Here is a 271,293-nt window from a genome sequence, read left to right as displayed (position 1 = left end):
CAGTGAGTGTCACTGGGAGTTAATGACAGGGGTCTGTGAGTGACACTGGGAGTTAATGCCAGGGGTGAGTGAGAGACACTGGGAGTTAATGCCAGGTGTCACTGAGAGACACTGGGAGTTAATGCCAGGGGTCTGTGAGAGACACTGGGAGTTAATGCCAGGGGTCAGTGAGAGACACTGGGAGTTAATGCCAGGGATCAGTGAGTGACACTGGGAGTTAATGCCAGGGGTCAGTGAGAGAAACTGGGAGGTAATGCCAGTGGTCAGTGAGTGACACTGGGAGTTAATGCCAGGGGTCTGTGAGAGACACTGGGAGTTAATGCCTGGGGTCATTGAGTGACACTGGGAGGTAATGCCAGTGGTCAGTTCGTGACACTGGGAGTTAATGCCAGGGGTCTGTGAGAGACACTGGGAGGTAATGACAGAGGTCAGTGAGAGACACTGGGAGTTAATGCCAGGGGTCAGTGAGAGACACTGGGAGTTAATGCCAGGTGTCAGTCAGTGACACTGGGAGTTAAAGCCAGGGGTCAGTGAGTGACACTGGGAGTTAATGCCAGGTGTCAGTGAGTGACACTGGGAGTTAATGCCAGCGGTCAGTGAGAGACACTGGGAGTTAATGCCAGGGGTCAGTGAGAGACACTGGGAGTTAATGCCAGGGGTCTGTGAGAGACACTGGGAGTTAATGCCAGGGGTCAGTGAGTGACACTGGGAGTTAATGCCAGGGGTCAGTGAGAGACACTGGGAGTTAATGCCAGGGGTCCGTGAGAGACACTGGCAGTGAATGCCAGGGTTCAGTGAGTGACACTGGGAGTTAATGTCAGGGGTCAGTGAGAGACACTGGGAGTTAATGCCAGGGGTCAGTGAGAGACACTGCGAGTTAATGCCAGTGATCAGTGAGAGACACTGGGAGTTAATGCCAGGGGTCAGTGAGAGACACTGGGAGTTAATGCCAGGGGTCAGTGAGTGACACTGGGAGTAAATGCCAGGAGTCAGTGAGTGTCACTTGGAGCTAATGCCAGGGTTCAGTGAGTGACACTGGGAGTTAATGCCAGGGGTCAATGAGTGACACTGGGAGTTAATGCCAGGGGTCAGTGACTGACACTGGGAGTTAATGCCAGGGGTCAGAGAGTGACACTGGGAGTTAATGCCAGGGGTCAGTCAGTGACACTGGGAGTTAATGCCAGGGGTCAGTGAGTGACACTGGGAGTTAAAGCCAGGGGTCAGTGAGTGACACTGGGAGTTAATGCCAGGGGTCAGCGAGTGACACTGGGAGTTAATTCCAGGGGTCAGTGAGTGACACTGGGAATTAATCTCAGGGGTCAGTGAGAGACACAGGGAGTTAATGCCAGGGGTCAGTGAGTGACAGTGGGAGTTAATGCCAGGGGTCAGTGAGTGACACTGGGAGTTAATGCCAGGGGTCTGGGAGTGACACTCGGAGTTAATGCCTGGTGTCAGTGAGTGACACTGGGAGTTAATGCCAGGGGTCAGTGAGAGACACTGGGAGTTAATGCCAGCCGTCAGTGAGAGACACTGGGAGTTAATGGCAGGGGTCAGTGAGTGACACTGGGAGTTAATGCCAGGTGTCAGTGAGAGACATTGGGAGTTAATGCCAGGGGTCAGTGAGTGACACTGGGAGATAATGCCAAGGGTCAGTGAGTGACACTGGGACTTAATGCCAGGAGTCAGTGAGTGACACTGGGAGTTAATGCCAGGGGTCAGTGAGAGACACTGGGAGTTAATGCCAGGGGTCAGTGAGAGACACTGGGAGTTAATGTCAGGGGTCAGTGAGTGACACTGGGAGTTAATGCCAGGGGTCAGTGAGTGACAGTGGGTGTTAATGCCAGGGGTCAGTGAGTGACACTGGGAGTTAATGCCAGGGGTCAGTGAGTGACACTGGGAGTTAATGCCAGGGGTCAGTGAGAGACACTGGGAGTTAATGCCAGGGGTCAGAGAGAGACACTGGGTGTTAATCCCAGGGGTCAGTGAGTGACACTGGGAGTTAATGTCAGGGGTCAGTGAGTGACACTTGGAGTTAATGCCAGGGGTCAGTGAGTGTCACTGGGAGTTAATGCCAGGGGTCTGTGAGTGACACTGGGAGTTAATGCCAGGGGTGAGTGAGAGACACTGGGAGTTAATGCCAGGTGTCAGTGAGAGACACTGGGAGTTAATGCCAGGGGTCTGTGAGAGACACTGGGAGTTAATGCCAGGGGTCAGTGAGAGACACTGGGAGTTAATGCCAGGGATCAGTGAGTGACACTGGGAGTTAATGCCAGGGGTCAGTGAGAGAAACTGGGAGGTAATGCCAGTGGTCAGTGAGTGACACTGGGAGTTAATGCCAGGGGTCTGTGAGAGACACTGGGAGTTAATGCCTGGGGTCATTGAGTGACACTGGGAGGTAATGCCAGTGGTCAGTTCGTGACACTGGGAGTTAATGCCAGGGGTCTGTGAGAGACACTGGGAGGTAATGACAGAGGTCAGTGAGTGACACTGGGAGTTAATGCCAGCGGTCAGTGAGAGACACTGGGAGTTAATGCCAGGTGTCAGTCAGTGACACTGGGAGTTAAAGCCAGGGGTCAGTGAGTGACACTGGGAGTTAATGCCAGGTGTCAGTGAGTGACACTGGGAGTTAATGCCAGCGGTCAGTGAGAGACACTGGAGTTAATGCCAGGGGTCAGTGAGAGACACTGGGAGTTAATGCCAGGGGTCTGTGAGAGACACTGGGAGTTAATGCCAGGGGTCAGTGAGTGAAACTGGGAGTTAATGCCAGGTGTCAGTGAGTGACACTGGGAGTTAATGCGAGGGGTCAGTGAGAGACACTGGGAGTTAATGCCAGGGGTCTGTGTGAGACACTGGGAGTTAATGCCAGTGGTCTGTGAGAGACACTGGGAGTTAATGCCGGGGTCAGTGAGAGACACTGGGAGTTAATGCCAGGGGTCAGTGAGTGACACTCGGAGTTAAAGCCAGGGGTCAGTGAGTGACACTGGGATTTAATGCCAGGGGTCAGTGAGTGACACTGGGAGTTGATGCCAGGGGTCAGTGAGAGACACTGGGAGTTAATGCCAGGGGTCAGTGAGAGACACTGGGAGTTAATGCCAGGGGTCAGTGAGTGACACTGTGAGTTAATGCCAGTTGTCAGTGAGTGACACTGGGAGTTAATGCCAGGGGTCAGTGAGAGACACTGGGAGTTAATGCCTGGGGTCAGTGAGTGACACCGGGAGTTAATGCCAGGTGTCAGTGAGTGTCACTGGGAGTTAATGTCAGGGGTCAGTGAGTGACACTGGGAGTTAATGCCAGTGGTCAGTGAGAGACACTGGGAGTTAATGCCAGGGGTCTTTGAGAGACACTGGGAGTTAATGCCAGGGGTCAGTGAGTGACACCGGGAGTTAATGCCAGGGGTCAGTGAGTGACACTGGGAGTTAATGTCAGGGGTCAGTGAGTGACACTGGGAGTTAATGCCAGGTGTCAGTGAGAGACACTGGGAGTTAATGCCAGTGGTCAGTGAGTGACACTGGGAGTTAATGCCAGGGGTCTGTGAGAGACACTGGGAGTTAATGCCTGGGGTCATTGAGTGACACTGGGAAATAATGCCAGGGGTCAGTGAGTGACACTGGGAGTTAATGCCAGGGGTCAGTGAGTGACACTGGGAGTTAATGCCAGGGGTCAGTGAGAGACACTGGGAGTTAATGCCAGGTGTCAGTGAGTGATACTGGGAGTTAATGCCACGTGTCAGTGAGTGACACTGGGAGATAATGCCAGCGGTCAGTGAGAGACACTGGGAGTTAATGCCAGGGGTCAGTGAGAGGCACTGGGAGTTAATGCCAGGGGTCTGTGAGAGACACTGGGAGTTAATGCCAGGGGTCTGTGAGAGACACTGGGAGTTAATGCCAGGTATCAGTGAGAGACACTGGGAGTTAATGCCAGGGGTCAGTGAGTGACACTGAGAGTTAATGCCAGGTGTCAGTGAGTGACACTGGGAGTTAATGCGAGTGGTCAGTGAGAGACTCTGGGAGTTAATGCCAGGGGTCTGTGAGAGACACTGGGAGTTAATGCCACTGGTCTGTGAGAGACACTGGGAGTTAATGCCGGGGTCAGTGAGAGACACTGGGAGTAAATGCCAGGTATCAGTGAGAGACACTGGGAGCTAATGCCAGGGGTCAGTGAGTGACACTCGGTGTTAATGCCAGGGGTCAGTGAGTGACACTGGGAGTTAATGCCAGGGGTCAGTGAGTGACACTGGGAGTTGATGCCAGGGGTCAGTGAGAGACACTGGCAGTTAATGCCAGGGGTCAGTGAGAGACACTGGGAGTTAATGCCAGGTGTCAGTGAGTGACACTGGGAGTTAAAGCCAGGGGTCAGTGAGAGACACTGGGAGTTAATGCCTGGGGTCAGTGAGTGACACCGGGAGTTAATGCCAGGGGTCAGTGAGTGACACTCGGAGTTAATGCCAGGTGTCAGTGAGTGACACTGGGAGTTAATGCCAGGGGTCAGTGAGAGACACTGGGAGTTAATGCCAGGGGTCAGGGAGAGACACTGGGAGTTAATGTCAGGGGTCAGTGAGTGACACTGGGAGTTAATGCCAGGGGTCAGTGAGTGACAGTGGGTGTTAATGCCAGGGGTCTGTGAGTGTCACTGGGAGTTAATGCCAGGGGTCAGTGAGTGACACTGGGAGTTAATGCCAGGGGTCAGTGAGAGACACTGGGAGTTAATGCCAGGGGTCAGTGAGAGACACTGGGAGTTAATGTCAGGGGTCAGTGAGTGACACTGGGAGTTAATGCCAGGGGTCAGTGAGTGACAGTGGGTGTTAATGCCAGGGGTCAGTGAGTGACACTGGGAGTTAATGCCAGGGGTCAGTGAGTGACACTGGGAGTTAATGCCAGGGGTCAGTGAGAGACACTGGGAGTTAATGCCAGGGGTCAGAGAGAGACACTGAGTGTTAATCCCAGGGGTCAGTGAGTGACACTGGGAGTTAATGTCAGGGGTCAGTGAGTGACACTTGGAGTTAATGCCAGGGGTCAGTGAGTGTCACTGGGAGTTAATGCCAGGGGTCTGTGAGTGACACTGGGAGTTAATGCCAGGGATGAGTGAGAGACACTGGGAGTTAATGCCAGGTGTCAGTGAGAGACACTGGGAGTTAATGCCAGGGGTCTGTGAGAGACACTGGGAGTTAATGCCAGGGTCAGTGAGAGACACTGGGAGTTAATGCCAGGGATCAGTGAGTGACACTGGGAGTTAATGCCAGGGGTCAGTGAGAGAAACTGGGAGGTAATGCCAGTGGTCAGTGAGTGACACTGGGAGTTAATGCCAGGGGTCTGTGAGAGACACTGGGAGTTAATGCCTGGGGTCATTGAGTGACACTGGGAGGTAATGCCAGTGGTCAGTTCGTGACACTGGGAGTTAATGCCAGGGGTCTGTGAGAGACACTGGGAGTTAATGACAGAGGTCAGTGAGTGACACTGGGAGTTAATGCCAGGGGTCAGTGAGAGACACTGGGAGTTAATGCCAGGTGTCAGTCAGTGACACTGGGAGTTAAAGCCAGGGGTCAGTGAGTGACACTGGGAGTTAATGCCAGGTGTCAGTGAGTGACACTGGGAGTTAATGCCCGCGGTCAGTGAGAGACACTGGGAGTTAATGCCAGGGGTCAGTGAGAGACACTGGGAGTTAATGCCAGGGGTCTGTGAGAGACACTGGGAGTTAATGCCAGGGGTCAGTGAGTGAAACTGGGAGTTAATGCCAGGTGTCAGTGAGTGACACTGGGAGTTAATGCGAGGGGTCAGTGAGAGACACTGGGAGTTAATGCCAGGGGTCTGTGTGAGACACTGGGAGTTAATGCCAGTGGTCTGTGAGAGACACTGGGAGTTAATGCCGGGGTCAGTGAGAGACACTGGGAGTTAATGCCAGGGGTCAGTGAGTGACACTCGGAGTTAAAGCCAGGGGTCAGTGAGTGACACTGGGAGTTAATGCCAGGGGTCAGTGAGTGACACTGGGAGTTGATGCCAGGGGTCAGTGAGAGACACTGGGAGTTAATGCCAGGGGTCAGTGAGAGATACTGGGAGTTAATGCCAGGGGTCAGTGAGTGACACTGTGAGTTAATGCCAGTTGTCAGTGAGTGACACTGGGAGTTAATGCCAGGGGTCAGTGAGTGACACTGGGAGTTGATGCCAGGGGTCAGTGAGAGACACTGGGAGTTAATGCCAGGGGTCAGTGAGAGACACTGGGAGTTAATGCCAGGGGTCAGTGAGTGACACTGTGAGTTAATGCCAGTTGTCAGTGAGTGACACTGGGAGTTAATGCCAGGGGTCAGTGAGTGACACCGGGAGTTAATGCCAGGGGTCAGTGAGTGACACTGGGAGTTAATGTCAGGGGTCAGTGAGTGACACTGGGAGTTAATGCCAGGGGTCAGTGAGAGACACTGGGAGTTAATGCCAGGGGTCTGTGAGAGACACTGGGAGTTAATGCCAGGGGTCAGTGAGTGACACTGGGAGTTAATGCCAGGTGTCAGTGAGAGACACTGGGAGTTAATGCCAGTGGTCAGTGAGTGACACTGGGAGTTAATGCCAGGGGTCTGTGAGAGACACTGGGAGTTAATGCCTGGGGTCATTGAGTGACACTGGGAAATAATGCCAGGGGTCAGTTAGTGACACTGGGAGTTAATGCCAGGGGTCTGTGAGAGACACTGGGAGATAATGCCAGGGGTCAGTGAGTGACACTGGGAGTTAATGCCAGGGGTCAGTGAGAGACACTGGGAGTTAATGCCAGGTGTCAGTGAGTGACACTGAGAGTTAAAGCCAGGTGTCAGTGAGTGATATTGGGAGTTAATGCCACGTGTCAGTGAGTGACACTGGGAGATAATGCCAGCGGTCAGTGAGAGACACTGGGAGTTAATGCCAGGGGTCAGTGAGAGGCACTGGGAGTTAATGCCAGGGGTCTGTGAGAGACACTGGGAGTTAATGCCAGGGGTCTGTGAGAGACACTGGGAGTTAATGCCAGGTATCAGTGAGAGACACTGGGAGTTAATGCCAGGGGTCAGTGAGTGACACTGAGAGTTAATGCCAGGGGTCTGTGAGAGACACTGGGAGTTAATGCCACTGGTCTGTGAGAGACACTGGGAGTTAATGCCGGGGTCAGTGAGAGACACTGGGAGTAAATGCCAGGTATCAGTGAGAGACACTGGGAGCTAATGCCAGGGGTCAGTGAGTGACACTCGGAGTTAATGCCAGGGGTCAGTGAGTGACACTGGGAGTTAATGCCAGGGGTCAGTGAGTGACACTGGGAGTTGATGCCAGGGGTCAGTGAGAGACACTGGGAGTTAATGCCAGGGGTCAGTGAGAGACACTGGGAGTTAATGCCAGGGGTCAATGAGTGACACTGTGAGTTAATGCCAGGTGTCAGTGAGTGACACTGGGAGTTAAAGCCAGGGGTCAGTGAGAGACACTGGGAGTTAATGCCTGGGGTCAGTGAGTGACACCGGGAGTTAATGCCAGGGGTCAGTGAGTGACACTCGGAGTTAATGCCAGGGGTCAGTGAGTGACACTGGGAGTTAATGCCAGGGGTCAGTGAGTGACACTGGGAGTTGATGCCAGGGGTCAGTGAGAGACACTGGGAGTTAATGCCAGGGGTCAGTGAGAGACACTGGGAGTTAATGCCAGGGGTCAGTGAGTGACACTGTGAGTTAATGCCAGGTGTCAGTGAGTGACACTGGGAGTTAATGCCAGGGGTCAGTGAGAGACACTGGGAGTTAATGCCAGGGGTCAGTGAGAGACACTGGGAGTGAATGTCAGGGGTCAGTGAGTGACACTGGGAGTTAATGCCAGGGGTCAGTGAGTGACAGTGGGTGTTAATGCCAGGGGTCTGTGAGTGTCACTGGGAGTTAATGCCAGGGGTCAGTGAGTGACACTGGGAGTTAATGCCAGGGGTCAGTGAGAGACACTGGGAGTTAATGCCAGGGGTCAGTGAGAGACACTGGGTGTTAATCCCAGGGGTCAGTGAGTGACACTGGGAGTTAATGTCAGGGGTCAGTGAGTGACACTGGGAGTTAATGCCAGAGGTCAGTGAGTGTCACTGGGAGTTAATGCCAGGGGTCAGTGAGTGACACTGGGAGTTAATGCCAGGGGTCAGTGAGAGACACTGGGAGTTAATGCCAGGTGTCAGTGAGAGACACTGGGAGTTAATGCCAGGGGTCTGTGAGAGACACTGGGAGTTAATGCCAGGGGTCAGTGAGAGACACTGGGAGTTAATGCCAGGGGTCAGCGAGTGACACTGAGAGTTAATGCCAGGGGTCAGTGAGAGAAACTGGGAGGTAATGCCAGGGGTCAGTGAGTGACACTGGGAGTTAATGCCAGGGGTCTGTGAGAGACACTGGGAGTTAATGCCTGGGGTCATTGAGTGACACTGGGAGGTAATGCCAGTGGTCAGTTAGTGACACTGGGAGTTAATGCCAGTGGTCAGTTAGTGACACTGGGAGTTAATGCCAGGGGTCTGTGAGAGACACTGGGAGTTAATGCCAGGGGTCAGTGAGTGACACTGGGAGTTAATGCCAGGTGTCAGTGAATGACACTGGGAGTTAAAGCCAGGGGTCAGTGAGCGACACTGGGAGTTAATGCCAGGTGTCAGTGAGTGACACTGGGAGTTAATGGCAGCGGTCAGTGAGAGACACTGGGAGTTAATGCCAGGGGTCAGTGAGAGACACTGGGAGTTAATGCCAGGGGTCTGTGAGAGACACTGGGAGTTAATGCCAGGGGTCTGTGTGAGACAGTGGGAGTTAATGCCAGTGGTCTCTGAGAGACACTGGGAGTTAATGCCGGGGTCAGTGAGAGGCACTGGGAGTTCATGCCAGGGGTCAGTGAGTGACACTGGGAGTTAATGCCAGGGGTCTGTGAGAGACACTGGGAGTTAATGCCAGGGGTCTGTGTGAGACAGTGGGAGTTAATGCCAGTGGTCTCTGAGAGACACTGGGAGTTAATGCCGGGGTCAGTGAGAGGCACTGGGAGTTCATGCCAGGGGTCAGTGAGTGACACTGGGAGTTAATGCCAGGGGTCAGTGAGAGATACTGGGAGTTAATGGCAGGGGTCAGTGAGTGACACTGGGAGTTGATGCCAGGGGTCAGTGAGAGACACTGGGAGTTAATGCCAGGGGTCAGTGAGTGACACTGGGAGTTAAAGCCAGGGGTCAGTGAGTGACACTGAGAGTTAATGCCAGGGGTCAGTGAGTGACACTGGGAGTTAATGCCAGTGGTCTGAGAGTGACACTGGGAGTTAATCTCAGGGGTCAGTGAGAGACACAGGGAGTTAATGCCAGTGGTCAGTGAGAGACACTTGGAGTTAATGCCAGGGGTCAGTGAGAGACACTGGGAGTTAATGCCAGGGGTCAGTGAGTGACACTGGGAGTTAATGCCAGGGGTCAGTGAGAGACACTGGGAGTTAATGCCAGGGGTCTGTGAGTGACACTGGGAGTTAATGCCAGGGGTCAGTGAGTGACACTGGGATTTAATTCCAGGGGTCAGTGAGTGACACTGGGAGTTAATGCCAGGGGTCAGTGAGTGAGACTGGGAGTTAATGCCAAGGGTCAGTGAGTGAAACTGGGACTTAATGCCAGGAGTCAGTGAGTGGCACTGGGAGTTAATGCCAGGGGTCAGTGAGAGACACTGGGAGTTAATGCCAGGTGTCAGTGAGTGACACTGGGAGTTAATGTCAGGGGTCAGTGAGTGACACTGGGAGTTAATGCCAGGGGTCAGTGAGTGACAGTGGGTGTTAATGCCAGGGGTCAGTGAGTGCCACTGGAAGTTAATGCCAGGGGTCAGTGAGTGACACTGGGAGTTAATGCCAGGTGTCAGTGAGAGACACTGGGAGTTAATGCCAGGTGTCAGTGAGAGACACTGGGTGTTAATCCCAGCGGTCAGTGAGTGACACTGGGAGTTAATGTCAGGGGTCAGTGAGTGACACTGGGAGTTAATGCCAGGGGTCAGTGAGTTTCACTGGGAGTTAATGCCAGGGGTCAGTGAGTGACACTGGGAGTTAATGCCAGGGGTCAGTGAGTGACACTGGGGGTTAATGCCAGGGGTCAGTGAGAGACACTGGGAGTTAATGCCAGGTGTCAGTGAGTGACACTGGAAGTTAATGCCAGGGGTCAGTGAGAGACACTGGGAGTTAATGCCAGGTGTCAGTGAGAGACACTGGGAGTTAATGCCAGGGGTCTGTGAGAGACACTGGGAGTTAATGCCAGTGGTCAGTGAGAGACACTGGGAGTTAATGCCAGGGGTCAGTGAGTGACACTGGGAGTTAATGCCAGGGGTCAGTGAGAGAAACTGGGAGGTAATGCCAGTGGTCAGTGAGTGACACTGGGAGTTAATGCCAGGGGTCTGTGAGAGACACTGGGAGTTAATGCCTGGGGTCATTGAGTGACACTGGGAAATAATGCCAGGGATCAGTTAGTGACACTGGGAGTTAATGCCAGTGGTCTGTGAGAGACACTGGGAGTTAAAGCCAGGGTTCAGAGAGTGAAACTGGGAGTTAATGCCAGGGGTCAGTGAGTGACACTGGGAGTTAATGCCAGTGGTCAGTGAGTGAAACTGTGAGTTAATGCCAGGGGTTAGTGAGTGACTCTGGGAGTTAATGCCAGGGGTCACCGAGTGACACTGGGCGTTAATGCCAGGGGTCAGTGAGTGACACTGGGAGTTGATGCCAGGGGTCAGTGAGAGACACTGGGAGTTAATGCCAGGGGTCAGTGAGAGACACTGGGAGTTAATGCCAGGGGTCAATGAGTGACACTGTGAGTTAATGCCAGGTGTCAGTGAGTGACACTGGGAGTTAAAGCCAGGGGTCAGTGAGAGACACTGGGAGTTAATGCCTGGGGTCAGTGAGTGACACCGGGAGTTAATGCCAGGGGTCAGTGAGTGACACTCGGAGTTAATGCCAGGGGTCAGTGAGTGACACTGGGAGTTAATGCCAGGGGTCAGTGAGTGACACTGGGAGTTGATGCCAGGGGTCAGTGAGAGACACTGGGAGTTAATGCCAGGGGTCAGTGAGAGACACTGGGAGTTAATGCCAGGGGTCAGTGAGTGACACTGTGAGTTAATGCCAGGTGTCAGTGAGTGACACTGGGAGTTAATGCCAGGGGTCAGTGAGAGACACTGGGAGTTAATGCCAGGGGTCAGTGAGAGACACTGGGAGTTAATGTCAGGGGTCAGTGAGTGACACTGGGAGTTAATGCCAGGGGTCAGTGAGTGACAGTGGGTGTTAATGCCAGGGGTCTGTGAGTGTCACTGGGAGTTAATGCCAGGGGTCAGTGAGTGACACTGGGAGTTAATGCCAGGGGTCAGTGAGAGACACTGGGAGTTAATGCCAGGGGTCAGTGAGAGACACTGGGTGTTAATCCCAGGGGTCAGTGAGTGACACTGGGAGTTAATGTCAGGGGTCAGTGAGTGACACTGGGAGTTAATGCCAGAGGTCAGTGAGTGTCACTGGGAGTTAATGCCAGGGGTCAGTGAGTGACACTGGGAGTTAATGCCAGGGGTCAGTGAGAGACACTGGGAGTTAATGCCAGGTGTCAGTGAGAGACACTGGGAGTTAATGCCAGGGGTCTGTGAGAGACACTGGGAGTTAATGCCAGGGGTCAGTGAGAGACACTGGGAGTTAATGCCAGGGGTCAGCGAGTGACACTGAGAGTTAATGCCAGGGGTCAGTGAGAGAAACTGGGAGGTAATGCCAGGGGTCAGTGAGTGACACTGGGAGTTAATGCCAGGGGTCTGTGAGAGACACTGGGAGTTAATGCCTGGGGTCATTGAGTGACACTGGGAGGTAATGCCAGTGGTCAGTTAGTGACACAGGGAGTTAATGCCAGTGGTCAGTTAGTGACACTGGGAGTTAATGCCAGGGGTCTGTGAGAGACACTGGGAGTTAATGCCAGGGGTCAGTGAGTGACACTGGGAGTTAATGCCAGGTGTCAGTGAATGACACTGGGAGTTAAAGCCAGGGGTCAGTGAGCGACACTGGGAGTTAATGCCAGGTGTCAGTGAGTGACACTGGGAGTTAATGGCAGCGGTCAGTGAGAGACACTGGGAGTTAATGCCAGGGGTCAGTGAGAGACACTGGGAGTTAATGCCAGGGGTCTGTGAGAGACACTGGGAGTTCATGCCAGGGGTCTGTGTGAGACAGTGGGAGTTAATGCCAGTGGTCTCTGAGAGACACTGGGAGTTAATGCCGGGGTCAGTGAGAGGCACTGGGAGTTCATGCCAGGGGTCAGTGAGTGACACTGGGAGTTAATGCCAGGGGTCTGTGAGAGACACTGGGAGTTAATGCCAGGGGTCTGTGTGAGACAGTGGGAGTTAATGCCAGTGGTCTCTGAGAGACACTGGGAGTTAATGCCGGGGTCAGTGAGAGGCACTGGGAGTTCATGCCAGGGGTCAGTGAGTGACACTGGGAGTTAATGCCAGGGGTCAGTGAGAGATACTGGGAGTTAATGGCAGGGGTCAGTGAGTGACACTGGGAGTTGATGCCAGGGGTCAGTGAGAGACACTGGGAGTTAATGCCAGGGGTCAGTGAGTGACACTGGGAGTTAAAGCCAGGGGTCAGTGAGTGACACTGGGAGTTAATGCCAGGGGTCAGTGAGTGACACTGGGAGTTAATGCCAGTGGTCTGAGAGTGACACTGGGAGTTAATCTCAGGGGTCAGTGAGAGACACAGGGAGTTAATGCCAGTGGTCAGTGAGAGACACTTGGAGTTAATGCCAGGGGTCAGTGAGAGACACTGGGAGTTAATGCCAGGGGTCAGTGAGTGACACTGGGAGTTAATGCCAGGGGTCAGTGAGAGACACTGGGAGTTAATGCCAGGGGTCTGTGAGTGACACTGGGAGTTAATGCCAGGGGTCAGTGAGTGACACTGGGATTTAATTCCAGGGGTCAGTGAGTGACACTGGGAGTTAATGCCAGGGGTCAGTGAGTGACACTGGGAGTTAATGCCAGGGGTCAGTGAGTGACACTGGGATTTAATTCCAGGGGTCAGTGAGTGACACTGGGAGTTAATGCCAGGGGTCAGTGAGTGAGACTGGGAGTTAATGCCAAGGGTCAGTGAGTGAAACTGGGACTTAATGCCAGGAGTCAGTGAGTGACACTGGGAGTTAATGCCAAGGGTCAGTGAGTGAAACTGGGAGTTAATGCCAGGGGTCAGTGAGAGACACTGGGAGTTAATGCCAGGTGTCAGTGAGTGACACTGGGAGTTAATGTCAGGGGTCAGTGAGTGACACTGGGAGTTAATGCCAGGGGTCAGTGAGTGACACTGGGAGTTAATGCTAGGGGTCAGTGAGAGACACAGGGAGTTAATGCCAGGGGTCAGTGAGTGCCACTGGAAGTTAATGCCAGGGGTCAGTGAGTGACACTGGGAGTTAATGCCAGGTGTCAGTGAGTGACACTGGGAGTTAATGCCAGGTGTCAGTGAGAGACACTGGGTGTTAATCCCAGCGGTCAGTGAGTGACACTGGGAGTTAATGTCAGGGGTCAGTGAGTGACACTGGGAGTTAATGCCAGGGGTCAGTGAGTGACACTGGGAGTTAATGCCAGTGGTCTGAGAGTGACACTGGGAGTTAATCTCAGGGGTCAGTGAGAGACACAGGGAGTTAATGCCAGTGGTCAGTGAGAGACACTTGGAGTTAATGCCAGGGGTCAGTGAGAGACACTGGGAGTTAATGCCAGGGGTCAGTGAGTGACACTGGGAGTTAATGCCAGGGGTCAGTGAGAGACACTGGGAGTTAATGCCAGGGGTCTGTGAGTGACACTGGGAGTTAATGCCAGGGGTCAGTGAGTGACACTGGGATTTAATTCCAGGGGTCAGTGAGTGACACTGGGAGTTAATGCCAGGGGTCAGTGAGTGCCACTGGAAGTTAATGCCAGGGGTCAGTGAGTGACACTGGGAGTTAATGCCAGGTGTCAGTGAGTGACACTGGGAGTTAATGCCAGGTGTCAGTGAGAGACACTGGGTGTTAATCCCAGCGGTCAGTGAGTGACACTGGGAGTTAATGTCAGGGGTCAGTGAGTGACACTGGGAGTTAATGCCAGGGGTCAGTGAGTTTCACTGGGAGTTAATGCCAGGGGTCAGTGAGTGACACTGGAAGTTAATGCCAGGGGTCAGTGAGAGACACTGGGAGTTAATGCCAGGTGTCAGTGAGAGACACTGGGAGTTAATGCCAGGGGTCTGTGAGAGACACTGGGAGTTAATGCCAGTGGTCAGTGAGAGACACTGGGAGTTAATGCCAGGGGTCAGTGAGTGACACTGGGAGTTAATGCCAGGGGTCAGTGAGAGAAACTGGGAGGTAATGCCAGTGGTCAGTGAGTGACACTGGGAGTTAATGCCAGGGGTCTGTGAGAGACACTGGGAGTTAATGCCTGGGGTCATTGAGTGACACTGGGAAATAATGCCAGGGATCAGTTAGTGACACTGGGAGTTAATGCCAGTGGTCTGTGAGAGACACTGGGAGTTAAAGCCAGGGTTCAGAGAGTGACACTGGGAGTTAATGCCAGGGGTCAGTGAGTGACACTGGGAGTTAATGCCAGGGGTCAGTGAGTGACACTGGCAGTTAATTCCAGGGGTCAGTGAGTGACACTGGGAGTTAATGCCTGGGGACAGTGAGTGACACTGGGAGTTTATGTCAGGGGTCAGTGAGAGACACTGGGAGTTAATGCCAGGGGTCAGTGAGAGACACTGGGAGTTAATGTCAGGGGTCAGTGAGTGACACTGGGAGTTAATGCCAGGGGTCAGTGAGAGACACTGGGAGGTAATGCCAGGGGTCAGTGAGTGACATTGGGAGTTAATGCCAGGGGTCTGTGAGTGACACTGGGAGTTAATGCCAGGGGTCAGTGAGAGACACTGGGAGTTAATGCCAGGGGTCAGTGAGAGACACTGCGAGTTAATGCCAGTGGTCAGTGAGAGACACTGGGAGCTAATGCCAGGGGTCATTGAGAGACACTGGGAGTTAATGCCAGGTGTCAGTGAGTGACACTGGGAGTTAATGCCTGGGATCAGTGAGTGACACTGGGAGTTAATGCCAGGAGTCATTGAGAGACACTGGGAGTTAATGCCAGGGGTCAGTGAGTGAAATTGGGAGTTAATGCCAGGGGTCAATGAGTGAAACTGGGAGTTAATGCCAGGGGTCAGTGACTGACGCTGGGAGATAATGCCAGGGGTCAGTGAGTGACATTGGGAGTTAATGCCAGGGGTCAGTGAGTGACACTGGGAGCTAATGCCAGGGGTCAGTGAGTGACACTGGGACTTAATGCCAGGGGTCAGTGAGTGACACTGGGACTTAATGCCAGGGGTCAGTGAGTGACACAGGGAGTTAATGCAAGGGGTCAGTGAGAGACACAAGAAGTTAATGCCAGTGGTCAGTGAGAGACACTGGGAGTTAATGCCAGGGCCAGTGAGTGATACTGGGAGTTAATGCCAGGGGTTAGTGAGAGACACTGGGAGTTAATGCCAGTGGTCAGTGAGTGACACTGGGAGTTAATACATAGATACATAGAAGATAGGAGCAGGAGTAGGCCATTCGGCCCTTCGTGCCTGCTCCGCCATTTAATGAGATCATGGCTGATCCTTTAATTCAGTATCCCGTCCCCGCCTTCTCTCCGTAACCCTTAACCCCTTTTGCCTGTAGAAATATATCTAATTCCCTCTTAAATATATTTAATGAGCTGGCATACACTGCCCTCTGTGGCAATGAGTTCCACAGGTTCACCACTCTCTGAGTGAAGAAATTCCCCCTCATCTCTGTCCTAAATGGTTTAGCCCTTATCCTTAAATTATGTCCTCTAGTTCTGTTCTCACCCGCCAAGGGAAACATTCCTTCTGCATCCAGTCTGTCTAGACCTGTCAGAATTTTATACACTTCTATGAGGTCCCCTCTCAATCTTCTAAACTCCAGTGTGTACATCCCTAAACTACATAGTCTCTCCTCATAGGTCATTCCCGCCATTCCTGGTATCAGCCTGGTGAATCGCCGCTGCACCCCCTCCATGGCAAGAACATCCTTCCTCAGATGAGGCGACCAAAACTGTACACAGTACTCGAGGTGTGGTCTCACCAGTGCCCTGTACAGCTGCAGCAAGGTATCCCTGTTCCTGTATTCTAACCCTTTTGCTATGAAGGCCAGCATACCGTTTGCCTTCTTGACCGCCTGTTGCACCTGCATGCTCGCCTTCAGTGACTGGTGTACAAGAACACCCAGGTCTCTCTGTACTTCCCCCTCTCCCAATCTATTGCCATTTAAATAATAATTTGCCCTCCCGTTCCTGCACCCAAGGTGGATAACTTCGCACTTGTCCACATTATAGTGCATCTGCCATTTATCCGCCCAATCGCCCAGTCTGTCCAAATCGCTCTGGAGCTTCCTGGTCTCTTCCTCTGAGCCCACCCCCCCTCCTAGTTTAGTGTCGTCTGCAAATTTGGAAATGCTGCATCCGACTCCCTGATCCAGGTCATTAATGTAAATTGTGAACAGCTGGGGGCCCAGGACAGATCCCTGTGGTACCCCACTTGTTACTGCCTGCCATTCAGAAAATGAGCCGTTTATTCCAACTCTCTGTTTTCTATCTGACAGCCAGTTCCCTATCCACGCCAAAACTTTCCCCTTTATCCCATGAGCCTCAATTTTCCATGCTAATCTTTTATGTGGGACCTTATCGAAGGCCTTTTGGAAGTCCAGGTACACCACATCTACTGGCTCTCCCCCATCTATTCTACCAGTTACTCCCTCAAAAAATTCCAATAGATTAGTCAAGCACGATTTACCCTTTGTAAATCCATGTTGACTCTGTCCTATCCTGTCCCCATTTGCTAAGTGCTCCGCTATTTCATCCTTAATGATGGACTCCAGCATTTTGCCCACAACTGATGTAAGGCTTACAGGTCTGTAATTACCTGCTTTTTCCCTACCCCCCTTTTTGAATAGTGGGGTAACGTTAGCTACCCTCCAATCCATCGGCACTGTTCCCGAGTCTAATGAATTCTGAAAAATCATCCTTAGTGCATCCGCTATCTCTAGGGCCACCTCCTTCAGTACCCTAGGATGCATGTTATCAGGCCCTGGGGATTTGTCCACCTTCAATCCCTAATGCCAGGGGTCAATGAGTGACACTGGGAGTTAATGCCAGGGGTAAGTGAGTGACACTGGGAGTTAATGCCAGGGGTCAGTGAGTGACACTGGGAGTTAATGCCAGTGGTCAGTGAGTGACACTGGGAGTTAATGCCAGAGGTCAGTGAGTGACACTGGGAGTTAATGCCGGGGGTCAGTGAGTGACACTGGGAGTTAATGCCTGGGGTCAGTGAGTGACCCTGGGAGTTAATGCCAGGGGTCAGTGAGAGACACTGGGAGTTAATGCCAGGGGTCCGTGAGAGACACTGGGAGTGAATGCCAGGGTTCAGTGAGTGACACTGGGAGTTAATGCCAGGGGTCAGTGAGAGACACTGGGAGTTAATGCCAGGGGTCAGTGAGAGACACTGCGAGTTAATGCCAGTGATCAGTGAGAGACACTGGGAGTTAATGCCAGGGGTCAGTGAGAGACACTGGGAGTTAATGCCAGGGGTCAGTGAGTGACACTGGGAGTAAATGCCAGGAGTCAGTGAGTGTCACTTGGAGTTAATGCCAGGGGTCAGTGAGTGACACTGGGAGATAATGCCAGGGGTCAATGAGTGACACTGGGAGTTAATGCCAGGGGTCAGTGAGTGACACTGGGAGTTAATGCCAGGTGTCAGTGAGAGACATTGGGAGTTAATGCCAGGGGTCAGTGAGTGACACTGGGAGATAATGCCAAGGGTCAGTGAGTGACACTGGGACTTAATGCCAGGAATCAGTGAGTGACACTGGGAGTTAATGCCAGGGGTCAGTGAGAGACACTGGGAGTTAATGCCAGGGGTCAGTGAGAGACACTGGGAGTTAATGTCAGGGGTCAGTGAGTGACACTGGGAGTTAATGCCAGGGGTCAGTGAGTGACAGTGGGTGTTAATGCCAGGGGTCAGTGAGTGACACTGGGAGTTAATGCCAGGGGTCAGTGAGTGACACTGGGAGTTAATGCCAGGGGTCAGTGAGTGACACTGGGAGTTAATCACAGAATCACAGAATCACAGAATCCCCACAGTGCAGATAGAGGCCATTTCAGCCCATCGAGCCTGCACCGACACATATCCCACCCGATCACCGTAACCCCTACACCAACACATATCCCACTCTATCCCTGTAACCCCCCTAACACTAAGGGTCAATTTATCATAGTCAATCAACCTAACCCGCACATCTTTGGACTGTGGGAGGAAACCGGAGCACCCGGAGAAAACCCACGCAAACACGGGGAGAATGTGCAAACTCCACACAGACAGTCGCCCGAGGCCGGATTCGAACCCGGGTCTCTGACGCTGTGAGGCAACAGTGCTAACCACTATGCCACCATGCCTTGCCAGGGGTCAGTGAGTGACACTGGGAGTTGATGCCAGGGGTCAGTGAGAGACACTGGGAGTTAATGCCAGGTGTCAGTGAGAGACACTGGGAGTTAATGCCAGGGGTCAATGAGTGACACTGTGAGTTAATGCCAGTTGTCAGTGAGTGACACTGGGAGTTAATGCCAGGGGTCAGTGAGAGACACTGGGAGTTAATGCCTGGGGTCAGTGAGTGACACCGGGAGTTAATGCCAGGGGTCAGTGAGTGTCACTGGGAGTTAATGTCAGGGGTCAGTGAGTGACACTGGGAGTTAATGCCAGGGGTCAGTGAGAGACACTGGGAGTTAATGCCAGGGGTCTTTGAGAGACACTGGGAGTTAATGCCAGGGGTCAGTGAGTGACACCGGGAGTTAATGCCAGGGGTCAGTGAGTGACACTGGGAGTTAATGTCAGGGGTCAGTGAGTGACACTGGGAGTTAATGCCAGGGGTCAGTGAGAGACACTGGGAGTTCAAACCAGGGGTCTGTGAGAGACACTGGGAGTTAATGCCAGGGCCAGTGAGTGATACTGGGAGTTAATGCCAGGGGTTAGTGAGAGACACTGGGAGTTAATGCCAGTGGTCAGTGAGTGACACTGGGAGTTAATGCCAGGGGTCAATGAGTGACATTGGGAGTTAATGCCAGGGGTAAGTGAGTGACACTGGGAGTTAATGCCAGGGGTCAGTGAGTGACACTGGGAGTTAATGCCAGTTGTCAGTGAGTGACACTGGGAGTTAATGCCAGAGGTCAGTGAGTGACACTGGGAGTTAATGCCGGGGGTCAGTGAGTGACACTGGGAGTTAATGCCTGGGGTCAGTGAGTGACCCTGGGAGTTAATGCCAGGGGTCAGTGAGAGACACAGGGAGTTAATGCCAGGGGTCCGTGAGAGACACTGGGAGTGAATGCCAGGGTTCAGTGAGTGACACTGGGAGTTAATGCCAGGGGTCAGTGAGAGACACTGGGAGTTAATGCCAGGGGTCAGTGAGAGACACTGCGAGTTAATGCCAGTGATCAGTGAGAGACACTGGGAGTTAATGCCAGGGGTCAGTGAGAGACACTGGGAGTTAATGCCAGGGGTCAGTGAGTGACACTGGGAGTAAATGCCAGGAGTCAGTGAGTGTCACTTGGAGTTAATGCCAGGGGTCAGTGAGTGACACTGGGAGATAATGCCAGGGGTCAATGAGTGACACTGGGAGTTAATGCCAGGGGTCAGTGACTGACACTGGGAGTTAATGCCAGGCGTCAGTGAGTGACACTGGGAGTTAATGCCAGGGGTCAGTGAGTGACACTGGGAGTTAATGCCAGGGGTCAGTGAGTGACACTGGGAGTTAAAGCCAGGGGTCAGTGAGTGACACTGGGAGTTAATGCCAGGGGTCAGCGAGTGACACTGGGAGTTAATTCCAGGGGTCAGTGAGTGACACTGGGAATTAATCTCAGGGGTCAGTGAGAGACACAGGGAGTTAATGCCAGTGTTCAGTGAGAGACACTGGGAGTTAATGCCAGGGGTCAGTGAGAGACACGGGGACTTAATGCCAGGGGTCAGTGAGAGACACTGGGAGTTCATGCCAAGGGGTCAGTGAGTGACACTGGGAGTTAATGCCAGGGGTCTGTGAGAGACACTGGGAGTTAATGCCAGGGGTCAGTGAGTGATACTGGGAGTTAATACCATGGGTCAGTGAGTGACACTGGGAGTTAATGCCAGGGGTCAGTGAGTGACACTGGGAGTTAATGCCATGGGTCAGTGAGTGACACTGGGAGTTAATGCCAGTGGTCAGTGAGTGACAGTGGGAGTTAATGCCAGGGGTCAGTGAGTGACACTGGGAGTTAATGCCAGGGGTCAGGGAGTGACACTCGGAGTTAATGCCTGGGGTCAGTGAGTGACACTGGGAGTTAATGCCAGGGGTCAGTGAGAGACACTGGGAGTAAATGCCAGCCGTCAGTGAGAGACACTGGGAGTTAATGCCAGGGGTCAGTGAGTGACACTGGGAGATAATGCCAGGTGTCAGTGAGAGACATTGGGAGTTAATGCCAGGGGTCAGTGAGTGACACTGGGAGATAATGCCAAGGGTCAGTGAGTGACACTGGGACTTAATGCCAGGAATCAGTGAGTGACACTGGGAGTTAATGCCAGGGGTCAGTGAGAGACACTGGGTGTTAATGCCAGGGGTCAGTGAGTGACACTGGGAGTTAATGCCAGGGGTCAGTGAGTGACACTGGGAGTTAATGCCAGGGGTCAGTGAGTGACACTGGGAGTTAATGCCAGGGGTCAGTGAGAGACACTGGGAGTTAATGCCAGGTGTCAGTGAGAGACACTGGGAGTTAATGCCAGGGGTCAGTGAGAGACACTGGGAGTTAATGCCAGGGGTCAGTGAGAGACACTGGGAGTTAATGCCTGGGGTCAGTGAGTGACACCGGGAGTTAATGCCAGGGGTCAGTGAGTGTCACTGGGAGTTAATGTCAGGGGTCAGTGAGTGACACTGGGAGTTAATGCCAGGGGTCAGTGAGAGACACTGGGAGTTAATGCCAGGGGTCTTTGAGAGACACTGGGAGTTAATGCCAGGGGTCAGTGAGTGACACCGGGAGTTAATGCCAGGGTCAGTGAGTGACACTGGGAGTTAATGTCAGGGGTCAGTGAGTGACACTGGGAGTTAATGCCAGGTGTCAGTGAGAGACACTGGGAGTTAATGCCAGTGGTCAGTGAGTGACACTGGGAGTTAATGCCAGGGGTCTGTGAGAGACACTGGGAGTTAATGCCTGGGGTCATTGAGTGACACTGGGAAATAATGCCAGGGATCAGTTAGTGACACTGGGAGTTAATGCCAGGGGTCTGTGAGAGACACTGGGAGTTAATGCCAGGGGTCAGTGAGTGACACTGGGAGTTAATGCCAGGGGTCAGTGAGAGACACTGGGAGTTAATGCCAGGTGTCAGTGAGTGACACTGAGAGTTAAAGCCAGGGGTCAGTGAGTGACACTGGGAGTTAATGCCACGTGTCAGTGAGTGACACTGGGAGATAATGCCAGCGGTCAGTGAGAGACACTGGGAGTTAATGCCAGGGGTCAGTGAGAGGCACTGGGAGTTAATGCCAGGGGTCTGTGAGAGACACTGGGAGTTAATGCCAGGGGTCTGTGAGAGACACTGGGAGTTAATGCCAGGTATCAGTGAGAGACACTGGGAGTTAATGCCAGGGGTCAGTGAGAGACACTGGGTGTTAATGCCGGGGTCAGTGAGAGACACTGGGAGTTAATGCCAGGTGTCAGTGAGTGACACTGAGAGTTAATGCCAGGTGTCTGTGAGAGACACTGGGAGTTAATGCCAGGGGTCAGTGAGTGACACTGGGAGTTAATGCCAGGTATCAGTGAGAGACACTGGGAGTTAATGGCAGTGGTCTGTGAGAGACACTGGGAGTTAATGCCGGGGTCAGTGAGAGACACTGGGAGTTAATGCCAGGGGTCAGTGAGTGACACTGAGAGTTAATGCCAGGTGTCAGTGAGTGACACTGGGAGTTAATGCGAGGGGTCAGTGAGAGACTCTGGGAGTTAATGCCAGGGGTCTGTGAGAGACACTGGGAGTTAATGCCACTGGTCTGTGAGAGACACTGGGAGTTAATGCCGGGGTCAGTGAGAGACACTGGGAGTAAATGCCAGGTATCAGTGAGAGACACTGGGAGTTAATGCCAGGGGTCAGTGAGTGACACTCGGAGTTAATGCCAGGGGTCAGTGAGTGACACTGGGAGTTTATGCCAGGGGTCAGTGAGTGACACTGGGAGTTGATGCCAGGGGTCAGTGAGAGACACTGGGAGTGAATGCCAGGGGTCAGTGAGAGACACTGGGAGTTAATGCCAGGGGTCAGTGAGTGACACTGTGAGTTAATGCCAGGTGTCAGTGAGTGACACTGGGAGTTAAAACCAGGGGTCAGTGAGAGACACTGGGAGTTAATGCCTGGGGTCAGTGAGTGACACCGGGAGTTAATGCCAGGGGTCAGTGAGTGACACTCGGAGTTAATGCCAGGGGTCAGTGAGTGACACTGGGAGTTAATGCCAGGGGTCAGTGAGTGACACTGGGAGTTGATGCCAGGGGTCAGTGAGAGACACTGGGAGTTAATGCCAGGGGTCAGTGAGAGACACTGGGAGTTAATGCCAGGGGTCAGTGAGTGACACTGTGAGTTAATGCCAGGTGTCTGTGAGTGACACTGGGAGTTAATGCCAGGGGTCAGTGAGAGACACTGGGAGTTAATGCCAGGGGTCAGTGAGAGACACTGGGAGTTAATGTCAGGGGTCAGTGAGTGACACTGGGAGTTAATGCCAGGGGTCAGTGAGTGACAGTGGGTGTTAATGCCAGGGGTCTGTGAGTGTCACTGGGAGTTAATGCCAGGGGTCAGTGAGTGACACTGGGAGTTAATGCCAGGGGTCAGTGAGAGACACTGGGAGTTAATGCCAGGGGTCAGTGAGAGACACTGGGTGTTAATCCCAGGGGTCAGTGAGTGACACTGGGAGTTAATGTCAGGGGTCAGTGAGTGACACTGGGAGTTAATGCCAGGGGTCAGTGAGTGTCACTGGGAGTTAATGCCAGGGGTCAGTGAGTGACACTGGGAGTTAATGCCAGGGGTCAGTGAGAGACACTGGGAGTTAATGCCAGGTGTCAGTGAGAGACACTGGGAGTTAATGCCAGGGGTCTGTGAGAGACACTGGGAGTTAATGCCAGGGGTCAGTGAGAGACACTGGGAGTTAATGCCAGGGGTCAGCGAGTGACACTGAGAGTTAATGCCAGGGGTCAGTGAGAGAAACTGGGAGGTAATGCCAGGGGTCAGTGAGTGACACTGGGAGTTAATGCCAGGGGTCTGTGAGAGACACTGGGAGTTAATGCCTGGGGTCATTGAGTGACACTGGGAGGTAATGCCAGTGGTCAGTTAGTGACACTGGGAGTTAATGCCAGGGGTCTGTGAGAGACATTGGGAGTTAATGCCAGGGGTCAGTGAGTGACACTGGGAGTTAATGCCAGGGGTCAGTGAGAGACACTGGGAGTTAATGCCAGGTGTCAGTGAATGACACTGGGAGTTAAAGCCAGGGGTCAGTGAGCGACACTGGGAGTTAATGCCAGGTGTCAGTGAGTGACACTGGGAGTTAATGGCAGCGGTCAGTGAGAGACACTGGGAGTTAATGCCAGGGGTCAGTGAGAGACACTGGGAGTTAATGCCAGGGGTCTGTGAGAGACACTGGGAGTTAATGCCAGGGGTCTGTGTGAGACACTGGGAGTTAATGCCAGTGGTCTCTGAGAGACACTGGGAGTTAATGCCGGGGTCAGTGAGAGACACTGGGAGTTAATGCCAGGGGTCAGTGAGTGACACTCGGAGTTAATGCCAGGGGTCAGTGAGAGATACTGGGAGTTAATGGCAGGGGTCAGTGAGTGACACTGGGAGTTGATGCCAGGGGTCAGTGAGAGACACTGGGAGTTAATGCCAGGGGTCAGTGAGTGACACTGGGAGTTAAAGCCAGGGGTCAGTGATTGACACTGGGAGTTAATGCCAGGGGTCAGTGAGTGACACTGGGAGTTAATGCCAGTGGTCTGAGAGTGACACTGGGAGTTAATCTCATGGGTCAGTGAGTGTCACTGGGAGTTAATGCCAGGGGTCAGTGAGTGACACTGGAAGTTAATGCCAGGGGTCAGTGAGAGACACTGGGAGTTAATGCCAGGTGTCAGTGAGAGACACTGGGAGTTAATGCCAGGGGTCTGTGAGAGACACTGGGAGTTAATGCCAGTGGTCAGTGAGAGACACTGGGAGTTAATGCCAGGGGTCAGTGAGTGACACTGGGAGTTAATGCCAGGGGTCAGTGAGAGAAACTGGGAGGTAATGCCAGTGGTCAGTGAGTGACACTGGGAGTTAATGCCAGGGGTCTGTGAGAGACACTGGGAGTTAATGCCTGGGGTCATTGAGTGACACTGGGAAATAATGCCAGGGGTCAGTTAGTGACACTGGGAGTTAATGCCAGTGGTCTGTGAGAGACACTGGGAGTTAAAGCCAGGGTTCAGTGAGTGACACTGGGAGTTAATGCCAGGGGTCAGTGAGTGACACTGGGAGTTAATGCCAGGGGTCAGTGAGTGACACTGGCAGTTAATTCCAGGGGTCAGTGAGTGACACTGGGAGTTAATGCCTGGGGTCAGTGAGTGACACTGGGAGTTTATGTCAGGGGTCAGTGAGAGACACTGGGAGTTAATGCCAGGGGTCAGTGAGAGACACTGGGAGTTAATGTCAGGGGTCAGTGAGTGACACTGGGAGTCAATGCCAGGGGTCAGTGAGTGACATTGGGAGTTAATGCCAGGGGTCTGTGAGTGACACTGGGAGTTAATGCCAGGGGTCAGTGAGAGACACTGGGAGTTAATGCCAGGGGTCAGTGAGAGACACTGCGAGTTAATGCCAGTGGTCAGTGAGAGACACTGGGAGCTAATGCCAGGGGTCAGTGAGAGACACTGGGAGTTAATGCCAGGGGTCAGTGAGTGAAACTGGGAGTTAATGCCAGGGGTCAGTCAGTGACACTGGGAGTTAATGCCAGGTGTCATTGAGTGACACTGGGAGTTAATGCCAGGTGTCATTGAGTGACACTGGGAATTAATGCCAGGGGTCAGTCAGTGACACTGGGAGTTAATGCCAGGTGTCATTGAGTGACACTGGGAGTTAATGCCAGGTGTCATTGAGTGACACTGGGAATTAATGCCAGGTGTCATTGAGTGACACTGGGAGTTAATGCCAGGTGTCATTGAGTGACACTGGGAATTAATGCCAGGGGTCAGTGAGTGACACTGGAAGTTAATGCCAGGGGTCAGTGAGTGAAACTGGGAGTTAATGCCAGAGGACAGTGAGAGACACTGGGAATTAATGCCAGGGGTCAGTGAGTGACACTGGGTGTTAATGCCAGGGGTCAGTGAGTGACACTGGGTGTTAATGCCAGGGGTCAGTGAGTGACACTGGGAGTTAATGCCAGCGGTCAGTGAGTGAAACTGGGAGTTAATGCCAGGTGTCAGTGAGAGGCACTGTGTGTTAATTCCAGGGGTCAGTGAGTGACAATGGGAGTTAATGCCAGAGTTCAGTGAGCAACACTGGGAGCTAATGCCAGTTGTCAGTGAGAGACACCGGCAGTTAATGCCAGGGGTCAGTGAGAGACACTGGCTGCTAATGCCAGGGGTCAGTGTGTGAAACTGGGATTTAATGCCAGGGGTCAGTGAGTGACACTGGGAGTTAATGCTCGGTGTCAGTGAGTGACACTGGGAGTCAATGCCAGGGGTAAGTGAGAGACACTGGAGGTTAATGGCAGGGATCAGTGAGAGACAGTGGGAGTTAATGCCAGGGCTCAGTGAGTGACACTTGGAATTAAAGCCAGTGGTCAGTGAGAGATACTGGGAGTTAATGCCAGGTGTCAGTGAATGACACTGGTAGTCAATGCCAGGCTTCAGAGAGTGACACTGGGAGTTAATGCCAGGGGTCAGTGAGTGACACTGGGAGTGACTGCGAGGGGTCAGTGAGAGGCACTGGGTGTTAATGCCAGGGATCAGTGAGTGACACTGGGAGTTAATGCCAGGGGTCAGTCAGTGACACTGGGAGTTAATGCCACTGGTCTGTGAATGACACTGGGAGTTAATGCCAGGGGTCAGTGATTAATACTGGGAGTTAATGCCAGGGTTCAGTGAGTGACACTGGGAGTTAATGCCAGGGGTCAGTGAGAGACACTGGGAGTTAATGCCAGGGGTCAGTGAGTGACACTGGGAGTTAATGCCAGGGGTCAGTGAGTGACACTGGGAGTTAATGCCAGGGGTCAGTGAGAGACACTGGGAGTTAATGCCAGGGGTCAGTGAGTGGCACTGGAAGTTAATGCCAGGGGTCAGTGAGAGACACTGGGCGTTAATGCCAGGGGTCAGTGAGAGACACTGGGAGTTAATGCCAGGGGTCAGTGAGTGACACTGGAAGTTAATGCCAGGGGTCAGTGAGAAGCACTGGGATTTCATGCCAGTGGTCTGTGAGTGACACTGGGAGTTAATGCCAGGGGTCAGTGAGTGACACTGGGAGTTAATGCCAGGGGTCAGTCAGTGACACTGGGAGTTAATGCCACTGGTCTGTGAATGACACTGGGAGTTAATGCCAGGGGTCAGTGATTAATACTGGGAGTTAATGCCAGGGTTCAGTGAGTGACACTGGGAGTTAATGCCAGGGGTCAGTGAGAGACACTGGGAGTTAATGCCAGGGGTCAGTGAGTGACACTGGGAGTTAATGCCAGGGGTCAGTGAGTGACACTGGGAGTTAATGCCAGGGGTCAGTGAGAGACACTGGGAGTTAATGCCAGGGGTCAGTGAGTGGCACTGGAAGTTAATGCCAGGGGTCAGTGAGAGACACTGGGCGTTAATGCCAGGGGTCAGTGAGAGACACTGGGAGTTAGTGGCAGGGGCCAGTGATTGACACTGGGAGTTAAGGCCAGGTGTCAGTGAGAGGCACTGTGTGTTAATGCCAGGGGTCAGTGAGTGACACTGGGAGTTCATGCCAGAGTTCAGTGAGCAAAACTGGAAGTTGATGCCAGGTGTCAGTGAGAGACACTGGCAATTAATGCCAGTGGTCAGTGAGAGGCACTGTGTGTTAATGCCAGGGGTCAGTGACAGATACTGGGAGAGAATGCCAGGGGTCACTGAGAGACACTGGGAGTTAATGCCATGGGTCGGTGAGTGACACTGGGAGTGAATGCCAGGGGTCAGTGAGAGACACTTGGAGTTAATGCCAGGGTTTAGTGAGTGACACTGGGAGTAAATGCCAGGGGTCAGTGAGAGACACAGAGAGTTAATGCCATGGGTCAGTGAGAGACACTGGGAGTTAATGCCAGGGATCATTGAGTGACACAGGGAGTTAATGCCAGCGGTCAGCGAGTGACACTGGGCGTTAAAGCCAGGGCTCACTGAGAAAAACAGTGTTAATGCCAGGAGTCAGTGAGAGACACTTGGAGTTAATGCCAGGCGTCAGTGAGTGACACTGGGAGTTAATGCCAGGGGTCAGTGAGTGACACTGGGAGTTAATGCCAGGGGTCAGTGACTGACACTGGGAGTTAATGCCAGGGGTCAGTGAGAGAAACTGGGAGTTAATGCCAGTGGTCAGTGACTGACACTTGGAGTTTATGCCAGTGGTCACTGAGTGACACTGGGAGCTAATGCCAGGGGTCAGTGAGTTACTCTGGGATTTAATGCCAGGTGTCAGTGAGAGACACTGGGAGTTAATGCCAGGGGTCAGTGAGTGACACTGGGAGTTAATGCCAGTGGTCAATGAGTGACACTGGGATTTAATGCCAGGGGTCAGTGAGTGACACTGGGAGTTAATGCTAGGTGTCAGTGAGTGACACTGGGAGTCAATGCCAGGGGTAAGTGAGAGACACTGGAGGTTAATGGCAGGGACCAGTGAGAGACAGTGGGAGTTAATGCCAGGGGTCAGTGAGTGACAGTGGGAGTTAATGCCAGGGGTCAGTGAGTGAAACTGGGAGTGACTGCGAGGGGTCAGTGAGAGGCAATGGGTGTTAATGCCAGGGGTCAGTGAGTGACACTGGGAGTTAATGCCAGGAGTCAGTCAGTGACACTGGGAGTTTATGCCAGTGGTCTGTGAATGACACTGGGAGTTAATGCCACGGGTCAGTGATTAACACTGGGAGTTAATGCCAGGGTTCAGTGAGTGACACTGGGAGTTAATGCCAGGGGTCAGTGAGAGACACTGGGAGTTAATGCCATGGGTCAGTGAGTGACACTGGGAGTTAATGCCAGGGGTCAATGAGTGACACTATAAGTTAATGCCAGGGGTCAGTCAGAGACACTGGGAGTTAATGCCAGGGGTCAGTGAATGACACTGGAAGTTAATGCCAGGGGTCAGTGAGAAGCACTGGGAGTTAATGCCAGGGGTCAGTGAGTGACACTGGGAGTTAGTGCCAGGGGTCAGTGAGTGACACTGGGAGTTAATGCCAGGGGTCAGAGTGACACTGGGAGTTAATGCCAGTAGTCAGTGAGTGAAACTGGGAGTTATTGCCAGGGGTCAGTGAGTGAAACTGGGAGTTAATGCCAGGGGTCAGTGAGTGACACTGGGAGTTAATGCCAGGGGTCAGTGAGTGACACTGGGAGTTAATGCCAGGGGTCATTGAGTGACACTGGGAGTTAATGCCAGGGGTCATTGAGTGACACTGGGAATTAATGCCAGGTGTCAGTGAGTGACACTGGGAGTTAATGCCAGGGGTCAATGAGTGACACTGGAAGTTAATGCCAAGGGTCAGTGAGTGACACTGGGAGTTTATGACAGGAGTCAGTGAGTGACACTGGGAATTAATGCCAGGGGTCAGTGAGAGACACTGGGAGTTAATGCCAGCGGTCAGTGAGAGACATTGGGAGTTAATGCCAAGGGTCTATGAGTGACACTGGGAGTTAATGCCAGGGGTCAGTGAGAGACACTGGGAATTAATGCCAGGGGTCAGTGAGTGACACTGGGAGTTAATGCCAGGGTTCAGTGAGTGAATCTGGGAGTTAATGCCAGGTGTCAGTGAGAGACACTGGGAGTTAATGCCAAGGGTCAGTGAGTGACACTGGGAGTTAACGCCAGGTGTCAGTGAGAGGCACTGTGTTTAAATGCCAGGGGTCAGTGAGTAACACTGGGAGCTAATGCCAGGGGTCAGTGAGTGACACTGGGAGTTAATGCCAGGGGTGAGTGAGTGACACTGGGAGTTAATGCCAGGGGTCAGTGAGAGATACTGGGAGTTAATGCCAGGTGTCATTGAGTGACACTGGGAGTTAATGCCAGTGGTCAATGTGTGAAACTGGGAGTTAATGCTAGGTGTCAGTGAGAGGCACTGTGTGTTAATGCCAGGGGTCAGTGAGTGACACTGGGAGTTAATGCCAGAGTTCAGTGAGCAACACTGGGAGTTAATGCCAGGAGTCATTAGGAGACACTGGCAGTTATACCAGGGGTCAGTGAGAGAAACTGGATGCTAATGCCAGGGCTCAGTGAGTGGCACTGGGAGTTAATGCCAGGGGTCAGTGAGTGAAACTGGGAGTTAATGCCATAGGTCAGTGTGTGACACTGGGAGTGACTGCGAGGGGTCAGTGAGAGGCACTGGGAGCTAATGCCAGGTGTCAGTGGTGATACTGGGAGTTAATTCGAGGGGTCAGTGAGAGACACTGGACGTTAATGCCAGGGGTCAGTGAGAGACACTGGGAGTTAATGCCAGGGGTCAGTGAGAGACACTGGGAGTTAATGCCATGGGTCAGTGAGAGACACTGGGAGCTAATGCCAGGGGTCAGTGAGAGACACTGGGAGTTAATGCCAGGGGTCAGTGAGAGACACTGGGTGTTAATGCCAGAGGTCAGTGCGATACATTGGGAGATAATGCCACGGGTCAGCGAGAGAAACTGGGAGTAAATGCCAGGGGTCAGTGAGTGACACAGGGTGTTAATGCCAGGCGTCAGTGAGAGACACTGGGAGTTACTGCCTGGGGTCAGTGAGTGACACTGGGAGTTAATGCCAGGGGTCAGTGAGTGACACTGGGAGTTAATGCCAGTGGTCAGTGAGTGACACTGGGAGTTAATGCCAGGGGTCATTGAGTGACACTGGGACTAAATGCTAGGGGTCAGTGAGTGACACTGGGAGTTGATGCCAGGGGTCAGTGAGTGATACTGGGAGTTAATGCCAGGGCTCAGCGAGTAACACTGGGAGTTAATGCCAGGGGTCAGTGAGTAACACTGGGAGTTAATGCCAGGTATCAGCGAGAGACACTGGGAGTTAATGCCAGTGGTCTGTGAGTGACACTGGGAGTTAATTCCAGGTGTCAGTGAGTGACACTGGGAGTTAATGCCAGGGGTCAGTGAGTGACACTGGGAGTTAATGCCAGGGGTCAGTGAGAGATACTGGGAGTTAATGCCAGGTGTCATTGAGTGACACTGGGAGTTAATGCCAGTGGTCAATGTGTGAAACTGGGAGTTAATGCTAGGTGTCAGTGAGAGGCACTGTGTGTTAATGCCAGGGGTCAGTGAGTGACACTGGGAGTTAATGCCAGAGTTCAGTGAGCAACACTGGGAGTTAATGCCAGGAGTCAGTAGGAGACACTGGCAGTTATACCAGGGGTCAGTGAGAGAAACTGGATGCTAATGCCAGGGCTCAGTGAGTGGCACTGGGAGTTAATGCCAGGGGTCAGTGAGTGAAACTGGGAGTTAATGCCATAGGTCAGTGTGTGACACTGGGAGTGACTGCGAGGGGTCAGTGAGAGGCACTGGGAGCTAATGCCAGGTGTCAGTGGTGATACTGGGAGTTAATTCGAGGGGTCAGTGAGAGACACTGGGCGTTAATGCCAGGGGTCAGTGAGAGACACTGGGAGTTAATGCCAGGGGTCAGTGAGAGACACTGGGAGTTAATGCCATGGGTCAGTGAGAGACACTGGGAGCTAATGCCAAGGGTCAGTGAGAGACACTGGGAGTTAATGCCAGGGGTCAGTGAGAGACACTGGGTGTTAATGCCAGAGGTCAGTGCGATACATTGGGAGATAATGCCAGGGGTCAGCGAGAGAAACTGGGAGTAAATGCCAGGGGTCAGTGAGTGACACAGGGTGTTAATGCCAGGCGTCAGTGAGAGACACTGGGAGTTACTGCCTGGGGTCAGTGAGTGACACTGGGAGTTAATGCCAGGGGTCAGTGAGTGACACTGGGCGTTAATGCCAGTGGTCAGTGAGTGACACTGGGAGTTAATGCCAGGGGTCATTGAGTGACACTGGGACTAAATGCTAGGGGTCAGTGAGTGACACTGGGAGTTGATGCCAGGGGTCAGTGAGTGATACTGGGAGTTAATGCCAGGGCTCAGCGAGTAACACTGGGAGTTAATGCCAGGGGTCAGTGAGTAACACTGGGAGTTAATGCCAGGTATCAGCGAGAGACACTGGGAGTTAATGCCAGTGGTCTGTGAGTGACACTGGGAGTTAATTCCAGGTGTCAGTGAGTGACACTGGGAGTTAATGCCAGGGGTCAGTGAGTGACACTGGGAGTTAATGCCAGGGGTCAGTGAGTGACACTGGGAGTTAATGCCAGGCGTCAGTGAGTGACACTGGGAGTTAATGCCAGGGGTGAGTGAGTGACACTGAGACTTAATGCCAGGGGTCAGTGAGAGACACTGGGAGTTAATGCCAGGGGTCAGTGAGTGACACTGGGAGTTAATGCCAGGTGTCAGTGAGTGACACTGTAAGTTAATGCCAGGGGTCAGTGAGTGACACTGGGAGTTAATGCCAGGGGTCAGTGAGTGACACTGGGAATAATGCCAGCGGTCAGTGAGTGACATTGGGAGTTAATGCCAGGTGTCAGTGAGAGGCACTGTGTGTTAATGCCAGGGGTCAGTGAGTGACACTGGGAGTTAATGCCAGAGTTCAGTGAGTGAAACTGGTAGTTAATGCCAGGGGTCAGTCAGTGACACTGGGAGTTAATGCCACTGGTCTGTGAATGACACTGGGAGTTAATGCCAGGGGTCAGTGATTAATACTGGGAGTTAATGCCAGGGTTCAGTGAGTGACACTGGGAGTTAATGCCAGGGGTCAGTGAGAGACACTGGGAGCTAATGCCAGGTGCCAGTGAGTGACACTGGGAGTTAATTCCAGGGGTCTGTGAGTGACGCTGGGAGTTAATGCCAGGGGTCAGTGAGAGACACTTGGAGTTAATGCCAGGGGTCAGTGAGTGACACTGGGAGTTAATGCCAGGGGTCAATGAGTGACACTGGGAGTTAATGCTAGGTGTCAGTGAGTGACACTGGGAGTCAATGACATTGGTAAGTGAGAGACACTGGAGGTTAATGGCAGGGATCAGTGAGAGACAGTGGGAGTTAATGCCAGGGCTCAGTGAGTGATTCTTCGAGTTTAATCCAGTGGTCAGTGAGAGATACTGGGAGTTAATGCCAGGTGTCAGTGAGTGACACTGGGAGTCAATGACAGGGGTCAGTGAGTGACAGTGGGTGTTAATACCAGGGGTCAGTGAGTGACACTGGGAGTGACTGCGAGGGGTCAGTGAGAGGCACTGGGTGTTAATGCCAGGGGTCAGTGAGTGATACTGGGAGTTAATGCCAGGGGTCAATCAGTGACACTGGGACTTAATGCCAGTGGTCTGTGAATGACACTGGGAGTTAATGCCAGGGATCAGTGATTAACACTGGGATTAATGCCAGGGTTCAGTGAGTGACACTGGGAGTTAATGCCAGGGGTCAGTGAGAGACACTGGGAGTTAATGCCAGGGGTCAGTGAGTGACACTGGGAGTTAATGCCAGGGGTCAGTGAGTGAAACTGGGAGTTAATGCCAGGGGTCAGTGAGAGACACTGGGAGTTAATGCCAGGGGTCAGTGAGTGACACTGGAAGTTAATGCCAGGGGTCAGTGAGAAGCACTGGGAGTTCATGCCAGTGGTCTGTGAGTGACACTGGGAGTTAGTGCCAGTGGTCAGTGATTGACACTGGGAGTTAATGCCAGGGGTCAGCGTGACACTGGGAGTTAATGCCAGGGGTCAGTGAGTGACACTGGGTGTTAATGCCAGGTGTCAGTGAGTGACACTGGGAGTTATTGCCAGGGGTCAGTGAGTGAATCTGGGAGTTAATGCCAGGGGTCAGTGACTGACACTGGGAGTTGATGCCAGTGGTCAGTGAGTGACACTGGGAGTTAATGCCAGGGTTCAGTGAGTGAATCTGGGAGTTAATGCCAGGTGTCAGTGAGAGACACTGGGAGTTAATGCCAAGGATCAGTGAGTGACACTGGGAGTTAACGCCAGGTGTCAGTGAGAGGCACTGTGTGTAAATGCCAGGGGTCAGTGAGTAACACTGGGAGCTAATGCCAGGGGTCAGTGAGTGACACTGGGAGTTAATGCCAGGGGTGAGTGAGTGACACTGGGTGTTAATGCCAGGGGTCAGTGAGTGACACTGGGTGTTAATGCCAGGGGTCAGTGAGTGACACTGGGAGTTAATGCCAGGTGTCATTGAGTGACACTGGGAGTTAATGCCAGTGGTCAATGTGTGAAACTGGGAGTTAATGCTAGGTGTCAGTGAGAGGCACTGTGTGTTAATGCCAGAGTTCAGTGAGCAACACTGGGAGTTAATGCCAGGTGTCAGTAGGAGACACTGGCAGTTATACCAGGGGTCAGTGAGAGAAACTGGATGCTAATGCCAGGGCTCAGTGAGTGGCACTGGGAGTTAATGCCAGGGGTCAGTGAGTGAAACTGGGAGTTAATGCCATAGGTCAGTGTGTGACACTGGGAGTGACTGCGAGGGGTCAGTGAGAGGCACTGGGAGATAATGCCAGGTGTCAGTGGTGATACTGGGAGTTAATTCGAGGGGTCAGTGAGAGACACTGGGCGTTAATGCCAGGGGTCAGTGAGAGACACTGGGAGTTAATGCCAGGGGTCAGTGAGAGACACTGGGAGTTAATGCCATGGGTCAGTGAGAGACACTGGGAGCTAATGCCAGGGGTCAGTGAGAGACACTGGGAGTTAATGCCAGGGGTCAGTGAGAGACACTGGGCGTTAATGCCAGAGGTCAGTGCGATACATTGGGAGATAATGCCAGGGGTCAGCGAGAGAAACTGGGAGTAAATGCCAGGGGTCAGTGAGTGACACAGGGTGTTAATGCCAGGCGTCAGTGAGAGACACTGGGAGTTACTGCCTGGGGTCAGTGAGTGACACTGGGAGTTAATGCCAGGGGTCAGTGAGTGACACTGGGAGTTAATGCCAGGGGTCAGTGAGTGATACTGGGAGTTAATGCCAGGGGTCATTGAGTGACACTGGGACTAAATGCTAGGGGTCAGTGAGTGAAACTGGGAGTTGATGCCAGGGGTCAGTGAGTGATACTGGGAGTTAATGCCAGCGCTCAGCGAGTGACACTGGGAGTTAATGCCAGGGGTCAGTGTGTAACACTGGGAGTTAATGCCAGGTATCAGCGAGAGACACTGGGAGTTAATGCCAGTGGTCTGTGAGTGACACTGGGAGTTAATCCCAGGTGTCAGTGAGTGACAGTGGGAGATAATGCCAGGGGTCAGTGAGTGACACTGGGAGTTAATGCCAGGGGTCAGTGAGTGACACTGGGAGTTAATGCCAGGTGTCCGTGAGTGAAACTGGGAGTTAATGCCAGGGATCAGTGAGTGACACTGGGAGTTAATGCCAGGGGTCAGTGAGTGACACTGGGAGTTAATGCCAGGCGTCAGTGAGTGACACTGGGAGTTAATGCCAGGGGTGAGTGAATGACACTGAGACTTAATGCCAGGGGTCAGTGAGAGACACTGGGAGTTAATGCCAGGGGTCAGTGAGTGACACTGGGAGTTAATGCCAGGTGTCAGTGAGTGACACTGGAAGTTAATGCCAGGGGTCAGTGAGTGGCACTGGGAGTTAATGCCAGGGGTCAGTGAGTGACACTGGGAGTTAATGCCAGGTGTCAGTGAGAGGCACTGTGTGTTAATGCCAGGGGTCAGTGAGTGACACTGGGAGTTAATGCCAGAGTTCAGTGAGTGAAACTGGGAGTTAATGCCAGGGGTCAGTGAGTGACACTGGGAGTTAATGCCATAGGTCAGTGTGTGACACTGGGAGTGACTGCGAGTGGTCTGAGAGGCACTGGGAGCTAATGCCAGGTGCCAGTGAGTGACACTGGGAGTTAATTCCAGGGGTCAGTGAGAGGCACTGGGTGTTAATGCCAGGGGTCAGTGACAGACACTGGGAGTGATTGCCAGGGGTCAGTGAGTGACACTGGGAGTTAATGCCAGGGGTCAGTGAGTGACGCTGGGAGTTAATGCCAGGGGTCAGTGAGTGATGCTGGGAGTGAATGCCAAGGGTCTGTGAGAGACACTTGCAGTTAATGCCAGGGGTTAGTGAGTGACACTGGGAGTTAATGCCAGGGGTCAGTGAGTGACACTGGGAGTTAATGCTAGGTGTCAGTGAGTGACACTGGGAGTCAATGACATTGGTAAGTGAGAGACACTGGAGGTTAATGGCAGGGATCAGTGAGAGACAGTGGGAGTTAATGCCAGGGCTCAGTGAGTGACACTTCGAGTTTAATCCAGTGGTCAGTGAGAGATACTGGGAGTTAATGCCAGGTGTCAGTGAGTGACACTGGGAGTCAATGACAGGGGTCAGTGAGTGACAGTGGGTGTTAATACCAGGGGTCAGTGAGTGACACTGGGAGTGACTGCGAGGGGTCAGTGAGAGGCACTGGGTGTGAATGCCAGGTGTCAGTGAGTGATACTGGGAGTTAATGCCAGGGATCAGTGATTAACACTGGGATTAATGCCAGGGTTCAGTGAGTGACACTGGGAGTTAATGCCAGGGGTCAGTGAGAGACACTGGGAGTTAATGCCAGGGGTCAGTGAGTGACACTGGGAGTTAATGCCAGGGGTCAGTGAGTGAAACTGGGAGTTAATGCCAGGGGTCAGTGAGAGACACTGGGAGTTAATGTCAGGGGTCAGTGAGTGACACTGGAAGTTAATGCCAGGGGTCAGTGAGAAGCACTGGGAGTTCATGCCAGTGGTCTGTGAGTGACACTGGGAGTTAATGCCAGGGGTCAGTGATTGACACTGGGAGTTAATGCCAGGGGTCAGCGTGACACTGGGAGTTAATGCCAGTAGTCAGTGAGTGACACTGGAAGTTAATGCCAGGGGTCAGTGAGAAGCACTGGGAGTTTATGCCAGTGGTCTGTGAGTGACACTGGGAGTTAATGCCAGGGGTCAGTGAGTGACACTGGGAGTTATTGCCAGGGGTCAGTGAGTGAATCTGGGAGTTAATGCCAGGTGTCAGTGAGTGACACTGGGAGTTAATGCCAGGTGTCAGTGAGTGACACTGGGAGTTAATGCCAGGGGTCATTGAGTGACACTGGGAGTTAATGCCAGGGGTCATTGGGTGACACTGGGAGTTAATGCCAGGGGTCAGTGAGTGACACTGGGAGTTAATGCCAGGGGTCAATGAGTGACACTGGCAGTTAATGCCAGGGGTCAGTGAGAGACACTGGGAGTTAATGCCAGGGGTCAGTGAGAGACATTGGGAGTTAATGCCAAGGGCCTATGAGTGACACTGGGAGTTAATGCCAGGGGTCAGTGAGTGACACTGGGAGTTAATGCCAGGGGTCAGTGAGAAACACTGGGAATTAATGCCAGGTGTCAGTGAGTGACACTGGGAGTTAATGCCAGGTGTCAGTGAGTGGCACTGGGTGTTAATGCCAGGGGTCAGTGAATGACTCTGGGAGTTAATGCCAGCGGTCAGTGAGTGACACTGTGAGTTAATGCCAGGTGTCAGTGAGAGGCACTGTGTGTTAATTCCAGGGGTCAGTGAGTGACACTGGGAGCTAATGCCAGAGTTCTGTGAGCAACACTGGGAGTTAATGCCAGGTGTCAGTGAGAGACACTGGCAGTTAATGCCAGGGGTCAGTGAGAGACACTGGCTGCTAATGCCAGTGGTCAGTGAGTGAAACTGGTGGTTAATGCCAGGGGTCAGTCAGTGAAACTGGGAGTTAATGCCATATGTCAGTGTGTGACACTGGGAGTGACTGCGAGGGGTCAGTGAGAGGCACTGGGAGCTAATGCCATGTGTCAGTGAGTGACATTGGTAGTTAATTCCAGGGGTCAGTGAGAGGCACTGGGTGTTAATGCCAGGGGTCAGTGACAGATGCTGGGCGTGAATGCCAGGGGTCACTGAGAGACACTGGGAGTTAATGCCAGAGGTCAGAGAGAGACACTCACAGTTAATGCCAGTGGTCTGTGAGTGACATTGGGAGTTAATGCCAGGGGTCAGTGAATGACACTGGGAGTTAATGCCAGGGTTCAGTGAGTGACACTGGGAGTTAATGACAGGGGTTAGTGAGAGACACTGGGAGTTAATGCCAGGGGTCAGTGAGTGACACTGGGAGTTAATGCCAGGGCTCAGTGAGAGGCACTGGGTGTTAATGCCAGCGTTCAGTGAGTGACACTGGGAGTTAATGCCAGTGGTCTGTGAGTGACACTGGGAGTTAGTGCCAGGGGTCAGTGAGTGACACTGGGAGATAATGCCAGGGGTCAGAGTGACACTGGGTGTTAATGCCAGGAGTCAGTGAGTGACACTGCGAGTTAATGCCAGGGGTCAATGAGTGACACTGGGAGTTAATGCCAGGGGTCAGAATGATACTGGGTGTTAATGCCAGGGGTCAGCGACAGACCCTTGGAGTTAATGCCAGGCGTCTGTGAGTGACACTGCGAGTTAATGCCAGGGGTCAGTGAGTGACACTGGGAGTTAATTGCGGGGGTCAGTGACTGACACTGGGAGATAATGCCAGTGGTCAGTGAGAGACACTGGGAGTTAATGCCAGGGGTCAGTGAGTGACACTGGGAGTTAATGCCAGGGGTCAGTGAGTGACACTGGGAGTTAAAGCCAGGCGTCAGCGAGTGACACTGGGAGTTAATGACAAGGGTCAGTGAGTGACACTGGGAGTTAATGCCAGGGGTCAGTGAATGACACTGGGAGTTAATTCCAGGGGTCAGTGAGAGACAGTGGGAGTTAATGCCAGGGGTCAGTGAGTGACACTGGGAGTGAAAGCCAGTGGTCAGTGAGAGACACTGGGAGTTAATGCCAGGCGTCAGTGAGTGACACTGGGAGTTAATGCCAGGGGTCAGTGAGTGGGACTGGGAGTTAATGCCAGGGATCATTGAGTGACACTGGGAGTTAATGCCAGAGGTCAGTCAGTGACACTGGGAGTTAATGCCAGTGGTCTGTGAGTGACACTGGGAGTTAATGCCAGGGGTCAGTGAGTGACACTGGGAGTTAATGCCAGGGGTCAGTGAGTGATACTGGGAATAAATGCCAGGTGTCAGTGGGCGACACTGGGAGTTAATGCCAGGTCTCAGTGAGTGACACTGGGAGTTAATGCCAGGGGTCAGTGAGTGAAACTGGGAGTTAATGCCAGGGGTCAGTGAGTGACACTGGGAGTTAATGCCAGGGGTCAGTGAGTGACACTGGGAGTTACTGCCAGGGGTCAGTGAGTGAAACTGTGAGTTAATGCCAGGTGTCAGTGAATGACACTGGGAGTTAATGCCAGGGGTCAGTGAGTGACACTGGGAGTTAATTCCAGGGGTCAGAGAGTGAAACTGGGAGTTAATGCCAGTGGTCTGTGAGTGACACTGGGAGTTAATGCCAGGGGTCAGTGAAAGACACTGGGAGTTAATGCCAGGGTTCAGTGAGTGACACTGGGAGTTAATGCCAGGGGTTAGTGAGAGACACTGGGAGTTAATGCCAGGGGTCAGTGAGTGACACTGGGAGTTAATGCCAGGGCTCAGTGAGAGGCACTGGGTGTTAATGCCAGGGTTCAGTGAGTGACACTGGGAGTTAATGCCAGTGTTCTGTGAGTGACACTGGGAGTTAGTGCCAGGGGTCAGTGAGTGACACTGGGAGTTAATGCCAGGAGTCAGTGAGTGACACTGCGAGTTAATGCCAGGGGTCAGTGAGTGACACTGGGAGTTAATGCCAGGGGTCAGAGTGACACTGGGTGTTAATGCCAGGGGTCAGCGACAGACACTTGGAGTTAATGCCAGGCGTCTGTGAGTGGCACTGCGAGTTAATGCCAGGGGTCAGTGAGTGACACTGGGAGTTAATTGCAGGGGTCAGTGACTGACACTGGGAGTTAATGCCAGTGGTCAGTGAGAGAAACTGGGAGTTAATGCCAGGGGTCAGTGACTGACACTGGGAGTTAATGCCAGGGGTCAGTGACTGACAATGGGAGTTAATGCCAGTGGTCAGTGAGTGACACTGGGAGTTAAAGCCAGGGGTCAGCGAGTGACACTGGGAGTTAATGACAAGGGCCAGTGAGTGACACTGGGAGTTAATGCCAGGGGTCAGTGAATGACACTGGGAGTTAATGCCAGGGGTCAGTGAGTGACACTGGGAGTTAATTCCAGCGGTCAGTGAGAGACAGTGGGAGTTAATGCCAGGGGTCAGTGAGTGACACTGTGAGTGAAAGCCAGTGGTCAGTGAGAGACACTGGGAGTTAATGCCAGGTGTCAGTGAGTGACACTGGGAGTTAATGCCAGGGGTCAGTGAGTGAGACTGGGAGTTAATGCCAGGGATCATTGAGTGGCACATTGAGTTAATGCCAGAGGTCAGTCAGTGACACTGGGAGTTAATGCCAGTGGTCTGTGAGTGACACTGGGAGTTAATGCCAGGGGTCAGTGAGTGACACTGGGAGTTAATGCCAGGGTTCATTGAGTGACACTGGGAGTTAATGCCAGTGGTTAGTGAGAGACACTGGGAGTTAATGCCAGAGGCCAGTGAGTGACACTGGGAGTTAATGCCAGGGCTCAGTGAGAGGCACTGGGTGTTAATGCTAGGGTTCAGTGAGTGACACTGGGAGTTAATGCCAGTGGTCTGTGAGTGACACTGGGAGTTAGTGCCAGGGTTCAGCGAGTGACACTGGGAGTTAATGCCAGGGGTCAGTGAGTGACACTGGGAGTTAATGCCAGGAGTCAGTGAGTGACACTGGGTGTTAACGCCAGGGGTCAGTGAGTGACACTGGGAATTAATGCCAGGGCTCAGTGAGTGACACTGGGAGTTAATTCCAGGGGTCAGTGAGAGACACTGGGTGTTAATGCCAGGGGTCAGTGACAGTTACTGGGAGTGAATGCCAGGGGTCACTGAGAGACACTGGGAGTTAATGCCATGGGTCAGTGAGTGACACTTGGAAGTAATGCCAGGTGTCAGTGAGTGACACTGGGAGTTAATGCCAGTGGTCAGTGAGTGACACGGGGAGTTAATGCCATGGGTCAGTGAGAGACACTGGGAGTTAATGCCAGGGATCTTTGAGTGACACTGGGAGTTAATGCCAGGTGTCAGTGAGTGGCACTGGGAGTTAATGCCAGGGGTCAGTGAGTGACACTGGGAGTTAATGCCAGGGCTCAGTGAGAGGCACTGGGTGTTAATGCCAGGGTTCAGTGAGTGACACTGGGAGTTAATGCCAGTGGTCTGTGAGTGACACTGGGAGTTAGTGCCAGGGGTCAGTGAGTGACACTGGGAGTTAATGCCAGGGGTCAGAGTGACACTGGGTGTTAATGCCAGGAGTCAGTGAGTGACACTGGGAGTTAATGCCAGGCATCAATGAGTGACACTGGGTGTTAACGCCAGGGGTCAGTGAGTGACACAGGGAGTTAATGCCAGGTGTCATTGAGTGACACTGGGAGTTAATGCCAGGGGTCAGTGAGAGACACTTGGAGTTAATGCTAGGGGTCAGTGAGAGACACTTGGAGTTAATGCCTGGGGTCAGTGAGTGACACTGGGGGTTAATGCCAGGGTTCAGTGAGTGACACTGGGAGTTAATGCCAGGAGTCAGTGAGTGGAACTGGGAGTTAATGCCAGGGGTCAGTGAGTGACATTGGGAGTTAATGCCAGGGGTCAGTGAGTGACACTGGGGGTTAATGCCAGGGGTCAGTGAGTGATACTGGGAGTTAATGCCAGGGGTCAGTCAGTGACACTGGGAGTTAATGCCAGTGGTCTGTGAATGACACTGGGAGTTAATGCCAGGGATCAGTGATTAACACTGGGATTAATGCCAGGGTTCAGTGAGTGACACTGGGAGTTAATGCCAGGGGTCAGTGAGAGACACTGGGAGTTAATGCCAGGGGTCAGTGAGTGACACTGGGAGTTAATGCCAGGGGTCAGTGAGTGAAACTGGGAGTTAATGCCAGGGGTCAGTGAGAGACACTGGGAGTTAATGCCAGGGGTCAGTGAGTGACACTGGAAGTTAATGCCAGGGGTCAGTGATTGACACTGGGAGTTAATGCCAGGGGTCAGCGTGACACTGGGAGTTAATGCCAGTAGTCAGTGAGTGACACTGGGTGTTAATGCCAGGTGTCAGTGAGTGAAACTGGGAGTTAATGCCAGGGGTCATTGAGTGACACTGGGAGTTAATGCCGGGGTCATTGGGTGACACTGGGAGTTAATGCCAGGGGTCAGTGAGTGACACTGGGAGTTCATGCCAGGGGTCAATGAGTGACACTGGGAGTTAATGCCAAGGGTCAGTGAGTGACACTGGGAGTTAATGACAGGAGTCAGTGAGAGACACTGGGAGTTAATGCCAGGGGTCAGTGAGTGACACTGGGAGTTAATGACAGGGGTCAGTGAGAGACACTGGGAGTTAATGCCAGGGGTCAGTGAGAGACATTGGGAGTTAATGCCAAGGGCCTATGAGTGACACTGGGAGTTAATGCCAGGGGTCAGTGAGTGACACTGGGAGTTAATGCCAGGGGTCAGTGAGAAACACTGGGAATTAATGCCAGGTGTCAGTGAGTGACACTGGGAGTTAATGCCAGGTGTCAGTGAGTGACACTGGGTGTTAATGCCAGGGGTCAGTGAATGACTCTGGGAGTTAATGCCAGCGGTCAGTGAGTGACACTGTGAGTTAATGCCAGGTGTCAGTGAGAGGCACTGTGTGTTAATTCCAGGGGTCAGTGAGTGACACTGGGAGTTAATGCCAGAGTTCAGTGAGCAACACTGGGAGTTAATGCCAGGTGTCAGTGAGAGACACTGGCAGTTAATGCCAGGGGTCAGTGAGAGACACTGGCTTCTAATGCCAGGGGTCAGTGAGTGAAACTGGTGGTTAATGCCAGGGGTCAGTGAGTGAAACTGGGAGTTAATGCCATATGTCAGTGTGTGACACTGGGAGTGACTGCGAGGGGTCAGTGAGAGGCACTGGGAGCTAATGCCATGTGTCAATGAGTGACATTAGTAGTTAATTCCAGGGGTCAGTGAGAGGCACTGGGTGTTAATGCCAGGGGTCAGTGACAGATGCTGGGCGTGAATGCCAGGGGTCACTGAGAGACACTGGGAGTTAATGCCAGAGGTCAGAGAGAGACACTCAGAGTTAATGCCAGTGGTCTGTGAGTGACACTGGGAGTTAATGCCAGGGGTCAGTGAATGACACTGGGAGTTAATGCCAGGGTTCAGTGAGTGACACTGGGAGTTAATGACAGGGGTTAGTGAGAGACACTGGGAGTTAATGCCAGGGGTCAGTGAGTGACACTGGGAGTTAATGCCAGGGCTCAGTGAGAGGCACTGGGTGTTAATGCCAGCGTTCAGTGAGTGACACTGGGAGTTACAGCCAGTGGTCTGTGAGTGACACTGGGAGTTAGTGCCAGGGGTCAGTGAGTGAAACTGGGTGTTAATGGCAGGGGTCAGAGTGACACTGGGTGTTAATGCCAGGAGTCAGTGAGTGACACTGCGAGTTAATGCCAGGGGTCAGTGAGTGACACTGGGAGTTAATGCCAGGGGTCAGAATGACACTGGGTGTTAATGCCAGGGGTCAGCGACAGACCCTTGGAGTTAATGCCAGGCGTCTGTGAGTGACACTGCGAGTTAATGCCAGGGGTCAATGAGTGACATTGGGAGTTAATTGCAGGGGTCAGTGACTGACACTGGGAGATAATGCCAGTGGTCAGTGAGAGAAACTGGGAGTTAATGCCAGGGGTCAGTGAGTGACAATGGGAGTTAATGCCAGGGGTCAGTCAGTGACACTGGGAGTTAAAGCCAGGTGTCAGCGAGTGACACTGGGAGTTAATGACAAGGGTCAGTGAGAGACACTGGGAGTTAATGCCAGGGGTCAGTGAGTGACACTGGGAGTTAATTCCAGGGGTCAGTGAGAGACAGTGGGAGTTAATGCCAGGGGTCAGTGAGTGACACTGGGAGTGAAAGCCAGGGGTCAGTGAGAGACACTGGGAGTTAATGCCAGGCGTCAGTGAGTGACACTGGGAGTTAATGCCAGGGGTCAGTGAGTGAGACTGGGAGTTAATGCCAGGGGTCATTGAGTGACACTGGGAGTTAATGCCAGAGGTCAGTCAGTGACACTGGGAGTTAATGCCAGTGGTCTGTGAGTGACACTGGGAGTTAATGCCAGGGGTCAGTGAGTGACACTGGGGGTTAATGCCAGGGGTCAGTGAGTGACACTGGGAATAAATGCCAGTTGTCAGTGGGCGACACTGGGAGTTAATGCCAGGTGTCACTGAGTGACACAGGGAGTTAATGCCAGGGGTCAGTGAGTGAAACTGGGAGTTAATGCCAGGGTTCAGTGAGTGACACTGGGAGTTAATGCTAGTGGTCAGTGAGTGACACTGGGAATTAATGCCAGGTGTCAGTGAGTGACACTGGGACTAAATGCCAGAGGTCAGTGAGTGACACTGGGAGTTAATGCCAGGGTTCAGTGAGTGACACGGTGAGTTAATGCCTTTGGTCAGTGAATGACACTGGGAGTTGATGCCAGGGATCAGTGAGTGACGCTGGGAGTTAATGCCAGGGATCAGAGTGACACTGGGAGTTAATGCGAGGAGTCAGTGAGTGACACTTGGGTGTTAATGTCAGGGGTCAGTGAGTGACACTGGGAGTTAATGCCAGGGGTCAGTGAGCGACACTGGGAGTTAATGCCAGAGTTCAGTGAGCAACACTAGGAGTTAATGCCAGGTGTCAGTGAGAGACACTAGAGGCTAATGCCAGGGGTCAGGAAGTGACACTGGGAGTTAATGCAGGGGTCAGTGAGCGAATCTGGGAGCTAATGCCAGGGGTCAGTGAGAGACACTGGAGGATAATGCCAGGGGTCAGTAAGTGACACTGGGATTTAATGCCTGGGGTCAGTGAGTGAATCTGGGAGTTAATGCCAGGGGTCAGTGAGAGACACTGGAGGATAATGCCAGGGGTCAGTAAGTGACACTGGGATTTAATGCCTGGGGTCAGTGAGTGAAACTGAGAGTTAATGCCAGGGGTCAGTGATTGACACTTGGATTTAATGCCAGGTGTCAGTGAGTGAAACTGGCAGTTAATGCCAGGGGCCAGTGAGTGACACTGGGTGGTAATGCCAGGGGTCAGTGATTGAAACTGGGAGTTAATGCCAGTTGTCAGTGAGTGAATCTGGGAGATAATGCCAGGGGTCAGTCAGTGACACTGGGAGTTTATGCCAGGGGTCAGTGAGTGACGCTGGGAGTTAATGCCAGGGTTCAGTGAGTGATACTGGGGGTTAATGCCAGGGGTCAGTGAGTGACACTGGGAGATAATGCCAGCGGTCAGCGAGTGACACTGGGAGTTAATGCCAGGGGTCACTGAGAGACACTGGGAGTTAATGCCAGGGGTCAGAGACAGACACTGGAAGCTAATGAAAGGGGACAGTGAGAAAAACTGTGTGTTAATGCCAGGGGTCAGCGACAGACACTTGGAGTTAAAGCCAGGCGTCTGTGAATGACACTGCGAGTTAATGCCAGGGATCAGTGAGTGACACTGGGAGTTAATTGCAGGGGTCAGTGACTGACACTGGGAGTTAATGCCAGTGGTCAGTGAGAGAAACTGGGAGTTAATGCCAGGGGTCAGTGAGTGACACTGGGAGTTAATGCCAGGGGTCAGTGAGTGACACTGGGAGTTAAAGCCAGGGGTCAGCGAGTGACACTGGGAGTTAATGACAAGGGTCAGTGAGTGACACTGGGAGTTAATGCCAGGTGTCAGTGAATGACACTGGGAGTTAATGCCAGGGGTCAGTGAGTGACACTGGGAGTGAAAGCCAGTGGTCAGTGAGAGACACTGGGAGTTAATGCCAGGTGTCAGTGAATGACACTGGGAGTTAATGCCAGGGGTCAGTGAGTGAGACTGGGAGTTAATGCCAGGGGTCATTGAGTGACACTGGGAGTTAATGCCAGAGGTCAGTCAGTGACACTGGGAGTTAATGCCAGTGATCTGTGAGTGACACTGGGAGTTAATGCCAGGGGTCAGTGAGTGACACTGGGAGTTAATGCCAGGTTTCATTGAGTGACACTGGGAGTTAATGCCAGGGGTTAGTGAGAGACACTGGGAGTTAATGCCAGAGGTCAGTGAGTGACACTGGGAGTTAATGCCAGGGCTCAGTGAGAGGCACTGGGTGTTAATGCCATGGTCTGTGAGTGACACTGGGAGTCAGTGCCAGGGGTCAGCGAGTGAAACTGGGAATTAATGCCAGGGGTCAGAGTGACACTGGGAGTTAATGCCAGGAGTCAGTGAGTGACACTGGGTGTTAACGCCAGGTGTCAGTGAGTGACACTGGGAGTTAATGCCAGGGGTCAGTGAGTGACACTGGGAGTTAATTCCAGGGGTCAGTGAGAGACACTGGGTGTTAATGCCAGGGGTCAGTGACAGCTACTGGGAGTGAATGCCAGGGGTCACTGAGAGACACTGCGAGTTAATGCCATGGGTCAGTGAGTGACACTTGGAGGTAATGCCAGGTGTCAGTGAGTGACACTGGGAGTTAATGCCAGGGATCATTGAGTGACACTGCGAGTTAATGCCAGGTGTCAGTGAGTGACACTGGGAGTTAATGCCAGGGCTCAGCGAGTGACACTGGGAGTTAATGCCAGGGGTCACTGAGAGTCACTGGGATTTAATGCCAGGTGTCAGAGAGAGAGACTCTGAGTTAATGCCAGTGGTCAGTGAGAGACACTGGGAGTTAATGCCAGGGGTCAGTGAGAGACACTGGGAGTTAATGCCAGGTGTCAGTGAGTGACACTGGGAGTTAATGCCAGGGGTCAGTGAGTGATATTGGGTGTTAATGACAGGGGTCAACTCGTGACACTGGGAGTTAATGCCATGGGTCGGTGAGTGACACTGGGTGCTAATGCCATGTGTCAGTGAGTGCAACTGGGAGTTAATGCCAGGGGTCAGTGAGAGGCACTGGGAGTTAATGCCAGGGGTCAGTTAGTGACACTGGGAGTTAATGCCAGGGGTCAGTGAGTGACACTGGGAATTAATGCCAGGTGTTAGTGGGCGACACTGGGAGTTAATGCCAAGTGTCAGTGAGTGACACTGGGAGTTAATGCCAGGGGTCAGTGAGTGACACTGGGAGTTAATGCCAGCGGTCAGTGAGTGACACTGGGAGTTAATGCCAGGGGTCAATTAGAGACACTGGAAGTTAATGCCAGGGGTCACTGAGTGACACAGGGAGTTAATGCTAGGGGTCAGTGAGTGACACTGGGAGTTAATGCCAGGGGTCAGTGAGTGACACTGGGAGTTAATGCCAGTGGTCAGTGAGTGAAACTGTGAGTTAATGCCAGGGGTTAGTGAGTGACTCTGGGAGTTAATGCCAGGGGTCAGTGAGTGACACAGGGAGTTAATGCTAGGGGTCACCGAGTGACACTGGGAGTTAATGCCAGGGGTCAGTGAGTGACACTGGGAGTTAATGCCAGGGGTCAGTGAGTGATACTGGGAGTTAATGCCAGGGGTCAGTGAGTGACACTGGGAGTTAATGCCAGGGGACAGTGAGAGACACTGGGAGTTAATGCCAGGGGTCAGTGAGTGACATTGGGAGTTAATGCGAGGGGTCAGTGAGTGACAGTGGGAGTTAATGCCAGGCTTCAGTGAGTGACATTGGGAGTTAATGCCAGGGGTCAGTGAGAGACACTGGGAGTTAATGCCAGGGGTCAGTGAATGATACTGGGAGTTAATGCCAGGGGTCAGTAAGAGACACTGGAGGCTAATGCCAGGGGTCAGTGAGTGACACTGGGAGTTAATGCCAGCTGTCAGTGAGTGACACTGGGAGTTAATGCCAGGGGTCAGTGAGTGAAACTGGGAGTTATTGCCTGGGGTCAGTGAGTGACACTGGGAGTTAATGACAAGGGACAGTGAGTGACACTGGGAGTTAATGCTGGTGGTGAGTGAGTGACACTGGGAATTAATGCCAGGTGTCAGTGAGTGACACTGGGAGTTAATGACAGGGGTCAGTGAGTGACACTGGGAGTTAATGACAGGGGTCAGTGAGTGACACTGGGAGTTAATGCTAGTGGTCAGTGAGTGACACTGGGAATTAATGCCAGGCGTCAGTGAGTGACACTGGGAGTTAATGCCAGAGGTCAGTGAGTGACACTGGGAGTTAATGCCAGCGGTCAGTGAGAGACACTGGGAGTTAATGCTAGGGGTCAGTGACTGACACTGGGAATTAATGCCAGGTGTCAGTGAGTGACACTGGGAGTTAATGCCAGGGGACAGTGAGTGACACTGGGAGTTAATGCCTGGGGTCAGGGAGTGACACTGGGAGTTAATGCTGGGGGTCTGTGAGTGACACTGGGAGTTAATGCCAGGGGTCAGTGACTGACACTGGGAGTTAATGCCAGGGGTCATTGAGTGACACTGGGAGTTAATGCCAGGTGTCAGTGAGTGGCACTGGGAGATAATGCCAGGTTTCAGTGAGTGACACTGGCAGTTAATGCCAGGTGTCAGTGAGTGACACTGGGAGTTAATGCCAGTGGTCAGTGAGAGGCACTGGGAGTTCATGCCAGTGGTCAGTGAATGACACTGGGAGTTAATGCCAGCGGTCAGTGAGAGACACTGGAGGCTAATGCCAGGGGTCAGTGAGAGACACTGGGATTTAATGCCAGGGGTCAGTGAGTGACACTGGGAATTAATGCCAGGGGTCAGTGAGTGAAACTGGGAGTTAATGCCAGGGGTCAGTGAGTGACACTGGGAGTTAATGCCAGGGTTCAGTGAGAGACACTGGAAGTTAATGCCAGGGGTCAGTGAGTGACATTGGGAGTTAATGCCAGGGCTCAGCGAGTGACACTGGGAGTTAATGCCAGGGGTCACTGAGAGTCACTGGGACTTAATGCCAGGTGTCAGAGAGAGAGACTCTGAGTTAATGCCAGTGGCCAGTGAGAGACACTGGGAGTTAATGCCAGGGGTCAGTGAGTGACACTGGGAGTTAATGCCAGGGGTCAGTGACTGACACTGGGAATTAATGCCAGGTGTCAGTGAGTGACACTGGGAGTTAATGCCAGGGGTCAGTGAGTGATATTGGGTGTTAATGACAGGGGTCAACTCGTGACACTGGGAGTTAATGCCATGGGTCGGTGAGTGACACTGGGTGTTAATGCCATGTGTCAGTGAGTGCAACTGGGAGTTAATGCCAGGGGTCAGTTAGTGACACTGGGAGTTAATGCCAGGGGTCAGTGAGTGACAGTGGGAATTAATGCCAGGTGTTAGTGGGCGACACTGGGAGTTAATGCCAGGTGTCAGTGAGTGACACTGGGAGTTAATGCCAGGGGTCAGTGAGTGACACTGGGAGTTAATGCCAGGGGTCAGTGAGTGACACTGGGAGTTAATGCCAGGGGTCAATTAGTGACACTGGAAGTTAATGCCAGGGGTCACTGAGTGACACAGGGAGTTAATGCTAGGGGTCACCGAGTGACACTGGGAGTTAATGCCAGGGGTCAGTGAGTTACACTGGGAGTTAATGCCAGGGGTCAGTGAGTGATACTGGGAGTTAATGCCAGGGGTCAGTGAGTGACACTGGGAGTTAATGCCAGGGGACAGTGAGAGACACTGGGAGTTAATGCCAGGGGTCTGTGAGTGACATTGGGAGTTAATGCTAGGGGTCAGTGAGTGACAGTGGGAGTTAATGCCAGGGGTCAGTGAGTGACATTGGGAGTTAATGCCAGGGGTCAGTGAGAGACACTGGGAGTTAATGCCAGGGGTCAGTGAGTGACACTGGGAGTTAATGCCAGCTGTCAGTGAGTGACACTGGGAGTTAATGCCAGGGGTCAGTGAGTGAAACTGGGAGTTATTGCCTGGGGCCAGTGAGTGACACTGGGAGTTAATGACAAGGGACAGTGAGTGACACTGGGAGTTAATGCTGGTGGTGAGTGAGTGACACTGGGAATTAATGCCAGGTGTCAGTGAGTGACACTGGGAGTTAATGACAGGGGTCAGTGAGTGACACTGGGAGTTAATGACAGGGGTCAGTGAGTGACACTGGGAGTTAATGCTGGTGGTGAGTGAGTGACACTGGGAATTAATGCCAGGTGTCAGTGAGTGACACTGGGAGTTAATGACAGGGGTCAGTGAGTGACACTGGGAGTTAATGACAGGAGTCAGTGAGAGACACTGGGAATTAATGCCAGGTGTCAGTGAGTGACACTGGGAGTTAATGCCAGAGGTCAGTGAGTGACACTGGGAGTTAATGCCAGCGGTCAGTGAGAGACACTGGGAGTTAATGCTAGGGGTCAGTGACTGACACTGGGAATTAATGCCAGGTGTCAGTGAGTGACACTGGGAGTTAATGCCAGGGGACAGTGAGTGAAACTGGGAGTTAATGCTAGGGGTCAGTGAGTGAAACTGGAAGTTAATGCCAGGGGTCAGTGAGTGACACTGGGAGTTCATGCCTGGGGTCAGGGAGTGACACTGGGAGTTAATGCTGGGGGTCAGTGAGTGACACTGGGAGTTAATGCCAGGGGTCAGTGACTGACACTGGGAGTTAATGCCAGGGGTCATTGAGTGACACTGGGAGTTAATGCCAGGTGTCAGTGAGTGCCACTGGGAGATAATGCCAGGTTTCAGTGAGTGACACTGGCAGTTAATGCCAGGTGTCAGTGAGTGACACTGGGAGTTAATGCCAGTGGTCAGTGAGAGGCACTGGGAGTTAATGCCAGTGGTCAGTGAATGACACTGGGAGTTAATGCCAGCGGTCAGTGAGAGACACTGGAGGCTAATGCCAGGGGTCAGTGAGAGACACTGGGATTTAATGCCAGGGGTCAGTGAGTGACACTGGGAATTAATGCCAGGGGTCAGTGAGTGAAACTGGGAGTTAATGCCAGGGGTCAGTGAGTGACACTGGGAGTTAATGCCAGGGTTCAGTGAGAGACACTGGAAGTTAATGCCAGGGGTCAGTGAGTGACACTGGGAGTTAATGCCAGGGGTCAGTGAGTGACACTGGGAGTTAATGCCAGGGGTAAGTGAGTGACACTGGGAGTTAGTGCAAGGGGTCAGTGAGAGACAGTGGGAGTTAATGCCAGGGGTCAGTGAGTGACATTGGGAGTTAATGCTTGGGGTCAGTGAGTGACAGTGGGAGTTAATGCCAGGGGTCAGTGAGTGACATTGGGAGTTAATGCCAGGGGTCAGTGAGAGACACTGGGAGTTAATGCCAGGGGTCAGTGAATGACACTGGGAGTTAATGCCAGGGGTCAGTAAGAGACACTGGAGGCTAATGCTACGGGTCAGTGAGTGACACTGGGAGTTAATGCCAGCTGTCAGTGAGTGACACTGGGAGTTAATGCCAGGGGTCATTGAGTGAAACTGGGAGTTATTGCGTGGGGTCAGTGAGTGACACTGGGAGTTAATGACAAGGGACAGTGAGTGACACTGGGAGTTAATGCTAGTGGTCAGTGAGTGACACTGGGAATTAATGCCAGGTGTCAGTGAGTGACACTGGGAGTTAATGCCAGAGGTCAGTGAGTGACACTGGGAGTTAATGCCAGCGGTCAGTGCGAGACACTCGGAGTTAATGCCAGTGCTCAGTGAGAGGCACTGGGTGTTAATGCCAGTGTTCTGTGAGTGACACTGGGAGTTAATGCCAGTGGTCTGTGAGTGACACTGGGAGTTAGTGCCAGGGGTCAGTGAGTGACACTGGGAGTTAATGCCAGGCGTCAGAGTGACACTGGGTGTTAATGCCAGGAGTCAGTGAGTGACACTGCGAGTTAATGCCAGGGGTCAGTGAGTGACACTGGGAGTTAATGCCAGGTGTCAGAGTGACACTGGGTGTTAATGCCAGGGGTCAGCGACAGACACTTTGAGTTAATGCCAGGCGTCTGTGAGTGACACTGCGAGTTAATGCCAGGGGTCAGTGAGTGACACTGGGAGTTAATTGCAGGGGTCAGTGACTGACACTGGGAGTTAATGCCAGTGGTCAGTGAGAGAAACTCGGAGTTAATGCCAGGGGTCAGTGAATGACACTGGGAGTTAATGCCAGGGGTCAGTGAGTGACACTGGGAGTGAAAGCCAGTGGTCAGTGAGAGACACTGGGAGTTAATGCAAGGTGTCAGTGAGTGACACTGGGAGTTAATGCCAGGGGTCAGTGAGTGACACCGGGAGTTAATGCCAGGGGTCATTGAGTGACACTGGGCGTTAATGCCAGAGGTCAGTCAGTGACACTGGGAGTTAATGCCAGTGGTCTGTGAGTGACACTGGGAGTTAGTGCCAGGGGTCAGTGAGTGACACTGGGAGTTAATGCCAGGGGTCAGAGTGACACTGGGTGTTAATGCCAGGAGTCAGTGAGTGACACTGTGTGTTAACGCCAGGGGTCAGTGAGTGACACTGGGAGTTAATGCCAGGCGTCAGTGAGTGACACTGGGTGTTAACGCCAGGGGTCAGTGAGTGACACTGGGAGTTAATGCCAGTGGTCAGTGAGAGACACTGGGAGTTAATGCCAGGTGTCAGTGAGTGAAACTGGGAGTTAATGACAGGGCTCAGTGAGTGACACTGGGAGTAAATGCCAGGGGTCAGTGAGTGACACTGAGAGTTAATGCCAGGGGTCAGTGAGTGACACTGGGAATTAATGCCAGGTGTCAGTGAGTGACACTGGGAGTTAATGCCAGGGGTCAGTAAGTGACACTGGGAGTTAATGACAGGGGCCAGTGAGTGAAACTGGAAGTTAATGCCAGGGGTCAGTGAGTGACACTGGGAGTTAATGCCAGGGGTCAGTAAGTGACACTGGGAGTTAATGCCAGGGGTCAGTGAGTGACACTGGGAGTTAATGCCAGGGGTCAGTGAGTGACACTGGGAATTAATGCCAGGTGTCAGTGAGTGACACTGGGAGTTAATGCCAGAGGTCAGTGAGTGACACTGGGAGTTAATGCCAGGGTTCAGTGAGTGACACGGTGAGTTAATGCCTTTGGTCAGTGAATGACACTGGGAGTTAATGCCAGGGATCAGTGAGTGACGCTGGGAGTTAATGCCAGGGATCAGAGTGACACTGGGAGTTAATGCGAGGAGTCAGTGAGTGACACTTGGGTGTTAATGTCAGGGATCAGTGAGTGACACTGGGAGTTAATGCCAGGGGTCAGTGAGCGACACTGGGAGTTAATGCCAGAGGTCAGTGAGTGACACTGGGGGTTAATGCCAGGTGTCAGTGAGTGACATTGGGAGTTAATGCCAGGGGTCAGTGAGTGAAACTGGGAGTTATTGCCTGGGGTCAGTGAGTGAAACTGGGAGTTATTGCCTGGGGTCAGTGAGTGACACTGGGAGTTAATGCCAGGGGACAGTGAGTTACACTGGGAGTTAATGCTAGTGGTCAGTGAGTGACACTGGGAATTAATGCCAGGTGTCAGTGAGTGACACTGGGAGTTAATGCCAGGGGTCAGTGAGTGACACTGGGAGTTAATGACAGGGGCCAGTGAGTGACACTGGAAGTTAATGCTAGTGGTCAGTGAGTGACACTGGGAATTAATGCCAGGTGTCAGTGAGTGACACTGGGAGTTAATGCCTGAGGTCAGTGAGTGACACTGGGAGTTAATGCCAGGGTTCAGTGAGTGACACGGTGAGTTAATGCCTTTGGTCAGTGAATGACACTGGGAGTTAATGCCAGGGATCAGTGAGTGACGCTGGGAGTTAATGCCAGGGATCAGAGTGAAACTGGGAGTTAATGCGAGGAGTCAGTGAGAGACACTAGAGGCTAATGCCAGGGGTCAGTAAGTGACACTGGGAGTTACTGCAGGGGTCAGTGAGCGAATCTGGGAGCTAATGCCAGGGGTCAGTGAGAGACACTGGGGGATAATGCCAGGGGTCAGTAAGTGACACTGGGATTTAATGCCAGGGGTCAGTGAGTGAATCTGGGAGTTAATGCCAGGCGTCAGTGTGTGAAACTGAGAGTTAATGCCAGGGGTCAGTGATTGACACTTGGATTTAATGCCAGGTGTCAGTGAGTGAAACTGGCAGTTAATGCCAGGTGCCAGTGAATGACACTGGGTGGTAATGCCAGGGGTCAGTGATTGAAACTGGGAGTTAATGCCAGTTGTCAGTGAGTGAATCTGGGAGATAATGCCAGGGGCAGTCAATGACACTGGGAGTTTATGCCAGGGGTCAGTGAGTGACGCTGGGAGTTAATGCCAGGGTTCAGTGAGTGATACTGGGGGTTAATGCCAGGGGTCAGCGAGTGACACTGGGAGTTAATGCCAGGGGTCACTGAGAGACACTGGGAGTTAATGCCAGGGGTCAGAGACAGACACTGGAAGTTAATGACAGGGGACAGTGAGAAAAACTGTGTGTTAATGCCAGGGGTCAGCGACAGACACTTGGAGTTAATGCCAGGCGTCTCTGAATGACACTGCGAGTTAATGCCAGGGATCAGTGAGTGACACTGGGAGTTAATTGCAGGGGTCAGTGACTGACACTGGGAGTTAATGCCAGTGGTCAGTGAGAGAAACTGGGAGTTAATGCCAGGGGTCAGTGAGTGACACTGGGAGTTAATGCCAGGGGTCAGTGAGTGACACTGGGAGTTACAGCCAGGGGTCAGCGAGTGACACTGGGAGTTAATGACAAGTGTCAGTGAGTGACATTGGGAGTTAATGCCAGGGGTCAGTGAGTGACACTGGGAGTTAATGCCAGGGGTCAGTGAATGACACTGGGTGTTAATGCCAGGTGTCAGTGAATGACACTGGGAGTTAAAGCCAGGGGTCAGTGAGTGAGACTGGGAGTTAATGCCAGGTGTCATTGAGTGACACTGGGAGTTAATGCCAGAGGTCAGTCAGTGACACTGGGAGTTAATGCCAGTGGTATGTGTGTGACACTGGGAGTTAATGCCAGGTGTCAGTGAGTGACACTGGGAGTTAATGCCAGGGTTCATTGAGTGACACTGGGAGTTAATGCCAGGGGTTAGTGAGAGACACTGGGAGTTAATGCCAGAGGTCAGTGAGTGACACTGGGAGTTAATGCCAGGGCTCAGTGAGAGGCACTGGGTGTTAATGCTAGGGTTCAGTGAGTGACACTGGGAGTTAATGCCAGTGGTCTGTGAGTGACACTGGGAGTTAGTGCCAGGGGTCAGCGAGTGAAACTGGGAATTAATGCCAGGGGTCAGAGTGACACTGGGAGTTAATGCCAGGAGTCAGTGAGTGACACTGGGTGTTAACGCCAGGGGTCAGTGAGTGACACTGGGAGTTAATGCCAGGGGTCAGTGAGTGACACTGGGAGTTAATTCCAGGGGTCAGTGAGAGACACTGGGTGTTAATGCCAGGGGTCAGTGACAGCTACTGGGAGTGAATGCCAGGGGTCACTGAGAGACACTGGGAGTTAATGCCATGGGTCAGTGAGTGACACTTGGAGGTAATGCCAGGTGTCAGTGAGTGACACTGGGAGTTAATGCCAGTGGTCAGTGAGTGACACGGGGAGTTAATGCCAGGGCTCAGCGAGTGACACTGGGAGTTAATGCCAGGGGTCACTGAGAGTCACTGGGAGTTCATGCCAGGTGTCAGAGAGAGAGACTCTGAGTTAATGCCAGTGGTCAGTGAGAGACACTGGGAGTTAATGCCAGGGGTCAGTGAGTGATATTGGGTGTTAATGACAGGGGTCAACTAGTGACACTGGGAGTTAATGCCATGGGTCGGTGAGTGACACTGGGTGTTAATGCCATGTGTCAGTGAGTGCAACTGGGAGTTAATGCCAGGGGTCAGTGAGAGGCACTGGGAGTTAATGCCAGGGGTCAGTGAGTGACACTGGGAGTTAATGCCAGGGGTCAGTGAGTGACACTGGGAATTAATGCCAGGTGTTAGTGGGCGACACTGGGAGTTAATGCCAGGTGTCAGTGAGTGACACTGGGAGTTAATGCCAGGGGTCAGTGAGTGACACTGGGAGTTAATGCCAGGGGTCAGTGAGTGACACTGGGAGTTAATGCCAGGGGTCAATTAGTGACACTGGAAGTTAATGCCAGGGGTCAGTGAGTGACACAGGGAGTTAATGCTAGGGGTCAGTGAGTGACACTGGGAGTTAATGCCAGGGGTCAGTGAGTGACACTGGGAGTTAATGCCAGTGGTCAGTGAGTGAAACTGTGAGTTAATGCCAGGGGTTAGTGAGTGACTCTGGGAGTTAATGCCAGGGGTCAGTGAGTGACACAGGGAGTTAATGCTAGGGGTCACCGAGTGACACTGGGAGTTAATGCCAGGGGTCAGTGAGTGACACTGGGAGTTAATGCCAGGGGTCAGTGAGTGATACTGGGAGTTAATGCCAGGGGTCAGTGAGTGACACTGGGAGTTAATGCCAGGGGACAGTGAGAGACACTGGGAGTTAATGCCAGGGGTCAGTGAGTGACATTGGGAGTTAATGCTCGGGGTCAGTGAGTGACAGTGGGAGTTAATGCCAGGGGTCAGTGAGTGACATTGGGAGTTAATTCCAGGGGACAGTGAGAGACACTGGAAGTTAATGCCAGGGGTCAGTGAATGACACTGGGAGTTAATGCTAGGGGTCAGTAAGAGACACTGGAGGCTAATGCCAGGGGTCAGTGAGTAACACTGGGTGTTAATGCCAGCTGTCAGTGAGTGACACTGGGAGTTAATGCCAGGGGTCAGTGAGTGAAACTGGGAGTTATTGCCTGGGGTCAGTGAGTGACACTGGGAGATAATGACAAGGGACAGTGAGTGACACTGGGAGTTAATGCTGGTGGTGAGTGAGTGACACTGGGAATTAATGCCAGGTGTCAGTGAGTGACACTGGGAGTTAATGACAGGGGTCAGTGAGTGACACTGGGAGTTAATGACAGGGGTCAGTGAGTGACACTGGGAGTTAAAGCTAGTGGTCAGTGAGTGACACAGGGAATTAATGCCAGGTGTCAGTGAGTGACACTGGGAGTTAATGCCAGAGGTCAGTGAGTGACACTGGGAGTTAATGCCAGCGGTCAGTGAGAGACACTGGGAGTTAATGCTAGGGGTCAGTGACTGACACTGGGAATTAATGCCAGGTGTCAGTGAGTGACACTGGGAGTTAATGCCATGGGACAGTGAGTGACACTGGGAGTTAATGCTCGGGGTCAGTGAGTGAAACTGGGAGTTAATGCCAGGGGTCAGTGAGTGACACTGGGAGTTAATGCCAGGGGTCAGTGACTGACACTGGGAGTTAATGCCAGGGGTCATTGAGTGACACTGGGATTTAATGCCAGGTGTCAGTGAGTGACACTGGGAGATAATGCCAGGTTTCAGTGAGTGACACTGGCAGTTAATGCCAGGTGTCAGTGAGTGACACAGGGAGTTAATGCCAGTGGTCAGTGAGAGGCACTGGGAGTTAATGCCAGTGGTCAGTGAATGACACTGGGAGTTAATGCCAGCGGTCAGTGAGAGACACTGGAGGCTAATGCCAGGGGTCAGTGAGAGACACTGGGATTTAATGCCAGGGGTCAGTGAGTGACACTGGGAATTAATGCCAGGGGTCAGTGAGTGAAACTGGGAGTTAATGCCAGGGGTCAGTGAGTGACACTGGGAGTTAATGCCAGGGTTCAATGAGAGACACTGGAAGTTAATGCCAGGGGTCAGTGAGTGACACTGGGAGTTAATGCCAGGGGTCAGTGAGTGACACTGGGTGTTAATGCCAGGGGTCAGTGAGTGACACTGGGAGAAATTGCCAGCGGTCAGCAAGTGACACCAGGAGTTAATGCCAGGGGTCACTGAGAGACACTGGGAGTTAATGCCAGGGGTCAGAGACAGACACTGGAAGTTAATGAAATGGGACAGTGAGAAAAACTGTGTGTTAATGCCAGGGGTCAGCGACAGACACTTGGAGTTAATGCCAGACGTCTGTGAATGACACTGCGAGTTAATGCCAGGGATCAGTGAGTGACACTGGGAGTTAATTGCAGGGGTCAGTGACTGACACTGGGAGTTAATGCCAGTGGTCAGTGAGAGAAACTGGGAGTTAATGCCAGGGGTCAGTGAGTGACACTGAGCGTTAATGCCAGGGGTCAGTGAGTGACACTGGGAGTTAAAGCCAGGGGTCAGCGAGTGACACTGGGAGTTAATGACAAGGGTCAGTGAGTGACACTGGGAGTTAATGCCAGGGGTCAGTGAATGACACTGGGAGTTAATGCCAGGGGTCAGTGAGTGACACTGGGAGTGAAAGCCAGTGGTCAGTGAGAGACACTGGGAGTTAATGCCAGGTGTCAGTGAATGACACTGGGAGTTAATGCCAGGGGTCAGTGAGTGAGACTGGGAGTTAATGCCAGGGGTCATTGAGTGACACTGGGAGTTAATGCCAGAGGTCAGTCAGTGACACTGGGAGTTAATGCCAGTGGTCTGTGAGTGACACTGGGAGTTAATGCCAGGGGTCAGTGAGTGACACTGGGAGTTAATGCCAGGGTTCATTGAGTGACACTGGGAGTTAATGCCAGGGGTTAGTGAGAGACACTGGGAGTTAATGCCAGAGGTCAGTGAGTGACACTGGGAGTTAATGCCAGGGCTCAGTGAGAGGCACTGGGTGTTAATGCTAGGGTTCAGTGAGTGACACTGGGAGTTAATGCCAGTGGTCTGTGAGTGACACTGGGAGTTAGTGCCAGGGGTCAGCGAGTGAAACTGGGAATTAATGCCAGGGGTCAGAGTGACACTGGGAGTTAATGCCAGGAGTCAGTGAGTGACACAGGGTGTTAACGCCAGGGGTCAGTGAGTGACACTGGGAGTTAATGCCAGGGGTCAGTGAGTGACACTGGGAGTTAATTCCAGGGGTCAGTGAGAGACACTGGGTGTTAATGCCAGGGGTCAGTGACAGCTACTGGGAGTGAATGCCAGGGGTCACTGAGAGACACTGGGAGTTAATGCCATGGGTCAGTGAGTGACACTTGGAGGTAATGCCAGGTGTCAGTGAGTGACACTGGGAGTTAATGCCAGTGGTCAGTGAGTGACACGTGGAGTTAATGCCATGGGTCAGTGAGAGACACTGGGAGTTAATGCCAGGGATCATTGAGTGACACTGGGAGTTAGTGCCAGGTGTCAGTGAGTGACACTGGGAGTTAATGCCAGGGCTCAGCGAGTGACACTGGGAGTTAATGCCAGGGGTCACTGAGAGTCACTGGGATTAATGCCAGGTGTCAGAGAGAGAGACTCTGAGTTAATGCCAGTGGTCAGTGAGAGACACTGGGAGTTAATGCCAGGGGTCAGTGAGTGACACTGGGAATTAATGCCAGGTGTCAGTGAGTGACACTGGGAGTTAATGCCAGGGGTCAGTGAGTGATATTGGGTGTTAATGACAGGGGTCAACTAATGACATTGGGAGTTAATGCCATGGGTCGGTGAGTGACACTGGGTGTTAAATCCATGTGTCAGTGAGTGCAACTGGGAGTTAACGCCAGGGGTCAGTGAGTGACACTGGGAGTTAATGCCAGGGGTCAGTGAGTGACACTGGGAGTTAATTCCAGGGGTCAGTGAGAGACACTGGGTGTTAATGCCAGGGGTCAGTGACAGCTACTGGGAGTGAATGCCAGGGGTCACTGAGAGACACTGGGAGTTAATGCCATGGGTCAGTGAGTGACACTTGGAGGTAATGCCAGGTGTCAGTGAGTGACACTGGGAGTTAATGCCAGTGGTCAGTGAGTGACACGGGGAGTTAATGCCAGGGCTCAGCGAGTGACACTGGGAGTTAATGCCAGGGGTCACTGAGAGTCACTGGGAGTTAATGCCAGGTGTCAGAGAGAGAGACTCTGAGTTAATGCCAGTGGTCAGTGAGAGACACTGGGAGTTAATGCCAGGGGTCAGTGAGTGATATTGGGTGTTAATGACAGGGGTCAACTAGTGACACTGGGAGTTAATGCCATGGGTCGGTGAGTGACACTGGGTGTTAATGCCATGTGTCAGTGAGTGCAACTGGGAGTTAATGCCAGGGGTCAGTGAGAGGCACTGGGAGTTAATGCCAGGGGTCAGTGAGTGACACTGGGAGTTAATGCCAGGGGTCAGTGAGTGACACTGGGAATTAATGCCAGGTGTTAGTGGGCGACACTGGGAGTTAATGCCAGGTGTCAGTGAGTGACACTGGGAGTTAATGCCAGGGGTCAGTGAGTGACACTGGGAGTTAATGCCAGGGGTCAGTGAGTGACACTGGGAGTTAATGCCAGGGGTCAATTAGTGACACTGGAAGTTAATGCAAGGGGTCAGTGAGTGACACAGGGAGTTAATGCTAGGGGTCAGTGAGTGACACTGGGAGTTAATGCCAGGGGTCAGTGAGTGACACTGGGAGTTAATGCCAGTGGTCAGTGAGTGAAACTGTGAGTTAATGCCAGGGGTTAGTGAGTGACTCTGGGAGTTAATGCCAGGGGTCAGTGAGTGACACTGGGAGTTAATGCCAGGGGTCAATTAGTGACACTGGAAGTTAATGCCAGGGGTCAGTGAGTGACACAGGGAGTTAATGCTAGGGGTCAGTGAGTGACACTGGGAGTTAATGCCAGGGGTCAGTGAGTGACACTGGGAGTTAATGCCAGTGGTCAGTGAGTGAAATTGTGAGTTAATGCCAGGGGTTAGTGAGTGACTCTGGGAGTTAATGCCAGGGGTCACCGAGTGACACTGGGCGTTAATGCCAGGGGTCAGTGAGTGACACTGGGAGTTAATGCCAGGGGTCAGTGAGTGATACTGGGAGTTAATGCCAGGGGTCAGTGAGTGACACTGGGAGTTAATGCCAGGGGACAGTGAGAGACACTGGGAGTTAATGCCAGGGGTCAGTGAGTGACATTGGGAGTTAATGCTCGGGGTCAGTGAGTGACAGTGGGAGTTAATGCCAGGGGTCAGTGAGTGACATTGGGAGTTAATTCCAGGGGTCAGTGAGAGACACTGGAAGTTAATGCCAGGGGTCAGTGAATGACACTGGGAGTTAATGCTAGGGGTCAGTAAGAGACACTGGAGGCTAATGCCAGGGGTCAGTGAGTAACACTGGGTGTTAATGCCAGCTGTCAGTGAGTGACACTGGGAGTTAATGCCAGGGGTCAGTGAGTGAAACTGGGAGTTATTGCCTGGGGTCAGTGAGTGACACTGGGAGATAATGACAAGGGACAGTGAGTGACACTGGGAGTTAATGCTGGTGGTGAGTGAGTGACACTGGGAATTAATGCCAGGTGTCAGTGAGTGACACTGGGAGTTAATGACAGGGGTCAGTGAGTGACACTGGGAGTTAATGACAGGGGTCAGTGAGTGACACTGGGAGTTAAAGCTAGTGGTCAGTGAGTGACACAGGGAATTAATGCCAGGTGTCAGTGAGTGACACTGGGAGTTAATGCCAGAGGTCAGTGAGTGACACTGGGAGTTAATGCCAGCGGTCAGTGAGAGACACTGGGAGTTAATGCTAGGGGTCAGTGACTGACACTGGGAATTAATGCCAGGTGTCAGTGAGTGACACTGGCAGTTAATGCCAGGGGTCAGTGAGTGACACTGGGAGTTAATGCCAGGGGTCAGTGACTGACACTGGGAGTTAATGCCAGGGGTCATTGAGTGACACTGGGATTTAATGCCAGGTGTCAGTGAGTGACACTGGGAGATAATGCCAGGTGTCAGTGAGTGACACAGGGTGTTAACGCCAGGGGTCAGTGAGTGACACTGGGAGTTAATGCCAGGGGTCAGTGAGTGACACTGGGAGTTAATTCCAGGGGTCAGTGAGAGACACTGGGTGTTAATGCCAGGGGTCAGTGACAGCTACTGGGAGTGAATGCCAGGGGTCACTGAGAGACACTGGGAGTTAATGCCATGGGTCAGTGAGTGACACTTGGAGGTAATGCCAGGTGTCAGTGAGTGACACTGGGAGTTAATGCCAGTGGTCAGTGAGTGACACGTGGAGTTAATGCCATGGGTCAGTGAGAGACACTGGGAGTTAATGCCAGGGATCATTGAGTGACACTGGGAGTTAGTGCCAGGTGTCAGTGAGTGACACTGGGAGTTAATGCCAGGGCTCAGCGAGTGACACTGGGAGTTAATGCCAGGGGTCACTGAGAGTCACTGGGATTAATGCCAGGTGTCAGAGAGAGAGACTCTGAGTTAATGCCAGTGGTCAGTGAGAGACACTGGGAGTTAATGCCAGGGGTCAGTGAGTGACACTGGGAATTAATGCCAGGTGTCAGTGAGTGACACTGGGAGTTAATGCCAGGGGTCAGTGAGTGATATTGGGTGTTAATGACAGGGGTCAACTAATGACATTGGGAGTTAATGCCATGGGTCGGTGAGTGACACTGGGTGTTAAATCCATGTGTCAGTGAGTGCAACTGGGAGTTAACGCCAGGGGTCAGTGAGTGACACTGGGAGTTAATGCCAGGGGTCAGTGAGTGACACTGGGAGTTAATTCCAGGGGTCAGTGAGAGACACTGGGTGTTAATGCCAGGGGTCAGTGACAGCTACTGGGAGTGAATGCCAGGGGTCACTGAGAGACACTGGGAGTTAATGCCATGGGTCAGTGAGTGACACTTGGAGGTAATGCCAGGTGTCAGTGAGTGACACTGGGAGTTAATGCCAGTGGTCAGTGAGTGACACGGGGAGTTAATGCCAGGGCTCAGCGAGTGACACTGGGAGTTAATGCCAGGGGTCACTGAGAGTCACTGGGAGTTAATGCCAGGTGTCAGAGAGAGAGACTCTGAGTTAATGCCAGTGGTCAGTGAGAGACACTGGGAGTTAATGCCAGGGGTCAGTGAGTGATATTGGGTGTTAATGACAGGGTTCAACTAGTGACACTGGGAGTTAATGCCATGGGTCGGTGAGTGACACTGGGTGTTAATGCCATGTGTCAGTGAGTGCAACTGGGAGTTAATGCCAGGGGTCAGTGAGAGGCACTGGGAGTTAATGCCAGGGGTCAGTGAGTGACACTGGGAGTTAATGCCAGGGGTCAGTGAGTGACACTGGGAATTAATGCCAGGTGTTAGTGGGCGACACTGGGAGTTAATGCCAGGTGTCAGTGAGTGACACTGGGAGTTAATGCCAGGGGTCAGTGAGTGACACTGGGAGTTAATGCCAGGGGTCAGTGAGTGACACTGGGAGTTAATGCCAGGGGTCAATTAGTGACACTGGAAGTTAATGCAAGGGGTCAGTGAGTGACACAGGGAGTTAATGCTAGGGGTCAGTGAGTGACACTGGGAGTTAATGCCAGGGGTCAGTGAGTGACACTGGGAGTTAATGCCAGTGGTCAGTGAGTGAAACTGTGAGTTAATGCCAGGGGTTAGTGAGTGACTCTGGGAGTTAATGCCAGGGGTCAGTGAGTGACACTGGGAGTTAATGCCAGGGGTCAATTAGTGACACTGGAAGTTAATGCCAGGGGTCAGTGAGTGACACAGGGAGTTAATGCTAGGGGTCAGTGAGTGACACTGGGAGTTAATGCCAGGGGTCAGTGAGTGACACTGGGAGTTAATGCCAGTGGTCAGTGAGTGAAACTGTGAGTTAATGCCAGGGGTTAGTGAGTGACTCTGGGAGTTAATGCCAGGGGTCACCGAGTGACACTGGGCGTTAATGCCAGGGGTCAGTGAGTGACACTGGGAGTTAATGCCAGGGGTCAGTGAGTGATACTGGGAGTTAATGCCAGGGGTCAGTGAGTGACACTGGGAGTTAATGCCAGGGGACAGTGAGAGACACTGGGAGTTAATGCCAGGGGTCAGTGAGTGACATTGGGAGTTAATGCTCGGGGTCAGTGAGTGACAGTGGGAGTTAATGCCAGGGGTCAGTGAGTGACATTGGGAGTTAATTCCAGGGGTCAGTGAGAGACACTGGAAGTTAATGCCAGGGGTCAGTGAATGACACTGGGAGTTAATGCTAGGGGTCAGTAAGAGACACTGGAGGCTAATGCCAGGGGTCAGTGAGTAACACTGGGTGTTAATGCCAGCTGTCAGTGAGTGACACTGGGAGTTAATGCCAGGGGTCAGTGAGTGAAACTGGGAGTTATTGCCTGGGGTCAGTGAGTGACACTGGGAGATAATGACAAGGGACAGTGAGTGACACTGGGAGTTAATGCTGGTGGTGAGTGAGTGACACTGGGAATTAATGCCAGGTGTCAGTGAGTGACACTGGGAGTTAATGACAGGGGTCAGTGAGTGACACTGGGAGTTAATGACAGGGGTCAGTGAGTGACACTGGGAGTTAAAGCTAGTGGTCAGTGAGTGACACAGGGAATTAATGCCAGGTGTCAGTGAGTGACACTGGGAGTTAATGCCAGAGGTCAGTGAGTGACACTGGGAGTTAATGCCAGCGGTCAGTGAGAGACACTGGGAGTTAATGCTAGGGGTCAGTGACTGACACTGGGAATTAATGCCAGGTGTCAGTGAGTGACACTGGGAGTTAATGCCAGGGGTCAGTGAGTGACACTGGGAGTTAATGCCAGGGGTCAGTGACTGACACTGGGAGTTAATGCCAGGGGTCATTGAGTGACACTGGGATTTAATGCCAGGTGTCAGTGAGTGACACTGGGAGATAATGCCAGGTGTCAGTGAGTGACACAGGGAGTTAATGCCAGTGGTCAGTGAATGACACTGGGAGTTAATGCCAGCGGTCAGTGAGAGACACTGGAGGCTAATGCCAGGGGTCAGTGAGAGACACTGGGATTTAATGCCAGGGGTCAGTGAGTGACACTGGGAATTAATGCCAGGGGTCAGTGAGTGAAACTGGGAGTTAATGCCAGGGGTCAGTGAGTGACACTGGGAGTTAATGCCAGGGTTCAATGAGAGACACTGGAAGTTAATGCCAGGGGTCGGTGAGTGACACTGGGAGTTAATGCCAGGGGTCAGTGAGTGACACTGGGTGTTAATGCCAGGGGTCAGTGAGTGACACTGGGAGAAATTGCCAGCGGTCAGCAAGTGACACTAGGAGTTAATGCCAGGGGTCACTGAGAGACACTGGGAGTTAATGCCAGGGGTCAGCGACAGACACTTGGAGTTAATGCCAGACGTCTGTGAATGACACTGCGAGTTAATGCCAGGGATCAGTGAGTGACACTGGGAGTTAATTGCAGGGGTCAGTGACTGACACTGGGAGTTAATGCCAGTGGTCAGTGAGAGAAACTGGGAGTTAATGCCAGGGGTCAGTGAGTGACACTGGGAGTTAATGCCAGGGGTCAGTGAGTGACACTGGGAGTTAAAGCCAGGGGTCAGCGAGTGACACTGGGAGTTAATGACAAGGTCAGTGAGTGACACTGGGAGTTAATGCCAGGGGTCAGTGAATGACACTGGGAGTTAATGCCAGGGGTCAGTGAGTGACACTGGGAGTGAAAGCCAGTGGTCAGTGAGAGACACTGGGAGTTAATGCCAGGTGTCAGTGAATGACACTGGGAGTTAATGCCAGGGGTCAGTGAGTGAGACTGGGAGTTAATGCCAGGGGTCATTGAGTGACACTGGGAGTTAATGCCAGAGGTCAGTCAGTGACACTGGGAGTTAATGCCAGTGGTCTGTGAGTGACACTGGGAGTTAATGCCAGGGGTCAGTGAGTGACACTGGGAGTTAATGCCAGGGTTCATTGAGTGACACTGGGAGTTAATGCCAGGGGTTAGTGAGAGACACTGGGAGTTAATGCCAGAGGTCAGTGAGTGACACTGGGAGTTAATGCCAGGGCTCAGTGAGAGGCACTGGGTGTTAATGCTAGGGTTCAGTGAGTGACACTGGGAGTTAATGCCAGTGGTCTGTGAGTGACACTGGGAGTTAGTGCCAGGGGTCAGCGAGTGAAACTGGGAATTAATGCCAGGGGTCAGAGTGACACTGGGAGTTAATGCCAGGAGTCAGTGAGTGACACTGGGTGTTAACGCCAGGGGTCAGTGAGTGACACTGGGAGTTAATGCCAGGGGTCAGTGAGTGACACTGGGAGTTAATTCCAGGGGTCAGTGAGAGACACTGGGTGTTAATGCCAGGGGTCAGTGACAGCTACTGGGAGTGAATGCCAGGGGTCACTGAGAGACACTGGGAGTTAATGCCATGGGTCAGTGAGTGACACTTGGAGGTAATGCCAGGTGTCAGTGAGTGACACTGGGAGTTAATGCCAGTGGTCAGTGAGTGACACGTGGAGTTAATGCCATGGGTCAGTGAGAGACACTGGGAGTTAATGCCAGGGATCATTGAGTGACACTGGGAGTTAATGCCAGGTGTCAGTGAGTGACACTGGGAGTTAATGCCAGTGGTCAGTGAGAGACACTGGGAGTTAATGCCAGGGGTCAGTGAGTGACACTGGGAATTAATGCCAGGTGTCAGTGAGTGACACTGGGAGTTAATGCCAGGGGTCAGTGAGTGATATTGGGTGTTAATGACAGGGGTCAACTAGTGACATTGGGAGTTAATGCCATGGGTCGGTGAGTGACACTGGGTGTTAAATCCATGTGTCAGTGAGTGCAACTGGGAGTTAATGCCAGGGGTCAGTGAGAGGCACTGGGAGTTAATGCCAGGGGTCAGTGAGTGACACTGGGAGTTAATGCCAGGGGTCAGTGAGTGACACTGGGAATTAATGCCAGGTGTTAGTGGGCGACACTGGGAGTTAATGCCAGGTGTCACTGAATGACACTGGGAGTTAATGCCAGGGGTCAGTGAGAGCCACTGGGAGTTAATGCCAGGGGTCAGTGAGTGACACTGGGAGTTAATGCCAGGGGTCAATTAGTGACACTGGAAGTTAATGCCAGGGGTCAGTGAGTGACACAGGGAGTTAATGCTAGGGGTCAGTGAGTGACACTGGGAGTTAATGCCAGGGGTCAGTGAGTGACACTGGGAGTTAATGCCAGTGGTCAGTGAGTGAAACTGTGAGTTAATGCCAGGGGTTAGTGAGTGACTCTGGGAGTTAATGCCAGGGGTCAGTGAGTGACACAGGGAGTTAATGCTAGGGGTCACCGAGTGACACTGGGAGTTAATGCCAGGGGTCAGTGAGTGATACTGGGAGTTAATGCCAGGGGTCAGTGAGTGACACTGGGAGTTAATGCCAGGGGACAGTGAGAGACACTGGGAGTTAATGCCAGGGGTCAGTGAGTGACATTGGGAGTTAATGCTAGGGGTCAGTGAGTGACAGTGGGAGTTAATGCCAGGGGTCAGTGAGTGACATTGGGAGTTAATGCCAGGGGTCAGTGAGAGACACTGGAAGTTAATGGCAGGGGTCAGTGAATGACACTGGGAGTTAATGCCAGGGGTCAGTAAGAGACACTGGAGGCTAATGCCAGGGGTCAGTGAGTGACACTGGGAGTTAATGCCAGCTGTCAGTGAGTGACACTGGGAGTTAATGCCAGGGGTCAGTGAGTGAAACTGGGAGTTATTGCCTGGGGTCAGTGAGTGACACTGGGAGTTAATGACAAGGGACAGTGAGTGACACTGGGAGTTAATGCTGGTGGTGAGTGAGTGACACTGGGAATTAATGCCAGGTGTCAGTGAGTGACACTGGGAGCTAATGACAGGAGTCAGTGAGTGACACTGGGAGTTAATGACAGGGGTCAGTGAGTGACACTGGGAATTAATGCCAGGTGTCAGTGAGTGACACTGGGAGTTAATGCCAGAGGTCAGTGAGTGACACTGGGAGTTAATGCCAGCGGTCAGTGAGAGACACTGGGAGTTAATGCTCGGGTTCAGTGACTGACACTGGGAATTAATGCCAGGTGTCAGTGAGTGACACTGGGAGTTAATGCCAGGGGACAGTGAGTGACACTGGGAGTTAATGCTAGGGGTCAGTGACTGACACTGGGAGTTAATGCCAGGGGTCATTGAGTGACACTGGGATTTAATGCCAGGTGTCAGTGAGTGACACTGGGAGATAATGCCAGGTTTCAGTGAGTGACACTGGCAGTTAATGCCAGGTGTCAGTGAGTGACACAGGGAGTTAATGCCAGTGGTCAGTGAGAGGCACTGGGATTTAATGCCAGTGGTCAGTGAATGACACTGGGAGTTAATGCCAGCGGTCAGTGAGAGACACTGGAGGCTAATGCCAGGGGTCAGTGAGAGACACTGGGATTTAATGCCAGGGGTCAGTGAGTGACACTGGGAATTAATGCCAGGGGTCAGTGAGTGAAACTGGGAGTTAATGCCAGGGGTCAGTGAGTGACACTGGGAGTTAATGCCAGGGTTCAATGAGAGACACTGGAAGTTAATGCCAGGGGTCAGTGAGTGACACTGGGAGTTAATGCCAGGGGTCAGTGAGTGACACTGGGAGTTAATGCCAGGGGTCAGTGAGTGACACTGGGAGTTAATGCCAGGGATCAGTGAGAGACACTGGGAGTTAATGCCAGGGGTCAGTGAGTGACAATGGGAGTTAATGCTCGGGGTCAGTGAGTGACAGTGGGAGTTAATGCCAGGGGTCAGTGAGTGACATTGGGAGTTAATGCCAGGTGTCAGTGATAGACACTGGGAGTTAATGCCAGGGGTCAGTGAATGACACTGGGAGTTAATGCCAGGGGTCAGTAAGAGACACTGGAGGCTAATGCCAGGGGTCAGTGAGTGACACTGGGAGTTAATGCCAGCTGTCAGTGAGTGACACTGGGAGTTAATGCCAGGGGTCAGTGAGTGACACTGGGAGTTAATGACAAGGGACAGTGAGTGACACTGGGAGTTAATGCTAGTGGTCAGTGAGTGACACTGGGAATTAATGCCAGGTGTCAGTGAGTGACACTGGGAGTTAATGCCAGAGGTCAGTGAGTGACACTGGGAGTTAATGCCAGCGGTCAGTGCGAGGCACTGGGAGTTAATGCCAGGGCTCAGTGAGAGGCACTGGGTGTTAATGCCAGGGTTCAGTGAGTGACACTGGGAGTTAATGCCAGTGGTCTGTGAGTGACACTGGGAGTTAGTGCCAGGGTTCAGTGAGTGACACTGGGAGTTAATGCCAGGGGTCAGAGTGACACTGGGTGTTAATGCCAGGAGTCAGTGTGTGACACTGCGAGTTAATGCCAGGGGTCAGTGAGTGACACTGGGAGTTAATGCCAGGGGTCAGAGTGACACTGGGTGTTAATGCCAGGGGTCAGCGACAGACACTTGGAGTTAATGCCAGGCGTCTGTGAGTGACACTGCGAGTTAATGCCAGGGGTCAGTGAGTGACACTGGGAGTTAATTGCAGGGGTCAGTGACTGACACTGGGAGTTAATGCCAGTGGTCAGTGAGAGAAACTGGGAGTTAATGCCAGGGGTCAGTGAGTGACACTGGGAGTTAATGCCAGGGGTCAGTGAGTGACACTGGGAGTTAAAGCCAGGGGTCAGCGAGTGACACTGGGAGTTAATGACAAGGGTCAGTGAGTGACACTGGGAGTTAATGCCAGGGGTCAGTGAATGACACTGGGAGTTAATGCCAGGGGTCAGTGAGTGACACTGGGAGTTAATTACAGGGGTCAGTGAGAGACAGTGGGAGTTAATGCCAGGGGTCAGTGAGTGACACTGGGAGTGAAAGCCAGTGGTCAGTGAGAGACACTGGGAGTTAATGCCAGGTGTCAGTGAGTGACACTGGGAGTTAATGCCAGGGGTCAGTGAGTGAGACTGGGAGTTAATGCCAGGGGTCATTGAGTGACACTGGGAGTTAATGCCAGAGGTCAGTCAGTGATACTGGGAGTTAATGCCAGTGGTCTGTGAGAGACACTGGGAGTTAATGCCAGGGTTCATTGAGTGACACTGGGAGTTAATGCCAGTGGTTAGTGAGAGACACTGGGAGTTAATGCCAGAGGCCAGTGAGTGACACTGGGAATTAATGCCAGGGCTCAGTGAGAGGCACTGGGTGTTAATGCTAGGGTTCAGTGAGTGACACTGGGAGTTAATGCCAGTGGTCTGTGAGTGACACTGGGAGTTAGTGCCAGGGGTCAGCGAGTGACACTGGGAGTTAATGCCAGGGGTCAGAGTGACACTGGGAGTTAATGCCAGGGGTCAGTGAGTGACACTGGGTGTTAACTCCAGGGGTCAGTGAGTGACACTGGGAGGTAATGCCAGGGGTCAGTGAGTGACACTGGGAGTTAATTCCAGGGGTCAGTGAGAGACACTGGGTGTTAATGCCAGGGGTCAGTGACAGCTACTGGGAGTGAATGCCAGGGGTCACTGAGAGACACTGGGAGTTAATGCCATGGGTCAGTGAGTGACACTTGGAGGTAATGCCAGGTGTCAGTGAGTGACACTGGGAGTTAATGCCAGTGGTCAGTGAGTGACATGGGAGTTAATGCCAGGCGTCAGTGAGTGATACTGGGAGTTAATGCCAGGTTTCAGTGAGTGACACTGGCAGTTAATGCCAGGTGTCAGTGAGTGACACAGGGAGTTAATGCCAGTGGTCAGTGAGAGGCACTGGGAGTTAATGCCAGTGGTCAGTGAATGACACTGGGAGTTAATGCCAGCGGTCAGTGAGAGACACTGGAGGCTAATGCCAGGGGTCAGTGAGAGACACTGGGATTTAATGCCAGGGGTCAGTGAGTGACACTGGGAATTAATGCCAGGGTTCAATGAGAGACACTGGAAGTTAATGCCAGGGGTCAGTGAGTGACACTGGGAGTTAATGCCAGGGGTCAGTGAGTGACACTGGGAGTTAATGCCAGGGGTCAGTGAGTGACACTGGGAGTTAATGCCAGGGGTCAGTGAGAGACACTGGGAGTTAATGCCAAGGGTCAGTGAGTGACAATGGGAGTTAATGCTCGGGGTCAGTGAGTGACAGTGGGAGTTAATGCCAGGGGTCAGTGAGTGACATTGGGAGCTAATGCCAGGTGTCAGTGATAGACACTGTGAGTTAATGCCAGGGGTCAGTGAATGACACTGGGAGTTAATGCCAGGGGTCAGTAAGAGACACTGGAGGCTAATGCCAGGGGTCAGTGAGTGACACTGGGAGTTAATGCCAGCTGTCAGTGAGTGACACTGGGAGTTAATGCCAGGGGTCAGTGAGTGAAACTGGGAGTTATTGCCTGGGGTCAGTGAGTGACACTGGGAGTTAATGACAAGGGACAGTGAGTGACACTGGGAGTTAATGCCAGAGGTCAGTGAGTGACACTGGGAGTTAATGCCAGCGGTCAGTGCGAGGCACTGGGAGTTAATGCCAGGGCTCAGTGAGAGGCACTGGCTGTTAATGCCAGGGTTCAGTGAGTGACACTGGGAGTTAATGCCAGTGGTCTGTGAGTGACACTGGGAGTTAGTGCCAGGGTTCAGTGAGTGACACTGGGAGTTAATGCCAGGGGTCAGAGTGACACTGGGTGTTAATGCCAGGAGTCAGTGTGTGAAACTGCGAGTTAATGCCAGGGGTCAGTGAGTGACACTGGGAGTTAATGCCAGGGGTCAGAGTGACACTGGGTGTTAATGCCAGGGGTCAGCGACAGACACTTGGAGTTAATGCCAGGCGTCTGTGAGTGACACTGCGAGTTAATTGCAGGGGTCAGTGACTGACACTGGGAGTTAATGCCAGGGGTCAGAGTGACACTGGGTGTTAATGCCAGGGGTCAGCGACAGACACTTGGAGTTAATGCCAGGCGTCTGTGAGAGAAACTGGGAGTTAATGCCAGGGGTCAGTGAGTGACACTGGGAGTTAATGCCAGCGGTCAGTGAGTGACACTGGGAGTTAAAGCCAGGGGTCAGCGAGTGACACTGGGAGTTAATGACAAGGGTCAGTGAGTGACACTGCGAGTTAATGCCAGGGGTCAGTGAGTGACACTGGGAGTTAATGCCAGGGGTCAGAGTGACACTGGGTGTTAATGCCAGGGGTCAGCGACATACACTTGGAGTTAATGCCAGGCGTCTGTGAGTGACACTGCGAGTTAATGCCAGGGGTCAGTGAGTGACACTGGGAGTTAATGCCAGGGGTCAGTGAGTGACACTGGGAGTTAATGCCAGGGGTCAGAGTGACACTGGGTGTTAATGCCAGGGGTCAGCGACAGACACTTGGAGTTAATGCCAGGCGTCTGTGAGAGAAACTGGGAGTTAATGCCAGGGGTCAGTGAGTGACACTGGGAGTTAAAGCCAGGGGTCAGCGAGTGACACTGGGAGTTAATGACAAGGGTCAGTGAGTGACACTGGGAGTTAATGCCAGGGGTCAGTGAATGACACTGGGAGTTAATGCCAGGGGTCAGTGAGTGACACTGGGAGTTAATTACAGGGGTCAGTGAGAGACAGTGGGAGTTAATGCCAGGGGTCAGTGAGTGACACTGGGAGTGAAAGCCAGTGGTCAGTGAGAGACACTGGGAGTTAATGCCAGGTGTCAGTGAGTGACACTGGGAGTTAATGCCAGGGGTCAGTGAGTGAGACTGGGAGTTAATGCCAGGGGTCATTGAGTGACACTGGGAGTTAATGCCAGAGGTCAGTCAGTGATACTGGGAGTTAATGCCAGTGGTCTGTGAGAGACACTGGGAGTTAATGCCAGGGTTCATTGAGTGACACTGGGAGTTAATGCCAGTGGTTAGTGAGAGACACTGGGAGTTAATGCCAGAGGCCAGTGAGTGACACTGGGAGTTAATGCCAGGGCTCAGTGAGAGGCACTGGGTGTTAATGCTAGGGTTCAGTGAGTGACACTGGGAGTTAATGCCAGTGGTCTGTGAGTGACACTGGGAGTTAGTGCCAGGGGTCAGCGAGTGACACTGGGAGTTAATGCCAGGGGTCAGAGTGACACTGGGAGTTAATGCCAGGGGTCAGTGAGTGACACTGGGTGTTAACTCCAGGGGTCAGTGAGTGACACTGGGAGTTAATGCCAGGGGTCAGTGAGTGACACTGGGAGTTAATTCCAGGGGTCAGTGAGAGACACTGGGTGTTAATGCCAGGGGTCAGTGACAGCTACTGGGAGTGAATGCCAGGGGTCACTGAGAGACACTGGGAGTTAATGCCAGGTGTCAGTGAGTAACATGGGAGTTAATGCCAGGGGTCAGTGAGTGATACATAGATACATAGATACATAGAAGATAGGAGCAGGAGTAGGCCATTCGGCCCTTCGTGCCTGCTCCGCCATTTAATGAGATCATGGCTGATCCTTTAATTCAGTATCCCGTCCCCGCCTTCTCTCCGTAACCCTTAACCCCTTTTGCCCGTAGAAATATATCTAATTCCCTCTTAAATATATTTAATGAGCTGGCGTACACTGCCCTCTGTGGCAATGAGTTCCACAGGTTCACCACTCTCTGAGTGAAGAAATTCCCCCTCATCTCTGTCCTAAATGGTTTAGCCCTTATCCTTAAATTATGTCCTCTAGTTCTGTTTTCACCCGCCAAGGGAAACATTCCTTCTGCATCCAGTCTGTCTAGACCTGTCAGAATTTTATACACTTCTATGAGGTCCCCTCTCAATCTTCTAAACTCCAGTGTGTACATCCCTAAACTACATAGTCTCTCCTCATAGGTCATTCCCGCCATTCCTGGTATCAGCCTGGTGAATCGCCGCTGCACCCCCTCCATGGCAAGAACATCCTTCCTCAGATGAGGCGACCAAAACTGTACACAGTACTCGAGGTGTGGTCTCACCAGTGCCCTGTACAGCTGCAGCAAGGTATCCCTGTTCCTGTATTCTAACCCTTTTGCTATGAAGGCCAGCATACCGTTTGCCTTCTTGACCGCCTGTTGCACCTGCATGCTCGCCTTCAGTGACTGGTGTACAAGAACACCCAGGTCTCTCTGTACTTCCCCCTCTCCCAATCTATTGCCATTTAAATAATAATTTGCCCTCCCGTTCCTGCACCCAAGGTGGATAACTTCGCACTTGTCCACATTATAGTGCATCTGCCATTTATCCGCCCAATCGCCCAGTCTGTCCAAATCGCTCTGGAGCTTCCTGGTCTCTTCCTCTGAGCCCACCCCACCTCCTAGTTTAGTGTCGTCTGCAAATTTGGAAATGCTGCATCCGACTCCCTGATCCAGGTCATTAATGTAAATTGTGAACAGCTGGGGGCCCAGGACAGATCCCTGTGGTACCCCACTTGTTACTGCCTGCCATTCAGAAAATGAGCCGTTTATTCCAACTCTCTGTTTTCTATCTGACAGCCAGTTCCCTATCCACGCCAAAACTTTCCCCTTTATCCCATGAGCCTCAATTTTCCATGCTAATCTTTTATGTGGGACCTTATCGAAGGCCTTTTGGAAGTCCAGGTACACCACATCTACTGGCTCTCCCCCATCTATTCTACCAGTTACTCCCTCAAAAAATTCCAATAGATTAGTCAAGCACGATTTACCCTTTGTAAATCCATGTTGACTCTGTCCTATCCTGTCCCCATTTGCTAAGTGCTCTGCTATTTCATCCTTAATGATGGACTCCAGCATTTTGCCCACAACTGATGTAAGGCTTACAGGTCTGTAATTACCTGCTTTTTCCCTACCCCCCTTTTTGAATAGTGGGGTAACGTTAGCTACCCTCCAATCCATCGGCACTGTTCCCGAGTCTAATGAATTCTGAAAAATCATCCTTAGTGCATCCGCTATCTCTAGGGCCACCTCCTTCAGTACCCTAGGATGCATGTTATCAGGCCCTGGGGATTTGTCCACCTTCAATCCCTTTAGCTTCCTTAACACCATATCCTTAGAGATATTGATTTGCGTCAGTTCCTCCTTTGCCAATGTCCCTATTTTTCCCGATATCCCAGGGAGGTTTTTTGTGTCTTCCTTCGTAAAGACTGACCCAAAGTATGCATTTAGTTGATCTGCCATTTCCTTATTTCCCATTATATATTCCCCTGGGAGTTAATGCCAGGGCTCAGTGAGAGGCACTGGGTGTTAATGCCAGGGTTCAGTGAGTGACACTGGGAGTTAATGCCAGTGGTCTGTGAGTGACACTGGGAGTTAGTGCCAGGGGTCAGTGAGTGACACTGGGAGTTAATGCCAGGGGTCAGAGTGACACTGGGTGTTAATGCCAGGAGTCAGTGAGTGACACTGTGTGTTAACGCCAGGGGTCAGTGAGTGACACTGGGTGTTAACGCCAGGGGTCAGTGAGTGACACAGGGAGTTAATGCCAGGTGTCATTGAGTGACACTGGGAGTTAATGCCAGTGGTCAGTGAGAGACACTGGGAGTTAATGCCAGGGGTCAGTGAGAGACACTTGGAGTTAATGCTAGGGGTCAGAGAGAGACACTTGGAGTTAATGCCAGGGGTCAGTGAGTGACACTGGGGGTTAATGCCAGGGTTCAGTGAGTGACACTGGGAGTTAATTCCAGGGGTCAGTGAGAGACACAGGGTGTTTATGCCAGGGGTCAGTGACAGACACTGGGAGTGAATACCAGGGGTCACTTAGAGACACTGGGAGTTAATGCCATGGTTCAGTGAGTGACACTTGTATGTAATGCCAGGTTTCAGTGACTGACACTGGGATTTAATGCCAGTGGTCAGTGAGAGACACTGGGAGTTAATGCCAGGGGTCAGTGAGTGACACTGGGAGTTAATGCCAGGGTTCAGTGAGAAACACTGGGAGTTAATGCCAGGGGTCAGTGAGTGACACTGGGGGTTAATGCGAGGTGTCAGTGAGTGACATTGGGAGTTAATGCCAGGGGTCAGTGAGTGAAACTGGGAGTTATTGCCTGGGGTCAGTGAGTGAAACTGGGAGTTAGTGACAAGGGACAGTGAGTTACACTGGGAGTTAATGCTAGTGGTCAGTGAGTGACACTGGGAATTAATGCCAGGTGTCAGTGAGTGACACGGGGAGTTAATGCCAGGGGTCAGTGAGTGACACTGGGAGTTAATGACAGGGGTCAGTGAGTGACACTGGAAGTTAATGCTAGTGGTCAGTGAGTGATACTGGGAATTAATGCCAGGGGTCAGTGAGTGACACTGGGAGTTAATGCCAGAATTCAGTGAGTGAAACTGGGAGTTAATGCCAGGGTTCAGTGAGTGACACGGTGAGTTAATGCCTTTGGTCAGTGAGAGACACTGGAAGTTAATGCCAGGGGTCAGTGAGTGACACTGGGAGTTAATGCCAGGGGTCAGTGAGTGACACTGGGAGTTAATGCCAGGGGTCAGTGAGTGACACTGGAAGTTAATGCCAGGGGTCAGTGAGAGGCACTGGGAGTTAATGCCAGTGGTCAGCGAGTGACATTGGGAGTTAATGCTAGGGGTCAGTGAGTGACAGTGGGAGTTAATGCCAGGGGTCAGTGAGTGACATTGGGAGTTAATGCCAGGGGTCAGTGAGAGACACTGGGAGTTAATGCCAGGGGTCAGTGAATGACACTGGGAGTTAATGCCAGGGGTCAGTAAAAGACACTGGAGGCTAATGCCAGGGGTCAGTGAGTGACACTGGGAGTTAATGCCAGCTGTCAGTGAGTGACACTGGGAGTTAATGCCAGGGGTCAGTGAGTGAAACTGGGAGTTATTGCCTGGGGTCAGTGAGTGACACTGGGAATTAATGCCAGGTGTCAGTGAGTGACACTGGGAGTTAATGCCAGCTGTCAGTGCGAGATACTGGGAGTTAATGCTAGGGGTCAGTGACTGACACTGGGAATTAATGCCAGGTGTCAGTGAGTGACACTGGGAATTAATGCCAGGTGTCAGTGAGTGACACTGGGAGTTAATGCCTGGGGTCAGTGAGTGATACTGGGAGTTAATGCCGGGGGTCAGTGAGTGACACTGGGAGATAATGCAAGGGGCCAGTGACTAACACTGGGAGTTAATGCCAGGGGTCATTGAGTGACACTGGGAGTTAATGCCAGGTGTCAGTGAGTGACACTGGGAGATAATGCCAGGTTTTAGTGAGTGACACTGGCAGTTAATGCCAGGTGTCAGTGAGTGACACTGGGAGTTAATGCCAGTGGTCAGTGAGAGGCACTGGGAGTTAATGCCAGTGGTCAGTGAATGACACTGAGAGTTAATGCCAGCGGTCAGTGAGAGACACTGGAGGCTAATGCCAGCCGTCAGTGAGAGACACTGGGATTTAATGCCAGGGGTCAGTGAGTGACACTGGGAATTAATGCCAGGGGTCAGTGAGTGAAACTGGGAGCTAATGCCAGGGGTCAGTGAGTGACACTGGGAGTTAATGCCTGGGTTCAGTCAGAGACACTGGAAGTTAATGCCAGGGGTCAGTGAGTGACACTGGGAGTTAATGCCAGGTGTCAGTGATTGACACTGGGAGATACTGCCAGGGGTCAGTGAGTGACACTGTGAGTTAAAGCCAGTGGCCAGTGAGAGACACTGGGAGTTAATGCCATGGGTCAGGGATTGACAGTGGGAGTCAATGCCAGCTGTCAGTGAGTGACACTGGGAGTTAATGCCAGGTGTCAGTGAGAGACACTCGAGTTAATGCCAGGGGTCAATGAGTGACACTGGGAGTTAATGCCAGGGGGTCAGTGAGAGACACTGGGAGTTAATGCCAGTGGTCAGTGAGTGACACTGGGAGTTAAAGCCAGTGGTCAGTGAGAAACACTGGGAGTCAATGCCAGTGGTCAGTGACTTACACTGGGAGTTAATGCCAGGGGTCAGTGAGAGACACTGGGAGTTAATGCCAGGTGTCCGTGAGTGATACTGGGAGTTAATGCCAGGTGTCAGTGAGAGACACTGGGAGTTAATGCCAGGTGTCAGTGAGAGACACTGGGAGTTAATGCCAGGCGTCAGTGAGAGACACTGGGAGATAATGCCAGTGATCATTGAATGATACTGGGAATTAATGCCATTGGTCAGTGAGAGACACTGGGAGTTAATGCCAGGGGTCAGTGACTGACACTGGGAGTTAATGCCAGGTGTCAGTGAGAGACACTGGGAGTTAATGCCAGGAGTCAGTGAGAAGCACTGGTTGTTAATGCCAGGGTTCAGAGTGACACTGGGACTTAATGCCAGGAGTCAGTGAGTGACACTGGGAGTTAATGCTAGGGGCCAGTGAGTGACACTGGGAGTTAATGCCAGGGGCCAGTGAGTGATATTGGGAGTTAATGCCAGGGGTCAGTGAGAGACACTGGGAGTTAATGCCAGGGGTCAGTGAATGACACTGGGAGTTAATGCCAGGGCTCAGTAAGAGACACTGGAGGCTAATGCCAGGGGTCAGTGAGTGACACTGGGAGTTAATGCCAGGGGTCAGTGAGTGACACTGAGAGTTAATGCCAGGTGTCAGTGAGTGACACTGGGAGTTAATGCCAGGGGTCTGTGAGTGACACTGGGAGTTAATGCCTGGGGTCAGTGAGTGACACTGGGAGTTAATGCGAGTGGTCAGTGAGTGACACTGGGAGTTAATGCCAGGTGTCAGTGAGTGACACTGGGAATTAATGCCTGGTGTCAGTGAGTGACACTGGTAGTTAATGCCAGGGGTCAGTGAGTGACACTGAGAGTTAATGCCAGGTGTCAGTGAGTGACACTGGGAATTAATGCCAGGTGTCAGTGAGTGACACTGGGAGTTAATGCTAGGGGTAGTGAGTGACACTGGGAGTTAATGACAAGGGTCACTGAGTGACACTGGGAGTTAATGCTCGTCGTCAGTGAGTGACACTGGGAGTTAATGCTCGTGGTCAGTGAGTGACACTGGGAATTATTGCCAGGTGTCAGTGAGTGACACTGGGAGTTAATGCCAGGGGTCAGTGAGTGTGTCTGGGAGTTAATGCCAGGGATCAGTGAGAGACACTGGGAGTTAATGCTAGGGGTCAGTGAGTGACACTGGGAATTAATGCCTGGTGTCAGTGAGAGACACTGGGAGTTAATGCCAGAGGTCAGTGAATGACACTGGGAGTTAATGCCAGGGGTCACTGAGTGACACTGGGAGTTAATGCCTGGGGTCAGTGAGTGACACTGGATTTAATGCCAGGTGTCAGTGAGTGTCTCTGGGAGTTAATGCCAGGTGTCAGTGATTGTCTCTGGGAGTTAATGCCAGGTGTCAGTGAGTGACACTGGGAGTTAATGCCAGGGGTCAGTGAGATGCACTGAGAGTTAATGCCAGTGGTCAGTGAATGACACTGGGAGTTAATGCCAGGGGTCAGTGAGAGGCACTGGGAGTTAATGCCAGAGGTCAGTGAGTGACACTGGGAGTTAATGCCAGGGGTCAGTGAGTGACACTGGGAATTAATGCCAGGTGTCAGTGGGCGACACTGAGAGTTAATGCCAGGTGTCAGTGAGTGACACTGGGAGTTAATGCCAGGGGTCAGTGAGTGACACTGGGAGATAATGCAAGGGGCCAGTGACTAACACTGGGAGTTAATGCCAGGTGTCAGTGAGTGACACTGGGAGTTAATGCCAGGGGTCAGTGAGTGAAACTGGGAGATAATGCAAGGGGCCAGTGACTAACACTGGGAGTTAATGCCAGGGGTCATTGAGTGACACTGGGAGTTAATGCCAGGGGTCAGTGAGTGACACTGGGAGTTATTGCCAGGGGTCAGTGAGTGACAATGGCAGTTAATGCCAGGTGTCAGTGAGTGACACTGGGAGTTAATGCCAGTGGTCAGTGAGAGGCACTGGGAGTTAATGCCAGTGGTCAGTGAATGACACTGAGAGTTAATGCCAGCGGTCAGTGAGAGACACTGGAGGCTAATGCCAGCCGTCAGTGAGAGACACTGGGATTTAATGCCAGGGGTCAGTGAGTGACACTGGGAATTAATGCCAGGGGTCAGTGAGTGAAACTGGGAGCTAATGCCTGGGTTCAGTCAGAGACACTGGAAGTTAATGCCAGGGGTCAGTGAGTGACACTGGGAGTTAATGCCAGGGGTCAGTGATTGACACTGGGAATTAATGCCAGGGTTCAGTGAGTGACACAGGGAGTTATGTCCAGTCGTCATTGAGTGACACTGGGAGTTAATGCCAGGTGTCAGTGATTGACACTGGGAGTTAATGCCAGGGGTCAGTGAGAGACACTGGGAGTTAATGCCATGGGTCAGGGAGTGACAGTGGGAGTCAATGCCAGCTGTCAGTGAGTGACACTGGGAGTTAAAGCCAGTGGCCAGTGAGAGACACTGGGAGTTAATGCCATGGGTCAGGGAGTGACAGTGGGAGTCAATGCCAGCTGTCAGTGAGTGACACTGGGAGTTAATGCCAGGTGTCAGTGAGAGACACTCGAGTTAATGCCAGGGGTCAATGAGTGACACTGGGAGTTAATGCCATGGGGTCAGTGAGAGACACTGGGAGTTAATGCCAGTGGTCAGTGAGTGACACTGGGAGTTAATGCCAGCGGTCAGTGAGTGACACTGGGAGTTAAAGCCAGTGGTCAGTGAGAAACACTGGGAGTTAATGCCAGGGGTCAGTGAGTGACCCAGGGAGTCAATGCCAGTGGTCAGTGACTTACACTGGGAGTTAATGCCAGGGGTCAGTGAGAGACACTGGGAGTTAATGCCAGGGGTCAGTGAGTGACACTGGGAGTTAATGCCAGGGGTCAGTGACTGACACTGGGAGTTAATGCCAGGTGTCAGTGAGAGACACTGGGAGTTAATGCCAGGCGTCAGTGAGAGACACTGGGAGATAATGCCAGTGATCATTGAATGATACTGGGAATTAATGCCAGGGGTCAGTGAGAGACACTGGGAGTTAATGCCAGGGGTCAGTGACTGACACTGGGAGTTAATGCCAGGTGTCAGTGAGAGACACTGGGAGTTAATGCCAGGAGTCAGTGAGAAGCACTGGTTGTTAATGCCAGGGTTCAGAGTGACACTGGGAGCAAATGCCAGCAGTCAGTGAGTGACACTGTGTGTTAATGCCAGGGGTCAGTCAATGACACTGGACGTTAATGCCAGGTGTCAGTGAGTGACACTGGGACTTAATGCCAGGAGTCAGTGAGTGACACTGGGAGTTAATGCTAGGGGCCAGTGAGTGACACTGGGAGTTAATGCCAGGGGCCAGTGAGTGATATTGGGAGTTAATGCCAGGGGTCTGTGAGAGAAACTGGGAGTTAATGCCAGGGGTCAGTGAATGACACTGGGAGTTAATGCCAGGGCTCAGTAAGAGACACTGGAGGCTAATGCCAGGGGTCAGTGAGTGACACTGGGAATTAATGCCAGGTGTCAGTGAGTGACACTGGGAGTTAATGCCAGGGGTAGTGAGTGACACTGGGAGTTAATGACAAGGGTCACTGAATGACACTGGGAGTTAATGCCAGGGCTCAGTAAGAGACACTGGAGGCTAATGCCAGGGGTCAGTGAGTGACACTGGGAGTTAATGCCAGGGGTCAGTGAGTGACACTGAGAGTTAATGCCAGGTGTCAGTGAGTGACACTGGGAATTAATGCCAGGTGTCAGTGAGTGACACTGGGAGTTAATGCCAGGGGTAGTGAGTGACACTGGGAGTTAATGCCAGGGGTCAGTGAGAGACACTGGGAGTTAATGCCAGGGGTCAGTGAGTGACACTGGGAGTTAATGCTAGTGGTCAGTGAGTGACACTGGGAATTAATGCCTGGTGTCAGTGAGAGACACTGGGAGTTAATGCCAGAGGTCTGTGAGTGACACTGGGAGTTAATGCCTGGGGTCAGTGAGTGACACTGGATTTAATGCCAGGTGTCAGTGAGTGTCTCTGGGAGTTAATGCCAGGTTTCAGTGAGTGACACTGGGAGTTAATGCCAGGTGTCAGTGAGTGACACTGGGAGTTAATGCCAGGGGTCAGTGAGATGAACTGAGAGTTAATGCCAGTGGTCAGTGAATGACACTGGGAGTTAATGCCAGTGGTCAGTGAATGACACTGGGAGTTAATGCCAGGGGTCAGTGAGTGACACTGGGAGTTAATGCCAGGGGTCAATTAGTGACACTGGAAGTTAATGCCAGGGGTCAGTGAGTGACACAGGGAGTTAATGCTAGGTGTCAGTGAGTGACACTGGGAGTTAATGCCATGGTCAGTGAGTGACACTGGGAGTTAATGCCAGGGGTCAGTGAGTGAAACTGTGAGTTAATCCCAGGGGTCAGTGAGTGACTCTGGGAGTTAATGCCAGGGGTCAGTGAGTGAAACAGGGAGTTAATGCTAGGGGTCAGCGAGTGACACTGGGAGTTAATGCCAGGGGTCAGTGAGTGACACTGGGAGTTAATGCCAGGGTTCAGTGAGAGACACTGGGAGTTAGTGCCAGGTGTCAGTGAGTGACACTGGGAGTTAATGCGAGGGGTCAGTGAGTGAGAGTGGGAGTTAATGCCAGGGGTCAGTGAATGACACTGGGAGGTAATGCCAGGGGTCAGTGAGTGACACTGGGCGTTAATGCCAGGTGTCAGTGAGTGACACTGGGAGTTAATGCCAGGGGTCAGTGAGTGAAACTGGGAGATATTGCCTGGGGTCAGTGAGTGACACAGGGAGTTAATGACAAGGGACAGTGAGTGACACTGGGAGTTAATGCTAGTGGTCAGTGAGTGACACTGGGAATTAATGACAGGTGTCTGTGAGTGACACTGGGAGTTAATGCCAGGGGTCAGTGAGTGACACTGGGAGTTAATGACAGGGGTCAGTGAGTGACACTGGGAGTTAATGCTAGTGGTCAGTGAGTGACACTGGGAATTAATGCCAGGTGACAGTGAGTGACAGTGGGAGTTAATGCCAGAGGTCAGTGAGTGACACTGGGAGTTAATGCCAGGGGTCAGTGAGAGACACTGGGAGTTAATGCTAGGAGTCAGTGAGTGACACTGGGAATTAATGCCAGGTGTCAGTGAGTGACACTGAGAGTTAATGCCAGGGGTCAGTGAGTGACACTGGGAGTTATTGCCAGGGGTCAGTGAGTGACACTGGGAGTTAATGCCAGGGATCAGTGAGTGACACTGTGAGTTAATGCCTGGGGTCAGTGAGTGACACTGGGAGTTAATGCTAGGGGTCAGTGAGTGACACTGTGAGTTAATGCCATGGGTCAGTGACTGACACTGGGAGTTAATGCCAGGGATCATTGAGTGACACTGGGAGTTAATGCCAGTTGTCAGTGAGTGACACTGGGAGTTAATGCCAGTGGTCAGTGAATGATACTGGGAGTTAATGCCAGCGGTAAGTGAGAGACACTGGGATTTAATGCCAGGGGTCAGTGAGTGACACTGGGAATTAATTCCAGCGGTCAGTGAGTGAATCTGGGAGTTAATGCCAGGGTCAGTGAGTGAAACTGGGAGTTAATGCCAGGGTTCAGTGAGAGATACTGGAAGTTAATGCCAGGGGTCAGTGAGTGACACTGGGAGTTAATGCCAGGGGTCAGTGATTGACACTGAGAGTTAATGTCAGGGGTCAGTGAGTGACACTGGGAGTTAATGCCAGGTGTCAGTGAGTGACACTGGGAGTTAATGCCAGGGGTAGTGAGTGCCACTGGGAGTTAATGCAAGGGGTAGTGAGTGACACTGGGAGTTAATGACAGGGGTCACTGAGTGACACTGGGAGTTAATGCTAGTGGTCAGTGAGTGACACTGGGAATTAATGCCAGGTGTCAGTGAGTGACACTGGGAGTTAATGCCAGGGGTCAGTGAGTGTGTCTGGGAGTTAATGCCAGGGATAAGTGAGAGACACTGGGAGTTAATGCTAGGGGTCAGTGAGTGACACTGGGAATTAATGCCAGGTGTCAGTGAGAGGCACTGGGAGTTAATGCCAGAGGTCAGTGAGTGACACTGGGAGTTAATGCCAGGGGTCACTGAGTGACACTGGGAGTTAATGCCTGGGGTCAGTGAGTGTCACTGGATTTAATGCCAGGTGCCAGTGAGTGTCTCTGGGAGTTAATGCCAGGTGTCAGTGAGTGACACTGGGAGTTAATGCCAGGGGTCAGTGAGATGCACTGGGAGTTAATGCCAGTGGTCAGTGAATGACACTGGGAGTTAATTCCAGGGGTCAGTGAGAGGCAGTGGGAGTTAATGCCAGGGGTCAGTGAGTGACACTGGGAGTTAATGCCAGGGGTCAGTGTGTGACACTGGGAATTAATGCCAGGTGTCAGTGGGCGACACTGGGAGTTAATGCCAGGTGTCAGTGAGTGACACTGGGAGTAAATGCCAGGGGTCAGTGAGTGACACTGAGAGTTAATGCCAGGGGTCAGTGAGTGACACTGGGAGTTAATGCCAGGGGTCAGTGAGTGACACTGAGAGTTAATGCCAGGGGTCAGTGAGTGACACTGGGAGTTAATGCCAGGGGTCAATTCGTGACACTGCAAGTTAATGCCAGGGGTCAGTGAGTGACACAGGGAGTTAATGCAAGGTGTCAGTGAGTGACACTGGGAGTTAATGCCAGGGGTCAGTGAGTGAGACTGGGAGTTAATGCCAGGGGTCAGTGAGTGAAACTGTGAGTTAATGCCAGGGGTCAGTGAGTGACTCTGGGAGTTAATGCCAGGGGTCAGTGAGTGAAACAGGGAGTTAATGCTAGGGGTCAGCGAGTGACACTGGGAGTTAATGCCAGGGGTCAGTGAGTGACACTGGGAGTTAATGCCAGGGGTCAGTGAGTGACACTGTGAGTTAATGCCAGGGGTCAGTGAGAGACACTGGGAGTTAATGCTAGTGGTCAGTGAGTGACACTGGGAGTTAATGCTAGGGGTCAGTGAGTGAGAGTGGGAGTTAATGCCAGGGGTCAGTGAGTGACACTGGGAGGTAATGCCAGGGGTCAGTGAGAGACACTGGGAGTTAATGCCAGGTGTCAGTGAGTGACACTGGGAGTTAATGCCAGGGGTCAGTGAGTGAAACTGGGAGATATTGCCTGGGGTCAGTGAGTGACACAGGGAGTTAATGACAAGGGACAGTGAGTGACACTGGGAGTTAATGCCAGGGGTCAGTGAGTGACACTGGGAGTTAATGCCAGGGGTCAGTGAGATGCACTGGGAGTTAATGCCAGTGGTCAGTGAATGACACTGGGAGTTAATTCCAGGGGTCAGTGAGAGGCAGTGGGAGTTAATGCCAGGGGTCAGTGAGTGACACTGGGAGTTAATGCCAGGGGTCAGTGTGTGACACTGGGAATTAATGGCAGGTGTCAGTGGGCGACACTGGGAGTTAATGCCAGGTGTCAGTGAGTGACACTGGGAGTAAATGCCAGGGGTCAGTGAGTGACACTGAGAGTTAATGCCAGGGGTCAGTGAGTGACACTGGGAGTTAATGCCAGGGGTCAGTGAGTGACACTGAGAGTTAATGCCAGGGGTCAGTGAGTGACACTGGGAGTTAATGCCAGGGGTCAATTCGTGACACTGCAATTTAATGCCAGGGGTCAGTGAGTGACACAGGGAGTTAATGCAAGGTGTCAGTGAGTGACACTGGGAGTTAATGCCAGGGGTCAGTGAGTGAGACTGGGAGTTAATGCCAGGGGTCAGTGAGTGAAACTGTGAGTTAATGCCAGGGGTCAGTGAGTGACTCTGGGAGTTAATGCCAGGGGTCAGTGAGTGAAACAGGGAGTTAATGCTAGGGGTCAGCGAGTGACACTGGGAGTTAATGCCAGGGGTCAGTGAGTGACACTGGGAGTTAATGCCAGGGGTCAGTGAGTGACACTGTGAGTTAATGCCAGGGGTCAGTGAGAGACACTGGGAGTTAATGCTAGTGGTCGGTGAGTGACACTGGGAGTTAATGCTAGGGGTCAGTGAGTGAGAGTGGGAGTTAATGCCAGGGGTCAGTGAGTGACACTGGGAGGTAATGCCAGGGGTCAGTGAGAGACACTGGGAGTTAATGCCAGGTGTCAGTGAGTGACACTGGGAGTTAATGCCAGGGGTCAGTGAGTGAAACTGGGAGATATTGCCTGGGGTCAGTGAGTGACACAGGGAGTTAATGACAAGGGACAGTGAGTGACACTGGGAGTTAATGCCAGGGGTCAGTGAGTGACACTGGGAGTTAATGCCAGGGGTCAGTGAGTGACACAGGGAGTTAATGACAAGGGACAGTGAGTGACACTGGGAGTTAATGCTAGTGGTCAGTGAGTGACACTGGGAATTAATGCAAGGTGTCAGTGAGTGACACTGGGAGTTAATGCCAGGGGTCAGTGAGTGACACTGGGAATTAATGACAGGGGTCATTGAGTGACACTGGGATTTAATGCTAGGGGTCAGTGAGTGAGAGTGGGAGTTAATGCCAGGGGTCAGTGAATGACACTGGGCGGTAATGCCAGGGGTCAGTGAGTGACACTGGGAGTTAATGCCAGGGGTCAGTGAGTGAAACTGGGAGATATTGCCTGGGGTCAGTGAGTGACACAGGGAGTTAATGCTGGTCGTCAGTGAGTGACACTGGGAATTAAGGCCTGGTGTCAGCGAATGACACTGGGAGTTAATGCCAGGGGTCAGTGAGTGACAATGGGAGTTAATGACAGGGGTCAGTGAGTGACACTGGGAGTTAATGCTAGTGGTCAGTGAGTGACACTGGGAATTAATGCCAGGGGTCAGTGAGTGACAGTGGGAGTTAATGCCAGGGTCAGTGAGTGACACTGGGAGTTAATGCCAGGTGTCAGTGAGTGACACTGGGAGTTAATGCCAGTGGTCAGTGAGAGGCACTGGGAGTTAATGCCAGTGGACAGTGAGTGACACTGGGAATTAATGCCAGGGGTCAGTGAGTGAAACTGGGAGTTAATGCCAGGGGTCAGTGAGAGACACTGGGAGTTAATGCCAGGGGTCAGTGAGTTTGTCTGGGAGTTAATGCCAGGGGTCAGTGAGAGACACTGGGAGTTAATGCTAGGGGTCAGTGAGAGACACTGGGAGTTAATGCTAGGGGTCAGTGATTGACACTGGGAGTTAATGCCAGGGGTCAGTGAGAGACACTGGGAGTTAATGCTAGGGGTCAGTGATTGACACTGAGAGTTATTGTCAGGGGTCAGTGATTGACACTGGGAGTTAATGCCAGGGGTCAGTGATTGACACTGAGAGTTTATGCCAGGGGTCAGTGAGTGACACTGGGAGTTAATGCCAGGGGTCAGTGAGAGACACTGGGAGTTAATGCGAGTGGTCAGTGAGTGACACTGGGAATGAATGCCAGGTGTCAGTGAGTGACACTGGGAGTTAATTCCAGGGGTAGTGAGTGACACTGGGAGTTAATGCTAGTGGTCAGTGAATGACACTGGGAGTTAATTCCAGGGGTCAGTGAGAGGCAGTGGGAGTTAATGCCAGGGGTCAGTGAGTGACACTGGGAGTTAATGCCAGGGGTCAGTGTGTGACACTGGGAATTAATGCCAGGTGTCAGTGGGCGACACTGGGAGTTAATGCCAGGTGTCAGTGAGTGACACTGGGAGTAAATGCCAGGGGTCAGTGAGTGACACTGAGAGTTAATGCCAGGGGTCAGTGAGTGACACTGGGAGTTAATGCCAGGGGTCAGTGAGTGACACTGAGAGTTAATGCCAGGGGTCAATTCGTGACACTGCAAGTTAATGCCAGGGGTCAGTGAGTGACACAGGGAGTTAATGCAAGGTGTCAGTGAGTGACACTGGGAGTTAATGCCAGGGGTCAGTGAGTGAGACTGGGAGTTAATGCCAGGGGTCAGTGAGTGAAACTGTGAGTTAATGCCAGGGGTCAGTGAGTGACTCTGGGAGTTAATGCCAGGGGTCAGTGAGTGAAACAGGGAGTTAATGCTAGGGGTCAGCGAGTGACACTGGGAGTTAATGCCAGGGGTCAGTGAGTGACACTGGGAGTTAATGCCAGGGGTCAGTGAGTGACACTGTGAGTTAATGCCAGGGGTCAGTGAGAGACACTGGGAGTTAATGCTAGTGGTCAGTGAGTGACACTGGGAGTTAATGCTAGGGGTCAGTGAGTGAGAGTGGGAGTTAATGCCAGGGGTCAGTGAGTGACACTGGGAGGTAATGCCAGGGGTCAGTGAGAGACACTGGGAGTTAAGGCCAGGTGTCAGTGAGTGACACTGGGAGTTAATGCCAGGGGTCAGTGAGTGAAACTGGGAGATATTGCCTGGGGTCAGTGAGTGACACAGGGAGTTAATGACAAGGGACAGTGAGTGACACTGGGAGTTAATGCAAGGTGTCAGTGAGTGACACTGGGAGTTAATGCCAGGGGTCAGTGAGTGAGACTGGGAGTTAATGCCAGGGGTCAGTGAGTGAAACTGTGAGTTAATGCCAGGGGTCAGTGAGTGACTCTGGGAGTTAATGCCAGGGGTCAGTGAGTGAAACAGGGAGTTAATGCTAGGGGTCAGCGAGTGACACTGGGAGTTAATGCCAGGGGTCAGTGAGTGACACTGGGAGTTAATGCCAGGGGTCAGTGAGTGACACTGTGAGTTAATGCCAGGGGTCAGTGAGAGACACTGGGAGTTAATGCTCGTGGTCAGTGAGTGACACTGGGAGTTAATGCTAGGGGTCAGTGAGTGAGAGTGGGAGTTAATGCCAGGGGTCAGTGAGTGACACTGGGAGGTAATGCCAGGGGTCAGTGAGAGACACTGGGAGTTAATGCCAGGTGTCAGTGAGTGACACTGGGAGTTAATGCCAGGGGTCAGTGAGTGAAACTGGGAGATATTGCCTGGGGTCAGTGAGTGACACAGGGAGTTAATGACAAGGGACAGTGAGTGACACTGGGAGTTAATGCCAGGGGTCAGTGAGTGACACTGGGAGTTAATGCCAGGGGTCAGTGAGATGCACTGGGAGTTAATGCCAGTGGTCAGTGAATGACACTGGGAGTTAATTCCAGGGGTCAGTGAGAGGCAGTGGGAGTTAATGCCAGGGGTCAGTGAGTGACACTGGGAGTTAATGCCAGGGGTCAGTGTGTGACACTGGGAATTAATGGCAGGTGTCAGTGGGCGACACTGGGAGTTAATGCCAGGTGTCAGTGAGTGACACTGGGAGTAAATGCCAGGGGTCAGTGAGTGACACTGAGAGTTAATGCCAGGGGTCAGTGAGTGACACTGGGAGTTAATGCCAGGGGTCAGTGAGTGACACTGAGAGTTAATGCCAGGGGTCAGTGAGTGACACTGGGAGTTAATGCCAGGGGTCAATTCGTGACACTGCAATTTAATGCCAGGGGTCAGTGAGTGACACAGGGAGTTAATGCAAGGTGTCAGTGAGTGACACTGGGAGTTAATGCCAGGGGTCAGTGAGTGAGACTGGGAGTTAATGCCAGGGGTCAGTGAGTGAAACTGTGAGTTAATGCCAGGGGTCAGTGAGTGACTCTGGGAGTTAATGCCAGGGGTCAGTGAGTGAAACAGGGAGTTAATGCTAGGGGTCAGCGAGTGACACTGGGAGTTAATGCCAGGGGTCAGTGAGTGACACTGGGAGTTAATGCCAGGGGTCAGTGAGTGACACTGTGAGTTAATGCCAGGGGTCAGTGAGAGACACTGGGAGTTAATGCTAGTGGTCGGTGAGTGACACTGGGAGTTAATGCTAGGGGTCAGTGAGTGAGAGTGGGAGTTAATGCCAGGGGTCAGTGAGTGACACTGGGAGGTAATGCCAGGGGTCAGTGAGAGACACTGGGAGTTAATGCCAGGTGTCAGTGAGTGACACTGGGAGTTAATGCCAGGGGTCAGTGAGTGAAACTGGGAGATATTGCCTGGGGTCAGTGAGTGACACAGGGAGTTAATGACAAGGGACAGTGAGTGACACTGGGAGTGAATGCCAGGGGTCAGTGAGTGACACTGGGAGTTAATGCCAGGGGTCAGTGAGTGACACAGGGAGTTAATGACAAGGGACAGTGAGTGACACTGGGAGTTAATGCTAGTGGTCAGTGAGTGACACTGGGAATTAATGCAAGGTGTCAGTGAGTGACACTGGGAGTTAATGCCAGGGGTCAGTGAGTGACACTGGGAATTAATGACAGGGGTCATTGAGTGACACTGGGATTTAATGCTAGGGGTCAGTGAGTGAGAGTGGGAGTTAATGCCAGGGGTCAGTGAATGACACTGGGCGGTAATGCCAGGGGTCAGTGAGTGACACTGGGAGTTAATGCCAGGGGTCAGTGAGTGAAACTGGGAGATATTGCCTGGGGTCAGTGAGTGACACAGGGAGTTAATGCTGGTCGTCAGTGAGTGACACTGGGAATTAAGGCCTGGTGTCAGCGAATGACACTGGGAGTTAATGCCAGGGGTCAGTGAGTGACAATGGGAGTTAATGACAGGGGTCAGTGAGTGACACTGGGAGTTAATGCTAGTGGTCAGTGAGTGACACTGGGAATTAATGCCAGGGGTCAGTGAGTGACAGTGGGAGTTAATGCCAGGGTCAGTGAGTGACACTGGGAGTTAATGCCAGGTGTCAGTGAGTGACACTGGGAGTTAATGCCAGTGGTCAGTGAGAGGCACTGGGAGTTAATGCCAGTGGACAGTGAGTGACACTGGGAATTAATGCCAGGGGTCAGTGAGTGAAACTGGGAGTTAATGCCAGGGGTCAGTGAGAGACACTGGGAGTTAATGCCAGGGGTCAGTGAGTTTGTCTGGGAGTTAATGCCAGGGGTCAGTGAGAGACACTGGGAGTTAATGCTAGGGGTCAGTGAGAGACACTGGGAGTTAATGCTAGGGGTCAGTGATTGACACTGGGAGTTAATGCCAGGGGTCAGTGAGAGACACTGGGAGTTAATGCTAGGGGTCAGTGATTGACACTGAGAGTTATTGTCAGGGGTCAGTGATTGACACTGGGAGTTAATGCCAGGGGTCAGTGATTGACACTGAGAGTTTATGCCAGGGGTCAGTGAGTGACACTGGGAGTTAATGCCAGGGGTCAGTGAGAGACACTGGGAGTTAATGCGAGTGGTCAGTGAGTGACACTGGGAATGAATGCCAGGTGTCAGTGAGTGACACTGGGAGTTAATTCCAGGGGTAGTGAGTGACACTGGGAGTTAATGCTAGTGGTCAGTGAGTGACACTGGGAATTACTGCCAGGTGTCAGTGAGTGACACTGGGAGTTAATGCCAGAGGTCAGTGAGTGACACTGGGAGTTAATGCCTGGGGTCAGTGAGTGACACTGGATTTAATGCCAGGTGTCAGTGAGTGTCTCTGGGAGTTAATGCCAGGTGTCAGTGAGTGACACTGGGAGTTAATGCCAGGGGTCAGTGAGATGCACTGGGAGTTAATGCCAGGGGTCAGTGAGTGACACTGGGATTTAATGCCAGGGGTCAGTGAGTGACACTGGGAGTTAATGCCAGGGGTCAGTGAGTGACACAGGGAATTAATGCCAGGTGTCAGTGGGCGACACTGGGAGTTAATGCCAGGTGTCAGTGAGTGACACTGGGAGTTAATGCCAGGGGTCAGTGAGTGACACTGAGAGTTAATGCCAGGGGTCAGTGAGTGACACTGGGAGTTAATGCCAGGGGTCAATTAGTGACACTGGAAGTTATTGCCAGGGGCCAGTGAGTGACACAGGGAGTTAATGCTAGGTGTCAGTGAGTGACACTGGGAATTAATGCCAGGGGTCAGTGAGTGACACTGGGAGTTAATGCCAGGGGTCAGTGAGATGCACTGGGAGTTAATGCCAGGGGTCAGTGAGTGACACTGGGAGTTAATGCCAGGGGTCAGTGAGTGACACAGGGAATTAATGCCAGGTGTCAGTGGGCGACACTGGGAGTTAATGCCAGGTGTCAGTGAGTGACACTGGGAGTTAATGCCAGGGGTCAGTGAGTGACACTGAGAGTTAATGCCAGGGGCCAGTGAGTGACACAGGGAGTTAATGCTAGGTGTCAGTGAGTGACACTGGGAATTAATGCCAGGGGTCAGTGAGTGACACTGGGAGTTAATGCCAGGGGTCAGTGAGTGAAACTGTGAGTTAATGCCAGGGGTCAGTGAGTGACTCTGGGAGTTAATGCCAGGGGTCAGTGAGTGAAACAGGGAGTTAATCCTAGGGGTCAGCGAGTGACACTGGGTGTTAATGCCAGGGGTCAGTGAGTGACACTGGGAGTTAATGCCAGGGGTCTGTCAGTGACACTGGGGGTTAATGCCAGGGGTCAGTGAGTTAAACTGGGAGTTAATGCCAGGGGTCAGTGAGAGACACTGGGAGTTAATGCCAGGGGTCAGTGAGTGATACTGGGATTTAATGCCAGGGGTCAGTGAGTGACACTGGGAGGTAATGCCAGGGGTCAGTGAGTGACATTGGGAGTTAATGCCAGGGGTCAGTGAGTGAAACTGGGAGATATTGCCTGGGGTCAGTGAGTGACACAGGGAGTTAATGACAAGGGACAGTGAGTGACACTGGGAGTTAATGCTAGTGGTCAGTGAGTGACACTGGGAATTAATGCCAGGTGCCAGTGAGTGACACAGCGAGTTAATGCCAGGGGTCAGTGAGTGACACTGGGAATTAATGCCAGGTGTCAGTGAGAGACATTGAGAGTTAATGCCAGGGGTCAGTGAGTGACACTGGGAGTTAATGCCAGGGGTCAGTGAGTGACACTGGGAGTTAATGCCAGGTGTCAGTGAGTGACACTGGGAGTGAATGCAAGGGATCAGTGAGTGACACTGGGAGTTAATGCCTGGGTTCAGTGAGTGACACTGGGAGTTAATGCTAGGGTCAGTGAGTGACACTGGGAGTTAATGCCATGGGTCAGTGACTGACACTGGGAGTTAATGCCAGGGGTCATTGAGTGACACTGGGAGTTAATGCCAGGTGTCAGTGAGTGACACTGGGAGTTAAAGCCAGGTGTCAGTGAGTGACACTGGGAGTTAATGCCAGGGGTTAGTGAGAGGCACTGGGAGTTAATGCCAGTGGTCAGTGAATGATACTGGGAGTTAATGCCAGCGGTCAGTGAGAGACACTGGAGGCTAATGCCAGGGGTCAGTGTGTGACACTGGGAATTAATGCCAGGTGTCAGTGGGCGACACTGGGAGTTAATGCCAGGTGTCAGTGAGTGACACTGGGAGTTAATGCCAGGGGTCAGTGAGTGACACTGGGAGTTAATGCCAGGGGTCAGTGAGTGACACTGGGAGTTAATGCCAGGTGTCAGTGAGAGACACTGGGAGTTAATGCAAGGGGTCAGTGAGAGACACTGGGAGTTAATGCCAGGTGTCAGTGAGAGACACTGGGAGTTAATGCCAGGGGTCAGTTAGTGACACTGGGAGTTAATGCCAGGGGTCAGTGAGAGACACTGGGAGTTAATGCCAGGGGTCAATGAGTGACACTGAGAGTTAATGCCAGGGGTCAGTGAGTGACACTGGGAGTTAATGCCAGGGGTCAGTGAGAGACACTGGGAGTTAATGCCAGGTGTCAGTGAGAGACACTGGGAGTTAATGCCAGGGGTCAGTTAGTGACACTGGGTGTTAATCCCAGGGGTCAGTGAGTGACACTGGGAGTTAATGCCAGGGGTCAGTGAGTGACACTGAGAGTTAATGCCAGGGGTCAGTGAGTGACACTGGGAGTTAATGCCAGGGGTCAATGAGTGACACTGAGAGTTAATGCCAGGGGTCAGCGAGTGACACTGGGAGTTAATGCCAGGGGTCAATTAGTGACACTGCAAGTTAATGCCAGGGGTCAGTGAGTGACACAGGGAGTTAATGCTAGGTGTCAGTGAGTGACACTGGGAGTTAATGCCAGGGGTCAGTGAGTGAGACTGGGAGTTAATGCCAGGGGTCAGTGAGTGACTCTGGGAGTTAATGCCAGGGGTCAGTGAGTGAAACAGGGAGTTAATGCCAGGGGTCAGCGAGTGACACTGGGAGTTAATGCCAGGGGTCAGTGAGTGACACTGGGATTTAATGCCAGGGGTCAGTGAGTGACACTGGGAGTTAATGCCAGGGGTCAGTGAGAGACACTGGGAGTTAATGCCAGTGGTCAGTGAGTGACACTGGGAGTTAATGCTAGGGGTCAGTGAGTGAGAGTGGGAGTTAATGCCAGGGGTCAGTGAGTGACACTGGGAGATAATGCCAGGGGTCAGTGAGAGACACTGGGAGTTAATGCCAGGTGTCAGTGAGTGACACTGGGAGTTAATGCCAGGGGTCAGTGAGTGAAACTGGGAGATATTGCCTGGGGTCAGTGAGTGACACAGGGAGTTAATGACAAGGGACAGTGAGTGACACTGGGAGTTAATGCTAGTGGTCAGTGAGTGACACTGGGAATTAATGCAAGGTGTCAGTGAGTGACACTGGGAGTTAATGCCAGGGGTCAGTGAGTGACACTGGGAGTTAATGACAGGGGTCATTGAGTGACACTGGGATTTAATGCTAGGGGTCAGTGAGTGAGAGTGGGAGTTAATGCCAGGGGTCAGTGAATGACACTGGGAGGTAATGCCAGGGGTCAGTGAGTGACACTGGGAGTTAATGCCAGGTGTCAGTGAGTGACACTGGGAGTTAATGCCAGGGGTCAGTGAGTGAAACTGGGAGATATTGCCTGGGGTCAGTGAGTGACACAGGGAGTTAATGACAAGGGACAGTGAGTGACATTGGGAGTTAATGCTGGTCGTCAGTGTGTGACACTGGGAATTAATGCCTGGTGTCAGCGAATGACACTGGGAGTTAATGCCAGGGGTCAGTGAGTGACAATGGGAGTTAATGACAGGGGTCAGTGAGTGACACTGGGAGTTAATGCCAGGGGTCAGTGAGTGAAACTGGGAGTTAATGCCAGGGGTCAGTGAGTGCAACTGGGAGTTAATGCCAGGGTTCAGTGAGAGAAAATGGGAGTTAAAGCCAGGTGTCAGTGAGTGACACTGGGAGTGAATGCCAGGTGTCAGTGAGTGACACTGGGAGTTAATGCCAGTGGTCAGTGAGAGGCACTGGGAGTTAATGCCAGTGGACAGTGAGTGACACTGGGAATTAATGCCAGGGGTCAGTGAGTGAAACTGGGAGTTAATGCCAGGGGTCAGTGAGTGCAACTGGGAGTTAATGCCAGGGTTCAGTGAGAGAAACTGGGAGTTAATGCCAGGGGTCAGTGAGTGACACTGGGAGTTAATGCCAGGGGTCAGTGATTGACACTGAGAGTTAATGCGAGTGGTCAGTGAGTGACACTGGGAATTAATGCCAGGTGTCAGTGAGTGACACTGGGAGTTAATGCCAGGGGTAGTGAGTGACACTGGGAGTTAATGACAGGGGTCACTGAGTGAAACTGGGAGTTAATGCCAGTTGTCAGTGAGTGACACTGGGAGTTAATGCCAGGGGTCAGTGAGATGCACTGGGAGTTAATGCCAGGGGTCAGTGAGTCTGTCTGGGAGTTAATGCCAGGGATCAGTGAGAGACACTGGGAGTTAATGCTAGGGGTCAGTGAGTGACACTGGGAATTAATGCCAGGTGTCAGTGAGAGACACTGGGTGTTAATGCCAGAGGTCAGTGAGTGACACTGGGAGTTAACGCCAGGGGTCACTGAGTGACACTGGGAGTTAATGCCAGGGGTCAGTGAGTGTCTCTGGGAGTTAATGCCAGGTGACAGTGAGTGACACTGGGAGTTAATGCCAGGGGTCAGTGAGATGCACTGGGAATTAATGCCAGGGGTCAGTGAGTGACACTGGGAGTTAATGCCAGGGGTCAGTGAGAGACACAGGGAATTAATGCCAGGGGTCAGTGAGTGACACTGGGAGTTAATGCCAGGGGTCAGTGAGTGACACTGGGAGTTAATGCCAAGGGTCAGTGAGTGACACTGGGAGTTAATGCCAGGGGTCAGTGAGTGACACTGGGAGTTAATGCCAGGGGTCAGTGAGTGACACTGGGAGTTAATGCCAGGGGTCAGTGAGTGACACTGTGAGTTAATGCCAGGGGTCAATGAGTGACACTGGAAGTTATTGCCAGGGGTCAGTGAGTGACACTGGGAATTAATGCCAGGGGTCAGTGAGTGACACTGGGAGTTAATGCCAGGGGTCAGCGAGTGACACTGGGTGTCAATGCCAGGAGTCAGTGAGTGACACTGGGAGTTAATGCCAGGGGTCAGTCAGTGACACTGGGGGTTAATGCCAGGGGTCAGTGAGTGACACTGGGAGTTAATGCCAGGGGTCAGTGAGAGACACTGGGAGTTAATGCCAGGGGTCAGTGAGTGATACTGGGAGATAATGCTAGGGGTCAGTGAGTGAGAGTGGGAGTTAATGCCAGGGGTCAGTGAGTGAAACTGGGAGATATTGCCTGTGGTCAGTGAGTGACACAGGGAGTTAATGACAAGGGACAGTGAGTGACACTGGGAGTTAATGCTGGTGGTCAGTGAGTGACACTGGGAATTAATGCCAGGTGCCAGTGAGTGACACTGCGAGTTAATGCCAGGGTTCAGTGAGTGACACTGGGAATTAATGCCAGGGGTCAGTGAGTGACACTGCGAGTTAATGCCAGGGTTCAGTGAGTGACACTGGGAGTTAATGCCAGGGGTCAGTGAGTGACACTGGGAGTTAATGCCAGGGGTCAGTGAGTGACACTGGGAGTTAATGCCAGGGGTCAGTGAGTGACACTGGGAGTTAATGCAAGGGATCAGTGAGTGACACTGGGAGTTATTGCCTGGGGTCAGTGAGTGACACTGGGAGTTAATGCTAGGGTCAGTGAGTGACACTGGGAGTTAATGCCAGGGGTCATTGAGTGACACTGGGAGTTAATTCCAGGTGTCAGTGAGTGACACTGGGAGTTAAAGCCAGGTGTCAGTGAGTGACACTGGGAGTTAATGCCAGGGGTCTGTGTGAGACACTGGGAGTTAATGCCAGGGGTCAGTGAGTGACACTGGGAGTTAATGCCAGGGTTCAGTGAGAGAAACTGGAAGTTAATGCCAGGGGTCAGTGAGTGACACTGGGAGTTAATGCCAGGGGTCAGTGATTGACACTGGGAGTTATTGCCAGGGGTCAGTGAGTGACACTGGGAGTTAAAGCCAGTGGTCATTGAGTGACACTGGGAGTTAATGCCAGGTGTCAGTGAGTGACATTGGGAGTTACTGCCAGGAGTCAGTGAGTGACACTGGGAGTTAATGCCAGGGGTCAGTGAGTGATACTGGGGGTTAATGCCAGGGGTCAGTGAGTGAAACTGGGAGTTAATGCCAGGGGTCAGTGAGAGACACTGGGAGTTAATGCCAGGGGTCAGTGAGTGACACTGGGAGTTAATGCTAGGGGTCAGTGAGTGAGAGTGGGATTTAATGCCAGGGGTCAGTGAGTGACACTGGGAGGTAATGCCAGGGGTCAGTGAGTGACACTGGGAGTTAATGCCAGGTGTCAGTGAGTGACACTGGGAGTTAATGCCAGGGGTCAGTGAGTGAAACTGGGAGATATTGCCTGGGGTCAGTGAGTGACACAGGGAGTTAATGACAAGGGACAGTGAGTGACACTGGCAGTTAATGCTAGTGGTCAGTGAGTGACACTGGGAATTAATGCCAGGTGCCAGTGAGTGACACTGCGAGTTAATGCCAGGGGTCAGTGAGTGACACTGGGAATTAATGCCAGGTGTCAGTGAGTGACACTGAGAGTTAATGCCAGGGGTCAGTGAGTGACACTGGGAGTTAATGCCAGGGGTCAGTGAGTGACACTGGGAGTTAATGCCAGGGATCAGTAAGTGACACTGGGAGTTAATGCCTGGGGTCAGTGAGTGACACTGGGAGTTAATGCTAGGGTCAGTGAGTGACACTGGGAGTTAATGCCATGGGTCAGTGACTGACACTGGGAGTTAAAGCCAGGGGTCATTGAGTGACACTGGGAGTTAATGCCAGGGATCAGTAAGTGACACTGGGAGTTAATGCCTGGGGTCAGTGAGTGACACTGGGAGTTAATGCTAGGGTCAGTGAGTGACACTGGGAGTTAATGCCATGGGTCAGTGACTGACACTGGGAGTTAAAGCCAGGTGTCAGTGAGTGACACTGGGAGTTAATGCCAGGTGTCAGTGAGTGACACTGGGAGTTAATGCCAGTGGTCAGTGAGAGGCACTGGGAGTTAATGCCAGTGGTCAGTGAATGATACTGGGAGTTAATGCCAGCGGTCAGTGAGAGACACTGGAGGCTAATGCCAGGGGTCAGTGAGAGACACTGGGATTTAATGCCAGGGCTCAGTGAGTGAAACTGGGAATTAATGCCATGGGTCAGTGAGTGACACTGGGAGTTAATGCCAGGGTTCAGTGAGAGAAACTGGAAGTTAATGCCAGGGGTCAGTGAGTGACACTGGGAGTTAATGCCAGGGGTCAGTGATTGACACTGGGAGTTATTGCCAGGGGTCAGTGAGTGACACTGGGAGTTATAGCCAGTGGTCATTGAGTGACACTGGGAGTTAATGCCAGGTGTCAGTGAGTGACACTGGGAGTTAATGCCAGGGGTCAGTGAGAGACACTGGGAGTTAATGCCAGTGGTCAGTGAGAGGCACTGGGAGTTAATGCCATTGGTCAGTGAATGATACTGGGAGTTAATGCCAGCGGTAAGTGAGAGACACTGGAGGCTAATGCCAGGGGTCAGTGAGAGACACTGGGATTTAATGCCAGGGGTCAGTGAGTGACACTGGGAATTAATTCCAGGGGTCAGTGAGTGTATCTTGGAGTTAATGCCAGGGTCAGTAAGTGAAACTGGGAGTTAATGCCAGGGTTCAGTGAGAGATACTGGAAGTTAATGCCACGGGTCAGTGATTGACACTGGGAGTTAATGCAAGGGGTCAGTGACTGACACTGGGAGTCAATGCTAGTGGTCAGTGAGTGACACTGGGAATTAATGCCAGGTGTCAGTGAGTGACACTGGGAGTTAATGCCAGGGGTCAGTGAGTGTGTCTGGGAGTTAATGCCAGGGATCAGTGAGAGACACTGGGAGTTAATGCTAGGGGTCAGTGAGTGACACTGGGAATTAATGCCAGGTGTCAGTGAGAGACACTGGGAGTTAATGCCAGAGGTCAGTGAGTGACACTGGGAGTTAATGCCAGGGGTCACTGAGTGACACTGGGAGTTAATGCCTGGGGTCAGTGAGTGACACTGGATTTAATGCCAGGTGTCAGTGAGTGTCTCTGGGAGTTAATGCCAGGTGTCAGTGAGTGACACTGGGAGTTAATGCCAGGGGTCAGTGAGATGCACTGGGAGTTAATGCCAGTGGTCAGTGAATGACACTGGGAGTTAATTCCAGGGGTCAGTGAGAGGCAGTGGGAGTTAATGCCAGGGGTCAGTGAGTGACACAGGGAGTTAATGCCAGGGGTCAGTGTGTGACACTGGGAATTAATGCCAGGTGTCAGTGGGCGACACTGGGAGTTAATGCCAGGTGTCAGTGAGTGACACTGGGAGTTAATGCCATGGGTCAGTGAGTGACACTGAGAGTTAATGCCAGGGGTCAGTGAGTGACACTGGGAGTTAATGCCAGGTGTCAGTGAGTGACACTGGGAGTTAATGCCATGGGTCAGTGAGTGACACTGAGAGTTAATGCCAGGGATCAGTGAGAGACACTGGGAGTTAATGCCAGGGGTCAATGAGTGACACTGAGAGTTAATGCGAGGGGTCAGTGAGTGACACTGGGAGTTAATGCCAGGGGTCAATTAGAGACACTGCAAGTTAATGCCAGGGGTCAGTGAGTGACACAGGGAGTTAATGCTAGGTGTCAGTGAGTGACACTGGGAGTTAATGCCAGGGGTCAGTGAGTGAGACTGGGAGTTAATGCCAGGGGTCAGTGAGTGAAACTGTGAGTTAATGCCAGGGCTCAGTGAGTGACTCTGGGAGTTAATGCCAGGGGTCAGTGATTGAAACAGGGAGTTAATGCTAGGGGTCAGCGAGTGACACTGGGAGTTAATGCCAGGGGTCAGTGAGTGACACTGGGATTTAATGCCAGGGGTCAGTGAGTGACACTGGGAGTTAATGCCAGGGGTCAGTGAGAGACACTGGGAGTTAATGCCAGTGGTCAGTGAGTGACACTGGGAGTTAATGCTAGGGGTCAGTGAGTGAGAGTGGGAGTTAATGCCAGGGGTCAGTGAGTGACACTGGGAGGTAATGCCAGGGGTCAGTGAGAGACACTGGGAGTTAATGCCAGGTGTCAGTGAGTGACACTGGGAGTTAATGCCAGGGGTCAGTGAGTGAAACTGGGAGATATTGCCTGGGGTCAGTGAGTGACACAGGGAGTTAATGACAAGGGACAGTGAGTGACACTGGGAGTTAATGCTAGTGGTCAGTGAGTGACACTGGGAATCAATGCAAGGTGTCAGTGAGTGACACTGGGAGTTAATGCCAGGGGTCAGTGAGTGACACTGGGAGTTAATGACAGGGGTCATTGAGTGACACTGGGATTTAATGCTAGGGGTCAGTGAGTGAGAGTGGGAGTTAATGCCAGGGGTCAGTGAATGACACTGGGAGGTAATGCCAGAGGTCAGTGAGTGACACTGGGAGTTAATGCCAGGTGTCAGTGAGTGACACTGGGAGTTAATGCCAGGGGTCAGTGAGTGAAACTGGGAGATATTGCCTGGGGTCAGTGAGTGACACAGGGAGTTAATGACAAGGGACAGTGAGTGACACTGGGAGTTAATGCTGGTCGTCAGTGAGTGACACTGGGAATTAATGCCTGGTGTCAGCGAATGACACTGGGAGTTAATGCCAGGGGTCAGTGAGTGACAATGGGAGTTAATGACAGGGGTCAGTGAGTGACACTGGGAGTTAATGCTAGTGGTCAGTGAGTGACACTCGGAATTAATGCCAGGCGTCAGTGAGTGACAGTGGGAGTTAATGCCAGGGGTCAGTGAGTGACAATGGGAGTTAAAGCCAGGTGTCAGTGAGTGACACTGGGAGTTAATGCCAGGTGTCAGTGAGTGACACTGGGAGTTAATGCCAGTGGTCAGTGAGAGGCACTGGGAGTTAATGCCAGTGGACAGTGAGTGACACTGGGAATTAATGCCAGGGGTCAGTGAGTGAAACTGGGAGTTAATGCCAGGGGTCAGTGAGTGCAACTGGGAGTTAATGCCAGGGTTCAGTGAGAGAAACTGGAAGTTAATGCCAGGGGTCAGTGAGTGACACTGGGAGTTAATGCCAGGGGTCAGTGATTGACACTGAGAGTTATTGCGAGTGGTCAGTGAGTGACACTGGGAATTAATGCCAGGTGTCAGTGAGTGACACTGGGAGTTAATGCCAGGGGTAGTGAGTGACACTGGGAGTTAATGACAGGGGTCACTGAGTGAAACTGTGAGTTAATGCCAGGGGTCAGTGAGTGACACTGGGAGTTAATGCCAGGGGTCAGTGAGTGACACTGGGAATTACTGCCAGGTGTCAGTGAGTGACACTGGGAGTTAATGCCAGGGGTCAGTGAGTGACACTGGGAGTTAATGCCAGGGATCAGTGAGAGACACTGGGAATTACTGCCAGGTGTCAGTGAGTGACACTGGGAGTTAATGCCAGAGGTCAGTGAGTGACACTGGGAGTTAACGCCAGGGGTCACTGAGTGACACTGGGAGTTAATGCCTGGGGTCTGTGAGTGACACTGGATTTAATGCCAGGTGTCAGTGAGTGTCTCTGGGAGTTAATGCCAGGTGTCAGTGAGTGACACTGGGAGTTAATGCCAGGGGTCAGTGAGATGCACTGGGAGTTAATGCCAGGGGTCAGTGAGTGACACTGGGAGTTAATGCCAGGGGTCAGTGAGTGACACTGGGAGTTAATGCCAGGGGTCAGTGAGTGACACTGGGAGTTAATGCCAGGTGTCAGTGAGTGACACTGGGAGTTAATGCCAGGGGTCTGTGAGAGACACTGGGAGTTAATGCCAGGGGTCAGCGAGTGACACTGGGAGTTAATGCCAGGGGTCAGTGAGATGCACTGGGAGTTAATGCCAGGTGTCAGTGAGAGACACTGGGTGTTAATCCCAGGGGTCAGTGAGTGACACTGGAAGTTAATGCCAGGGGTCAGTGAGTGACACTGGGAGTTAATGCCAGGGGTCAGTGAGCGACACTGGGAGTTAATGCCAGGTGTCAGTGAGTGACACTGGGAGTTAATGCCAGGGGTCAGTGAGTGACACTGAGAGTTAATGCCAGGGGTCAGTGAGTGACACTGGGAGTTAATGCCAGGGGTCAATTAGTGACACTGGAAGTTATTGCCAGGGGTCAGTGAGTGACACTGGGAGTTAATGCCAGGGGTCAGTGAGTGACACTGGGAGTTAATGCTAGGTGTCAGTGAGTGACTCTGGGAGTTAATGCCAGGGGTCAGTGAGTGAAACAGGGAGTTAATGCTAGGGGTCAGCGAGTGACACTGGGTGTCAATGCCAGGAGTCAGTGAGTGACACTGGGAGTTAATGCCAGGGGTCAGTCAGTGACACTGGGGGTTAATGCCAGGGGTCAGTGAGTGACACTGGGAGTTAATGCCAGGGGTCAGTGAGAGGCACTGGGAGTTAATGCCATTGGTCAGTGAATGATACTGGGAGTTAATGCCAGCGGTAAGTGAGAGACACTGGAGGCTAATGCCAGGGGTCAGTGAGAGACACTGGGATTTAATGCCAGGGGTCAGTGAGTGACACTGGGAGTTAATGCCAGGGGTCAGTGAGTGAAACTGGGAGATATTGCCTGGGGTCAGTGAGTGACACAGGGAGTTAATGACAAGGGACAGTGAGTGACACTGGGAGTTAATGCTAGTGGTCAGTGAGTGACACTGGGAATCAATGCAAGGTGTCAGTGAGTGACACTGGGAGTTAATGCCAGGGGTCAGTGAGTGACACTGGGAGTTAATGACAGGGGTCATTGAGTGACACTGGGATTTAATGCTAGGGGTCAGTGAGTGAGAGTGGGAGTTAATGCCAGGGGTCAGTGAATGACACTGGGAGGTAATGCCAGGGGTCAGTGAGTGACACTGGGAGTTAATGCCAGGTGTCAGTGAGTGACACTGGGAGTTAATGCCAGGGGTCAGTGAGTGAAACTGGGAGATATTGCCTGGGGTCAGTGAGTGACACAGGGAGTTAATGACAAGGGACAGTGAGTGACACTGGGAGTTAATGCTGGTCGTCAGTGAGTGACACTGGGAATTAATGCCTGGTGTCAGCGAATGACACTGGGAGTTAATGCCAGGGGTCAGTGAGTGACAATGGGAGTTAATGACAGGGGTCAGTGAGTGACACTGGGAGTTAATGCTAGTGGTCAGTGAGTGACACTCGGAATTAATGCCAGGCGTCAGTGAGTGACAGTGGGAGTTAATGCCAGGGGTCAGTGAGTGACAATGGGAGTTAAAGCCAGGTGTCAGTGAGTGACACTGGGAGTTAATGCCAGGTGTCAGTGAGTGACACTGGGAGTTAATGCCAGTGGTCAGTGAGAGGCACTGGGAGTTAATGCCAGTGGACAGTGAGTGACACTGGGAATTAATGCCAGGGGTCAGTGAGTGAAACTGGGAGTTAATGCCAGGGGTCAGTGAGTGCAACTGGGAGTTAATGCCAGGGTTCAGTGAGAGAAACTGGAAGTTAATGCCAGGGGTCAGTGAGTGACACTGGGAGTTAATGCCAGGGGTCAGTGATTGACACTGAGAGTTATTGCGAGTGGTCAGTGAGTGACACTGGGAATTAATGCCAGGTGTCAGTGAGTGACACTGGGAGTTAATGCCAGGGGTAGTGAGTGACACTGGGAGTTAATGACAGGGGTCACTGAGTGAAACTGTGAGTTAATGCCAGGGGTCAGTGAGTGACACTGGGAGTTAATGCCAGGGGTCAGTGAGTGACACTGGGAATTACTGCCAGGTGTCAGTGAGTGACACTGGGAGTTAATGCCAGGGGTCAGTGAGTGACACTGGGAGTTAATGCCAGGGATCAGTGAGAGACACTGGGAATTACTGCCAGGTGTCAGTGAGTGACACTGGGAGTTAATGCCAGAGGTCAGTGAGTGACACTGGGAGTTAACGCCAGGGGTCACTGAGTGACACTGGGAGTTAATGCCTGGGGTCTGTGAGTGACACTGGATTTAATGCCAGGTGTCAGTGAGTGTCTCTGGGAGTTAATGCCAGGTGTCAGTGAGTGACACTGGGAGTTAATGCCAGGGGTCAGTGAGATGCACTGGGAGTTAATGCCAGGGGTCAGTGAGTGACACTGGGAGTTAATGCCAGGGGTCAGTGAGTGACACTGGGAGTTAATGCCAGGGGTCAGTGAGTGACACTGGGAGTTAATGCCAGGTGTCAGTGAGTGACACTGGGAGTTAATGCCAGGGGTCTGTGAGAGACACTGGGAGTTAATGCCAGGGGTCAGCGAGTGACACTGGGAGTTAATGCCAGGGGTCAGTGAGATGCACTGGGAGTTAATGCCAGGTGTCAGTGAGAGACACTGGGTGTTAATCCCAGGGGTCAGTGAGTGACACTGGAAGTTAATGCCAGGGGTCAGTGAGTGACACTGGGAGTTAATGCCAGGGGTCAGTGAGCGACACTGGGAGTTAATGCCAGGTGTCAGTGAGTGACACTGGGAGTTAATGCCAGGGGTCAGTGAGTGACACTGAGAGTTAATGCCAGGGGTCAGTGAGTGACACTGGGAGTTAATGCCAGGGGTCAATTAGTGACACTGGAAGTTATTGCCAGGGGTCAGTGAGTGACACTGGGAGTTAATGCCAGGGGTCAGTGAGTGACACTGGGAGTTAATGCTAGGTGTCAGTGAGTGACTCTGGGAGTTAATGCCAGGGGTCAGTGAGTGAAACAGGGAGTTAATGCTAGGGGTCAGCGAGTGACACTGGGTGTCAATGCCAGGAGTCAGTGAGTGACACTGGGAGTTAATGCCAGGGGTCAGTCAGTGACACTGGGGGTTAATGCCAGGGGTCAGTGAGTGACACTGGGAGTTAATGCCAGGGGTCAGTGAGAGACACTGGGAGTTAATGCCAGGGGTCAGTGAGTGATACTGGGAGTTAATGCTAGGGGTCAGTGAGTGAGAGTGGGATTTAATGCCAGGGGTCAGTGAGTGACACTGGGAGGTAATGCCAGGGGTCAGTGAGTGACACTGGGAGTTAATGCCAGGTGTCAGTTAGTGACACTGGGAGTTAATGCCAGGGGTCAGTGAGTGAAACTGGGAGATATTGCCTGGGGTCAGTGAGTGACACAGGGAGTTAATGACAAGGGACAGTGAGTGACACTGGGAGTTAATGCTGGTGGTCAGTGAGTGACACTGGGAATTAATGCCAGGTGCCAGTGAGTGACACTGCGATTTAATGCCAGGGGTCAGTGAGTGACACTGGGAATTAATGCCAGGTGTCAGTGAGTGACACTGAGAGTTAATGCCAGGGGTCAGTGAGTGACACTGGGAGTTAATGCCAGGGGTCTGTGAGTGACACTGGGAGTTAATGCAAGGGATCAGTGAGTGACACTGGGAGTTAATGCCTGGGGTCAGTGAGTGACACTCGGAGTTAATGCTAGGGTCAGTGAGTGACACTGGGAGTTAATGCCATGTGTCAGTGACTGACACTGGGAGTTAATGCCAGGGGTCATTGAGTGACACTGGGAGTTAATTCCAGGTGTCAGTGAGTGACACTGGGAGTTAAAGCCAGGTGTCAGTGAGTGACACTGGGAGTTAATGCCAGTGGTCAGTGAGAGGCACTGGGAGTTAATGCCAGGGGTCAGTGAGTGACACTGGGAGTTAATGCCTGGGGTCAGTGAGTGACACTGGGAGTTAATGCTAGGGTCAGTGAGTGACACTGGGAGTTAATGCCAGGGGTCAGTGAGTGACACTGGGAGTTAATGCCAGGGTTCAGTGAGAGAAACTGGAAGTTAATGCCACGGGTCAGTGAGTGACACTGGGAGTTAATGCCAGGGTTCAGTGATTGACACTGGGAGTTCTTGCCAGGGGTCAGTGAGTGACACTGGGAGGTAATGCCAGTTGTCAGTGAGTGACACTGGGAGTTACTGCCAGGGGTCAGTGAGTGACACTGGGAGTTACTTCCAGGGGTCAGTGAGTGACACTGGGAGTTAATGCCAAGGGTCAGTGAGTGATACTGGGGGTTAATGCCAGGGGTCAGTGAGTGACACTGGGAGTTAATGCCAGGGGTCAGTGAGAGACACTGGGAGTTAATGCCAGGGGTCAGTGAGTGACACTGGGAGTTAATGCTAGGGGTCAGTGAGTGAGAGTGGGATTTAATGCCAGGGGTCAGTGAGTGACACTGGGAGTTACTGCCAGGGGTCAGTGAGTGACACTGGGAGTTAATGCCAAGGGTCAGTGAGTGATACTGGGGGTTAATGCCAGGGGTCAGTGAGTGACACTGGGAGGTAATGCCAGGGGTCAGTGAGTGATACTGGGAGTTAATGCCAGGTGTCAGTGAGTGACACTGGGAGTTAATGCCAGGGGTCAGTGAGTGAAACTGGGAGATATTGCCTGGGGTCAGTGAGTGACACAGGGAGTTAATGACAAGGGACAGTGAGTGACACTGGGAGTTAATGCTAGTGGTCAGTGAGTGACACTGGGAATTAATGCCAGGTGCCAGTGAGTGACACTGCGAGTTAATGCCAGGGGTCAGTGAGTGACACTGGGAATTAATGCCAGGTGTCAGTGAGTGACACTGAGAGTTAATGCCAGGGGTCAGTGAGTGACACTGGGAGTTAATGCCAGGGGTCAGTGAGTGACACTGGGAGTTAATGCCAGGGATCAGTGAGTGACACTGGGAGTTAATGCCTGGGGTCAGTGAGTGACACTGGGAGTTAATGCTAGGGTCAGTGAGTGACACTGGGAGTTAATGCCATGGGTCAGTGACTGACACTGGGAGTTAAAGCCAGGGGTCATTGAGTGACAGTGGGAGTTAAAGCCAGGTGTCAGTGAGTGACACTGGGAGTTAATGCCAGGTGTCAGTGAGTGACACTGGGAGTTAATGCCAGTGGTCAGTGAGAGGCACTGGGAGTTAATGCCAGTGGTCAGTGAATGATACTGGGAGTTAATGCCAGCGGTCAGTGAGAGACACTGGAGGCTAATGCCAGGGGTCAGTGAGAGACACTGGGATTTAATGCCAGGGGTCAGTGAGTGAAACTGGGAGTTAATGCCAGGGGTCAGTGAGTGACACTGGGAGTTAATGCCAGGGGTCAGTGATTGACACTGGGAGTTATTGCCAGGGGTCAGTGAGTGACACTGGGAGTTATAGCCAGTGGTCATTGAGTGACACCGGGAGTTAATGCCAGGGGTCAGGGAGTGACAGTGGGAGTCAATGCCAGGTGTCAGTGAGTGGCACTGGGAGTTAATGCCAGGTGTCAGTGACAGACACTGGGAGTAAATGCCAGGGGTCAATGAGTGACACTGGGAGTTAATGCCAGGGGGTCAGTGAGAGACACTGGGAGTTTACGCCAGTGGTCAGCGAGTGACACTGGGAGTTAATGCCAGGGGTCAGTGAGTGACACTGGGAGTTAAAGCCAGTGGTCAGTGAGAGACACTGAGAGTAAATGCCAGGGGTCAGTGAGTGATCATGGGGGTCAATGCCAGGGGTCAGTGAGTTACACTGGGAGTTAATGCCAGGGGTCAGTGAGAGACACTGGGAGTTAATGCCAGGGGTCAGTGAGAGACACTGGGATTTAATGCCAGGGGTCAGTGAGAGACACTGGGAGTTAATGCCAGGTGTCAGTGAGAGACACTGGGAGATAGTGCCAGGGGTCAGTGAGTGACACTGGGAGTTAATGCCAGGTGTCAGTGAGAGGCACTGGGAGTTAATGCCAGGGGTCAGTGAGAGACACTGGGAGTTAATGCCAGTGATCATTATATGATACTGGGAGTTAATGCCAGGGGTCAGTGACTGACACTGGGAGATAATGCCAGGTGTCAGTGAGAGACACTGGGAGTTAATGCCAGGTGTCAGTGAGTGACACTGTGACTTAATGCCAGGAGGAAGTGAGTGACACTGGGAGTTAATGCTAGGTGTCAGTGAGTGACACTGGGAGATAATGCCAGGTGTCAGTGAGAGACACTGGGAGTTAATGCCAGGTTTCAATGAGAAGCACAGATTGTTAATGCCAGGTTTCAGAGTGACACTGGGAGCAAGTGCCAGCAGTCAGTGAGTGACACTGGGTGTTAATGCCAGGGGTCAGTCAGTGACACTGGACGTTAATGCCAGGTGTCAGTGAGTGACACTGTGACTTAATGCCAGGAGGAAGTGAGTGACACTGGGAGTTAATGCTAGGTGTCAGTGAGTGACACTGGGAGTTAATGCCAGGGGTCAGTGAGTGACATTGGAAGTTAATGCCAGGGGTCAGTGAGCGACACTGGGAGTTAATGCCAGGGCTCAGTAAGTGACACTGGAGGCTAAAGCCAGGGGTCAGTGAGTGACACTGGGAGTTAATGCCAGGGCTCAGTAAGTGACACTGGAGGCTAAAGCCAGGGGTCAGTGAGTGACACTGGGAGCTAATGCCAGGGGTCAGTGAGTGACACTGGGAGTTAATGCCAGATGTCAGTGAGTGACACTGGGAGTTAATGCCAGGGGTCAGTGAGTTACACTGGGAGTTAATGCCTGGGGTCAGTGAGTGACACTGGGAGTTAATGCTAGTGGTCAGTGAGTGACACTGGGATTTAATGCCAGGTGTCAGTGAGTGACACTGGGAGTTAATGGCAGGGGTCAGTGGGTGACACTGGGAGTTAATGACACGGGTCAGTAAGTGACACTGGGAGTTAATGCTAGTGGTCAGTGAGTGACACTGGGAATCAATGCCAGGTGTCAGTAAGTGAAACTGGGAATCAATGCCAGGGGTCAGTGAGTGAGTCTGGGAGTTAATGCCAGGGGTCAGTGAGTGACACTGGGAGTTAATGCCAGGTGTTAGTGAGTGACACTGTGAGTTAATGCCAGGGGTCAGTGAGTGACACTGGGAATCAATGCCAGGTGTCAGTAAGTGAAACTGGGAGTCAATGCCAGGGGTCAGTGAGTGAGTCTGGGAGTTAATGCCAGGGGTCAGTGAGTGACACTGGGAGTTAATGCCAGGTGTTAGTGAGTGACACTTGGAGTTAATGCTAGGTGTCAGTGAGTGACACTGGGAGTTAATGCCAGGGGTCAGTGAGTGACACTTGGAGTTAATGCTAGGTGTCAGTGAGTGACACTGGGAGTTAATGCCAGGGGTCAGTGAGTGACACTGGGAGTAAATGCCAGGTGTCAGTGAGTGACACTGGGAGTTAATGCCAGGGGTCTGTGAGAGACACTGGGAGTTAATGCCAGGGGTCAGCGAGTGACACTGGGAGTTAATGCCAGGGGTCAGTGAGATGCACTGGGAGTTAATGCCAGGTGTCAGTGAGAGACACTGGGTGTTAATCCCAGGGGTCAGTGAGTGACACTGGAAGTTAATGCCAGGGGTCAGTGAGTGACACTGGGAGTTAATGCCAGGGGTCAGTGAGCGACACTGGGAGTTAATGCCAGGTGTCAGTGAGTGACACTGGGAGTTAATGCCAGGGGTCAGTGAGTGACACTGAGAGTTAATGCCAGGGGTCAGTGAGTGACACTGGGAGTTAATGCCAGGGGTCAATTAGTGACACTGGAAGTTATTGCCAGGGGTCAGTGAGTGACACTGGGAGTTAATGCCAGGGGTCAGTGAGTGACACTGGGAGTTAATGCTAGGTGTCAGTGAGTGACTCTGGGAGTTAATGCCAGGGGTCAGTGAGTGAAACAGGGAGTTAATGCTAGGGGTCAGCGAGTGACACTGGGTGTCAATGCCAGGAGTCAGTGAGTGACACTGGGAGTTAATGCCAGGGGTCAGTCAGTGACACTGGGGGTTAATGCCAGGGGTCAGTGAGTGACACTGGGAGTTAATGCCAGGGGTCAGTGAGAGACACTGGGAGTTAATGCCAGGGGTCAGTGAGTGATACTGGGAGTTAATGCTAGGGGTCAGTGAGTGAGAGTGGGATTTAATGCCAGGGGTCAGTGAGTGACACTGGGAGGTAATGCCAGGGGTCAGTGAGTGAAACTGGGAGTTAATGCCAGGTGTCAGTTAGTGACACTGGGAGTTAATGCCAGGGGTCAGTGAGTGAAACTGGGAGATATTGCCTGGGGTCAGTGAGTGACACAGGGAGTTAATGACAAGGGACAGTGAGTGACACTGGGAGTTAATGCTGGTGGTCAGTGAGTGACACTGGGAATTAATGCCAGGTGCCAGTGAGTGACACTGCGATTTAATGCCAGGGGTCAGTGAGTGACACTGGGAATTAATGCCAGGTGTCAGTGAGTGACACTGAGAGTTAATGCCAGGGGTCAGTGAGTGACACTGGGAGTTAATGCCAGGGGTCTGTGAGTGACACTGGGAGTTAATGCAAGGGATCAGTGAGTGACACTGGGAGTTAATGCCTGGGGTCAGTGAGTGACACTCGGAGTTAATGCTAGGGTCAGTGAGTGACACTGGGAGTTAATGCCATGGGTCAGTGACTGACACTGGGAGTTAATGCCAGGGGTCATTGAGTGACACTGGGAGTTAATTCCAGGTGTCAGTGAGTGACACTGGGAGTTAAAGCCAGGTGTCAGTGAGTGACACTGGGAGTTAATGCCAGTGGTCAGTGAGAGGCACTGGGAGTTAATGCCAGTGGTCAGTGAAGGATACTGGGAGTTAATGACAGCGGTCAGTGAGAGACACTGGAGGCTAATGCCAGGGGTCAGTGAGTGACACTGGGAGTTAATGCCTGGGGTCAGTGAGTGACACTGGGAGTTAATGCTAGGGTCAGTGAGTGACACTGGGAGTTAATGCCAGGGGTCAGTGAGTGACACTGGGAGTTAATGCCAGGGTTCAGTGAGAGAAACTGGAAGTTAATGCCACGGGTCAGTGAGTGACACTGGGAGTTAATGCCAGGGGTCAGTGATTGACACTGGGAGTTCTTGCCAGGGGTCAGTGAGTGACACTGGGAGGTAATGCCAGTTGTCAGTGAGTGGCACTGGGAGTTACTGCCAGGGGTCAGTGAGTGACATTGGAGTTACTGCCAGGGGTCAGTGAGTGACACTGGGAGTTAATGCCAAGGGTCAGTGAGTGATACTGGGGGTTAATGCCAGGGGTCAGTGAGTGACACTGGGAGTTAATGCCAGGGGTCAGTGAGAGACACTGGGAGTTAATGCCAGGGGTCAGTGAGTGACACTGGGAGTTAATGCTAGGGGTCAGTGAGTGAGAGTGGGATTTAATGCCAGGGGTCAGTGAGTGACACTGGGAGTTACTGCCAGGGGTCAGTGAGTGACACTGGGAGTTAATGCCAAGGGTCAGTGAGTGATACTGGGGGTTAATGCCAGGGGTCAGTGAGTGACACTGGGAGGTAATGCCAGGGGTCAGTGAGTGATACTGGGAGTTAATGCCAGGTGTCAGTGAGTGACACTGGGAGTTAATGCCAGGGGTCAGTGAGTGAAACTGGGAGATATTGCCTGGGGTCAGTGAGTGACACAGGGAGTTAATGACAAGGGACAGTGAGTGACACTGGGAGTTAATGCTAGTGGTCAGTGAGTGACACTGGGAATTAATGCCAGGTGCCAGTGAGTGACACTGCGAGTTAATGCCAGGGGTCAGTGAGTGACACTGGGAATTAATGCCAGGTGTCAGTGAGTGACACTGAGAGTTAATGCCAGGGGTCAGTGAGTGACACTGGGAGTTAATGCCAGGGGTCAGTGAGTGACACTGGGAGTTAATGCCAGGGATCAGTGAGTGACACTGGGAGTTAATCCCTGGGGTCAGTGAGTGACACTGGGAGTTAATGCTAGGGTCAGTGAGTGACACTGGGAGTTAATGCCATGGGTCAGTGACTGACACTGGGAGTTAAAGCCAGGGGTCATTGAGTGACAGTGGGAGTTAAAGCCAGGTGTCAGTGAGTGACACTGGGAGTTAATGCCAGGTGTCAGTGAGTGACACTGGGAGTTAATGCCAGTGGTCAGTGAGAGGCACTGGGAGTTAATGCCAGTGGTCAGTGAATGATACTGGGAGTTAATGCCAGCGGTCAGTGAGAGACACTGGAGGCTAATGCCAGGGGTCAGTGAGAGACACTGGGATTTAATGCCAGGGGTCAGTGAGTGACACTGGGAGTTAATGCCAGGGTTCAGTGAGAGAAACTGGAAGTTAATGCCAGGGGTCAGTGAGTGACACTGGGAGTTAATGCCAGGGGTCAGTGATTGACACTGGGAGTTATTGCCAGGGGTCAGTGAGTGACACTGGGAGTTATAGCCAGTGGTCATTGAGTGACACCGGGAGTTAATGCCAGGGGTCAGGGAGTGACAGTGGGAGTCAATGCCAGGTGTCAGTGAGTGGCACTGGGAGTTAATGCCAGGTGTCAGTGACAGACACTGGGAGTAAATGCCAGGGGTCAATGAGTGACACTGGGAGTTAATGCCAGGGGGTCAGTGAGAGACACTGGGAGTTTACGCCAGTGGTCAGCGAGTGACACTGGGAGTTAATGCCAGGGGTCAGTGAGTGACACTGGGAGTTAAAGCCAGTGGTCAGTGAGAGACACTGAGAGTAAATGCCAGGGGTCAGTGAGTGATCATGGGGGTCAATGCCAGGGGTCAGTGAGTTACACTGGGAGTTAATGCCAGGGGTCAGTGAGAGACACTGGGAGTTAATGCCAGGGGTCAGTGAGAGACACTGGGATTTAATGCCAGGGGTCAGTGAGAGACACTGGGAGTTAATGCCAGGTGTCAGTGAGAGACACTGGGAGATAGTGCCAGGGGTCAGTGAGTGACACTGGGAGTTAATGCCAGGTGTCAGTGAGAGGCACTGGGAGTTAATGCCAGGGGTCAGTGAGAGACACTGGGAGTTAATGCCAGTGATCATTGAATGATACTGGGAGTTAATGCCAGGGGTCAGTGACTGACACTGGGAGATAATGCCAGGTGTCAGTGAGAGACACTGGGAGTTAATGCCAGGTTTCAATGAGAAGCACAGATTGTTAATGCCAGGTTTCAGAGTGACACTGGGAGCAAGTGCCAGCAGTCAGTGAGTGACACTGGGTGTTAATGCCAGGGGTCAGTCAGTGACACTGGACGTTAATGCCAGGTGTCAGTGAGTGACACTGTGACTTAATGCCAGGAGGAAGTGAGTGACACTGGGAGTTAATGCTAGGTGTCAGTGAGTGACACTGGGAGTTAATGCCAGGGGTCAGTGAGTGACATTGGAAGTTAATGCCAGGGGTCAGTGAGCGACACTGGGAGTTAATGCCAGGGGCCAGTGAATGACACTGGGAGTTAATGCCAGGGCTCAGTAAGTGACACTGGAGGCTAAAGCCAGGGGTCAGTGAGTGACACTGGGAGCTAATGCCAGGGGTCAGTGAGTGACACTGGGAGTTAATGCCAGATGTCAGTGAGTGACACTGGGAGTTAATGCCAGGGGTCAGTGAGTTACACTGGGAGTTAATGCCTGGGGTCAGTGAGTGACACTGGGAGTTAATGCTAGTGGTCAGTGAGTGACACTGGGATTTAATGCCAGGTGTCAGTGAGTGACACTGGGAGTTAATGGCAGGGGTCAGTGGGTGACACTGGGAGTTAATGACACGGGTCAGTAAGTGACACTGGGAGCTAATGCTAGTGGTCAGTGAGTGACACTGGGAATCAATGCCAGGTGTCAGTAAGTGAAAGTGGGAGTCAATGCCAGGGGTCAGTGAGTGAGTCTGGGAGTTAATGCCAGGGGTCAGTGAGTGACACTGGGAGTTAATGCCAGGTGTTAGTGAGTGACACTGTGAGTTAATGCCAGGGGTCAGTGAGTGACACTGGGAATCAATGCCAGGTGTCAGTAAGTGAAACTGGGAGTCAATGCCAGGGGTCAGTGAGTGAGTCTGGGAGTTAATGCCAGGGGTCAGTGAGTGACACTGGGAGTTAATGCCAGGTGTTAGTGAGTGACACTTGGAGTTAATGCTAGGTGTCAGTGAGTGACACTGGGAGTTAATGCCAGGGGTCAGTGAGTGACACTTGGAGTTAATGCTAGGTGTCAGTGAGTGACACTGGGAGTTAATGCCAGGGGTCAGTGAGTGACACTGGGAGTAAATGCCAGGTTTCAGTGAGTGACTCTGGGAGTTAATGCCAGGTGTCAGTGAGTGACACTGGGAGTTAATGCCAGGTGTCAGTGAGTGACACTGGGAGTTAATGCCAGGTGTCAGTGAGTGACACTGGGAGTTAATGCCAGGGGTCAGTGAGAGACACTGGAGACTAATGCCAGGGGTCAGTGAGTGACACTGGGAGTTAATGCCAGGGGTCAGTGAGTGACACTGGGAGTTAATGCCAGGGGTCAGTGAGTGACACTGGGAGTTATTGCCAGGGGTCAGTGAGTGACACTGGGAGTTATAGCCAGTGGTCATTGAGTGACACTGGGAGTTAATGCCAGGTGTCAGTGAGTGACACTGGGAGTTACTGCCAGGGGTCAGTGAGTGACACTGGGAGTTAATGCCAGGGGTCAGTGAGTGACACTGGGAGTTAATGCAAGGGATCAGTGAGTGAGCCTGGGAGTTAATGCCTGGGGTCAGTGAGTGACACTGGGAGTTAATGCTAGGGTCAGTGAGTGACACTGGGAGTTAATGCCATGGGTCAGTGACTGACACTGGGAGTTAATGCCAGGGGTCATTGAGTGACACTGGGAGTTAATGCAAGGGGTCAGTGAGTGACACTGGGAGTTAAAGCCAGTGGCCAGTGAGAGACACTGGGAGTTAATGCCGGGGGTCAGTGAGTGACAGTGGGTGTCAATGCCAGGTGTCAGTGAGTGACACTGGGAGTTAATGCCAGGGGTCAGTGAGAGACACTGGGAGTTAATGCCAGGTGTCAGTGAGTGACACTGGGAGTTACTGCCAGGGGTCAGTGAGTGACAGTGGGAGTGAAAGCCAGTGGCTAGTGAGAGACACTGGGAGTTAATGCCAGGGGTCAGGGAGTGACAGTGGGAATCAATGCCAGGTGTCAGTGAGTGGCACTGGGAGTTAATGCCAGGTGTCAGTGAGAGACACTGGGAGTAAATGCCAGGGGTCAATGAGTGACACTGGGAGTTAATGCCAGAGGGTCAGTGAGAGACACTGGGAGTTTACACCAGTGGTCAGTGAGTGACACTGGGAGTTAATGCCAGGGGTCAGTGAGTGACACTGGGAGTTAAAGCCAGTGGTCAGTGAGAGACACTGGGAGTTAATGCCAGGGGTCAGTGAGAGACACTGGGATTTAATGCCAGGGGTCAGTGAGTGACCATGGGGGTCAATGCCAGGGGTCAGTGATTTACACTGGGAGTTAATGCCAGGGGTCAGTGAGAGACACTGGGAGTTAATGCCAGGGGTCAGTGAGAGACACTGGGATTTAATGCCAGGGATCAGTGAGAGACACTGGGAGTTAATGCCAGGTGTCAGTGAGTGACACTGGGAGTTAATGCCAGGGGTCAGTGAGAGGCACTGGGAGTTAATGCCAGGGGTCAGTGAGAGACACTGGGAGTTAATGCCAGTGATCATTGAATGATACTGGGAGTTAATGCCAGGGGTCAGTGACTGACACTGGGAGATAATGCCAGGTGTCAGTGAGAGACACTGGGAGTTAATGCCAGGTGTCAATGAGAAGCACAGGTTGTTAATGCCAGGTTTCAGAGTGAAACTGGGAGCAAGTGCCTGCAGTCAGTGAGTGACACTGGGTGTTAATGCCAGGGGTCAGTCAGTGACACTGGACGTTAATGCCAGGTGTCAGTGAGTGACACTGGGACTTAATGCCAGGAGGAAGTGAGTGACACTGGGAGTTAATGCTAGGTGTCAGTGAGTGACACTGGGAGTTAATGCCAGGGGTCAGTGAGTGACATTGGGAGTTAATGCCAGGGGTCAGTGAGCGACACTGGGAGTTAATGCCAGGGGCCAGTGAATGACACTGGGAGTTAATGCCAGGGCTCAGTAAGAGACACTGGAGGCTAATGCCAGGGGTCAGTGAGTGACACTGGGAGTTAATGCCAGGGGTCAGTGAGTGACACTGGGAGTTAATGCCAGATGTCAGTGAGTGACACTGGGAGTTAATGCCAGGGGTCAGTGAGTGACACTGGGAGTTAATGCCTGGGGTCAGTGAGTGACACTGGGAGTTAATGCTAGTGGTCAGTGAGTGACACTGGGAATTAATGCCAGGGGTCAGTGAGTGACACTGGGAGTTAATGGCAGGGGTCAGTGGGTGACACTGGGAGTTAATGACACGGGTCTGTAAGTGACACTGGGAGTTAATGCTAGTGGTCAGTGAGTGACACTGGGAATCAATGCCAGGTCTCAGTGAGTGAAACTGGGAGTTAATGCCAGGTGTCAGTGACTGAGTCTGGGAGTTAATGCCAGGGGTCAGTGAGTGACACTGGGAGTTAATGCCTGGGGTCAGTGAGTGACACTGGGAGTTAATGCTAGGTGTCAGTGAGTGACACTGGGAGTTAATGCCAGGGGTCAATGAGTGACACTGGGAGTTAATGCCAGGTGTCAGTGACTGACTCTGGGAGTTAATGCCAGGTGTCAGTGAGTGACACTGGGAGTTAATGTCAGGTGTCAGTGAGTGACACTGGGAGTTAATGCCAGGGGTCAGTGAGAGGCACGGGGAGTTAATGCCAGTGGTCAGTGAATGACACTGGGAGTTAATGCCATGGGCCAGTGAGAGACACTGGAGACTAATGCCAGAGTTCAGTGAGAGACACTGGGTTTTAATGCCAGGGGTCAGTGAGTGGCGCTGGGAATTAATGCCAGGGGTCAATGAGTGAAACTGGGAGTTAATGCCAGGGGTCAGTGAGAGACAATGGACGTTAATGCCAGGGCTCAGTGAGTGACACTGGGAGTTAATGCCAGGGGTCAGTGAGTGACACTGGGAGTTAATGCCAGGTGTCAGTGAGTGACACTGGGAGTTAGAGCCAGTGGTCAGTGAGTGACACTGGGATTTAATGCCAGGGGTCAGTGAGTGACACTGGGAGTTAATGCCAGGGGTCAGTGAGTGACACTGGGAGTTAAAGCCAGTGGCCAGTGAGAGACACTGGGAGTTAATGCCGGAGGTCAGTGAGTGACAGTGGGTGTCAATGCCAGGTGTCAGTGAGTGACACTGGGAGTTAATGCCAGGGGTCAGTGAGAGACACTGGGAATTAATGCCAGGGGTCAGTGAGTGACACTGGGAGTTAATGCCAGGGGTCAGTGAGAGACACTGGGAGTTAATGCCAGGGGTCAGTGAGTGACACTGGGAGTTAATGCCAGGGGTCAGTGAGTGACACTGGGAGTTAAAGCCAGTGGTCGGTGAGAGACACTGGGAGTTAATGCCAGGGGTCAGTGAGTGACCCTGTGAGTCAATGCCAGGGGTCAGTGAGTGACACTGGGAGTTAAAGCCAGAGGTCAGTGAGAGACACTGGGAGTTAAAGCCAGGGGTCAGTGAGAGACACTGGGAGTTAATGCCATTGGTCAGTGAGAGACACTAGGAGTTAATGCCAGGGGTCAGTGAGTGACACTGGGAGTTAATGCCAGGTGTCAGTGAGAGACATTGGGAGTTAATGCCAGAGGTCAGTGAGAGACACTGGGAGTTAATGCCAGTGATCATTGAATGACACTGGGAGTTAATGCCAGGGGTCAGTGAGAGACACTGGGAGTTAGTGCCAGGGGTCAGTGAGTGACACTGGGAGTTAATGCCAGGTGTCAGTGAGAGACACTGGGAGTTAATGCCAGGTGTCAGTGAGAAGCACTGGTTGTTAATGCCAGGGTTCAGAGTGACACTGGGAGCAAATGCCAGCAGTCAGTGAGTGACACTGCGTGTTAATGCCAGGGGTCAGTCGGTGACACTGGACGTTAATGCCAGGTGTCAGTGAGTGACACTGGGAGTTAATGCCAGGAGTCAGTGAGAGACACTGGGCGTTAATTGCAGGTGTCAGTGAGCGACACTGGGTGTGAATGCCAGGGGTCAGTGAGAGACACTGGGTGTTAATGCGAGGGGTCAGTGAGTGACACTGGGAGTTAATGCCAGGTGTCAGTGAGAGACACTGGGAGTTAATGCCAGGGTTCAGTTAGAGACACTGGGAGTTAATGCCAGCGGTCAGTGAGAGACACTGGGAATTATTGCCAGTGGTCAGTGAGCGACACTCTGAATCTTCCTTTCTGTTTCTGCCATTTTTTGTCTCTCTTCTACCCCTCTTTTCATAGAATTACAAAGGTTATGATGTGCCTCAATGAATCCGAGACTCGACGTTAACAGAGCAAAGCAAGGCTTTTATTAACTCAGAAAGTAATACACATTGGAGAAGTGTCTCTCATCCAGAGATCTGCTCTACTGCTGTGAGACACACGGGGGCTTGCTTAAGTAGGGGCCAGGTATGGGCGGAGCCCTACACACAATACAATACAGGTAAGAAAATGAAACTGAAACTAAACTAAACACAGGGAATACAGTGCCTGATGAATGGCATATTTCATCACATTCACCGCTTCTACAGATTTAGTCTGTTCGGGGGTTTGATAGTCCTCTGTGACCGATGTAGCTTTTGTGGTGCTGCGGGTGTCGGCTGGATGACCCCGGTGGCCTCCTGGGTCTCTGCCGGGGGCACCGCCAGGGTTGTTGAAGGGGTAGTTGGTGGGGGCACCGTTGGTCGATGTTCTTCCGGGGGTGGTGAAAGGATAGTGGGTGGGTAAGAATTGCTGTGATCGTTGTTGCTGTTGTTGTCGTGGTTGTTGTCGTTACCGGCTGGGGCGACGTCTTATATGGACACGGTTTCCTCCCTTCCGTCGGCGTGCCGGACATACGCGTATTGGGGGTTGGCGTGGAGTAGGTGTACTGACTCCACGAGGGGGTCCGTCTTGTGGCCCCTCACATGCCTTCGTACAAATACCGGACCTGGGGTGGAGAGCCATGACGGCATGGATACGCCTGAGGTGGATTTCCGGGGAAAGACAAACATTTGTTCATGAGGCGTGGCATTAGTGGCAGTACACAATAGTGACCGTATCGAATGGAGCACATCTGGGAGGACTTCCTGCCAGCGGGAGATAGGGAGGCCCTTGGTCCTTAGAGCTAGAGTGACTGCTTTCCATACTGTCCCGTTCTCTCGCTCCACCTGGCCGTTACCCTGGGGGTTGTAGCTGGTTGTACGGCTCGTGGCGATCCCCCTGGACAGCATGTACTGGCGTAGCTCTTCACTCATGAAGGACGCCCCCCTATCCGTATGGATGTAGCTCGGCATACCGAACAGGCAGAACAGGCTGTTGAGGCATTTAATGACCGTGGCGCTGGTCATGTCTGGGCAGGGGAAGGCGAATGGGAAACGGGAGTATTCATCCACAATGTTCAGGAAGTAAACCTTGCGGTCGACTGATGGCAGGGGGCCCTTGAAACCTAAGCTGAGCCGCTCAAAGGGCCGTGTAGCTTTGATTAAGTGGGCTCTATCTGGGCGGTAGAACCGAGGCTTGCACTCAGCGCAAGTGCGGCAGTTCCTGGTCAGAGACCGAACTTCCTCAATCGAGTAGGGTAAGTTGCGGGACTTAATGAAGTGGAACAGCCGTGTGACCCCTGGGTGGCAGAGGTCGTTGTGGAGGGTCTGTAGCCGATCCCCGGTGGCACTGGCACACATCCCTCGTGAGAGGGCGTCGGGGGATTCGTTAAGGGTCCCTGGCTGGTAAATGATGTCATACTCGAAGGTGGAGAGCTCGATCCGCCACCTAAGAATTTTATCATTTTTAATCTTCCCCCTCTTTTTATTATTGAACATAAACGCTACCGACCGCTGGTCGGTAAGTAGGGTGAAGCGTTTGCCAGCTAGGTAGTGCCGCCAGTGGCGCACTGCCTCCACGATGGCTTGGGCCTCCTTTTCCACAGAGGAGTGTCTGATCTCGGGCCCTTGGAGGGTCCTCGAGAAGAAAGCTACGGGCCACCCCGCCTGGTTGAGGGTGGCCGCCATGGCAAAGTCAGATGCATCACTTTCCACTTGAAAGGGAGTGTTCTCGTCCACTGCCTGTAGCGTGGCCCGCTCAATATCCCGCTTAATGCTTTTGAAGGTGGTGTGGGCTTCAGCAGAGAGCGGAAAAGAGGATGCTTTCAAGAGGGGGCAGGCTTTGTCGGAGTAGTTGGGGACCCATTGGGCATAATAACAAAATAACCCCAGGCACCTTTTCAGGGCTTTGGGAGTGTTGGGCAGGGGGAGCTCCCGTAGGGGGCGCAATCGGTCGGGGTCTGGTCCGATTTCCCCATTCTCCACCACGCTGCCTAGTATGCAGAGGCGCGTGGTGTTGAAAACGCACTTGTCCTCGTTGTAAGTGAGGTTGAGTTTTTGTGCGGTTTTCAGGAACCTCTCGAGGTTCGAGTCGTGATCCTGCTGGTTGTGACGGCAGATGGTGACGTTGTCGAGGTAGGGGAAGGTTGCTTGCAAGTGGTGGTCATCGACCATTCGGTCCATCTCCCTCTGGAAGACCGAGACCCCATTCGTCACCCCAAAGGGGACTCTGAGGAATTGGTAGAGGCGTCCGTTCGCCTCGAAGGCGGTGTACGGGCGGCCCTCTGGTCTGATAGGGAGCTGGTGGTACGTTGACTTGAGGTCGATGGTGGAGAACACCCGGTATTGGGCGATTTGGTTCACCATCTCGGATATGCGGGTAGCGGGTAGGCGTCTAGCTGGGTGTATAGATTAACCGTCTGGCTATAATCTATCACCATCCGCTTCTTCTCGCTACCCCTCACCACCACCACTTGGGCGCACCACGGGCTGTTGCTGCATTCGATAATGCGCTCCTTCAGGAGCCTGTCTACCTCGGTCGCGATAAACCGCCTGTCCTCCCAGCTGTACCTCCTGCTTTTGGTCGCTATTGGCCGGCAGTTGGGAGTAAGGTTCGCGAATAGCGAAGGCGGCTTTACCTTCAGGGTAGCCAGACCGCACACTGTGAGGGGCGGCTGGGACCCACCGTAATTGAGCGTGATGCTTTGGTGGTGGCACTGGAAATCCAGGCCCAAGATCACGCTCGCACATAGATTATTCATGATTAGTAATTTAAAATTATCGTATACAGTTCCGTTAACGGACAATTGTACCGCGCAGTAACCCATAATGGTCAATGTCTGGGTTTTATCAGCCATAGAGATGGTGCCCCGAGCAGGGACCACCGTTAGAGAGAGTTGTTGTGCTAGTTCAGGGTGGATAAAACTCTCCGTGCTTCCACTGTCAATTAAAGATTTAACCCCGCACCCGTTTACCTCGATGTCCACCATTGATTTGGATAGCGGGTGCGGTCTGGTCTGGTCCACTGTGACCGATGCCACTGTAGGGCCCTGATCGAGACAAGATGGCATCCACGCTGTCTGCTCACAAGTTGGCGGACCCCACGAGGTCGGGCAAGATGGCGTCTAAGATGGCCGCTCCCACGGCGCACATGCGGCGGTGGCGGGTTTTCCAGTGGGGTTCCCTCTGCACACCTTCCCGAAGTGCCCCTTCTTACCGCACTTAAAGCAGGTGGTGCCTTTCGCCGGGTATAGGTTTCTGATGTGCTTCGGCTGCCCGCAGAAGTAGCAGTTGGGGCCCCAACGCGTTGTGGCTGTCGTAGGGCTTCTGGGGGGAGAGCGGGGCCCCGACGGTGTCGGGCTGCCGGGCGGGGAAGGTGCCTTCCAAGATGGTGGTGCCCTTGGTGCACACGTGGCGGCGTGGGCAGCGTGGGCCAAAGAGTAGGCGTCCGAGTTTCTCTGGGCCACATCCAGGGATCGCGCTGTGTCCACAGCCTGTTTCAGGTCCAATCCCGCTTTTTCCAGTAGTCTCTGCCGGATGTAAGTGGAGCTAAGGCCTGCGATAAAGGCATCACGAACAAGCTCATCAGTGTACACTGCGGCTTTTACATCTTGGCACTTGCAGTCTTTGCCAAGCGTTTTCAGGGTGACTAGGAACTCATCCAGTGATTCCCCAGGTCGCTGTGTGCGAGTACCGAGCAGATGCCTAGCGTACACCTCGTTCGTAGGCTGCTGGTAATGCACCTTTAGGATGTCGCAGGCGGCCGGGTACGTGTCGGCGTCTTGGATAAGGGGGTAAACCCGGTGGCTTACCCAATTCCGCAGGATTCCGAGTTTCATACTCTCAGCGTCCGTAGCGCCTGTGATGGCTGCGGAATTGTCCAGGAAGAATTCCATACACTTAAACCAGTGTCCAAATTGTGCCGATGCGTCCGAAGCATGTGGATCCAAATCCAAACGTTCGGGTTTCAAGAGTTGGTCCATTGCGTTGAAAATTGAGTTAATAAAATTGATGTGCCTCAATGAATCCGAGACTCGACGTTAACGGAGCAAAGCAAGGCTTTTATTAACTCAGAAAGTAATACACAAAGGAGAAGTGTCTCTCATCCAGAGATCTGCTGTAGTGCTGTGAGACATGCTGGGGCTTGCTTAAGTAGGGGCCAGGTATGGGCGGAGCCCTACACACAATACAATACAGGTAAGGAAATGAAACTGAAACTAAACTAAACACAGGGAATACAGTGCCTGATGAATGGCATATTTCATCACAGGTTATACGGCCCAGATTCAGGCCATTCGGTCCAGCCAGTCCATGCCGGCGTTTATGCTCCACTCGCACCTCCTCCTGTCTTTCCTCATCTAAATCTATCATCGTAACCCTCTATTCCCTTCTCCCTCATCCGTTTATCTCGCTTCCTCTTAAATGCCTCTATACTATTCGCCTCAAGCACTCCATGTGGCAGCGAGTTCCTCATTCTCACCACACTCTGGGTAAACAGGTTTCTCCTGAATTCCCCATTGGATTTTCTGGTGTCTATAATATTGATGGCCTCTGGTTTTGCTCTTCCCCACAAACCTTTCATAATTTGAAAAACCTCTAGTAGGTCACCCCTCAGCCTTAGTGAGAGTTGACTACACTTCAAAAGTACTTCATTGCCCGTAAAGCTCTTTAGGATGTCCCGAGGTTGTGAAAGGTGCTACATAAATGCAAGTCTATCTTTTCCTTTCAAGAGAAAAGAGACCTACTCTGTTCATCTTTTCCTGATAGGTATAACCTCATGCTTCTGGTATCTTCCTTGTCCATCCCTTTCTCTCTCGCTCTCTTGATCTCTTTCCCTCTCCCTCTACTTTTTTCCCTCTCTGTTCTCCCTCTCCCGCTCCCTTTCTCTCACTCTGTCTCTTCTGTCCCTCTCCCTTCCTCTGCGATTCTCTGTCTCTCTCTTTTCTCTCCCTCATTCCCCCTTCTCCCTCGCTCCCTTTTCTCACTCTCTCACTTGTTTTCATCTCTCCCTTCTTTTTCACTCTTTTATCCCCCCTCCTTCTCTCTCTCTTTGCCTCTCTTTTCTCCCCTTCCTTTTCTCTCTCTCTGTATGTTCTCAACATCTATCACCCTCTCCAATTCTCCCTTTTCACCTCCTCCTTTTTATCTCTCTCCCTCTCTCTTTTACTCTCTCTCTTCCCCCACTCCCTGTTTCTCTCACTGTTTGTGTCTCTCTCCTTTACTCTCTCTCCCTTCTCCCCGTCTCTCTCTCTCCTCCCACTCACTCACTGTTTGTGTCTCTCTCCTTTACTCTCTCTCCCTTCTCCCCGTCTCTCTCTCTCTCTCTCTCTCTTTCTCTCCTCCCACTCTCTCACTGTTTGTGTCTCTCTCCTTTACTCTCTCTCCCTTCTCCCCGTCTCTCTCTCTCTCCTCCCACTCTCTCACTGTTTGTGTCTCTCTCCTTTACTCTCTCTCCCTTCTCCCCGTCTCTCTCTCTCTCTCTCTCTCTCTCCTCCCAATCTCTCACTGTTTGTGTCTCTCTCCTTTACTCTCTCTCCCTTCTCCCCATCTCTCTCTCTCTTTCTCTCTCTCCTCCCAACCTCTCACTGTTTGTGTCTCTCTCCTTTACTCTCTCTCCCTTCTCCCCGTCTGTCTCTCTCTCTCTTCCCCCACTCCCTGTTTCTCTCACTGTTTGTGTCTCTCTCCTTTACTCTCTCTCCCTTCTCCCCGTCTCTCTCTCCCTCTCTCTCTCTCCTCCCACTCTCTCACTGTTTGTGTCTCTCTCCTTTACTCTCTCTCCCTTCTCCCCGTCTCTCTCTCTCTCTCTCTCTCCTCCCACTCTCTCACTGTTTGTGTCTCTCTCCTTTACTCTCTCTCCCTTCTCCCCGTCTCTCTCTCTCTCTCTCTCCTCCCACTCTCTCACTGTTTGTGTCTCGCTCCTTTACTCTCTCTCCCTTCTCCCCGTCTCTCTCTCTCTCTCTCTCTCTCCTCCCACTCTCTCACTGTTTGTGTCTCTCTCCTTTACTCTCTCTCCCTTCTCCCCATCTCTCTCTCTCTCTCTCTCTCTTCCCACTCTCTCACTGTTTGTGTCTCTCTCCTTTACTCTCTCTCCCTTCTCCCCGTCTCTCTCTCTCTCTCTCTCTCTCTCCTCCCACTCTCTCACTGCTGTGTCTCTCTCCTTTACTCAAATTCAATTCAATTCAATTCAAATGCTTTATTGGCATGAAAGTTTACAGGGAACCATATTGCCAAAAGCTTACATAACAAAAGTACAGTTTTCCAACATTCTGTAGGTGTCAAACAATTTTGACCTTCGTTGGGTACAGACAATATTAATTTAAACAGCCGTTGACCCTCGTTGGGTACATTCAGTACTAATTTTTAAACAGTCGTTGGGTACATTCGGTATTGATTTAAACATTCTTAATGTTTATATATGCTATGGGTGTGCTCGTTAGTCTCTCACTGTTCCTCAGGTTGTGACATGTTGTTACATATTGGGCACCAAGGTATGGTCTGTCTCCTTCTCCCAGGGCTAATCTTAATTTTGACAGGTCATCCAATTCTTTGAAATCTGGGGTTGTTTGGCTGAGCTTGTCAAAATATATGTTTCTTGTTTTGTTGAATTTTTCGCATTTTAGGAGGAAGTGCATCTCTGTCTGAACCTCGCCGGCCAGACATTGATCACATATTCTATTCTCTCTAGGCTGCCAGGATTTCTTGTATCTTCCTTTTTCAATTGCCCATTGGTGGTCGCTTAGTCTGTACCTGGTGAGGGTCTGTCTCTGTTTTGTGTCTCTGATGGTCGAGAGATAGTCTGTCAGTTTATATTCTCTTTTTAGGGCCCGGTAACATTCTAATCTGCTTTGGCTTTTGGTTATTTTGTTCCAATGTTACAGGTAGGTTTCTTTGCATTGTTTAATGATTTGGTTCACTCGGATTGGTGTTTGGAGGGCAGTGTTGGTCTGGGACTGGTCAGGGTCCGGCTGAGTAGGAGTACTTAGTTTCAGTAGCAGCTGACTCAGGGGACTCATTTCTGGGTTCAGCTCTTGGGTCTGGAGGGCTTTAAAATGAAGGGTGTCTCGGGAACTAGATTTGAGGTGATTTAGAAAGTTTAGTGCTCGTTTTTGGATGTTTATTATCAGTGGGTATCTGCCTAGTTCGGCTCTACATGCATTTGTTGGTGTTTTCCTTTGGGTGCGGAGAATGCTTCGGCAAAATTCTGCATGTAAGGCTTCTATTGTGTGTTTTTCCCATTTAGTGTAGCTATGGTGATTGAGTGGGCCCCATACTTCACTGCCGTACAGTGCAATGGGCAAGATTATGCTGTCAAATATTTTGAGCCAGATTTTGATTGGAATTTGGATGTTGTAGAATTTTCTTTTTATTGCATATAGGGCTCTTTGGGCTTTTTCTTTTAGTGCATTCACTGCTATGCTGAAGCTCCCTGATGCTGTAATGGTTAGACCAAGGTAAGTGTAGCTCATAGTGTGTCCTATGATGGTATCACTGAGAGTAAACTGGTATTTGTTTTCCTGACATCTGGGCCTTTTTTGAAAAATCATGATGTTGGTTTTCTTTAGATTTACTGTCAGGGCCCAATTTTGGCAGTATTTGTCGAGTAGGTCTAATTGTTGCTGTAATCCTTGTTCTGTGGGAGACAGCAGAACCAGGTCTCTCTCTGTCTCTCTCTCTCCTCCCACTCTCTCACTGTTTGTGTCTCTCTCCTTTACTCTCTCTCCCTTGTCCCCGTCTCTCTCTCTCTCTCTCTCTCCTCCCACTCTCTCACTGTTTGTGTCTCTCTCCTTTACTCTCTCTACCTTCTCCCCGTCTCTCTCTCTCTCTCTCTCTCTCCTCCCACTCTCTCACTGTTTGTGTCTCTCTCCTTTACTCTCTCTCCCTTCTCCCCGTCTCTCCCTCTCTCTCTCTCTCTCCTCCCACTCTCTCACTGTTTGTGTCTCTCTCCTTTACTCTCCCTCCCTTCTCCCCATCTCTCTCTCTCTCTCTCTCCTCCCACTCTCTCACTGTTTGTGTCTCTCTCCTTTACTCTCTCTCCCTTCTCCCCGTCTCTCCCTCTCTCTCTCTCCTCCCACTCTCTAACTGTTTGTGTCTCTCTCCTTTACTCTCCCTCCCTTCTCCCCATCACTCCCCCTCTCTCTCTCTCGTCCCACTCTCTCACTCTTTGTGTCTCTCTCCTTTACTTTCTCTCTCTCTCTCTCTCCCCTCCCATTTCTCTCACTCTCTTTGTGCCTCTCCTGTTCTCTCCCTCCCTTTCGCGGCATCAGGCCTGCAATTAAAAGTACCCAGAGGATCTGACTGAAAAGCCCCAGGGCTCTCAATCTCAGGAATACTCTGATCCTTGGGACGGAGCAGCCCAGCTATTCCGCCGCCCCACCTCCGCCCCATCCCCAGCTCCGAGCCCTGGGTGGTTGGAGGTCCAGAATGAGAACATCTCAGGAAATGGCGCTGCCACATCAGAGCCTGAGTGGGGAGCAGCTGACCGCTCGTGATCCCAGAGTTGGTTGGAGATTGAAATGACCTCATCCTTCTAACCGAGAATTGGAACCAGATGGGCCCAGATCCGTGCCAACTGTTGAATAATAGGAAATGGGCCAGCATTACCAATCTCTGAACACCAACTATATAGAATTAGACTACTTACAGCACAGAAACAGGCCATTCCGCCGAACTGCTCCATGCCGGTGTTTATGCTCTACGCAAGCTTCCTCCCAATTCCTCATCTAACTCCATCAGCAAATCCTTCTATTCCTTTCTCCCTCATGTAGCTACCCCTTAAGTGTATCTATTCTATTCACCTCAACTACCACATTCTGACCAATCTTGGGTAATGATGTTTCTCCTGAATTCTCCTTTGTATTATTAGTGACTATCTTATATTTATGGCCAACTCAAGTGGAAGCCTCCTCTCTACGTCTACCCTATCAAACACATTCATAATCTTAAAGACCTCTATCAGGTCAACCTCAGACTTCTCTTTCCTTGAGCAAAGAGCCCCAGCCTGTTCAGTCTTTCCCTGTATCAAGCCTCAGTCCAGGTATGATCATTGTAAAACTTTTCAGCACCAACACCAGTGTCTCTATATCCTTTTTGTAATATGCAGACCAGAACTGTGCACAGTGCTCCCAGTGAGATATGGAGACCAGAACTGTGTACAGTGCTCCAAGTGTGAAATGGAGACCAGAACTGTGCACAGTGCTCCAAGTGTGATATGGAGACCAGAACTGTGCACAATGCTCCCAGTGTGATATGGAGACCAGAACTGTGTACAGTGCTCCCAGTGTGATATGGAGACCAGAACTGTGCACAGTGCTCCAAGTGTGATATGGAGACCAGAACTGTGCACAATGCTCCCAGTGTGATATGGAGACCAGAACTGTGCACAGTGCTCCCAGTGTGATATGGAGACCAGAACTGTGTACAGTGCTCCAAGTGTGATATGGAGACCAGAACTGTGTACAGTGCTCCAAGTGTGATAAGGAGACCAGAACTGTGCACAGTGCTCCCATTGTGATATGGAGACCAGAACTGTGTACAGTGCTCCAAGTGTGATATGGAGACCAGAACTGTGCACAGTGCTCCTAGTGTGATATGGAGACCAGAACTGTGTACAGTGCTCCCAGTGTGATATGGAGACCTGAATTGTGCACAGTGCTCCCAGTGTGATACGGAGACCAGAACTGTACACAGTGCTCCCAGTGTGATATGGAGGCCAGAACAGTGTACAGTGATCCAAGTGTGATATGGAGACCAGAACTGTGCACAGTGCTCCTAGTGTGATATGGAGACCAGAACTGTGCACAGTGCTCCCAGTGTGATATGGAGGCCAGAACTGTGTACAGTGCTCCAAGTGTGATATGGAGAGAAGAACTGTACACAGTGCTCGAAGTGTGATATGGAGACCAGAACTGTACACAGTGCTCCTAGTGTGATATGGAGACAAGAACTGTGTACTGTGCTCCAAGTGTGATATGGAGACCAGAACTGTACACAGTGCTCGAAGTTTGATATGGAGACCAGAACTGTACACAGTGCTCCTAGTGTGATATGGAGACAAGAACTGTGTACTGTGCTCCAAGTGTGATATGGAGACCAGAACTGTACACAGTGCTCGAAGTTTGATATGGAGACCAGAACTGTAGACAGTGCTCCTAGTGTGAAATGTAGACCAGAACTGTGCACAGTGCTCACAGTGTGATATGGAGACCAGATCTGTGCACAGTGATCCTTGTGTGATATGGAGACCAGAACTGTGCACAGTGCTCCCAGTGTGATATGGAGGCCAGAACTGTGTACAGTGCTCCAAGTGTGATATGGAGACCAGAACTGTGCACAGTGCTCCTAGTGTGATATGGAGACCAGAACTGTACACAGTGCTCCAAGTGTGATATGGAGACCAGAACTGTGCACAATGCTCCAAGTGTGATATGGAGACCAGATCCGTGTACAGTGCTCCAAGTGTGATATGGAGACCAGAACTGTACACAGTGCTCCAAGTTTGATATGGAGAGAAGAACTGTACACAGTGCTCCAAGTGTGATATGGAGAACAGAACTGTACACAGTGCTCCAAGTGTGATATGGAGACCAGAACTGTGCACAGTGCTCCAAGTGTGATATGGAGACCAGAACTGTGCACAATGCTCCAAGTGTGATATGGAGACCACAACTGTATACAATGCTCCAAGTGTGATATGGAGACCAGAACTGTGCACAGTGCTCCTAGTGTGATATGGAGACCAGGACTGTGCACAGTGCTCCAAGTTTGATATGGAGAGAAGAACTGTACACAGTTCTCCCAGTGTGATATGGTGACCAGAACTGTGCACAGTGCTCCGAGAGTGATATGGAGACCAGAACTGTGCACCGTGCTCCCAGTGTGACAGGGAGACCAGAACTGTGCACAGTGCTCCGAGAGTGATAAGAAGGCCAGAACTGTGCACAATGCTCCAAGTGTGATATGGAGACCAGAACTGTGCACAGTACTCCCAGTGTGATATGGAGACCAGAACTGTGCACTGTGCTCCCAGTGTGATATGGAGACCAGAACTGTGCACAGTGCTCTGAGAGTGATATGGAGACCAGAACTGTGCACCGTGATCCCAGTGTGATAGGGAGACCAGAACTGTGCACAGTGCTCCGAGAGTGATAAGAAGGCCAGAACTGTGCACAGTGCTCCAAGCGTGATATGGAGAACAGAACTGTGCACAGTGCTCCCAGTGTGATATGGAGACCAGAACTGAGAACTGTGCTCCAAGTGTGATATGGAGACCAGAAATGTGCACCGTGCTCCCACTGTGAAATGGAGACCGGAACTGTGCACAGTGCTCCAAGTGTGATATGGAGACCAGAACTGTAAACAGTGCTCCAAGTGTGATATGGAAACAAGAACTGTGCACAGTGCTCCAAGCGTGATATGGAGACCAGAACTTTGCACAGTGCTCCCAGTGTGATATGGAGGCCAGAACTGTGTACAATGCTCCAAGTGTGATATGTAGAGCAGAACTGTGCACAGTGCTCCAAGTGTGATATGGAGACCAGAACTGTGCACAGTGCTCCATGTGTGATATGGAGGCCAGAACTGTGCACAGTGTTCCAAGTGTGATATGGAGGCCAGAACTGTGTACAGTGCTCCAAGTGTGATATGCAGAGCAGAACTGTGCACAGTGCTCCAAGTGTGATATGGAGACCAGAACTGTGCACAGTGCTCCATGTGTGATATGGAGGCCAGAACTGTGTACAGTGCTCTAAGTGTGATATGGAGTCCAGAACTGTGCACAGTGCTCCAAGTGTGATATGGAGGCCAGAACTGTGTACAGTGCTCCAAATGTGATGTGTAGAGCAGAACTGTGCACAGTGCTCCAAGTGTGATATGGAGACCAGAACTGTGCACAGTGCTCCATGTGTGATATGGAGGCCAGAACTGTGTACAGTGCTCCAAGTGTGATATGGAGCACAGAACTGTGCACAGTGTTCCAAGTGTGATATGGAGGCCAGAACTGTGTACAGTGCTCCAAATGTGATATGGAGACCAGAACTGTGCACAGTGCTCCTAGTGTGATATGGAGACCAGAACTGAGTACAGTGCTCCCTGTGTGATATGGAAAGAAGAACTGTACACAGTGCTACAAGTGTGATATGGAGACCAGAACTGTGCACAGTGCTCCCAGTGTGATATGGAGACCAGAACTGAGCACAGTGCTCCGAGAGTGATATGGAGACCAGAAATGTGCACAGTGCTCCCAGTGTGATAGGGAGACCAGAACTGTGCACAGTGCTCCGTGAGTGATATGGAGGCCAGAACTGTGCACAGTGCTCCAAGTGTGATATGGAGACCAGAACTGTGCACAGTGCTCCCAGTGTGATATGGAGACCAGAACTGTGCACTGTGCTCCAAGTGTGATACGGAGACCAGAACTGTGCACCGTGCTCCCAGTGGGATATGAAGACCGGAACTGTGCACAGTGCTCCAAGTGTGATATGGAGACCAGAACTGTAAACAGTGCTCCAAGTGTGATATGGAAAGCAGAACTGTGCACAGTGCTCCAAGTGTGATATGGAGACCAGAACTGTAAACAGTGCTCCAAATGTGATATAGAGACCAGAACTGTGCACAGTGCTCCAAGTGTAATATGGAGACCAGAACTGTAAACAGTGCTCCAAGTGTGATATGGAGACCAGAACTGTGCACAGTGCTCCGAGTGTGATACAGAGACCAGAACTCTGCACCGTGCTCCAAGTGTGTTATGGAGGCCAGAACTGTGTACAGTGCTCCAAGTGTAATATGGAGACCAGAACTGTAAACAGTGCTCCAAGTGTGATATGGAGACCAGAGCTGTGCACAGTGCTCTAAGTGTGATATGGAGACCGGAACTGTGCACAGTGCTCCCAGTGTGTTATGGAGGCCAGAACTGTGTACAGTGCTCCAAGAGTAATATGGAGACCAGAGCTGTAAACAGTGCTCCAAGTGTGATATGGAGACCAGAACTGTGCACAGTGCTCCAAGTGTAATATTGAGACCAGAACTGTGTGCAGTGCTCCCAGTGTGATATGGAGACCAGAATTGTGCACAGTGCTCCAAGTGTGATATGGAGACCAGAACTGTGCACAGTGCTCCAAGTGTAATAATGAGACCAGAACTGTGTACAGTGCTCCCAGTGTGATATGGAGAGCAGAACTGTACACTGTGCTCCAAGTGTGATACGGAGACCAGAACTGTGCACAGTGCTCCAAGTGTAATATGGATACCAGAACTGTGCACAATGCTCCCAGTGGGATATGGAAACCAGAACTGTGCACAGTGCTCCAAGTGTGATACGGAGACCAGAACTGTGCACAGTGCTCCAAGTGTAATATGGAGACCAGAACTGTGCACAGTGTTCCGAGAGTGATATGGAGAACAGAACTGTGCACAGTGCTCCCAGTGTGATATGGAGACCAGAACTGTGCACAGTGCTCACAGTGTGATATGGAGACCAGATCTGTGCACAGTGATCCTAGTGTGATATGGAGACCAGAACTGTGCACAATGCTCCCAGTGTGATATGGAGGCCAGAACTGTGTACAGTGCTCCAAGTGTGATATGGAGACCAGAACTGTGCACAGTGCTCCTAGTGTGATATGGAGACCAGAACTGCACACAGTGCTCCAAGTGTGATATGGAGACCAGAACTGTGCACAATGCTCCAAGTGTGATATGGAGACCAGATCTGTGTACAGTGCTCCAAGTGTGATATGGAGACCAGAACTGTGCACAGTGCTCCAAGTTTGATATGGAGAGAAGAACTGTGCACAGTGCTCCAAGTGTGATATGGAGACCAGTACTGTACACAGTGCTCCAAGTGTGATATGGAGACCAGAACTGTGCACAGTGATCCAAGTGTGATATGGAGACCAGAACTGTGCACAGTGCTCCTAGTGTGATATGGAGACCAGGACTGTGCACAGTGCTCCAAGTGTGATATGGAGAGAAGAACTGTACACAGTGCTCCCAGTGTGATATGGTGACCAGAACTGTGCACAGTGCTCCAAGTGTGATATGGAGACCAGAACTGTGCACAGTGATCCAAGTGTGATATGGAGACCAGAACTGTGCACAGTGCTCCTAGTGTGATATGGAGACCAGGACTGTGCACAGTGCTCCAAGTGTGATATGGAGAGAAGAACTGTACACAGTGCTCCCAGTGTGATATGGTGACCAGAACTGTGCACAGTGCTCCGAGAGTGATATGGAGACCAGAACTGTGCACCGTGCTCCCAGTGTGATAGGGAGACCATAACTGTGCACAGTGCTCCCAGTGTGATATGGAGACCAGAACTGTGCACAGTGCTCCGAGTGTGATACAGAGACCAGAACTCTGCACCGTGCTCCAAGTGTGTTATGGAGGCCAGAACTGTGTACAGTGCTCCAAGTGTAATATGGAGACCAGAACTGTAAACAGTGCTCCAAGTGTGATATGGAGACCAGAGCTGTGCACAGTGCTCTAAGTGTGATATGGAGACCAGAACTGTGCACAGTACTCCCAGTGTGATATGGAGACCAGAACTGTGCACTGTGCTCCAAGTGTGATATGGAGACCAGAACTGGGCACTGTGCTCGAAGTGTGATATGGAGATCAGAACTGTGCACCTTGCTCCCAGTGTGATATAGAGACCAGAACTGTGCACAGTGCTCCCAGTGTGATATGGAGACCAGAACTGTGCACTGTGCTCCAAGTGTGATATGGAGACCAGAACTGTGCACCGTGCTCCCAGTGTGATAGGGAGACCAGAACTGTGCACAGTGCTCCGAGAGTGATAAGGAGGCCAGAACTGTGCACAGTGCTCCAAGTGTGATATGGAGACCAGAACTGTGCACAGTGCTCCCAGTGTGATATGGAGGCCAGAACTGTGCACAGTGCTCCCAGTGTGATATGGAGACCAGAACTGTGCACTGTGCTCCAAGTGTGATATGGAGACCAGAACTGGGCACCATGCCCCCAGTGTGATATAGAGACCAGAACTGTGCACAGTGCTCCCAGTGTGATATGGAGACCAGAACTGTGCACTGTGCTCCAAGTGTGATATGGAGATCAGAACTGTGCACAGTGCTCCCAGTGTGATATGGAGACTGGAACTGTAAACAGTGCTCCAAGTGCTATATGGAGACCAGAACTGTGCACAGTGCTCCCAGTGTGATATGGAGACCAGAAATGTGCACAGTGCTCCCAGTGTGATATGGAGACCAGAACTGTGCACTGTGCTCCAAGTGTGATATGGAGACCAGAACTGTGCAACTTGCTCCCAGTGTGATATAGAGACCAGAACTGTGCACAGTGCTCCCAGTGTGATATGGAGACCAGAACTGTGCACTGTGCTCCAAGTGTGATATGGAGACCAGAACTGTGCACAGTGCTCCCAGTGTGATATGGAGACCGGAACTGTAAACAGTGCTCCAAGTGTGATATGGAGACCAGAACTGTGCACAGTGCTCCCAGTGTGATATGGAGACCAGAACTGTGCACAGTGCTCCGAGAGTGATATGGAGACCAGAACTGTGCACCGTGATCCCAGTGTGATAGGGAGACCAGAACTGTGCACAGTGCTCCGAGAGTGATATGGAGGCCAGAACTGTGCACAGTGCTCCAAGTGTGATATGGAGACCAAAACTGTGCACAGTGCTCCCAGTGTGATATGGAGACCAGAACTGAGCACTGTGCTCCAAGTGTGATATGGAGACCAGAACTGTGCACCGTGCTCCCAGTGTGATATGGAGACCGGAACTGAGCACAGTGCTCCAAGTGTGATATGGAGACCAGAACTGTAAACAGTGCTCCAAGTGTGATATGGAAACAAGAACTGTGCACAGTGCTCCAAGCGTGATATGGAGACCAGAACTTTGCACAGTGCTCCCAGTGTGATATGGAGGCCAGAACTGTGTACAGTGCTCCAAGTGTGATATGTAGAGCAGAACTGTGCACAGTGCTCCAAGTGTGATATGGAGACCAGAACTGTGCACAGTGCTCCATGTGTGATATGGAGGCCAGAACTGTGCACAGTGTTCCAAGTGTGATATGGAGGCCAGAACTGTGTACAGTGCTCCAAGTGTGATATGTATAGCAGAACTGTGCACAATGCTCCAAGTGTGATATGGAGACCAAAACTGTGCACAGTGCTCCATGTGTGATATGGAGGCCAGAACTGTGTACAGTGCTCCAAGTGTGATATGGAGTCCAGAACTGTACACAGCGCTCCAAGTGTGATATGGAGGCCAGAACTGTGTACAGTGCTCCAAATGTGATATGTAGAGCAGAACTGTGCACAGTGCTCCAAGTGTGATATGGAGACCAGAACTGTGCACAGTGCTCCATGTGTGATATGGAGGCCAGAACTGTGTACAGTGCTCCAAGTGTGATATGGAGTCCAGAACTGTGCACAGTGCTCCAAGTGTGATATGGAGGCCAGAACTGTGTACAGTGCTCCAAATGTGATATGGAGACCAGAACTGTGCACAGTGCTCCTAGTGTGATATGGAGACCAGAACTGAGCACAGTGCTCCGAGAGTGATATGGAGACCAGAAATGTGCACAGTGCTCCCAGTGTGATATGAAGACCAGAACTGTGCACCGTGCTCCCAGTGGGATATGGAGACCGGAACTGTGCACAGTGCTCCAAGTGTGATATGGAGACCAGAACTGTAAACAGTGCTCCAAGTGTGATATGGAAAGCAGACCTGTGCACAGTGCTCCAAGTGTGATATGGAGACCAGAACTGTAAACAGTGCTCCAAATGTGATATGGAGACCAGAACTGTGCACAGTGCTCTCAGTGTAATATGGAGACCAGAACTGTAAACAGTGCTCCAAGTGTGATATGGAGACCAGAGCTGTGCACAGTGCTCTAAGTGTGATATGGAGACCGGAACTGTGCACAGTGCTCCCAGTGTGTTATGGAGGCCAGAACTGTGTACAGTGCTCCAAGAGTAATATGGAGACCAGAACTGTAAACAGTGCTCCAAGTGTGATATGGAGACCAGAACTGTGCACCGTGCTCCAAGTGTAATATTGAGACCAGAACTGTGTACAGTGCTCCCAGTGTGATATGGAGACCAGAACTGTACACTGTGCTCCAAGTGTGATACGGAGACCAGAACTTTGCACAGTGCTCCAAGTGTAATATGGAGACCAGAACTGTGCACAATGCTCCCAGTGGGATATGGAAACCAGAACTGTGCACAGTGCTCCAAGTGTGATACGGAGACCAGAACTGTGCACAGTGCTCCAAGTGTAATATGGAGACCAGAACTGTGCACAGTGTTCCGAGAGTGATATGGAGAACAGAACTGTGCACAGTGCTCCCAGTGTGATATGGAGACCAGAACTGTGCACAGTGCTCACAGTGTGATATGGAGACCAGATCTGTGCACAGTGATCCTAGTGTGATATGGAGACCAGAACTGTGCACAATGCTCCCTTGTGATATGGAGACCAGAACTGTGCACAGTGCTCCTCGTGTGATATGGAGACCAGAACTGCACACAGTGCTCCAAGTGTGATATGGAGACCAGAACTGTGCACAATGCTCCAAGTGTGATATGGAGACCAGATCTGTGTACAGTGCTCCAAGTGTGATATGGAGACCAGAACTGTACACAGTGCTCCAAGTTTGATATGGAGAGAAGAACTGTGCACAGTGCTCCAAGTGTGATATGGAGACCAGTACTGTACACAGTGCTCCAAGTGTGATATGGAGACCAGAACTGTGCACAGTGCTCCAAGTGTGATATGGAGACCAGAACTGTGCACAGTGCTCCTAGTGTGATATGGAGACCAGGACTGTGCACAGTGCTCCAAGTGTGATATGGAGAGAAGAACTGTACACAGTGCTCCCAGTGTGATATGGTGACCAGAACTGTGCACAGTGCTCCGAGAGTGATATGGAGACCAGAACTGTGCACCGTGCTCCCAGTGTGATAGGGAGACCATAACTGTGCACAGTGCTCCGAGAGTGATAAGGAGGCCAGAACTGTGCACAGTGCTCCAAGTGTGATATGGAGACCAGAACTGTGCACAGTACTCCCAGTGTGATATGGAGACCAGAACTGTGCACTGTGCTCCAAGTGTGATATGGAGACCAGAACTGGGCACCATGCCCCCAGTGTGATATAGAGACCAGAACTGTGCACAGTGCTCCCAGTGTGATATGGAGACCAGAACTGTGCACAGTGCTCCCAGTGTGATATGGAGACCAGAACTGTAAACAGTACTCTAAGTGTAATATGGAGACCAGAACTGTAAACAGTGCTCCAAGTGTGATATGGAGACCAGAACTGTGCACAGTGCTCTAAGTGTAATATGGAGACCAGAACAGTAAACAGTGCTCCAAGTGTGATATGGAGACCAGAACTGTGCACAGTGCTCCGAGTGTGATACAGAGACCAGAACTCTGCACCGTGCTCCAAGTGTGTTATGGAGGCCAGAACTGTGTACAGTGCTCCAAGTGTAATATGGAGACCAGAACTGTAAACAGTGCTCCAAGTGTGATATGGAGACCAGAGCTGTGCACAGTGCTCTAAGTGTGATATGGAGACCGGAACTGTGCACAGTGCTCCCAGTGTGATAGGGAGACCAGAACTGTGCACAGTGCTCCGAGAGTGATAAGGAGGCCAGAACTGTGCACAGTGCTCCAAGTGTGATATGGAGACCAGAACTGTGCACAGTACTCCCAGTGTGATATGGAGACCAGAACTGTGCACTGTGCTCCAAGTGTGATATGGAGACCAGAACTGGGCACTGTGCTCGAAGTGTGATATGGAGATCAGAACTGTGCACCTTGCTCCCAGTGTGATATAGAGACCAGAACTGTGCACAGTGCTCCCAGTGTGATATGGAGACCAGAACTGTGCACTGTGCTCCAAGTGTGATATGGAGACCAGAACTGTGCACCGTGCTCCCAGTGTGATAGGGAGACCAGAACTGTGCACAGTGCTCCGAGAGTGATAAGGAGGCCAGAACTGTGCACAGTGCTCCAAGTGTGATATGGAGACCAGAACTGTGCACAGTGCTCCCAGTGTGATATGGAGGCCAGAACTGTGCACAGTGCTCCCAGTGTGATATGGAGACCAGAACTGTGCACTGTGCTCCAAGTGTGATATGGAGACCAGAACTGGGCACCATGCCCTCAGTGTGATATAGAGACCAGAACTGTGCACAGTGCTCCCAGTGTGATATGGAGACCAGAACTGTGCACTGTGCTCCAAGTGTGATATGGAGATCAGAACTGTGCACAGTGCTCCCAGTGTGATATGGAGACTGGAACTGTAAACAGTGCTCCAAGTGCGATATGGAGACCAGAACTGTGCACAGTGCTCCCAGTGTGATATGGAGACCAGAAATGTGCACAGTGCTCCCAGTGTGATATGGAGACCAGAACTGTGCACTCTGCTCCAAGTGTGATATGGAGACCAGAACTGTGCACCTTGCTCCCAGTGTGATATAGAGACCAGAACTGTGCACAGTGCTCCCAGTGTGATATGGAGACCAGAACTGTGCACTGTGCTCCAAGTGTGATATGGAGACCAGAACTGTGCACAGTGCTCCCAGTGTGATATGGAGACCGGAACTGTAAACAGTGCTCCAAGTGTGATATGGAGACCAGAACTGTGCACAGTGCTCCCAGTGTGATATGGAGACCAGAACTGTGCACAGTGCTCCGAGAGTGATATGGAGACCAGAACTGTGCACCGTGATCCCAGTGTGATAGGGAGACCAGAACTGTGCACAGTGCTCCGAGAGTGATATGGAGGCCAGAACTGTGCACAGTGCTCCAAGTGTGATATGGAGACCAGAACTGTGCACAGTGCTCCCAGTGTGATATGGAGACCAGAACTGAGCACTGTGCTCCAAGTGTGATATGGAGACCAGAACTGTGCACCGTGCTCCCAGTGTGATATGGAGACCGGAACTGAGCACAGTGCTCCCAGTGTGATATGAAGACCAGAACTGTGCACCGTGCTCCCAGTGGGATATGGAGACCGGAACTGTGCACAGTGCTCCAAGTGTGATATGGAGACCAGAACTGTAAACAGTGCTCCAAGTGTGATATGGAAAGCAGACCTGTGCACAGTGCTCCAAGTGTGATATGGAGACCAGAACTGTAAACAGTGCTCCAAATGTGATATGGAGACCAGAACTGTGCACAGTGCTCTCAGTGTAATATGGAGACCAGAACTGTAAACAGTGCTCCAAGTGTGATATGGAGACCAGAGCTGTGCACAGTGCTCTAAGTGTGATATGGAGACCGGAACTGTGCACAGTGCTCCCAGTGTGTTATGGAGGCCAGAACTGTGTACAGTGCTCCAAGAGTAATATGGAGACCAGAACTGTAAACAGTGCTCCAAGTGTGATATGGAGACCAGAACTGTGCACCGTGCTCCAAGTGTAATATTGAGACCAGAACTGTGTACAGTGCTCCCAGTGTGATATGGAGACCAGAACTGTACACTGTGCTCCAAGTGTGATACGGAGACCAGAACTTTGCACAGTGCTCCAAGTGTAATATGGAGACCAGAACTGTGCACAATGCTCCCAGTGGGATATGGAAACCAGAACTGTGCACAGTGCTCCAAGTGTGATACGGAGACCAGAACTGTGCACAGTGCTCCAAGTGTAATATGGAGACCAGAACTGTGCACAGTGTTCCGAGAGTGATATGGAGAACAGAACTGTGCACAGTGCTCCCAGTGTGATATGGAGACCAGAACTGTGCACAGTGCTCACAGTGTGATATGGAGACCAGATCTGTGCACAGTGATCCTAGTGTGATATGGAGACCAGAACTGTGCACAATGCTCCCTTGTGATATGGAGACCAGAACTGTGCACAGTGCTCCTCGTGTGATATGGAGACCAGAACTGCACACAGTGCTCCAAGTGTGATATGGAGACCAGAACTGTGCACAATGCTCCAAGTGTGATATGGAGACCAGATCTGTGTACAGTGCTCCAAGTGTGATATGGAGACCAGAACTGTACACAGTGCTCCAAGTTTGATATGGAGAGAAGAACTGTGCACAGTGCTCCAAGTGTGATATGGAGACCAGTACTGTACACAGTGCTCCAAGTGTGATATGGAGACCAGAACTGTGCACAGTGCTCCAAGTGTGATATGGAGACCAGAACTGTGCACAGTGCTCCTAGTGTGATATGGAGACCAGGACTGTGCACAGTGCTCCAAGTGTGATATGGAGAGAAGAACTGTACACAGTGCTCCCAGTGTGATATGGTGACCAGAACTGTGCACAGTGCTCCGAGAGTGATATGGAGACCAGAACTGTGCACCGTGCTCCCAGTGTGATAGGGAGACCATAACTGTGCACAGTGCTCCGAGAGTGATAAGGAGGCCAGAACTGTGCACAGTGCTCCAAGTGTGATATGGAGACCAGAACTGTGCACAGTACTCCCAGTGTGATATGGAGACCAGAACTGTGCACTGTGCTCCAAGTGTGATATGGAGACCAGAACTGGGCACCATGCCCCCAGTGTGATATAGAGACCAGAACTGTGCACAGTGCTCCCAGTGTGATATGGAGACCAGAACTGTGCACAGTGCTCCCAGTGTGATATGGAGACCAGAACTGTAAACAGTACTCTAAGTGTAATATGGAGACCAGAACTGTAAACAGTGCTCCAAGTGTGATATGGAGACCAGAACTGTGCACAGTGCTCTAAGTGTAATATGGAGACCAGAACAGTAAACAGTGCTCCAAGTGTGATATGGAGACCAGAACTGTGCACAGTGCTCCGAGTGTGATACAGAGACCAGAACTCTGCACCGTGCTCCAAGTGTGTTATGGAGGCCAGAACTGTGTACAGTGCTCCAAGTGTAATATGGAGACCAGAACTGTAAACAGTGCTCCAAGTGTGATATGGAGACCAGAGCTGTGCACAGTGCTCTAAGTGTGATATGGAGACCGGAACTGTGCACAGTGCTCCCAGTGTGATAGGGAGACCAGAACTGTGCACAGTGCTCCGAGAGTGATAAGGAGGCCAGAACTGTGCACAGTGCTCCAAGTGTGATATGGAGACCAGAACTGTGCACAGTACTCCCAGTGTGATATGGAGACCAGAACTGTGCACTGTGCTCCAAGTGTGATATGGAGACCAGAACTGGGCACTGTGCTCGAAGTGTGATATGGAGATCAGAACTGTGCACCTTGCTCCCAGTGTGATATAGAGACCAGAACTGTGCACAGTGCTCCCAGTGTGATATGGAGACCAGAACTGTGCACTGTGCTCCAAGTGTGATATGGAGACCAGAACTGTGCACCGTGCTCCCAGTGTGATAGGGAGACCAGAACTGTGCACAGTGCTCCGAGAGTGATAAGGAGGCCAGAACTGTGCACAGTGCTCCAAGTGTGATATGGAGACCAGAACTGTGCACAGTGCTCCCAGTGTGATATGGAGGCCAGAACTGTGCACAGTGCTCCCAGTGTGATATGGAGACCAGAACTGTGCACTGTGCTCCAAGTGTGATATGGAGACCAGAACTGGGCACCATGCCCCCAGTGTGATATAGAGACCAGAACTGTGCACAGTGCTCCCAGTGTGATATGGAGACCAGAACTGTGCACTGTGCTCCAAGTGTGATATGGAGATCAGAACTGTGCACAGTGCTCCCAGTGTGATATGGAGACTGGAACTGTAAACAGTGCTCCAAGTGCGATATGGAGACCAGAACTGTGCACAGTGCTCCCAGTGTGATATGGAGACCAGAACTGTGCACTCTGCTCCAAGTGTGATATGGAGACCAGAACTGTGCACCTTGCTCCCAGTGTGATATAGAGACCAGAACTGTGCACAGTGCTCCCAGTGTGATATGGAGACCAGAACTGTGCACTGTGCTCCAAGTGTGATATGGAGACCAGAACTGAGCACTGTGCTCCAAGTGTGATATGGAGACCAGAACTGTGCACCGTGCTCCCAGTGTGATATGGAGACCGGAACTGAGCACAGTGCTCCAAGTGTGATATGGAGACCAGAACTGTAAACAGTGCTCCAAGTGTGATATGGAAACAAGAACTGTGCACAGTGCTCCAAGCGTGATATGGAGACCAGAACTTTGCACAGTGCTCCCAGTGTGATATGGAGGCCAGAACTGTGTACAGTGCTCCAAGTGTGATATGTAGAGCAGAACTGTGCACAGTGCTCCAAGTGTGATATGGAGACCAGAACTGTGCACAGTGCTCCATGTGTGATATGGAGGCCAGAACTGTGCACAGTGTTCCAAGTGCGATATGGAGGCCAGAACTGTGTACAGTGCTCCAAGTGTGATATGTAGAGCAGAACTGTGCACAGTGCTCCAAGTGTGATATGGAGACCAAAACTGTGCACAGTGCTCCATGTGTGATATGGAGGCCAGAACTGTGTACAGTGCTCCAAGTGTGATATGGAGTCCAGAACTGTACACAGCGCTCCAAGTGTGATATGGAGGCCAGAACTGTGTACAGTGCTCCAAATGTGATATGTAGAGCAGAACTGTGCACAGTGCTCCAAGTGTGATATGGAGACCAGAACTGTGCACAGTGCTCCATGTGTGATATGGAGGCCAGAACTGTGTACAGTGCTCCAAGTGTGATATGGAGTCCAGAACTGTGCACAGTGCTCCAAGTGTGATATGGAGGCCAGAACTGTGTACAGTGCTCCAAATGTGATATGGAGACCAGAACTGTGCACAGTGCTCCTAGTGTGATATGGAGACCAGAACTGAGTACAGTGCTCCCAGTGTGATATGGAAAGAAGAACTGTACACAGTGCTCCCAGTGTGATATGGAGACCAGAACTGAGCACAGTGCTCCGAGAGTGATATGGAGACCAGAAATGTGCACAATGCTCCAAATGTGATATGGAGACCAGAACTGTGCACAGTGCTCCCAGTGGGATATGGAGACCGGAACTGTGCACAGTGCTCCAAGTGTGATATGGAGACCAGAACTGTAAACAGTGCTCCAAGTGTGATATGGAAAGCAGAACTGTGCACAGTGCTCCAAGTGTGATATGGAGACCAGAACTGTAAACAGTGCTCCAAATGTGATATGGAGACCAGAACTGTGCACAGTGCTCTAAGTGTAATATGGAGACCAGAACTGTAAACAGTGCTCCAAGTGTGATATGGAGACCAGAGCTGTGCACAGTGCTCTAAGTGTGATATGGAGACCGGAACTGTGCACAGTGCTCCCAGTGTGTTATGGAGGCCAGAACTGTGTACAGTGCTCCAAGAGTAATATGGAGACCAGAACTGTAAACAGTGCTCCAAGTGTGATATGGAGACCAGAACTGTGCACCGTGCTCCAAGTGTAATATTGAGACCAGAACTGTGTACAGTGCTCCCAGTGTGATATGGAGACCAGAACTGTGCACAGTGCTCCAAGTGTGATATGGAGACCAGAACTGTGCACAGTGCTCCAAGTGTAATAATGAGACCAGAACTGTGTACAGTGCTCACAGTGTGATATGGAGACCAGAACTGAACACTGTGCTCCAAGTGTGATACGGAGACCAGAACTGTGCACAGTGCTCCAAGTGTAATATGGAGACCAGAACTGTGCACAATGCTCCCAGTGGGATATGGAGACCAGAACTGTAGACAGTGCTCCAAGTGTGATACGGAGACCAGAACTGTGCACAGTGCTCCAAGTGTAAAATGGAGACCAGAACTGTGTACAGTGCTCCAAGTGTGATACGGAGACCAGAACTGTGCACAGTGCTCCCAGTGTGATACGGAGACCAGAACTGTGCACATTGCTCCATATGTGATATGGAGACCAGAACTGTGCACAGTGCTCCCAGTGTGATATAGAGACCAGAACTGTTCACAGTGCTCCAAGTGTGATATGGAGACCAGAACTGTAAACAGTGCTCCAAGTGCGATATGAAGACCAGAACTGTGCACTTTGCTCCAAGTGTGATATGGAGACCAGAACTGTATACAGTGCTGCAAGTGTAATATGGAGACCAGTACTGTAAACAGTGCTCCAAGTGCGATATGAAGACCAGAACTGTGCACTTTGCTCCAAGTGTGATATGGAGACCAGAACTGTGCACATTGCTCGAAGTGTAATATGGAGACCAGAACTGTAAACAGTGCTCCAAGTGTGATATGGAGACCAGAACTGTGCACAGTGCTCCCAGTGTGATATGGGACCAGAACTGTGCACAGTGCTCCAATTGGGTCATGGAGACCAGAACTGTGCACAGTGCTCCCAGTGTGATATGGAGACCAGAACTGTACACAGTGCTCCAAGTGTGATATGGAGACCAGAACTTTTTTTTTATGCATTGATGGGATGTGGGCGTCGCTGGCTAGGCCTGCATTTAGTGCCCATCCCTAATTGCCCTAGAGAAGATGGTGGTGAGCCGCCTTCTTGAACCGCTGCAGTCCAGATGGTGCAGGTACACCCACAATGCTTTTAGGAAGGGAGTTCCAGGTTTTGGCCCAACGACAGTGAAGGAACGGCGATACAGGTCCAAGTCAGAATGGTGTGTGGCTTGGAGGGGAACTTGTAGGTGGTGATGTTCCCATGCGTCTGCTGCCCTTGTCCTTCTAAGTGGTAGAGGTCGCGGGCTTGGAATGTGCTGTTGAAGGAGCTTTGGCGAGTTGCTGCAGTGCATCTTGTAGATGGTACACACTGCAGCCACAGTGCACCGGTGGTGGAGGGAGTGAATGTTGGAGGTGGTGGATGGAGTGCCAATCAAGCGGGCTGCTTTATCCTGAATGGTGTCGAGCTTCTTGAGTGTTGTTGGAGCTGCACTCATCCAGGCAAGTGGAGAGTATTCCATCACACTCCTGACTTGTGCCTTGTAGATGGTGGAAAGGCTTTGGGGAGTCAGGAGGTGAGACACTTGCCACAGAATTCCCAGCCTCTGGCCTGCTCTTGCAGCCACAGTATTTATATGGCTGGTCCAGTTCAGTTTCTGATCAATGGTAACCCCCAGGATGTTGGTAGTGGGGGATTCAGCGACGGTAATGCCATTGAATGTCAAGGGGAGATGGTTAGAGTCTCGCTTGTTGGAGATGGTCATTGCCCGGCACTTGTGTAGTGCGAATGTTACTTGCCACTTGTCAGCCCAAGTCTGAATGTTGTCCAGGTCTTGCTGCATATGGACATGGACTGCGTCAGTATCTGACGAGTCTCGAATGGTGCTGAACAGTGTGCAATCATCAGCGAACATCCCCACTTCTGACCTTATGATGGGGGGAGGTCATTGATGAAACAGTTGAAGATGGTTGGGCCTAGGACACTGCCCTGAGGAACTCCTGCAGTGATGTCATGTGATTGAGATGAATGACAGCCAACAACCACAGCCAACTTCCTTTGTGCTAGGTATGATTCCAACCAATGTAGAGTTTTCCCCTTGATTCCCATTCACTTCAGTTTTGCTAGGGCTCCTTGATGCCACACTCGATCAAATGCTGCCTTGATGTCAAGGGCAGTCACTCTCACCTCACCTCTTGAGTTCAGCTCTTTTGTCCATGTTTGGACCAATGCTGTAATGAGGTCAGGAGCTGAGTGGCCCTGGTGGAACCCAAACTGGGCGTCAGTTAGCAGGTTATTGCTGAGTAAGTGCCGCTTGATAGCACTGTCGATGACACCTTCCATCACTTTGCTGATGATTGAGAGTAGACTGATGGGACGGTAATTGGCCGGGTCGGATTTGTCCTGCTTTTTGTAGACAGGACATACTTGGGCAATTTTCCACATTGCCGGGTAGATGCCAGTGTTGTAACTGTATTGGAACAGCATGGCTAGGGGCGCAGCTAGTTCTGGAGCACAAGTCTTCAGTACTATTGCCGGAATGTTGTCAGGGCCCATAGCCTTTGCAGTATCCAGTGTCTTCAGCCGTTTCTTGACATCACGTGGAGTGAATTGAATGGGCTGAAGACTGGCATCTGTGATGCTGGGGACCTCAGGAGGAGGCCGAGATGGATCATCCACTCGGCACTTCTGGCTGAAGATAGTTGCAAATGCTTCAGCCTTGTCTTTTGCACTCAAGTGCTGGGCTCCACCATCATTGAGGATGGGGATATTTTTGGAGCCTCCTCCTCCTGTTAACTGTTTAATTGTCCACCACCACTCACGACTGGATGTGGCAGGACTGCAGAGCTTTGATTTGATCCGATGGTTGTGAAATCGCTTAGCTCTGTCTATCACATGTTGCTTCCATTGTTTGGCATGCAAGTAGTCCTGTGTTGTAGCCTCACCAGGTTGACACCTCATTTTTCGGTTTGCCTGGTGCTATTCCCGGCATGCTCTCCTGCACTCTTCGTTAAACCAGGGTTGATCTCCCGGCTTGATGGTAATGGTAGAGTGAGGGATATGCCAGGCCTTGCGGAGAGAGCCGTACAAACATTTAAGGAGATGATGAAAAAAAGTGCAGAAGGGAGTTTAGCAGCCAAAGTGTCACGGGTTCTGTTCAGCTACAGAATAACACCTCAATCCACCACAGGACTCTCTCCTGCTGAGATGTTATTAGGTCATAGACTACGCTCCACTCGTGACCTTGTCCACCCAGACCTAAAAAGGAAAATGGAAAACAGACAAAACAAACAAAAAGAGAACCATGACAAAAGAGCAAAGGGCCGAAGTTTTGGAGAAGGAGATGCGGTCCTTACCAGGAATTTCAGTTATAGACCAAAGTGGATTCCTGGCTTCATAGACTCAATGACAGGTCCAGTATCATACAAGGTCATGTTGGGAGATGGTAGTGTAGTACGCAGACATGTAGATCAGATACTTCCCAGACAAGGGGAAATTGAAATGAAGGTTCCAGATGCAATGACTGAAGACAGGGTTGCCCCCAGTTATCCAAGTGCATCTGTGGTGCCACCACCAGGGACAGAGACATTCCACAGGAACCTATTCGTCAAGAGGAAACCATCGTTGCAGAGTCAGATACTCTGAGCACTGCTCAGGAGCAGCTGGTGGCTTCACCACAAACAAGCAGGGACTTTACTGTTAGACGTTCACAAAGGGACTCGCAAGCCACCAGAGAGATTGATACTGAACTGTTAGATTCGTCAAGTATGGAACATGATGAATGGAGACTCCTTATGTGACCCTCAGGAATGGTTGTCTGTTAAGAAATTCATACTGAAATCTTAAGGGGGGAGGGATAGAGTAATCTGGGATGTTATGATTAAGGTTATCCACCAGGTGGTGCTGTAGCCAATGCTGCTGCTAAGGTCAGAGGTTTGCTTCCTGTTAAGTTCAGAGGTTTGCTTCCTGTCAAGGTCAGCAAAGGTGGAATGCCAGGATGCAGGCATGATGTTTGTTACTCTGTTTGTTTAATAAAATACTCGTACTAGTTCCAAGATATCGCCTCTTCGAGTTCTTGTTCCACTACATGGATTTATCACAGTCAGTACTGAGGGAGCGCTGCACTGTCGGAGGAGCAGTACTGAGGGAGTGCTGCACTGTCGGAGGGTCAGTACTGAGGGAGCGCTGCACTGTCGGAGGAGCAGTACTGAGGGAGCGCTGCACTGTCGGAGGGTCAGTACTGAGGGAGCGCTGCACTGTCGGAGGAGCAGTACTGAGGGAGCGCTGCACTGTCGGAGAAGCAGTACTGAGGGAGCGCTGCACTGTTGGAGGAGCAGTGCTGATTGAACTGAATATCAGCTGCTGAGAATAACAGGCGGCCGATCCGATAATTTCCGTTTTGAGCCACTGACTGAGACAAATTTCTAGGCCTGAATATTTAACCCACTGAATATGGTCGCACTGGGCTTTAGTTTCATCGCAGTTATAGACTGTTACTGGTGGGACAAAAAAGAAAGAAAAATTTAGCGGTAGAATTGTTTGTGTTTCGAGGAAAAAGGATGTGGGATGAGAATTTCAGATGTTGGTGTGGGGGAGAGGCAGATATTGGGTGGGAGAGAAAGAGACAGAGGGAGACAAAGATAGAGAGGAAGACAGAGAGACACAGAAAGAGACAGACTAAAAAAGAGAGGCAGAAAAAGAGACAGAGACAAAGGGATAAAGTGACAGAGACAGAGTGACTAAGAGAGAGACAGACAGCGAGTAAAAGAGAGAGAGAGAGACAGAGAGAGAGTGGGAAAGAGAGTGAGAGAGACAGAGAGTGAAAGAGAGAGACAGAGAGAGAGAATGAGAGAGAGGGAGAGAGAGAGAGACGGAGAGCGAAAGAGAGAGACAGAGAAAGAGAGAGAGACAGAGAGAGAGAGAGAGAGACAGGGAGACAGAGAGAGAGAGTGAGAGAGACAGAGAGAGAGAGAGAGTAAAAAAGAGAGCGAGAGAGAGAGAGACAGAGAGAGAGAGAGAGAGAGAAAGAGACAGAGGGAGCGAGAGAGAGAGACAGAGAGAGTGAAAGACAGAGAGAGAGACAGACAGAGAGAGAGCGAGAGAGACAGAGAGAGCGAGAGAGAGAAAGAGACAGAGAGACAGAGAGAGAGACAAAGAGACAGAGAGTGACAGACAGAGAGGCAAAGGGAGAGACACTGCGAGAGGGAGAGAGAGAAAGAGACACAGACTGACAGAGAGAGAGAGACAAAGGGAGAGACACTGCGAGAGGGAGAGAGAGAAAGACAGAGTGACAGAGAGAGAGAGACAAAGGGAAAGACACTGCGAGAGGGAGAGAGTGAGAAAGAGACAGAGAGTGAGAGAGAGAGCGATATCAACTCATTCACTGTCAGGCAGCAATCCCCCCTCTCAGACCATAACCAAATAAATATGTACCTTAAACTTTCTGCCCAAACTACAGACACAAAAAAGGAACCCAGTAAGCTCCATAAAATAAACCAGACATACAGATGGGCCCCAGACAGTGGAGAAAAATTCATCACAGCACTAAAGTCACCTGATCTCACAAGTAAAATGTCAAAATTTAAAGAAAACCCATACGAGATCACCAGAGATGGTGTAAACATGGCCATAGAGGATATAAATATGATCTTCCATGAGGCAGCTGTAAAAGCCGACCTTGTGAAACAGAAGAGGAAGCGTCACAAAAGACAAAATAAAAATAAGAAATGGTTTGACCACGAATGCAAAAATGCCAGAAAAGACCTGAGAAAAATATCAAACCAAAAGCATCGCCAACCAAACAATCCGGACCTACGTACTAGATACAATGAAACCCTCAAAAGATATAAACACACCATTAGGAACAAAACACAAAACTATACCCACAAAATACTCGAAGAAATTGAAAACTCCACCAATCCAAAACAATTCTGGGAAATGTGGAATAACCTGAGTACAGCACAATTGCAAGCATTACCAATCCAAGATGGCGACATCTGGAGAACACATTTTGAAAACCTCTACAAAGACATCCCAATAAACGAAACAAACCCAAGTCAACATCAGGTCACAGAAAAACTCCACACATTAGAAGCAACAATTAAAGACAACCAAAACCCTCTAGACTCCCCAATCACATGGAAAGAACTGGCCACAAAAACAAAATCTCTCCACCTAAAGAAAGCCTGTGGCCCAGACAACATCAAAAATGAAATGCTCAAGTTCAGCAATATGGAGATGCAGGGTGCGATACTCAAACTATTCAACATCATATTATGCTCAGGCTGTTTTCCCGATATCTGGTGCCAAGGACTAATCTCCCCCATATATAAAAGTGGAAACAAATCAGACCCAAATAACTACCGCGGCATTTGTGTCAACAGTTGTCTAGGGAAGTTATTCTGCAGTATTCTAAATAGTAGATTACTTGATTTTCTTAACAAACATAATATCCTCAGAAAAAACCAAATAGGCTTTCTTCCAAAACACCACACCGCCGACCATATCTATACCCTTCACACCCTCATTGGAAAACATATACACCAAACAAAAAATGGGAAAATATTCGCCTGTTTCATCGACTTCAAGAAAGCCTTTGACTCTATATGGCACGAAGGGCTCTATTATAAACTTCTTCAGTGTGGAATAGGGGGCAAAGTCTATGACCTTATTAAATCAATGTATCTGAAAAACAAATGCGGGGTCAAAATTGGAGACAAACGCACCGATTTCTTCACCCAGAGAAGAGGCGTCCGGCAGGGCTGCAATTTGAGCCCGACCCTGTTCAACATATACATAAATGAATTAGCAGACATGCTGGAGCAAAGCGAGTCACCAGGTCTCCGTCTCCTGGATGGAGAAGTGAAATCCCTGTTCTATGCGGACGACCTGGTTCTGCTGTCTCCCACAGAACAGGGATTACAGCAACAACTAGACCTACTCGACAAATACTGCCAAAATTGGGCTCTAACAGTAAATCTAAAGAAAACCAACATCATGATTTTTCAAAAAAGGCCCAGATGTCAGGAAAACAAATACCAGTTTACCCTCAGTGATACCACTATAGGACACACTATGAGCTACACCTACCTTGGTCTAACTATTACAGCATCAGGGAGCTTCAGCATAGCAGTGAATGCACTAAAAGAAAAAGCCCGAAGAGCCCTATATGCAATAAAAAGAAAATTCTACAACATCCAAATCCCAATCAAAATCTGGCTCAAAATATTTGACAGCATAATCCTGCCCATTGCACTGTACGGTAGTGAAGTATGGGGCCCGCTAAATCACCAAAGCTACACTAAATGGGAAAAACACACAATAGAAGCCCTACATGCAGAATTCTGCCGAAGCATCCTTCGCACCCAAAGAAAAACGCCAACAAATGCATGCAGAGCCGAACTAGGCAGATACCCACTGATAATAAACATCCAAAAACGAGCACTAAACTTCCTAAATCACCTCAAATCTAGCTCCCCAGACACCCTTCATTTCAAAGCCTTTCAGACCCAAGAGCTAAACCCAGAAAAGAGTCCCCTGAGTCAGCTGCTACTGAAACTAAGTACTCAGCCGGACCCTGACCAGCCCCAGACCAACACAGCCGTCCAAACACCAATCCGAGTGAACCAAATCATTAAAAAATGCAAAGAAACCTACCTGGAACATTGGAACAAAATAACCGAAAGCCAAAGCAGATTAGAATGTTACCGGGCCCTAAAAAGAGAATATAAACTGGCAGACTACCTCACGACCATCAGAGACACAAAACAGAGACAGACCCTCACCAGGTACAGACTAAGCGACCACCAACTGGAAATTGAAAAAGGCAGATACAAGAAATCCTGGCAGCCTAGAGAGAATAGAATATGCGATCAATGTCTGGCTGGCGAGGTTGAAACAGAAATGCATTTCCTCCTAAAATGCGAAAAATTCAACACATCAAGAAACATATTATTCAACAAGCTAAGCCAAACAACCCCAGATTTCAAGGAATTGGATGATCTGTCAAAATTGAGATTAGTCCTAGGAGAAGGAGACAGACCATACCTTGGGGCCAAATATGTAACAACATGTCACAACCTGAGGACTGTTTAAAATTAAGACTGTTTAAAATTAATATTGAACGTACCAAATGAAGTACAAAGACTGTTTAAAATTAATATTGTTTAAAAGTAATATTGTATGTACCCAACAAATGTCAAATCGATTGACACCTACAGAATGTTGGAAAACTGTACCTTTTTGCTATGTAAGCTTTGGCAATATGGTTCTCTGTAAACTTTCATGCCAATAAAGCATTTGAATTGGAATTGGAATTGAATTGGAGAGAGACAAAGGGAGAGACACTGCGAGAGGGAGAGAGAGAAAGAGACACAGAGTGACAGAGAGAGAGAGACAAAGGGAGAGACACTGCAAGAGAGAGAGAGAGAAAGAAACACAGAGTGACAGAGAGAGAGAGACAAAGGGAGGGACACTGCGAGCGGGAGAGAATGAGACAGAGAGTGACAGAGAGAGCGAGACAAAGGGAGAGACACTGCGAGAGGGAGAGAGAGAAAGAGACAGAGAGTGACAGAGAGAGAGAGACAAAGGGAGAGACACTGCGAGAGGGAGAGAATGAGACAGAGAGTGACAGAGAGCGAGAGACAAAGGGAGAGACACTGCGAGAGGGAGAGAATGAGACAGAGAGTGACAGAGAGAGAGATACAAAGGGAGAGACACTGCGAGAGGGAGAGGAATGATGGAGAGAGAAAGAGGGAGGGATAGAGACATAGAGAGGGAAGGATAGAGAGAGAAAGAGGGAGGTATAGGGATAGAGAAAGAGGGAGGGATTGAGCCAATTGGCATTTGGCTCAAAATTTTTAAATCAGTAATTGAACCAATTGTACTCTATGGCAGTGAGGTGTGGGGTCCGCTAACACAACAAGAATTTGCAAAATGGGACAAACAACCAATTGCGATCCTACATGCAGAATTCTGTAAAAGTATCCTCCGGACTCAGATGAAAACTGCAAACAATGCATGCAGGGCAGAGCTAGGCCAATATCCACTACAAATTAATATCCAAAAAAGAGCCATCAAATTTTGGAAACACCTAAAAATGAGCAACCCCCACTGCTATCATTACAAAGCCCTGAAATGCCAAGAGATGATCATAGCGAAGAGTCCCCTCAGTCAACTAGTCCTGGGACTCAGTGAAGTAACTACCAACACTACTAATAATAACCAGCCCCAGGACAGTGACATCATAGCACAGAGAATTCGACCCAACACAATTATCACTAAACAAAAAGAAAAATACTTGACATATTGGACAGAAACGACAAAAACCCAAAACAAACTCGATTGCTATTTGGCCCTAAACAGACAATACACCATGGCTGAATACCTGACCATGGTAAAAGATAGCAAACTGAGAAAAACCTTGACAATGTACAGACTTAGTGAGCATAGCCTGGCCATCGAAAAAGGCAGACACAGGCAGACCTGGCTGCCCAGAGAGGACAGGATATGCTCTCACTGCAGTCAGGGAGCGGTGGAGACAGAGATGCACTTCCTCACAACTTGTGGAAACTATCAGGACATAAGGGGGAATTTCTACCCAAAATTCATAAAAATATGCCCTGAATTCAAAAATTTGAATGACCACCAAAAACTCCCATATCTATTAGGGGAACAGGGAAAATGCATAACGTTAGCGGCAAACTATGTCACAGCTTGCCATAAGCAGAGGGACAACCAGTGACCAGTAAATCTAAGAAAAGTTTATATGCATATTATATGTGTGTATATTTATGTATACATGGGTATATTTGTCTATACACTGTGGCTTAGAAATTCGGTTGTTAGCGCCAGCGATTAGTGCCTAAAGAGCCCGAGAATTGGGGCGTTACCCAATTTTCGGGCGGGCGCAGTGAATATAGTGCCACCTCCCATATTGAGTATCCTTTTAGCGCCGGCGCTAACTCTTTGCGCACGCCCGCGGGCGCAGGCAGATCATGGCGTCATTTCAGTGTGCAACGCCTTTTTGGTGCCCCGGACCGGATATTGGGTGGCGCCCGCAACCTTTCCACCTGGCGCTATTAGTGACAGTTGGATGGAGCGTTCCCAGGCCCTTCTCGGACTCGGGGGCGCTATTTAAAGGGGACAGCACTAGTATAAAAGCTGCAGCTATTTAGGCTGGTCATTCTGACCGTTGCTGGAGAGAGTTGCTGACCTTCTGTTGGACAGTACTTTTCTCATTGAGCCTTCGGAGGCATTGGCATTGGCAGCTTGAGGGCCCGGCTCCCGAGCTGGTGATGCAGCATCTGAAAGCAGGGAGGTGGAAGAGTGGCTTTAGCAAAAGGACAGCTTGGTAGCAAGGGATGCCAGATTGCGGCAAGGCTATGACAAGGGTCCACAGTGAGAAAGCATGCTGGCGGGGGGAACAAGTGGAAGGAGACAGTTGTAAAAGGTGAGAACCTTACCATCGCTGTCGACAATGGGGTCGGCAGCTGCAGTGGTTACAGGACCACTCAGACATCCTCCAACAATCTGGTGGACTCTCTCCTTGAGATCCGTGAGAGTGACCACTTGTGGAGGTCCTCCACCGGTGCGAAGCTGGTCTTTGCCAATCCTCACCAGCTTGGACTGCAGGGGAAAGGAGGGGAAGTTATGTTACCTGATGCCCTGAGTGATCATCTCATGCCCCCCATGGTGCAAGAGCCCTTACATGATGCCTTGAGTCAAATGTGCATGTGTGTGCCCAGAAAGGGCCATGGGTGCTTGCTGGCAGGTGGCCAATGGGGCACAGGCCACCCTGTAGCCATAAAGTCAGGTGCAAATGAAGGGATGCAGAAGTTTGCAGAAACAACACCCACCCTCACGACCCGAGTGAGGTCATTGAATTTCTTTCTGCATTGGTCAGGGCTCCTGGTCACCATGCTGCTGGAGTTGACCCTCTGGCATACATCCCTCCAAGCTCATCGGTAGTCCTTATGATTCGGCCTCCTGCCATTGTCTGGGTAGAGAACATCTCGCTGGCACTCCACTGTGGCCACCAATTGCTCCAGAGCCTCATTGGTGAAGCGCTCTGCTCTCTGACTCACCTTCTCCATCTGGTCCAAGTTTTTAGCGCCAGAGAAGGGCCTGCGCTGATTCTGAGGCCTGCAAGGTGCAGAGTGTGGATGCTGAAGCTGACTGACCCATCCCTTTAAGAGCTGGCCAGCGCCTGGAAGTCTCGTGGTCATCGGTAATTGAGAGCACCTGCGCTGCGCCCGTCCACTCCGATATTGGGTTGCGCTGGAAGTTTAGCACCTTAGTAGTCCCATGTAATGCCTGAATTCGCGCCTCAATCGCCTTTAGGGGCGATGCAACCCAATATCGCGCCAGGTGGTGATAAGTTGCATCTGGCTATAAACTTTGCGCTGCGCCAATTCTAACGCCCCAAGCGGGGCTATACCCAATGTCTAGATCTGCGTTTATGTGTTCAATCATACATGTTTTTCTGTGCTTTGGCAACATAAGATGTATCTTGGCATGCCAATAAAGCAAATTGAATTGAAATTGAATTGCGAAAGAGACAGAGAGTGACAGAGAGAGAGAGACAAAGAGAGAGACACTGCAAGAGGGAGAGAGAGAGAGACGGAGAGTGACAGAGAGAGACAAAGGGAGAGACACTGCGAGAGAGAGAGAACCCGCTAGACTCCATAATAACAGAAAAATAACTATTTGAAAAACTCAAGGACCTGCGACCAGGAAAAGCTTGCGGTGCAGACGGCATACTAAGCGAGATGATTAAACACACAGACGACAAAATGAAACTGGCTATCCTAAAACTCTTCAACTTGGTTCTGAGTGTCGGTTACTTCCCTGATATCTGGAACAAAGGACTCATAACGCCCATATGCAAAAGTGGGGACAAAGTCGACCCAAATAAATATCGAGGCATCTGTGTAAACAGTAACCTGGGGAAGGTATTCTGTAGTATCATAAACAAAAGACTTATAAACTTCCTTGAGGAGCACAATGTCTTGAGTAAAAGCCAAATTGGATTCCTGCCAAACTATAGAACATCAGATCATATCTTCACCCTACAGACCCTAATTGACAAACACGTTCATCAAAACAAAAGCAAAATCTACGCATGCTTTATAGATTTCCAGAAGGCTTTCGATTCCATCTGGCATGACGGTTTATTGCTGAAACTTATTGAAAGCGGGGTAGGGGGAAAAACATATGATGTAATTAAATCAATGTATACAAACAACAAATGTGCAGTTAAAATTGGAGACAAACAAACGAAATACTTCCCACAGGGGTGGGGGGTGATGCAGGGCTCGCCCATCTCACCGACACTCTTTAATATTTACATAAATGAATTGGCAAAACTACTTGAACAATCTACAGCACCCGGCCTCACCCTATATGAATCCAAGGTTAAATTCCTCCTCTATGCAGATGACCTGGTTCTGCTGTCAAAAAATAAGGAGGGTCTACAGCAGAACCTGGATCTGCTGGAGCCGTTCTGCCAGACCTGGGCCCTGACAATAAATCCCCAAAAAGCCAAAGTCCTTGTGTTCCAGCAAAGATCCAGACATCAGGGACCCAAAATAAATTTCACACTAGGAACAACCAAAATTGAACAAACCACTAACTACACATACTTGGGCTTAAAAATCAGTTCTACGGGAAATTTTCATCTGGCTGTGAATGAACTGAAAGAGAAAGCAAGAAGGGCTTTCTATGCCATTAAAAAATCAATCCAAATAGAAATCCCAATTAGCATTTGGCTCAAATTTTCAAATCAGTAATTGAACCAATTGCACTCTATGGCAGTGAGGTGTGGGGACCGCTAACACAACAAGAATTTGCAAAATGGGACAAACACCCAATTGAGATCCTACATGCAGAATTCTGTAAAGGTATCCTCCGGACTCAAAGGAAAACCATAAACAATGCATGCAGGGCAGAACTAGGCCAATATCCATTAATCATCACTATCCAAAAAAGAGCCAGCAAATTTTAGAAACACCTAGAAATGAGCAACCCCCAATGCTATCATTACGAAGCCCTGAAATGCCAAGAGAGGACCATAAAGAAGAATACCCTCAGTCAACTAGTCCTGGGACTCAGTGAAGTAACTACTAACACTACTAACAATAACCAGCCCCAGGACAGTGACAGCGTAACACAAAGAATTCGACCCAACACAATCGTCGCTAAGCAAAAGGAAAAATGTCTGTCATATTGGGCAGAAACAACAAAAAACGAAAGCAAACTCAATTGCTACTTGGCCCTAAACAGACAATACAACATGGCTGATTACCTGACCATGGTAAAGGATAGCAAACTGAGAAAAACCTTGACAATGTACAGACTTAGTGAACATAGCCTGGCGATCGAAAAAGGTAGACACAGGCAGACCCGACTACCAAGAGAGGACAGGATATGCTCTCACTGCAGTCAGGGAGTGGTGGAGACAGAGATGCACTTCCTCACAGCTTGTAGAAAATATCAGGGCATAAGGGAGAATTTCTACCCAAAATTCACAAAAATATGCCCGGAATTCAGAAATTTGAATGACGACCAAGAACTCCCATACTTACTAGGGGAAGAGAGAAATTGTGTAACCTTAGCGGCACACTATGTTACAGTTTGCCATAAACAGAGGGACAACCGCTAAATATAAGAAAAGAGTATATACAAATTATATGGATATATCTGTTTATACACTGTATGGATAGATCTGTATTTTTGTGTGTTTTTCGATGCTTTGGCAACATAAGATGTACCTTGTCATGCCAATAAAGCGATTTGAATTGAATTGAATTGAATTGAGAGAGAAAGAGACAGAGAGTGACAGAGAGAGCGAGAGAGAGAGAGAGAGAGAGAGAAAGAGACAGAGAGTGACAGAGAGGGACAAAGGGAGAGACACTGCGAGGGGGAGAGAGAGAGGCAGAGAGGGACAAAGAGAGAGAGCGAGAGAGAGAGACAAAGGGAGAGACACTGCGAGAGAGAGAGAGAGAAAGAGCCAGAGAGTGACAGAGAGAGAGAGAGACAAAGGGAGAGACACTGCGAGAGGGAGAGAGAGAAAGAGACAGAGAGTGACAGAGAGAGAGACAAAGGGAGAGACACTGCGAGAGAGAGAGAAAGAGACAGAGTGACAGAGGGAGAGACAAAGGGAGAGACACTGCGAGAGGGAGAGAGCGAAAGAGACAGAGAGTGACAGAGAGAGAGAGACAAAGGGAGAGAGACTGCGAGAGGGAGAGAGAGAAAGAGACAGAGAGTGACAGAGAGAAAGACAAAGGGAGAGACACTGCGAGAGGGAGAGTGACAAAGAGGCAGAGAGTGACAGAGAGAGAGAGACAAAGGGAGAGACACTGCGAGAGAGAGAGTGACAAAGAGGCAGAGAGTGACAGAGAGAGAGAGACAAAGGTGTAGTGTCCGTGTGTTGATAAAGACACTGAAGACAGGAGTTGGTTCATAGGTGTTTACTAAGTAAAGCCTGGGGGGGGGTTCTAATGGATATACACAATATACAGGCTTATATAGCCCGAGTGGCAATTACCGGCATTACAGCACACCTGGGGCTCTTAAAGGCACATACACTACAATTCCTCCCCTTTTAGCTAACCAGTACATCATATTTTAAGTAATTATTAATTACATGTTATAAGAAAAATAATATACACATTGCTGTAGTTAATAAATTATAAGTCAGTCTCTCAGGAGGCTTCCTGACTCGGTCCGTATAACGCCTCGGGGGTGTAGTAGTTTCTGGTGGTGTAGTAGGTTCTTTTGGCAAGGCTGATTCGGCTTGAATGCCAGTGTTGGGTTCATCGGGTTCCAGTATCACCGGATCGGAGGTAGATATGGGTATCTCTACTTCATCGTTAGACGTATAGAGTTGTGGTGTAGGTTGTCCCTTTTCGGATGACTTTATGATTTGGTCAACATGGCGCCTTATTATGCTTTCTCCGATGTCCATGGTATACATCAGTGGTCCTAGTCATGTGCAGATAGTTCCAGGCTGCCATTTCTCGGTACAGTAGTCCCGGGCCAAAACTTGTTGACCTATCTGGAAGGTTCTAGTTGGCCTTTCATTCATGCCTTGAAACTGCCGGTTCTCCACGTCCCTTCTGATGTTGGGCTTGACCAAATCCAGCCGGCATCTTAGGTTTCTATTGAAGAAAATCATGGCGGGAGTTTGGTTGGTAACTGATGCGCCTCAATAACTTCAAGGCTCAAAGTTAACTGGATAAAACAAGGCTTTTATTAGCAAAGAAAGATGCCTGTGTCTTCACCTAGCATTCTGCTGTTCTGCTGCAAGACAAGCCTGGGCTTGTCTTAAGTAGGGCCAGGTATGGGCGGAGCCGACACACCCAATGGGGAGAAAGGGGGCGGTGCACTATATACAATACAAGGTAAAAACACAGGAGCAGGCAATACAAACACAGGAGCAGGCAATACAATATATGTAGTTAAGTTCAGAGTCTGATGAATGACATGTTTCATCACATTCACCCCTTCTACAGATTTAGTCTGTCCGGGGGTGTGATAGTCCTCTGTGACCGACGTAATGGTTGCGGTGCCGCGGGTGCCGGCTGGGTGTCCCAGGTGACCTCCTGGGTCTCTGCCGGGGGTGCCACCGGGGTTGTTGAAGGAGTAGGTGGTGGGGGTACCGTTGGCTGGTGTTCTTCCGGGGGTGGTGAAAGAATAGTGGGTGGAGTGGGTGGGTAATAGTTGTTGTGGTTGTTGTCGTTGTTGCTGTTGTTGTTGTAATCATTGTCGTTGTTGCTGTTGTTACCGGCTGGGGCGAGGTCTTTTATGGACACAGTGTCCTCCCGTCCGTCGGCGTGCCGGACGTACGCATATTGTGGGTTGGCGTGGAGCAGGTGCACTGGCTCCACGAGAGGGTCTGTCTTGTGGCCCCTCACATGCTTCCGCAAAAGTACCGGACCTGGGGTGGAGAGCCATGACGGTATCGATACGCCTGAGGTGGATTTCCGGGAAAACACAAACATTAGCTCATGAGGCGTGGCATTAGTGGCGGTACACAATAGTGACCGTATTGAGTGGAGCACATCTGGGAGGACTTCCTGCCAGCAGGAGATAGGGAGGCCCTTGGTCCTTAGAGTTAGAGTGACTGCCCTCCATACTGTCCCGTTCTCTCGCTCCACCTGACCGTTACCCCGGGGGTTGTAGCTGGTGGTACGGCTCATGGCAATCCCCTTGGACAGCATGTACTGGCATAGCTCTTCACTCATGAAGGACGCCCCCCTATCCGTGTGGATATAGCTTGGCATACCGAACAGGCAGAACAGGCTGTTGAGGCATTTAATGACCGTGGCGCTGGTCATGTCTGGGCAGGGGAAGGCGAATGGGAAACAGGAGCATTCGTCCACAATGTTCAGGAAGTAAACATTGCGGTCGACGGACAGGAGGGGGCCCTTGAAATCTAAGCTAAGCCACTCAAAGGGCCGTGTAGCTTTGATTAGGTGGGCTCTATCAGGGCGGTAGAACCGAGGCTTGCACTCAGCGCAACTGCGGCAGTTCCTGGTCAGAGACCGAACTTCCTCAATCGAGTAGGGTAAGTTGCGGGACTTTATGAAGTGGAATAGCCGTGTGACCCCTGGGTGGCAGATGTCATTGTGGAGGGTCTGTAGCCGATCCCCGGTGGCGTTGGCACACATCCCTTGTGAGAGGGCATCGGGGGATTCATTAAGGGCCCCCGACCGGTATATGATGTCTTACTCGAAGGTGGAGAGCTCGATCCGCCACCTAAGAATCTTATCATTTTTAATCTTCCCCCTCTGTTTATTATTGAACATAAACGCTACCGACCGCTGGTCGGTAAGTAGGGTGAAGCGTTTGCTGGCTAGGTAGTGGTGCCAGTGGCACACTGCCTCCACGATGGCTTGGGCCTCCTTTTCCATGGAGGAGTGTCTGATCTCGGGCCCCTGGAGGGTCCTCGAGAAGAAAGCTACGGGCCGCCCCGCCTGGTTGAGGGTGGCCGCCAAGGCAAAGTCAGACGCATCACTTTCCACTTGAAAGGGAGTGTTCTCGTCCACTGCCTGTAGCGTGGCCTGCTCAATATCCTGCTTAATGCTTTTGAAGGCAGCATGGGCCTCAGCAGAGAGCGGGAAAGAGGATGCTTTCAAGAGGGGGCGGGCTTTATCGGAGTAGTTAGGGACCCATTGGGCATAATACGAGAATGACCCCAGGCACCTTTTCAGGGCTTTGGGAATTTTGGGCAGGGGCAGCTCCCGTAGAGGGCGCAATCGGTCGGGGTCTGGTCCGATTTCCCCATTCTCCACCACGCTGCCTAGTATGCAGAGGCGCGTGGTGTTGAAAATGCACTTGTCCTCGTTGTAAGTGAGGTTGAGTTTTTGTGCGGTTTTCAGAAACCTCGCGAGGTTTGAGTCGTGGTCCTGTTGGTTGTGGCCGCAGATGGTGACGTTGTCAAGATAGGGGAAGGTTGCCTGCAAGTGGTGGTCATCGACCATGCGGTCCATCTCCCTCTGAAAGACCGAGACCCCATTCGTCACCCCAAAGGGGAATCTGAAGAACTGGTAGAGGCGTCCGTTTGCCTCGAGGGCGGTGTACGAACGGTCCTCTGGTCTGATAGGGAGCTGGTGGTATGCTGACTTGAGGTCGATAGTGGAGAACACCCGGTATTGGGCAATTTGGTTCACCATCTCGGATATGCGGGGTAGCGGGTAGGCGTCTAGTTGGGTATAGATGTTGACTGTTTGACTATAGTCAATCACCATCCGCTTCTTCTCACTACCCCTCACCACCACCACTTGGGCACGCCACGGGCTGTTGCTGCATTCAATAATGCGCTCCCTCAGGAGCCTGTCTACCTCGGTCGCGATAAAACGCCTGTCCTCCCAGCTGTACCTCCTGCTTTTGGTCGCTATTGGCCGGCAGTTAGGGGTAAGGTTCGCGAATAGCGAAGGCGGATTTACCTTCAGGGTAGCCAGACCGCACACTGTGAGGGGCGGCTGGGACCCACCGAAATTGAGCGTGATGTTTTGGTGGTGGCACTGAAAATCCAGGCCCAAGATCACGCTCACACATAAATCCTTCATAATTAAAAGTTTAAAATGATTATATACAGTGCCTTTAATGGACAATCGTACCACGCAGTAACCCGCAATAGTCGATATCTGGGTTTTGTCGGCCATAGAGATCGTGCCCTGAGTAGGGACTATAGTTAGAGAGAGTCGTTGTACCAGACCAGGGTGAATGAAGCTCTCTGTGCTCCCGCTGTCAATTAAACATTTAACCTTGCGCCCGTTTACCTCGATGTCCACCATCGATTTGGATAGTGGGTGCGGTCTGGACTGGTCCACTGTGATCGACGCCACTGTAGGGCCCTGATCGGGACAAGCTGGTGGGCCACACGAGGCCGGGTAAGATGGCATCCACGATGTCTGCTCGCGAGATGGCAGACCCCACGAGGTCGGACAAGATGGCGTCCAAGATGGCCGCTCCCACGGCGCGCACGCGGCGGTGGTAGGTTTGCCTGCGGGGTTCCCTCTGCACACCTTCCCAAAGTGCCCCTTCTTACCGCACTTACAGCAGGTGGTGCCTTTCGCCGGGCACAGGTTCCTGGTGTGCTTCGGCTGCCCGCAGAAGTAGCATTTGGGGCCCCGATGCGTCGTGGCGGTCGTAGGGCTTCTGGGGGGAGAGCAGGGCCCCGACGGTGTTGGGCTACCGGGCGGGGAAGATGTCTTCCAACATGGCGGCGCCCTTGGTGCGTACCAGGCGGCGTGGTCCACGCGGCCTGAAGAGTAGGAGTCAGAGTTCTTCTGAGCCACATCCAGCGATCGCGTTGTGTCCACAGTCTGTGTCAGACCTAGGCCCGTTTTCTCTAGCAGTCTCTGCCGGATGTAATTACAGCTAAGGCCTGCGATAAAGGCATCCCGGATAAGCTCGTCTGTGTATACCGTGGCCTTCACGTCTTTGCATTTGCAGTCTTTGCCAAGCACTTTTAGGGTGACTAGAAAGTCCTCTAGCGACTCTCTGGGTCGCTGTGTGCAGGTAGCAAGCAGATGCCTGGCGTACACCTCGTTGGTAGGCCGCTGATAGTGGGCCTTTAGAATGTTGCAGGCATCCAGGTAGGTGGCGGCGTCTTGGATGAGTGGGAAAACCCGGTGGCTTACCCGATTCTGCAGGATCCCAAGTTTCACATCTCCGGTGGCTTTACAGGCTGTGACGGCTTTGGAGTTGGCCATAAAAAATTCCAAGCACTGGAACCAGTGTCCAAACCATGCCGATGCATCCGAAGCATGCGGGTCCAAATCCAAGCGTTCCGGTTTCAAAAGTTGATCCATTGTTGAAAGTTTGCTAATAAAATTGATGCGCCTCAATAACTTCAAGGCTCAACGTTAACTGGATAAAACAAGGCTTTTATTAGCAAAGAAAGATGCCTGTGTCTTCACCTAGCATTCTGCTGTTCTCCTGCAAGACAAGCCTGGGCTTGTCTTAAGTAGGGCCAGGTATGGGCGGAGCCGACACACCCAATGGGGAGAAAGGGGGCGGTGCACTATATACAATACAAGGTAAAAATACAGGAGCAGGCAATACAAACACAGGAGCAGGCAATACAATATATGTAGTTAAGTTCAGAGTCTGATGAATGACATGTTTCATCACAGTAACCATATGTGTTGCATTCCTGTATGCGAATAAGAAGTTATCCACCTTGTGCTGAAGTTTTATGTCTTCATTACCCATGGCCTTTATGGCCTTCTTGAACGTCTGGACAAACCTTTCAGCCAATCCATTGGTGACGGGATGGTATGGGGCGGATGTGTAGTGCTTAACCCCATTGTTTTTTAAGAACTTTCTGAATTCTTCGGACACAAATTGCGGTCCATTATCAGAACATATCCGTTCCGGCAGCCCATTCCTGGCAAATATGGTCCTTAATACTGTGATGGTTTTTTCCGTGGTGGTGGAGGACATCTTTATTACCTCCGGCCACTTGGAGTGTGCATCAACCGCGATTAAGAACATTGAGTCCATAAATGGACCAGCAAAGTCGATGTGCACCCTTTGCCAGGGAGATGAGGGCCACTCCCATGGAGGTAGAGGGGCTTGTGGTGGAGCGTTTTGGACCTTCTGGCATCCTAGGCAGCTCTTGGTCATTTCTTCGATGTCTCCATCGATAACTGGCCACCATACAAACGCCCTAGCTAGGTTCTTCATTTTCACTCCACCCAGATGCCCCTCGTGAAGCTCCTTTAGCACTTTATCCTGGAGTTTGGGTGGAATCACCACTCTGGATCTGTGGTGTATGTGCCTTTAAGAGCAATTATGGTGTATGTGCCCATAAGAGCCCCAGGTGTGCGTAATGCCGGTAATTGCCACTTGGGCTATATAAGCCTGTGTATTGTGTATATCCTTTAGAAACCCCCCCCCCAGACTTGCTTAGTAAATACCTATGAACCAACTCCTGTCTTCAGTGTCTTTATCTACACACGGACACTACAGTGGCGACGAAGTAGAAATGGACTTACCTGCAATTCGGCAGCACCTCAAGGACATCGATTCCTCCAGCGTCCAGAAGACTCAAGGAAGTAAGAGAAACTGTGGTTTCACCAGCTGGCCAAGCTGGTGGCAGGTACTGCGCTAATCCTTCCTGGGCGTCAGGCTGGAGCTCCAGCGACGGGCTGTACAGCTGAGACAGGCAGCAAAATCGGAGGCAAGCAATAACGGACTGGGAGGGTGCACTCAAGAAACTCCAGCGCGGCAAGCAGGTCAGCGTTTAGACCTCCGTCGGGAACGAGTCTCCAACAGTGAATAAACGGAAACCACAGTAAAACAGCATTGTTATCGGTAGCAGCGGCGGGAAAGCGCGGGAAGCGCCATATCGTTGCTACAGAGAGAAATAAAAAGCGTGGGAAGCGCCATATCTTTTCTGAAATGCCTAAATCTGGTAATATTGAGGCTTTTGATGGCGAAATAGAAGATTGGACCACATACGTGGAAAGAGTAGAGGTTTATTGCACTGCAAATGGAATAACAGATGGAAAAAAAGCTTCAGTACTTCTGAACTTAATGGGCGCGAAGCCATACGGGCTGTTACAAAATTTCATCACTCCAGCCAAACCAAAGGACAAGACTTTTAAAGAAATTGTTGATACCCTGCAGGAGCATTTAAACCCAACACCGCTGCTGATAGCGGAACGATTCAAGTTCTTCAAGAGAAATCAACACAAGAATGAAAGTAACGCTGATTACCTAACTGAATTAAGAAAGCTATCAAAGTACTGCCAATTCGGAGCAGGACTATCGGATTATCTTCGAGACAAATTTGTTTGCGGTCTCTTAAGTGAAGGAACACAAAAAAGACTGCTTTCTGAAAAAGATATAAAATTGGACAAAGCTTTCAGTATGGCTGTATCATACGAAGCAGCAGCAAAAGGAGCTGCAGAGATACAACAAGAGACACAGGACTTCGGCACCCATACAATGACACAGGAGTTCGGAAGATGTTATCGCTGCGGCAGATCCACCCATAACCAGAGGGACTGCTGGTTCAAGGGCAAAGCATGCAGGCAATGTGGTAAGATTGGACACATTGCACGGGTATGCCAATCTGGACAAAATAAATCCACTGACAGAAAACAAAAAATCAATAAAGAAAAGTACAGGAAGGTACAAATGATGACGGACAATAGCTCCGAAGACCAGAATAGCGATAGCGACTCCGGAAACAAGAGACTAAGCTGTCTCAAATTACATAATGTACTTGCCAAAGAGGATTACCAAACCATTTGGGTTACCCTCACAATAGCAGGGTCCCCAGTTAAAATGGAGCTAGATACAGGATCAGCTGTAACCGTAATAAATCGACGAGATTACGAGAGGCTATTTTCGCATATACCTCTAAAAGACACATCCATTATCTTAAAAACATATACGGGGCAGAAAGTCTACCCCAAAGGAAAAATAAGGGTGCCTGTGGTATACAACAGCAAAGAAATACAAAAGTTGTATTTATACATTCTACAAGATGGTGGTCCACCGTTGTTGGGACGTGAATGGATAAGGAAGATACGTTTAGACTGGCACTCCATTCAGGCACTGACGGTGACCAGTAAGGAAAAAAACAATGATGACATCATACCTGAACGATAAAAAGACATCTTGGCCAACGCCAAAGAAGTGTTTTAGGAGAAACTGGAACCTTGAAAGGCATCACCGCCTCAATAAAAGTGGAAGATACAGCAATTCCCAAATTTTTTAAGGCAAGACCGGTGCCATACGCAATACGTCTGGCAGTCGAGGCAGAGCTGAAGAATTTGGAAAAGGCAGGCATATTATCCAAAATAGATTGGAGCGAATGGGCAACACCTATCGTTCCAGTCATGAAAAAAACATTGAAAAATAACTCTGAGGAACAGAAAAAAATTCGCATCTGTGGGGACTTTAAGGTGACTGTAAACCCGGTCCTTCACATGGTACAGTATCCTCTTCCGAGGATAGGATATATTTTTGCCTCACTATCCGGAGGGAAACGTTTCACAAAAATTGACTTGGCACAGGCATATCTACAGATGGAGGTTGAGGAGACCTCTAAAAAGTATCTCACAATAAACACACACAAAGGCCTGTACCAGTACAATCGACTGGTTTTTGGAATAGCATCAGCTCCAGCTATCTGGCAAAGAGCTATGGAGCAAGTCCTGCAAGGGATTCCGGGGACTCAATGCTACCTAGACGACATCCTTATAACAGGAGAAAATGACAACGAGCACCTTGCCAATTTGGAGCAGGTGCTCACTAGGCTGAAAGAACGGGGCCTACGAGCAAATCGCCCCAAGTGCGAATTTTTCCAAAACCAGATATCATATTGTGGCCACATAATTAATAAGGAAGGGTTGCATAAGTCACCTGAAAAAATTGAAGCAGTTATAAAAGCCCCAGCACCTGAAAATGTTTCACAATTAAGGTCATTCCTGGGATTAATAAATTACTATCATAAATTTTTACTGAACTTATCAACTATTCTACACCCTCTTAATGATCTTCTACAGACAGGAGTGATTTGGAAATGGAACGAAGACTGTAAACGTGCCTTCCATAAATGTAAAGACTTAATCACATCCGAGAAAATTTTGCCTCATTACAACCCATCACTACCAATCAGACTGGCGTGCGATGCATCCCCTTACAGCATAGGAGCGGTATTGTCCCATAGATTCCCTGATGGCTCGGAACAGCCGATAGCTTTTGCGTCACGCTCATTGAACTCAGCTGAGCATAACTATGCCCAGATAGACAGGGAAGCACTCAGCCTGGTATGGGGAGTGAAGAAATTCAACCATTACCTACACGGACAAAAATTTACCTTGCTGACTGACCATCAACCCCTCATCTCCATATTCAACCCTAAAATAGGTGTCCCCATTATGACGGCACAAAGACTACAGAGGTGGTCCCTTTTGCTAGGGGCACACCAATACAACATTGAATACAAAGGGTCCAAACAGCATGGGAATGCTGACGGTTTATCACGCCTACCGTTGCCAACGATAGAAGAGGCACCTACAGTAGACCCAGTAGAGATATTCCACTCTACCATAGTGGAATGTCTACCGGTGACAAATTCTGCCATTGAAAGGGAGACAAGAAATGACCCTACTCTCTCACGGGTCTACGATTTAACAGTGAAGGGATGGCCAGCACATGGCGAACCACTGTTGCCAGCATTCTCGCAAAGAAGAGAACAGCTGTCAGTGTGCCGAGGAACCTTGATGTGTGGATCCAGAGTGGTGATTCCACCCAAACTCCAGGATAAAGTGCTAAAGGAGCTTCACGAGGGGCATCTGGGTGGAGTGAAAATGAAGAACCTAGCTAGGGCGTTTGTATGGTGGCCAGGTATCGATGGAGACATCGAAGACATGACCAAGAGCTGCCTAGGATGCCAGAAGGTCCAAAATGCTCCGCCACAGGCCCCTCTACATCCATGGGAGTGGCCCTCATCTCCCTGGCAAAGGGTGCACATCGACTTTGCTGGTCCATTTATGGACTCAATGTTCTTAATCGCAGTTGATGCACACTCCAAGTGGCCGGAGGTAATAAAGATGTCCTCCACCAACACGGAAAAAACCATCACAGTATTAAGGACCATATTTGCCAGGAATGGGCTGCCGGAGCAGATATGTTCTGATAATGGACCGCAAATTGTGTCCGAAGAATTCAGAAAGTTCTTAAAGAACAATGGGGTAAAGCACTACACGTCCACCCCATACCATCCCGCCACCAATGGATTGACTGAAAGGTTTGTCCAGACCTTCAAGAAGGCCATCAAGGCCATGGGTAATGAAGACATAAAACTTCAGCACAAGGTGGATAACTTCTTATTTGCATATAGGAATGCAACGCATATGGTTACTAACCAAACTCCCGCCATGATGTTCTACAATAGAAACCTAAGATGCCGGCTGGATTTGGTCAAGCCCAACATCCGAAGGGACGTGGAGAACCGGCAGTTTCAGGGCATGAATGAAAGGCCAACTAGGGCCTTCCAGATAGGCCAACCGGTTTTGGCCCAGGACTACCGTACCGAGAAATGGCAGCCTGGAACTATCTGCACACGATTAGGACCACTGATGTATACCGTGGACATCGGAGACAGCATAATAAGGCGCCATGCTGACCAAATCATCAAGTCATCCGAAAAGGGACAACATACACCACCACTCTATACATCTAACGATGAAGTAGAGATACCCATATCTACCTCCGATCCGGTGATACTGGAGCCCGATGAACCCGACACTGGCCTTCAAGCCGAATCAGCCTTGCCAGAAGAACCTACTACACCACCAGAAACTACTACACCCCCGAGGCGTTATCCGGACCGAGTCAGGAAGCCTCCTGAGAGACTAACTTATAATTAATTAATACAGCAATGTATATTATTTTGCATATAACATGTAATTAATAATTACTTAAAATATGATGTACTAGTTAGCTAGAAGGGGAGCAATTATGGTGTATGTGCCCTTAAGAGCCCCAGGTGTGCGTAATGCCGGTAATTGCCACTTGGGCTATATAAGCCTGTGTATTGTGTATATCCTTTAGAAACCCCCGCCCCCAGACTTGCTTAGTAAATACCTATGAACCAACTCCTGTCTTCAGTGTCTTTATCTACACACGGACACTACAGGATCCACACATCAAGGTTCCTCGGCACCCTGACAGCTGTTCTCTTCTTTGCGAGAATGCTGGCAACAGTGGTTCGCCATGTGCTGGCCATCCCTTCACTGTTAAATCGTAAACCTGTGAGAGTGTCGGGTCATTTCTCGTCTCCCATTCAATGGCAGAATTTGTTACTGGTAGACATTCCACTATGGTAGAGTGGAACATCTCTACTGGGTCTACTGTAGGTGCCTCTTCTACCGTTGGCAATGGTAGGCGTGATAAACCGTCAGCATTCCCATGCTGTTTTGATCCTATGTTGTATTGGTGTGCCCCTAGAAAAAGGGACCACCTCTGTTGCCTTTGCGCTGTCATAATGGGAACACCCTTTTTAGGGTTGAATATGGAGATGAGGGGTTGATGGTCAGTCAACAAGGTAAATTTTTGTCCGTGTGGGTAATGGTTGAATTTCTTCACTCCCCATACCAGGCTGAGTGCTTCCCTGTCGATTTGGGCATAGTTACGCTCAGCTGAGTTTAATGAGCGTGACGCAAAAGCTATCGGCTGTTCTGAGCCATCAGGGAATTTATGGGATAATACTGCTCCTATGCCGTAAGGGGATGCATCGCACGCCAGTCTGATTGGCAGTGATGGGTTGTAATGAGCCAAAACTTCTTCGGATGTGATTAAGTCTTTACATTTATGGAAGGCACGTTTACAGTCTTCGTTCCATTTCCAAATCACTCCTGTTTGTAGAAGTTCATTAAGAGGGTGTAGAAGAGTTGATAAGTTCGGTAAAAATTTATGATAGTAATTTATTAATCCCAGGAACGACCTTAATTGTGAAACATTTTCAGGTGCTGGGGCTTTTATGACCGCTTCAATTTTTTCAGGTGATTTATGCAACCCTTCATTATTAATTATGTGGCCACAATATGATATCTGATTTTGGAAAAATTCGCACTTGGGGCGATTTGCTCGTAGGCCCCGTTCTTTCAGCCTAGTGAGCACCTGCTCCAAATTGGCAAGGTGCTCATTGTCGTTTTCTCCTGTTACAAGGATGTCGTCTAGGTAGCATTGAGCCCCCAGAATCCCTTGCAGGACTTGCTCCATAGCTCTTTGCCAGATAGCTGGAGCTGATGCTACTCCAAAAACCCGTCGATTGTACTGGTACAGGCCTTTGTGTGTGTTTATCGTGAGATACTTTTTAGAGGCCTCCTCAACCTCCATCTGTAGATATGCCTGTGCCAAGTCAATTTTGGTGAAACGTTTCCCTCCGGATAGTGAGGCGAAAATATCTTCTATCCTCGGAAGAGGATACTGTACTGTGTGAAGGACCGGGTTTACAGTCACCTTGAAGTCTCCACAGATGTGAATTTTTCTCTGTTCTTCAGATTTATCATTATTCAATGCCTTTTTCATGACTGGAACGATGGGTGTTGCCCACTCGCTCCAATCTATTTTGGATAATACGCCTGCCTTTTCCAAATTCTCCAGCTCTGCCTCGACTGCTGGATGAATTGCGTATGGCACCGGTCTTGCCTTAAAAAATTTGGGAATTGCTGCATCTTCCACTTTTATTGAGGCAGTGATGCCTTTCAAGGTTCCTAGTTTCTCTTGAAACACTTCTTTGGCGTTGGCCAAGATGTCTTTTAATCGTTCAGGTATGATGTCATCATTGTTTTTTTTCTTACTGGTCACCGTCAGTGCCTGAATGGAGTGCCAGTCTAAACATATCTTTCTGATCCATTGACGTCCCAACAACGGTGGACCACCATCTTGTAGAATGTATAAATACAACTTTTGTATTTCTTTGCCGTTGTATACAACAGGCACCCTTATTTTTCCTTTGGGGTATACTTTCTGCCCCGTATATGTTTTTAAGATAATGGATGTGTCTTTTAGAGGTATATGTGAAAATAGCCTCTCGTTATCCCGTCGATTTATTACGGTTAGAGCTGATCCTGTATCTAGCTCCATTTTAACTGGGGGCCCTGCTATCGTGAGGGTAACCCAAATGGTTTGGTAATCAACTTTGGCAAGTACATTATGTAATTTGAGACAGCTTAGTCTCTTGTTTTCGGAGTCGGTATCGCTCTTCTGGTCTTCGGAGCTACTGTCCGTCATCATTTGTACCTTCCTGTACTTTCCTTTATTGATTTTTTTTTCTGTATGTGGATTTATTTTGTCCAGATCGGCATACCCGTGCAATGTGTCCAATCTTTCCACATTGCCTGCATGCTTTGCCCTTGAACCAGCAGTCCCTCTGGTTATGGGTGGATCTGCCGCAGCGATAACATCTTTCGAAACCCTGTGTCATTTCATGGGTGCCAAAGTCCTGTGTCTTTTGTTGTATCTCTGCAGCTCCTCTTGCTGCTGCTTCGTTTGATACAGCCATACTGAAAGCTTTGTCCAATGTTAAATCTTTTTCAGAAAGCAGCCTTTTTTGTGTTCCTTCACTTAAGAGACCGCAAACGAATTTGCCTCGAAGATAATCTGATAGTCCTGCCCCGAATTGGCAGTAATTTGATAGCTTTCTTAATTCGGTTAGGTAATCAGTGTTACTTTCATTCTTGTGTTGATTTCTCTTGAAGAATTTGAATCGTTCTGCTATCAGCAGCGGTGTTGGGTTTAAGTGTTCCTGCAGGGTATCAACAATTTCTTTAAAATTCTTGTCCTTTGGTTTGGCTGGAGTGATTAAATTTCGTAACAGCCCGTATGCCTTTGCGCCCATTAGGTTCAGCAGTACTGAAGCTTTTTTTTCATCTTCTATTCCATTTGCAGTGCAATATACCTCTACTCTTTCCACGTATGTGGTCCAATCTTCTATTTCGCTATCAAAAGCATCAATATTGCCAGACTTAGGCATTTCAGAAAGATATGGTGCTTCCCGCGCTTTTCTTTCTTTTCTGCAGCAAAGATATGGTGCTTCCCGCGCTTTCCCGCCGCTGCTGCCGATGACAACGCTGTTTCCCGCGGTTTCCGTGCTTTTTTTTATTTTTAAAAATTTATTTACAGTTGGAGACTCGTTCCCGCCGGACTTTCTCTCCAGGTCTGAACGCTGACCTGCTTGCCGCGCCGGCCGTCTCCCGAGTGCTCCATTCCAGTCCGTTATTGCTTGCCTCCGATTTTGCTGCCTGTCTCAGCTGTAAAGCCAGCCGCTGGAGCCCCAGCCTGACGCCCAGGAAGCATTAGCGCAGTACCTGCCACCAGCTTGGCCAGCTGGTGAAACCACAGCTTCTCTCACTTTCTTGAGTCTTCTGGACGCCCGAGGAATCGATGTCCTTGAGGTGCTGCCGAATTGCAGGTAAGTCCGTTTCCACTTCGTCGCCACTGTAGTGTCCGTGTGTTGATAAAGACACGGAAGACAGGAGTTGGTTCATAGGTGTTTACTAAGCAAAGTCTGGGGGTGGTTCTAACGGATATACACAATATACAGGCTTATATAGCCGGAGTGGCAATTACCGGCATTACAGCACACCTGGGGCTCTTAAAGGCACATACACTACAAAAGGGAGAGACATTGCGAGAGGGAGAGAGAAAGAGACTGAAAGTGACAGAGAGAGAGAGACAAAGGGAGAGACACTGCGAGAGAGAGAGAGAGAGAGACAAAGAGACAGAAGTGACATAGAAACATAGAAACATAGAAGATAGGAGCCGGAGTAGGCCATTCGGCCCCTCGAGCCTGCTCCGCCATTCAGTGAGATCATGGCTGATCATCCAAATTCAGTACCCTGTCCCTGCCTTCTCCCCATATCCCTTAATCCCTTTAGCCTTAAGAAATATATCCAACTCCTTGAATATATTTAATGAATTGGCCTCCACTGCCTTCTGTGGTAGAGAATGCCACAGGTTCACCACTCTCTGGGTGAAGAAATTCCTCCTCCTCTCTGTTCTAAATGGCTTACCCCTTATCCTTAGACTGTGACCCCTGTTACTGGACTCCCCGGCCATCGGGACCACCCGTCCTGCATCCAGTCTGTCCAGTCCTGTTAGAATTTTAAAGTTTCAATGAGATCCCCTCTCATTCTTCTAAACTCCAGCGAGTATAAGTCCAATCGACCCAATCTCTCCTCATACGTCATTCCTGCCATCCGAGGTATCAGTCTGGTGAATCTTCGCTGCACTCCCTCCATGGCAAGAACATCCTTCCTAAGATAAGGCGACCAAAACTGCACACAATACTCAAGGTGTGGTCTCACCAAGGCCCTGTACAACTGTAGCAACACATCCTTGCTCCTGTACTCGAATTCTCTCGCTATGAAGGCCAACATACCATTTGCCTTCTTAACCGCCTGCTGCACCTGCATGCTTACCTTCAGCGACTGGTGCACAAGGACACCCAGGACTTGTTACACTTCCCCTTCTCCCAATCTATTGCCGTTCAGATAATAATCTGCCTTCCAGTTATTGCCACCAAAGTGGATAACCTCGCATTTATCCACATTATATTGCATCTGCCATGCTTCTGCCCAATCACCCAACTTGTCCAAATCATACTGGAGTTTCTCGGCATCCTCCTCACAGCACACACGCCCACCCAGCTTTGTGACGTCTGCAAACTTGGAGATATTACATCTAGTTCGCTCGTCTAGATCAATAATATAAATTGTGAATAGCTGGGGTCCTAGGACCGATCCCTGCGGTACCCCACTAGTCACTGCCTGCCACTCAGAAAAAGACCCGTTTATTCCAACTCTTTGCTTCCTGTCTGCCAACCAGTCCTTTATCCAAGTCAGTACCTTGCCCAAAATCTCATGTGCCTTAACTTTACACGCTAATCTCTTATGCGGGACCTTATCGAAAGCCTTCTGAAAGTCCAAATACACCACATCCACTGGTTCTCCCTTATCTATTCTATCAGTTACATCCTCAAAAAATTCCAATAGATTAGTCAAGCACGATCTACCTTTTGTAAATCCATGTTGACTTTGTCCGATCCTGTCACTGTTTTCCAAGTGCTCTGCTATTAATAATTTATAATGGACTCTAGCATTTTCCCCACTACCAATGTCAGGCTACAGTCTATAATTCCCCGTTTTCTCTCTACCACCTTTTTTGAATAGTGGGGTAACATTAGCTACCCTCCAATCCATGGGAACTGTTCCAGAGTCTATCGAATTTTGGAAGATGACCAGCAATGCATCTACTATTTCTGGGGCCACTTCCTTAAGTATCCTAGGATGTAGATTATCAGGCCCTGGGGATTTATCGACCTTCAATCCCGCCAATTTCCCTAACACCATTTCCCTACAAATACTGATTTCTTTCAGTTCCTCCCTCTCATTAGACCCTATGTTCCCCAACATCTCTGGGAGGTTATTTGTGTTGTGGCGTACCGATCACAGAAAGGACACAATCCGCTTTTCGGTCCATAGACTATAAATCAGGCGTCATGCCTTTAAGAAGGATCACACCTTTAAGAAACTTGATCTGCAACATAGTTAAGCCCAGAGCGGGGGAGGAGCAGTTGAAGCTGTGGACTGATGAAGAGCAGTCGGGCTTGGTGTAGTCTCTGACCCCATTTTGTGTTCAACATGTAGCCTCAACAATTAAACCTTTTCTGTTGAACCTCTCCGAGTTCAGTATTTTTTGCTAGGAGTACATAGACTCCTACATTGGTGACCCCGACGCTCAGGACAACTCCTAAGCTTAACCATGGCTGACACAAACGCAGTTTCTGTGAAGCTGCCGGAGTTCTGGGAGAACCTAGCCACCGCCTGGTTCCTTCAAGCCGAATCGCAATTCCGACTCCGCGGCATCACCGCCGACGCAACGATGTATGATTACCTCCTCGCCTCCCTGGGCAGCTCCACAATCACAAAAGTCTGGACAACACTACAAGACCCTCCGGAGGAAGGCAAGTATGCACATCTCAAGGCCGCACTCCTTAAAAAATTCACAGCCTCCCAATTTTTGCGCAACTGCCACGTCCTCGACCTCCCGGGCCTCGGTGACTCCACGCCGTCAGACTTGCTCTCACACATGCTTGCTCTGACCGACGAGAAACCGCCCGGCTCCCTCTTCCGCATGCTCTTTATCTGCCAACTACCTCCCAGCATCCGCCCAGCGATCATGGCGTCCAACCTCACGGACCTCGAGGCCCTGGCCGACAAAGCCGATAAGCTCCTGTCCGCCAGCTCCAACCACGCCGTCACCCCCGACCTGGCCTCCGCAGCGTCGGCGCATGCTCCACCCTCTATCGCGCGGCCACACAGCTCGGCCACGAGGCCCCCCAGGCCCCCACGTCCCCAAGCCCTCCGACCCAGGGCTACGGCTACTTCCATACCCGGTTCGGTGCACGGGCACGCCGCTGCAGCCATCCCTGCATGTTTCCAACCGCCCCCACACCGGCCTACACGATGGCCGTGGGGCAAGCAGGCGCGCTGCTGTACGTTACAGATAGCGCCTCCGGATGCCGTTTCCTATGCGACACAGGCGCACAGCGCAGCATCATCCCCGCGTCCGCCCTCAAGATCCAGCGAGGCGGCCGTGGCCCTGCGCTGGCTGCTGCCAACGGCACCAACATCCGGACATACGGCACCCGCACCGTCGCCATCGACCTCGCAGGCCGCCGCTACCACTGGGAGTTTATCACCGCCAAGGTGCTCTCCCCGCTCCTCGGTGTGGATTTCCTGTGCACCCACGGCCTGTTGGTTGACATGCCTCGGCGCTGCCTCATGGACATGAACACCATGTCACCTATCCCGGGCGCCATGGCCCCCCCCCAACCCGCCAAAATGGCGTGGCAGTGCCGTGCCCGTTCAACGGACGACTACTCAGCACTCCTGGCTGAGTTCCCAGCCCTCACCAACCCGACCTTCTCCGCGAAAGTTGCTAAGCACGGGGTAGAACACTTCATCCCCACCACAGGCCCACCGGTGTATGCCCACACCCGCAGGCTGGACCCGGCCAAGCTGGAGATCGCGCGGGCCGAGTTCGCCACAATGGAACAGCTCGGCATCATCCACCACTCCAACAGCCCCTGGGCCTCCCCACTCCACATCATCACCAAACCCGATGGGGGATGGCACCCCTGCGGGGACTACCGGCGCCTAAACGATGCCACCACGCCGGATCGGTACCCCATACCGCACATTCAAGACTTCTTGGCTAGACTGGCCGGCCGCTCAGTCTTCTCCAAAGTTGACCTGGTGCGCGGTTACCATCAGGTGCCAGTCCACCCCACGGACGTTCCCAAGATGGCCATAATCACCCCTTTTGGACTATTCGAGTTCCTCCGAATGCCCTTCGGCCTCAAAAACGCGGCCCAGGCCTTCCAGCGGCTCATGGACTCAGTCCTCCGGGACCTGAAGTTCCTGTTTGTCTACCTGGATGACACCCTGGTAGCTAGTTCCTCCAAGCAGGAACACATCGAGTACCTCCGCACCCTGTTCCAGCGGCTCAGTGAGCACGGGCTCATCATCAGCCCAGCCAAGTGCCAATTCGGCCTCAGCAGGATCGAATTCCTCGGCCACCACATCACGCAGGACGGAGCCATTCCCTTGCCCGCCAAGGTGCAAGCCATCCAGCAGTTCCCCCGGCCTACCACCATCAAAGGCCTCCAGGAGTTCTTGGGGATGATCAACTTTTACAACCGCTTCATTCCCGGAGCGGCCTCCCTCATGCGGCCCTTATACGAAGCCCTCTGGGGTAAGAAAGACAGAATGGCGATCGAGTGGTCGGCGGACATGTTGACTGCTTTCGACTCGACCAAAAAGGCGCTCGCCGACGCCACCATGCTCGCTCACCCACAGCCCAACGCCAGGGTGGCCCTCACCACGGACGCCTCCGACCACATGGTCAGCGCCATGTATGAACAGTGGGTCGACGGGGCCTGGCAACTGCTGGCCTTTTTCAGCCGCCAACTGCGCCCCCCGGAGGCCAAATACAGCGCCTTTGACCACGAGCTCCTCGCACTGTACCTGGCAGTCCGCCATTTTAGATTTCTTCTGGAGGGCCGCCACTTCACCGCGTTTGTCGACCACAAACCCCTGACATTCGCGATGGCGAAATCTGCGGACCTGTGGTCATCCAGGCAACAACGCCAGCTCGCCACGGTGTCCGAATTCACCACGGACATCCAGTACGTCTCCGGTCGAGACAACGTGGTGGCTGACTGCCTATCCCGCCCCGCCGTCCACGGCGCCCACCTGGCAGTGGACTATGCTCAACTGGCAGCGGAGCAACGCACCGACCCCGATCTGCTCTCCGCGCCCACAACCCTCCCAGGGCTGCGACTGACCAACGTCGCCTGTGGCCCATCCGCCGTCACAGTCAAATGTGACACCTCCTTGGCACAACCCCGCCCCGTAGTCCCGGCGTCCTGGTGAAAACGGGTGTTCGACATCGTCCACAGCCTCTCACACCCCGGCACCCGCGCGTCCATTAGACTGGTGGCCAACCGATTTGTCTGGCATGGCCTGCGCAAAGATGTGCGCGTCTGGTCCAGATCCTGCATAGCTTGCCAGCGTGCCAAAATCCACCAGCACATCAAAGCCCCTCTCGAGGAGTTCACTGTGCCAGAAAGAAGGTTTGACCACGTCCACATCGACCTCGTCGGCCCCCTGCCGCCATCACAAGGTCACACGCACCTGCTGACAATCGTGGCCCATACCACCCGCTGGCCCGAGGCCATTCCACTGACGTCCACCACCACCACCGACATCGCGAGGGCGTTCATCGGTACCTGGGTCGCTCAGTTCGGCGTCCCCTCCGACATGACATCGGATAGAGGCCCGCAGTTCACCTCTGATCTGTGGGCCGCCATCGCCCAAAACCTCGGGGTGGCCGTTCACCGCAACACGGCTTACCACCCCCAAGCCAACGGACTGTGCGAGTGATTCCACAGGTCCATGAAGGCGTCCCTCCATGCCAGCCTCGAGGACGAGGCTTGGATCGACCGCCTCCCGTCGGTGCTACTTGGCCTATGCTCCATGGTCAAGGAAGACCTGCAAGCCTTGGCGGCGGAACTCGTGTACGGCCAGCCGCTGCATGTACTCAGAGAGTTCCTGCCCACCGCCACAACCCCCTGGTCGGCTGACCAGCAATGCCGCGCTTTCGCCAACCGAGCACAACAGTTCGCTCCGGTACCCGGCACGGCGAACCAGCAACCTACGTACCACCTAGCCTGCACATGGCCAAATTTGTTTTCGTGTGCCATGACGCCCACCGAGGACCTCTACAGCCCCCATACGACGGACCCTACAAGGTACTCCAGACGGGGAACAAGTTCTTCCTCCTCGAAGTGGGTGGCAGAACTGACAAGGTGTCAGTCGACCGGCTCAAGCTGGCGCACCTAGAGCCCGACGAACCCATTCAAGTGGGCCAACCCCCACCACGGGGCACACCGCCTAAGAGCCCGACGCGTCCGACCGCCCCGCTCCCGACACCAACCGCCAAGAGCCGTTCCAGCCATGCCATCAAGCCACCACGCCGGTTTGTACACTCCCTACTAGCAGATTCTGGGGGGAGCTGTGTGGCGTACCGATCACAGAAAGGACACAATCCGCTTTTCGGTCCGTAGACTATAAATCAGGCGTCATGCCTTTAAGAAGGATCACACCTTTAAGGAACTCGATCTGCAACATAGTTAAGCCCAGAGCGGGGGAGGAGCAGTCGAAGCTGTGGACTGATGAAGAGCAGTCGGACTTGGTGTAGTCTCTGACTCCATTTTGTGTTCAACATGTAGCCTCAACAATTAAACCTTTTCTGTTGAACCTCTCTGAGTTCAGTATTTTTTGCTAGGAGTACGTAGACTCCTACAGTGTCCTCCTTTGTGAAGACAGAACCAAAGTATGTATTTAATTGGTCAGCCATTTCTTTGTTCCCCATTATAATTTCCCCTGATTCAGACTGCAAGGGACCTACGCTTGACTTCACCAATATTTTTCTCTTCACATATCTATAAAATCTTTTACAATCCGTTTTTATGTTCCCTGCAAGCTTACTCTCATACTCACTTTTCTCCCTCTTAATTAATCCCTTTGTCCTCCTTTGCTGAATCCTAAACTGCTCCCAGTCCTCAGGTTTAGTGCTTTTTCTGGCCAATTTATATGTCTTCTCCTTGGATCTTATGCTATCCCTAATTTCCCTTGTTAGCCACGGTTGAGTCACCTTTTTTGATTTATTTTTATGCCAAACAGGGATAAAGCGAGAGAGAGACAAAGGGAGAGACACTGCAAAAGGGAGAGAGAGAAAGAGACAGAGAGAGAGAGACAGGGAGAGAGACACAGAGAGAGAGAGGGATAGAGAGAGCGACACACAGAGAGAGACACAGAGAGAGAGACAGAGAGACAGAGAGTGATAGCGAGATAGAGGGAACGAGCCAGTGCAGGCTGTGGGCCAGTTTCTGTTCACACACTGACCCATATTCTGATGTTGTGTTTCTGCCCTGTGCTGATTAAGCAGATTTACACAGAGACTTAGAGCTGGCCCTCAGCCTGCAGATCCAGCAGGGAGCTGGGAGTCCGGCCAATCCCTTTGTTTACTGCCTGACTGAGGATCGGAAGCAGAGTCTGTGGCTGGGGGGGGGGGGATGGGGGTTGCGGAAAGAGATAAATGGAGAAACAAGAAGACCCTACAACCAAACCCAAGCACAGGCCACCACATCCGAGATTGGTCTTGAATAGACATCCTGGGACAGTGAACAAATGGGAATGAGTGGGGTGGGGTTGGGGGGGGGGTGGTCCCATCAGATAGAGAAATAGGATTGGGAGCTGGAGGTTGGCGGTGAAGGGGTCAACGTTCTGACGGTTGTTAATGCTGAACGGAAGTGTTGGGAGGGGGATGGGGTTGCCTGTCAAAACATCAGTAAACTGATGTCCAGCTCACAGACTGCTCTCGAATAACTTAATAAAGGCGGAGAGTGAGACACAGAGACGGGGCTATAGGGACAGAGAGAGAGATAGAGAGAGAGAGGCAGAGAGAGACAAAGGCAGAGAGAGAGGGACAGAGAGAGACAGAGAGAGAGACAGAGAGAGCCAAAGAGACAGAGAGAGAGACAGAGAGAGAGAGACAGACAGGGAGAGACGGACAAAAGAGAGAGAGAGACAGAGAGAGAGAGAGATAACAAATGAGAGAGACAGAGAGAGCGAGACAGAGAGAGAGGGAGAGAGAGGGGGGACAGAGAGAGACAGAGAGAGAGACAAAGAGAGACAGAGAGAGAGAGAGACAAAGACAGAGAGAGAGACAAAGAGAGATAGAGACAGAGAGTGACAGAGAGTGAGAGAGACAGACAGAGAGAGACAGAGGCAGAAAGAGAGACACAGAGAGAGAGAGAGATAGACAGACAAAGAGAGAGACAAAGAGAGACAGAGAGAGATACAGAGAGAGAGAAGAGGGACAAAGGCAGAGACAGGGAGAGAGAGGCAGATAGAGATAGACAGAGAGAGACAAAGAGAGACAGAGACAGACAGAGACAAAGAGAGAGAAACACAGAGAGAGAGACAAAACAAAGAGAAAGAGAGACAGACAGAGAGAGAAACAGAGAGAGACAGACAGACAAAGAGAGACAGAGACACAGAGATAGATAGACAGACAAAGAGAGACACAAAGAGAGAGAAACTGCACTGCCCCCTCAGACAGTGCAGTGCCCCCTCAGTATTGCCCCTCCGACAGTACGGTTCTCCCTCTGTACTGCCCTTTGACAGTGCAGCACTCCCTCTGTACTGCCCTTTGACAGTGCAGCACTCCCTCAGTACTGCCCCTCCAACAGTGCAGCGCTCCATCAGTACTGTCCCTCCGACAGTGCAGCACTCTCTCAGTACTGCCCCCTCTGACAGTGCAGCGCTCCCTCAGTACTGCTCCTCCGACAGTGCGGCGCTCCCTCAGTACTGCCTCCTCCGACAGTGCGGCGCTCCCTCAGTACTGCCCCTCTGACAGTGCAGCACTCCCTCAGTACTGCCCCTCTGACAGTGCAGCGCTCCCTCAGTACTGCCCTCCGACAGTGCAGCGCTCCCTCAGTACTGCCCCTCTGACAGTGAAGTGCTTCCTCAGTACTGCCCCTCCGACATAGCAGCACTTCCTCAGTACTGCCCCTCCGACAGTGCAGTGCTCCCTCAGTACTGCCACTCCGACAGGGCAGCGCTCCCTCAGTACTGCCCATCCGACAGTGAAGCGCTCCCTCAGTACTGCCCCTCCGACAGTGCAGCGCTCCCTCAGTACTGCCCCTCCGACAGTGCAGCGCTCCCTCAGTACTGCCCCTCCGACAGTGCGGCACTCCCTCAGTACTGCCCCTCTGATAGTGCGGCACTCCATCAGCACTGACTCTCCGACAGTGCAGCGCTCCCTCAGTACTGACTCTCCGACAGTGCAGCGCTCCCTCAGTACAGCCCCTCCGACAGTGCGGCACTCCCTCAGTACTGCCCCTCCGACAGTACAATGCTCCCACAGTACGGCCCCTCTGACAGTGTGGCGCTCCCTCACTACTGCCCCTCCGACAGTGGAGCACTTCCTCAGTACTGACCCTCTGACAGTGCAGCACTCCCTCAGTACTGCCCCTCCGACAGTGCAGCGCTCCCTCAGTACTGCCCCTCCGACAGTGCAGCGCTCCCTCAGTACTGACCCTCCGACAGTGCAGCGCTCCCTCAGTACTGACCCTCCGACAGGGCAGTGCTCCCTCAGTACTGCCCCTCCGACAGTGCAGCGCTCCCTCAGTACTGACCCTCCGACAGTGCAGCGCTCCCTCAGTACTGCTCCTCCTACAGTGCAGCGCTCCCCCAGTACTGCCCCTCCGACAGTGCAGTGCTCCCTCAGTACTGCTCCTCCGACAGTGCAGTGCTCCCTCAGTACTGCCCCTCCGACAGTGCAGTGCTCCCTCAGTACTGCTCCTCCGACAGTGCAGTGCTCCCACAGTGCTGCCCCTCCGACAGTGCGGCCCTCCCTCAGTACTGCCTTTCCAACAGTGCAGCGCTCCCTCAGTACTGCCCCTCCGACAGTGCGGCCGTCCCTCAGTACTGCCCCTCCGACAGTGCGGCCCTCCCTCAGTACTGCCCTTTGACACCGTCAGTCTTTAGGTAGGGAGTTTGGAGTTGGGGGGCAGGGGTTTCAGGTGGGTAGATGGTGAAAGAATTGTCTCGCTGGGGATGCCCAGATAGTAATGTACCCTCTCCCATCAAGCACTGGTTTACCCTCACCTCCCCTTTCCTCACCCACTGGGAGGGTCTCGCAGTGGGTCCGGCGGAACGGCGATGGAGGGAGGGATTCTCGGCTGCGGAGCTGGATGGTGCCTGAGGCCCTGTGGTCTGAATGGCTGGGGTTGTTTTCCCTCACTCAGCTCCTCCATCCAGGCACTGGCCACTTTCCATCTCCTAATTACCAGCAGATGGTCGGACAAACACTGCTGACAATACCTATGATGTCATTTGTTATGGCTCTTTGGGGGAAGTCAGCTAGCAAACAGCAAGCTTTAACCCCTCACCGAGCTCCGGCCTTCCCTCCCTCTCTGGCTCTTTCTCTCTCTTTGAGTGGCAGGGTTGGGGTGGGATCTGGGACCTTGCCCGTCTGTGTGTGGGGCTCAGTCCCACACCGGGTGGTGGAGAGATAGGATCTGGGATCCTCCTGGTCTGTGTGTGGGTCTCAGTAACACACCGGGCGGTGGGGAGATGGGATCTGGGATCCTCCTGGTCTGTGTGTGGGGCTCAGTCCCACGCCGGGCGGTGGAGAGATGGGATCTGGGATCCTCCTGGTCTGTGTGCGGGTCTCAGTAACACACCGGGCAGTGAAGATGGGATCTGGCATCCTCCTGGTCTGTGTGTGGGGCTTAGTCCCACACGGGTATGGGGTGATGGGATCTGGGATCCTCCTGCTCTATGGGTGGGGCTCAGTCCCACATGGGTATGGGGAGATGGGATCTGGGATCCTCCTGGTCTGTGTGTGGGGCTCAGTCCCACACGGGTATGGGGAGATGGGATCTGGGATCCTCCTGCTCTATGGGTGGGGCTCAGTCCCTCACGGGTATGGGGAGATGGGATCTGGGATCCTCCTGGTCTCCGAGGCTCAGCCCATCTGCTGAACCTGTCTGAGTCTTTCCCTTGAAGGGGGGTCTGGGAAGCAAAGGTCTGCGGGCGTTCAGTGTCGCAACGCTTAACCAGACGACCATATCTGGAGCTTAACTCTGGTGATCATGAGACTCCCCCGGGGAACGACCCCTTTGCTGAGTTTGTAATCGACCGGCCGCATCCACTGCCCGGAATTCCCAGGCGTACACGCCCTCCTCACCCTTTCGCACCCCCTGTAACAACAGCCGACACTGGCTCTGTCAGTAGTGAGGAGCGATGCTCGATGGAACACACGCCCAGCAGTCTGTCAGTGCTGACTGCGCAAAGTGGAAACACACACACGGGCAGATGGCTTTAACCCTTCAGAGTGCAGCTGGGTAGTTGGATGCCTTGCTGGTGTGAGACTGAGCACGGCACACACAGACTCACACACGGACACACACTCAAACATACACTCACACACAAACTCATACAAATACACGCACATACAGACATGCACACTCACACATACTCTCAAACATACACACTCAAACATACACTCACACTCAAACATACACAAACACACGGACACACACATTCATACACAAACACACGGACACACACAAACTCACACACACACTCATACACAAACACCCGCACATACAGACACTCACACTCTCACACTCACACTCAAACATACACACACACGGACAGACACACTGACACACAAACTCACACACACTCATACACAAACACATGTACACACACTCACACCCTCACACACGCACACACTCACACTCAAACATACACACACACACGCACACACACTCACACTCAAACATACAGAAACACACGCACACATAGACTCACTCATATTCCCACACATACACACACACGCTCAAAAATACAATCACACACACACATTCAAACATCCACAAACACAGGCACACTCACAAACACACACACACACAAAAAACACACATTCACACACTAACACACACATAGACACACACACTCACACAAACAAAAACACACTCACACTAATGCAGTCACTCACACACACATTGATACACACACACAAACACAAACACTCACTCTCACACACACTCACACAAACAAACACATACACACTCACACACACTCACACACACACACACACACACTCACACACACACTCACTCACACTCACCCACACACACACTCACTCTCACACACACACTCACACAAACACACACACTCACTCTCACACACACACTCACACAAACACACACACTCACTCTCACACACACACTCACACACACACTCACACATTCACACACTCTCACACTCACCCACACACACACTCACTCTAACACACTCACACAAACACACACACTCACTCTCACACACTCACACACACTCACACACACTCACACACACACACTCACACAAACACACACACTCACTCTCACACACACACTCACACACACTCACACACACACTCTCACACTCACCCACACACACACTCACTCTCACACACACACTCACACAAACACACACACTTACTCTCACACACACACTCACACACACACACACTCACTCTCACACACACACACTCACTCTCACACACACACTCACACACACACACACACTCACTCTCACACACTCACACACACTCACACACACCCTCACACACACTCACTCTTACACACACACACTCACTCACACATACACACACTCACACACACTCTCTCACACACTCAATCTCACACACACACACTCACTCTCTCACACACACACTCACACACACACACTCACACACACACACTCACTCTCACACACAAACACTCACACACACACTCACACACACTCACACACACACACACTCACACACACACTCACGCACTCTCACACACACTCACTCTCACACACACACACTCACACACATACTCGCACACACTCACACACACTCACACACATACTCACACACACTCACACACACTCACACGCACACACACTCACACACACTCACACACACTCACACACACACACACACACACACACACACACTCACACTCACGCACACTCACACACTCGCACACACACACTCACACACACACTCACACACACTCACATACACTCACACTCACACACACACACACACACACTCACACACACACACTCACACACACACACTCACACACACTCACACACACACTCACACACACACACACACACACTCACTCACACACTCACTCACGCACACTCACACACACACACACACTCACACACACACACACACACTCACACACGGTCACACACACACTCACACACACTCACACACACACTCACACACACACTCACACACACACTCACACACACACACACACACACACTCACACACACACTCACACACACACTCACACACACACACACACTCACTCACACACACTCACTCTCAAACATACACAAACTCACAGACACACGCACAGGTCCAGGATCTTTGCTCAATTGTACCGCTGCCCCCCACCCCTCCCACAGCTGAGATGAGCTAACTAAGTGAGGTTTAAAGATGGTATCTAGTCCCTTGTGATGTGGGCCACACCGGGTGGTGTGATCACATGAGTACGAACATAAGAAATAAGAGCAGGAGTCGGCCATTCGGCCCTTCGAGCCTGTTCCGCCATTCAATAAGATCATGGCTGATCTTCTGCCTCAACTCCATTCACCGGCCCTATCACCACATCCCTTGATGCCCTTACTAGTCAGAAATCTGTCGACTTCTGTTGTGAATATACCCAATGACTGAGCCTCCACAGCCCTCTGGGGTAGAGAATTCCAAAGATTCACCGCCCTCTGTGTGAAGAAATTTCTTCTTATCTCAGGTCCTGAATGGCCTACTCTTTATCCTGAGGCTGTGGCCCCTGGTTAAAGACTCCCCAGCCAAGGGAAACATTCTCCCAGCATCCACCATATCAAGCCCTGTAATAATTTTGTATGCTTCAATGAGATCCCCTCTCATTCTTCTGAATTCAAGAGAATACAGGCCTAGTTTACTCAATCTCTTCTCATACGACAGTCCCGCCATCCCAGGAACCAGTCTGGTGAACCTTCATTGTACTCCCTCTGTGGCAAGTATATCCTTCCTTAGGTAAGGTGACCAAAATTGTACACAGTACGCCAGGTGTGGTCTCACCAAGGCCTTATATAATTGGAGCGATGGTTTGGAGTTTGACCTCCAAGTGAGCGCAGACGCAAGCGTCGTCTGCATACTGTAATTCAATGACAGAGGATGGGACGCCCTTGGATCTGGACTGGAGGTGACGGAGGTTGAACAGTTTCCCGTTTGTTCTGTAAATTAGCTCCACTCCAGCGGGGAGCTTACTGAGGGTGAGATGGAGCATTGCAGCAAGGAAGATCGAGAAGAGCGTTGGTGCGATGACACAGCCTTGCTTGACCGCGGTTCGTGCGTGAATTGGGTCTGTTGTGGAACCATTGGTCAGGATCACGGCTTGCATGCCGTCGTGAAGCAGGCGGAGGATGGTGCCAAATTTTTGAGGGCAGCCGAATTTGCGGAGGACACTCCATAATTCCTTATGGTTGACAGTGTCGAAGGCCTTTGTGAGATCAAAGAAGGCCATGTACAGCGGTTGGTGCTGTTCCCTGCATTTCTCTTGTAATCTTCGCTTGGGTCTGCGCTCACTCAGAGGTCAAACACCAAACCATCGTCAACACCTTCACCGAAGCGTATGAGAGCATGGGCCTTACACTAAACATCCGTAAGACAAGGGTCCTCTACCAACCTGCCCCCGCCACACAGTACTGCCCCTCGATTATCAAAATCCACGACAAGGCCTTGGACAACGTGGATCACTTTCCATACCTTGGGAGCCAATGTCAACAAAGGCAGACGTCGACGATGAAGTCCAACACCGCCTTCAGTGTGCCAGTGCAGACTTCGGTCACCTGAGGAAGAGAGTGTTTGAAGACCAGGACCTAAAACCCGGCACTAAGCTCATGGTCTACAGAGCAGCAGTGATACTCGCCCTGCTGTATACCTCAGACCCATGGACCATGTACAGCAGGCACCTCAAAGCACTGGAGAGGTACCACCAATGCTGCCTCCGCAAGATCCTGCAATTCCATTGGCAGGATAGGCGCACCAATGTCAGTGTTCTCGCTCAGGCCAACATCCCCAGCATCGAAGCTTTGACCACGCTCGATCAGCTCCGATGGACGGGTCACATTGTCCGCATGCCCGATACGAGACTCCCAAAACAAGCGCTCTACTCGGAGCTCCGGCATGGCAAGAGAGCACCAGGTGGGCAGAGGAAACCCTTCAAGGACACCCTCAAAGCCTCCTTGAAAAAGTGCAACATCCCCACCAACACCTGGGGATCCCTGGCCCAAGACCGCACAAAGTGGAGGAGAAGCATCCAGGAAGGTGCCGAACACCTCGAGTCTCTGCGCCGGGAGCAAGTGGAAGCCAAGCGCAGGCAGTGCAAGGAGCGCACATCAACCCAAGCACCCCACCCACCTGCCCCTTCAACCACAGTCTGCCCCACCTGTGACAGAGATTGTAGGTCCTGCATTGGACTCATCAGTCACCAGAGAACTCCTTTTTAATGTGGAAGCAAGTCATCCTCAGTACCGAGGGACTGCTTAAGAAGAAGAAGAAGGAGATATAATTGGAGTAAGACTTCTTTACTCCTGTACTCAAATCCTCTTGTAATGAAGGCCAGCATACCATTTGCCTTCCTAATGGCTTGCTGCAACTGCACATTCACTTTCAGTGACTCATGTACAAGGTCCCTTTGAGCATCTGCATTCCCCAATCTTTCACCATTTAGGAAATACTCTGCCTTTCTGTTTTTTCTACCAAAGTGGATAACTTCACATTTGTCCAAATTATATTCCATCTGCCATGTTCTCACCCACTCACTGAGCCTGTCGAGATCCCCTTGAAACCTCTTCATATCCTCTTCGCAACTGACACTGCCACCTAGCTTTGTATCATCAGCAAATTTGGAAATGTTACATTTAGTCCCCTCATCCAAATCATTGATATAGATTGTGAATAGCTGGGGCCCAAGCACCGATCCTTGCGGTACCCCACTAGTCTCAGCCTGCCATCCTGAAAAAGACCTGTTTATCCCTACTCTTTGTTTTCTGTCTGTTAACCAATTCTCAATCCAATATTACCCCCAATTCCATGGGCCCTAATTTTGTTCACCAACCTCTTGTGTGGGACCTTATCGAAGGCCTTCTGAAAATCCAGATACACCACTTCTACCGGTTCCCCTTTGTCTACTCCACTAGTTACATCCTCAAAGAACTCCAATACATTTGTCAAACAGGTTTCCCTTTCATAAAACCACGTTGACTCTGCCCAATCTTACTATTAGTTTCTAAGTGCCCAGTAAATGCATCCTTTATAATAGATTCCAGCAGTATCCCAACTACTGATGTAAGGCTAACAGGTCTGTAGTTCCCCGTTTTCTCTCTCCCTCCTTTCTTAAATAGCGGGGTTACATTTGCTATCCTCCAATCTGCAGGAACCATTCCAGAAACTACAGAATTTTGGAAGATGACAACCATTCCAATGGCCACCTCTTTCAAAATCCTAGGATGTAGGTCATCCGGTCCTTGGGATTAATTGACTTTTAGTCCCATTAATTTTGCTAGTACTGTTTTTTTTACCAATAATAATTTCTTTAAGTTCCTCATTCTCATCACACCCTTGGCTTTCTCATATTTCTGGGAGGTTTTTTGTGTCTTCCTCCGTGAAGAGAGAAAAAAGGTATTTATTTAATTTCTCAGCCATTTCCTCATTCCCCATCATAAATTCTCCCATCTCTGACTAAAAGGACTATAGACTGTGAGCCAATGAAAGGAACTCTCTCACTCTCGTTCTCTCTCTTGGCTTGGCCCTGCCATCACAAAATCAGTCTCCAGAGGACCTCCCTGGAGGATCTGAGGCCAACTGAATGCCTTCCAAGAGTATGTCATGGAAAGCATCTGGCATCCAGTTCTTGCTTTACACATCTGGTTACAGTATTGGCTCACTGTATCTGTTTAGCAGCAGGGAACAACAGCTGTCGTCGGAATACATTGAGCCCCATGAGCAAAATAAGTACTGCTGGCTAAAAAAATATACTCGAGTGGGTGCTTACACTGCAGTCTATAGACCCTATTACACCGTGTACTGATGGGTGTTTACACTGCAGTCTATAGACCCTATTACACTGTGTACTGATGGGTGTTTACACTGCAGTCTATAGACCCTATTACACTGTGTACTGATGGGTGTTTACACTGCAGTCTATAGACCCTATTACACTGTGTACTGATGGGTGTTTACACTGCAGTCTATAGAACCTATTACACTGTGTACTGATGGGTGTTTACAATGCATGCTATAGACCTATTACACTGTGTACTGATGGGTGCTTACACTGCAGTCTATAGACCCTATTACGCCGTGTACTGATGGGTGTTTACACTGCAGTCTATAGACCCTATTACACTGTGTACTGATGGGTGTTTACACTGCAGTCTATCGACCCTATTACACCGTGTACTGATGGGTGTTTACACTGCAGTCTGTAGACCCTATTACACTGTGTACTGATGGGTGTTTACACTGCAGTCTATCGACCCTATTACACCGTGTACTGATGGGTGTTTACACTGCAGTCTATCGACCATATTACACTGTGTACTGAAGGGGGTTTACACTGCAGTCTATAGACCTTATTACACTGTGTACTGATGGGTGTTTACACTGCAGTCTATAGACCCTATTACACCGTGTACTGATGGGTGTTTACACTGCAGTCTATAGACACTATTACACCGTGTACTGATGGGTGTTTACACTGCAGTCTATAGACCCTATTACACTGTGTACTGATGGGTGTTTACACTGCAGTCTATAGACCCTATTACACTGTGTACTGATGGGTGTTTACACTGCAGTCTATAGAACCTATTACACCGTGTACTGCTGGGTGTTTACACTACCGTCTATAGAACCTATTACACCGTGTACTGATGGGTGTTTACACTGCAGTCTATAGACCCTATTACACTGTGTACTGATGGGTGTTTACACTGCAGTCTATAGACCCTCTTACACCGTGTACTGATGGGTGTTTACACTGCAGTCTATAGACCCTATTACACTGTGTACTGATGGGTGTTTACACTGCAGTCTATAGACCCTATTACACTGTGTACTGATGGGTGTTTACACTGCAGTCTATAGACCCTATTACACTGTGTACTGATGGGTGTTTACACTGCAGTCTATAGACCCTATTACACTGTGTACTGATGGGTGTTTACACTGCAGTCTATAGACCCTATTACACTGTGTACTGATGGGTGTTTACACTGCAGTCTATAGAACCTATTACACCGTGTACTGCTGGGTGTTTACACTACCGTCTATAGAACCTATTACACCGTGTACTGATGGGTGTTTACACTGCAGTCTATAGACCCTATTACACTGTGTACTGATGGGTGTTTACACTGCAGTCTATAGACCCTCTTACACCGTGTACTGATGGGTGTTTACACTGCAGTCTATAGACCCTATTACACCGTGTACTGATGGGTGTTTACACTGCAGTCTATAGACCCTATTACACCGTGTACTGATGGGTGTTTACACTGCCGTCTATATACCCTATTACACTGTGTACTGATGGGTGTTTACACTGCAGTCTATAGACCCTATTACACCGTGTACTGATGGGTGTTTACACTGCAGTCTATAGACCCTATTACACCGTGTACTGATGGGTGTTTACACTGCAGTCTATAGACCCTATTACACTGTGTACTGATGGGTGTTTACACTGCAGTTTATAGACCCTATTACACTGTGTACTGATGGGTGTTTACACTGCAGTCTATAGACCCTATTACACTGTGTACTGATGGGTGTTTACACTGCAGTCTATAGACCCTATTACACTGTGTACTGATGGGTGTTTACACTGCAGTCTATAGACCCTATTACACCGTGTACTGATGGGTGTTTACACTGCAGTCTATAGACCCTATTACACTGTGTACTGATGGGTGTTTACACTGCAATCTATTGACCCTATTACACCGTGTGCTGATGGGTGTTTACACGGCAATCTATTGACCCTATTACACCGTGTGCTGATGGGTGTTTGCACTGCAGCCTATAGACCCTATTACATCGTGTACTGATGGGTGTTTACACTGCAGTCTATAGAGCCTATTACACCATGTACTGATGGGTGTTTACACTGCAGTCTACAGACCCTATTACACCGTGTACTAATGGTTGTTTACACTGCAGTCTATAGACCCTATTACACCGTGTACTGATGGGTGTTTACACTGCAGTCTATAGACCCTATTACACCGTGTACTGATGGGTGTTTAAACTGCAGTCTATAGACCCTATTACACTGTGTACTGATGGGTGTTTACACTGCAGTCTATAGACCATATTACACCGTGTACAGATGGGTGTTTACACTGCAGTCTATAGACCCTATTACACCGTGTACTCAAGGGTGTTTACACTGCAGTCTATAGACCCTATTACACCATGTACTGATGGGTGTTTACACTGCAGTCTATAGACCCTATTACACCATGTACTGATGGGTGTTTACACTGAAGTCTATAGGCCCTATTACATCATGTACTGATGGGTGTTTATACTGCAGTCTATAGACCCTATTACACCATGTACTGATGGGTGTTTACACTGCAGTCTATAAACCCTATTACACCATGTACTGATGGGTGTTTACACTGCAGTCTATAGACCCTATTACACCATGAACTGATGGGTGTTTACACTGCAGTCTATAGACCCTATGACACCGTGTACTGATGGGTGTTTACACTGCAGTCTATAGACCGTATTACACCATGTACTGATGGGTGTTTACACTGCAGTCTATAGACCCTATTACACCGTGTACTGATGGGTGTTTACACTGCAGTCTATAGACCCGATTACACCGTGTACTGATGGGTGTTTACACTGCAGTTTCTTGACCCTATTACACCGTGTACTGATGGGTGTTTACACTGCAGTCTATAGACCCTATTACACCATGTACTGATGAGTGTTTACACTGCAGTCTACAGACCCTATTACACCGTGTACAGATGGGTGTTTACACTGCAGTTTATAGACCCTATTACACCGTGTACTGATGGGTGTTTATACTGCAGTCTATAGACCCTTTTACACCATGTACTGATGGGTGTTTACACTGCAGTCTATAGACCCTATTACACCGTGTACTGATGGGTGTTTACACTGCAGTCTATAGACCCTATTACACTGTGTACCGATGGGTGTTTACACTGCAGTCTATAGACCCTATTACACCGTGTACTGATGGGTGTTTACACTGCAGTCTATAGACCATATTACACCATGTACGGATGGGTGTTTACACTGCAGTCTATAGACCCTATTACATCGTGTACTGATGGGTGTTTACACTGCAGTCTATAGACCCTATTACACCATGTACTGATGGGTGTTTACACTGCAGTCTACAGACCCTATTACACCGTGTACTAATGGTTGTTTACACTGCAGTCTATAGACCCTATTACACCGTGTACTGATGGGTGTTTACACTGCAGTCTATAGACCATATTACACCGTGTACAGATGGGTGTTTACACTGCAGTCTATAGACCCTATTACACCGTGTACTGATGGGTGTTTACACTGCAGTCTAGAGACCCTCTTACACCATGTACTGATGGGTGTTTACACTGCAGTCTATAGACCCTATTACACCATGTACTGATGGGTGTTTACACTGCAGTCTATAGACCCTATGACACCGTGTACTGATGGGTGTTTACACTGCAATCTGTAGACCGTATTACACCATGTACTGATGGGTGTTTACACTGCAGTCTATAGACCTTATTACACCATGTACTGATGGGTGTTTACACTGCAGTCTATAGACCCTATTACACCGTGTACTGATGGGTGTTTACACTGCAGTCTATAGACCCGATTACACCGTGTACTGATGGGTGTTTACACTGCAGTCTCTTGACCCTATTACACCGTGTACTGATGGGTGTTTACACTGCAGTCTATAGACCCTATTACACCATGTACTGATGAGTGTTTACACTGCAGTCTATAGACCCTATTACACCGTGTACAGATGGGTGTTTACACTGCAGTCTATAGACCCTATTACACTGTGTACCGATGGGTGTTTACACTGCAGTCTATAGACCCTATTACACCGTGTACTGATGGGTGTTTACACTGCAGTCTATAGACCATATTACACCATGTACGGATGGGTGTTTACACTGCAGTCTATAGACCCTATTACACCGTGTACTGATGGGTGTTTACACTGCAGTCTATAGACCCTATTACACTGTGTACTGATGGGTGTTTACACTGCAGTCTATAGACCCTATTACACCGTGTACTGATGGGTGTTTACACTGCAGTCTTTTGACCCTATTACACCATGTACTGATGGGTGTTTACACTGCAGTCTATGGACCCTATTACACCATGTACTGATGGGTGTTTACACTGCAGTCTTTTGACCCTATTACACCATGTACTGATGGGTGTTTACACTGCAGTCTATAGACCATCTTACACCGTGTACTGATGGGTGTTTACACTGCAGTCTATAGACCCAATTACACTGTGTACTGATGGGTGTTTATACTGCAGTCTATAGACCCTATTACACCGTGTACTCAAGGGTGTTTACACTGCAGTCTGTAGACCCATTTACACCATGTACTGATGGGTGTTTACACTGCAGTCTATAGACCCTATTACACTGTGTACTGATGGGTGTTTACACTGCAGTCTATAGACCCTATTAAACCATGTACTGATGGGTGTTTACACTGCAGTCTATAGACACTATTACACCGTGTACTGATGGGTGTTTACACTGCAGTCTATAGACCCTATTACACCGTGTACTGATGGGTGTTTACACTGCAGTCTGTAGACCCTATTACACCGTGTACTGATGGGTGTTTACACTGCAGTCTATAGATCCTATTACGCTGTGTACTGATGGGTGCTAACACTGCAGTCTATAGACCCTATTACACCGTGTACTGATGGGTGTTTACACTGCAGTCTATAGACCCTATTACACCGTGTACTGATGGGTGTTTACACTACAGTCTATAGAACCTATTACACTGTGTACTGATGGGTGTTTACACTGCAGTCTATAGACCCTATTACACCGTGTACTGATGGGTGTTTACACTGCAGTCTATAGACCCTATTACACCGTGTACTGATGGGTGTTTACACTACAGTCTATAGAACCTATTACACTGTGTACTGATGGGTGTTTACACTGCAGTCTATAGACCCTATTACACCGTGCACTGATGGGTGTTTACACTGCAGTCTATAGACCCTATTACACTGTGTACTGATGGGTGTTTACACTGCAGTCTATATACCCTATTACACTGTGTACTGATGGGTGTTTACACTGCAGTCTATAGACCCTATTACACTGTGTACTGATGGGTGTTTACACTGCAGTCTATAGAACCTATTACACCGTGTACTGCTGGGTGTTTACACTACCGTCTATAGAACCTATTACACCGTGTACTGATGGGTGTTTACACTGCAGTCTATAGACCCTATTACACTGTGTACTGATGGGTGTTTACACTGCAGTCTATAGACCCTCTTACACCGTGTACTGATGGGTGTTTACACTGCAGTCTATAGACGCTATTACACCGTGTACTGATGGGTGTTTACACTGCAGTCTATAGACCCTATTACACCGTGTACTGATGGGTGTTTACACTGCAGTCTATAGAGCATATTACACCGTGTACAGATGGGTGTTTACACTGCAGTCTATAGACCCTATTACACCGTGTACTGATGGGTGTTTACACTGCAGTCTACAGACCCTCTTACACCATGTACTGATGGGTGTTTACACTGCAGTCTATAGACCCTATTACACCGTGTACTGATGGGTGTTTACACTGAAGTCTATAGGCCCTATTACATCATGTACTGATGGGTGTTTATACTGCAGTCTATAGACCCTATTACACCATGTACTGATGGGTGTTTACACTGCAGTCTATAAACCCTATTACTCCATGTACTGATGGGTGTTTACACTGCAGTCTATAGACCCTATTACACCATGAACTGATGGGTGTTTACACTGCAGTCTATAGACCCTATGACACCGTGTACTGATGGGTGTTTACACTGCAGTCTATAGACCGTATTACACCATGTACTGATGGGTGTTTACACTGCAGTCTATAGACCTTATTGCACCATGTACTGATGGGTGTTTACACTGCAGTCTATAGACCCTATTACACCGTGTACTGATGGGTGTTTACACTGCAGTCTATAGACCCGATTACACCGTGCACTGATGGGTGTTTACACTGCAGTCTATAGACCCTATTACACCGTGTACTGATGGGTGTTTACACTGCAGTCTATAGACCCTATTACACCGTGTACTGATGGGTGTTTACACTGCAGTCTATAGACCCTATTACACTGTGTACTGATGAGTGTTTACACTGCAGTCTATAGACCCTATTACACCGTGTACAGATGGGCGTTTACACTGCAGTTTATAGACCCTATTACACCGTGTACTGATGGGTGTTTATACTGCAGTCTATAGACCCTTTTACACCATGTACTGATGGGTGTTTACACTGCAGTCTATAGACCCTATTACACTGTGTACCGATGGGTGTTTACACTGCAGTCTATAGACCCTATTACACCGTGTACTGATGGGTGTTTACATGGCAGTCTATAGACCATATTACACCATGTACGGATGGGTGTTTACACTGCAGTCTATAGACCCTATTACACCGTGTACTGATGGGTGTTTACACTGCAGTCTATAGACCCTATTACACCATGTACTGATGGGTGTTTACACTGCAGTCTATAGACCCTATTACACTGTGTACTGATGGGTGTTTACACTGCAGTCTATAGACCCTATTACACCGTGTACTGATGGGTGTTTACACTGCAGTCTTTTGACCCTATTACACCATGTACTGATGGGTGTTTACACTGCAGTCTATGGACCCTATTACACCATGTACTGATGGGTGTTTACACTGCAGTCTTTTGACCCTATTACACCATGTACTGATGGGTGTTTACACTGCAGTCTATAGACCATCTTACACCGTGTACTGATGGGTGTTTACACTGCAGTCTATAGACCCTATTACACTGTGTACTGATGGGTGTTTATACTGCAGTCTATAGACCCTATTACACCGTGTACTCAAGGGTGTTTGCACTGCAGTCTGTAGACCCATTTACACCATGTACTGATGGGTGTTTACACTGCAGTCTATAGACCCTATTACACTGTGTACTGATGGGTGTTTACACTGCAGTCTATAGACCCTATTACACCGTGTACTGATGGGTGTTTACACTGCAGTCTGTAGACCCTATTACACCGTGTACTGATGGGTGTTTACACTGCAGTCTATAGATCCTATTACGCTGTGTACTGATGGGTGTTTACACTGCAGTCTATAGACCCTATTACACTGTGTACTGATGGGTGCTAACACTGCAGTCTATAGACCCTATTACACCGTGTACTGATGGGTGTTTACACTGCAGTCTATAGACCCTATTACACCGTGTACTGATGGGTGTTTACACTACAGTCTATAGAACCTATTACACTGTGTACTGATGGGTGTTTACACTGCAGTCTATAGACCCTATTACACCATGTACTGATGGGTGTTTACACTGCAGTCTATAGACCCTATTACACCATGTACTGATGGGTGTTTACACTACAGTCTGTAGAACCTACTCCACTGTGTACTGATGGGTGTTTACACTGCAGTCTATATACCCTATTACACAGTGTACTGATGGGTGTTTACACTGCAGTCTATAGACCCTATTACACTGTGTACTGATGGGTGTTTACACTGCAGTCTATAGAACCTATTACACCGTGTACTGCTGGGTGTTTACACTACCGTCTATAGACCCTATTACACCATGTACTGATGGGTGTTTACACTGCAGTCTATAAACCCTATTACACCATGTACTGATGGGTGTTTACACTGCAGTCTATAGACCCTATTACACCATGAACTGATGGGTGTTTACACTGCAGTCTATAGACCCTATGACACCGTGTACTGATGGGTGTTTACACTGCAGTCTATAGACCGTATTACACCATGTACTGATGGGTGTTTACACTGCAGTCTATAGACCTTATTACACCATGTACTGATGGGTGTTTACACTGCAGTCTATAGACCCTATTACACCGTGTACTGATGGGTGTTTACACTGCAGTCTATAGACCCGATTACACCGTGCACTGATGGGTGTTTACACTGCAGTCTATAGACCCTATTACACCGTGTACTGATGGGTGTTTACACTGCAGTCTATAGACCCTATTACACCGTGTACTGATGGGTGTTTACACTGCAGTCTATAGACCCTATTACACTGTGTACTGATGAGTGTTTACACTGCAGTCTATAGACCCTATTACACCGTGTACAGATGGGCGTTTACACTGCAGTTTATAGACCCTATTACACCGTGTACTGATGGGTGTTTATACTGCAGTCTATAGACCCTTTTACACCATGTACTGATGGGTGTTTACACTGCAGTCTATAGACCCTATTACACTGTGTACCGATGGGTGTTTACACTGCAGTCTATAGACCCTATTACACCGTGTACTGATGGGTGTTTACACGGCAGTCTATAGACCATATTACACCATGTACGGATGGGTGTTTACACTGCAGTCTATAGACCCTATTACACCGTGTACTGATGGGTGTTTACACTGCAGTCTATAGACCCTATTACACCATGTACTGATGGGTGTTTACACTGCAGTCTATAGACCCTATTACACTGTGTACTGATGGGTGTTTACACTGCAGTCTATAGACCCTATTACACCGTGTACTGATGGGTGTTTACACTGCAGTCTTTTGACCCTATTACACCATGTACTGATGGGTGTTTACACTGCAGTCCATGGACCCTATTACACCATGTACTGATGGGTGTTTACACTGCAGTCTTTTGACCCTATTACACCATGTACTGATGGGTGTTTACACTGCAGTCTATAGACCATCTTACACCGTGTACTGATGGGTGTTTACACTGCAGTCTATAGACCCTATTACACTGTGTACTGATGGGTGTTTATACTGCAGTCTATAGACCCTATTACACCGTGTACTCAAGGGTGTTTGCACTGCAGTCTGTAGACCCATTTACACCATGTACTGATGGGTGTTTACACTGCAGTCTATAGACCCTATTACACTGTGTACTGATGGGTGTTTACACTGCAGTCTATAGACCCTATTACACCGTGTACTGATGGGTGTTTACACTGCAGTCTGTAGACCCTATTACACCGTGTACTGATGGGTGTTTACACTGCAGTCTATAGATCCTATTACGCTGTGTACTGATGAGTGCTAACACTGCAGTCTATAGACCCTATTACACCGTGTACTGATGGGTGTTTACACTGCAGTCTATAGACCCTATTACACCGTGTACTGATGGGTGTTTACACTACAGTCTATAGAACCTATTACACTGTGTACTGATGGGTGTTTACACTGCAGTCTATAGACCCTATTACACCATGTACTGATGGGTGTTTACACTGCAGTCTATAGACCCTATTACACCATGTACTGATGGGTGTTTACACTACAGTCTGTAGAACCTACTCCACTGTGTACTGATGGGTGTTTACACTGCAGTCTATATACCCTATTACACAGTGTACTGATGGGTGTTTACACTGCAGTCTATAGACCCTATTACACTGTGTACTGATGGGTGTTTACACTGCAGTCTATAGAACCTATTACACCGTGTACTGCTGGGTGTTTACACTACCGTCTATAGAACCTATTACACCGTGTACTGATGGGTGTTTACACTGCAGTCTATAGACCCTATTACACTGTGTACTGATGGGTGTTTACACTGCAGTCTATAGACCCTCTTACACCGTGTACTGATGGGTGTTTACACTGCAGTCTTAAGACCCAATACACTGTGTACTGATGGGTGTTTACACTGCAGTCTATAGACTCTATTACACTGTGTACTGATGGGTGTTTACACTGCAGTCTATAGACCCTATTACACCGTGCACTGATGGGTGTTTACACTGCAGTCTATAGACCCTATTACACCGTGTACTGATGGGTGTTTACACTGCAGTCTATAGACCCTATTACACCGTGTACTGATGGGTGTTTACACTGCAGTCTATAGACCCTATTACACTGTGTACTGATGGGTGTTTACACTGCAGTCTATAGACCCTATTACACCGTGTACTGAAGGGTGTTTACACTGCAGTCTATAGACCCTATTACACCGTGTACTGGTGGGTGTTTACACTGCAGTCTATAGACCCTATTACACCGTGTACTGATGGGTGTTTACACTGCAGTCTATAGACCCTATTACACCGTGTACTGATGGGTGTTTACACTGCAGTCTATAGACCCTATTACACCGTGTACTAATGGGTGTTTACACTGCAGTCTATAGACCCTATTACACCGTGTACTGAAGGGTGTTTACACTGCAGTCTATAGACCCTATTACACCGTGTACTGATGGGTGTTTACACTGCTGTCTATAGACCATATTACACCGTGTACTGATGGGTGTTTACACTGCAGTCTATAGACCCTATTACACCGTGTACTGATGGGTGTTTACACTGCAGTCTATAGACCCTATTACACCGTGTACTGATGGGTGTTTACACTGCAGTCTATAGACCCTATTACACTGTGTACTAATGGGTGTTTACACTGCAGTCTATGGACCCTATTACACTGTGTACTGATGGGTGTTTGCACTGCAGTCTTTAGACCCTATTACACCGTGTACTGATGGGTGTTTACACTGCAGTCTATAGACCCTATTACACCGTGTACTGATGGATGTTTACACTGCAGTCTATAGACCCTATTACACTGTGTACTGATGGGTGTTTACACTGCAGTCTATAGACCCTATTACACCGTGCACTGATGAGTGTTTACACTGCTGTCTATAGACCCTATTACACCGTGTACTGATGGGTGTTTACACTACAGTCTATAAAACCTATTAAACCGTGTACTGATGGGTGTTTACACTACAGTCTATAGAACCTATTACACTGTGTACTGATGGGTGTTTGCACTGCAGTCTATAGACCCTATTACACTCTGTACTGATGGGTGTTTACACTGCAGTCTATAGACCCTATTGCACTGTGTAGTGATGGGTGCTGTTTGCTGTCAGGATGATCATGTTGCTGGTGTAATGTTTAAGGATTTGAGGAGTTGTGAGTCACTCTCTGCTAACCTTCTCTATAAATAGGGTTTTGCTTCATGCTGCGTTTGCTGTATGTGGTGTATGATATTCCCCGACAGAGCTTTAAATCGCAATGAGAACAGCGATAAACAGGAAACTGCTGGGAGCAGGAAGTCACGAAGACCCACGGTGATGGGTGGCAGATCACTGAGGCAAAGCCACAAGGCTATCATTGGAGGCCATGTGGTGTTTAGTGCTGCATTCGTGTGGTTATCTGAAGAGTCATTGTCACAGCCTGTGGTCCACTTAAGGATCATTCTGCATCTGCACAAAGACTATTTTGCTGCTCTGATATTATCCACTGCCATTTCCAAAGTAGGACTTCACCCACATTCTCTGCCTCACTTTGACTTCACCCACATCCTCTCCCACACTGTGACATCATCCACATCGGCTCCCTCACTGTGTCATCATCCACATCCTCTCCCACACTGTGACATCATCCACATACTCTCCCACACTGTGACATCATCCACATCCTCTCCCTCACTGTAACATCATCCACATCCACTCCCACACTGTGACATCATCCACATCCTCTCCTTCACTGTGACTTCATCCACATCCTCTCACTCACTGTGACAACACCCACATCCTCTCCCTCGCTGTGACATCACCCACATCCTCTCCCTCACTGTGACTTCACCCACAACCTCTCCCTCACTGTGACATCACCCACATCTTCTCCCTCACTGTGACATACTCCACATCTTCTCCCTCACTGTCACATCATCCACATCCTCTCCCTTGCTGTGACATCACCCACATCCTCTCCCTTGCTGGGACATCATCCACATCGTCTCCCTTGCTGTGACATCATCCACATCCTCTCCCTCACTGTGACATCATCCACATCCTCTCCCTCGCTGTGACTTCACCATCATCATCTCCCTCACTTTGACATCACACACATCCTCTCCCTCGCTGGGACATCATCCACATTGTCTCCTTCGCTGTGACATCATCCACATCCTCTCCCTCACTGTGACATCATCCACATCCTCTCACTCACTGTGACATCATCCTCATCGTCTTCCTCACTGTGACATCATCCACATCCTCTCCCTCACTGTGACATCATTTACATCCTCTCCCTCACTGTGACATCATCCACATGCTCTCCCTCGCTGTGACATCATCCCCAACCTCTCCCTCGCTGTGACATCACCCACATCATCTCCCTCGCTGTGACATCATCCACATCCTCTCCCTCGCAGTGACATCACCCACATCCTCTCCTTTGCTGTGACATCATCCTCATCGTCTTCCTCACTGTGACATCATCCACATCCTCTCCCTCACTGTGACATCATCCACATCCTCTCCCACACTGTGACATCACCCACATCATCTCCCTCGCTGTGACATCATCCACGTCCTCTCCCTTGCAGTGACATCACCCACATCCTCTCCCTTGCTGTGACATCATCCTCATCGTCTTCCTCACTGTGACATCATCCACATCCTCTCTCTTACTGTGACATCATCCACATCCTCTCCCACACTGTGACATCACCCACATCATCTCCCTCGCTGTGACATCATCCACATCCTTTGCAACACTGTGACATCACCCACATCGTCTCCCTCGCTGTGACATCATCCACATCCTCTCCCTCGCTGTGACATCATCCACATCCTCTCCCTCACTTTGACATCACCCTCATCCTGCCCCTCGCTGAGACATCACCCACATCCTCTCCCTCGCTGTGACATCATCCACATCCTCTCCCTCACTGTGACATCATCCACATTTTCTCCCTCACTGTGACATCACCCACATCCTCTCCCTGATGTTGACATCACCCTCATCCTGCCCCTCGCTGAGACATCATCCACATCCTCTCCCTCACTGTGACATCACCAACATCATCTTACTCGCTGTGAAATCACCCACCTCCTCTCACTCACTGTGACTTCATCCTCATCCTCTGCCTCGCTGTGACATCATCCACATCCTCTCCCTCGGTCCGACATCATCCACATCCACATCCTCTCCCTTGGTCTGACATCATCCACATCCTCTTACGCGCCGTGACTTCATCCACATTCTATTACGCGATGTGACATCACCCACATCCTCTCCCTCTCTGTGACATCATCCACATCCTCTCCCTCACTGTGACATCAGCCACATCCTCTTCCTCACTGACATCATCCACATCCTCTCCCTCACTGTGACATCATCCACATCCTCTCCCTCACTGTGACATCATCCACATCCTCTCCCTCACTGTGATATCACCCACATCCTCTCCCACACTGTGACATCATCCACATCCTCTACATCACTGTGCCATCATCCATATCCTTTCCCACACTGTGACATCGTCCACATCCTCTGCCACACTGTGACATCACCCACAACCTCTCCCTCACTGTGACATCATCCACATCCTCTGAATCACTGTGACATCACCAACATCCGCTCCCTCACTGTGACATCATCCACATTCACTCCCTCACTGTGACATCACCCACATCTTCTCTCACTGTGACATCATCCACATCCTCTCCCTCGCTGTGCCATCATCCACATCCTGTCCCACACTGTGACATCACCCACATCTTCTCCCTCACTGTAACATCACCCACATCTTCTCCATCACTGTAACATCACCCACATCTTCTCCCTCACTGTACCATCACCCACATCCTCTCCCTCACTGTGACTTCATCCACATCCTCTCCCTCACTGTGACATCACCCACATCCTCTCCCTCACTGTGACTTCATCCACATCCTCTCCCTCACTGTGACAACATCCACCTCCTCTCAATCACTGTGACGTCACCCACATTCTCTCCCTCACTGTGAAATCTTCCAGCTCCTCTAAAGCACTGTGACATCACCCACATCCTCTCCCTCACTGTGACATCATCCACATCCTCTCCCTCACTGTGACATCATCCACATCCTCTACCTCACTGTGACATCACCCACATCCTCTCCCTCACTGTGACACCATCCACATCCTCTCCCTCACTGTGACATCTTCCACATCCTCTCCCTCACTGTGATATCACCCACATCCTCTCCCACACTGTGACATCATCCACATCCTCTACATCACTGTGCCATCATCCATATCCTTTCCCACACTGTGACATCGTCCACATCCTCTGCCACACTGTGACATCACCCACAACCTCTCCCTCACTGTGACATCATCCACATCCTCTGAATCACTGTGACATCACCAACATCCGCTCCCTCACTGTGACATCATCCACATTCACTCCCTCACTGTGACATCACCCACATCTTCTCTCACTGTGACATCATCCACATCTTCTCCCTCACTGTAACATCACCCACATCTTCTCCCTCACTGTACCATCACCCACATCCTCTCCCTCACTGTGACTTCATCCACATCCTCTCCCTCACTGTGACATCATCCACATCCTCTCCATCACTGTGACTTCACCCACATCCTCTCCCGCACGGTGACATCATCCACATCCTCTCCCTCACTGTGACATCATCCACATCCTCTCCCTCGCTGTGACATCATCCACAACCTCTCCCTCACTGTGACATCATCCACATCCTTTCCATCACTGTGACATCACCCACATCCTCTCCCACACTGTGACATCATCCATATCCTCTCCCTCGCTGTGACATCATCCACATCCTCTCCCTCACTGTGACATCATCCACATCCTTTCCCTTAATGTGACATCATCCACATCCTCTCCCTCGCTGTGACATCATCCACATCCTCTCCCTCACTGTGACATCATCCACATCTTCTCACTCACTCTGACATCAACCACATCCTCTCACTCGCTGTGACATGATCCACATCCTCTCCTTCGCTGTGACATCATCCACATCCTCTCACGCACTGTGACATCATACACATCCTCTCCCTCACTGTGCCATCATCCATATCCTCTCACTCACTGTGACATCATCCACATCCTCTCCCTCGCTGTGACATCATCCACATCCTCTCCAACACTGTGACACGATCCACACCTTCTCCTTCGATGTGACATGATCCACATCCTCTCCTTCGCTGTGACATCATCCACATCCTCTCCTTCGCTGTGACAGCATCCACATCCTCTCACTCACTGTGACATGATCCACATCCTCTCACTCGCCGTGACATGACACACATCCTCTACTTCGCTGTGACATCATCCACATCCTCTCCCTCGGTGTGACATCACCCACATCTTGTCCCGCGCTGTAACATCATCCACATTCTCTGCCTCGCTGTGACATCACCCACATCCTCTCCCTCATTGTGACATCATCCACATCCTCTCACTCACTGTGACATCATCCTCATCGTCTTCCTCACTGTGACATCATCCACATCCTCTCCCTCACTGTGACATCATTCACATCCTCTCCCTCACTGTGACATCATCCACATGCTCTCCCTCGCTGTGACATCATCCCCAACCTCTCCCTCGCTGTGACATCACCCACATCATCTCCCTCGCTGTGACATCATCCACATCCTCTCCCTCGCAGTGACATCACCCACATCCTCTCCTTTGCTGTGACATCATCCTCATCGTCTTCCTCACTGTGACATCATCCACATCCTCTCCCTCACTGTGACATCATCCACATCCTCTCCCACACTGTGACATCACCCACATCATCTCCCTCGCTGTGACATCATCCACGTCCTCTCCCTTGCAGTGACATCACCCACATCCTCTCCCTCGCTGTGACATCATCCTCATCGTCTTCCTCACTGTGACATCATCCACATCCTCTCCCTTACTGTGACATCATCCACATCCTCTCCCACACTGTGACATCACCCACATCATCTCCCTCGCTGTGACATCATCCACATCCTTTGCAACACTGTGACATCACCCACATCGTCTCCCTCGCTGTGACATCATCCACATCCTCTCCCTCGCTGTGACATCATCCACATCCTCTCCCTCACTTTGACATCACCCTCATCCTGCCCCTCGCTGAGACATCACCCACATCCTCTCCCTCGCTGTGACATCATCCACATCCTCTCCCTCACTGTGACATCATCCACATTTTCTCCCTCACTGTGACATCACCCACATCCTCTCCCTCATGTTGACATCACCCTCATTCTGCCCCTCGCTGAGACATCATCCACATCCTCTCCCTCACTGTGACATCACCAACATCATCTTCCTCGCTGTGAAATCACCCACCTCCTCTCACTCACTGTGACTTCACCCTCATCCTCTGCCTCGCTGTGACATCATCCACATCCTCTCCCTCGGTCCGACATCATCCACATCCACATCCTCTCCCTTGGTCTGACATCATCCACATCCTCTTACGCGCCGTGACTTCATCCACATTCTATTACGCGATGTGACATCACCCACATCCTCTCCCTCTCTGTGACATCATTCACATCCTCTCCCTCACTGTGACATCAGCCACATCCTCTTCCTCACTGACATCATCCACATCCTCTCCCTCACTGTGACATCATCCACATCCTCTCCCTCACTGTGACATCATCCACATCCTCTCCCTCACTGTGATATCACCCACATCCTCTCCCACACTGTGACATCATCCACATCCTCTACATCACTGTGCCATCATCCATATCCTTTCCCACACTGTGACATCGTCCACATCCTCTGCCACACTGTGACATCACCCACAACCTCTCCCTCACTGTGACATCATCCACATCCTCTGAATCACTGTGACATCACCAACATCCGCTCCCTCACTGTGACATCATCCACATTCACTCCCTCACTGTGACATCACCCACATCTTCTCTCACTGTGACATCATCCACATCCTCTCCCTCGCTGTGCCATCATCCACATCCTCTCCCACATTGTGACATCACCCACATCTTCTCCCTCACTGTAACATCACCCACATATTCTCCATCACTGTAAAATCACCCACATCTTCTCTCTCACTGTACCATCACCCACATCCTCTCCCTCACTGTGACTTCATCCACATCCTCTCCCTCACTGTGACTTCACCCACATCCTCTCCCTCACTGTGACTTCACCCTCATCCTCTCCCTCACTGTGAAACCACCCACATCCTCTACCTCACTGTGACATCACCCACATCCTCTCCTTTGCTGTGACATCATCCACATACTCTCCCTCACTGTGACATCATCCACATCCTCTCCCTCGCTGTGACTTCACCATGATCATCTCCCTCACTGTGACACCATCCACATCCTCTCCCTCACTGTGACATCACACACATCCTCACCCTCACTGTGACATCATCCACATCCACTCCCTCAATGTGACATCATCCACATCCTCTACCTCACCATGACCTCATCCACATGCTCTCCCTCATTGTGACCTCATCCACATCCGCTCCCTCGCTTTAACTTCAACCACATCCTCTCCCTCACTGTGACATCATCCACATCCTCTCCCTCACTGTGACATCATCCACACCCTTTCCCACACTGTGACATCATCCACATCCTTTCCCACACTGTGACATCATCCACCGCCTCTCAATCACTGTGACATCACTCACATCCTCTCCCTCACTGTGACATCATCCACATCCTCTCCCTCACTGTGACATCATCCAAATCCTCTAACTCACTGTGACATCACCCACATCCTCTCCCTCACTGTGACATCACCCACATCCCCTCCCTCACTGTGACATCATCCACATCCTCTCCCTCACTGTGACATCTTCCACATCCTCTCCCTCACTGTGACATCATCCACATCCTCTCCCTCACTGTGACATCATCCACATCCTCTCCCTCGCTGGGACATCATCCACATCCTCTCCTTCGCTGTGCCATCATCCACATCCTCTCCCTCACTGTGACATCATCCACATCCTCTCCCTCGCTGTGACTTCACCATCATCATCTCCCTCACTCTGACATCACCCACATCCTCTACCCTAACTGTGACATCATTCACATCCTCTCCCTCACTGTGACATCACCCACATCCTCTCCCTCACTGTGACATCATCCACATCCACTCCCTCACTGTGACATTATCCACTTCCTCTACCTCACCTTGGCATCATCCACATGCTCTCCCTCACTGTGACCTCATCCACATCCTCTCCCTCCCTTTAACTTCACCCACATCCTCTCCCTCACTGTGACATCATCCACATCCTCTCCCTCACTGTGACATCATCCACATCCTTTCCCACACTGTGACATCATCCACATCCATTCCCACACTGTGACATCATCCACCTCCTCTCAATCACTGTGACGTCACCCACATTCTCTCCCTCACTGTGAAATCATCCACCTCCTCTAAAGCACTGTGACATCACCCACATCCTCTCCCTCACTGTGACATCATCCACATCCTCTCCCTCACTGTGACATCATCCACATCCTCTACCTCACTGTGACATCACCCACATCCTCTCCCTCACTGTGATACCATCCACATCCTCTCCCTCACTGTGACATCTTCCACATCCTCTCCCACACTGTGACATCATCCACATCCTCTCCCTCACTGTGACATCATCCGCATCCTCTCCCTCACTGTGATATCACCCACATCCTCTCCCACACTGTGACATCATCCACATCCTCTACATCACTGTGCCATCATCCATATCCTTTCCCACACTGTGACATCGTCCACATCCTCTGCCACACTGTGACATCACCCACAACCTCTCCCTCACTGTGACATCATCCACATCCTCTGAATCACTGTGACATCACCAACATCCGCTCCCTCACTGTGACATCATCCACATTCACTCCCTCACTGTGACATCACCCACGTCTTCTCTCACTGTGACATCATCCACATCTTCTCCCTCACTGTAACATCACCCACATCTTCTCCCTCACTGTACCATCACCCACATCCTCTCCCTCACTGTGACTTCATCCACATCCTCTCCCTCACTGTGACATCATCCACATCCTCTCCATCACTGTGACTTCACCCACATCCTCTCCCGCATGGTGACATCATCCACATCCTCTCCCTCACTGTGACATCATCCACATCCTCTCCCTCGCTGTGACATCATCCACAACCTCTCCCTCACTGTGACATCATCCACATCCTTTCCATCACTGTGACATCACCCACATCCTCTCCCACACTGTGACATCATCCATATCCTCTCCCTCGCTGTGACATCATCCACATCCTCTCCCTCACTGTGACATCATCCACATCCTTTCCCTTAATGTGACATCATCCACATCCTCTCCCTCGCTGTGACATCATCCACATCCTCTCCCTCACTGTGACATCATCCACATCTTCTCACTCACTCTGACATCAACCACATCCTCTCACTCGCTGTGACATGATCCACATCCTCTCCTTCGCTGTGACATCATCCACATCCTCTCACGCACTGTGACATCATACACATCCTCTCCCTCACTGTGACATCATCCATATCCTCTCACTCACTGTGACATCATCCACATCCTCTCCCTCGCTGTGACATCATCCACATCCTCTCCAACACTGTGACACGATCCACACCTTCTCCTTCGATGTGACATGACCCACATCCTCTCCTTCGCTGTGACATCATCCACATCCTCTCCTTCGCTGTGACAGCATCCACATCCTCTCACTCACTGTGACATGATCCACATCCTCTCACTCGCCGTGACATGACACACATCCTCTACTTCGCTGTGACATCATCCACATCCTCTCCCTCGGTGTGACATCACCCACATCTTGTCCCGCGCTGTAACATCATCCACATTCTCTGCCTCGCTGTGACATCACCCACATCCTCTCCCTCATTGTGACATCATCCACATCCTCTCACTCACTGTGACATCATCCTCATCGTCTTCCTCACTGTGACATCATCCACATCCTCTCCCTCACTGTGACATCATTTACATCCTCTCCCTCACTGTGACATCATCCACATGCTCTCCCTCGCTGTGACATCATCCCCAACCTCTCCCTCGCTGTGACATCACCCACATCATCTCCCTCGCTGTGACATCATCCACATCCTCTCCCTCGCAGTGACATCACCCACATCCTCTCCTTTGCTGTGACATCATCCTCATCGTCTTCCTCACTGTGACATCATCCACATCCTCTCCCTCACTGTGACATCATCCACATCCTCTCCCACACTGTGACATCACCCACATCATCTCCCTCGCTGTGACATCATCCACGTCCTCTCCCTTGCAGTGACATCACCCACATCCTCTCCCTTGCTGTGACATCATCCTCATCGTCTTCCTCACTGTGACATCATCCACATCCTCTCCCTTACTGTGACATCATCCACATCCTCTCCCACACTGTGACATCACCCACATCATCTCCCTCGCTGTGACATCATCCACATCCTTTGCAACACTGTGACATCACCCACATCGTCTCCCTCGCTGTGACATCATCCACATCCTCTCCCTCGCTGTGACATCATCCACATCCTCTCCCTCACTTTGACATCACCCTCATCCTGCCCCTCGCTGAGACATCACCCACATCCTCTCCCTCGCTGTGACATCATCCACATCCTCTCCCTCACTGTGACATCATCCACATTTTCTCCCTCACTGTGACATCACCCACATCCTCTCCCTCATGTTGACATCACCCTCATCCTGCCCCTCGCTGAGACATCACCCACATCCTCTCCCTCACTGTGACATCACCAACATCATCTTACTCGCTGTGAAATCACCCACCTCCTCTCACTCACTGTGACTTCATCCTCATCCTCTGCCTCGCTGTGACATCATCCACATCCTCTCCCTCGGTCCGACATCATCCACATCCACATCCTCTCCCTTGGTCTGACATCATCCACATCCTCTTACGCGCCGTGACTTCATCCACATTCTATTACGCGATGTGACATCACCCACATCCTCTCCCTCTCTGTGACATCATCCACATCCTCTCCCTCACTGTGACATCAGCCACATCCTCTTCCTCACTGACATCATCCACATCCTCTCCCTCACTGTGACATCATCCACATCCTCTCCCTCACTGTGACATCATCCACATCCTCTCCCTCACTGTGATATCACCCACATCCTCTCCCACACTGTGACATCATCCACATCCTCTACATCACTGTGCCATCATCCATATCCTTTCCCACACTGTGACATCGTCCACATCCTCTGCCACACTGTGACATCACCCACAACCTCTCCCTCACTGTGACATCATCCACATCCTCTGAATCACTGTGACATCACCAACATCCGCTCCCTCACTGTGACATCATCCACATTCACTCCCTCACTGTGACATCACCCACATCTTCTCTCACTGTGACATCATCCACATCCTCTCCCTCGCTGTGCCATCATCCACATCCTGTCCCACACTGTGACATCACCCACATCTTCTCCCTCACTGTAACATCACCCACATCTTCTCCATCACTGTAACATCACCCACATCTTCTCCCTCACTGTACCATCACCCACATCCTCTCCCTCACTGTGACTTCATCCACATCCTCTCCCTCACTGTGACATCACCCACATCCTCTCCCTCACTGTGACTTCATCCACATCCTCTCCCTCACTGTGACAACATCCACCTCCTCTCAATCACTGTGACGTCACCCACATTCTCTCCCTCACTGTGAAATCTTCCAGCTCCTCTAAAGCACTGTGACATCACTCACATCCTCTCCCTCACTGTGACATCATCCACATCCTCTCCCTCACTGTGACATCATCCACATCCTCTACCTCACTGTGACATCACCCACATCCTCTCCCTCACTGTGACACCATCCACATCCTCTCCCTCACTGTGACATCTTCCACATCCTCTCCCTCACTGTGATATCACCCACATCCTCTCCCACACTGTGACATCATCCACATCCTCTACATCACTGTGCCATCATCCATATCCTTTCCCACACTGTGACATCGTCCACATCCTCTGCCACACTGTGACATCACCCACAACCTCTCCCTCACTGTGACATCATCCACATCCTCTGAATCACTGTGACATCACCAACATCCGCTCCCTCACTGTGACATCATCCACATTCACTCCCTCACTGTGACATCACCCACATCTTCTCTCACTGTGACATCATCCACATCTTCTCCCTCACTGTAACATCACCCACATCTTCTCCCTCACTGTACCATCACCCACATCCTCTCCCTCACTGTGACTTCATCCACATCCTCTCCCTCACTGTGACATCATCCACATCCTCTCCATCACTGTGACTTCACCCACATCCTCTCCCGCACGGTGACATCATCCACATCCTCTCCCTCACTGTGACATCATCCACATCCTCTCCCTCGCTGTGACATCATCCACAACCTCTCCCTCACTGTGACATCATCCACATCCTTTCCATCACTGTGACATCACCCACATCCTCTCCCACACTGTGACATCATCCATATCCTCTCCCTCGCTGTGACATCATCCACATCCTCTCCCTCACTGTGACATCATCCACATCCTTTCCCTTAATGTGACATCATCCACATCCTCTCCCTCGCTGTGACATCATCCACATCCTCTCCCTCACTGTGACATCATCCACATCTTCTCACTCACTCTGACATCAACCACATCCTCTCACTCGCTGTGACATGATCCACATCCTCTCCTTCGCTGTGACATCATCCACATCCTCTCACGCACTGTGACATCATACACATCCTCTCCCTCACTGTGACATCATCCATATCCTCTCACTCACTGTGACATCATCCACATCCTCTCCCTCGCTGTGACATCATCCACATCCTCTCCAACACTGTGACACGATCCACACCTTCTCCTTCGATGTGACATGATCCACATCCTCTCCTTCGCTGTGACATCATCCACATCCTCTCCTTCGCTGTGACAGCATCCACATCCTCTCACTCACTGTGACATGATCCACATCCTCTCACTCGCCGTGACATGACACACATCCTCTACTTCGCTGTGACATCATCCACATCCTCTCCCTCGGTGTGACATCACCCACATCTTGTCCCGCGCTGTAACATCATCCACATTCTCTGCCTCGCTGTGACATCACCCACATCCTCTCCCTCATTGTGACATCATCCACATCCTCTCACTCACTGTGACATCATCCTCATCGTCTTCCTCACTGTGACATCATCCACATCCTCTCCCTCACTGTGACATCATTCACATCCTCTCCCTCACTGTGACATCATCCACATGCTCTCCCTCGCTGTGACATCATCCCCAACCTCTCCCTCGCTGTGACATCACCCACATCATCTCCCTCGCTGTGACATCATCCACATCCTCTCCCTCGCAGTGACATCACCCACATCCTCTCCTTTGCTGTGACATCATCCTCATCGTCTTCCTCACTGTGACATCATCCACATCCTCTCCCTCACTGTGACATCATCCACATCCTCTCCCACACTGTGACATCACCCACATCATCTCCCTCGCTGTGACATCATCCACGTCCTCTCCCTTGCAGTGACATCACCCACATCCTCTCCCTCGCTGTGACATCATCCTCATCGTCTTCCTCACTGTGACATCATCCACATCCTCTCCCTTACTGTGACATCATCCACATCCTCTCCCACACTGTGACATCACCCACATCATCTCCCTCGCTGTGACATCATCCACATCCTTTGCAACACTGTGACATCACCCACATCGTCTCCCTCGCTGTGACATCATCCACATCCTCTCCCTCGCTGTGACATCATCCACATCCTCTCCCTCACTTTGACATCACCCTCATCCTGCCCCTCGCTGAGACATCACCCACATCCTCTCCCTCGCTGTGACATCATCCACATCCTCTCCCTCACTGTGACATCATCCACATTTTCTCCCTCACTGTGACATCACCCACATCCTCTCCCTCATGTTGACATCACCCTCATTCTGCCCCTCGCTGAGACATCATCCACATCCTCTCCCTCACTGTGACATCACCAACATCATCTTCCTCGCTGTGAAATCACCCACCTCCTCTCACTCACTGTGACTTCACCCTCATCCTCTGCCTCGCTGTGACATCATCCACATCCTCTCCCTCGGTCCGACATCATCCACATCCACATCCTCTCCCTTGGTCTGACATCATCCACATCCTCTTACGCGCCGTGACTTCATCCACATTCTATTACGCGATGTGACATCACCCACATCCTCTCCCTCTCTGTGACATCATCCACATCCTCTCCCTCACTGTGACATCAGCCACATCCTCTTCCTCACTGACATCATCCACATCCTCTCCCTCACTGTGACATCATCCACATCCTCTCCCTCACTGTGACATCATCCACATCCTCTCCCTCACTGTGATATCACCCACATCCTCTCCCACACTGTGACATCATCCACATCCTCTACATCACTGTGCCATCATCCATATCCTTTCCCACACTGTGACATCGTCCACATCCTCTGCCACACTGTGACATCACCCACAACCTCTCCCTCACTGTGACATCATCCACATCCTCTGAATCACTGTGACATCACCAACATCCGCTCCCTCACTGTGACATCATCCACATTCACTCCCTCACTGTGACATCACCCACATCTTCTCTCACTGTGACATCATCCACATCCTCTCCCTCGCTGTGCCATCATCCACATCCTCTCCCACATTGTGACATCACCCACATCTTCTCCCTCACTGTAACATCACCCACATATTCTCCATCACTGTAAAATCACCCACATCTTCTCTCTCACTGTACCATCACCCACATCCTCTCCCTCACTGTGACTTCATCCACATCCTCTCCCTCACTGTGACTTCACCCACATCCTCTCCCTCACTGTGACTTCACCCTCATCCTCTCCCTCACTGTGAAACCACCCACATCCTCTACCTCACTGTGACATCACCCACATCCTCTCCTTTGCTGTGACATCATCCACATACTCTCCCTCACTGTGACATCATCCACATCCTCTCCCTCGCTGTGACTTCACCATGATCATCTCCCTCACTGTGACACCATCCACATCCTCTCCCTCACTGTGACATCACACACATCCTCACCCTCACTGTGACATCATCCACATCCACTCCCTCAATGTGACATCATCCACATCCTCTACCTCACCATGACCTCATCCACATGCTCTCCCTCATTGTGACCTCATCCACATCCGCTCCCTCGCTTTAACTTCAACCACATCCTCTCCCTCACTGTGACATCATCCACATCCACTCCCTCACTGTGACATCATCCACACCCTTTCCCACACTGTGACATCATCCACATCCTTTCCCACACTGTGACATCATCCACCGCCTCTCAATCACTGTGACATCACTCACATCCTCTCCCTCACTGTGACATCATCCACATCCTCTCCCTCACTGTGACATCATCCAAATCCTCTAACTCACTGTGACATCACCCACATCCTCTCCCTCACTGTGACATCACCCACATCCCCTCCCTCACTGTGACATCATCCACATCCTCTCCCTCACTGTGACATCTTCCACATCCTCTCCCTCACTGTGACATCATCCACATCCTCTCCCTCACTGTGACATCATCCACATCCTCTCCCTCGCTGGGACATCATCCACATCCTCTCCTTCGCTGTGCCATCATCCACATCCTCTCCCTCACTGTGACATCATCCACATCCTCTCCCTCGCTGTGACTTCACCATCATCATCTCCCTCACTCTGACATCACCCACATCCTCTACCCTAACTGTGACATCATTCACATCCTCTCCCTCACTGTGACATCACCCACATCCTCTCCCTCACTGTGACATCATCCACATCCACTCCCTCACTGTGACATCATCCACTTCCTCTACCTCACCTTGACATCATCCACATGCTCTCCCTCACTGTGACCTCATCCACATCCTCTCCCTCCCTTTAACTTCACCCACATCCTCTCCCTCACTGTGACATCATCCACATCCTCTCCCTCACTGTGACATCATCCACATCCTTTCCCACACTGTGACACCATCCACATCCATTCCCACACTGTGACATCATCCACCTCCTCTCAATCACTGTGACGTCACCCACATTCTCTCCCTCACTGTGAAATCATCCACCTCCTCTAAAGCACTGTGACATCACCCACATCCTCTCCCTCACTGTGACATCATCCACATCCTCTCCCTCACTGTGACATCATCCACATCCTCTACCTCACTGTGACATCACCCACATCCTCTCCCTCACTGTGATACCATCCACATCCTCTCCCTCACTGTGACATCTTCCACATCCTCTCCCACACTGTGACATCATCCACATCCTCTCCCTCACTGTGACATCATCCGCATCCTCTCCCTCACTGTGATATCACCCACATCCTCTCCCACACTGTGACATCATCCACATCCTCTACATCACTGTGCCATCATCCATATCCTTTCCCACACTGTGACATCGTCCACATCCTCTGCCACACTGTGACATCACCCACAACCTCTCCCTCACTGTGACATCATCCACATCCTCTGAATCACTGTGACATCACCAACATCCGCTCCCTCACTGTGACATCATCCACATTCACTCCCTCACTGTGACATCACCCACGTCTTCTCTCACTGTGACATCATCCACATCTTCTCCCTCACTGTAACATCACCCACATCTTCTCCCTCACTGTACCATCACCCACATCCTCTCCCTCACTGTGACTTCATCCACATCCTCTCCCTCACTGTGACATCATCCACATCCTCTCCATCACTGTGACTTCACCCACATCCTCTCCCGCATGGTGACATCATCCACATCCTCTCCCTCACTGTGACATCATCCACATCCTCTCCCTCGCTGTGACATCATCCACAACCTCTCCCTCACTGTGACATCATCCACATCCTTTCCATCACTGTGACATCACCCACATCCTCTCCCACACTGTGACATCATCCATATCCTCTCCCTCGCTGTGACATCATCCACATCCTCTCCCTCACTGTGACATCATCCACATCCTTTCCCTTAATGTGACATCATCCACATCCTCTCCCTCGCTGTGACATCATCCACATCCTCTCCCTCACTGTGACATCATCCACATCTTCTCACTCACTCTGACATCAACCACATCCTCTCACTCGCTGTGACATGATCCACATCCTCTCCTTCGCTGTGACATCATCCACATCCTCTCACGCACTGTGACATCATACACATCCTCTCCCTCACTGTGACATCATCCATATCCTCTCACTCACTGTGACATCATCCACATCCTCTCCCTCGCTGTGACATCATCCACATCCTCTCCAACACTGTGACACGATCCACACCTTCTCCTTCGATGTGACATGATCCACATCCTCTCCTTCGCTGTGACATCATCCACATCCTCTCCTTCGCTGTGACAGCATCCACATCCTCTCACTCACTGTGACAGCATCCACATCCTCTCACTCACTGTGACATGATCCACATCCTCTCACTCGCCGTGACATGACACACATCCTCTACTTCGCTGTGACATCATCCACATCCTCTCCCTCGGTGTGACATCACCCACATCTTGTCCCGCGCTGTAACATCATCCACATTCTCTGCCTCGCTGTGACATCACCCACATCCTCTCCCTCATTGTGACATCATCCACATCCTCTCACTCACTGTGACATCATCCTCATCGTCTTCCTCACTGTGACATCATCCACATCCTCTCCCTCACTGTGACATCATTTACATCCTCTCCCTCACTGTGACATCATCCACATGCTCTCCCTCGCTGTGACATCATCCCCAACCTCTCCCTCGCTGTGACATCACCCACATCATCTCCCTCGCTGTGACATCATCCACATCCTCTCCCTCGCAGTGACATCACCCACATCCTCTCCTTTGCTGTGACATCATCCTCATCGTCTTCCTCACTGTGACATCATCCACATCCTCTCCCTCACTGTGACATCATCCACATCCTCTCCCACACTGTGACATCACCCACATCATCTCCCTCGCTGTGACATCATCCACGTCCTCTCCCTTGCAGTGACATCACCCACATCCTCTCCCTTGCTGTGACATCATCCTCATCGTCTTCCTCACTGTGACATCATCCACATCCTCTCCCTTACTGTGACATCATCCACATCCTCTCCCACACTGTGACATCACCCACATCATCTCCCTCGCTGTGACATCATCCACATCCTTTGCAACACTGTGACATCACCCACATCGTCTCCCTCGCTGTGACATCATCCACATCCTCTCCCTCGCTGTGACATCATCCACATCCTCTCCCTCACTTTGACATCACCCTCATCCTGCCCCTCGCTGAGACATCACCCACATCCTCTCCCTCGCTGTGACATCATCCACATCCTCTCCCTCACTGTGACATCATCCACATTTTCTCCCTCACTGTGACATCACCCACATCCTCTCCCTCATGTTGACATCACCCTCATCCTGCCCCTCGCTGAGACATCATCCACATCCTCTCCCTCACTGTGACATCACCAACATCATCTTACTCGCTGTGAAATCACCCACCTCCTCTCACTCACTGTGACTTCATCCTCATCCTCTGCCTCGCTGTGACATCATCCACATCCTCTTCCTCGGTCCGACATCATCCACATCCACATCCTCTCCCTTGGTCTGACATCATCCACATCCTCTTACGCGCCGTGACTTCATCCACATTCTATTACGCGATGTGACATCACCCACATCCTCTCCCTCTCTGTGACATCATCCACATCCTCTCCCTCACTGTGACATCAGCCACATCCTCTTCCTCACTGACATCATCCACATCCTCTCCCTCACTGTGACATCATCCACATCCTCTCCCTCACTGTGACATCATCCACATCCTCTCCCTCACTGTGATATCACCCACATCCTCTCCCACACTGTGACATCATCCACATCCTCTACATCACTGTGCCATCATCCATATCCTTTCCCACACTGTGACATCGTCCACATCCTCTGCCACACTGTGACATCACCCACAACCTCTCCCTCACTGTGACATCATCCACATCCTCTGAATCACTGTGACATCACCAACATCCGCTCCCTCACTGTGACATCATCCACATTCACTCCCTCACTGTGACATCACCCACATCTTCTCTCACTGTGACATCATCCACATCCTCTCCCTCGCTGTGCCATCATCCACATCCTGTCCCACACTGTGACATCACCCACATCTTCTCCCTCACTGTAACATCACCCACATCTTCTCCATCACTGTAACATCACCCACATCTTCTCCCTCACTGTACCATCACCCACATCCTCTCCCTCACTGTGACTTCATCCACATCCTCTCCCTCACTGTGACATCATCCACATCCTCTCCATCACTGTGATTCACCCAAAGCCTCTCCCGCACGGTGACATCATCCACATCCTCTCCCTCACTGTGACATCATCCACATCCTCTCCCTCGCTGTGACATCATCCACAACCTCTCCCTCACTGTGACATCATCCACATCCTTTCCATCACTGTGACATCACCCACATCCTCTCCCACGTTGTGACATCATCCACATCCTCTCCCTCGCTGTGACATCATCCACATCCTCTCCCTCACTGTGACATCATCCACATCCTTTCCCTTAATGTGACATCATCCACATCCTCTCCCTCGCTGTGACATCATCCACATCCTCTCCCTCACTGTGACATCATCCACATCCTCTCACTCACTCTGACATCAACCACATCCTCTCACTCGCTGTGACATGATCCACATCCTCTCCTTCGCTGTGACAACTTCCACATCCTCTCACGCACTGTGGCATCGTACACATCCTCTCCTTCACTGTGACATCATCCATATCCTCTCACTCACTGTGACATCATCCACATCCTCTCCCTCGCTGTGACATCATCCACATCCTCTCCAACACTGTGACATGACCCACACCCTCTCCTTCGATGTGACATGATCCACATCCTCTCCTTCGCTGTGACATCATCCACATCCTCTCCTTCGCTGTGACAGCATCCACATCCTCTCACTCACTGTGACATGATCCACATCCTCTCACTCGCCGTGACATGACACACATCCTCTACTTCGCTGTGACATCATCCACATCCTCTCCCTCGGTGTGACATCACCCACATCTTGTCCCACGCTGTAACATCATCCACATTCTCTGCCTCGCTGTGACATCACCCACATCCTCTCCCTCATTGTGACATCATCCACATCCTCTCACTCACTGTGACATCATCCTCATCGTCTTCCTCACTGTGACATCATCCACATCCTCTCCCTCACTGTGACATCATTCACATCCTCTCCCTCACTGTGACATCATCCACATGCTCTCCCTCGCTGTGACATCATCCCCAACCTCTCCCTCGCTGTGACATCACCCACATAATCTCCCTCGCTGTGACATCATCCACGTCCTCTCCCTCGCAGTGACATCACCCACATCCTCTCCTTTGCTGTGACATCATCCTCATCGTCTTCCTCACTGTGACATCATCCACATCCTCTCCCTCACTGTGACATCATCCACATCCACTCCCACACTGTGACATCACCCACATCATCTCCCTCGCTGTGACATCATCCACATCCTCTCCCTTGCAGTGACATCACCCACATCCTCTCCCTCGCTGTGACATCATCCTCATCGTCTTCCTCACTGTGACATCATCCACATCCTCTCCCTCACTGTGACATCATCCACATCCTCTCCCACACTGTGACATCACCCACATCATCTCCCTCGCTGTGACATCATCCACATCCGTTGCAACACTTTGACATGACCCACATCGTCTCCCTCGCTGTGACATCATCCACATCCTCTCCCTCACTGTGGCATCATCCACATCCTCTCCCTCGCTTTGACATCACCCTCATCCTGTCCCTCGCTGAGACATCACCCACATCCTCTCCCTCGCTGTGACATCATCCACATCCTCTCCCTCACTGTGACATCATCCACATCTTCTCCCTCACTGTGACATCACCCACATCCTCTCCCTCATGATGACATCACCCACATCCTTTCCCTAGCTGTGACATCATCCACATCCTGTCCCTCACTGTGACATCACCAACATCATCTTCCTCGCTGTGAAATCACCCACCTCGTCTCCCTCACTGTGACATCATCCACATCTTCTCCCTCACTGTGACATCACCCACATCCTCTCCCTCATGATGACTTCACCCACATCCTCTGCCTTGCTGTGACATCATCCACATCCTCTCCCTCGGTCCGACATCTTCCACATCCACATCCTCTCCCTCGGTCTGACATCATCCACATCCTATTACGCGATGTGACATCATCCACATACTATTACGCGATGTGACATCACCCACATCCTCTCCCTCTCTGTGACATCATCCACATCCTCTCCCTCACTGTGACATCACCCACATCCTCTTCCTCACTGTGACATCATCCACATCCTCTCCCTCACTGTGACATCATCCACGTCCTCTCCCTCACTGTGACTTCATCCACATCCTGTCCAATACTGTGAGATCACCCACATCCTCTCCCTCACTGTGACATCACCAACATCATCTTCCTCGCTGTGACATCACCCACCTCCTCTCCCTCACTGTGACTTCACCCACATCCTCTGCCTCGCTGTGACATCATCCACATGCTCTCCCTCACTGTGACTTCACCCACATCCTCTCCCTCGGTCTGACATCATCCACATTCTCTTAGGCGCCGTGACATCATCCACATCCTCTTCCTCACTGTGACATCATCCACATCCTGTCCAACGCTGTGACATCACCCACATCCTCTCCCTCACTGTGTGATCACCCACATCCTCTCCCTCGCTGTGACATCACCCACATCCTCTCCCTCGCTGAGACATCATCCGCATCCTGTACCTTGCTGTGACATCATCCACGTCCTCTCCCTCACTGCGACATCATTCACGTCCTCTCCCTCGCTGTGACATCATCCACATCGTCTCCCTCACTGTGACATCATCCACGTCCTCTCCCTCACTGTGACATCATCCACACCCTCTCCCTCACTGTGACATCATCCACATCCTCCCCCTCACTGTGACATCATCCACATCCTCTCCCTCGCTGTGACTTCACCCACATCCTCTCCCTCGCTATGACATCATCCACACCCTCTCCTTCGCTGTTACATCTTCCACATCTTGTCCCTCATTGTGGCATCATCCACGTCCTCTCCGTCACTGTGTCATCATCCACGTCCTCTCCCTTGCTCTGACATCACCCACATACGCTCCCTCGCTGTGACATCACCCACATCCTCTCCCTCGCTGTGACATCATCCACATCCTCTCCCTCACTGTGACATCATCCACATCTTCTCCCTCACTGTGACATCACCCACATCCTCTCCCTCATGATGACATCACCCACATACTTTCCCTTGCTGTGACATCATCCACATCCTCTCCCTCACTGTGACATCACCAACATCATCTTCCTCGCTGTGAAATCACCCACCTCCTCTCCCTCACTGTGACTTCACCCTCATCCTCTGCCTCGCTGTGACATCATCCACATCCTCTACCTCGGCCCGACATCATCCACATCCACATCCTCTCCCTTGGTCTGACATCATCCACATCCTCTTATGCGCCGTGATATCATCCACATTCCATTACGCGATGTGACATCACCCACATCCTCTCCCTCTCTGTGAACTCATCCACATCCTCTCCCTCACTGTGACATCACCCACATCCTCTTCCCCACTGACATCATCCACATCCTCTCCCTCACTGTGACATCATCCACATCCTCTCCCTCACTGTGACATCATCCACATCTTCTCCCTCACTGTGATATCACCCACATCCTCTCCCACACTGTGACATCATCCACATCCTCTACATCACTGTGCCACCATCCATATCCTTTCCCACACTGTGACATCGTCCACATCCTCTGCCACACTGTGTCATCACCCACAACCTCTCCATCACTGTGACATCATCCACATCCTCTGAATCACTGTGACATCACCAACATCCGCTCCCTCACTGTGACATCATCCACATTCACTCCCTCACTGTGACATCACCCACATCTTCTCTCACTGTGACATCACCCACATCTTCTCTCACTGTGACATCATCCACATCCTCTCCCTCGCTGTGCCATCATCCACATCCTCTCCCACACTGTGACATCACCCACATCTTCTCCCTCACTGTAACATCACCCACATCTTCTCCATCACTGTAACATCACCCACATCTTCTCCCTCACTGTACCATCACCCACATCCTCTCCATCACTGTGACTTCATCCACATCCTCTCCCTCACTGTGACATCATCCACATCCTCTCCATCACTGTGACTTCACCCACATCCTCTCCCGCACGGTGACATCATCCACATCCTCTCCCTCACTGTGACATCATCCACATCCTCTCCCTCGCTGTGACATCATCCACAACCTCTCCCTCACTGTGACATCATCCACATCCTTTCCATCACTGTGACATCACCCACATCCTCTCCCACACTGTGACATCATCCACATCCTCTCCCTCGCTGTGACATCATCCACATCCTCTCCCTCACTGTGACATCATCCACATCCTTTCCCTTAATGTGACATCATCCACATCCTCTCCCTCGCTGTGACATCATCCACATCCTCTCCCTCACTGTGACATCATCCACATCCTCTCACTCACTCTGGCATCAACCACATCCTCTCACTCGCTGTGACATGATCCACATCCTCTCCTTCGCTGTGACATCATCCACATCCTCTCACGCACTGTGACATCATACACATCCTCTCCCTCACTGTGGCATCATCCACATCCTCTCCCTCGCTTTGACATCACCCTCATCCTGTCCCTCGCTGAGACATCACCCACATCCTCTCCCTCGCTGTGACATCATCCACATCCTCTCCCTCACTGTGACATCATCCACATCTTCTCCCTCACTGTGACATCACCCACATCCTCTCCCTCATGATGACATCACCCACATCCTTTCCCTAGCTGTGACATCATCCACATCCTGTCCCTCACTGTGACATCACCAACATCATCTTCCTCGCTGTGAAATCACCCACCTCGTCTCCCTCACTGTGACATCATCCACATCTTCTCCCTCACTGTGACATCACCCACATCCTCTCCCTCATGATGACTTCACCCACATCCTCTGCCTTGCTGTGACATCATCCACATCCTCTCCCTCGGTCCGACATCTTCCACATCCACATCCTCTCCCTCGGTCTGACATCATCCACATCCTATTACGCGATGTGACATCATCCACATACTATTACGCGATGTGACATCACCCACATCCTCTCCCTCTCTGTGACATCATCCACATCCTCTCCCTCACTGTGACATCACCCACATCCTCTTCCTCACTGTGACATCATCCACATCCTCTCCCTCACTGTGACATCATCCACGTCCTCTCCCTCACTGTGACTTCATCCACATCCTGTCCAATACTGTGAGATCACCCACATCCTCTCCCTCACTGTGACATCACCAACATCATCTTCCTCGCTGTGACATCACCCACCTCCTCTCCCTCACTGTGACTTCACCCACATCCTCTGCCTCGCTGTGACATCATCCACATGCTCTCCCTCACTGTGACTTCACCCACATCCTCTCCCTCGGTCTGACATCATCCACATTCTCTTAGGCGCCGTGACATCATCCACATCCTCTTCCTCACTGTGACATCATCCACATCCTGTCCAACGCTGTGACATCACCCACATCCTCTCCCTCACTGTGTGATCACCCACATCCTCTCCCTCGCTGTGACATCACCCACATCCTCTCCCTCGCTGAGACATCATCCGCATCCTGTACCTTGCTGTGACATCATCCACGTCCTCTCCCTCACTGCGACATCATTCACGTCCTCTCCCTCGCTGTGACATCATCCACATCGTCTCCCTCACTGTGACATCATCCACGTCCTCTCCCTCACTGTGACATCATCCACACCCTCTCCCTCACTGTGACATCATCCACATCCTCCCCCTCACTGTGACATCATCCACATCCTCTCCCTCGCTGTGACTTCACCCACATCCTCTCCCTCGCTATGACATCATCCACACCCTCTCCTTCGCTGTTACATCTTCCACATCTTGTCCCTCATTGTGGCATCATCCACGTCCTCTCCGTCACTGTGTCATCATCCACGTCCTCTCCCTTGCTGTGACATCACCCACATACGCTCCCTCGCTGTGACATCACCCACATCCTCTCCCTCGCTGTGACATCATCCACATCCTCTCCCTCACTGTGACATCATCCACATCTTCTCCCTCACTGTGACATCACCCACATCCTCTCCCTCATGATGACATCACCCACATACTTTCCCTTGCTGTGACATCATCCACATCCTCTCCCTCACTGTGACATCACCAACATCATCTTCCTCGCTGTGAAATCACCCACCTCCTCTCCCTCACTGTGACTTCACCCTCATCCTCTGCCTCGCTGTGACATCATCCACATCCTCTACCTCGGCCCGACATCATCCACATCCACATCCTCTCCCTTGGTCTGACATCATCCACATCCTCTTATGCGCCGTGATATCATCCACATTCCATTACGCGATGTGACATCACCCACATCCTCTCCCTCTCTGTGACCTCATCCACATCCTCTCCCTCACTGTGACATCACCCACATCCTCTTCCCCACTGACATCATCCACATCCTCTCCCTCACTGTGACATCATCCACATCCTCTCCCTCACTGTGACATCATCCACATCTTCTCCCTCACTGTGATATCACCCACATCCTCTCCCACACTGTGACATCATCCACATCCTCTACATCACTGTGCCACCATCCATATCCTTTCCCACACTGTGACATCGTCCACATCCTCTGCCACACTGTGTCATCACCCACAACCTCTCCATCACTGTGACATCATCCACATCCTCTGAATCACTGTGACATCACCAACATCCGCTCCATCACTGTGACATCATCCACATTCACTCCCTCACTGTGACATCACCCACATCTTCTCTCACTGTGACATCACCCACATCTTCTCTCACTGTGACATCATCCACATCCTCTCCCTCGCTGTGCCATCATCCACATCCTCTCCCACACTGTGACATCACCCACATCTTCTCCCTCACTGTAACATCACCCACATCTTCTCCATCACTGTAACATCACCCACATCTTCTCCCTCACTGTACCATCACCCACATCCTCTCCATCACTGTGACTTCATCCACATCCTCTCCCTCACTGTGACATCATCCACATCCTCTCCATCACTGTGACTTCACCCACATCCTCTCCCGCACGGTGACATCATCCACATCCTCTCCCTCACTGTGACATCATCCACATCCTCTCCCTCGCTGTGACATCATCCACAACCTCTCCCTCACTGTGACATCATCCACATCCTTTCCATCACTGTGACATCACCCACATCCTCTCCCACACTGTGACATCATCCACATCCTCTCCCTCGCTGTGATATCATCCACATCCTCTCCCTCACTGTGACATCATCCACATCCTTTCCCTTAATGTGACATCATCCACATCCTCTCCCTCGCTGTGACATCATCCACATCCTCTCCCTCACTGTGACATCATCCACATCCTCTCACTCACTCTGGCATCAACCACATCCTCTCACTCGCTGTGACATGATCCACATCCTCTCCTTCGCTGTGACATCATCCACATCCTCTCACGCACTGTGACATCATACACATCCTCTCCCTCACTGTGACATCATCCATATCCTGTCACTCACTGTGACATCATCCACATCCTCTCCCTCGCTGTGACATCATCCACATCCTCTCCAACACTGTGACATGATCCACACCCTCTCCTTCGATGTGACATGATCCACATCCTCTCCTTCGCTGTGGCATCATCCACATCCTCTCCTTCGCTGTGACAGCATCCACATCCTCTCACTCACTGTGACATGATCCACATCCTCTCACTCGCCGTGACATGACACACATCCTCTACTTCGCTGTGACATCATCCACATCCTCTCCCTCGGTGTGACATCAACCACATCTTGTCCCGCGCTGTAACATCATCCACATTCTCTGCCTCGCTGTGACATCAGCCACATCCTCTCCCTCATTGTGACATCATCCACATCCTCTCACTCACTGTGACATCATCCTCATCGTCTTCCTCACTGTGACATCATCCACATCCTCTCCCTCACTGTGACATCATTCACATCCTCTCCCTCACTGTGACATCATCCTCATGCTCTCCCTCGCTGTGACATCATCCCCAACCTCTCCCTCGCTGTGACATCACCCACATCATCTCCCTCGCTGTGACATCACCCACATCCTCCCCTTTGCTGTGACATCATCCTCATCGTCTTCCTCACTGTGACATCATCCACATCCTCTCCCTCACTGTGACATCATCCACATCCTCTCCCACACTGTGACATCACCCACATCATCTCCCTCGCTGGGACATCATCCACGTCCTCTCCCTTGCAGTGACATCACCCACATCCTCTCCCTCGCTGTGACATCATCCTCATCGTCTTCCTCACTGTGACATCATCCACATCCTCTCCCTCACTGTGACATCATCCACATCCTCTCCCACACTGTGACATCACCCACATCATCTCCCTCGCTGTGACATCATCCACATCCGTTGCAACACTGTGACATCACCCACATCGTCTCCCTCGCTGTGACATCATCCACATCCTCTCCCTCACTGTGACAACATCCACATCCTCTCCCTCACTGTGACATCATCCACATCTTCTCCCTCACTGTGACATCACCCACATCCTCTCCCTCATGATGACATCACCCACATCCTTTCCCTTGCTGTGACATCATCCACATCCTGTCCCTCACTGTGACATCACCAACATCATCTTCCTCGCTGTGAAATCACCCACCTCCTCTCCCTCACTGTGACTTCACCCACACCCTCTGCCTTGCTGTGACATCATCCAAATCCTCTCCCTCGGTCCGACATCATCCACATCCACATCCTCTCCCTCGGTCTGACATCATCCACATCCTATTACGCGATGTGACATCATCCACATACTATTACGCGATGTGACATCACCCACATCCTCTCCCTCTCTGTGACATCATCCACATCCTCTCCCTCACTGTGACATCACCCACATCCTCTTCCTCACTGTGACATCATCCACATCCTCTCCCTCACTTTGACATCATCCACGTCCTCTCCCTCACTGTGACTTCATCCACATCCTGTCCAATACTGTGAGATCACCCACATCCTCTCCCTCACTGTGACATCACCAACATCATCTTCCTCGCTGTGACATCACCCACCTCCTCTCCCTCACTGTGACTTCACCCACATCCTCTGCCTCGCTGTGACATCATCCACATGCTCTCCCTCACTGTGACTTCACCCACATCCTCTCCCTCGGTCTGACATCATCCACATTCTCTTAGGCGCCGTGACATCATCCACATCCTCTTCCTCACTGTGACATCATCCACATCCTGTCCAACGCTGTGACATCATCCACATCCTCTTCCTCACTGTGACATCATCCACATCCTGTCCAACGCTGTGACTTCACCCACATCCTCTGCCTCGCTGTGACATCATCCACATGCTCTCCCTCACTTTGACTTCACCCACATCCTCTCCCTCGGTCTGACATCATCCACATTCTCTTAGGCGCCGTGACATCATCCACATCCTCTTCCTCACTGTGACATCATCCACATCCTCTCCCTCACTGTGACATCACCCACATCCTCTCCCTCGCTGTGAAATCACCCACATCCTCTCCCTCGCTGTGACATCATCCGCATCCTGTACCTTGCTGTGCCATCATCCACGTCCTCTCCCTCACTGCGACATGATCCACGTCCTCTCCCTCGCTGTGACATCATCCACATCGTCTCCCTCACTGTGACATCATCCACGTCCTCTCCCTCACTGTGACATCATCCACATCCTCTCCCTCACTGTGACATCATCCACATCCTCCCCCTCACTGTGACATCATCCACATCCTCTCCCTCGCTGTGACTTCACCCACATCCTCTCCCTCGCTATGACATCATCCACACCCTCTCCTTTGCTGTTACATCTTCCACATCTTGTCCCTCATTGTGGCATCATCCACGTCCTCTCCGTTGCTGTGTCATCATCCACGTCCTCTCCCTTGCTGTGACATCACCCACATACTCTCCCTCGCTGTGACATCATCCACATCCTCTCCCTCACTGTGACATCATCCACATCCTCCCCCTCACTGTGACATCATCCACATCCTCTCCCTCGCTGTGACTTCACCCACATCCTCTCCCTTGCTGTGACATCATCCACATCCTCTCCATCGCTGTTACATCTTCCACGTCTTCTCCCTCATTGTGGCATCATCCACGTCCTCTCCGTCTCTGTGTCATCATCCACGTCCTCTCCCTTGCTGTGACATCATCCACGTCCTCTCCCTCGCAGTGACATCACCCACATCCTCTCCTTTGCTGTGACATCATCCTCATCGTCTTCCTCACTGTGACATCAACCACATCCTCTCCCTCACTGTGACATCATCCACATCCTCTCCCACACTGTGACATCACCCACATCATCTCCCTCGCTGTGACATCATCCACATCCGTTACAACACTGTGACATCACCCACATCGTCTCCCTCGCTCTGACATCATCCACATCCTCTCCCTCACTGTGACATCATCCACATCCTCTCCCTCGCTTTGATATCACCCTCATCCTGTCCCTCGCTGAGACATCACCCACATCCTCTCCCTCGCTGTGACATCACCCACATCCTCTCCTTTGCTGTGACATCATCCTCATCGTCTTCCTCACTGTGACATCAACCACATCGTCTCCCTCGCTCTGACATCATCCACATCCTCTCCCTCACTGTGACATCATCCACATCCTCTCCCTCGCTTTGATATCACCCTCATCCTGTCCCTCGCTGAGACATCACCCACATCCTCTCCCTCGCTGTGACATCATCCACATCCTCTCGCTCACTGTGACATAATGCACATCTTCTCCCTCACTGTGACATCACCCACATCCTCTCCCTCATGATGACATCACCCACATCCTTTCCCTTGCTGTGACATCATCCCCATCCTCTCCCTCACTGTGACATCACCAACATCATCTTCCTCGCTGTGAAATCACCCACCTCCTCTCCCTCACTGTGACTTCACCCACATCCACTGCCTCGCTGTGACATCATCCACATCCTCTCCCTCAGTCCGACATCATCCACATCCACATCCTCTACCTCGGTCTGACATCATCCACATCCTCTTACGTGCCGTGACATCATCCACATACTATTACGCGATGTGACGTCACCCACATCCTCTCCCTCTCTGTGACATCATCCACATCCTCTCCCTCACTGTGACATCACCCACATCCTCTTCCTCACTGTGACATCATCCACATCCTCTCCCTCACTGTGACATCATTCACGTCCTCTCCCTCACTGTGACTTCATCCACATCCTGTCCAATACTGTGAGATCAACCACATCCTCTCCCTCACTGTGACATCACCAACATCATCTTCCTCGCTGTGACATCACCCACCTCCTCTCCCTCACTGTGACTTCACCCACATCCGCTGCCTCGCTGTGACATCATACACATCCTCTCCCTCACTGTGACTTCACCCACATCCTCTCACTTGGTCTGACATCATCCACATTCTCTTACACGCCGTGACATCATCCACATCCTCTTCCTCACTGTGACATCATCCACATCCTGTCCAACGCTGTGACATCACCCACATCCTCTCCCTCACAGTGACATCATCCGCATCCTGTACCTTGCTGTGACATCATCCACGTCCTCTCCCTCACTGCGACATCATCCACGTCCTCTCCCTCGCTGTGACATCATCCACATCGTCTCCCTCACTGTGACATCATCCACGTCCTCTCCCTCACTGTGACATCATCCACATCCTCTCCCTCACTGTGACATCATCCACATCCTCCCCCTCACTGTGACATCATCCACATCCTCTCCCTCGCTGTGACTTCACCCACATCCTCTCCCTCGCTATGACATCATCCACACCCTCTCCTTCTCTGTTACATCTTCCACATCTTGTCCCTCATTGTGGCATCATCCACGTCCTCTCCGTCACTGTGTCATCATCCACGTCCTCTCCCTTGCTGTGAAATCACCCACATACTCTCCCTCGCTGTGACATCTTCCACGTCTTCTCCCTCATTGTGGCATCATCCACGTCCTCTCTGTCGCTGTGTCATCATCCACGTCCTCTCCCTTGCTGTGACATCATCCACGTCCTCTCCCTCACAGTGACATCACCCACATCCTCTCCTTTGCTGTGACATCATCCTCATCGTCTTCCTCACTGTGACATCAACCACATCCTCTCCCTCACTGTGACATCATCCACATCCTCTCCCACACTGTGACATCACCCACATCATCTCCCTCGCTGTGACATCATCCACATCCGTTGCAACACTGTGACATCACCCACATCGTCTCCCTCGCTCTGACATCATCCACATCCTCTCCCTCACTGTGACATCATCCACATCCTCTCCCTCGCTTTGATATCACCCTCATCCTGTCCCTCGCTGAGACATCACCCACATCCTCTCCCTTGCTGTGACATCATCCACATCCTCTCGCTCACTGTGACATCATCCACATCTTCTCCCACACTGTGACATCACCCACATCCTCTCCCTCATGATGACATCACCCACATCCTTTCCCTTGCTGTGACATCATCCCCATCCTCTCCCTCACTGTGACATCACCAACATCATCTTCCTCGCTGTGAAATCACCCACCTCCTCTCCCTCACTGTGACTTCACCCACATCCTCTGCCTCGCTGTGACATCATCCACATCCTCTCCCTCAGTCCGACATCATCCACATCCACATCCTCTCCCTCGGTCTGACATCATCCACATCCTCTTAAGTGCTGTGACATCATCCACATACTATTACGCGATGTGACGTCACCTACATCCTCTCCCTCTCTGTGACATCATCCACATCCTCTCCCTCACTGTGACATCACCCACATCCTCTTCCTCACTGTGACATCACCCACATCCTCTTCCTCACTGTGACATCATCCACATCCTCTCCCTCACTGTGACATCATTCACGTCCTCTACCTCACTGTGACTTCATCCACATCCTGTCCAATACTGTGAGATCACCCACATCCTCTCCCTCACTGTGACATCACCAACATCATCTTCCTCGCTGTGACATCACCCACCTCCTCTCCCTCACTGTGACTTCACCCACATCCTCTGCCTCGCTGTGACATCATACACATCCTCTCCCTCACTGTGACTTCACCCACATCCTCTCCCCCGGTCTGACTTCATCCACATTCACTTACACGCCGTGACATCATCCACATCCTCTTCCTCACTGTGACATCATCCACATCCTGTCCAACGCTGTGACATCACCCACATCCTCTCCCTCGCAGTGACATCATCTGCATCCTGTACCGTGCTGTGACATCATCCACGTCCTCTCCCTCACTGCGACATCATCCACGTCCTCTCCCTCGCTGTGACATCATCCACATCGTCTCCCTCACTGTGACATCATCCATGTCCTCTCCCTCACTGTGACATCATCCACATCCTCTCCCTCACTGTGACATCATCCACATCCTCCCCCTCACTGTGACATCATCCACATCCTCTCCCTCGCTGTGACTTCACCCACATCCTCTCCCTCGCTATGACATCATCCACACCCTCTCCTTCGCTGTTACATCTTCCACATCTTGTCCCTCATTGTGGCATCATCCACGTCCTCTCCGTCGCTGTGTCATCATCCACATCCTCTCCCTCACTGTGACATCACCCACATACTCTCCCTCGCTGTGACATCATCCACATCCTCTCCCTCACTGTGACATCATCCACATCCTCCCCCTCACTGTGACATCATCCACATCCTCTCCCTCGCTGTGACTTCACCCACACCCTCTCACTCGCTGTGACATCATCCACATCCTCTCCATCGCTGTGACATCATCCACGTCCGCTCCCTCACTGTGACATCATCCACGTCCTCTCCCTTGCTGTGACATCACCCACATCCTCTCCCTCGCTGTGACATCATCCACATCCTCTCCATCGCTGTTACATCTTCCACGTCTTGTCCCTCATTGTGGCATCATCCACGTCCTCTCCATCGCTGTGTCATCATCCACGTCCTCTCCCTGGCTGTGACATCACCCACATCCTCTCCCTCGCTGTGACATCATCCACATCCTCTCCATCGCTGTTACATCTTCCACGTCTTGTCCCTCATTGTGGCATCATCCACGTCCTCTCCGTCGCGGTGACATCACCCACATCCTCTCCCTCGCTGTGACATCACCCACATCCTCTCCCTGGCTGTGACATCATCCACATCCTGTACCTCGCTGTGACATCATCCACGTCCTCTCCCTCATTGTGACATTATCCACGTCCTCTCCCTCGCTGTGACTTCATCCACATCCTCTCCCTCACTGTGACATCATCCACATCCTCTCCCTCGCTGTGACTTCACCCACATCCCCTCCCTCGCTGTGACATCATCCACAACCTCTCCTTCGCTGTTACATCTTCCACATCTTGTCCCTCATTGTGGCATCATCCACGTCCTCTCCGTCGCCGTGTCATCATCCACGTCCTCTCCCTTGCTGTGACATCACCCACATACTCTCCCTCGCTGTGACATCTTCCACACCCACTACATCGCTGTGACATCTCCCACATCCTCTCCATCGCTGTGACATCAACCACATCCTCTCCCTGGCTGTGACATCATCCACATCCTCTCCCTCGCTGTGACATCACCCACATCCTCTCCCTGGCTGTGACATCATCCACATCCTCTCCCTCGCTGTGACATCACCCACATCCTCTTCCTGGCTGTGACATCATCCACATCCTCTCCATCACTGTGACATCATCCACATCCTCTCCCTCACTGTGACATCACCCACATCCTCTCCCTCACTGTGATATCACCCACAACCTCTCCCTCGCTGTGACATCATCCACATCCTCTGCATCACTGTGCCATCATCCATATCCTTTCCCACACTGTGACATCATCCACATCCTCTCCCACACTGTGACATCACCAACAACCTCTCCCTCACTGTGACATCATCCACATCCTCTGAATCACTGTGACATCACCCACATCCGCTCCCTCACTGTGAAATCATCCACATCCTCTCCCTCACTGTGACATGGTCCACATCTTCTCTCACTGTGACATCATCCACATCCTCTCCCTCGCTGTGCCATCATCCACATCCTCTCCCACACTGTGACATCACCCACATCTTCTCCCTCACTGTAACATCACCCACATCTTCTCCCTCACTGTAACATCACCCACATCATCTTCCTCACTGCACCATCACCCACAACCTCTCCCTCACTGTGACATCATCCACATCCTTTCCATCACTGTGACATCACCCACATCCTCTCCCACACTGTGACATCATCCACATCCTCTCCCTCGCTGTGACATCATCCACATCCTCTCCCTCACTGTGACATCGTCCACATCCTTTCCCTTAATTTGACATCATCCACATCCTCTCCCTCGCTGTGACATCATCCACATCCTCTCCCCCACTGTGACATCATCCACATCCTCTCACTCACTGTGACATCATTCACAACCTCTCCCTCACTGTGACACGATCCACGTCCTCTCCCTCACTGTGACATCATCCACATCCTCTCACTCACTGTGACATCAACCACATCCTCTCATTCACTGTGACATGATCCACATCCGCTCCTTCGCTGTGACATCATCCACATCCTCTCACGCACTGTGACATCATACGCATCCTCTCCCTCACTGTGACGTCATCCATATCCTCTCACTCACTGTGACATCATCCACATCCTCTCCAACACTTTGACATGATCGAAACCCTCTCCTTCGATGTGACATGATCCACATCCTCTCCTTCGCTGTGACATCATCCACATCCTATCCTTCGCTGTGACATCACCCACCTCATCTCCCTCACTGTGACATCATCCACATCCTCTCCCTCGCAGTGACATCACCCACATCCTCTCCTATGCTGTGACATCATCCTCATCATCTTCCTCACTGTGACATCATCCACATCCTCTCCCTCACTGTGACATCATCCACATCCTCTCCCACACTGTGACATCACCCACATCATCTCCCTCGCTGTGACATCATCCACGTCCTCTCCCTTGCAGTGACATCACCCACATCCTCTCCCTCGCTGTGACATCATGCTCATCGTCTTCCTCACTGTGACATCATCCACATCCTCTCCCTCACAGTGACATCATCCACATCCTCTCCCACACTGTGACATCACCCACATCATTTCCCTCGCTCTGACATCATCCACATCCTTTGCAACACTGTGACATCACCAACATCGTCTCCCTCGCTGTGACATCATCCACATCCTCTCCCTCGCCGTGACATCACCAACATCATCTTCCTCGCTGTGACATCACCCACCTCCTCTCCCTCACTGTGACTTCACCCACATCCTCTGCCTCACTGTGACATCATCCACATCCTCTCCCTCGGTCTGACATCATCCACATCCACATCCTCTCCCTGCGTCTGACATCATCCACATCCTCTTACGTGCCGTGACATCATCCACATACCCTTACGTGATGTGACATCACCCACATCCTCTTCCTCACTGTGACATCATCCACATCCTCTCCCTCACTGTGACATCACCCACATCCTCTTCCTCACTGTGACATCATCCACATCCTCTCCCGCACTGTGACATCATCCACGTCCACTCCCTCACTGTGACTTCATCCACATCCTGTCCAATACTGTGACATCACCCACATCCTCTCCCTCACTGTGACATCACCAACATCATCTTCCTCGCTGCGACATCACCCACCTCCTCTCCTTCACTGTGACTTCACCCACATCCTCTGCCTCGCTGTGACATCATCCACATCCTCTCCCTCACTGTGACTTCACCCACATCCTCTCCCTCGGTCTGACATCATCCACATTCTCTTACGCGCCGTGACATCATCCACATCCTCTTCCTCACTGTGACATCATCCACATCCTGTCAAACGCTGTGACATCACCCACATCCTCTCCACGTCCTCTCCATCGCTGTGACATCATCCACATCCTCTACCTAACTGTGACATCATCCACATCCTCCCCCTCACTGTGACATCATCCACATCCTCTCCATCGATGTGACTTCACCCACATCCTCTGCCTCGCTGTGACATCATCCACATCCTCTCCTTCGCTGTTACATCTTCCACGTCTTGTCCCTCATTGTGGCATCATCCACGTCCTCTCCATCGCTGTGTCATCATCCACATCCTCTCCCTTGCTGTGACATCATCCACGTCCTCTCCCTTGCAGTGACATCACCCACATCCTCTCCTTTGCTGTGACATCATCCTCATCGTCTCCCTCACTGTGACATCATCCACATCCTCTCCCACACTGTGACATCACCCACATCATCTCCCTCGCTGTGACATCATCCACATCCGTTGCAACACTGTGACATCACCCACATCGTCTCCCTCGCTGTGACATCATCCACATCCTCTCCCTCACTGTGACATCACCCACATCCTCTCCCTCGCTTTGACATCACCCTCATCCTGTCCCTCGCTGAGACATCACCCACATCCTCTCCCTCGCTGTGACATCATCCACATCCTCTCGCTCACTGTGACATCATCCACATCTTCTCCCTCACTGTGACATCACCCACATCCTCTCCCTCATGATGACATCACCCACATCCTTTCCCTTGCTGTTACATCATCCCCATCCTCTCCCTCACTGTGACATCATCAACATCATCTTCCTCGCTGTGAAATCACCCACCTCCTCTCCCTCACTGCGACTTCACCCACAACCTCTGCCTCGCTGTGACATCATCCACATCCTCTCCCTCGGTCCGACATCATCCACATCCACATCCTCTCCCTTGGTCTGACATCATCCACATCCTCTTACGCGCCGTGACGTCATCCACATACTATTACGCGATGTGACATCACCCACATCCTCTCCCTCTCTGTGACATCATCCACATCCTCTCCCTCACTGTGACATCACCCACATCCTCTTCCTCACTGTGACATCATCCACATCCTCTCCCTCACTGTGACATCATTCACGTCCTCTCCCTCAATGTGACTTCATCCACATCCTGTCCAATACTGTGTGATCACCCACATCCTCTCCCTCACTGTGACATCACCAACATCATCTTCCTCGCTGTGACATCACCCACCTCCTCTCCCTCACTGTGACTTCACCCACATCCTCTGCCTCGCTGTGACATCATCCACATCCTCTCCCTCACTGTGGCTTCACCCACATCCTCTTCCTCACTGTGACATCATCCACATCCTCTCCCTCACTGTGACATCATTCACGTCCTCTCCCTCAATGTGACTTCATCCACATCCTGTCCAATACTGTGTGATCACCCACATCCTCTCCCTCACTGTGACATCACCAACATCATCTTCCTCGCTGTGACATCACCCACCTCCTCTCCCTCACTGTGACTTCACCCACATCCTCTCCCTCACTGTGACATCATTCACGTCCTCTCCCTCAATGTGACTTCATCCACATCCTGTCCAATACTGTGTGATCACCCACATCCTCTCCCTCACTGTGACATCACCAACATCATCTTCCTCGCTGTGACATCACCCACCTCCTCTCCCTCACTGTGACTTCACCCACATCCTCTGCCTCGCTGTGATATCATCCACATCCTCTCCCTCACTGTGACTTCACCCACATCCTCTGCCTCGCTGTGACATCATCCACATCCTCTTCCTCACTGTGACATCATCCACATCCTGTCCAACGCTGTGACATCACCCACATCCTCTCCCTCACTGTGTGATCACCCACATCCTCTCCCTCGCTGTGAAATCACCCACATCCTCTCCCTCGCTGTGACATCATCCGCATCCTGTACCTTGCTGTGACATCATCCACGTCCTCTCCCTCACTGTGACATAATCCACGTCCTCTCCCTCGCTGTGACATCATCCACATCGTCTCCCTCACTGTGACATCATCCACGTCCTCTCCCTCACTGTGACATCATCCACATCCTCTCCGTCACTGTGACATCATCCACATCCTCCCCCTCACTGCGACATCATCCACATCCTCTCCCTCGCTGTGACTTCACCCACATCCTCTCCCTCGCTATGACATCATCCACACCCTCTCCTTCGCTGTTACATCTTCCACATCCTGTCCCTCATTGTGGCATCATCCACGTCCTCTCCGTCGCTGTGTCATCATCCACGTCCTCTCCCTCACTGTCACATCATCCACATCCTCTCCCTCGCTGTGACATCACCCACATCCTCTCACTCGCTGTGACATTAGCCACATCCTCTCCCTCGCTGTGACATCATCCACATCCTTTCCGTCGCTGTGACATCACCCACATCCGCTCCCTCACTGTGACATCATCCACATCCTCTCCCTCGCTGTGACATCACCCACATACTCTCCCTCGCTGTGACATTATCCACATCCTCTCCCTCGTTGTGACATCATCCACATCCTCTCCCTCACTGTGACATCATCCACATCCTCTCCCTCGCTGGGACATCATCCACATCCTCTCCCTCGCTGTGACATCATCCACGTCCTCTCCCTCACTGTGACTTCATCCACATCCTCTCCCTCGCTGTGACATCATCCACATCCTCTCCATCACTGTGACATCATCCACATCCTCTCCCTCGCTGTGACATCACCCACATCCTCTCCCTCACTGTGACATCTCCCACATCCTTTCCCTCGCTGTGACATCACCCACATCCTCTCCCTCGCTGTGACATCATCCACATCCTTTCCGTCGCTGTGACATCACCCACATCCGCTCCCTCACTGTGACATCATCCACATCCTCTCCCTCGCTGTGACATCACCCACATCCTCTCCCTCGCTGTGACATTATCCACATCCTCTCCCTCGTTGTGACATCATCCACATCCTCTCCCTCACTGTGACATCATCCACATCCTCTCCCTCGCTGGGACATCATCCACATCCTCTCCCTCGCTGTGACATCATCCACGTCCACTCCCTCACTGTGACTTCATCCACATCCTCTCCCTCGCTGTGACATCATCCACATCCTCTCCATCACTGTGACATCATCCACATCCTCTCCCTCGCTGTGACATCACCCACATCCTCTCCCTCACTGTGACATCTCCCACATCCTTTCCCTCGCTGTGACATGAGCCACATCCTCTCCCTTGCTGTGACATCATCCACATCCTTTCCGTCGCTGTGACATCACCCACATCCTCTTCCTCACTGTGACATCATCGACATCCTCTCCCTCACTGTGACATCATCCACATCCTCTCCCTCACTGTGACTTCACCCACATCCGCTCACTCGATGTGACTTCACCCACATCCGTTCCCTCGCTGTGACATCTCCCACATCCGCTCCCTCGCTGGGACATCACCCACATCCTCTCCCTCGCTGTGACATCACACACATCCTCTCCCTCGCTGGGACATCACCCACAACCTCTCCCTCGCTGGGACATCACTCAGATCCTCTCCCTCGCTGTGACATCTCCCAAAACCGCTCCCTCGCTGTACATCACCCACATCCTCTCACTGGCTGTGACATCACACACATCCTCTCCCTCACTGTGACATCATCCACATCCTCTCCCTCACTGTGACATCACCAACATCCTCCCCCTGGCTGTGTCATCATCCACATCCTCTACCTCTCTGTGACATCATCCACATCCTCTCCCTGGCTGTGACATCATCCACATCCTCTCCCTCACTTTGACATCATCCACATCCTCTCCCTCGCTGTGACATCACACACATCCTCTCCCTCACTGTGACATCATCCACATCCTCTCCCTCACTGTGAAACCATCCACATCCTCTCCCTCAATGTGACATCACCCACATCCTCTCCCTGGCTGTGACATCACCCACATCCTCTCCCTCACTGTGACATCACCCACTTCCTCTCCATCGCTGTGACATCACTCACATCCTCTCCCTCGCTGTGACTTCACCCACATCCTCTCCCTCGCTGTGACTTCACCCACATCCTCTCCCACACTGTGACATCATCCACATCCTCTCCCTCGCTGTGACATCACACACATCCTCTCCCTCGCTGTGACATCACCCACTTCCTCTCCCTCACTGGGACATCACCCACATCCTCCCCCTCGCTGTGACTTCACCCACATCCTCTCCCTCGCTGTGACTTCACCATCATCCTCTCCCACACTGTGTCATCATCCACATCCTCTCCCTCGCTGTGACATCTCCCACGTCCTCACCCTGGCTGGGACATCACCCACATCCTCTCCCTCGCTGTGACATCATGCACATCCTCTCCCTCGCTGTGACATCACCCACATCCTCTCCCTCGCTGTGACATCACCCACATCCTCTCGCTCGCTGTGACATCACCCGCATCATCTCCCTCGCTGTGACATCACCCACATCCTCTCCCTCGCTGTGACATCACCCACATCCTCTCCCTCACTATGACATCATCCACGTCCTCTCCCTCTGTGACATCATCCACATCCTCTCCCTCACTGTGACATCATCCACGTCCTCTCCCTCACTGTGACATCATCCACATCCTCTCCCTCGCTGTGACATCATCCACATCCTCTCCCTCACTGTGACTTCACCCACATCCTCTCCCTCGGTCTGACATCATCCACATTCTCTTACGCGCCATGACATCACCCACATCCTCTCCCTCGCTGTGACATCACCCACATCCTCTCCCTCACTATGACATCATCCACGTCCTCTCCCTCACTGTGACATCATCCAGATCCTCTCCCATACTGTGACATCATCCACGTCCTCTCCCTCACTGTCACATCATCCACATCCTCTCCCTCACTGTGACACCATCCACGTCCTCTCCCTCACTGTGACATCAGCCACATCCTCTCCCTCGCTGTGACATCATCCACATCCTCTCCCTCACTTTGACTTCACCCACATCCTCTCCCTCGCTGTGACATCACCCACATCCTCTCCATCGCTGCGACATCACCCACATCCTCTCCCTCGCTGTGACATCACCCACATCCTCTCCCTCACTATGACATCATCCACGTCCTCTCCCTCGCGATGACATCATCCACGTCCTCTCCCTCACTGTGACATCATCCACATCCTCTCCTTCACTGTGACATCATCCACGTCCTCTCCCTTACTATGACATCATCCACGTCCTCTCGCTCACTGTGACATCATCCACGTCCTCTCCCTCACTGTGACATCATCAACATCCTCTCCCTCACTGTGACATCATCCACATCCTCTCCCTCGCTGTGACATCACCCACATCCTCTCCCTCACTGTGACATCTCCCACATCCTCTCCCTCGCTGTGACATTAGCCACATCCTCTCCCTCGCTGTGACATCATCCAAATCCTCTCCCAATCTGTGACATCACCCACATCCTCTCCCTCGCTGTGAGATCATCCACATCCTCACCCTCGCTCTGACATCACCCACATCCTCCCCTCACTGTGACATCTCCCACAATCTCTCCCTCGCTGTGACATCATCCACATCCTCTCCCTCGCTGTGACATCACCCACATCCTCTCCCCCGCTGTGACATCACCCACATCCTCTCCCTCGCTGTGACATCATCCACATCCTCTCCCTCGCTGCGCCATCTCCCACATCCTTTCCCTCGCTGTGACATCACCCACATCCTCTCCCTCACTGTGACATCACCCACATCCTCTCCCTCGCTGTGACATCACCCACATCCTCTCCCTCACTGTGACATCACCCACATCCTCTCCCTCACTGTGACATCATCCACATCCTCTCCCTCGCTGTGACATTATCCACATCCTCTCCCTCGCTGTGACATTAGCCACATCCTCTCCCTCGCTGTGACATCATCCACATCCTTTCCGTCGCTGTGACATCACCCACATCCGCTCCCTCACTGTGACATCATCCACATCCTCCCCCTCGCTGAGACATCACCCACATCCTCTCCCTCGCTGTGACATTATCCACATCCTCTCCCTCGTTGTGACATCATCCACATCCTCTCCCTCACTGTGACATCATCCACATCCTCTTCCTCGCTGGGACATCATCCACATCCTCTCCCTCGCTGTGACAATAACCACGTCCTCCCCCTCACTGTGACATCATCCACATCCTCTCCCTCGCTGTGACGTCATCCACATCCTCTCCCTCACTATGACATCATCCACATCCTCTCCCTCGCTGTGACATCGCCCACATCCTCTCCCTCACTGTGACATCTCCCATATCCTTTCCCTCGCTGTGACATCACCCACATCCTCTCCCTCGCTGTGACATCATCCACATCCTCTCGCTCACGGTGACATCATCCACATCCTCTCCCTCGCTGTGACATCACCCACATATTCTCCATCACTGTGACATCACCCACATCCTCTCCCTCGCTGTGACATCAGCCACATCCTCTCCCTCGCTGTGACATGAGCCACATCCTCTCCCTTGCTGTGACATCATCCACATCCTTTCCGTCGCTGTGACATCACCCACATCCTCTCCCTCACTGTGACATCATCCACATCCTCTCCCTCACTGTGACATCATCCACATCCTCTCCCTCGCTGTGACTTCACCCACATCCTCTCCCTCGCTATGACATCATCCACACCCTCTCCTTCGCTGTTACATCTTCCACATCTTGTCCCTCATTGTGGCATCATTCACGTCCTCTCCGTCGCTGTGACATCACCCACATCCTCTCCCTCGCTGTGACATCACCCACATCCTCTACATCACTGTGACATCATCCACATCCTCTCCCTCGCTGTGACATCAGCCACATCCTCTCCCTCGCTGTGACATGAGCCACATCCTCTCCCTTGCTGTGACATCATCCACATCCTCTCCTTCGCTGTTACATCTTCCACATCTTGTCCCTCATTGTGGCATCATTCACGTCCTCTCCGTCGCTGTGACATCACCCACATCCTCTCCCTCGCTGTGACATCACCCACATCCTCTACATCACTGTGACATCATCCACATCCTCTCCCTCGCTGTGACATCACCCACCTCCTCTCCCTCACTGTGACATCACCCACATCCTCTCCCTCGCTGTGACATCACCCACATCCTCTCACTCGCTGTGACATTAGCCACATTCTCTCCCTCGCTGTGACATCATCCACATCCTTTCCGTCGCTGTGACATCACCCACATCCGCTCCCTCACCGTGACATCATTCACATCCTCTCCCTCGCTGTGACATCACCCACATCCTCTCCCTCGCTGTGACATTATCCACATCCTCTCCCTCGTTGTGACATCATCCACATCCTCTACCTCACTGTGACATCATCCACATCCTCTCCCTCGCTGGGACATCATCCACATCCTCTCCCTCGCTGTGACATCACCCACGTCCTCTCCCTCACTGTGACTTCATCCACATGCTCTCCCTCGCTGTGACATCATCCACATCATCTCCATCACTGTGACATCATCCACATCCTCTCCCTCGCTGTGACATCACCCACATCCTCTCCCTCGCTGTGACATCAGCCACATCCTCTCCCTCGCTGTGACATCACCCACATCCTCTCCCTCACTGTGACATCATCCATGTCCTCTCCCTCACTGTGACATCATCCACATCCTCTCCCTCACTGTGACTTCACCCACATCCTCTCCCTCGCTATGACATCATCCACACCCTCTCCTTCGCTGTTACATCTTCCACATCTTGTCCCTCATTGTTGCATCATTCACATCCTCTCCGTCGCTGTGTCATCATCCACGTCCTCTCCCTCACTGTGACATCATCCACATCCTCTCCCTCGCTGTGACATCACCCACATCCTCTCCCCCGCTGTGACATCACCCACATCCTCTCCCTCACTGTGACATCATCCACATCCTCTCTCTCGCTTTGATATCTCCCACATCCTCTCCCTCGCTGTGACATCACCCACATCCTCTCCCTCGCTGTGACATCACCCACATCCTCTACATCACTGTGACATCATCCACATCCTCTCCCTCGCTGTGACATCACCCACCTCCTCTCCCTCACTGTGACATCACCCACATCCTCTCCCTCGCTGTGACATCACCCACATCCTCTCACTCGCTGTGACATTAGCCACATTCTCTCCCTCGCTGTGACATCATCCACATCCTTTCCGTCGCTGTGACATCACCCACATCCGCTCCCTCACCGTGACATCATCCACATCCTCTCCCTCACTGTGACATCACCCACATCCTCTCCCTCACTGTGACATTATCCACATCCTCTCCCTCATTGTGACATCATCCACATCCTCTCCCTCACTGTGACATCATCCACATCCTCTCCCTCGCTGGGACATCATCCACATCCTCTCCCTCGCTGTGACATCATCCACGTCCTCTCCCTCACTGTGACTTCATCCACATGCTCTCCCTGGCTGTGACATCATCCACATCATCTCCATCACTGTGACATCATCCACATCCTCTCCCTCGCTGTGACATCACCCACATCCTCTCCCTCACTGTGACATCTCCCACATCCTTTCCCTCGCTGTGACATCACCCACATCCTCTCCCTCGCTGTGACATCATCCACATCCTCTCCCTCACGGTGACATCATCCACATCCTCTCCCTCGCTGTGACATCACCCACATTTTCTCCGTCACTGTGACATCACCCAAATCCTCTCCCTCGCTGTGACATCAGCCACATCCTCTCCCTCGCTGTGACATGAGCCACATCCTCTCCCTTGCTGTGACATCATCCACATCCTTTCCGTCGCTGTGACATCACCCACATCCTCTCCCTCACTGTGACATCATCCACATCCTCTCCCTCACTGTGACATCATCCACATCCTCTCCCTCACTGTGACTTCACCCACATCCGCTCCCTCGATGTGACTTCACCCACGTCTGCTCCCTCGCTGTGACATCTCCCACATCCGCTCCCTCGCTGGGACATCACCCACATCCTCTCCCTCGCTGTGACATCACACACATCCTCTCCCTCGCTGGGACATCACCCACAACCTCTCCCTCGCTGTGACATCACTCAGATCCTCTCCCTTGCTATGACATCTCCCACATCCGCTCCCTCGCTGTACATCACCCACATCCTCTCACTGGCTGTGACATCACACACATCCTCTCCCTCACTGTGACATCATCCACATCCTCTCCCTCACTGTGACATCACCAACATCCTCCCCCTGGCTGTGACATCATCCACATCCTCTACCTCTATGTGACATCATCCACATCCTCTCTCTGGCTGAGACATCATCCACATCCGCTTCCTCACTTTGACATCATCCACATCCTCTCCCTCGCTGTGACATCACACACATCCTCTCCCTCACTGTGACATCATCCACATCCTCTCCCTCACTGTGACATCATCCACATCCTCTCCCTCACTGTGACATCACCCACATCCTCTCCCTGGCTGTGACATCACCCACATCCTCTCCCTCACTGTGACATCACCCATTTCTTTTCCATCGCTGTGAGATCACTCACATCCTCTCGTTCGCTTTGACTTCACCCACATCCTCTCCCTCGCTGTGACTTCACCCACATCCTCTCCCACACTGTGACATCATCCACATCCTCTCCCTCGCTGTGACATCACACACATCCTCTCCCTCGCTGTGACATCACCCACTTCCTCTCCCTCACTGGGACATCACCCACATCCTCCCCCTCGCTGTGACTTCACCCACATCCTCTCCCTCGCTGTGACTTCACCCACATCCTCTCCCTCGCTGTGACTTCACCATCATCCTCTCCCACACTGTGTCATCATCCACATCCTCTCCCTCGCTGTGACATCTCCCACGTCCTCACCCTGGCTGGGACATGACCCACATCCTCTCCCTCGCTGTGACATCATGCACATCCTCTCCCTCGCTGTGACATCACCCACTTCCTCTCCCTCACTGTGACATCACCCACATCCTCTCCCTCGTTGTGACATCATCCACATCCTCTCCCTCACTGTGACATCATCCACATCCTCTCCCTCGCTGGGACATCATCCACATCCTCTCCCTCGCTGTGACATCATCCACGTCCTCTCCCTCACTGTGACTTCATCCACATGCTCTCCCTCGCTGTGACATCATCCACATCATCTCCATCACTGTGACATCATCCACATCCTCTCCCTCGCTGTGACATCACCCACATCCTCTCCCTCGCTGTGACATCAGCCACATCCTCTCCCTCGCTGTGACATCACCCACATCCTCTCCCTCACTGTGACATCATCCATGTCCTCTCCCTCACTGTGACATCATCCACATCCTCTCCCTCACTGTGACTTCACCCACATCCTCTCCCTCGCTATGACATCATCCACACCCTCTCCTTCGCTGTTACATCTTCCACATCTTGTCCCTCATTGTTGCATCATTCACGTCCTCTCCGTCGCTGTGTCATCATCCACGTCCTCTCCCTCACTGTGACATCATCCACATCCTCTCCCTCGCTGTGACATCACCCACATCCTCTCCCCCGCTGTGACATCACCCACATCCTCTCCCTCACTGTGACATCATCCACATCCTCTCTCTCGCTTTGATATCTCCCACATCCTCTCCCTCGCTGTGACATCACCCACATCCTCTCCCTCGCTGTGACATCACCCACATCCTCTACATCACTGTGACATCATCCACATCCTCTCCCTCGCTGTGACATCACCCACCTCCTCTCCCTCACTGTGACATCACCCACATCCTCTCCCTCGCTGTGACATCACCCACATCCTCTCACTCGCTGTGACATTAGCCACATTCTCTCCCTTGCTGTGACATCATCCACATCCTTTCCGTCACTGTGACATCACCCACATCCGCTCCCTCACCGTGACATCATCCACATCCTCTCCCTCGCTGTGACATCACCCACATCCTCTCCCTCACTGTGACATTATCCACATCCTCTCCCTCATTGTGACATCATCCACATCCTCTCCCTCACTGTGACATCATCCACATCCTCTCCCTCGCTGGGACATCATCCACATCCTCTCCCTCGCTGTGACATCATCCACGTCCTCTCCCTCACTGTGACTTCATCCACATGCTCTCCCTCGCTGTGACATCATCCACATCATCTCCATCACTGTGACATCATCCACATCCTCTCCCTCGCTGTGACATCACCCACATCCTCTCCCTCACTGTGACATCTCCCACATCCTTTCCCTCGCTGTGACATCACCCACATCCTCTCCCTCGCTGTGACATCATCCACATCCTCTCCCTCACGGTGACATCATCCACATCCTCTCCCTCGCTGTGACATCACCCACATTTTCTCCGTCACTGTGACATCACCCAAATCCTCTCCCTCGCTGTGACATCAGCCACATCCTCTCCCTCGCTGTGACATGAGCCACATCCTCTCCCTTGCTGTGACATCGTCCACATCCTTTCCGTCGCTGTGACATCACCCACATCCTCTCCCTCACTGTGACATCATCCACATCCTCTCCCTCACTGTGACATCATCCACATCCTCTCCCTCACTGTGACTTCACCCACATCCGCTCCCTCGATGTGACTTCACCCACGTCTGCTCCCTCGCTGTGACATCTCCCACATCCGCTCCCTCGCTGGGACATCACCCACATCCTCTCCCTCGCTGTGACATCACACACATCCTCTCCCTCGCTGGGACATCACCCACAACCTCTCCCTCGCTGTGACATCACTCAGATCCTCTCCCTTGCTATGACATCTCCCACATCCGCTCCCTCGCTGTACATCAACCACATCCTCTCACTGGCTGTGACATCACACACATCCTCTCCCTCACTGTGACATCATCCACATCCTCTCCCTCACTGTGACATCACCAACATCCTCCCCCTGGCTGTGACATCATCCACATCCTCTACCTCTATGTGACATCATCCACATCCTCTCTCCGGCTGAGACATCATCCACATCCGCTTCCTCACTTTGACATCATCCACATCCTCTCCCTCGCTGTGACATCACACACATCCTCTCCCTCACTGTGACATCATCCACATCCTCTCCCTCACTGTGACATCATCCACATCCTCTCCCTCACTGTGACATCACCCACATCCTCTCCCTGGCTGTGACATCACCCACATCCTCTCCCTCACTGTGACATCACCCATTTCTTCTCCATCGCTGTGAGATCACTCACATCCTCTCGTTCGCTTTGACTTCACCCACATCCTCTCCCTCGCTGTGACTTCACCCACATCCTCTCCCACACTGTGACATCATCCACATCCTCTCCCTCGCTGTGACATCACACACATCCTCTCCCTCGCTGTGACATCACCCACTTCCTCTCCCTCACTGGGACATCACCCACATCCTCCCCCTCGCTGTGACTTCACCCACATCCTCTCCCTCGCTGTGACTTCACCCACATCCTCTCCCTCGCTGTGACTTCACCATCATCCTCTCCCACACTGTGTCATCATCCACATCCTCTCCCTCGCTGTGACATCTCCCACGTCCTCACCCTGGCTGGGACATGACCCACATCCTCTCCCTCGCTGTGACATCATGCACATCCTCTCCCTCGCTGTGACATCACCCACTTCCTCTCCCTCACTGTGACATCACCCACATCCTCTCCCTCGTTGTGACATCATCCACATCCTCTCCCTCACTGTGACATCATCCACATCCTCTACCTCGCTGGGACATCATCCACATCCTCTCCCTCGCTGTGACATCATCCACGTCCTCTCCCTCACTGTGACTTCATCCACATGCTCTCCCTCGCTGTGACATCATCCACATCATCTCCATCACTGTGACATCATCCACATCCTCTCCCTCGCTGTGACATCACCCACATCCTCTCCCTCGCTGTGACATCAGCCACATCCTCTCCCTCGCTGTGACATCACCCACATCCTCTCCCTCACTGTGACATCATCCATGTCCTCTCCCTCACTGTGACATCATCCACATCCTCTCCCTCACTGTGACTTCACCCACATCCTCTCCCTCGCTATGACATCATCCACACCCTCTCCTTCGCTGTTACATCTTCCACATCTTGTCCCTCATTGTTGCATCATTCACGTCCTCTCCGTCGCTGTGTCATCATCCACGTCCTCTCCCTCACTGTGACATCATCCACATCCTCTCCCTCGCTGTGACATCACCCACATCCTCTCCCCCGCTGTGACATCACCCACATCCTCTCCCTCACTGTGACATCATCCACATCCTCTCTCTCGCTTTGATATCTCCCACATCCTCTCCCTCGCTGTGACATCACCCACATCCTCTCCCTCGCTGTGACATCACCCACATCCTCTACATCACTGTGACATCATCCACATCCTCTCCCTCGCTGTGACATCACCCACCTCCTCTCCCTCACTGTGACATCACCCACATCCTCTCCCTCGCTGTGACATCACCCACTTCCTCTCACTCGCTGTGACATTAGCCACATTCTCTCCCTCGCTGTGACATCATCCACATCCTTTCCGTCGCTGTGACATCACCCACATCCGCTCCCTCACCGTGACATCATCCACATCCTCTCCCTCGCTGTGACATCACCCACATCCTCTCCCTCACTGTGACATTATCCACATCCTCTCCCTCATTGTGACATCATCCACATCCTCTCCCTCACTGTGACATCATCCACATCCTCTCCCTCGCTGGGACATCATCCACATCCTCTCCCTCGCTGTGACATCATCCACGTCCTCTCCCTCACTGTGACTTCATCCACATGCTCTCCCTCGCTGTGACATCATCCACATCATCTCCATCACTGTGACATCATCCACATCCTCTCCCTCGCTGTGACATCACCCACATCCTCTCCCTCACTGTGACATCTCCCACATCCTTTCCCTCGCTGTGACATCACCCACATCCTCTCCCTCGCTGTGACATCATCCACATCCTCTCCCTCACGGTGACATCATCCACATCCTCTCCCTCGCTGTGACATCACCCACATTTTCTCCGTCACTGTGACATCACCCAAATCCTCTCCCTCGCTGTGACATCAGCCACATCCTCTCCCTCGCTGTGACATGAGCCACATCCTCTCCCTTGCTGTGACATCGTCCACATCCTTTCCGTCGCTGTGACATCACCCACATCCTCTCCCTCACTGTGACATCATCCACATCCTCTCCCTCACTGTGACATCATCCACATCCTCTCCCTCACTGTGACTTCACCCACATCCGCTCCCTCGATGTGACTTCACCCACGTCTGCTCCCTCGCTGTGACATCTCCCACATCCGCTCCCTCGCTGGGACATCACCCACATCCTCTCCCTCGCTGTGACATCACACACATCCTCTCCCTCGCTGGGACATCACCCACAACCTCTCCCTCGCTGTGACATCACTCAGATCCTCTCCCTTGCTATGACATCTCCCACATCCGCTCCCTCGCTGTACATCACCCACATCCTCTCACTGGCTGTGACATCACACACATCCTCTCCCTCACTGTGACATCATCCACATCCTCTCCCTCACTGTGACATCACCAACATCCTCCCCCTGGCTGTGACATCATCCACATCCTCTACCTCTATGTGACATCATCCACATCCTCTCTCTGGCTGAGACATCATCCACATCCGCTTCCTCACTTTGACATCATCCACATCCTCTCCCTCGCTGTGACATCACACACATCCTCTCCCTCACTGTGACATCATCCACATCCTCTCCCTCACTGTGAGATCATCCACATCCTCTCCCTCACTGTGACATCACCCACATCCTCTCCCTGGCTGTGACATCACCCACATCCTCTCCCTCACTGTGACATCACCCATTTCTTCTCCATCGCTGTGAGATCACTCACATCCTCTCGTTCGCTTTGACTTCACCCACATCCTCTCCCTCGCTGTGACTTCACCCACATCCTCTCCCACACTGTGACATCATCCACATCCTCTCCCTCGCTGTGACATCACACACATCCTCTCCCTCGCTGTGACATCACCCACTTCCTCTCCCTCACTGGGACATCACCCACATCCTCCCCCTCGCTGTGACTTCACCCACATCCTCTCCCTCGCTGTGACTTCACCCACATCCTCTCCCTCGCTGTGACTTCACCATCATCCTCTCCCACACTGTGTCATCATCCACATCCTCTCCCTCGCTGTGACATCTCCCACGTCCTCACCCTGGCTGGGACATGACCCACATCCTCTCCCTCGCTGTGACATCATGCACATCCTCTCCCTCGCTGTGACATCACCCACTTCCTCTCCCTCACTGTGACATCACCCACATCCTCTCCCTCGCTGTGACATCTCCCACATCCTCTCCCTCGCTGTGACATCACCCACATCCTCTCCCTCGCTGTGACATCACCCACATCCTCTCGCTCGCTGTGACATCACCCGCATCGTCTCCCTCGCTGTGACATCATCCACATCCTCTCCCTCGCTGTGACATCACCCACATCCTCTCCCTCACTATGACATCATCCACGTCCTCTCCCTCTGTGACATCATCCACATCCTCTCCCTCACTGTGACATCATCCACGTCCTCTCCCTCACTGTGACATCATCCACATCCTCTCCCTCACTGTGACATCATCCACATCCTCTCCCTCACTGTGACATCATCCACATCCTCTCCCTCGCTGTGGCATCACCCACATCATCTCCCTCGCTGTGACATCATCCACATCCTCTCCCTCGCTGTGACTTCACCCACATCCTCTCCCTCGCTGTGACTTCACCCACATCCTCACCCTCACTGTGACTTCACCCACATTTCAATTCAATTCAATTCAAATGCTTTATTGGCATGAAAGTTTACAGGGAACCATATTGCCAAAGCTTGCAAAACAAAAAGTACAGTTTTCCAACATTCTGTAGGTGTCAAACAATTTTGACCTTCGTTGGGTACAGACAATATTAATTTAAACAGTCGCTGACCCTCGTTGGGTACATTCAGTATTAATTTTTAAACAGTCATTGGGTACATTCGGTATTGATTTAAACATTCTTAATGTTCATATATGCTATGGGTGTGCTCGTTAGTCCCTCACTGTTCCTCACGTTGTGACATGTTGTTACATATTGGGCACCAAGGTATGCTCTGTCTCCTTCTCCCAGGGCTAATCTTAATTTTGACAGGTCATCCAATTCTTTGAAATCTGGTGTTGTTTGGCTGAGCTTGTCAAAATATATGTTTCTTGTTTTGTTGAATTTTTCGCACTTTAGTAGGAAGTGCATCTCTGTCTCAACCTCGCCGGCCAGACATTGATCACATATTCTATTCGCTCTATGCTGCCAGGATTTCTTGTATCTTCCTTTTTCAATTGCCAGTTGGTGGTCGCTTAGTCTGTACCTGGTGAGGGTCTGTCTCTGTTTTGTGTCTCTGATGGCCGAGAGATAGTCTGTCAGTTTATATTCTCTTTTTAGGGCCCGGTATCATTCTAATCTGCTTTAGCTTTTGGATATTTTGTTCCAATGTTCCAGGTAGGTTTCGTTGCATTGTTTAATGATTTGGTTCACTCGGATTGGTGTTTGGAGGGCAGTGTTGGTCTGGGACTGGTCAGGGTCCGGCTGAGTAGGAGTACTTAGTTTCAGTAGCAGCTGACTCAGGGGACTCATTTCTGGGTTCAGCTCTTGGGTCTGGAGGGCTTTAAAATGAAGGGTGTCTGCACTGTGACATCATCCACATCCTCTCCCTCGCTGTGACATCACACACATCCTCTCCCTGGCTGTGACATCACCCACATCCTCTCCCTCACTGTGACATCGCCCACATCCTCCCCCTCGCTGTGACTTCACCCACATCCTCTCCCTCGCTGTGACTTCACCCACATCCTCTCCCTCGCTGTGACTTCACCCACATCCTCTCCCACACTGTCACATCATCCACATCCTCTCCCTCGCTGTGACATCTCCCACATCCTCTCCCTGTCTGGGACATCACCCACATCCTCTCCCTCGCTGTGACATCATCCACATCCTCTCCCTCGCTGTGACATCACCCACATCCTCTCCCTCGCTGTGACATCACCCACATCCTCTCCCTCGCTGTGACATCATCCACATCCTCTCCCTCGTTGTGACATCACCCACATCCTCTCCATCCCTGTGACATCACCCACATCCTCTCCCTCGCTGTGACATCACCCACATCCTCTCCCTCGCTGTGACATCTCCCACATCCTCTCCCTCGCTGTGACATCACCCACATCCTCTCCCTCGCTGTGACATCACCCACATCCTCTCGCTCACTGTGACATCACCCGCATCGTCTCCCTCGCTGTGACATCACCCACATCCTCTCCCTCGCTGTGACATCACCCACATCCTCTCCCTCACTATGACATCATCCACGTCCTCTCCCTCTGTGACATCATCCACATCCTCTCCCTCATTGTGACATCATCCACGTCCTCTCCCTCACTGTGACATCATCCACATCCTCTCCCTCACTGTGACATCATCCATGTCCTCTCCCTCACTGTGACATCATCCACATCCTCTCCCTCGCTGTGACATCACCCACATCATCTCCCTCGCTGTGACATCATCCACATTCTCTCACTCGCTGTGACTTCACCCACATCCTCTCCCTCACTGTGACATCATCCACATCCTCTCCCTCACTGTGATATCATCCACATCCCCTCCCTCACTGTGACTTCACCCACATCCTCTCCCTCGCTGTGACATCACCCACATCCTCTCCCTCGCTGTGACATCTCCCACATCCTCTCCCTCGCTGTGACATCACCCACATCCTCTCCCTCGCTGTGACATCACCCACATCCTCTCCCTCGCTGTGACATCACCCACATCCTCTCCCTCGCTGTGACATCACCCACATCCTCTCCCTCGCTGTGACATCACCCACATCCTCTCCCTCACTATGACATCATCCACGTCCTCTCCCTCACTGTGACATCATCCAGATCCTCTCCCTCACTGTGACCTCATCCACGTCCTCTCCCTCACTGTGACATCATCCACATCCTCTCCCTCACTGTGACATCATCCACGTCCTCTCCCTTACTGTGACATCATCCACATCCTCTCCCACGCTGTGACATCACCCACATCGTCTCCCTTGCTGTGACATCACCCACATCCTCTCCCTCGCTGTGACATCATCCACATCCTCTCCCTAGCTGTGAGATCACCCACATCCTCTCCCTCCCTGTGACATCACCAACATCCTCTCCCTCGCTGTGACATCACCCACATCTTCTCCCTCGCTGTGACATCTCCCACATCCTCTCCCTCGCTGTGACATCACCCACATCCTCTCCCTCAATGTGACATCACCCACATCCTCTCCCTCGCTGTGACATCACCCACATCCTCTCCCTCGCTGTGACATCACCCACATCCTCTCCCTCGCTGTGACATCACCCACATCCTCTCCCTCACTATGACATCTTCCACGTCCTCTCCCTCACTGTGACATCATCCAGATCCTCTCCCTCACTGTGACATCATCCACGTCCTCTCCCTCACTGTCACATCATCCACATCCCCTACCTCACTGTGACACCATCCACGTCCTCTCCCTCACTGTGACATCATCCACATCCTCTCCCTCGCTGTGACATCATCCACATCCTCTCCCTCGCTGTGACGTCACCCACATCCTCTCCCTCGCTGTGACATCACCCACATCCTCTCCATCGCTGTGACATCACGCACATCCTCTCCCTCGCTGTGACATCACCCACATCCTCTCCCTCACTATGACATCATCCACGTCCTCTCCCTCACTATGACATCATCCACGTCCTCTCACTCACTGTGACATCATCCACATCCTCTCCCTCACTGTGGCATCATCCACGTCCTCTCCCTCACTATGACATCATCCACGTCCTCTCGCTCACTGTGACATCATCCACGTCCTCTCCCTCACTGTGACATCATCAACATCCTCTCCCTCACTGTGACATCATCCACATCCTCTCCCTCGCTGTGACATCACCCACATTCTCTCCCTCACTGTGACATCTCCCACATCCTCTCCCTCGCTGTGACATCACCCACATCCTCTCCCTCGCTGTGACATCATCCAAATCCTCTCCCAATCTGTGACATCACCCACATCCTCTCCCTCGCTGTGAGATCATCCACATCCTCTCCCTCGCTCTGACATCACCCACATCCTCCCCCTCACTGTGACATCTCCCACAACCTCTCCCTCGCTGTGACATCATCCACATCCTCTCCCTCGCTGAGACATCACCCACATCCTCTCCCCCGCTGTGACATCACCCACATCCTCTCCCTCACTGTGACATCATCCACATCCTCTCCCTCGCTGCACCATCTCCCACATCCTCTCCCTCGCTGTGACATCACCCACATCCTCTCCCTCACTGTGACATCACCCACATCTTCTCCCTCGCTGAGACATCACCCACATCCTCTCCCTCACTGTGACATCACCCACATCCTCTCCCTCACTGTGACATCATCCACAACCTCTCCCTCGCTGTGACATTATCCACATCCTCTCCCTCGCTGTGACATTAGCCACATCCTCTCCCTCGTTGTGACATCATCCACATCCTTTCCGTCGCTGTGACATCACCCACATCCGCTCCCTCACTGCGACATCATCCACATCCTCTCCCTCGCTGTGACATCACCCACATCCTCTCCCTCGCTGTGACATTATCCACATCCTCTCCCTCGTTGTGACATCATCCACATCCTCTCCCTCGCTGTGACGTCATCCACATCCTCTCCCTCACTATGACATCATCCACATCCTCTCCCTCGCTGTGACATCACCCACTTCCTCTCCCTCACTGTGACATCTCCCACATCCTTTCCCTCGCCGTGACATCACCCACATCCTCTCCCTCACTGTGACATCATCCACATCCTCTCCCTCGCTGTGACATCTCCCACGTCCTCACCCTGGCTGGGACATCACCCACATCCTCTCCCTCGCTGTGACATCATCCACATCCTCTCCCTCGCTGTGACATCACCCACATCCTCTCCCTCGCTGTGACATCACCCACAACCTCTCCCTCGCTGTGACATCATCCACAACCTCTCCCTCTCTGTGACATCTCCCACATCCTCTCCCTCGCTGTGACATCACCCACATCCTCTCCCTCGCTGTGACATCAGCCACATCCTCTCCCTCGCTGTGACATCACCCACATCCTCTCCCTCACTGTGACATCATCCATGTCCTCTCCCTCACTGTGACATCATCCACATCCTCTCCCTCACTGTGACTTCACCCACATCCTCTCCCTCGCTATGACATCATCCACACCCTCTCCTTCGCTGTTACATCTTCCACATCTTGTCCCTCATTGTTGCATCATTCACGTCCTCTCCGTCGCTGTGTCATCATCCACGTCCTCTCCCTCACTGTGACATCATCCACATCCTCTCCCTCGCTGTGACATCACCCACATCCTCTCCCCCGCTGTGACATCACCCACATCCTCTCCCTCACTGTGACATCATCCACATCCTCTCTCTCGCTTTGATATCTCCCACATCCTCTCCCTCGCTGTGACATCACCCACATCCTCTCCCTCGCTGTGACATCACCCACATCCTCTACATCACTGTGACATCATCCACATCCTCTCCCTCGCTGTGACATCACCCACCTCCTCTCCCTCACTGTGACATCACCCACATCCTCTCCCTCGCTGTGACATCACCCACTTCCTCTCACTCGCTGTGACATTAGCCACATTCTCTCCCTCGCTGTGACATCATCCACATCCTTTCCGTCGCTGTGACATCACCCACATCCGCTCCCTCACCGTGACATCATCCACATCCTCTCCCTCGCTGTGACATCACCCACATCCTCTCCCTCACTGTGACATTATCCACATCCTCTCCCTCATTGTGACATCATCCACATCCTCTCCCTCACTGTGACATCATCCACATCCTCTCCCTCGCTGGGACATCATCCACATCCTCTCCCTCGCTGTGACATCATCCACGTCCTCTCCCTCACTGTGACTTCATCCACATGCTCTCCCTCGCTGTGACATCATCCACATCATCTCCATCACTGTGACATCATCCACATCCTCTCCCTCGCTGTGACATCACCCACATCCTCTCCCTCACTGTGACATCTCCCACATCCTTTCCCTCGCTGTGACATCACCCACATCCTCTCCCTCGCTGTGACATCATCCACATCCTCTCCCTCACGGTGACATCATCCACATCCTCTCCCTCGCTGTGACATCACCCACATTTTCTCCGTCACTGTGACATCACCCAAATCCTCTCCCTCGCTGTGACATCAGCCACATCCTCTCCCTCGCTGTGACATGAGCCACATCCTCTCCCTTGCTGTGACATCGTCCACATCCTTTCCGTCGCTGTGACATCACCCACATCCTCTCCCTCACTGTGACATCATCCACATCCTCTCCCTCACTGTGACATCATCCACATCCTCTCCCTCACTGTGACATCATCCACATCCTCTCCCTCGCTGTGACATCACCCACATCCTCTCCCTCGCTGTGACATCATCCACATCCTCTCCCTCACGGTGACATCATCCACATCCTCTCCCTCGCTGTGACATCACCCACATTTTCTCCGTCACTGTGACATCACCCAAATCCTCTCCCTCGCTGTGACATCAGCCACATCCTCTCCCTCGCTGTGACATCACCCACATCCTCTCCCTCGCTGTGACATCACCCACATCCTCTCCCTCGCTGTGACATCACCCACATCCTCTCCCTCACTATGACATCTTCCACGTCCTCTCCCTCACTGTGACATCATCCAGATCCTCTCCCTCACTGTGACATCATCCACGTCCTCTCCCTCACTGTCACATCATCCACATCCCCTACCTCACTGTGACACCATCCACGTCCTCTCCCTCACTGTGACATCATCCACATCCTCTCCCTCGCTGTGACATCATCCACATCCTCTCCCTCGCTGTGACGTCACCCACATCCTCTCCCTCGCTGTGACATCACCCACATCCTCTCCATCGCTGTGACATCACGCACATCCTCTCCCTCGCTGTGACATCACCCACATCCTCTCCCTCACTATGACATCATCCACGTCCTCTCCCTCACTATGACATCATCCACGTCCTCTCACTCACTGTGACATCATCCACATCCTCTCCCTCACTGTGGCATCATCCACGTCCTCTCCCTCACTATGACATCATCCACGTCCTCTCGCTCACTGTGACATCATCCACGTCCTCTCCCTCACTGTGACATCATCAACATCCTCTCCCTCACTGTGACATCATCCACATCCTCTCCCTCGCTGTGACATCACCCACATTCTCTCCCTCACTGTGACATCTCCCACATCCTCTCCCTCGCTGTGACATCACCCACATCCTCTCCCTCGCTGTGACATCATCCAAATCCTCTCCCAATCTGTGACATCACCCACATCCTCTCCCTCGCTGTGAGATCATCCACATCCTCTCCCTCGCTCTGACATCACCCACATCCTCCCCCTCACTGTGACATCTCCCACAACCTCTCCCTCGCTGTGACATCATCCACATCCTCTCCCTCGCTGAGACATCACCCACATCCTCTCCCCCGCTGTGACATCACCCACATCCTCTCCCTCACTGTGACATCATCCACATCCTCTCCCTCGCTGCACCATCTCCCACATCCTCTCCCTCGCTGTGACATCACCCACATCCTCTCCCTCACTGTGACATCACCCACATCTTCTCCCTCGCTGAGACATCACCCACATCCTCTCCCTCACTGTGACATCACCCACATCCTCTCCCTCACTGTGACATCATCCACAACCTCTCCCTCGCTGTGACATTATCCACATCCTCTCCCTCGCTGTGACATTAGCCACATCCTCTCCCTCGTTGTGACATCATCCACATCCTTTCCGTCGCTGTGACATCACCCACATCCGCTCCCTCACTGCGACATCATCCACATCCTCTCCCTCGCTGTGACATCACCCACATCCTCTCCCTCGCTGTGACATTATCCACATCCTCTCCCTCGTTGTGACATCATCCACATCCTCTCCATCACTGTGACATCATCCACATCCTCTCCCTCGCTGGGACATCATCCACATCCTCTGCCTCGCTGTGACAATATCCACGTCCTCCCCCTCACTGTGACATCATCCACATCCTCTCCCTCGCTGTGACGTCATCCACATCCTCTCCCTCACTATGACATCATCCACATCCTCTCCCTCGCTGTGACATCACCCACTTCCTCTCCCTCACTGTGACATCTCCCACATCCTTTCCCTCGCCGTGACATCACCCACATCCTCTCCCTCACTGTGACATCATCCACATCCTCTCCCTCGCTGTGACATCTCCCACGTCCTCACCCTGGCTGGGACATCACCCACATCCTCTCCCTCGCTGTGACATCATCCACATCCTCTCCCTCGCTGTGACATCACCCACATCCTCTCCCTCGCTGTGACATCACCCACAACCTCTCCCTCGCTGTGACATCATCCACAACCTCTCCCTCTCTGTGACATCTCCCACATCCTCTCCCTCGCTGTGACATCAACCACATCCTCTCCCTCGCTGTGACATCACCCACATCCTCTCGCTCGCTGTGACATCAGCCGCATCCTCTCCCTCGCTGTGACATCACCCACATCATCTCCCTCGCTGTGACATCATCCAAATCCTCTCCCAATCGATGACATCACCCACATCCTCTCCCTCGCTGTGAGATCATCCACATCCTCTCCCTCGCTCTGACATCACCCACATCCTCCCCCTCACTGTGACATCTCCCACAACCTCTCCCTCGCTGTGACATCATCCACATCCTCTCCCTCGCTGTGACATCACCCACATCCTCTCCCCCGCTGTGACATCACCCACATCCTCTCCCTCACGGTGACATCATCCACATCCTCTCCCTCGCTGCGCCATCTCCCACATCCTCTCCCTCGCTGTGACATCACCCACATCCTCTCCCTCACTGTGACATCACCCACATCCTCTCCCTCGCTGTGACATTACCCACATCCTCTCCCTCACTGTGACATCACCCACATCCTCTCCCTCGCTGTGACATTATCCACATCCACTCCCTCGCTGTGACATTAGCCACATCCTCTCCCTCGCTGTGACATCATCCACATCCTTTCCGTCGCTGTGACATCACCCATATCCGCTCCCTCACTGTGACATCATCCACATCCTCTCCCTCGCTGTGACATCACCCACATCCTCTCCCTCGCTGTGACATTATCCACATCCTCTCCCTCGTTGTGACATCATCCACATCCTCTCCCTCACTGTGACATCATCCACATCCTCTCCCTCGCTGGGACATCATCCACATCCTCTCCCTCGCTGTGACAATATCCACGTCCTCCCCCTCACTGTGACATCATCCACATCATCTCCCTCGCTGTGACGTCATCCACATCCTCTCCCTCACTATGACATCATCCACATCCTCTCCCTCGCTGTGACATCACCCACATCCTCTCCCTCACTGTGACATCTCCCACATCCTTTCCCTCGCTGTGACATCACCCACATCCTCTCCCTCGCTGTGACATCATCCACATCCTCTCCCTCACGGTGACATCATCCACATCCTCTCCCTCTCTGTGACATCACCCACATTTTCTCCATCACTGTGACATCACCCACATCCTCTCCCTCGCTGTGACATCAGCCACATCCTCTCCCTCGCTGTGACATGAGCCACATCCTCTCCCTTGCTGTGACATCATCCACATCCTTTCCGTCGCTGTGACATCACCCACATCCTCTCCCTCACTGTGACATCATCCACATCCTCTCCCTCACTGTGACATGATCCACATCCTCTCCCTCACTGTGACTTCACCCACATCCGCTCCCTCGATGTGTATTCACCCACATCCGCTCCCTCGCTGTGATATCTCCCACATCCGCTCCCTCGCTGGGACATCACCCACATCCTCTCCCTCGCTGTGACATCACCCACATCCTCTCCCTCGCTGGGACTTCACCCACAACCTTTCCCTCGCTGGGACATCACCCACATCCTCTCCCTCGCTGTGACTTCACCCACGTCCTCTCACTCACTGTGACATCATCCACATCCTCTCCCTCACTGTGACTTCACCCATATCCTCTCCCACACTGTGACATCATCCACATCCTCCCCCTCGCTGTGACATCACACACATCCTCTCCCTCGCTGTGACATCGCCCACATCCTCTCCCTCACTGTGACATCACCCACACCCTCCCTCTCGCAGTGACTTCACCCACATCCTCTCCCTCGCTGTGTCTTTACCCACATCCTCTCCCACACTGTGACATCATCCACATCCTCTCCCTCACTGTGAGATCATCCACATCCTCTCCCTCGCTGTGACATCATCTACATCCTCTCCCTCACTGTGACATCACCCACATCCTCTCCCTCGCTGTGACATCACCCACATCCTCTCCCTCGCTGTGACATCTCCCACATCCTCTCCCTCACTGTGACATCATCCACATCCTCTCCCTCGCTGTGACATCACCCACATCCTCTCCCTCGCTGTGACATCACCCACATCCTCTCCCTCGCTGTGACATCTCCCACATCCTCTCCCTCACTGTGACATCATCCACATCCTCTCCCTCACTGTGACATCATCCACATCCTCTCCCTCGCTGTGACATCATCCACATCCTCTCCCTCGCTGTGACATCAACCACATCCTCTCCCTCGCTGTGACATCATCCACATCCTCTCCCTCGCTGTGACATCACCCACATTCTCTCCCTCACTGTGACACCACCCACATCCTCTCCCTCGCTGTGACATCACCCACATCCTCTCCCTCGCTGTGACATCATCCACATCCTCTCTCTCACTGTGACATCACCCACATCCTCTCCCTCGCTGTGACATCATCCACATCCTCTCCCACACTGTGACATCATCCACATCCTCTCCCTCACTGTGACATCATCCACATCCTCTCCCTCGCTGTGACATCATCCACATCCTCTCACTCACTGTGACATCACCCACATCCTCTCCCTCGCTGTGACATCACCCACATCCTCTCCCTCGGTGTGACATCACCCACATCCTCTCCCTCACTGTGACATCACCCACATCCTCTCCCTCGCTGTGACATCACCCACATCCTCTCCCTCGCTGTGACATCACCCACATCCTCTCCCTCGCTGTGACATCACCCACATCCTCTCCCTCGCTGTGACATCACCCACATCCTCTCCCTCGATGTGACTACACCCACATCCCCTCCCTCGCTGTGACATCACCCACATCCTCTCCGTCGCTGTGACATCACCCACATCCTCTCCCTCGCTGTGACATCACCCACATCCTTTCCCTCACTATGACATCATCCAAGTCCTCTCCCTCACTATGACATCATCCACGTCCTCTTCCTCACTGTGAAATCATCCACATCCTCTCCCTCACTGTGACATCATCCACGTCCTCTCCCTCACTATGACATCATCCACGTGCTCTCCCTCACTGTGACATCATCCACGTCCTCTCCCTCACTGTGACATCATCCACATCCTCTCCCTCACTGTGACATCATCCACATCCTCTCCCTCGCTGTGACATCACCCACATCCTCTCCCTCACTGTGACATCATCCACATCCTCTCCCTCACTGTGACATCTCCCACATCCTCTCCCTCACTGTGACATCATCCACATCCTCTCCCTCACTGTGAAATCATCCACATCCTCTCCCTCGCTGTGACATCACCCACATCCTCTCCCTCGCTGTAACTTCATCCACATCCTCTCCATCACTGTGACATCATCCACATCCTCTCCCGCACTGTGACATCTCCCACATCCTCTCCCTCACTGTGACATCACCCACATCCTCTCCCTCACAGTGACATCATCCACATCCTCTACATCACTGTGACATCACCCACATCCTCTACCTCACTGTGACATCACCCACATCCTCTCCCTCACTGTGACATCACCCACATCCTCTCCCTCACTGTGACATCACCCACATCCTCTCCCTCACTGTGACATCACCCACATCCTCTCCCTCGCTGTGACTTCACCCACGTCCTCTCACTCACTGTGACATCATCCGCATCCTCTCCCTCACTGTGACTTCACCCATATCCTCTCCCACACTGTGACATCATCCACATCCTCTCCCTCGCTGTGACATCACACACATCCTCTCCCTCGCTGTGACATCACCCACATCCTCTCCCTCACTGTGACATCACCCACACCCTCCCCCTCGCAGTGACTTCACCCACATCCTCTCCCTCGCTGTGACTTCACCCACATCCTCTCCCACACTGTGACATCATCCACATCCTCTCCCTCACTGTGAGATCATCCACATCCTCTCCCTCGTTGTGACATCATCTACATCCTCTCACTCACTGTGACATCACCCACATCCTCTCCCTCGCTGTGACATCACCCACATCCTCTCCCTCGCTGTGACATCTCCCTCATCCTCTCCCTCACTGTGACATCATCCACATCCTCTCCCTCGCTGTGACATCACCCACATCCTCTCCCTCGCTGTGACATCACCCACATCCTCTCCCTCGCTGTGACATCTCCCACATCCTCTCCCTCCCTGTGACATCATCCACATCCTCTCCCTCACTGTGACATCATCCACATCCTCTCCCTCGCTGTGACATCATCCACATCCTCTCCCTCGCTGTGACATCACCCACATCCTCTCCCTCGCTGTGACATCATCCACATCCTCTCCCTCGCTGTGACATCACCCACATTCTCTCCCTCACTGTGACATCACCCACATCCTCTCCCTCGCTGTGACATCACCCACATCCTCTCCCTCGCTGTGACATCATCCACATCCTCTCCCTCACTGTGACATCACCCACATCCTCTCCCTCGCTGTGACATCATCCACATCCTCTCCCACACTGTGACATCATCCACATCCTCTCCTTCACTGTGACATCATCCACATCCTCTCCCTCGCTGTGACATCATCCACATCCTCTCCCTCTCTGTGACTTCACCCACATCCTCTCCCTCGCTGTGACATCACCTACATCCTCTCCGTCGCTGTGACATCACCCACATCCTCTCCCTCGCTGTGACATCACCCACATCCTCTCCCTCACTATGACATCATCCAAGTCCTATCCCTCACTATGACATCATCCACGTCCTCTTCCTCACTGTGAAATCATCCACATCCTCTCCCTCACTGTGACATCATCCACGTCCTCTCCCTCACTATGACATCATCCACGTGCTCTCCCTCACTGTGACATCATCCACGTCCTCTCCCTCACTGTGACATCATCCACATCCTCTCCCTCACTGTGACATCATCCACATCCACTCCCTCGCTGTGACATCACCCACATCCTCTCCCTCACTGTGACATCATCCACATCCTCTCCCTTACTGTGACATCTCCCACATCCTCTCCCTCACTGTGACATCATCCACATCCTCTCCCTCACTGTGACATCATCCACATCCTCTCCCTCGCTGTTACATCACCCACATCCTCTCCCTCGCTGTGACATCATCCACATCCTCTGCCTCACTGTGACATCATCCACATCCTCTCCCGCACTGTGACATCTCCCACATCCACTCCCTCACTGTGACATCACCCACATCCTCTCCCTCACTGTGACATCATCCACATCCTCTACATCACTGTGACATCACCCACATCCTCTACCTCACTGTGACATCACCCACATCCTCTCCCTCACTGTGACATCACCCACATCCTCTCCCTCACTGTGACATCACCCACATCCTCTCTCTCACTGTGACTTCACCCACATCCTCTCCCTCACTGTGACATCACCCACATCCTCTCCCTCACTGTGACATCACCCACATCCTCTCCCTCGCTGTGACTTCACCCACGTCCTCTCACTCACTGTGACATCATCCACATCCTCTCCCTCACTGTGACTTCACCCATATCCTCTCCCACACTGTGACATCATCCACATCCTCCCCCTCGCTGTGACATCACACACATCCTCTCCCTCGCTGTGACATCGCCCACATCCTCTCCCTCACTGTGACATCACCCACACCCTCCCTCTCGCAGTGACTTCACCCACATCCTCTCCCTCGCTGTGTCTTTACCCACATCCTCTCCCACACTGTGACATCATCCACATCCTCTCCCTCACTGTGAGATCATCCACATCCTCTCCCTCGCTGTGACATCATCTACATCCTCTCCCTCACTGTGACATCACCCACATCCTCTCCCTCGCTGTGACATCACCCACATCCTCTCCCTCGCTGTGACATCTCCCACATCCTCTCCCTCACTGTGACATCATCCACATCCTCTCCCTCGCTGTGACATCACCCACATCCTCTCCCTCGCTGTGACATCACCCACATCCTCTCCCTCGCTGTGACATCTCCCACATCCTCTCCCTCACTGTGACATCATCCACATCCTCTCCCTCACTGTGACATCATCCACATCCTCTCCCTCGCTGTGACATCATCCACATCCTCTCCCTCGCTGTGACATCAACCACATCCTCTCCCTCGCTGTGACATCATCCACATCCTCTCCCTCGCTGTGACATCACCCACATTCTCTCCCTCACTGTGACATCACCCACATCCTCTCCCTCGCTGTGACATCACCCACATCCTCTCCCTCGCTGTGACATCATCCACATCCTCTCTCTCACTGTGACATCACCCACATCCTCTCCCTCGCTGTGACATCATCCACATCCTCTCCCACACTGTGACATCATCCACATCCTCTCCCTCACTGTGACATCATCCACATCCTCTCCCTCGCTGTGACATCATCCACATCCTCTCACTCACTGTGACATCACCCACATCCTCTCCCTCGCTGTGACATCACCCACATCCTCTCCCTCGGTGTGACATCACCCACATCCTCTCCCTCACTGTGACATCACCCACATCCTCTCCCTCGCTGTGACATCACCCACATCCTCTCCCTCGCTGTGACATCACCCACATCCTCTCCCTCGCTGTGACATCACCCACATCCTCTCCCTCGCTGTGACATCACCCACATCCTCTCCCTCGATGTGACTACACCCACATCCCCTCCCTCGCTGTGACATCACCCACATCCTCTCCCTCACTGTGACATCATCCACATCCTCTCCCTCACTGTGACATCATCCACATTCTCTCCCTCACTGTGACATCATCCACATCCTCTCCCTCGCTGGGACATCATTCACATCCTCTCCCTCGCTGTGACAATATCCACGTCCTCCCCCTCACTGTGACATCATCCACATCCTCTCCCTCGCTGTGACGTCATCCACATCCTCTCCCTCACTATGACATCATCCACATCCTCTCCCTCGCTGTGACTTCACCCACATCCTCTCCCTCACTGTGACATCATCCACATCCTCTCCCTCACTGTGACATCATCCACATTCTCTCCCTCACTGTGACATCATCCACATCCCCTCCCTCGCTGGGACATCATTCACATCCTCTCCCTCGCTGTGACAATATCCACGTCCTCCCCCTCACTGTGACATCATCCACATCCTCTCCCTCGCTGTGACGTCATCCACATCCTCTCCCTCACTATGACATCATCCGCATCCTCTCCCTCGCTGTGACATCACCCACATCCTCTCCCACACTGTGACATCTCCCACATCCTTTCCCTCGCTGTGACATAACCCACATCCTCTCCCTCGCTGTGACATCATCCACATCCTCTCCCTCACGGTGACATCATCCACATCCTCTCCCTCGCTGTGACATCACCCACAAAATCTCCATCACTGTGACATCACCCACATCCTCTCCCTCGCTGTGACATCAGCCACATCCTCTCCCTCGCTGTGACATGAGCCACATCCTCTCCCTTGCTGTGACATCATCCACATCCTTTCCGTCGCTGTGACATCACCCACATCCTCTCCCTCACTGTGACATCATCCACATCCTCTCCCTCACTGTGACATCATCCACATCCTCTCCCTCACTGTGACTTCACGCACATCCGCTCCCTCGATGTGAATTCACCCACATCCGCTCCCTCGCTGTGATATCTCCCACATCCGCTCCCTCGCTGGGACATCACCCACATTCTCTCCCTCGCTGTGACATCACACACATCCTCTCCCTCGCTGGGACATCACCCACAACCTCTCCCTCGCTGGGACATCACCCACATCCTCTCCCTCGCTGTGACATCTCCCACATCCGCTCCCTCGCTGGGACATCACCAACATCGTCTTCCTGGCTGTGACATCACACACATCCTCTCCCTCACTGTGACATCATCCACATCCTCTCCCTCACTGTGACATCACCAACATCCTCCCCCTGGCTGTGACATCATCCACATCCTTTACCTCACTGTGACATCATCCACATTCTCTCCCTGGCTGTGACATCATCCACATCCTCTCCCTCACTGTGACATCATCCACATCCTCTCCCTCGCTGTGACATCACACACATCCTCTCCCTCACTGTGACATCATCCGCATCCTCTCCCTCACTGTGACTTCACCCATATCCTCTCCCACACTGTGACATCATCCACATCCTCTCCCTCGCTGTGACATCACACACATCCTCTCCCTCGCTGTGACATCACCCACATCCTCTCCCTCACTGTGACATCACCCACACCCTCCCCCTCGCAGTGACTTCACCCACATCCTCTCCCTCGCTGTGACTTCACCCACATCCTCTCCCACACTGTGACATCATCCACATCCTCTCCCTCACTGTGAGATCATCCACATCCTCTCCCTCGTTGTGACATCATCTACATCCTCTCACTCACTGTGACATCACCCACATCCTCTCCCTCGCTGTGACATCACCCACATCCTCTCCCTCGCTGTGACATCTCCCACATCCTCTCCCTCACTGTGACATCATCCACATCCTCTCCCTCGCTGTGACATCACCCACATCCTCTCCCTCGCTGTGACATCACCCACATCCTCTCCCTCGCTGTGACATCTCCCACATCCTCTCCCTCCCTGTGACATCATCCACATCCTCTCCCTCACTGTGACATCATCCACATCCTCTCCCTCGCTGTGACATCATCCACATCCTCTCCCTCGCTGTGACATCACCCACATCCTCTCCCTCGCTGTGACATCACCCACATCCTCTCCCACGCTGTGACATCACCCACATTCTCTCCCTCACTGTGACATCACCCACATCCTCTCCCTCGCTGTGACATCACCCACATCCTCTCCCTCGCTGCGACATCATCCACATCCTCTCCCTCACTGTGACATCACCCACATCCTCTCCCTCGCTGTGACATCATCCACATCCTCTCCCACACTGTGACATCATCCACATCCTCTCCTTCACTGTGACATCATCCACATCCTCTCCCTCGCTGTGACATCATCCACATCCTCTCCCTCTCTGTGACTTCACCCACATCCTCTCCCTCGCTGTGACATCACCTACATCCTCTCCGTCGCTGTGACATCACCCACATCCTCTCCCTCGCTGTGACATCACCCACATCCTCTCCCTCACTATGACATCATCCAAGTCCTATCCCTCACTATGACATCATCCACGTCCTCTTCCTCACTGTGAAATCATCCACATCCTCTCCCTCACTGTGACATCATCCACGTCCTCTCCCTCACTATGACATCATCCACGTGCTCTCCCTCACTGTGACATCATCCACGTCCTCTCCCTCACTGTGACATCATCCACATCCTCTCCCTCACTGTGACATCATCCACATCCTCTCCCTCGCTGTGACATCACCCACATCCTCTCCCTCACTGTGACATCATCCACATCCTCTCCCTTACTGTGACATCTCCCACATCCTCTCCCTCACTGTGACATCATCCACATCCTCTCCCTCACTGTGACATCATCCACATCCTCTCCCTCGCTGTTACATCACCCACATCCTCTCCCTCGCTGTGACATCATCCACATCCTCTGCCTCACTGTGACATCATCCACATCCTCTCCCGCACTGTGACATCTCCCACATCCACTCCCTCACTGTGACATCACCCACATCCTCTCCCTCACTGTGACATCATCCACATCCTCTACATCACTGTGACATCACCCACATCCTCTACCTCACTGTGACATCACCCACAACCTCTCCCTCACTGTGACATCACCCACATCCTCTCCCTCACTGTGACATCACCCACATCCTCTCTCTCACTGTGACTTCACCCACATCCTCTCCCTCATTGTGACATCACCCACATCCTCTCCCTCACTGTGACATCACCCACATCCTCTCCCTCGCTGTGACTTCACCCACGTCCTCTCACTCACTGTGACATCATCCACATCCTCTCCCTCACTGTGACTTCACCCATATCCTCTCCCACACTGTGACATCATCCACATCCTCCCCTTCGCTGTGACATCACACACATCCTCTCCCTCGCTGTGACATCGCCCACATCCTCTCCCTCACTGTGACATCACCCACACCCTCCCTCTCGCAGTGACTTCACCCACATCCTCTCCCTCGCTGTGACTTTACCCACATCCTCTCCCACACTGTGACATCATCCACATCCTCTCCCTCACTGTGAGATCATCCACATCCTCTCCCTCGCTGTGACATCATCTACATCCTCTCCCTCACTGTGACATCACCCACATCCTCTCCCTCGCTGTGACATCACCCACATCCTCTCCCTCGCTGTGACATCTCCCACATCCTCTCCCTCACTGTGACATCATCCACATCCTCTCCCTCGCTGTGACATCACCCACATCCTCTCCCTCGCTGTGACATCATCCACATCCTCTCCCTCGCTGTGACATCTCCCACATCCTATCCCTCACTGTGACATCATCCACATCCTCTCCCACACTGTGACATCATCCACATCCTCTCCCTCGCTGTGACATCATCCACATCCTCTCCCTCGCTGTGACATCAACCACATCCTCTCCCTCGCTGTGACATCATCCACATCCTCTCCCTCGCTGTGACATCACCCACATTCTCTCCCTCACTGTGACATCACCCACATCCTCTCCCTCGCTGTGACATCACCCACATCCTCTCCCTCGCTGTGACATCATCCACATCCTCTCTCTCACTGTGACATCACCCACATCCTCTCCCTCGCTGTGACATCATCCACATCCTCTCCCACACTGTGACATCATCCACATCCTCTCCCTCACTGTGACATCATCCACATCCTCTCCCTCGCTGTGACATCATCCACATCCTCTCCCTCACTGTGACATCACCCACATCCTCTCCCTCGCTGTGACATTACCCACATCCTCTCCCTCGGTGTGACATCACCCACATCCTCTCCCTCACTGTGACATCACCCACATCCTCTCCCTCGCTGTGACATCACCCACATCCTCTCCCTCGCTGTGACATCACCCACATCCTCTCCCTCGCTGTGACATCACCCACATCCTCTCCCTCGCTGTGACATCACCCACATCCTCTCCCTCGATGTGACTACACCCACATCCCCTCCCTCGCTGTGACATCACCCACATCCTCTCCCTCACTGTGACATCATCCACATCCTCTCCCTCACTGTGACATCATCCACATTCTCTCCCTCACTGTGACATCATCCACATCCTCTCCCTCGCTGGGACATCATTCACATCCTCTCCCTCGCTGTGACAATATCCACGTCCTCCCCCTCACTGTGACATCATCCACATCCGCTCCCTCGCTGTGACGTCATCCACATCCTCTCCCTCACTATGACATCATCCACATCCTCTCCCTCGCTGTGATTTCACCCACATCCTCTCCCTCACTGTGACATCATCCACATCCTCTCCCTCACTGTGACATCATCCACATTCTCTCCCTCACTGTGACATCATCCACATCCTCTCCCTCGCTGGGACATCATTCACATCCTCTCCCTCGCTGTGACAATATCCACGTCCTCCCCCTCACTGTGACATCATCCACATCCTCTCCCTCGCTGTGACGTCATCCACATCCTCTCCCTCACTATGACATCATCCACATCCTCTCCCTCGCTGTGACATCACCCACATCCTCTCCCTCACTGTGACATCTCCCACATCCTTTCCCTCGCTGTGACATAACCCACATCCTCTCCCTCGCTGTGACATCATCCACATCTTCTCCCTCACGGTGACATCATCCACATCCTCTCCCTCGCTGTGACATCACCCACAAAATCTCCATCACTGTGACATCACCCACATCCTCTCCCTCGCTGTGACATCAGCCACATCCTCTCCCTCGCTGTGACATGAGCCACATCCTCTCCCTTGCTGTGACATCATCCACATCCTTTCCGTCGCTGTGACATCATCCACATCCTCTCCCTCACTGTGACATCATCCACATCCTCTCCCTCACTGTGACATCATCCACATCCTCTCCCTCACTGTGACTTCACGCACATCCGCTCCCTCGATGTGAATTCACCCACATCCGCTCCCTCGCTGTGATATCTCCCACATCCGCTCCCTCGCTGGGACATCACCCACATTCTCTCCCTCGCTGTGACATCACACACATCCTCTCCCTCGCTGGGACATCACCCACAACCTCTCCCTCGCTGGGACATCACCCACATCCTCTCCCTCGCTGTGACATCTCCCACATCCGCTCCCTCGCTGGGACATCACCAACATCGTCTTCCTGGCTGTGACATCACACACATCCTCTCCCTCACTGTGACATCATCCACATCCTCTCCCTCACTGTGACATCACCAACATCCTCCCCCTGGCTGTGACATCATCCACATCCTTTACCTCACTGTGACATCATCCACATCCTCTCCCTGGCTGTGACATCATCCACATCCTCTCCCTCACTGTGACATCATCCACATCCTCTCCCTCGCTGTGACATCACACACATCCTCTCCCTCACTGTGACATCATCCACATCCTCTCCCTCACTGTGACATCATCCACATCCTCTCCCTCACTGTGACATCACCCACATCCTCTCCCTCGCTGTGACATCTCCCACATCCGCTCCCTCGCTGGGACATCACCAACATCGTCTTCCTGGCTGTGACATCACACACATCCTCTCCCTCACTGTGACATCATCCACATCCTCTCCCTCACTGTGACATCACCAACATCCTCCCCCTGGCTGTGACATCATCCACATCCTTTACCTCACTGTGACATCATCCACATTCTCTCCCTGGCTGTGACATCATCCACATCCTCTCCCTCACTGTGACATCATCCACATCCTCTCCCTCGCTGTGACATCACACACATCCTCTCCCTCACTGTGACATCATCCGCATCCTCTCCCTCACTGTGACTTCACCCATATCCTCTCCCACACTGTGACATCATCCACATCCTCTCCCTCGCTGTGACATCACACACATCCTCTCCCTCGCTGTGACATCACCCACATCCTCTCCCTCACTGTGACATCACCCACACCCTCCCCCTCGCAGTGACTTCACCCACATCCTCTCCCTCGCTGTGACTTCACCCACATCCTCTCCCACACTGTGACATCATCCACATCCTCTCCCTCACTGTGAGATCATCCACATCCTCTCCCTCGTTGTGACATCATCTACATCCTCTCACTCACTGTGACATCACCCACATCCTCTCCCTCGCTGTGACATCACCCACATCCTCTCCCTCGCTGTGACATCTCCCACATCCTCTCCCTCACTGTGACATCATCCACATCCTCTCCCTCGCTGTGACATCACCCACATCCTCTCCCTCGCTGTGACATCACCCACATCCTCTCCCTCGCTGTGACATCTCCCACATCCTCTCCCTCCCTGTGACATCATCCACATCCTCTCCCTCACTGTGACATCATCCACATCCTCTCCCTCGCTGTGACATCATCCACATCCTCTCCCTCGCTGTGACATCACCCACATCCTCTCCCTCGCTGTGACATCACCCACATCCTCTCCCTCGCTGTGACATCACCCACATTCTCTCCCTCACTGTGACATCACCCACATCCTCTCCCTCGCTGTGACATCACCCACATCCTCTCCCTCGCTGTGACATCATCCACATCCTCTCCCTCACTGTGACATCACCCACATCCTCTCCCTCGCTGTGACATCATCCACATCCTCTCCCACACTGTGACATCATCCACATCCTCTCCTTCACTGTGACATCATCCACATCCTCTCCCTCGCTGTGACATCATCCACATCCTCTCCCTCTCTGTGACTTCACCCACATCCTCTCCCTCGCTGTGACATCACCTACATCCTCTCCGTCGCTGTGACATCACCCACATCCTCTCCCTCGCTGTGACATCACCCACATCCTCTCCCTCACTATGACATCATCCAAGTCCTATCCCTCACTATGACATCATCCACGTCCTCTTCCTCACTGTGAAATCATCCACATCCTCTCCCTCACTGTGACATCATCCACGTCCTCTCCCTCACTATGACATCATCCACGTGCTCTCCCTCACTGTGACATCATCCACGTCCTCTCCCTCACTGTGACATCATCCACATCCTCTCCCTCACTGTGACATCATCCACATCCTCTCCCTCGCTGTGACATCACCCACATCCTCTCCCTCACTGTGACATCATCCACATCCTCTCCCTTACTGTGACATCTCCCACATCCTCTCCCTCACTGTGACATCATCCACATCCTCTCCCTCACTGTGACATCATGCACATCCTCTCCCTCGCTGTTACATCACCCACATCCTCTCCCTCGCTGTGACATCATCCACATCCTCTGCCTCACTGTGACATCATCCACATCCTCTCCCGCACTGTGACATCTCCCACATCCACTCCCTCACTGTGACATCACCCACATCCTCTCCCTCACTGTGACATCATCCACATCCTCTACATCACTGTGACATCACCCACATCCTCTACCTCACTGTGACATCACCCACAACCTCTCCCTCACTGTGACATCACCCACATCCTCTCCCTCACTGTGACATCACCCACATCCTCTCTCTCACTGTGACTTCACCCACATCCTCTCCCTCACTGTGACATCACCCACATCCTCTCCCTCACTGTGACATCACCCACATCCTCTCCCTCGCTGTGACTTCACCCACGTCCTCTCACTCACTGTGACATCATCCACATCCTCTCCCTCACTGTGACTTCACCCATATCCTCTCCCACACTGTGACATCATCCACATCCTCCCCCTCGCTGTGACATCACACACATCCTCTCCCTCGCTGTGACATCGCCCACATCCTCTCCCTCACTGTGACATCACCCACACCCTCCCTCTCGCAGTGACTTCACCCACATCCTCTCCCTCGCTGTGACTTTACCCACATCCTCTCCCACACTGTGACATCATCCACATCCTCTCCCTCACTGTGAGATCATCCACATCCTCTCCCTCGCTGTGACATCATCTACATCCTCTCCCTCACTGTGACATCACCCACATCCTCTCCCTCGCTGTGACATCACCCACATCCTCTCCCTCGCTGTGACATCTCCCACATCCTCTCCCTCACTGTGACATCATCCACATCCTCTCCCTCGCTGTGACATCACCCACATCCTCTCCCTCGCTGTGACATCATCCACATCCTCTCCCTCGCTGTGACATCTCCCACATCCTATCCCTCACTGTGACATCATCCACATCCTCTCCCACACTGTGACATCATCCACATCCTCTCCCTCGCTGTG

At 51.5% G+C, this 271,293-nt stretch overlaps 1 protein-coding gene and 1 pseudogene across 1 annotated transcript; both read right to left on the bottom strand.

The window, feature by feature from the left end:
* Positions 1-14,414: 14,414 nt before the first annotated feature.
* LOC147118355 (uncharacterized) lies at positions 14,415-47,721 on the bottom strand. Its single transcript, XM_085983892.1, has 11 exons — positions 47,375-47,721; positions 46,059-46,066; positions 45,721-45,818; positions 39,827-39,996; positions 36,304-36,436; positions 34,405-34,925; positions 32,560-32,593; positions 17,624-17,873; positions 17,107-17,293; positions 15,162-15,309; positions 14,415-14,633 (listed from the first exon to the last, which is right to left on the bottom strand). Exons 1-11 carry the CDS (start codon positions 47,719-47,721, stop codon positions 14,415-14,417), a joined length of 2,115 nt encoding a protein of 704 aa, XP_085840018.1.
* An 11,562-nt stretch (positions 47,722-59,283) lies between these two features.
* Positions 59,284-204,521, bottom strand: LOC147118354 (uncharacterized; annotated as a pseudogene).
* Positions 204,522-271,293: the final 66,772 nt, after the last annotated feature.

This window comes from Somniosus microcephalus, chromosome 4, assembly GCF_052327205.1.
Source record: "Somniosus microcephalus isolate GS21.2 chromosome 4, FLI_Smic_1.0, whole genome shotgun sequence".
NCBI lineage: Eukaryota > Metazoa > Chordata > Chondrichthyes > Squaliformes > Somniosidae > Somniosus > Somniosus microcephalus.
This window is presented reverse-complemented; position numbering and strand designations above follow the sequence as displayed.

Bases quoted from the DNA above. Each gene is read 5' to 3' on its own strand.
- LOC147118355 (XM_085983892.1), bottom strand. From the start codon at position 47,721: ATGAACTCCCAGTGCCTCTCACTGACCACTGGCATTAACTCCCAGTGT. The intron at 34,926-36,303 runs ATGACCCCTGGC...TCCCAGTGTCAC, and splicing joins TTAACTCCCAGTGTCACTCA to TCACTGACCCCTGGCATTAA. The intron at 17,874-32,559 runs GTCACTGATTGA...ATTAACTCCCAG, and splicing joins CACTGGCATTAAGTCCCAGT to TGTCTCTCACTGACCCCTGG.